This window comes from Schistocerca piceifrons, chromosome X (genome assembly GCF_021461385.2).
Source record: "Schistocerca piceifrons isolate TAMUIC-IGC-003096 chromosome X, iqSchPice1.1, whole genome shotgun sequence".
NCBI lineage: Eukaryota > Metazoa > Arthropoda > Insecta > Orthoptera > Acrididae > Schistocerca > Schistocerca piceifrons.
Genome location: NC_060149.1, coordinates 533,541,075 through 533,829,432, shown reverse-complemented (window position 1 = coordinate 533,829,432; position 288,358 = coordinate 533,541,075). Strand labels below are relative to the sequence as shown.

General features: G+C 42.4%; 1 protein-coding gene across 1 annotated transcript; it reads right to left on the bottom strand.

The window, feature by feature from the left end:
- Window positions 1–69,209: 69,209 nt before the first annotated feature.
- LOC124722502 (bombesin receptor subtype-3-like) lies at window positions 69,210–243,403 on the bottom strand. Its single transcript, XM_047247657.1, has 4 exons — window positions 243,152–243,403; window positions 240,491–240,561; window positions 113,149–113,299; window positions 69,210–69,446 (listed from the first exon to the last, which is right to left on the bottom strand). Exons 1-4 carry the CDS (start codon window positions 243,401–243,403, stop codon window positions 69,210–69,212), a joined length of 711 nt encoding a protein of 236 aa, XP_047103613.1.
- Between the last annotated feature and the right edge of the window lie 44,955 nt (window positions 243,404–288,358).

Sequence of the window (288,358 nt, the reverse complement as noted above, 5' to 3'; positions counted from 1 at the left end):
ATCCTGATTTAGGTTTTCCGTGATTTCCCTAAATCGCTTCAGGCAAATGCCGGGATGGTTCCTTTAACAGGGCACGGCCGACTCTCTTCCCCGTCCTTCCCCAATCCGATGAGAGCGATGACATCGGTGTCTGGTCTCCTCCCCCAAACAACCTAACCCCAAAACAGGCCTCACCATTGTTTCATATACATTTATTTTCCCCTGAGTTATTATAAATTTGTTTCTCTATATAATATTTTTCAGTCTTCCAGCTACCCTTACTGTCTTTGTCACTTGATTTTACACTTCAACGCTTAAGTCTTTGTAACTGATGATAACAGTCCCTAGATAATTACAGTTCACCACTTATTTAATTGATACGCCATCTGCTTCTCATTTACATAGTAAATTATCCTCGTTATTTATTATCAGTACAGCATCATGAGTATAACATAAAATACGTACCACCTAATTTCACATCCTGTAGTCCGGTTTCTTTCTTACGTCATCAGTGATGTACCCCACTATCGAGTTGAACAGAAGTGGGCTTAATCAGTCTCATTTTCTAATTTCTTTATCCAGTATAATTACATTTGTAAATCCATTGTGTGACTTAATTCTCGTTTTATTGCCTGTACATATATCTTCTATGATTTTCGATAAACTCATTGGCACTCGATTAAGGTTTGAATTATATCCTTTTTTCTAATCCTATCAAAGGTGTTTGACAATTCCCAGAATCACACGCAGACTGGCTTTCTCCAAAATCTATCTTAAAGTGATTCGATTCCCGGCGGGGTTAGGGACTTTCTCTGCCTCGTGATGACTGGGGGTTGTGTGATGTCCTTAGGTTAGTTAGGTTTAAGTAGTTCTAAGTTCTAGGGGACTGATGACCATAGATGTTATGTCCCATAGTGCTCAGAACCATTTGAACCATTTTTATCTTAAAGTGAAAAATCATCTTTTGTGCTCCTGTTTTTCTTGAATCCTTGCTGTTCTTCTGTTATTTCCTTATAATTGTGCATTCTGTGTCTATTTACTGATGTTGATAGTTTTAAGGTGATATCAAGCACAGTAATTCTCCGGTAATTATTTAATACTCGTATATCTCCTTTTTTTATATACCGGAATTGTAATCCTTTCTTTCCATTCTCTTGATATTCTACCTTCCTTAATAATACTGTTTAAAAAAATATAAAGCTGTTGATATAATACCTGCCTCCCTATTTTATTTAAGCCATAGAGCCATATTTCTTTAATTGCTGCATTTTAGGAAATGTCTTTTTTGTGTGTGTTAGACAATCCCTCGTCCGGCCATCCTGATTTAGGTTTTCCGTGATTTCCCTAAATCGCTCCAGGCAAAGGGCGACCTTCAATGTTTAAGTGTGTAACATCATGAAACTGTTGCCACAGAACGTGTGATACAAGTATGTTTTCAATAGTAATTGCCATATACCTTCATATTACTTTAAAATAAATCCATGATGTAAAAAAAAAGATATAAATTAATACATAAAAAGGAGGTAGCTTATTCATTTACTATATTATAATGTAAAATCTTTTCCCATATTCTTATTGATCCTTCTACTATAAAATAATATAGGAGTCGTCACACTTTTGGGTCTTCTGTCGCTAAGCAATGCCAGAGGACATAACACGTTGCAATAGTATCCTCGTTTCTTCAGATCTTCTGTCGCAGCCAAAGAAAATGTGTTTAACATCTTCCTCACTGCCACATTCACAAGCTGAAGATGGGATCACGTTAATACGGCAGAAACGCTGCCGGAATATCCTGTGATTTGATAGAAAGCGTGCCATTGTCACTATGATGCTTCTGTTGTATTTACAGTTTTGATACCAAGGACGTCATGGAAGATTAGTTATCACTGCGGCATAGTGTTACCCTTCAATTATCTAAGATTGGCGCAGTTTCCGTTTCAGCAAACCTTGATTATAGTCCTTATGGTATGAAGAAGATCGTCCGCTGGAGAAGTCGTTCTTATATGCTGAGAAAATTCCCAATTATTACAACAAGCATCTGCATTCGAACGGACATTTTGCAAGTACCCAGCTTTCCGCAGGCCTAACGCCTTGTGACAACTTCGGCAGGCAGGTGCCCCATCCCCGCTGACCGCTAACCAGCGCACACGTATGCCGTCAAGCAATTTAGGGTGAAACTTTATCAATGTAGCATGAGCAAGCGTTGCAATTACGTGCCGATTCCGTTGGATTTCAGAGCATGCGTGACATAAACTGAGAGTGTTAATAGCGGACAGAATTGCTAGCTGACTCGTGTTAAGAGACAGGAAATAGTGTTACCCGTGAAATTTTAGCGGTGATGAAAAAAGTTTCACTGTTATTAATATACTGAATACGTTGACGCACGATAGCAATAATATCAGGTTTCCCTGGTGTGCCAGCAACTGTTTTATATACATCTGGGTTTATAGAAAAAACGGTTATTCACGAAGCGGACGGACCCCAAATCCAGAGCCGCTACTACAAGAGCTTCAAAATCAAATGTGAAATAATATTAATATAAGAGTTTAATCAAAGGCGAGGCAGCAAAGAGCAGCACAATCCACTCTTCAGCGAACAACCCTGCATAAAGGCGCACTACTGTCCAGTTGCATCAGCAAATCCTTTCAAGAAGTGAATTACAGAGGAACCGAGCGGATGACGCCTCTGCACGATGTCAGGAATCGTCTAGAAGCGCTCGTGGCGCTAAAAAAACGTGATTATTCAGTTAATTGTTTATTGTGACAACTTTACTAGGGGTGGTGCACTATTGGCCGTAGTTGCCTCCTGTCCTGGTCATGGACAGACTATCGGTGTCGGACGCTGCGGCAATCCTTGCGCCTGCGTCCTAGCGAGACGTCGTTCCTCTTGTGTCGATACGAATGTGTAGACCAGCCAGGTACAGCATGGATAGCTGCTATCGGCTAAGTGAGTGTACTCGATCCCACTCCTTGTCTCTTCTTCCCTGGCCCACTCAATTCGCGGTGTGGTGTAAGAGGCAGGCGTTGATCCCAGTACTGCCGGCCTGGTCGTCGTCTTCCGTCCCACACTCAGAGAGTACAGCACCTGATACTGCACTGCTGCTGGTAGTTTATCAGCTCTCTCATCAGTAGTGGTTGGTGTTACACAGAATGAAGTTCGTCAATGGAGTTCAGCTCTGTGGCACTCCACGGCTGGCTGGTTCTGCGCTGGTTGGGCCGAGACAAGACTTACTGAAACAGTATGGTCACGGAACAGAATGTCGTAGACACGGACTCCATCGTCCCCATTGACCTGAACCGTTCTCCTACTTGGAGCTGGGTCCCCGGTATTTAAAGAGCTCTCCGTAGTTATGTGACGTGCGGTTTACTAGTGATGATCGCATGTGGCCTCGTTATTCTGCTACCCTTCCTTTAATTATCTCTTAGCAGCTAGTTAAATTGGTCTAGGAGTGTTTTCCCTAGCCGTGGCTATTGCTTCTTGCGGCATTCCGCCGCGCAAACAAGAGTGTGCGTTATTTCGCTTAGTCGCTGTCCTCTGTTTTCCCGCTGCGTATACTCTCTCTCACTCAGCTACTGCAGAGTTGCAGGCTGTGCTGCCCGTCTGTCTTGTATCACCGTACTTCCTGGTCCTCCGCTAATCGTGGCGTGACCAGCCTATCTTACGTCAAAGTGGTTGAACTCCGTTAAAAATTTTATAACTTTGAACCCGTATTACTCTGTGCCGTAACAGAATATTAAAGCTATTACATACCGCAGACAGATGTCAAAGTACCGCATAGTTTGTAGTTGTGGAACCAGTCTTATGAAACAAAATCAAGTGGATTAACAGAAATTTAAAGTCGACTAGCGTGTGACGAAAAAGTGAGAAAACCTGTGAGCCCATATGATCAACATGATGCCCATTTTGGAAGATGCCTTCCTGGATGTAGCTAGCATTTTTTAAATTGATAGGGAGTTATGAGACATATCAAATAGATAGAGAATTACACCACAAAAACAATCTTGCCTTTCATTTGAGCATAGTTTTATGCATTCTCTAATAGTAACTGATGTTTCATCCTTATAGGTTACGTGAAAGGTGATGGTGTTAACACAAGCTGGAAGCATTGAGATCGTCCTGTTATCAGGAGAGAGAACTTCGCTGTTTAATTAACGGAGCCCAGAAAGGTCACCCAATATCACAGCTCGGTTTAGAAACTTCTCGTGATATTCCGTGAAACTGTTTCTGTCGCACATAAACCGAATGCTGCGCTATCGGAAACGACTACGGACGAATCAACGTCAGCCGCTGTTGTGTCATCGTTCAGTAAGAGTCCACAACACAATACTCCCCGCCTCTCGCAGAAAATTGGTCATCCGTACATCAATACCTCAGAGCGGATTAATGATGCTTCCAGTACATGTGTTGGTTAAAGTCAATCAGGAATGGGTGAAGCGAATATCAACAAACATACAACGTTCTGGACACCATGTAGAGCACCCGCTATGGCCTTTATGTATCACCAGCATTTGCCTTGTTGTGTGAAAATTGCGATTTACCTCGAGAACGAATAAAGCTGTGCTCAAATGAAACAAACCATTGTTCTTCTCGTGTAATTCTCTATATGTGTCTTATGTTACGCAATCTCCATTCTGTTTGAATATTAGAAGGCACAACCAAGATGGCATTATCCAAAATGTCCAACACAAATTTTCCACCTCTTCAACTTCATAACACCTGGCCCTGACTTCCGTTTATGCATATGCTTCTTTTCTTCTAAGAGTTGTTGCACACGTGTGGAGCACCCTGTACTTTATAAACTGCTCCGATTCCCCTAATCGGTTTCACATATATATCCAGCAGATGTAACACCTCAGGTAATTAAGGACTCCCTTATTTAGGTGGACAGTGAAAGTAAGCAGTACCACGCACTTCGAGATTCGTGGAAGCGATGAAGTCGATATTGCAGCCAAGGAAGCTTGTGAGGGACACACCGTACAAATATGTTTGTCTCTCTGAAATCAGTTTCCTAACTGCTGAGCCGGATATTCTTCACCAGGGAAGACGAATGGAATATTCCAGAATTTGAAACACGAACAGCTGCTAGCATGAGTTTCTTAGAAGTAGATACCTTAGGGGTTGCGAAACAACTCAGATCGCTTGATACGGGCAAGTCTTCAGGTCAAGATTGTATACCGATTAGGTTCCTTTCAGATTACGCTGATAAAATAGCTCCCTACTTACCAATCATATACAGCCGCTCGCCCACCGATTGATCTGTACCTACAGATTGGAAAATTGCGCAGGTCGCACCAGTGTTTAAGAAGGGTAGTAGGAGTAATCCATCGAACTACAGACCTAAATCATTGACGTCGGTTTGCAGTAGGGTTTTGGAGCACACACTGTATTCAAACATTATGAATCACCTCGAAGGGAACGATCTATTGATACGCAATCAGCATGGATTCAGAAAACATCGTTCTTGTGCAACGCAGCTAGCTCTTTATTCGCACGAAGTAATGGCCGCTCTCGAGGGGGGATCTCAAGTTGATTCCGTATTTCTAGATTTCCGGAAAGCTTTTCACACCGTTCCTCACAAGCGACTTCTAATCAAGCTGAGAGCCTATGGTGTATCCTCTCAGTTGTGCGACTGTCAGGAAGGTCGCAGTTCGTAGTAATAGACGGCAAATCATCGAGTAAAACTGAAGTGATATCGGGTGTTCCCCAGGGAAGCGTCCTGGGACCTCTGCTGTTCCTGATCTATATAAATGACCTGGGTTACAATCTGAGCAGTTCTCTTAGGTTGTTCGCAGATGATGCTGTAATTTACCGTCTAGTAAGGTCATCCGAAGACCAGTATCAGTTGCAAAGCGATTTAGAAAAGATTGCTGTATGGTGTGACAGGTGGCAGTTGACGCTAAATAACGAAACGTGTGAGGTGATCCACATGAGTTCCAGAAGAAATCCGTTGGAATTCGATTACTCGATAAATAGTACAAATCTCAAGGCTGTCAATTCAACTAAAGATGCAACAAGTCCACTAAAGAGACAGCTTACAGTACACTCGTTCGTCCTCTGTTAGAATATTGCTGCACGGTGTGGGATCCTTACCAGGTGGGATTGACGGAGGACATCGAAAGGGTGTTAAAAAGGGCAGCTCGTTTTGTATTATCACGTAATAGGGGAGAGAGTGTGGCAGATATGATACGCGAGTTGGGATGGAAGTCATTAAAGCGATGACGTTTTTCGTCGCGGCGAGATCTATTTTCGAAGTTTCAGTCACCAATTTTCTCTTCCGAATGCGAAAATATTTTGTTGAGCCCAACCTACATAGGTAGGAATGACCATCAAAATATAATAAGAGAAATCAGAGCTCGAACAGAAAGGTTTAGGTGTTCGTTTTTCCCGCGCGCTGTTCGGGAGTGGAATGGTAGAGAGATAGTATGATTGTGGTTCGATGAACCCTCTGCCAAGCACTTAAATGTGAATTGCAGGGTAATCATGTAGATGTAGATGTAAATATAGATGTAGGTTATCGGTCCCTAAGCTTGCACACTATTTACTCGAACTTAAACTAACTTACGTTAAGGACGACACACACACACCCATGCCCGAGGACTCAAACTTCCGACGGGGGGAGCCACGCGGACCGTGAAAAAACGCCTCAGACCTCGCGGCTATCCCGCGTGGCTCTCTTCTTGTCATGCGTACACGGGAAACAAGTAGGCGTAAGGGCCCTGTTGAGTTACTTTTGAATCTCACCAGTTAAATATATAGGCTTTTTTGAATATACCGTTTTCATCAGAAAATTACAGTGTTTAACTGACGTATCCTTCTTTAACGATCAATAAAGCAACCCCTTTTCTGGCTTAATAGCAATAGCTTTCCCATTGGTTAGTTTCTTGTTAATGTATTTAATTTGCTTTCAGTCCATATTACATTCATGATATTTCCTACCATTTCACCTTTTACTTAATTCAACATCTATGGCCTCACGCAAACTGGGTTCTACATGACCAACATCGTTGCGGTCATGTTTCGCTAAATCAGTCGCCATTTTAGCAGCAATGACTCTCTCCTTCGTTACTTTCATACTCATTTATTTACTTATTTACACGTCTAGCTCCGTAGGACTAAATTCAGGAGCAAATCTCCAAGGCCATGGAACGTGTCAGTACATGAAATTACAACGTAAAAGTAGTAACAGATAAAATGAAATGTTTATGAACCAAAGAAAGTCAAGCAATAAGTTTAAGTAACCGCAATCAACAGTACAACGTAAAAATCAGCTTAATTTTTCAAGGAAATCTTGAGCAGAATATAAGGGGTGACCCACGAGGAAGCTCTTCAGTTTCGATTTGAAAGTGCGTGAATTACTACCAAGATTTTTGAATTCTTGTGCTAGCTTATTGAAAATGGATGCAGCAGCATACTGCACACATTTTTCACAAGAGTTAAGGAAGTCGGATCCAAACGCAGGATTGAGTTCTGCCGAGAATTAACTGAGTGAAAGCTGCTGATTCTTGGGAATAAAGTGATATTGTTGGCAAGAAACGACTGTAAAGAATACACATATATATTGAGAGGGCAATGCTAAAATACCCAGACTAGTGAACAGGGGTCGACAAGAGGTTCGCGAACTTACACCACACATTGCTCAGACAGCCCGTTTCTGAGCCAAAAATATCCATTTAGAATGGGAAGAATTACCCCAAAATATAATACCACACGACATAGGCGAATGAAAATAAGCAAAGTAGGCTAATTTTCGTGTCGAACGATCACTTACTGCAGGTACCCATCTAATAGTAACAATGGCAGCATTAAGCTTCTGAACAAGATTCTGAATGTGGGCTTTCCACGACAGTTTACTATTTGCCTGAACACCTAGAAATTTGAACTGTTCAGTTTCACTAGTGATGTGCACATTCCATGAAATTAAAACCTCAGGTGATGTTGAATTGTGTGTTAGAAACTGTAAAAGCTGAGTGTTACTATGATTTAGCGTCAGTTTATTTTCTACAAGCCATGAACTTATTTCATGAACTGCTCTATCTGAAACAGACCCAGTGTTGCACACAACATCCTTTACTACCAAGCTGTTGCAATCATCAAACAGAAATAGTTTAGAATTACCCGTAATACTAGAGGGCATATAATTTCTATAAATAAGGAACAGGAGTGGCCCCAACACCAATCCCTGAGGAACCCCTCATTTGACCATACCCCTCTCAAACCCTACATCACAGCCGTCCTCAACACTGTGAATAATGAACTTTTGCTGTCTGTTCTTGAAGTAAGAGGTGAACCAATTGTGAGCTACTCCCTGTATTGCGTAATGGTCCTATTTCTGGAGCAATATTTTGTGATCAACACAATCGAACATCTTAGTTAAATAAAAAAAATGTGCCTAGCGCTCGAAATCTTTTGTTTAATCCATACAGTACCTTACACAGAAAAGAGAATATAGCATTTTCAGTTGTTAAACGACTTCTAAAGCCAAACTGTACATTTGACAGCAAATTAAGTGATATAAAATGATCAATTATCCTTGTATACACACCCTTTTCCATAACTTTATCAAACAATGATGGCATAGAAATAGGTCTAAAATTGTATACATTATCTCTTTCTCCCTTTTTATGAAGTGGCTTTACTACTGAGTATTTTAATCGTCCAGGAAATCGGCCATTCTTAAAGAAAAATTACAAATATGGCTACATACAGTGCTAAGATGTGCAGCACCGTACTTTAATAATCTGCTAGCCACTCCATCATATCCATGAAAGTCCTCAGTCATCAGTGATTTAATTATTGACTCAATCTTCCCCGTGTCTGTATCACAGCGGAGTATTTTAGACATCAGTCTTGGAGAGGCATTTTCCAAGGGAGTTATATGATTCCCTGAAGACATAAAATCTTTATTTAATTCACCAACAATGTTCAGAAAATGATTGTTAAATACTGTACATATATCTGACTGAGAGAGGACAAGATACTCCCTCGCATATTTTTCGTATACGGAAAATTATTAAAAATTTTGTTACAACCTTACGCACCTTGAGCGAGACTCTATGAAGTTAACAGCCTGGGCAGACGTTGATGGAGACTGGTAGGGCGGTAAAGGCATGAGGTATTTTTATGGTTCTTAGCTCACGAAAACGGGATATTGAAAGTTCAAAGCAATTGGCGGCGAGCCCATCTCTCAGTAAATCTTGCGGAAGAGGCCCACAGCCATACAGGGCAGACAGAGCAGCCCCTACTCGAGACAGATCTCAAGCAGAACAGTGCCGACCTATACCTGCATTGAGCTGGGGGCGACGGATCGAAGGTACACGTCTACACAGTGGAGTTGTAAACCGAACATTGTGTGCAGAGCCAAGCGTAGTAAAAATTCACAAGTTTTCGTGTTCACTGATCCTGCAAATAGGCCTGTGACACACTTCCATTGGCCACCTTGGTTATATAAGAAAGTCTAAAGTCTGAGAAACGTTTAGAGATAGAACCTTTATTACACATCATAGCTATGACTAACATGCTCCAAGGCACAGGCGATTTAGATAAAGATCTTTAAGAATGTATATGTCCGCTTGTTGCCACGGGAAGCAACACGACTTCGGGGAAAACCATCTTCCCCCTCCACGAGAACTTAAAAAAGCCTGGAAATTATAATCACAACAACAACAACAACAACTACCGAAGAAACGGATACGGGAGAGAGCAACAGAACTAATCAGGAGCAACAGGATTCTAGCAACCATCAGCAAAGCAATAGCAGGACATACAACGGTCAAGGTCAATGGCATGACCAACATATCGAATATGTGAAATTGAGGTCACCTAACACATCGCAGGGGTCACGCAGAGAAAATTCAAACAGGAATTGACACACAGCTGCTACGGACTCAGCCAGAAACAATGCCAAAGAAACTATCAGAACGAGCGATATTAACTTGTTAGAGTACGATGATACAAGAGAACTGACAAGTGAATAGAAGGTGCACTATGTAAATAGTCCCCATGGAGGAAATGTTTAACGTAATTTAATGTAGATATTGCGATGCATAGCATAATTTTCCATTTGTTCTATTTCGGTGCTATTTTGTTTGCTTCTCATTTCCATTAGTTTTCAGCATGAGTCCTTGTTGAACGTGGACAAATGAGTTGCGTATTTGTGACATCTTCACGCCAACATTCACTGGCAGGTAGGAGATTGAATTAAAATTCCGTTGCCAGTTATATTTAATCACCAGTTGGCACTTTTTGTGGCATTCCAAACCATACAAGCTGCAACACTCAGTAATCTAAACAACTGAATACTGCTATTATTTCTTTGGACCTCACAACTATTATCCGATTTCCGCAATTGAGCGACGTACTCTGTCACAGCATTCTCGTAGAAGAGCCTTCGCGATTATCACCATGGTCGATGAAATTGTTTCTGTTTACTTTCCGTGGTTTCTTGTACGCTGTCCAAGGGACGGATGTACGTCACTTTATGTTTTTCTTGGTGTCGAGATGGTAAATCGTGCCACAGAGCATGTGCGTCTCGATTTTCACATGTGTTTCGTATGGTGTTAGTAGTCCACGCTTTGGGCGCGTGTCGACGCTAAGACTCGGTGTGCTATGAGCATGTGCGTCTCGATTTTCGGTTGTGTTTTGTATGGTGTTAGTGGTCCTCGCTTTGGGCGCGTGTCGACGCTAAGACTCGGTTTGATATAAGTCATTTCCTGTCGTGTGATGTAGCCTGTCTCATGGTGGACCTATGCCAGCGCCATGTAAGCGCCGTCGGCGAAATATTGTGCATGAGGAACTAGCACGGACAAGTGCAAGTCATGGTAGAGTGGCGAATTAGAAAAATATTTATATATACGTAGATGTAAATAATGCATAATCCTTGCGTTTCATTTCAGCAGCAGTGATCCTGACAGAGGAGACAAGAGCAATCCTTGTACTACGTACAATCATGAAATGCCATTTCAAAATTTTTCAGGCAAATCACCAGCACCTGAGTGAGTAAACGCACTTCCTGGCCACTTCAGCGTCAGCAGAGAAAACAGCCAGACATTGAAAAATAAAACAGGAGTATACAAGGAATAAAATGCATGAAAATTCATTTCGGTATGTAACGCAACTGGCGTTGCGTGCTACCTGTTCCCTAATAACCGAACTTCTAGTCCTGTCACAGGAAAGCCAAGTGCAAGCTACCGCGGAATGTTAAATGTGCCAAATGTGACCTTAACCTGCAGTAAGCTGTTTGACCGTGCTTTAACCTAACGAACAGAGGGTATCGAACCTGAATTTCGTACTATAGCAATTAGTGGAAAGTAGAAAGACTTTTATTATGTAAGAAATTAAAGCAATAAAGTTCCCTTAAATGAAATATTAAACGGTCTCCAGCCTAATTAGGCATAACGAGGTGAAAACCTTATACTCAATGGATTTATATATACTCTTGCAAAAGGGACTTTCATAAATTCTTTCTTAGGAAAGTGCAATGAACACCTGCAACAATCTGACGAACTACACAGAGGGTAGCAGTAATTATCAACAGCGTAGGTTAGCAACCACAGAAATGTAAAAGAGACTTTACCCCTGTTAACTACAATCATCACCTCAACCTTCCACTAACTCAGCACAAAAAATGTTCCCAAAGACAACACGAGACTAAGTGGCACCTGACAAGAGTTCAAGTTTGACTAACACACATATACCCATCACAAATGCAATAGTATGACACTGAAATAACACATAGGTTATTTCCTTCCTAGTGAATACCGTCAAACAGCTTACTGCGGGTTAAGATCATATTTGGCACGTTTAACATTCTGCGGTAGCGTTATACTTGGCTTTCCTGTGATAAGACTAGAAGTTCGGTTACTAGGAAACAGGTAGCGCGCAACGCGAGTTGCGTTATATATCGAAACGAATTTTCATGCATTTTATTCCTTGTATTCCACAGTGGTGATGTTTCAGATCCATGAGCACAAACCAGATTCAAATTAACTTTCTTCTGCTGGCAAAATTTAAAGTGGGGGCCCTTAAACTGTTCCTTCCTTTATCATCAACTATGCACATCTTACAGAAACACTTTTCATTACAATAATACTGATTCCCCATCCCACTTGATATTAATTATCTTGCAATGCTTTATAACCCTTTGCACTGACAATATGCTTAATTAACTTCAAAATGATTTCAAGCTAGAATTAAATTTCAAATAGGATCACAATTAAATGCCTTATAGCACCACTAGTGAAGCAAGTGATTTTAACTAATCACACTTATGTTCATTAGTACTAGAACTTTGATCTTTTCAAAGTAAAAGCAGTTGATAGCAAATTAAAGCTTTTCATAAGTATAATATTATGTGCCTCTTTTACTGCATGTGAAGCAAGTAGTTTTAACTAACAACATTTATGCTCTTTAGCACTCAAACTTAGGCACATTTAAATTAAAAATAAATTATTAGTTCTTCACAAACAGGATACTCTGTCTTACCACTTTTAGGATAGCACCCTACTTGGTATCATGAAGTGGACAATTTCATTGGTCAAACACAAATTTTGCAACACTTGAATTATTATTGCAAAAACACACACAAGCACACTGGTTCATACTGGTATAAATATATGTTTTCCAAAGTAGTTGAAGCAGTGACGCAACTGTGGTGACAAGCACGTGGCAGCTATCTGGTCTCTTCTCTGGCGGTTTAATGGTCTATTTCTTTTCTTCTTGGCGGCGAGTTAATCATTTTAAAGCAATTTTAAATATGAGAGCACCGTTTTCCATCCGGAACCACATCCGAGGCCATTCCATCATAGATTTGGTTTCAGAATGCCTCACTTGACACCTGAGGTGTTAACTATGCGACTGCTGGCCCCTGACTGCCTAATGTTCTCTCTCTCTTGGCGACCAGACAGACCGCCACTTCCATCTTCTTTTGCATGCCAAACCCCTTCCGTAGTGGAGGAGGTTCCCTACGCCTTTTAAGTTACATCATCTAATTTCTCTAAGTATGAACCAGTTATTTACATACAATTTTGTGTATACAAACAGGCACATTTAATAAAGTTTCATTATTTAAGCACACTGTTAAGTTAAACAAAAATACACATCATAAATTTCCATTTCCCTCTAACAATTCAAAGAACTTAATGTGTAAAGAATAAACATTTCATAATTACATAGACTGTACCAATTACTCACAGTCGATAATGGTGTTACAGGTAGTATTAGCAAAGGCGTTGGGTGGTACAATATGTTAGTATTTAGTATTGGCAGAAGTCTGCATGTTTGGTGGAGGTATAGAGGTAGCACCAGATTAAAATTAGAATGTATAACAGGAATAGAACTTACCAAAAACTGACAAAAACACATGCACACACAAACAAAGACATCTCATACCACATAATTTACATCCATATAACGTTAACAGGGCCCAGGAGTCATTAAATTTTTGTATTTGCGTCCTTAGTAATAACGTAAATAAATAATTAAATACATGAAGTAAGGAAAAAAATTTGTATTCAATATTATATTCTTTTTTATGTAAATCGATTATATTGATGTAATGACATTTGTGAGAGAATATGACGCTTCACCACACTTGAGGATTGTGCAGACTCTGGAACGACCAACACAGCAGACTGGATATCACAGCCCATTCCACCAGCCAGTGAGGGTGAAGGTCGCGGGCAGCCGTAATGACTCTCAGCCAGCTGTGGCAGCCCAGGTGTGGGGGAACCCCCTTGTGACAGAACTGGGCTGCAGCCAGGTGACGCGCCTATGTCATGCACCCTGTCATCTACCAGGTGGGGGCGATATGTATCAAGCCAGCGCAGACAGTGGGATGCCACCATGTGTTGGCAGCAACCCCTAGCGGCCGACGCCCCACCAGGCCACTAATGAAGGGACAAGAGAGTCGTGTGGCATCACAGTTGATGCGCCTGTCGGGCCTACCTAACTCAGTGGGGTGCCGAGAGGGACGTGTTCAATCGACAAAAGGCGAGCTAGTCCGATGTCCCACGCCGGCAGGTACATTCCGATGCCGAGGTGAATGGGAAGAGCAGGGCTGCCCCACCTCCCACTAACGCAGAATGAATTTCTACACCAGGGGGTGGGTTGCACATCAAATGCAATGCTGTCACGCCAGTCGCTGACAGCTAACTGCTGCCTGACCAGGATGATGCCAAGGGTCCAGCTGTGGTCCGTAAGCTGCCAAAGATGCCGGTTGCTGCCCAGTCGCCAAATGCTGCCTTCAGACGAGAGGGAACGCCAGAGACGTCTGCCGCCACTTCTGCCACGTCATGCACTGAGTGAGAGGCTGTTCCACTCTGGCGCAAATTTCTGTTCTTCAGTCCTACCAGTCACAGTTTGTGCGAGTGCATTAGTGCCATGCTTTCAATTCATGTGACATTTTCAATTGTAAATTTTGTCTCCCCACGGACTCTTGTGGAGGGTGCGATAGGATACCTTTCTGTAACATAATTACATAAAAACTTTTTGTGTTTTTGTATTTATCAATTGAACTGTCTTGATTGTGATGTATATGTTGTTCTGCACATTTATTATTGCTCTTGTTATTTGCCTGTATTTGTTTTCATGCCATAGAAAATAATACAAAAATTATGCAACTTAGGTAATAAGTCAAACAGATTACACATGTGATTTCCTTGTTCATTGAGAATTTGAGAATGTATGTGTTTCATGAGTGTGAGCAAATGAGTGATAGAGCAGGGGTAACTCAGTGAGCAGAGAACACTTCATACTCCAGGACACTGTAAATTATTAGGGGCATTAGACATCTCTGACCTCAGGATATGGTGTGAATGGGTATACTTCTTTGCTGCACGGCCTTCTAACTGCCTATCAAATGTTTATCGCAAGTCTGTGATGTTGCAGTGACCCCTGGGTATAACATAGTTCATACTACTCAAGCAAACTTTTCATGTACTCTTGCTGGCTTGCAGCTTCATGTAAGTGAATGACTCCTGTTATGAATGAGGTCAAGCTAGGATGTCCTTTACCCACGAGCAATCCTGATTGACAATGTTACCTTTTTTCACACATATATATCGGTTATAAGGATGAGATTCTCCTACTATTTTCAATTATTTCCTCTGGTTCGTGTCGCACTGATCAATATTGAAATGAGACACTACCCATGTAGGAATCAATGGCAAGTAGAGGGCAGTGAGAGAGGGGAAGTTACTCTCCACCTATTTTCCGTATAAAATTATTAAAGATTTTGTTACAACCTTACACACCTTGAGCAATAGATAGTTAACAGCCTGGGCAGACGTTGATGGAGCCTGGTAGGGTGGTAAAAGCATGAGGTATTTTTTTGGTTCTTAGCTCGCGGAAACGGTATGTTGGAAGTTGAAAGCAACTGGCGGTGAGCCCATCCCTTAGTAAATCTTGCCGGACAGGCCCACAGCCATGCAGGGCAGACAGAGCAGCCCCTAGTTGATACAGGTCTCAAGCCGAACAGTGCCGAGCTGTACCTGCATTGGCACCAGCCGAAGGCTGGGCTGGAGGCGACAGACTGAAGGGACGCATCTACACAGAGACACGCGTATTAAAAATTCACAAGTTTTCGTGTTCACCAATACTGCAAAAAAAAAAAAAGGTTAAAATGGCTCTGAGCACTATGGGACTCAACTGCTGTGGTCATAAGTCCCCTAGAACATAGAACTACTTAAACCTAACTAACCTAAGGATATCACACACATCCATGCCCGAGGCAGGATTCGAACCTGCGACCGTAGCGGTCGTGCGGTTCCAGACTGTAGCGCCTTTAACCGCTCGGCCACTCCGGCCGGCCCAATACTGCAAATAGGCCTGTGACCCACTCCCATTGGCCGCTACAGTTGTATAAGAAACTCCGGTGTCTGAGTAACATTTAGAGGTAGAATCTTTATTACACCTCATAGCTAGGACTAACATGCTCCAAGACACTGGCGATATAGATAAAGATATTTAAGAATGTATCTTTTCGCTTATTACCACAGGAAGCAATGCGAAATGGGGAAAACCATCTTCCCCCTCCACGAAAATTTAAAAAAGCCAGTAATTCGCGGTTTATTTTTTTTCAGAGACGCAGGTTTCTTAACTCTTGCGCTTGTTCAACATGAGTTTTTGCTGGCGTGTAGGAGGGGAGATTTAGCGCCTCTACAGCCCGGTGAATGGCTCAATACAGAGTGAAGGCGGTGTTGTTCTTGCACTTTGCGGAAAAACGGATTTTTTTTATCTGGCGAGGTGCGAGGTACTTGGGTTCTGGACTTTGGTCTGGAAGTGATCTTTTGGTCGATTATCTGGCGTGTGTGGTTGGTGCTTGGGACCTGTCCTGAGACTGACTTCACTTAAAAGTAGTTAGACTGGAGAGCCTGTGATGAAGTTGTTACTGTTCCAACAGTGTGACTTCAAACGTTTCGGACTACTCGTTTGCCGAGGATACACTTATTCGTTTTTGGTTTACCAGTCTTGACGTTGGGTATCCTTGTGCACTCTGTCGTATAAGTGAGCCAAATTGTCCTTGGTACGACTAGCGAACGGGTGTGTCACACACTGAAATCTACCGTGATTTCAGGGCTCTGGTAGAGAGTAAATTGCGATCTGTCTGCCTGATCACCAGACCGTCAGATTTAGCATTTCTTTCGTGGCCGCGATCGATTCACAGGTGCTACCGTACGCTTTGCCTCCACTGTACAGATCTCGCCAGCTGCAAGTTACATCGCTGCACAAAGCAGACAGCGTAACGTACTGCTGCTCCAGTCTTGTCAGGGCGTACAGATCTCAATCGCCACTTGCTCTCAGCTGCACCTATATAGACTTCCGTAAATTATCAATCAAAGTCTGCTCAGCGTCAGATCAATTCAGATTGCGTTATACACGTTTTTCGGGCCAGAGTACTTGATTCACTTCTGCCACACAGGATCCTTGTCCATTGCTCTCTTAACCCAAGTGTTAGTTGTTGACTGTATACAATCAATAACTATTATTTATGTCTATTTTTCAAGAAGTAAATGTCGTTAGTAAATATTATTACATTCTCAGTCATTTAATATAGTCAAAACCACGGGTTAACTTTCATGACTTATCAATAACAGAAACATTTTTACTGTGAACTGACTTTATATCGTTGACCTTGTGCTGCTGAGCAGATGCTTCCTTTATAACTGTCCATACGGTTTTAATTTTACCGTGTGAATGAGGTGTTCTATTTGTGTACCACATACTCTTTGCCTTCCTAGTAACATTTTTAAGCACCTTACAGTACTGTTTGTAATGAGCTACTGTAGCTTGATTGTGACTACTTCTGACATTTTGATATAATTCCCACCATGTTCTACATGATATCCTTGTACCACTAGTCATCCAGCCAGGCTGCCTTTTACTGCTAGTACCACGTTTAGAACGTTCTAATGGAAAGCAACTCTAAAAGAGCACGAAAAATGTGTTAAGGAAAGTATTATATTTGTCATCTATGTTATCGGCTCTATAAACGTCCTGCCACTCCTGTTTCTTGATGAGTTTTAAAAAACTCTCTCCAGCCATTGGATTAACTTTTCTACATAGTTTGTAATTATATCTGACATTTGTTTAAGTACATATGCCTTTCAGCATTAAAATTTGTGCATCATGGTCTGAAAGGCCATTCACACTTTTACTAACAGAATGGCCATCTTTTAATCAAGAAAGAATAAAAATATTGTCTGTGGCTGTGCTACTGTTCCCCTGCTCACTAATTGGAAAAAAACACGCTCTGCATCAGATCATATGAATTTAGCAGACCTACCAACATACTTTTTACTGCTCAATCATATACAAAATTAATATTGAAGTCACCACATTTAACTAATTTGTGGTAATTTCTACTGTAAGATGGCAAGAACTATGCCCCTTACATGAAGTCATTAAAGATCACCTAACTCACATTGAGCGAACAGTAGGGCTGAACAAAGAAATTACTGACAAGGCACAATGCATCTTGTAGAGGGTATAGTATGGACGTAGTGGAATAATTAATTTCGGGTGATGGTTTTAAAGTAATTCACACGACATGAAAACTTTGTGGAAATGAGTCACTTTACTGGACGCTAGCTTACCCCAGGGAAGTATCTAACCGTGGCCGGCCGGGGGAGTGGCTAAGGGAAGCGACAATAGGCAGCTTAGGGCGACTCAAGCTCTGAGAAAGAGGTAACGGTGCGCCGCCTCAAGCCGCCTTAAGATGAGTGACAGTGAGTGGGTGGTTGACTGCGACTCCATGCTCGTGTACTGGGAAACAGACAGAGAACTTGTATGCCTGTTGATAAACGTCCGTCTTACCATTTTCTGTGAAACATGCGACAAAGCCGCGCAAAGCTACGGTGGAGCGGTCAACAGAGGTCAAAATATGTGTGTTCGTGACTATAGCATCTTCACGCTGAATTCACGGTCCGCAGAGCCGGAAGTAAATCAGGTGTAGAGCGACAGCATGAAATACGCCGGCCTCCGATGGGAACGTAGGACCAAGGAATTTGAAGTACTCTCCTGGGAGTCAGAATTCTGGAAAACTTGGTGTTTGTGCAGACGCTAACCTTGATGGGTGGCCTGGGGGGAGCTAAATAGAAGAAGTTGAGAGGAAGGGAAATTTTGTGGGAATTTGTTCACTTCCCAGAGCAGGCATTGGTCGGCATTGGGAAGCGACGCATAATTAACACAACTTGCGCTGCAATTGGCGTAAGTGATTTTGCTGGAGGGGAAACTGAGGCGAAGAGCGGACCGGCAGAAGTCTCAGTAGAGGTCTTCCGTCCTAGCTTGCCTAGAGTGCGGACGTGGCGTTCTTCACTCAGCTTGCCTGAGAAAGAGTGAGCATCTCTGCAGTTTAGGACTTAGCCAAGGGAAAAATTGAGCTTGGAGATAGGAAGTTTTGGTTCAGCTATGTACTGAGCAAGATAGCTAGGAGTGAATAGATGAGCGCAGCCTTGCAGCACCACGAGGTCGGCCGACGTCCACACAACGATGCCGCTCCACCATGCTGAATTCGGTGATATTGCGCCCGCTCCAGACACTGATTAATTTGTTGGATCACGTCGGCAAAGTTTCCACGAGGGTTTCATGGGCCATGTACCATAGAATTCTTCTCGCACTTCGCATTACGCCTGGGTCAGTCGATAGGAATTACTTATGAGTTATCGAGCTTCACTCTATGCAAACGCAATTTATTACCACTGCCTGGTAGGAGAGTCATGTAATGTGATGATTGAAGGTCGTGAGTTAAAATAAATTTGTGGTAATCGACTGTATCTGTTTTCAATCAAGTAGTGGAATTCCCAAGTCAAGTTCTTAATTAATTTTATGTTCAACATTTGCATCTGGTGTTCAATAGCTGCAAATAACATCAATGAGCACCCCTTTTTAATTAAAAGTGATCAATTCTGAATCAATTAATGTCAACACTGCCACCGCAGTTCAATCAGGAGTCACAGGGCCTTATTACTTTCTTTGCATTATCCGATATTGCGGCAGTCTTGCACTCTCTGTTGATCTGTTAGTCAATTAGCTGGGGTGAACACACGCCAAAACCAGATAAGTGATGGGTGGGGTGTTACACTACAAAGTGAATCAAGAACCCTCTCTAGCTTGAGCAGAAATGCCCTGAAGTCAGAGTTAGGGGACTGTAAACAACAAAAATTAGAAGTTTAGTTTCACTAAATTCAATTGTCCTGCACAACATTCAAATTATTCAGTGCAGTGCCGTGTTATGTCTATGGACTCAAGTGTTTCTTACGCACATGGCCACTCCCCCACACCACAAGGAACTCCTTTAAAAACAACCAGCTAATCTGTATCTTGGTAATGGAAGCCTCTAAATTGCCAAATTATTTAAGTGATGCTTCGACATACCAATAATGTCAGAGTCAACATCTGTAAGCAGTTCCCTAACTTTATCTCTGATACCTGTTACATTTTGATGAAATATGCTAATTTCTCCTCTACTCAGAGCCCTGACCTACTCTGAAGGTGATTCCTTAGATAGAGGAACTTCTTTTAAGCAATTATACCTATCAGCTGAATTCCATCTAAAATGAGTGCAGCTGTAACACTAACTACTACAGGAATTTTTCCATGAGTAGTTCCACCAGCACCCACTACACTGTACCTATAAGCTTTGCCAGCCTCCCCTTCCCACACCTACAGAGGTGCAGGCCATGTCTAGTGAAACCCGATCTATTGATAGACTCATCTGGCACCACCGCTGTGTTACCCATGCCCTCTGCCATCAGTACTCTCTACAGCCCCATGTGAACACGCCTAACAGCTGCATCAAGATGAGGCCGGTCATGATACTGAAACAGTTGCTCGAAGTGCACATTAGTGCCACCAGTTTGAGTAGCTATCTTTATCAGATCACCAACTATATCATATTCCCCGTCCCTATCAAGATTATTTCCTGCTGCACCCACTATCATTACCTGATTCCATTTCGTAAAATTCCTACATATCTCCACTATGCTGTCAGTCATCAGAACCAACCCTGCACTGGGCTGCACAATGCTGGTGACCTGGTACTCACTCCTCAACACTTCGTGCAACTGCTACAGTTACAAGAGGCTCCACTCAACTCTGACAGTTGGTCAAATCTACTGCGTATACACAAAGTAAATCTGGTTGAATACCTCCTCGTAGCTACCTTCTTGCTAACTGCCAATTCCCATTTCCCAGCACCCTTCACGCTCCTCAACCTATCTAGTTCCTCCTTAGCGTATTGTAAATGCTCCTAAAGGGCACAGATCTTACGCTCCTGCTCCTCTATCAACTTATTTCTACCACAGATTATGCATTCCTAGGAGAGGATCTCGCTAGAATGCCGACTGGCTTCCTCACTGCATTCCCCCCAAAGAAAATACTTGGAACGTATCCCACTACTCACAAACCTACAACAAACATCTGTTCATTATTTAGATTCAAGCCTTTATTTAGAAGTATATTGTCACCTCCCACAAACACAATGTCCGTTTAATTCACCATTCTTGCGCACAAACTAAAGTTACGCAGTTGTTTTGCCCTCCTTGTTTTACATGTGACTCTGCTGAGATTAAGCAACTTGTTATCCTGTCTCAGTTTCTCATTTACGGATTCCCTCCGCAATATATCATCAATCTGACTTTTTAATCTTTTCCAAGTGTTTTCGTTCTGTGTATCTCTAATTTTATACAGTACTGCATCTATTTCTCTTCTTATCTTTTTAGCATGAATAATTTCAGTAAGTAGCCTCAGTTTTTTTCCTTTTAACACTGCTAATTACTCCGCTCTAGATTTGTGATCACCTATTTTCAACTATATGTAATTCGGGTTAAGATAATTATTAGGGTATCCTTTCTAGAACATAACACCGCCGACACTTTTAAATAATTTATATGTGAAGTTCCTATATTTATATAAAATGTTAGGAACATAATCCTCAGAAACATGTTTTGGGAATCTGTATCCCATCACCTGACTGACTAAGTTAAACTTTCATAAGCATGCACTTCAAAAGCACACAAGGTCAAAGTATAACAACAAAATTGTATGGATATGAAGTCCTCGTCTAAGTTTAAAATGACAACACCATGATGTGACTGATGTTTACTGCTTTATGGAGAAAACGCTTTGGTCGATCAGGAGTAGCAAGGATTAGCGAAGCAGAGAATCTGGTGTTTCCATTTTAAAGTAAGAGGAGGACTTCACATCCACATAATTTTATTTGCTTTTATGTTTTGACCTTGTCTGCTTTTAAAGGACATGTTTATGTAGGATTACTTAGATAGTCAGATGATATCTTGACTCCAGGAAAGCATTTCTGAGGATTATGTTCCTACTATTAGTGTTTACAAGCTGAAGTATTTATATTGAGTGTGGTTTGTATTCTAGCGAGAGGGCAGCAGTAATTTCAGGTGAGGACCTGACCTCTATGTTTGCTGATAACTAGACGAGAGTGTTACGATTTTTAAAATGTTGTAAATTCTTCAAATCTTATCTTAGTATGTTGAAAATTTCAGGGTGTCACAGAGTGACTGGTGCATCAATTTTTAGTTTATCTGTCGGCCATCCCATTTAGTTTAGCGATCAGCGAGACACGTGTACTGAGTATTTTCTCTTTGAGCTCTGTGTTTCCTCTAACATATTTACAATTCTATCATCATTGATGAAAATGTGGATGTTATCCGATAAGGACATATGAAAAACCAGGGACGCTATACCAAGATACCCACACATCGTAATGGCATCTGTGACTATAAGCTTGGAGTTACATTAGAACAGGTTTAACTTTTTATGTGATTAATTTTCTCACATAAATTTCCCACTATTCGCTTTTCAATATAATTTTTTATTAAGTTACTTCTGCTTTTAATTTTTGCTATAAATACTTGGTTAACTGGTATACATGTTACAAATTTACTGTGTTTGGTAGAGAATTACTATATATAAATATTGCATTCTCTGAGGCCTTTTCAACACACACACATAATTTGCAGTTTACAGAGACAGTTTTAGGCCAGCTAGATGTGAAGCCTGAACATGATTCACAACAAGAGAATCACAGCGGTTTGCTCTTGACTTATTGGTACACATCCACTTGTTCGAGTGTTTTTGAAACCAAGAATACATCAGTGTCTTATGTCAGAAATTGTCTTTGACAATCTACGTCGGAAGTTTTATCTGACGCTCTTCGCTAAGAGCTCCTAATCAGGAGAAAAAACAATCAGTTATAAAATTGCATCATTTTATTATCACTGCATGTACACAACAGAAACCTCAAACATTTAATACATACATCATAAAACTGCATGTACACAATAGACGCCTGCAAACATTTGCTACACACATTATAACAGTGCATGTACACAAGAGACACCTGTAAACATTTACTATACACTTTATGTGCCAGTATCACAGAGGGTGACGAACAACACCAATTTAAAAATTGATTTACCTCACATTCACAAAAGTCTCGTGGGTATTTATTAATGGTCAGTACTGAATTATTTGTGGTAAAACAAAATGGTAGGTGGCTCATCCGTCAGCAGTATTTTGGTAACTTGGCGATTGTTTTTTCAGGAAAGGTGAATGTACCGATTTTTCCTTATTTGGTCGGATTTTCTGGTATTAGCAATGAGAACTACCCTTCCAAGACTACACACAATGAAAAGTCTTCATACTGTATCCCCTGTATTCTGCTTCAGTTTGGCAGAAAGCCAGAAATATACATACCTTTAATCAAATTTTCAACAAACCATTTTGTTACAGCATAATGCCAAACCATATATGCTGAACTTCAAGCATGCGAGGGAACTACAAACAGTGAGGTAACATGTCGTCCCAAGCTAAGACCGTTGCACACCAAAAGTGGCGCATTGTCAGAAGAAAGTGCTCTGCATGTGGGAGGGTCTATGTGTGGGTAGAAGGATGTTGGTGTCACTCATTAGAAATTTTTGGAAATATTTTATTTTTTTATTCTAGTATATAAACTTTTTTAATTATTATTTTTAACAACATTTATCTCATCAGATTTTAATATGATGTCGTGCAACCATACAGTTCTATCATCACTGACGTAAATGTGGGTGTTATCTGCTCAAGATACATGAAACTCCAGGAAGGCTATACCAAGATAGCCACACCGGAATGACATCTGTGATTCTTTTTAAGGATGGAATTACGTTAGAGCAGAGATTAACTTTTTATGTGATTGTCACATAAATTTCCCACTATTCGGTTTTCAAATTAATTTTTTATTAAGTGACTTCTGTTTTTAATTTTTACTTTATGTACTTGGTAAACATGTTACAAATTTACTATCTTTTGTAGCGAATTACTGTACATAAATATAGCATTATGTGAGACATCTTCAGCACACAGATATAATTTGCAGGCTAGCAAATAACTAAAAGTGAAGACCAAGTATCATTCACAACAAGCAAATTACAGTGCTTAACTCACTGACTATTGGTATATACGCACTCGTTCCAATGTTTCTGAAACTAAGAATACACTAATATCTTATTTCAGAAATTGTCTTCGACAGTTTACGTTGATAGAAAGAAATTCCTTCCAACACTCATCATTACGAACGGCTAATCAGGGCACAAAACAATCAGTTACAAAATTGTATCATTTTATTAACACTGCATGTATACAATAGACACCCGTGTACATTTGCTACAGATATAACACTGCATGTGCACAATAGACACCTGTAAACATTTACTACATGCATTGTACACCAGTATGACAGAGGATGAAGAACAGCACCTATTTAAAAATTGGTTTACCTTCAATTCACAAAAAAGTTCATGGGTATTTGTTTGTGGTCTGTATCGTATTATTTATGATTAAACAAAATTGTTCACGGATCACCCTCATCGATCTTTTTCGTAACTGGACGACTGTTGTTCAGAAAAATTGAATTTATCGATTTTTCCTCATTTGGTCGCATTTTATTCTATTATCAATGGGAACTACCCTTCCAAGGCTACACACATTGGAAAGCGTTCATACTATATCCTTTGTATTTTGCTTCAGTTTGGCAGAAAAGTAGAAATACACATATCTTTAATCGAATTTTGACTAAATCATTTCTTACTGCACAATGTCAAACCACATGCGCTGAACTTTATACATACGAGGATATTACAAACGGTAACGTAACATGTTGCCCCATACTAAGACCATTGCGCAACCAGAGTGGCACATTGTTAGAAGAGCCCCTTGGGATCACCAGATGGTGCCCGTCCTCGGGTACGATGCTGAAAACGACTTTTCTCACACTTACCTCCCGCCCTCTCATAGTTTCAAAGAAACTAATGGTGAGTTCGGACCGAGAATTCTAGAATCTCTTTTTGAAGCCCCGAATGTCCTTGTGACAGCATTGAAATCGGGTAAACTAACATTGAACAACCGAGAAGATACATACCTTTAATCTAATTTTGACTAAACCGTTTTCTTACAGCATAATGTCAAACCACATACTCTGAATTCCATATATGCAAGGGACCTACAAATGGTAAGCTAACATGCCACCCCGCGCTAAGACCGTAGCCCAAGCAGAGTGGCACACTGTCGGAAGAGCACTTTGGGATCACCATGTGTTTCCTGTCCTCGGGTACAACACTAAAAACGGTTTTTCTCAAACTTACCTTCCGCCTTCTCATAGTTTTACAAGAAATTAATGGTGTGTTCGGACCGAGAATTAGAGCATCTCTTTTTGAAAACACGAATCTCCTCGTGAGACAGCATTTAAATCTAGTAAACAAACATCTGATAGAGTCAAAAGATATCTGAGAGATGTTTTCTTTCCCATTGAGGGAGAAATATCTGTATTATTGTTAGATTATTGTGGTGGCCAGAGTGAAAGAACCGTTTAGTGCACCATACCTGAGGACAAGGAATTAGTTCACCTGGTGATCCAAAGGGCTCGACGGGACAGGTACAGTTGTGGGACGTATACAGCTTTCAATGTTGGAAGAACTTTGTGAGAAGATTTTCATATCTAGTGCTGCTGAATGATTATGTGGTCAGTCTCCACTTGGGAAAAAATATAATCAAGTTGCAGTCACCATTAAACAATCAGTTCTCTTCGTCAACGTTTACCAATGAACGGAAATATGCCTGAAACAAATCAGCTTATTTAGAGGATCACCCCTGACTATTTAAAATCCTGGTGATTTTTGTTTCATATTGTCTTCTCTGTAGTGAATATCACATGAAGAAATTACGTTCATTTTATGTGTATGGTGTAAAAAAATATTATGTTTTAAACATTTCTTATAGAGTATTATTATTGGAATTATTTACTGTCATAATAATGAGTTATTTATCTTTCCAATTAAGCAATATGCGTATGTGAAACAGTAAACTAATAAACAAATAAAAAAGAAACATGAACGTCAAACGTAAATTAACAGTTTGAAACATTAAACAAGCATAAGTAAAATAAGTAATCAGAACAGTAACGAATGTTTCGCTATTTTAATTAGGTATGTTGAAAATGCTCCGACAGCACGTTGTGTAGTGTCTGTTTTCCAAAAATGGTATTTCAGCAACCAGATTTATTACACAGGGATGTATGTGACTTGAAAGCTTCTGTAGCTTATGCCGTGACAGAAATTTTAATTTTTCAAAGTTAATTAATGGTGAAGGGGTATTTTGAAAAATCTCAAATTATTACAAAAACTGATCATATAGTTTTCAAGAACATTCTTTACATATAATCTTTTACATGAAAACCATTTTATGTATAGTTATTGTTCTGACGACAATCCCTCTAAACACAAAATGCCAAACTGTCTTTTGGGCTGTATTTTACCCCACAAAAATAAAATTGGGCACAAGCTATAAACTACATATTGCATTATTTATCCCCCTCTGCACACCTGCCAAGTTTCATAAAAATCGTTTATTGGCAGTTATGAATGTTCCCCTGTTAGTTATTTTAATTTGTTCCACGTGCTACAAAATGTCTTCCTGCGTTACATATCATCTTAGGCATTTACCTTAAGCAACCATTTTTTTAAAGTATAATAAGGTAGTATAAGATGAAATTCAGAAATGTGAAAAATCAAACATTTTTGGCAAAGATCCTAATAAAAATAATAGTTTCTCACTGTGTTTGTGTAATTTTTCATGTACTCTGCTGATTTGTAAATGGGTATCAACATGTTGAAACTCATTGTTCAGCGAGGCAGAACAGCCATTATTACACCAGAAAATATTTGTCGCTGTCTAGCGACGCTCTCGCTACACTGCAGAATTCTCTTCCCTTATTACCTGTGGATACGACGTATGTCTGCCTCTTAACGTTCCACTGCGCAAGTACCGTTGTAGGAAACATTCCTAAACATCTGTCGTCCATTAAGAAATGAAAGGAGTTTCTACCTAGTCCGACAGCGCATGGAGCGCTGTACCTTTTTTCTAAGCTTTAGGTTTCACACTGGAAAACGCTGCCATAAACTGCTAGATATATACCTATACGTCACATTTCAGCTTATGCACCTACCTCTACCTTCGAGTAAATATTAATTTTGTAATTATTATTATTATTATTATTATTATATTATTGTTATTATCATCTGCCTTGCAGAGTGATGATTAAAAAGACATGAAAGTAGCAAGATCACAAAGCGATCCAGTGCTAAACAAAAATGTAAGTAAGGGTGTAAAAATTGAAAAATAGAAGATGTTACTATTCGTTGTTCAAGAAAATAAGGCATTATTTGACGACTGATGTATTGTGATTATAGTAGAAAACTGTAATATTTAATAAGAAAGATACCCAGATCTCCGAAATCACAACTATTTCTGAAGAATGTTTCTATTATTACCGTGCTCTTTCCGAAATCATCGTTTTCTAGACTTTTATATAAGACCAACAACCCAGAAATCTGTATGGAACGAAATAACAAAATGCCCATAAAAAGGTAAATACATTTTTTTAGAATTATGAATATTATTCCTGAAAGATATGATGTTTCTTTATATACTTACAAAGTATAATTTTAGCAGTTATCTCCTTTTTGGGCTATAATGATTATGTTTAGTGAAGCAAATTAGTATTTCTAGTATAAACAGATGGACAGTTATTTTGTCCTATTGAGGGGACAATACAAGCGTCTGTTTCAGTAGTCTGTAAAGCACACTTGTGCAGTGGCACGGGAATTCAAAGTAGCTGGTTCTAACCCCATTGGTGGCAGTCATTGTAGTCGTCAGTATGTTGCCGGAAAGTGGAGAAGAGGTAGTTGTGTAGGCTTTCCGATCCTCAGGCTTTGTGTCAAGGACGTGGTCTATATTCCGAACCTCTCAGAATTTTGTAATAAAGTGAGGAAACGTGACACTGTTGATGACGGTATTTTTGGAGCTGCGTGAGAGGAGAGAGGGGCAAGGTTGCTAACTCTCTCTGGCTCCGCTGGTGGTTTCTGAAAGAAGTAGACTACGTGCCGGCATAGCGACAAAAGACAACACACTACGCTGTACAGCCACTCGTCAGAGATATCCACACGATGATTAGGTTGCCATTGTCTAAGGCATGTTTCTGTGTCTAACGCTTTACCTTCTAATGCTGGATACATCCTCAGAGGTTATAAAGACTTATATAGTCGCGTTCTGCAATCAAACAAGCTCAGAAAGACGAACTAAACAGTTAGGCTCTCTAAGCTTGTGCAACCGTGAAACGGTCGGCAAGTGATGTCATCCGCGATGGATCTTGCAGTCTTTCCGTCATGTTTGCATGTAGTTCCTATGTACACCTGATTAAGGGTGAAAGGAATATTGTACATTCCTACCGTGACAAGCAGTGTGTGTTGGTCCATTGCAGTATTCAAACATTCACTCATAGAAATATGCCTTAGACGATGGCGTAATACCATTGCAATTAAAATCACCGAGAATGTAAATACTACCCATTAAAGACTACATTGTACGAACACACACGACACGCCATAACAGGTCGGAGAAGAACTAGTCACTGAACGCCTTCCACATGAAGTGGCGTATCACAACCACTACGACATTTTACAGATCGTCCTACGATGAGTAAGCGGACATCATCAGCTGTAACGCCACCAGTGAGTAGCTTGAAGAAAACTAAGATGTATGAGTAAATGATTGAGTAGATCAAATGACAATACCCAACAGAGAAGCTCTATTGAAACTACACGAGATGCAGAAGTTAGCAACGTAGTCTGCCTAAAGTGGACATTGTAACATGCTACTGGCAGTGAGCATTGGTTGATGACCTTGGTCATTTACTATAGTAGTGTGCAAATTATAAGACGAGCGGTGGTGCGAGGCTCAGTATCAAGGAGCAGAGTACCACGTGATTCTGCAGCCAATAGTATCATTCTGCCCGATTCGTCTGTAACGTTCACAATCCACGAGCGTAGAACGCTTAGCGTTCAATTTCATGTTAGAATACGTATGGTGAAGGTACTTAACCACTGTAGTGTTCACTATGTGCAATCCAAAGCAAATTCGACAAGCATTACGTTAGAAGCGACAGCGGAAGTTTTCCGAGAGTATAAATTTATCTAGGAAGAGTCGCAATGAGAAACAGAGGTGCCATGTGACGCTTATCCCAGTGTTGCCAGTTACCAGGGTAAGCAACGGCTGAAGCGTGCACACCACCCTGACTGCCAGGCTTTCCAGTAACAGATTTATCACATCCAACGGTTAAAGAAAATGTTTTCCCGGGAAGGAAATCTAAAACGAATTTCTTTTTTCAGCTAATGGCAGAGGAAATGAAGATAGTGAATAGAACTTCCTCTTTCTCCCCAGATTTAGTGATATTCCACATACACGAAGTTTGTCCAGAAAGTAAATTGCAATCGGTCGCGAAATGGAAACCACTGGGAAAATCCGGTAAAGCTTTGCACAGACGTGTTGGGCAGTATTTCTAGTATGCCTGTCGATTGTATCGCGTCGCTCTTATCAGTTTTGAGTGAACAGTGAATACGTAAAGATGCGTATCGAATAGCGTCTCGGGCCAAGTATGAGGGCCTGGTTAGAGATTTCGCCTGTGTCGTGCAGCCCACATAACACAACTGTCGAGCAGTTCCTTCTTCATGCCAATTCTCGACCGCACTCTGCAGGGGCAATGAAGAAGCTCCTGCAGCGTTTCCGATGAGAAGTCCGTAATTGGCTCCCTGTGAGTCTCATCTCTGCTCACAAGAACCGCTATGAAGACAAAATTTTTCCACAGACAACGAACTGCAGACCAGTGCAGATAACTGGCCGAAAGCACAGGCGGTTGCTTTCTATGACGAGGATATTGGAAAGTTGATACAACACTACGACAAAATAAGAAGCTGGAGCGGCAGCTATGCAGAGAAGTTGATGGAAAGTGTAGCTAACTGTTGCAAATAAAACGTTTCTGGTTTTCACTGTAGTTTCCATTTCGCGACCGATCGTAACTTACTTTCTGGACAACCCTCGTTGATCGTACGTCTGTTTCGCTTCATTACCTCCGCTCTAGCCCGCTACGGAATACGAAAAGTATGGAAACAGTGTTGTAGCGAGGACTGGGGAATCCAGCAGGCCGTGATCGCGTGACAGCTACACAGGCCGGCTGCTGCAGCGCGACACGGCCGCTGGACAGGCGACAACGCGTGCTGCCGTCACGATGCATCCGCGCTGTCCATATGCTGCTGCTGCTCCTGCTGCTGCGTCAGCTGCGATTCCTGTGTCAGCTGTCGCAATTGGGCAGCAGCGTTGCCTGTGATAGAATGCAATTATGAATCGTTCCCTCATGTTCGTATGTGGAAAATATAAGTCACTAGGCTAAGCGTGTGGCGCGACCCATACGAGGACATCATTGAGACATTCCTTAGATTTGTTAACATCGCTATGAACATCTATATGTTATAGAAAACCAACAAAAAGTTGACATTGAAGTCCATTCAAAAATGAGTAATTCTATTAAAACTTAAAACTTACTTATCTGTAATTCAAACATAATAACTTTCAAAACAAGCAGTCTTAAAATGAACATTTCAGATAATCTTACTAACTGTTTTGCAACTACATGTCACGCTACGGAAATTATCTATAATCTCGTTATTACTTATTGTTTTCAGGATAACAGTTCCAGTACTGACAGAATCAGTATTTCCTGCTCTCGGTACTCACATTACTCTACTGTAACTCCATTAGTCATTAAGCTATCATTCAGACGATATAGATCTTATGACATTTTGTACTTTCCCAGTAATACATTGATGGAAAAAAAATTAGTACACCAGGAAAGACGAGGTAGATTTTGATCCGGTGACGCCATATGCCACTTGGGCAGATAGTAGATATACTGATAATGGTTTCAAAGTTGCCGACCAACAGATATAGTGGCATTATTGCCAGAGCACCATGTGTGTCTACTCATTAATAGTGACTGCTCACAGCCAGAAGACTAAGTGTGGGGCAAACGTGTGAAGCAAGCAGACAATCATGGCACAGAGACGTACTCATTCTTCCTACAGCCAAATGAGCGAATTTGGGGGTTAATTTGTGGCCTTCCCAGAACTGGCACAAAAGCTGGACGTGCTACATCAGCTGTGCAGTGATGCTGGTGTCAGTGGTCACGTGAACATTCTCACACCTGTAGAAGAGGTTCTGGACGTCCACGCAGCACAGAGGCCTGCCAGGATTGTCGTATTGTAAGGGCAGCAGTGGCAGGTCGTACAGCTACCACAGAAGAAATAAGAGCGGAGCGCTTGTGAGCCTAGAAAAGTCCACACGAACTGTTGCGAACCGTTTATTAGCAGTGGCAATACGGGCAGGCACACCTCTAGCACGGCTTCCACTCACACTACAGCATCGACGTGCACGACTCGATTGGTGTCTTCACAGGACTGAATGGAGCACTGTGTCCTTCAGCGATGAAAGCAGATTCTGCCTGCACGCTTCTGATGGTCCTTTGTGCGTACGACGTTAATCTGGTGACTGCTGTCTCACGGAGTGCATTCTCCCAAGCCACACCGGCCCCACCCCAGGACTTATGGCCTATGGTGCGTTAAACTACAGCTCACGTTCACCTTTGCTGCTTTTGGAAGGGACGCTGACCAGCGTTGGTACGTGCAAAATTTTGTTAGACCCGGATTGTGATGTGTTATTCCAGCAGGAGAATGCTCGCCCAGAGACTGCCCGTGAAACTCAACGTGCTCAGCAAGACGTGCAGCAACTCCCCTGGCAAGCACGACATCCGAACTTGTCCCTAATCGGACACGTGCAGGATATGATGGGACGAGAGGTGACTCGTGCGCCTCGTCAGCCAACAGCTCTTACCGAACTACGTGAACAGGTCGAGCAGGCGTGGAATAACGTATCCCAGGACAATATTCGCCAGCTGCACGATCGACTGGATGTCAGAGTCTGCTCCTGCATTGCCGTCTGTGGTAGCTACACCACGTACTAAGAATGGATCGATACCTGGTACCTCAGAACAGTTTATCCTATTGAGCTGTAAATGTAATCATATCATGTAGTCCTCACACAATGTTGCAACAATAACTCTTGAGTGAATTGTAAACTTTTAAAGGGGTGTACTGATTTTTTTGTCTTTCAAGAATAAAGTTATCTGAAAATACTTTGCCCAGCTTCGAGAGTTCAAAAATTCGCACCTGGCGACAGGAAGCAAAACAATTTATGGGTCCTGGTTGAAGGAGATAAGTATGGAAGAAATCGGCTTTTCACGAATTCGAATTCACTTCAAATGGTCAAAATTCTGTTAATCATTCTTTCTAAGGTTTTGCTGATTTTGTAAACTGAAATTCACGCATTTCATCTGGTGCCACTGGAAATTTGTCGCGAAAGAGCGTGGGGTTTGATAGGTGAATTGTGACTTCATTCATGTGATCTGCTATATAGAAATATTCAGCCGAATAACCTTGTACAACATAATCACATAATCTTTTATGGCTATTAAAGGACCCAAATCATAATATTAAAAGCATGATCTTTCTTTATTTTAATTTTTTGTGGACTTGCGAAGTTGCCTCTATGCTATGCGAAGTCTATCATGAACGACTGGTAGAGTGTTTTTAGTGTCATCACACGTGTAACTGAAGGTTAAAGCTATAATTATCCCAGAAACATATCTTTCTCTTCATAAAAGTATCACAATGACCTGACATTATATAATACTTTTAAACACCCATCCACCGTTTCTTTAAATGTTCTGTAGTATATACTTCTTAATATTGGAGGAAATTACCAGTGCGGGAGAGGAAATTAGAGGAAAACTGTAAATGCACATACTAAATTTCACACAAACTATCAAGCAATACGAACTGTTTACAGTCTTTAAAAATAGTAAATATATAAGATTCAATCTGTAAAGCAACCATTCAAAGATTTTTATAACAAAAGATTTTTCAAAGAAGATTTCACAACACCACACCTTCCACTAGAATGAACATAGAAATTAGGGCTGCATCTTAAGCTACGCATTGGAAATAAAAGTTTATCTTCGCAGTAGTTGCAAGTTGCCAGTTCATGTGGTTCACGGTTCGATTCTTCTTGGTGCAGAAAACTCTTTCGCCCGCTTGTTCATTGTCCAGTGTGTGTCGACTCGAGATAGTGATAACACGGCAACAACAGTTTCTCTACGTCCTCCACTTCAAGAGGCGCAATTCTTTTTGAATTGTGTGGCGTAATGTTCGTCAAGAGTATGTATGGTCTCAATGTTAGATCGTCCGTAAGGGGTGTAGAAATCTCACACCATACTACTGGCTTCCAGCATCACCTGTTCCCACGGTGTGTGATTATTTGCTTGTGGATGTTTGTGAAAGACCCATATATGTTTCTACTCTTCCAACAAATTTGGTTGAACTGCGACACCGCGTAGCAATTAGCAGGGAATGTGGTACCTACAAACATCGTCCCTAAAATTTGGACGAAGGTAACTATCGTCAGAATATTTGTCGTGCATCGAGTGGAGGGAACACTGAAAATTTGGGAAAAGTAGATGAAAACATTCGTACTAAAACCAATTCTAAATAGTATCCCATGGTTGTATGTAGATGTAAGTGAACGATACACACTCGTAAAATAGGATGGTTATCTAGAACATAAAAAGTTTATGGTCCTACGAGTAAGTTCAAGTTGACTCCAAGTTTCTGTGCTAATTCATATCGAATGTACGTAGGGCTTTCAATACGCAATACAACACATTTCCTTTCTCTGTCAGTTTAGGTTGAAAAAATGCGGAATTTGTTATGGGATATAATGGAATATTCCTCCCCTGTAGATTCATGAAGTTGCGATAGGTGGCGGCGCTATACGTGGCCTTAAAAATTGGATCTGTAACGGAGGTGGCGCTCCAAGGACAGAGCTCTCATTGTGTTTCCCTTAGCAGAAAACCAGAGCATCGCAGATATTCATAGCTGCTTCAAGAATGTCTACAGAAACCTGGTAGTGAACAAAAGCGCGGTGAGTCGCTGGGCAAGGCGTCTGTCATTATTCCAACAAAGTTGTGCAAAGCTGTACGGTCCCCCCCCCCTCCCCCCCTTGCTGGCCAGCTGCTCACAGCTGTGACTCCTGCAGTGTTGGAACGTGCGGACACACTCAGTTATAGATGATCGACGGATCACAAACACGTCGCTGCTCAAATGGACGTCTCTGTTGATAGTGCTGACACATTCGTCCACCAGTTGGGGTAGTCAAAAGTGTGTGACCGCTAGGTTCCTAGAAGAATATCATCAAGAGCAACGAAAGACAATTTGTGCGGAATTGCTTGCACGTAAGAAGCTGGTCGTGACAATTTTTTGTCGGGCATCGCCACAGGCGTTAACACGGAGTTCATCACTTAGAACCGGTGAAAGTAGCAATCCACGGAGTGGCGCCACACCACGTCTCCTCTGAAAAAAAAAAAAGATACTGACACACTCATCCACCAGTTAGGTTACTCAAAGGTGTGTGACCGCTGGGTTCCTAGCAGAATATCATAAAGAGCAACGAACAACAATTTGTGCGGAATTGCTTGCGCGTAAGAGGCTGATCGATAAAAAATAAAAATAAAAAAAGCTCAATGCCGCACCCTCAGCAGGTGAAGTCATGGCGACAGTCTTCTGGGATTCTGGACGGGCTATTCTGTTTGATTTCCTCCCTCATAGTGCAACAATTAACTCTGAAATGTATTGTACTACACTCAGGAAATTGAAAAATCGACTTCGGCGTGTTCGCCGTCACAAAAATGAGAACGAACGTCTCCTTCTGCATGACAACTCAAGGCCTCACATAAGTCTGCGCACCCGAGAGGAGCTCACAAAACATCATTCGACTATTCTTCCTCATCCACCCTACAGCCCGCTTCTCTCACTATTCAGCTTCCATTTGTTTGGCCCAATGAAGGACGCACTCCACGAGAAATAGAAAATGGATGATGGGGAGGTTACTCATGCAGGAATACGTTGGCTCCGACGTCGACCTGTGGAGTGGTACCATACGGGCATACAGGCCCTCCCAGTAAGCTGGCGTAAGGCCGTCGCATTGAAAGGATGTTATATTGAAAAATAGGATTTTGTGCCAAAATAGTCGAGAATAATATGGTGTATTGGAGTCCTGTATAAAACCAACCTGATTTCAGAAAAAGGGTGCTGCATTACTTATGGATCGCCCACGTATAGTCTTATGAAATCAGACGACTCTTTTTGAAATACGTTGCATAATTTCAGGGCATTACTGATGCTCTTGCTAGTAAAATATGAAACGAGTCATGCGAAAACCCACCGATGTTTTCATTTGCACTAGTGACTGTACCAAAAACTCAACGATTTATTAAATACACAACTGTTGAACCAACGAGTAAAAAAAAAAAGAAGGAAACCTGGATATCTTCTCTACCTTAATTTCAATGACAGTAAGGTACCTTTCTGTGTTCTTTCAAGGTAAACAAGCTAAGTGTGCCACAAACAAAAAACCACTCTGTCATTTCCCGGTGGCTAGATGACCATCACGGGGTCTCATTTACCAGCGAATAGAAGACAGAAGAAATAAATAGAAATGTCTATATGAGCAAGGCTTTGAATTAACTCTTCAGGTTTTCATGATGTTCTCCTTTGTTGTAAGGGAAATAGTGGAACTTGATGTAGTCCTCAAACATTTCCAGTTACGATCCGCTCTACTCCACTACCAGATTGCCGAGTATTTCGATCAAATGATCTTGAGCAGCTCGATATACCGTTCACGGTGAAGAATGAAACGGACATTAAATAAATTAATGGTATAATGAGTTACGGCTCTATTTCTTCTGTTGTTCTTCTCCAGTTTTTACCACAATAAAATAATTTCACTATTGTTACTTGTCGCTTGAGTACCGACGCAGTTATAATCTACAGGAATTTCATATAATTCTAGTAAGCACGGGAATAAAATCCTGAACTAAACTCTACTAACTTATATCTTCTGCTGGTCCTATTGTAGGGACTGGAAATTTCCTGCTCTCCATTCGTCATACATTTATTTATGCAGCCCTTATTTCATTTTCAGAATGGCATGAGATCACCCTATGATTAAGACTACGAAATCGGCAGGATTGTGGTTCAAATCGTAGTTTAGTTGTCCTCCTTAAGGATTTCTGTGGTTTCTGTAAATCTTGTAAGGTGAATTTTAGGATGGTTTCACTGGCTAGATAACAGCCAGTTTCCTCACCCATTCATCTGTGACTGATTTAGATTTTCAGCCCTAACGATGCCCTCCCTTTTTTATCAGTACATACAACAAGGCTGCAAAAACTTTCAAGCATATGGCACCTTTAAAGTAAGTAACAGGTCAAGTAGCTGGTGACTACAAATTAATCAGAATGGTTGAGTAGCTCGGAGGAGAGTAATGCTTGTAAGCTAGGACCGAACACGTTATCACAAATCAAATTACTGAGATATGTAGTACAATGGTTAATTTCTTATAAATCTAAGTTTGTTTTGAGATGCAAAGATCATGTCTTCCAGTCAGCTGCTACAGAAACAGGGAGTAAGAATCACGATGATTACCAACAACAGTGATACAATCGATAAATTATGAATTAGTGAGCTAAATCCTGAGATGTAACAGGACACTGACCTGCCAGGCATAAACTGTTCTGTATTCCCCGAAGATGTGAGCTACATTACGGCCACCCCCCTCCCTCTCCCTCTGAACAAGACCCAGACCCTTGGGTCAACCTTATACTCACTTTCATACTACCCTACATGCTCGTACAAATTAAAGAGAAAATTTATAAGCAAAATTACATGGATTAGATACTGTATCCAACCATTCTCACTATATTGCTTATTGCTGCTTTGCTTATTAGTCTATTTATCACACTGGTTTTGCGTATTTGGCTATTTTGACCTTCGCGGCTTGGAGCGTTGCCTAGTTTCTCTTAAGATCAAATTTACATCTTATACTGTAAGGGTCCTATCTGCTAGAATCTGAACTATCGCTGGTTTATGCTAACGGTCGACTCTGCGTCTCAGTAGAATAAAAACTACGTACAGCACAGCCAGACCCACTATTGCACTTGGCACAGTGGCACTCAAACTCATTGTCATGCGTCATTGTCCTCTGTATTGCTCTACACCGATCACCAAGAAAATTATGACCACCGCCCATCAATCGACTTAAGCCCGTCAATGCGACAGCAGCGTTACCTCGCGAGGAATGACTGCTACGCAGACACACGTACGGTGCATGTAGTATCAGTGAGCCTGCCGTCCGTGTGTAGAACAGCGAAGGCTCGCCATCTATATGAATCTGATCGAGGACGTATTGTGATGACTTGGAGGCTCGGCACGACCATTTCGAGAACTGCACAACTTGACGGGCGGTGTAGGAGTGCTGGGGTGAGTGTCTTCACCACCTGACGAAACCGAGATGAAACCACGTCCAGACGTTGTGATGTTGAGCAGCCACCCCTCATTACAGATGTCGGACGTCGTAGGTTGCACAGACGGGTAAAACAGGACAGGCGGCTAACTGTGGAGGAACTAACATCAGATATTAATGCTGGGCAGAGTACAAGTGTATCTGAACACGCAGTGCACCGAACACCCCCAACCATGGGCCTCCGCAATCGACGACCCATGCATGTGCAAATGATAACACCACGACATCGGCAACCACGACTGAAATGGGCACATGACCGTCAGCACTGGACGTTGACACAGTGGCAGAGCGTTGCACGATACGACGGATCCCGATACCTTCTTTATCATACCAATGGAATGGTGCGAATCCGTCGTCTTCCAGGGCAACTGCTCCTTGATACCTGTAACGCAGGACGCAGACAAGCTAGCGGCGGCTCCATTATGCTCTGGAGAACATTCATGTGATCATCCATGGATCGAGCTGGACTCGTGCAAGGCACCATGACGGCCAAGGAGTATCGTACACTGGTTGCATGCCACGTACATCCCTTCATGATGATCATATTTCCCGGCGGCAGTGGCATTTTTTAACAACATAATGCACCATGTCACAAGGCCAGCAGTGTGATGGAGTGGTTAGAAGAACACAGTGGCAAGTTTCAATTGATGTTCTGGCCCCCCAACTCACCAGATCTGAATCCCATCGAACACAGCTTGGATGTGATTGAACATGGCGTCAGAGCTCATAGTCCCGCTCCCCGAAAGTTACTGGAATTAGATGACTAATGTGTGCAGATGTGGTGCCAACTCCCTCCAGCGACCTACCAAGGCCTCATTGCTTCCAAGCCACGACGCGTTGCCACTGTTACCCGTACCAACGGTGGACATACGGCTATTAGGTAGGTGGAATAATGTTCTGGCTGATCAGTTTACATTGTGAATTAACTGTTTGGCTGAAATGCGCCCTTCCATGTGACAATGAATTGATACATTGAATGGATCAGGTTCTAAAGTATGATTTAATACTGTTATATTCTACGTTGGCAATAATTCCAAAGGAATTCCAAAGGTATGTTTGGCCAATACAGTTGCAGCTGTGATACTTTCAGTTGCGTGATCGTGGTTGTCAGACGGAAGATTTGTCCTGTTATGTCGCATGTAGCCCCTTGATTAATAACCCACTTCCCTTCAGTCCGGCTGTCATCTGTGGGCTTCCCCTACACCTAACATCTCGCCACTACTACCTTGTCACCAGAAGTGTTGCAAATCCAATGAAAACCTGCTTACTGAAAATGCGGTCTGGGTTCCACGATTTACCTCAAACAGTCTAGTCCCTTCTGTCTGCCTAGGTACAACTGCACTGCACAAGTGCTCGCGCTGGTTTATGTGACCCTCGTCAGACACACCACGACTTTCCCACTTCGATTATTTTATAACTGCTCCTCTCTCATTAATACATGTCTGCTACCATTTTCCTAAATTAATAACATCTCGCAGGTCGTTATCCGGACGAACTTTCCAGGAACTGCTCAAATTCATTGCGTACGTTTGAATGGCACAACACTCAAAAATTTGCATGGCTTCCTGTTACTAGGAATCGAATTAGAATATACAACCTTGCTTGGTCATTTTTCATTTCTAATGTTTGAATGTGGTAGTAGAGAGGTTTCGTCTGTTGAGTCCTATAATCAGGCTTAACTAAGTAGGCAGTTTTCTCCATGCTTGCTGTAACCCTAACAAGTACTTTCAGGTGACAGGAGATTACCACTCAGTTGTCCACGCAATCCGTGATGTATGGATGCTTGAAAGTTTGACACTACCATTCATGTGACCCATACAATATTCGCTAATGCTTGTAACAGCTTCGTCACTACAATTCTCTTGTCCAGTACTTCTACCCGTGCTTGCAGCACTCCCAAATTCCGATTCATCGCGGCCTCTAATGCCTTAGCGAAGTCCATTACCCTATCCATCAATTCCCGTAACTACCGTGAATTGTTAAGCACTTCACTCTCCATATTCGCTAGCTGTGTAGCTTGCCACTCTTCTGCTGACTTTCTTATCTCTGCCGAGTATTTTATAGCTTCCACAGTTTCTTTAGATATGACTGATGTTACATGATGACAGATGATATATGACGAAATTCGGAATCAGTTCGTTTAATTGTCTGATATCAACTTGAGCTGCCCTCGGTAATAGTGTCTTTGAAATTTTATCCCCAGCACCAGACCATTCTTTTTTTCGTTGTGTATGTGGCACAACTACGACTACCTCTCTCATCTGTTCTCGTAGCTCCTCGTAGGATCTATGCAGTTTATCACACTGTCTTGAAAGTTTCTTGAGCATCCCCTTGCTCTTGACACCTTGCCAAAGTCTGTCGAATAATTCTTCGAATCTCCTCACCTCATTCCACATTTCCCACGCTTTAAAAACCAACTCCAGCACCCACAAATGGTTGGTAACTATCTCATACTCTTCACTCGAGAACGTACTCCTTCCAGGTTCTGGTTCTTCAACGCCCTCGCCGTGATCCACGCAACAAAATGCAATGCTGCTATCACTCACATTCCTTCCATTCTTGCTCGTCACGAATTACAGCCTGAGGACAAAGACTAATGTCAATCTTACTCCCTCCCCCCCCCCCCCCCCGAAGATTGTAGCCACTTGCAAACCGTTCACACACAACAAAAGTAACAGAAAAAGTCTTTGTACTAACGTAACTTATTCACTACAATCCTATACATAAGCAAATATATAAAAAAAGAATACCTGGACAAACGCCTCTCATCTTTTTGATCTTTATGCTTACGGTACTTCTTGCAAAGGCTACAGCTTGTCTCTTACTCTGAATCCTTCTCCTCGTGTTCTTCTCCAGCTTTGCCCTCGAAACTCCTGGAATCGACTTTGGACCACCTGGAAGTTGTTGTAGATGTCCAACATGCACTATTGTCATTCTTTTTGGCAGCTGAAGCTTCACGTTGATTGGCGAAGTAGTCTTCACCACCTGACAGGGTCCCTGATATCTTTGATGAATTTTTCGTCTTACTTTTCGGCGTGTAAGAATTGGATAACATCACCCATTCTCCTACTTTATAATGCTGTAGAGTAGTTGTACCATTTACTGATTCCTCCTGCTTCTGTAAGGCTTTCATATTCACGTTTTATACTTGCTTTCATATTTCTTGTACTGTTTTTGTAAACTGATGTACCAAATCCCAAACTTTACCTTTCTTTGCGTTTATCAGATCGAACGGTGACTATATTTTCTGACCATACACCACCTTGTCCAGTGACAACTCACAGGAGAAACTTCCCATCGCACCACTCCTTAGATTTAGTGCTAAGATGGCCCAGTGGATAGCCGCCAAAAACTGAACACAGATCAAGCGTGAAAATAGGAAGAATGTGTACTGAAATGTGAAAAGAAAAAAAGCAAAATAGAACAGTGAACGGTCCAAGCTTAACAAGTGAAACATCGAGCGGTGTGGGAGAGACACGGCGTCGCGGGAAAGTGGTCGTGGTGTTCAAAACTCACTCGTGCGACCTATTTTTATTTTTACTTTTTTCGCAACAATATGAACTGCCTCCATCCGGTCATTGAAGTTTTTTTCTCTTTCTGTAGTTTTGGCAGCTGTCATTCTATACACTGGTTATATAGTATGTGTCATGTGGTAAGAATACGTTACCGTCGCAAGTAAATGTGATGAATAGTGAGAGCAGGCGAGATACCACAGAGACGTCTCGCAGAAATGGAAACAACAAATGAACGGGTGTGAGCTATGTTCAGACAAAGGAATTAAAGAGTCAAAACTTCCAAAACCAAACGAAACATCAAAAACATTAAAAACATTTTGACAGAGCACAGAGTGATTGTGAAACTGTTGCGTTCATTTGTTGCAGCTTTTGTGACAAAACATCTGTTGCAGCTTTTGTGACAAACTATTACGTTTTCATCATTTCCTTGGAGTGATCACATACACATTCATACGAACACCTAAATCAGGCAAGGAGTCATATCTCACTCACTAACCAGGCGTACAAATTAGGTGGGTCGATAAGAGATTCCTATCATATGACACACGTACTGTCACAAATGTCGTGTGTGACACACCAGACGTGTTTTCCGGTGGAGGATTCGGTTCACTTGTCGCCTTGTCATCAAACGTTTGCGGTTCCCATTCTAAAGCCACTTCCTTTCGCCTGCTAATAGAGTAGTTGTGCAGAATCAACTTTCATTATATGTCTTTTCCTCACACCTCGCTGTGCCAAATGGACGATACACTACGACCACAGACATAAATTTGAATACAGTGAACAGGGAAATAAAACAAATATTGCCACTTTAGAGTGGAACACCATGACCACGTAACTACGACGCCGTACCTGTCCCACACTGCTCTATATTGCACTTCTTGTAATTGGACCGCTCACTGTTTCTATTTTTGCTTGCTTTTCGCAGTCCAGTACAGCTTCTCCAAGTTTTCGTGCTTGATCGGTGTTCATTTTTTGACGGACTGTCCACTGGGCTCTCTTACCACTAAATCTGAAGGAGGTGCTATGGGGAGTTTCCCTTGTCAGTATTTGTTCACATTTTTGATTTATTTGTTAAGACATACCTAAGATACGTATCTCAGTGACTGAGATATGGATTTACGCAGTAACAGCATTCTGCCATTGGCTTGCATGTGAAGAGGAGAACTTCTTCACATACAACAACTGACGTAGCTCCTTGAATAAGTCCGACATGAAATTCGTACTATTGTCTGTAATTATCGCACTTGGCACTCCAAACTTCAACATTTAGTTGTTAACCATTGCTTATGCAACTGTCACTGCCTGCTGGTTCAGCATACCAACCATGTCCGAGTACCAAGAAACGTGATCTATCATTGTTAATACTAATCAGTTTCATGCTGGCATACAATTTAACGGTCCCAATACATCGATTCCAAGTTCATCAAATGATTCTTATGCTTCCAATAGCCTCTGCAGTGATAACTGCTTATGATTCACATCTGATCACTGTGCACCCTGCATGCAGTTCCTCACATATTGATCCACATCCGCTTTCCTTCCTCTCCACCAATATCATTCAGCCGTTCTACATTTTGTTGTCCTGCACCCTTCATGAAAACCTAATACATATTCACGCGCTTCCACAGCCGTGGTCAGAAAGAACCGATGTTGTCCCAAGTTACTGATGGCTCAGTAGTGTTGAGGATAGGGTACGTTTCCGTTATAGTCTTGCTGATCAGGTGACGGTAATCACAGCACGACCATCCATAGATTTCTTTGGTAAAACCACAATCCCTGCGCCATATGGACTGTTACTCTTCCATTATCATGTTAGCTAACTGTTGGTTAATAAAGTCTCCCATAACCAGTTGCAAATATCTAGTAACTGATGTGGTTTCCGATACACTGGTTATGGCAAAGCATCCTGTGAAAAAAGTCCTCAAATACCAACAGCAGTTCTTCCATCTGCTCTCTCTCTCTCTCTCTCTCTCTCTCTCTCTCTCTCTCTCTCTCTCTCTCTCCTCTCTCCATTCCATTTAGATGCTCCACTTTCCCAAGAAATTCAGTCTTAACAGCAGCACTTGGTTGCTTGTGGTTGACACTCTCACGAAAAGCTCATCCTGACCCAGAATCTCCAAATTCGCTATCAAGATCCCCTTCCCTAACTTCACTTCTCTATTTAACTGTGGTTGGCGACACAGCCTCTATAAATGTACCATTCATCCACAGCTATAACTCCTAATGTGTACAGAAAATATTCCATGTCCATAGTTTCCCCCTATTGATATGTCAATTTCTTCGAATTCCATTGCTAACCTCATAGCAGAATGCTATCATTTGGTGCAGCCGTACACACTCTTCTTGACATACCCAACGGCAACGCCCTCAGAAAAGCATCAGGCACCCTCTACTTAGCTTCTTGCAAAAAAACGGCATTTTTGCATTACTCTGCTTCAACTGGTACAAGTATACATTAATTTTCCTCATCGTGTCCACAAAATCATCCACAGTTTCCCCATGCATCTTCTAGACAGTGCACAACAGCTCCTGAAACTTCCCTGCACTGTTATGTTTTTTTTTTAATATATTTACAAAATCCCCTTCTCCTACTGCTCAAATTTTGCCACAGTCTGCACACCTTACGCAAGTTTTCGCTTCTCCCACTAGTCGCAGGTTTGCTATCTGCAGTAACAGACTGTGGGTCCAGTCACCCATCTCTGCTAAGACCTTAAGTTCATCTAAGAAAGTTGGCAATTTCTCATATGATTTTCCAGAAAATGGAGCAATTAATTGTGTGGCAGCTGCATCCACCTCTTGCTGCGATACCTGAAGCAGTGCTAACTATTTGACCCTAGCTGTCAACTTCCCATGTAACTGTGCATTATCTGTTGTCAGTTATTAGACTTTTTCTAACTGTGGTTCAAATGGCTCTGAGCACTATGGAACTTAACTTCTAAGGTCATCAGTCCCCTAGAACTTAGAACTTCTTAAACCTAACTAACCTAAGGATATCACACACGTCCATGCCCCAGGCAGGATTCGAACCTGCGGCCGTAGTGGTCACGCGGTTCCAGACTGAAACGCCTAGAATCGCTCGGCCACCCTGGCCGGCTCTAACAATGCTTGCACTGCCTCCAGCTCCTGAAAACCTTGCATCCCTGACTCTGCCAGCCTTCACTCTTACTCTTCAACACACACAACAATACATACAGAAATCACAACTCCAGAAACTAACTCCAAATTAGTCTTTACATCATATCATGAGCCACTTAGACTTTCTACACTGCCTTCCAATATGAACATACACATATAATAGAACCACTGACTCCGTGCATAGCACAGTATGCCCAAGCAAGCACGCAAGTTACATTGGGTACATCTTACATAAACCAACTACCGCTCTCTACAATTACCCCGAAACCCATATGCCTCAGTCGGCTCTTCCAGCGTAAGAAAGCAACCTTCAAGTTAAGATCACAGTCACGCCTCCCTTCCACGTTTACTAACACCTGCCACAAACAACCGAATGATCCGTCACTCACCACCCCATGTTGACATTATAGGTCATGGTCTAGAAGCCATGATGGGTGAAGACGATGCTGCTAATTTTAACACTAAACTTCTCCATCCCCAGTGAAGGGAGGGGCAGCAATGAGCCTGGCTGGTGCAAGCAGGTGGTGGAGGCGAGGATAGAGCCCAGGAGGCTCCAGATAGAGGTGGCTGCGAACTTAAAAACTTGTTTATTGAAGCATCTGTGTTTTATAGTTCACCAGGTCAGATGCTGAGCAGCTGGCTGGTGGCCGAATGCTGCTGGGCTCGCTGCTTACATGATCCGCAATGCTGACATGCAGTTTACACGCTGCAGTCCCAGGCTGCACTTTGGCTGCGTCACAACTAGGGAAGCATACTCAATTGTGGTGCTCATCCTGCGTTGGCAGACGATCGTTGCTGTGCATGGGGAGTGACTGAGTCCAGCGGGGATGGAGTTGTATGGATTGCTGGGGTGGACCCGTGGAAGGCACCATGGTTGTAATTCCAGGAGGGGCTAAGCGCATACAACTGTTGCCCCATCGTGGACTCACACCAGTGAATTATACTTGCAGTTCTATGTGGAGAACTCGTCTGGCACAACCCCTTTGTCCTCGCAGAGCGGCAGGACTGAGAATAATATTGATATAAAATATCCAGTACTTATAATCGGCTGTGGCATGCTTCTTATGCATATGTTCCGCTACCATTCATGTATCCTAAAACATCACTGCCAATACCAGTGTGAAGATCTGCCTGCCCCTTGCTGCACGAATTTGTGTAGTACTCCTGAGTCCGCTGTTTCAGCAAGCTAACCTGCCTTGCAACACTTGTTTGGCCTTGTTGAATTATTGCCATAACAACATCACACATCACCTGCTGTCAGTGCTGCTGCAATACACCACTAAGACTCACACTAATATGCCCATATATAGTCGGTGTGCTAAAATAGTGTCAAAGCATTTATTTGATATGGTCATACATTTCTCAACAACATGTTTCTCATTCTCCATCATCGCTATATTATTCGTCCCGATTAGTTACCATATTCCCATATTCATTTGTAAATCCTTGATAATAGAAAAAAATGAGAAAAATAACTTATAGTACGTATTCACATTTTTAAACTTCTACTCTCTGTTTCATAGCAAAATAACTTTTGCAGCTTATGAGACGAAATAAAATATGTTTATTTTACTTTTTCTTGCAGTAAAAGCATACTAAACAGATTATTTTAAAATATTTTAGTTAATTTATTAGTAATTTACGTATATAATAATTAGGCCTAATAAAAGTTGGCAATTACAGTTCCTCAGTATAGTTTATCTTATCAGTATTATTTATTTATTTATTTACGTAGTTTACGCCCACATTGGAGCACTAAAACAAACATAATACAACAAAGTCTGCAATGATTAAGTTTAGGTCTTAGCAATCAGCAATTTCTTCGTTTCCCAAAACTTCATTCGCTGTGATCTGACTGCTCGTTCTTCTGCAGATATGACATACTTCTTCCGTTCTGATTGTTTGAATGTCAGCCGTGTGTATTTGTTCTTCAGAAGCAGTTTCTCTTCTCTGTGTTGAATTTGGTGTGTGGTGATGTTCAGTTCATCCAGATCACTTTGTACGTCTTTAAACCAGATGTTTTTGGTTTCACTGTCCCAGAAGTAGCCAAAAAGTTGCTTCAGTATTCTAGTATTTGGTAGGCGAGATATGTGGCCGAAAAATACAATCCTTCTTTTCCGCATTGTATCAATAAAGGCTTCGATTTCTTTATACACTATTGAATTGGGCAAAAGTCTCCACTGCCCATTAACTTGATGTTTCACACTGTTAATTGCTCTGAGTATTCTTCTATCAACTTTCTGCAGTTTGTCAGTTGTTGCTTGAATATTTAGACTGAATAGTGTTACACTTGCATATGTTGCCTCCGGTTTAACGATGGAGGAGTAATGTCGAAATTTATCATTTATTGAGAGAGATCATTTTTTGTAAGTTGGCAACGTGGTTCTCTGCGCTCGGTGAAGTTTTAATGTTCTACTATCTATTAATGCTCTGTCATTAACATTCCAAGTAATAATCTCACCAAGACATTTAAACATTTTTTACTATTTTAACTTTTAGATCATTATGGAGTATCATATGGGATGTGTCAACTGGGAAGCCGGGCATCATTTCTGTTTTCTCAAACGAAATTTGCAGTCCGACCTTTGCAGCTAATCGTTCTGTTTGTTCTATCTGAACCTTTGCTTCATAAATATTGTTTGCTAACAGCGCCAAATCGGCTGCAAATGCAAGGCAGTGAAGCCGAATCTTTCTTCCAATCTTAACAGACGGCGGGCATATCTTCTTCCATTCACGCATGATTTTCTGCAGCACACAACTGAACGATAATGGAGACAATCCATCGCCTTGTCCATTGCCCATATGAATCTCAGAAGGTTCAGAGAATTCATTTCTGAACCTTACTCTGGCTTTAGTATTTCTAAGGGTGACTGCAACGTGGTTGAGAAGTTTCTGATGTAAACCAAATTCTTTAAGAATAGACAGTAGAGTTTCGCGATGGATACTATCATAGGCTTTTTAAAAATCGACAAGCATGATCACTAGTTTCTTGTCCCTGACCCACTGATGTTTCATTCTCCATTTTAGACTAATAATTTGATTCGTCCTGGACGAAAGCTTCCTTGATATTCGCCTAGTTCACAATCAAGCTGTTCATGAATTCTGAAATACAGAACGCTGGAAAAGGTTTTATAAGTAATATCCATTAGTGATATCCCCCTATCATTATTTCGATCCAATCTATTTCCTTTTTTGTGTAGTGGATGGATTATTGCAACATTCTATTCCTCTGGTAACTTCTCAGTTCCACATGTCAGTAAGATGTTTGTGTAGGTTCAGAATAATTTGTACATTTGCATATTTCCAAAGTTCTGCCACTAGTTGGTTCTCACCTGCTGCTTTGTAATCTCGAAGTGAGTTAATCACTGCTTGTAATTCATCTGGATGTGATGGTATAACTCTTTCTAAATGCGTTTTGTTTCTTGGATAGGGGTCATATCCCAAATTATGTTCAGGTTCCGCGCTATTTAGTAACTGTTTGAAATATTTAGCCAATATCATTGAACTGTCATAACTGTTATGTGCTACCTTTCCGTTTGTATCCTTCAGCATAAGAGTAGGTGGTGTGTATTTGCCGGCCGGTGTGACCGAGCGGTTCTAGGCGCTTCAGTCTGGAACTGCGCGACCGCTACGGTCGCAGGTTCGAATCATGCCTCGGGCATGGATGTGTGTGATGTCCTTAGGTTAGTTACGTTTAGGTAGTTCTAAGTTCTAGGGAACTGATGACCTTAGATGTTTGAGTCCCATAGTGCTCCGAGCCATTTGAACCATTTGGAGTGTATTTCGACTGGTACTGTTTGAAGGTCTCATAGTAATCTCTTGTCTTGTGGTGACTAAAAGCATCCTCAGTAGATTTTAGCGAGTCATGAAATTGCCTTTTGACCCTTCTAATTTCTTTGGTGGTTGATCGTTTAGAATTTATTTATTCCTCCCTGGAGCTTTCAGTTCTCTTTTGTTGGTCATTTAACTAGGCCTTATATCTACGTTGAATCGCTACATCGCATTCCTCATTCCACCAAGCATGTTTCTTACGTTTCCATACAGGAGCTACTTCTGCAGCCAAGACTTTTAATCGATTGACAGTGGCTTCTAGTTTGTGACTTAAAGGTATTCTTGATCTCTCGTAATATATCTCATTATTAATAATATAACTAGGGACATATGTTATCTTTGTATCTAACTTTTGAAGTCTGCTTTTTCTTTTAGGTGTCAGTTTCATTTTAATTTTTTAAATGTAGTGGTCCGAATCAACATCGACGCCACACAGCACCTTAACATCATAGATTTCCTTATGGAATTTCTGACCCATGGCCTCATGATCTATCTGGAACTCTCCTAGCTTGACATTAGGACATTTCCATACCATTAACATATGTGGTCTTCTCTTAAACCATGTTGTCTTCAAAACCAATCTTATCAATAAATATACATCAATACCTACATTCAAATAAGTAAGAAATATTTAGTTATTACTCTAATTTTGTTGAATTTGCATTTGCATTCTGAATTAATGTTAAGTCAGCTTCACATGGATTTGTAAGTCACTAAATCTGTATTATATCACTCTCTAAATGTTTTAATATTATATATTATACAAATTCTATATACTACGCAGATAATTACTTATCTCTCTTTTGCACCATAAAAAGATCTGTATGTTAACTTTCTTGGGAGATCTAGCTACAATAAATCTATTAACAGGATCTTTTTATTAACCTTTCAACAGTATTCATCTCTCTGTTGTAAGTCTGTTTAAATGCTTTTTCCTGATACTCTAATATCCTGCTGAACATTTACCTCTCACAATTCTTGTAAAATTTTTATTCAGTTCTCCTAGATAGCTGCACCACCACTTGACTGACGTGTAAAAGTTGGCATTTTATTTTTATTGGGTAGCTTCAAATCGCAAAACATCATGGCAAGTTTCTTAATTTTTATGAAAAATAAGAATCATATTGCACTATTGCGAGCAAAGTTTTAACTCTCCAGCGTTAATTTCTACTCTGATATTTACATTTAAAATAGCCTTTATTGTGATTGAAACACAGCATCGATTACATTTTTATTTTAAGAGCAGTAAGATTAAAAAGTATATGATTTGGACTGTGGTAAATCCACACAAAGGATGCGGAACTGGTACCACTTCTCCCAATTTCCTCAGATGGGAACATTTATTACGTAACTCTTGAAATATGTGAGATAAAACAATGTACATCATGTTAAGGTGGAAAGCTTAAAACTGAATCTATAATTCTTTTCTTAATTAGACTTCAATTGCATGATGGCTATAAACCTTCAGATGTTATCTAGGCACAGAAAAACAAAATTTAACAACTATGTGTTACCTAAAGACTATAGAGAAGGAAAGCTAACATATAATTACTCCACTTATGAAAATTTATGTATGATTGATGGCTGTCTTGCACACATAAATTCAGTAATACTACGTATTGCTGAATGAGTTTGTAAAAACATAGCATTAACATAGAAATGGTGATTATGCAATGTTCAAGATGTTTTGTTATGAGGTTACTCAGTAGTTGAATATACATCATATTTTATGGTCAGTCTTAACATGAGCTTAAATTTTCTTTCATGAATATGTTACAGAAGACAGACTCGTGTATGTCCCATTTATCTGTCATGAATGGAAAGAGTGAAGAAATCATCAGTTAAAAGAAACTGACAGTAGGACAGTGCAGATATTTTATAAATGCACAGAATATTAGACAAACTGATAAAAATGGTTCTTGATAATATTTGCATTTCCTGGTAGGTAACATTTTAGTCAACTCACTACATTGTGTAGCCTACTTATACCCTTCAAAATGCAGATGTGATTAAAAATGTTTTATGTAATCTTCATGAGCTATGGAAAGAGCAGGCCAGACTAGGTCCCAATAGTTTGCATCACAATGAAAGGCGTTTCGTCTGTGTGTGACACGATGAAGACTTGCTTCATTTAACTTGGCCACTGGTGTTTGCTGCCTCACATGTGACTTGATCCGCAGCCAAAATCATAAAAAAGGCAAAAGCCCATTACCTAGCACCTGTTGTACACACGTCATGGATACCGGAAAATTTCAGGTGAAAACTTATTTGAAAATTATAGTAAAAATACAAGCAACAATTAACACCATGAGTTACATATTTATCTCAAAACACATAATCTCTCATATATAATTCTTTTAAGTATAATAAATTAAACAGCAGCTTAAGGTGTTACGTTATGTCATTTCTACAATTTAACAGAGCTGTGTTACACAGAAAACTAAAAATATTTTTAAATCATAGGTCATAAGATTTTGAAATCTCGAATGCCACTGCAGTGGGAAAATCTAATTGAATATATTACTGTTGTTAAAATCAAATCATAATGTTTGCTTGACAAAACTTATGTATTGCAGGGGGCTCCACCTTACGCGAATGTTGAATTACAAAACTCTTGTATACCTATAGAAGGGGGTTCAGCGATGTTAAAAAATACTGAATACTGTTCAGTTGTGACAAAACAGGCTAAAATGTTGAACAACGGGCATCCACAAGTGAAAAAGGAAGAAACAAAGAGGTAGTGAACTTGGACTACGCTATCATTATTGGAAACTGCAAAGGGTTTTCCATAGTTGAGTTTTAGGCCACTTGTGTCCAGATTATATAGCAGTAACAATATATACTTCCAATAAGTTTCCAAAAACACTGCACTATTTTAAATTTCTAGAAAACTACATTTGCTAATTCTTAACTCCTCTCGCAATTAGTTAAATTCCGTTTCTGTCCTGTCTCCTGATTCTACGTACACTTTCAAAAAAACTGCAACTATATATGTTTCGGCACCGCTCTCATTGGCGAGCAAGGCCTTATTCGTTTTCTGTTTTCAGTACCTCGTACTGAACGAAAAGTGAGCGCAGAGCTACACTTGCATATTTTGACAGTATGGCTTCATTAAAGAAAACATGACTAACGTTGACTGAACGTTACATTAAACAGAAATATTTTAATGAATAAATTTTAACTTCCGTATTCACTACAGTAGGAATTTACGTCCCTGATTCATCAGTACTCGAATTCAGCCTATGTTTAAACAGCGATAGCGAGCTCTCACTTTTCTAGCGTTTACGCCGTCGTATGGGCTCTGCTGTTGTCGTTATTTGGGAAACATTTTAATTTAACTTAGTGCTGGGCTGGCCTTGCTACCACCACAGTCGTCAATTAACCTAAGGGAGGGAAGTCGTGTACACGATCTGTCTGTTAATTGTGTGAACTTTATTCTGTTTGTTATCGTATTTTAACTGTCTGTGTATCGTCTTTTATGAGCTGAACGTTGGGGATCAGCCCAGGACTTGCGTAACCGACGTGAAAAACCTTTTAAAAACCATATTAACAGTTGACAGTTGTACCAGACAAACGGTCACTAATGCACTACATGGATTCGATCCACGTCTGGCTCACTTCTCTGTCTCGCAAACCAGCGCACTACGCTTTAAGCTCTACGACCAGATCATCCAGTGATTGTGAGCAATCCATATAAAATAACCACCCAAAGAAGCTCTCTGAGGACGTTATGCCATCCAAATGTTCGCAAAATGTATGTATTCGAGAAATAAATTCTTTCACTATTTAAAAAGTCTCAAGTCTCATGTACATTTCCGTGAAAATCTCGTACAGTGTTGTGGGCAATAATTTTCAAATGATAAATTTTTCATATTTCTGTTACTTCCTACTCTTAGACATTGCTCTTAGCAGCGAATATCACTTCAAATTAAGTTCTTTAGTTGTGTTGTAGCTGAAATGGCAACACAGACGTTCAAGTATTCTAGTTCATCAAAACGTTGTAGAAAAACGATAACGAGCATATGTCTTGGCAGTGAGATTGGGGGTCACAGATCATAAATGATGTTAATACAAATACAACAGCACAGAAAACTAATCTCTGCTGACGGAAAAAGATCGTAATATCAAGAAGAAGTTTTGCGACAACGAAAGTTGGTAGGCGTTTTTCTACATCTGAAAGATGACGCCTATAGCATAAGAGTGATGCTAGTAGCGTTACTATGTGGGCGCAAATCAGATCTGCTTTAAATACACGCTGCAACGGTCGTGACAGTTAGTTATCTTTGAGACTGGACGACGGGAGCTGATGTTACTCAAGTATGCCTTTAAAGCAATATAGAGTCTATTATCAACACTTCACTGAGTTTGAGGGTGAACAAGGTCGTGTAATTTGGCTAAGAGAAGCTGGATATTGCTCCTGCGATATTGCAGGAAGACTTGGCAGGAATGTAGCCACCGTACATGATTGTTGACCACAGTGGTAACGAGAATGTAAGGTCGCAAGATGACAAGGCTCGGACGACCACGTGGCACTACCGAGAGGGAAGACTGTCGTGTTCGGCATATGGCTCTGGTGCATCGTTCTGCATCAGCAGCAGCAATTTGAGCAGCAGTTGACATCACAGCGACGCAACGAATTGTTACAAACCGGTTACTTCAAGTACAACTCCAAGCCAGCTGTAGCGTGCATTCCACTGACCCCAAATCACCGCGATTAGCGACTTAAGTGGTGTCAAACAACAGCTTATTGGAGAGCAGGTTAGTCTGTTGTGTTTTCTGATGACATCTGGTTCTGCCTCGGTACCAGTGACGTCCGTAAGTTGGTTTGAAGGAGGCCAGTTGAGGGCCTGCAAACCACATGTCTGCGTGCTAGACGCACTGGACCTACACCTGGAGTTATGTTCAGAGGTGCTATTTTGTATGACAGCAGGAGGACTCTCGTGGTTATCCCACGTGCCCTGACTGCAAATTGGTTCGTCAGTCTAGTTGATCGACGTGTTGCGCTGCCATTCATGAACAGCAGTCCTGGGGAGTGTTTTCCAACAGGATAACATTCGACCACATACCGCTGTTGTAGCAAAACATTATCTACAAGGTGTCGACATGTTCCCTTGGCGTGCTCGTTCACCACATGTGTTTCAAATAGAACGAATATGGGGTACCATCGGACGACAGCCTCAGCGTCATTCACAAACAGCATTAACGGTCCCTGTATTGAGGGCCAAGTGCAACAGCATTGGACTCCAACCCACAAACTGACAGCCGGCACCTGTACAATACAGTGCATGCACGTTTGCATGCTTGCATTCAATATTTAGGCTGTTACACCGGTCATTAGTGTAGCACGACTCACATTTGCAAAGGCTTATCTCGCGCTTACATTAACCTGTGAGCTTTATATTTTAATCACTTAAATATCTAGACAAATGTATTCCCGAAGTATCATTACTCTACATTGATTATTTTTTGGTGGTGCGATTTTTTTCCGTCAGTTTAGTTTGTATAGACATTAGGTTAGTAGACAGCACGATATTACCAATCAATGACACTAAAGCATATCCAGAAGTCTTACACAATAATCGTGAAGCGAATGAGAGGGTAACTTACTTGCCCTGAGTCTGGCTCTCGCGCTCTCGGAGTTGCAGCGGGTTTGGTTCGTTTGGTTCCTGAAGTAGGTCAACCCAAGCATCGCATCACGGTGCTTGCGCATGGCCAGGCAGCAGAATATACGGCAGAGAACGCGCTGGAAATACATTCTGAACCTGCAGACGAAAGAGTATTTCAGTTTCGTCTTTTACATGGTTCATCTGGTAAGTTGCAGAGTGAATGTTATGGAATGTTGAGAAAAACTGTGTACTAGGCAACACCATCAGCCCCAGATGACAAGAAGGAACGCACTGTTCATGCCTGGAACTGCATTCAAGAAGAAACATTTCTGTTCTTCTCTTTCTACATACTCGTTTATAGATGTGTATTCATGTCTATAAAAATTATATTGAGTCTTTAATCTGACAGTATTTCATTTGGGCTGCTTTAAAACGTTGTTAATGTTTATGCAAAGGCTTGTTTATCTGTATTATTAATTACTTGTTATTGCTGTTTGTGTCTTGTACTTCGTGAGAACTGAAATAATTCCAAAAATAGGATGCTATTATGAAAAAAGAAAGAAACATATTTGGTAAGTGTGGAGGAATTGTAGTGCAAGTCACTGGTCCTCTTTGTATAAGCTGAAGGAATCAGTTCGTTTATTAAAATAACATGTAACGTTTTATTTCTTATAATAACCCACAACATCCTGTTGTTTTTGTGGTCTTCATTTCTTAAGACTGGTCTGTTGCAGCTACCCATGCCAGTCAGTCCTCTGCAAGTCTCTTCATCTCTGCATAGCTGCTGCAAACTACATAGATTTTAAACTGCTTTTTTAATTCAATTTTTGGTCTTCGTCTACAATTTTTACTGCCCACTGATTTAATTCCTCTGCCTTCCATTACTCAGCTTTTACTTTTCCTGATGTTCATCTTGTAACCTCTTTTCAAGTCACTATCTGTTCAGTTCAACTGCTTTTGTAAGTCTTTTGCCGTCTCTGACAGAATTACAGTGTCATCGGCATACCTCAAAGTTTTAATTATTTTTCCCTGAACTTGCCAAATTTATTCTTGATTTTCGATACTGCTTGCTCAGCGTGTCGTTTGAATAACATTGGTGATATACTAGAAACCTGTCTCACTCTTTTCTCAACTACTGCTTCTCGTTCATATTCTTACACTCTTACAACTCCTGTTTCAGTTCTGTACAAGTTGTAGGCTAGATACCCTTTCGCTCCGTGTGTTTTATCGCTGCTTCCTTAAGAATTACGAAGAGTGTATTCCGATCAAGATTGTCAAAAGCTTACTCTACGTCGACAAATGCTATAAACGAAAATTTTCGCTTCTTCAACCCATCTTCCACATTTCTCCGGGACCTAAACTGAACTTCCCCGAGATCAGTTTCTACAAGTTTTCCTCTTCTTCTGTAAATAATTCGTGTTACTCTTCTGAAACCATGTCGTAGTGAACTAATGGTTCAATGATACTTATAACTGTCGAGGCCTGACTTCTTTGCTATGGAAGTATTACATTCTCCCTGAAGTCGGAGGGTGTTTCACCTGTCTCATCGATTTAGCAGGTCAATTGGAATATTTTTGTCATGCACAGCTCGCACAAGAATCTCAATAATTTTGAGGTAGTACTGTCAACTCAGGGTGCCTTGTTTTTACTTGGGTCTTTCAATGTTTATTTGACTTAAAAATTTAAAAAAATGATACGTTATGTTGGAAAATCCTCTAAAAGCTTCATTTTCTCTATGTGAGAGAAAAGTGTCTCACATCATTAAGGCATTGCAACCTCCTTTGTTCGTCATGTAGCTGAAACACACCATTACATGTAACATCTGCAAGCGGAAAAGTTCATACATGTAGTAGCACAGCTGGAAGCGTTAAACAGCCCTGAAAAAGGCAAAGAAATGATATGGTTTCAGCGACCTATAGATTTATAGCAAAATTGTCCCATCACCTTGAAAGAAACACAAGAAGTGGTCTATCAGATGTCTATTCACACTACGACGTGGTTTTATACAGGGCGTCAATTTTAAGCTGACAAACCAGAATAACTCGAAAAATAAGCTTCACACGAAAAAATGTGTAGACTCCAAAGTTGATTATTTCTGAGGGGGACATCTGCTGGTGCTAAAATTAGCCCGCCATCCCAACCCCATGAGGCGAGGCGGGAGGCAACTTTAAAATTTCAATTGGGAACCCCCACTTTTTATTGCAAAGTCAGATTCTACATAAAAAAACTACGTACATTTTGTCTTAAACATTTGTTTTCATTCTTGGTAGTTGGCGGTGTAACTCAAGAAAATCCATGTTCTCATTTCTGAGTGGAAAATGGTTACAGATAAATTAAAAATACTTATTTACTTTGTAAATTTTGATTCGCTGAAACTAAAACTCTCCCTTCTCCCCGTAGGGTGGGGTTTGAGAGAGAGAAATTAGAGTTTTACAAATGTTAACCCAAATATTAATTTTATGTGCAGATTCGTATAAGTTTTGTTTGTTTCGTGGTCATGAGGCCACATAACTTTTAATTATCAAACAAATCATCTGGGTAGCTAACTAACTAGTTTTAGCGGATCAAAACTTACGAAGTAAATAAGTATTTTTCATTGATTCGTAACCATTTCACAGGCAAGAATGAGAACATGGATTTTCTTGACTTTCAGCGCCAACTACCAAGAATCAAAACAAATTTTTAAGACAAAATTACGTAGTTTTTTATGTAGAATCTGATTCTGCAATAAAAAATGGGGGTTCCCATTTGAAATTTTAAAGTTGCCTCCCACCCCACCCTCAGGGGGCTGGGGCGGCGGGCTAATTTTAGCACCAGCAGATGTCCGCCTTGAAAATAATCAACTTTGGATTATACACATTTTTTCGTGTGAAGCTTATTTTTCGAGTTATTCTGGTTTGTCAACTTAAAATTTACACCCTGTATATGCAAACTAATACCAGCGTGAAATGTCGATGCGATATGCCCTCTAGAAGATTTTTTTTTTTTTATACGAAGGCGTGGTGAAAAGTAATGACTCGGGATTTTTTTTATGTTCTCAATATCGGATGAGGTATTAAAGGTCATGCATATTATCGTCTTTCCCGCTTCTCCGACACAAGTTGCAACTCGCTGTTTCCAGAGAGCTCCGAATTGCAGCGTTTGACATAGGTAATTACACTACGCTGTCACATTAATTTGACCACCTGTCAAAAACTTGAATAACCACCTACTGATGCACTGAATGCTGCGAGACGTGCAGGAAGAGAGTCAATGAGCTCCTGGGAGGTAGCCGTGGACAGCTGCGCTAGGTTTCTCGATTGAGAATTCATATCACGAACATCACTCGCTCACCTTCTTGGTTTAAACTACCAAAAACCAAATCACAATCAGTTTTATTTTAGTAAGTCCTAATTTAATTGTTTTCTGTGGGAATTTTGTAATTATTAAACCTATTTTTCTCTGACTTGTAAATCATCCTCCCCTCTCTTCCCACCCTAATCTGTACAATATAGTAATCACATTTCATCATTTAATACAGAGTGTTAATTGTACTCATAGTCGTCACTATCTCAGAAACATTCACTCGCAGCGAAGACTCTACATCTCACTCCTCTGTAACCTCTAAAATCTTAACCTTGCGATTTCCGCAGCTTCAGCGCCGAGTGCAAGAACCACTGTGGTGTGCAAAAATTTTGTCAGCCAGTGGCCGAGGTATGCCACTTCCCGGAAATGCAGGTCACTGCTCAACGGCGCAGGGTGGCGCTTAATCAATGACGCACCTGTCAGACAGCCTCCTCCAAATAGCTCAGCGGAAAGCGGCAGAGCTGTTACTAGCCCATTTCAACATCCTGTAAGCTTTCATGTAATTCTCCTTCCCGAAATACGGCTAAAACCACACATATCCCCTGTATGTGTTCATCTCCCAGGATATATATTTTTTAGGACGGACAGGTCAAACATATGAAGTGGGGGTTTCGGGGAGTGTACACTGTGTACGGAAATCCCGTTACAAACTTCTATGACTTGTAGAGCGTAGTGAGTACATTGTATTTTGAATAGGAACCCATGTCCGGTCTGTAAACATGTTTCCTAGGTAAATATGCAACAGGGTAGTCACAGGATCGGCGGGTACCATTTGACGCGTATCCTACCTCTCTGACCCTGTTCGAGTCTCATTCGCGTGTCTGAGAGCAACATGGGTGAGTACACGTTTGCAGAATACACCGACTTCGTCCTTCTGAATGGTGAATCTGGCGGTAATGGAAGAGCTGCTCGTCACCTCTATCAAAATCGTTCTCCTCAACGACCGACTACATCGCATACAGTTTTCACCACAATTAAGCAACGACATCGAGAAAGGCTACCTTCACCTTCAGCAGGCGTGACTGTGGGGCTCCAAGGAGACGCCGCACACCTGAATTGGAAGACACCATACTGCATCACGTTCCCTTTTTGTTTATTTCGTTATTAATGAGTGTAATTGTGAAACAAATGATGTGCTGGGTCACGCCTAATCAATTACTTGTAAAAATGTTCGCGTTACCAACATATTTTCAAACACGTGTTCCAACCCCAAATATTATCAACTCACTCATCTCTACATGTCCTAGAAGTCTGTAACGGGAATTTCCTAATACCCTGTATACTATCTGATCTCATACACGAAGCCTCAAGCACAGTAAACACTACAGAAGAAAGACAGGCTAAATTCATGTTCATTGAAATAAATGTACAGAGACAGAGTGCTTAACTCGCATCGTCAACAAGCTGCCAAAAAACAGCTCAATGACTTCCTTTCAGCCGGAATTACATCCACTACAGTGTCCGTACAAGGATGTCATCATAATGGAAAACCTGAACATGGACTCGTTGTGAGACACTCCCTCCACAATTAACCTAAGAAGATTATTTAGTTGCTCGGATACTTCATCACATCACTTAAGCAGAAAGTCCTTAATTGATGGTGAAATCCATGAATTTGCTAGTAAACTCACTGTTCTGAAGACAAACATGCCTCAGTACCTCAGTCCGTGTAAGAAAACATCCTGCTCCGTGACTGAAAACGGAACTACTTCGAATGGTGAATGATATGTATAGTAAACGATGTGAGTCTCATATACTATCCAAGGAAAATTCTAAACCCGGACGTTACGAAGAATACAGAAAGATACGAAAAAGTGTAAACCAATGTGTTCGCAATGCCAAAATCAGGCATGATCATTCCTTTGAATGCAAAAATACGATCCCCGTGACCCCGAGGAAGGATCTCCATAGCTTATGTGTTGGAAAGGCAAAACCAGAAAGTGATTTTCGGGTCTCAGCAAATGAACTGAATGAATTTTTCTCTGCAACAATCAACATTACTGCGGCAGAGAACTATCATCCACGAGCAACCCCTAATTACATAACTCCCCACGCCGGCCGCGGTGGTCTCGCGGTTCTAGGCGCGCAGTCCGGAACCGTGCGACTGCTACGGTCGCAGGTTCGAATCCTGCCTCGGGCACGGATGTTTGTGATGTCCTTAGGTTAGTTAGGTTTAAGTAGTTCTAAGTTCTAGGAGACTAATGACCACAGCAGTTGAGTCCCATAGTGCTCAGAGCCATTTGAACCATTTTTAACTCCCCACGATGCTTTCCATTTAAAACACGTACCAGTAAATACAACAAGAAAAGCAATAATGATAATCTCTTCTGAAGCGACAGGCAACGATGGTACTAGCATAACCATTTTCAAGAATGTGGTCGATAGCTTAATACTTCTATTAAGAGACATATTTAATTTTTCACTCATGAATGGAATATATCACACTTCATGGAAAAGAGGCGTGGATCGACATATCCCTATGATCGAAAATTTGTGATCGCCTTGTGATTACCTGCCAATCAGTATACTACCAGCAGTTTCCAAGTCCCTGGAATATAGCGTTTATAACGAATACTTGTGTGAACTCAGCTTACTTGATAAATATCAGTACGGCTTCTGCAAAAACCATAGCACAAACACTGCACTAATTAAGGTAACTGATGACTTGAAATACGCCATGGACAACCGTGAGGCCACAACAGTATCACTACTAGACATAGCAAAGTCTTTGATATTATCAGCTTTGTCATACAGCTAAGGAAAACGCGACAGATAAATTTCTCAGTTAGCGTGCTGAAGTGCTGTCAAAGCTATGTGAATAACAGACAGCTAAGTGTTATGTGTGGAAATGAAAAATCAATCCGGAAACATGTGCTTTCAGGAGCTCACAAGGGTTAGTCTTAGGCTCACTTTTGTTTCCCTCGCATATCAACGCTGTTTCATCGGATTTGTTTTCCTGTAAATATCATTTGTGTTCCAACGATCTTCAGCTCTACCTAAGTGCCAGACCCGAAAATATAAATACAACGATTTCCCAAGTATATTATGATATGTTTTCAGTGGTAACATGGGCAAAAATCTGAGACTTAAGCTAAATGGAGAAAAGTTGCAAGTAAACTTAGTATTCCACCAGAAATTAATAAGTTAAAAATTTTGCCTTCAGTTGCTTCCCATTCAACTGGATGGCGTCCCAATACCATACCACGAAGCAGTAAAGAACTTGCGTGTAACTTTGGATGAGCATTTAAACTGAACGGAGAGTACTATCGCCATGTGCCAGAAGACTTCTGCTTGCCTCTATACCCTCAAAAGTTTCGGAACCTATTTTCACAGGATGTGAAACGCAAATTCGTGCAATCACTTGTTCTGCCTAACCTCTACTATTGTGCTATAATTCAACATGGTTCAAATAGTGAAAACAAAAGACAGAGTTAACCATGAATGCTTATGTTCACTGCATGTACAATGATCGTCGATATGACTATGTCAGTGCTTCATATGCACAGATAGGGTGGTTACGGCCAGACAAGCTACGGGACTACAACACTATGTCTACTTCACTAGCTCCTCAGTGCGCACGTACCCCAGTACCTCGCTTCAGAGTTTAAATACATTTCATGCATCATAATATAAACACAAGGTCATAACCACTAGTATCCTAGCTGAGCTCATTTATAAAACAAAACCATTAGCAAGCTCGTTTTCTGTCAGTGCCATCCACCTCTAGAACAAGCTACACTGCACTCTTCGAGCAGTTCAGTGCCCTGTAACCTTTAAGGAAACGTAAAGCACTTGTTTCTGTCGTCTTCACAGTACTTCCCCAAAAATCGCGTATATGACCAACTTCCCCTCCATCAAACAGAAAAACCATTGCTCCTAACTTCTCCCAGTTATTCTTGTTTCTCTTTTCCTTTCTCTATGAGTAACGCCACCTTCTCTTCCCCTATATTCTTCAACTATGTGTTATCGCCTTCATCTTTTTCCCTCTCATACATCCCTTTCTCCATGCCCATTGCGGCTAGCACTCGTAATTAGAAAGTTACCTTACTGTAATCTTTAATTATTGTTAAATTTACCAAAAAAATATACTGTGTGTATGTTTCTTTATCCGCAGTACTGTAAATTTTATTTTCCTAAATTTAATATAACGCGTTTACTACAATATACGCAATGAAAAATATGGAGAACACTTGGTTAAATGTCAGAGAGTGCCTGATAGCCCTAATCTTGCAATTATAAATAAAAATCAATAAATACAAATAAAATAAAACAAAAACTGGACGTCTGACTGTAGTATTGACATTCATCCAGCTGTATTAACGGATAAATGACGCGTTGGGTTTGCTCATATTGACTCAGACACTGAAATATGCAATTCGCATGTTACACCAGCAACAAAACTACAGAAACAGGATGCGGCACGATGGAACCTCAAATCAAATATTTCCAGACCTAAAACGTCTATATTATGTGTCAAAAATTTGTGAGCACGCACAATGGCTATTATCACTCATAAAAAGTAATATTTGACAATTCTTCCTGGGCTTAAATGAGACAATGTTACAGCTAATGCAAACGAAATGTGTTACTTATTAAAAATATGTAATCACACGCACACAATGGTTATGTCAATGTTATTAACACGTCTGAAATGTAGGTCAAAAATTTGTAAAAGGTGTGACTCACATTACTTGCATGCATAAAAGTCTGCAAGAACACCTAAGCGACATTAGAAACACAATGTTTATGTAAAGTATCACAATGTTACTTTCTCAAGTAAAATATGTCAAAATATGTAAAGGGGTATATTTATTACTTTTATACAAGTACATTATGTATATATAAGTACATTTTGGTTCACTTCAGGGACCTGTACTTATAGTTGCATATTACAGTCAACACCCTACATGGGTTCTGAAGTAAATTCATTTTGATGCAAGTATCATATTTCCAAGATATTGGACATTTCTCTCCATGTGGAACTTTATCCATTATTGTATTTGACCATGTTGTATTGTGTTAACAATTTGTGTATGGTGCAGTTAAACTTGTGTGTTTCGGAAATATACAGCTTAAGTGAGGCAACACATCAGCGACCTCCTCAAAATACATCATCTTTGTACAGTCTATTGCGCTATGGTGCTGGAAAATGTAACGTCATTGGCTACAAATGCTACCACAAGTATGTCCAGGATAAAAAGGAATAGAAATAAAGCTAAACTTCAGCTAGTCAATGACGTTACTTATATATTTTTAATGCATTACCTTTTCCGTCCACTAAAAAGGTGATTGGTCAGTTTTGAGTTTTTGTGCATAGCGTCATTTAGGTCTAGTATGGAATGTCAACTGCCTGCTTAGCATGCTGTTTTAGTCAAATGTGTTCTGTACTGTTATATAACAATTTAGAAGCAGATATACTGTAAGTTACACCCTTTATGCATTTTGACAGACTTTTTAGATATGAAAATAAATAAACATTATGTTGCTGACGAGGCTTACATACATTTTCAGACATTTTACATGTGGTAATACTGTAAGTTACCCTTTTAATGCAGTTTTGACATATATTTTATATGCTGGGTCAACAGTATGGTGTGTCACATAGAGGTTGTGTGTTTCACTGACGTATTTTTTGACACACATTTTAAGTGTGGAAATATTTTGAGATTCGCAGCTTTACGTAATTTAACAGACATTTTGGCCATGAAAATAACATTTTAACACTTGATATGAACATTGTATTGCTGAAGAAACTTACGTATTTTTGCAGATTTTTAGATGTGGTGGTAATGCATATATTATTTTTTCCATGTACAGATTTCATAACTATTCATTTAATTAATGAAATACTACTGAGTTGCTGTTGACAAATTTACTGAGTCCATTACTACTCCTACACTGCCCCTAATATGGTAGTGACTATGGAAATCTCCGAATGGATCAGAGGAATTCGATAACGCACCAGACCAATTACTTAACAAACTATCTGGAAAAGTATCAGCACATACTGAGGATCTGTATTTGGCTAGATAAGATCCAGTCACTGGAACATTCCAGGCACCACAGTTAGCACAAGTGAGACGGTCTCCGAACTAATCTACGATGGGATTAAGAACATCTATGGTAATTGGGAGCGACTGAGACACCGTCAAAGAGGAGAATTAAGAATGAAACATCTAAAATTGAAGACATTTCTTCTGTGCTACATTTCACGGCAGGAGAAATAAGTTACGTAATACAATAAAGAAATGAGTCAAACCTGCAATTTTAGTTAATCAAGGAATGGTATTTTCTGTATAATTTTCCAGTGTTAATCCATTTAACTATATGAATTGTAGGTAATAAGGAGCACATTCTAAGTCAAAATATCTTTCAAAATTGTATGTAAGTTCGAATTCTTTCTTTGTTCGTGTTAGAAGTAAGAAACCGAACTGATGCTGAATATAAAGAACATGAAATACACTTGGACAAATTAGTCAGCTGACTATTTCTGCATCTACATCCATATGCATACACCACAAACCACCATACTGTGCATGGCGGAAGGTAGCTTGTATCGCTACTAGTAATTTACTTCCTGTGCTACTCGCAAACAGAGCAAGGGAAAAATGATTGTCTATATACCTCCGTTTGGATCTTAATTTCTCTTACATTATTTTCGTGTCTTTATGCAAAATGTTCGTTAGTGGCAGTAGAATCGTTCTGCAGTCAGCTTCAAATTTTCTCAGTAGTGCGTCCTCAATGGAGTGTCGTCTTCTCTCCATGGATTCTCACTTTTGAGTTCACAAAATATTTCTGTTATAGACGTACGTTGACCGAATCTACCTGTAATAAATCTTATAGGTTGCCCCAGAATTTCGTCGATGTCCTCCTTGAATCTGACCTGCTCGAGTTCTCAAACACTCTAGCAATAATCAAGAAAGGGTCGAACCAGTGATGTATGAGTATATGCGGTCACCTTTATCGATGAACTTCAGTATCTTAAAGTTCTTCAAATACGCCAAAGTCGACCATTCGCTTTTCCTATTCGTTCTATTTCAAATATCAGTTTAGATTGTTACACCTGCATATTTAATCGACATGACTGTGTCAAGTAGCAAACTAATAATGCTGTATTCGAATATTATGGGACTGCTTTCCCCACTCACATTTTTCCACATTTAGAAAAAGATGCCATTATCGCACCAACTATAAACGTTATCAAAGTAATCATGTATCTTCCTATAGTCACCCAACGACGACACCTTCCTACAAACCACAGCATCATCAGCAAACAGCCGCAGATTGCTAGTCATCCTGTCCGTCAGATCCTTTATGTTTATAGAGAATAAGCGCAATCCGATCACACTTAAAGCATCATGTATCACACTTAAAGTATCATGTATCTTTCTACAGTCACTCAACGACGACACCTTCCGACAAACCACAGCATCATCTGCAAACAGCCGCAAATTGCTAGTTATCCTGTCCGTCAGATCATTTATGTTTATAGAGAACAAGCGCAATACAATCACACTTAAATGAGGCACTCCTGACGAAAATATTGTCTCTGATGACTACTCGTCAGCTATCACAACTTAGGGCATTTTATCACCTATGAAGTCTTCATGCCAATCCCATATCTGGGAACGTAATCATTATGTCTGGACCTTCGTTAACAGGCTTTAATTTGGCATCAAGTCAAAGGCTTTCCTGAAATCTACGAATATGGAATCTGCCTCATGCTCTTCTATGGTTCGCAGGAAAAGGTAAATCTGAGTTTTGCATGAGCGATGCTTTCTAAACCCGCACTGATTTTTTGACATAAGCTCTTCCGTCTAAATAAATTTATCATATTCGAACTCAGAACAAATTCAAGAATTCTGCAGCAAAGCGATCTTAGCGATGCAGCTCTATAATTTCGCAGCTCCGTTGTTTTACCCTTCTTATATACAAGGGTACATTATAAACAAAGAAGTTAAAACAGAAGGATATAAAGTAGAACGCAGAATATAAATTAACATATCAGATATTTACATTATCTTCGACAGATGTTCAATAAGTAATGCAATGACTTTTTATCTGAAAGAAGGTTGGTCTTATTCAGAATTCCAATATACCACATTATTCCTCACTCTTTTGGCTACAAAACCCTGTTTTTCAACATAACCTCCGTTATGCCAATAATCTTCGTTACGCCAACTCACTGGGAGGGCCTGTAAGCCCGCATAGTACCACTCTGCTGGTCGATGTCGAAGCCAAAGTCTTGCTGCATCAATAACCTCCCCATCATTCACGTACTGCTTCCCGTGAAGTGCATCCTATATAGGATGAAACAGTTGGAAGTGGGAAGGTGGGAGATCAAGTTGCAAAGTAGATGAGGATGAACAGTCCAATCAAGTTCTGTGATGTCCTCTCGGGTGTGCAGACTTGTGTGAGACCTTGCAGTATCATGGAGAAGGAGAAACTCGTTTGCATTCTTGTGGCGACGAAAACGATGATGTCGATTCTCCAGTTTCATGAAGGTGGCACAGTACACTTCAGAGTTGACCGTTGCACCATGATGGAGGACATCAAACAGAATAATCTGTTCAGAGTGTCGGAAGACAGCCTCCATTACCAGCTGAGGGTGCTGCTTTCAACATTTTCTTCGGAGGGACGGTAGTGTGGCGCCACTCCATGGATTACCGTTTGGTTTGACGTGATGAAGTCGTGTTTCACCTCCTGTGACGATCTTCGATAAAAAATTGTCACGATCAGCTTCGTAGCGCTCAAGCAGTTCCTCACATATGGTCCTTAGTTGCTCTGTACGGTTTTCTGTTAGGCAACAAGGAATTCAGTGGGCACTCACCTTTAAGTACCCCAACTGGTGGGCAGCTATGTCAGCACTATCAATAGAGATATCCAGTTGTGCAGCGAGCTGTTTTATTGTGATCCACCGATCACGTTGAATGAGAGTGTCCATATGTTCCAACACCACAGGAGGCACGCGGGAGATCGGACAGGTTTACGAGCCCTTGCTGCAACGTCCGCAGCTCGTGGTCGTGCAGTAGCGTTCTCGCTTCCCGCGCCCAGGTTCCCGGGTTCGATTCCTGGCGGGGTCAGGGATTTTCTCTGTCTCGTGATGACTGGGTATTGTGTGATGTCCTTAGGTTAGTTAGGTTTAAGTAGTTCTAAGTTCTAGGAGACTGATGGCCATAGATGTTAAGTCCCATAGTGCTCAGAGCCATTTGAACCTTGCTTCAACGGTGACAGATGCCTCACCAGAAGACTCACCGTGCTTTTGTTCACTACCAGGTCTCCGCAGACATTCTGCATGTGCCTATGAATATCTGCAGTGCTCTGGTTTTCCGCCAAAAGAAACGCAATGACATATTTCTTCTTGGAACGCACCACCGTTACAGACGCCATTTTGAAGGCTACACACAGTGCCGCCACCTGTTAGAACTTCATGGAACTATAGGGGCTGAAGTCGGAAAATTCCACAATTTTTAAACCGAAACTGGTAGAAAAAAATTGTTGCATTACTTATTGAGCACGCTCGTAGAATACAGCAAATTGTAAGTAATAAGTTGCAAAACAGCAGTTTGTAAAATAGAGAGTATAATATTCGAACCATGTATAAATGGGGAATCTATTGCACTCCATGTTGCCATTTCTAACATACACTACTGGCCATTAAAATCGCTACACCACGAAGATGATGTCCTACAGACGCAAAATTTAACAGACAGGAAGAAGATGCAGTGATATGCAAATGATTAGCTTTTCAGAGCATTCACATAAGGTTGGCGCCGGTGCCGACACCTACAACGTGCTGACGTGAGGAAAGTTTCCAACCGATTTCTCATATACAAACAGCAGTTGACAGGCGTTGCCTGGTGAAACGTTGTTGTGATGCCTCGTGTACGGAGGAGACGTGCGTACCATCACGTTTCCGACTTTGATAAAGGTCGGATTGTAGCCTATTGCGACTGCGGTTTATCGTATCGCGACATTGCCGCTCGCGTTGATCGAGATCCGATGACTGTTAGCAGAATAAGGAACCGGTGGGTTCAGGAGGGTAATACGAAACGCCGTGCTGGATCCCAACGGCCTCGTATCACTAGCAGTCCAGATGACAGGCATCTTATCCGCATGGCCGTAACGGATCGTGCAGCCACGTTTCGGTCCCTGAGTTAACAGATGGGGACGTTTGCAAGACCACAACCATCTGCACGAACAGTTCGACGACGTTTGCAGCAGCATGGACTATCAACTCGGAGACCATGGCTGCGGTTACCCTTGACGCTGCATCACAGACAGGAGCGCCTGCGATGGTGTACTCAACGACGAACATGGGTGCACTAATGGCAAAACGTCATTTTTTCGGATGAATCCAGGTTCTGTTTACAGCATCATGATGGTCGCATCAGTGTTTGGCGACATCGCGGTGAATGCACATTGGAAGCGTGTATTCGTCATCGCCATACTGGCGTATCGCCCGGCGTGATGGTATGGGGTGCCATTGGTTACACGTCTCGGTCACCTCTTGTTCGCATTGACGACACTTTGAACATTGGACGTTACATTTCAGATGTGTTACGACCCATGGCTCTACCCTTCGTTCGATCCATGCGAAACACTACATTTCAGCAGGATAATTCATGACTGCATGTTGCAGGTACCGTACAGGTCTTTCTGGATATAGAAAATGTTCGACTGCTGGCCTGGCCAGCACATTCTCCAAATCTCTCACCAACTGACAACGTCTGGTCAATGATGGCCGAGCAACTGGCTCGTCACAATTCGCCAGTCACTACTCTTGATGAACGGTGGTATCGTGTTGAAGCTGCATGGGCAGCCATACCTGTACATGCCACCCAAACACTGTTTGACTCAATGCCCAGGCGCACCAAGGCCATTATTACGGCCATTAGTGGTTGTTCTGGGTACTGTTTTCTCAGGATCTATTTACCCAAATTGCGTGAAAATGTAATCACATGTCAGTTCTAGTATAATATATTTGTTTAATGAATACCCGTTTATCATCTGCATTTCTTCTTGGTGTAGCAATATTAATGGCCAGTAGTGTATCTGCAATATAAGAGGGGAAGTAGCCAGTAAGAGACCCCCTCCCAGATGATGCCCTCTCTCCCTCCATTTATCCCTCCTATCAACTCTGATCCTCACTTCCCCCGCCTTTCCACTGTCCCTTCCCGGGGCTCCCTCTTCCCCCCCTTCCGTCCTGTTTTTTCCCCGCCTACCCACTCTCTGCCTCCCTTCTCTGCCCCCAATCCTTTTGCGTTTCCCTCCTCTGCCTTTCCCCATTCCCTCTTGCGTCTGCCCTGCATCCCCCCCCCCTCCTCTTATGAGTCCACTCCCTCCATATCGTTTCCCCCCCTTTCGATTTTCCTCTCCTTCCCCGTTTTTCCCTCCTCATTTGTCCACGCCCCCCCCCCCCCCCCCACATCTGCCTTGGCTGTGGTGTGTCATCTTTGTGCTGACTTTTCAGTGCAGTGTTTCCAGTGATTGTTAAGTGTTGTACGTCTTTTCTGAAGTGTTGCGAACGGACGTCATACTGTCGCTGGGTGTGATTTTTATATCTCTTGCGAACAGAGACCAGACTGTCGCCGTGTTTTTTAATTGACAGTCTACTATTTTACCTGTCTGCTTTTTTTGTATTTTATTAGCATCGCCCACCCTTTGTTTTATGTTTTAACTTTCCACAATTTTCCTCCGTTTTACAATTTACGTCACCTTTTGATCGCCTGCTTTTATTGTATCTTATCTTCTTATGTTTTAAAAATTCTGTAAGCCGAAGAGCAGCGTACTAAGCTTCTGTCAGCCCGCCGCCTTCGAGGGGGATCGAAATTCAATACAGAAAAAGAAAACTGCAAGAGATACAGGATACAGAGGGACCTGTGAAAGCACCTCTAGGTGGACGAAACTCTGAACTGATGACGAGAGGTGATAGTCTATGTATTATGTAACACAGCTACTGTGATATATTTTTTACTACTGTAACTAAAGAGAAGAATGTCATTATTATACTGCAAGATGATATGTGTTTTACAATGACAGGTAGCATGTGTCACAGAGAACCAGAGCGTGAGACTATGCTTTCGTAAAAAGAACATACTACGAGTTGGTACCCGAATTCGGATTACAGGTTTCATTTAAAATTACATTCAGTTTCATTGCTAGAATTTACTTAATAATTATGTAGTTGTATAAATGTTATTTAACTTTTATCTTTTATATGATCATACAACCAGTTGTACAGTTCACTTTTGTTTCTTTGTAACAAATCATAGATACGGTCACAAATAAGTAAAGACAGTGATTGTGTACGTACCGAAATAAATATTTCTTACTTATTGGTGTTTTGTCTCCTTTACCGTACTGGGGACTCCCGTTTGTATTTGACACTCCTGTACTCGACCACACACAAGACCAATTTCCGTCAGTTATATCTTACTCATTTTGGAATTACTTGGGCGAAAATAAGGAATACACACCTGTTGTTCATCCAGTAGTAGATTGCAGGGTTTACGCCGGCATTTGCCATGGCGAGCCAGTAGAAGCAGAGGTAGAGGTGCTGCGCGTACGAACTGGATGCCATTGCTGGGTCATGGTACGCGTACACGAAGTAGGCGTGGTATGGCAGCCAGCAGCTCGCGAAGATCGATACCACCAGCACCAGCATACGCACCACCTGCATGATACACAGTCAGCCTTCTGTATGGTTTCTTGAGATATCTCGCCGTATCCTCCCTCCCTCTTTGACTAACTGAAAATGGATTAAGTGACGACACAGTCAGTTAGCAAAGTCGAAGGTGATCCATGCAGCGCAAGAAAAGAAACATCTAATTTATACTCTGCGCAAAAATGTATCACTTTTTAGAAACTCCGTAATTGTCTCCTATTGCGACGTATAAGTCTGAAATTTGGCCTAAATGTGACTACAAACTTCCTCTGTAATAGTGTAAAAGCATCGCGCCCTGCAACGTCGCTCCCGGGTTCGGCGACACTTCTAACAGCAAGGTGTCGACCATGAGCGAAAACTGCCATAGCGCAGAGGTTCATGTGGGTTGTAAGATGGGTTAAGGATGCGACAGTGCCACCACATTTAACCACAATTCTGCGCAACACAATAGTGAACGTATCACATGATGAAAAGGCCTTCACACGACCTCTTACCCACATATCACCCATCTTTTGACGCCTCTGCGATGGAGGTCAGAAGCGCGACATCCAGCGTTGAACTCGCGTAATTTTTTAGAGGTGACAGAGGAAAACAATTCAGACACATCGTCGCTCAAAGTCGACACGGAAAGCCCTCGGGAGATGGCATCAAAGGTATCAATGAAAACAACACTTCTTTTGGGGCACTGATTCGGTCTAAAACGACAGTTAGCCGTGCGATGAGCAACAGGCCGACGTTCTTGGTAACGTTCCACACCGATGACACCCTCCGAGCGATTTAACGCTACTCTAAGGACATCGTGGGGCTGCAACCCCACTGAACATCATAGGATCCCTTTAGAGTATAGTGCGACCGCAATGTTTGCTCTGGTTCATGCAGTGGAGCCAACAGGGACCGTTCAAAACCAATCGACGATATCTAAACGTCATCCGAAGTAGCAAAAAGTATTTATGTTTTTTCATCCCTCCTTTTTCACTCCTCCCTGTCTCATGCTCATGGGGAAGAGGGGGGGGGGGGGGGGGCGGGGGGGTCTGCAAGATAGACATGTCCCCGAATAAAACGATAAGGGCCCCTGGTCGGCCACACCGTCGGTGTCATCCACAACCCTTTGCTGAACACGTTAAAAATGTACCCGTCAGGGACTTGAACACGCATACAGCTCAGTAGTGCCTGGTGGCTGCTCTATCACATGAGGTAATGAAACCCCCTCAAAACGGGTGTCGCATTCCAAGGGATTGCCCGCCCTCAGGCGCTAGGTCAGGCACGAAGCACCACTTAGTTGAATGGGCGTTGAAGTCTCTGACAGATACATTTTGAACATACTCAAGAAAGGTGCATGGATGACACAGAGGATGTTGCGAATGTGGGGAGCCTTCGCCGTTTTATTGACGCACATGTCACTCTTCTTGGACCCTCCTCCTTACCCTCCGCCCCCCACCCCTTCTCCTCCATAGTCACGCCACATGAAGCTCGAAACAGGAGGGGTGAAAACGCATGAACATCTGTTGCTGCTTCGAATGACGTTCATTTTTCGTCGTGTGGTTTTTAACGGTCCTTAGTGGTTCCACCCTGTATACCAGAGCAAAAATTGTGCTCTCATTACACTCCAAAATAGTCGGATCACGTTTATTGGGTTGCAGCCCCACTATGTCCTTAGATTAGGTCTGAATCGTCCTTGAGGTGTCAGCTGTGTCGGACGTTGACAATAACGTCGCCCTGTTGCTGATCGCACAGCCAACTGTCCTATTCGACCGCGAAATGTTTAGGAATCAATGTCCCAAAGGAAGTGGTGTTTTCATTGACGCCCTTTATGCCACCTCCTGAGGGCTTTTCGAGTCGATTCTGAGTGGCGGTGTGTCTGAAATGTTTTCCGCTGCCACCCATAAGAAAACGCGTGATTTCAGCACTGGGTAACGCGCTTCTGACCTCATCTACATCTACATTTATTCTCCGCAAGCCACCCAACGGTGTGTGGCTCCATCGCAGAGGCACCAAAAGACGAGGTGAAATGTTGGTAAGAGGGCGTGTGAAGACCTTCCCATCAAGTGACACGTCCACGATGGCGTGGCGCAGAACTGTGGTGCCAATTTGATATCATTAACCTACCTTATACCTCACAATCATTAACCCATCTTATACCTCACATTGCTGTTACGGAAATTTGTGTATGATATATATCGATTTTATGCCTCAAACAGCTCGTTTTTTACACACTGTCAGTGTATTTACTTGTTGTCTTCGATAGTGGACTCAAATGCAAAATATTCCAACAAATTTTATGAGAGAAATGTGAAATATGACATGGACGATACAAATACACGTGACCTAAAAAACTTCCTCCAGTTGCACATGTCATCAGAGGTAAAATCTTAGCTATGAGGGAACTTGCAACAGGAACCATTCTCCGTTTCCGTGTTTAGTAGAAAAACTGTAGGATACAACATATAGGACAATAACTGAAGAACAACAGAACGAGAAAATATTGCTATGATACTTCTGTTAAGATATTTTAGTCACGCTTTTTTGTGATGTTGCGTTTTGTTACTCTTTCTGGCTCCTGAAGATAAGTTATGTCAATTACATTTGTTATTTACAAAGAGTGAACTTAAGGGGCTCCGGAAAGGCTCAAAATCATGAAAAGTTCAATTTTTACTTTTTTGCGTTTTCTGAATCTGCAGACTATTACCTTTTAATAGATATATAATTTATTCAATTCCGAAGACTACAACTATTTTTAAATTTTTTTTGAAATGTGTTCTACATGGGCGTGACCCTCTGTGGCGCTGTTAAACTGCTGTCAAATGGTGTTATTATTAACGTCCGTGTTCATCAGTTACATTTTAGTGATGTGAGATAAAGTATGTGTTGTGGCTAACCTGTGATGGTTCAATATATATCGCTGGTGTGATTGTCGATTGTTTCATGTTTATTTACTCTGTCGTTATCTCGAAAATATTCGTAATTAATTCTGTTTCTTGAGTCTCTGTTTTGTTGAAGTATAATAATGAGTAAAAGTAAAGTTATTAGAAATCCTCTGAAGGCTTTTAAGAAAAGGAGAAATGTTGGAAAGCCAAAGGTATGTGTTATTACTGTAAACAATAAAGACGATAACCAAGTGAGTGAACCTAACCTCTCAAGTACACCTGCCCATAGCAGTCAAAGTGGGAAAGAAAATACTTCACAGAAGAAGCTTGGTTCAATGAGTGAAAACTATGGATGTTTTATGGGCGAATCGGATGTGAATGAAATATTTGATATGTCGGTTCTCAAAGGAATTTTTTCAAACTGTGTAAGATGTATTCATTGTAGTGAACTCGGTCTGGAACTCTCCATAATAAAGCGCGTAGGACTTGCTAGTGAAATACAACTGAAATGTGATAAGTGTTCACACATGACCACCTTTTGGAACAGTGTTGCAGTAACTGCAACTGAAGAAAATGGTAGCAAAATCTACGAACACAACAACGAGCGATGCTTGCTTTAGACAAGGAACGCCTTCGGGCTGCAGACAGGGCTGTAAAGAGTCTAGAAATACAAGCAAGAGTAAACAGGAGGAGGAACAAGAGGAAGCTGGAGGAGGAGTCTGCAGAGGATGAAGTTAATCCGTCCTATGGACCTGGAATGCACTAAAAAGTTAATCCAATCTTTGTCGCTCGATTCCCAAAACTTTTATTTTCTCATGCTAATTACATGTTTTCTAAGGATCATCCAAACATATTTGTTTCAAACTTTCAGTAAATGTTACACAGTACCTTCTGCATAATTTAACACAGCCTTTATCCAAAAAAAACTGTATATTTTTGAATATATAAATAAAAAATTGCAAAAAAATGTTGTGAATTTTCATTACAATTGAAAAAACATCATCTTTAATAACTGAACTAAAATTTTGTAAAATCCCTGTGTTAAGTTGTAGCCCATATTCCAATAAATAATCTGTAAAAAGTTCAACTTCCTACCTCAAATACTTTGTGAGGAAAGATGTAATTTATAAGCGTTATTTTAACATTGCAAGTATAGGGCGTTCCGGAGCCCCTTAAGTGTGGTCATTTACAATCATGTTAAGTTAAGTAGCGTACTTGTGTATAACAACTTTCAATCATTAAAGTAAACGTTACACCAGCTACAGAAATGTAGTTAAAGTACACATGAAAAATCCACTTATCATTGCGACTAAATTGCTGCTAGTTACCCTCTGCAGAATTACTTTGATCCTTACAGTGAACTACGTAAACTAAAATAAGAACCTCCTTTCTTCAACGCACTTAGATTTAAAAACAATAATACACCCAGTCTGTTTAGTTACCATAGGAGAACAGTCTGTCTTTAATAATTAATAGTGTTTCAGTTTCAGTTCTATAGAAGTCGCCAGACATAATAGTGTTAGTGTTATATAATGCGAATATAAATTATTCTTTTGCTCTGTATGTACATACTTCACACACTACTAAGCTCAGAGAAGAACTGCATTTCTTAATGATTTTTTTACCTGAAGATGACTCTCAGACTCAAAATCAGGTTTCAACAACAGCTGTATAATGACACAGAGAGACTATTATGGTGTAAAAGATCTATATTTACATCTGCATGCACTTACATACTCCGCTCAGAGTGACGTGGCGCAGTAGTTGTCACACTGGAGTCGCGTTCGGGAGGACGCCGGTACAAACCCATGTCCGTCCATTGTGATTTTGACTTTTCGTGAATTCACTTTGAAAGGAAACGTCCGATTTCCTCCCCTATCATTGAAACACGCTGAGCTTGTGCTCCGTCTCTAATGGCCTCGATGTCGACAGGACGTTAAAACCTAATCTTCTTTTTATACACTCCTGCACCACTATTCCACCCGCAAATGGACTGATGGAAAAACGACTATCTGTAAGCGTTCGTACGAGCACTGGTTACTTTTATCTTGTCTTTGTGTTCCTTACGCGAGCTGTATGTAGTTGGCACTCTGATCGTTCTGCAGTGTGTCGCAAATATTGGTTCCAATAAACTTTCGCAACAGTTTTTCGCGAAAAGCACGTCTTTTTCCCTACAAGGATTCCCATTTGAGTTCAGGGAACATTTCCGTAAAACTGGCGTGTTGGACAAACCAACCGGTAACAGATCTTGGAGCACGTCTCTGAATTGCTTCGATGTCGTCATTTAATCTGATCTGGAGGGGATCCCAAAACCTCGAACAGTACTCAAGAATGCTCACAGAAGTATTCAGTGCTCGTTCGCTTGTACGTACGAACTAAACTTCCAGAGAATTATCCCAACCATTTGCCTTTCCTACAAGCGACCTTATGTGCTTGTGCTATTTCATGTCGTTTTGCATCGTTACGCCTAGATATTTAATAGATATGGCATGCGAAGCAATACATCATTAATACTACGTTATTACTTTGTCCTACTTCTCTTCATTACTGAAATTTTCACACATTTAGAGCAAACTGCCATTGTCGTACTTAATGGATATTCTATCTAGGTCATGTTCTATCCTCATGCTGTCACTTCAAGATCACATTTTTTCCGTGCGCTACAGCGTCATTGCCGGCCGAGTTGGCCGAGCTGTGCTAGGCGCTACAGTCTGGAACCGCGACCTCGGCATTCTGCAAACTTAGCTCTGCGTATGGCCTTGTTTCTAACTGGTCAGTTTGGGTTTTGAGTTCCACCACACCAATTATTTGTTACCAACTTTCACTACCCTCTATGGTAATTAGTAGACATCTTTAACAGAAACACCAGGTTTGAAGAAACAGAAGAGAGACAAGTGAAATAAAAGGTTTATTTGATGACTATAATTACTGTGGTAATATTTTATAAGAGGCATTACGCAAGTCTTGCAAACGATGGATAGCAACCTATTGTTTTTTTTTTATTCCTATGCATAAACGGTTTCCATAAATGTACAACTTTATGACTTATAAGACTTTGGTTTGTTCAAAACATTCATATGTCACTGCGGAGACTATGTCTGCATTCTGAGACCATTCGGAAAATATCGCTGTTTTATTCAGTCACCCCTAGTCTCCAAATCTGCCCAAGTGCAAAAGTCGTCTCAGTTCCATGCCATAATTCCCATCAAACAGTTTTCATCTAAACCACATAGCACAACTGGTGCTCATTTTCTGGTAGAAAACGCAAGAATTTTCAGGCTTTAAAGTTCAAATTTTACTATCCAAGACTAATATCATGTTTGAGGAAAAGTGGAGGTGGTGGATTGTGGAGCCACTTTCAAGTACTACCCAAGTACTTGGCAATATCGTATTAACTGTTGCGTTGATCTGCTTGTTTTGAACAGCCACCAGTTTATGGGAAGACACCAACCGATAAGTAAATTTCCACGGCTCTTATTTTGTCCTCAAAGAATGTAACAAGTAAACAAATATAGTTGGCAATATTGTCCAAGCTGGGCGTGATAAAAGAACCTTCTACACTAATCTTATTCAGTAACGTCAAATTCCAATATTAAAACGCGTTTATGAATTCCAGTATAAGCATGAACCCTTTTGAAATAAACACCCTTAGACAAGTTTCTCAGAAATATTTGTAGCGTTCGTAAAAAGACAAAACGTGTGTATTCCATGACTGACACGCTAAGAACAGCGTAGCTATGGTCGGTGTAGATGTATAGAACAAGCGATATTCATGCAAAAAGATAAACTGATGGTTTTTAGACAAATTTATTACAGAAGTTTATGATGACGAACGGTAACCATCCCACGCATAACTACAGCAAATATTGGTGGAAAAAGTGCTGTAGTGTTGGACTATAGCTCTGAAGGAACAAGAATTCCAAGTGTCATCCGTTTATTTTGTTTACTTAATCCATGATTTTTGTAAACCACCTCATGATTGCCACAGCAAATACAGTACATCACTAGTAGTAGCAGTAGTAGTTCGTACAAGATTGTGCAAAAGTTGTATCCGTGCACGCATTAGAATTTAACGAATCGTGCAATTTGTTGAATGAGCATTTCTCCCGCCAAACGGGTACTGAGGCAAAGAGAGAACAGATCATCCAACGCAGGGAGCTTAGTGATCAGTCTCATGCGTCCGGGATAGCGAATTTGCAAAAGCTCGCCCGGAAACGCAAATTCGAACCTACTAATTGCGGTGTCTCGTGCGATGTGTCTTCAATGAAGGACGTAATTGTAAGATTAGCACCGGGTACGAAGGTCCAGATTACAGCTTTAGACTTATCCGACCCCGAGTTAAGCACAATCGCACATATTGCCAAAACGTTTGAGATACTTGCAGCAGCTCAAAATGCGTTTTCAGGTATTCGGCAAATAACTAAGCTCTCCGCCACGCGTCAACAACTTACTCTCCAAGATGAAAATCAGGATGTGACTCATGAGCAAGGAGCGTTTGTTGGTCCCAAGTAGATTTCTGCAGACTTTTAAAACAGACACAACATAGCCAGGAATCTAGAAGTAGCTTAAGTTTCTTAGAGAATAAGAAAAAGTTCCCCCACAGAGTGGGAGATTTCACCTAGAAACAGGCGTAGAGATACCGCTTCCCTTCTGTATCTGCGGCAGATCACAGTGGCTGCCCTCCTCAGCAAAGGATTCGCTCCCATTGATATTTAAGTCTTGTTCAGGCCGTTGAAGGCACCACGAATATCGTCAGCGTGACATTTTTTTCTACGTATGTCTTAAGCGAGGACACTTGGCGGTAGTGTGCCTGGGCGGAGAACAATACGGCGGGCCACTGCGGCCGTGTTCGTCAATACACTATGGGCGAGACCCGTCCAAGAGCATAATAAGCTCCTGATTGAACTGAATATCAATAATATTACCATTAAATTCAATTTTGATGACAGCAGTTTATTTTACTAACTAGGAAACCTAGCAGCGTTTGGGCTCCCCCTGCCTGCAATCACCGCGGCGGTAGGTTATCTCATAAAGCCGGCAAAAGATTCCTTTGAGAGGGAAATTATTGCACGGGAAAAATGGCGGAGCGTGTACGGGCAAATCATTTTGATGGTCTATGTTCACCATCAGATGTCAACAGTTTTGGTTTAGATATGTTCATCGTCTTTGGTTTCAAATCATTGAATGAAATGACCTTCGCATCAAGCTTAGTACTATACGAGGATTTAGAAACATTATTAGAGAATTATCAGTAGTTATTCCTGTTATGATGCTCTATCTTTCGAGGAGCCAAATATTATATCCTTGTTGCCAATGATTAACTGTTGGAAAAGACAAATGCGTGGAAGGTTGCCAAAGGATCTGTCACCGTAGGAATCTGGACAGGGAAGCAAAAGATTAGTTGATACAAGTGAACTTTAAATAAACATATTCTACTCAACTTGTGGGGGAAGAAATGCTACACCGTTGACAATTTGTGGCAGACGCGGCTACCTACGAGCAGAAGCCCGACACGGGCGTGCGTCTAAATACACTGAATGTTTCCTGGTAGAGCTATCGAACTCGCAGTAACGTTCGGCACCAGTTAGTGACTGGAAGTAATCTTAAACTAGATGACTGGTGCCCAGGGCCCGCCGCTTATAACACAATCCTGTCTTCAATGGTCGGCGGCCTGTGGGTTCATCGTTGGTGGCGATGTTCACAGCGCCGCTCACTGCGCCCGCAGGCATCTTCGAGGTACTGGCTCCGACAGTATCGAAAAGCTACGGTACTACAATTTCAATCAACGCTGAATGAGGCCAAAAACTTTGAAGGTCAAATTCCACTTAAACAGTTCGTTGTGTCCAACCTTTGTCATCTAAGGTAGTCCGTTCACAATGCTGAAGCATTAAAGGCCATATTAGACAGGTTACAAAAACTGGGAGTAATTGCGCCAGGATCGTCGTAAACAAAGCTACTGGGTCCATTAGAAATTGCTGGGATTTTAAGGCTACGATTGACGCACGAAGTGAGATCCACATTTACCCAGTTTCTAGGCCACAGGGGCTTTTAGCAAAGTTAGCAGACGGCAATATTTATCAAAGAGGGACTAGAAGGACGCATATTTGCAGCTACCTCTTGATACAGACACCTAGAAAATCTTGGTAATAAACGGACATTTTGGAATGCATCAGTACAAGAGAGACTATTTAGTGTACTCTCAACAGTAGTAATTTTCAAAAGATATGCAGAGGAACTACCTCAAGGTATTCCAAAGCGCGTAAACTATTTGGATGACATTTGGTTGGCAGGTGTTACCAGGGAAGTGCACATACAAAAACTTGCAAACACTACTTTTGATAGAGAGCAGGCTGAATTTTGACCTGGAGAAATGCAATTATTTGCACCATCCGCGCAGTATTTGCGGAATATGTCAAGGTGCAACGGAATCACGACGAGGGCAGGGCACGTTGACACTATACAGAAACTGGTGGCTCCAATAAACTTAAAGGAACTGTAGTTTTTCGTGATGAAACCGAAATACTATCCAAAGTGCATTCCTCAGCTCACACATCCATTGAACGATTTGTGGAAGTAAGTCATTCCATTTGGCCTCAAGAGTGTCACAAAGCATTTTTGCAGTGAAAAAACACCTGAGGTCGGCCCCATGTTTACAAACGTTCACACCAGGCAAGCTTACGACTCTTGCAACTGACGTATCACAGTAGGCATAGAAGCCGTCTTCTCGCAAAGAATGCTGATAATACAAAACATACAAAAGCTTTTACGCTCAAGACACTCTTGCAAGCACAGCAAAATTATTCACAAATAGGTAAGAAAGCACTAGCAGTTGTGTACGGCATTAAAACAAATTCCACATTTTACTATATGTGAATAAGTTCCAGTTATTAGCAGACCACAAGCATCTCAGTTCTCATTTTGGTCTAGGTTATCACCTTCCAGACAAAACCGGGCAGCGTTTGTGACGTTGAGCACTGCTCTTAAGTAGTTTTCACTATGACATTCATTTACGTCCCACTACACGACATGCAAACACCGATGCATTATAATGGTTCCTCACTTGTCCCGGTGTTGAGTTAGACAGTCAGGAACCAGTGTGTTTTGCCCTAGATGAGACTACAAAAATGGCTCTGAGCACTATGGGACTTAACATCTGAGGTCATCAGTCCCCTAGAACTTAGAACTACTTAAACCTAACTAACCTAAGGACATCACACACATCCATGCCCGAGGCAGGATTCGAACCTGCGACCGTAGCGGTCGCGCGGTTCCAGACTGTAGCGCCTAGAAACGCTCGGCCACTTCGGCCGGCAGATGAGACTACGCGTCACATCTTTCAAGATTTCGCGATCACCACTAGAGAAACAGCAATAGTCATGACGACTTTCTGTGAAAAGTAGCGTCGGCAGTGCAATGTGGTTGGCCAGAGTGTCTCCCAAAAGGATCACACCTGGCGTAGGAGGTTATTTTTCTATGAAAGCTGTATCGAGAGTCGTTTTGTTCCACCTTCACTCCATGCCACATCACATTTGGGGTATCGAGGATGAAAGGTTTAGCTTGACGCCACGTTTATCGTTCAGGTATGAAAAGTGTAATAGTACACGCAGTGCGCTCGCAGCCTGTACTCTTCGGACAGGGTGCACATAGAATTCACTGGTCTTTTACAGGGTGCAATGTGTTTGCTGGTGGTGGATGCGTTCTCTAATTTTCGTTATGTGACGTGTTCTCTTCTACAACCACTCACACTTCAATCAGAGCCCCAGATACGATTTTCGCCGCAAAAGGAGCTCCCCAGATCTTAGTATCTGGCAACGGATGCCAGATTGTTTTGGTAGAATTTGAGGCATTCTGTCAACGTACTGCGCGGGAGGGCGTGCTGAAAAGTAATGTCTCAGATTTTTTTACGTAAAAACTCTTAAGGTTTTTTAAATAAAACAAATTTTATTAACATACCCTTCAGGTCTACATATTTATTACTCAACATGACCACACTGGCGTCGAACAAATTTCTCCCAACGAGAGACCAGGTTGTCGATACTGTCACTGTAGAATGTTTGACTTGTTCACGGAGCCACAACACCGCGCCTGATTGCACCATTTCACCACTATCAAAGCGAAGTCCTCGGGGGTATTATTTATGTTTTGGAAGCAGATGAAAATCAGATGGGACCACTTTGGGACAGTATGGAGGATGGTGGATGACAGTAAACCCAAGGCGCTGGATTGTTACGGATGGGCCGGCCGGTGTGGTGTGGCCGAGCGGTTCTAGGCGCTTCAGTCTCGAACCGCGCGACCGCTACGGTCGCAGGTTCGAATCCTGCCTCGGGCATGGCTGTGTGTGATGTTCTTAGGTTAGTTGGGTTTAAGTAGTTCTGAATTGTAGGGGACTGATGACCTCAGATGTTAAGTCGCATAGTGCTCAGAGCCATTTGAACCATTTTTTTGTTACGGATGTCGGAGCGCTCATGTGTGTTCTGGCATTCTCAGGCTGAAGGAGACTGTGCTCCATGTGTGGACGAAGTTTCCCGCTGTTAGAAACTTTTTACAGCACGCTGTTTCTCACTCACAGACATAGTTATGTTACAAGCCGCCGTGTTACACGCAACAACAAGGAGCTCTCCAGCGGAAGAGGACGGCAACTTGTGTCAGCGAAGCGAGAAAGTCAGCCACGTAATATGCACGACATTTAATACCTCAATTGATATTGTGAACAGAGTAATAAATTCGGAGGCACTACTTTCCAGCACTTCCTCATAATATGGCACCTGACCACTACCCCTTTCCACCTGGCGTCGATCTCGAAAGCTGAGTGAATGGTCAGAAATTTCAGGGCACAAATGAGGAAATCAGTGGCGTCGATGCCGGCAGAACACGCACGACAATGTTTCTTGCAACATACCGAACAACCTTAACCAACGAGTGAAGCATGGCCAAGGTACTACACGGGCGCAAGCTGTGCACACTCCTGGACCTGCTGTAACCTGCATCGCAAGCCCCGAGCCTAAGTAACACACCCCGTAACCAGCAAGGTGTTCCGTGTGGGCTCACAGTCCTACATCTATATCTACATCTACATCATACTCGGCAATTCACATAATGGTGTACGGCGGAAGGTGCTTCTGGTACCACTAAACCATTTCCCTCTTCCCTCTTCCACTCGCGAATAACGCGTGGGAAGCATAATTGTAGGAAATTCTGTGTATTAGTTCTAGGGTCTCGAGTTTTCTCGTGGTAGTCATTTCGCGAGATTTATGTTGGAGAGAATAGTAAACTGTCCGATTCTTCCCGGAACGTTCTCTCTCGAAATTTCGGTAGTAAAAATCTCATGATGCATTCTTGCCACTGTAGCTTGTTCAGAATTTCTGCAACGCTCTCTCGAGAAATAAAGATCCTGAGCCGACACGCGGCGCATTTCGTTGGATCTTCTCTGTCTCTTCTATCAGTACTATCTGGTAAGGATACCGGACTGATGAACAACACTCAAGAATCGGTCGAATAAGCGCCCTCTGAGTCACTTCCTTCACGGACGAGCTACATTTCTAAGAAACAAAGGAATTAAAGACATTAGCTGCCAGTGGGAATTGGTTTACATCAATGTGCCAAGCTGAAAATTTATGCTGTACCAGGATTCGAACCTGGGTCTCCTACTGACTAGGCAGCTGCACCGACCATTACGCCATCCAGACACAGTGGTCAGCACAACCGCATGGACTACCTTAGCACGCCTCCCGTCAGACCCAAATTCTCAACTTATACGACACGTTACGGATGTAGTGCTTCTGCCCATTAACCTCATTATTCGCGGCATCTCACCGATCCCTTAAGATTCTTCCCATGAATCTCGCTCTGACATCTAATATTCGTGCTGTTTGTTTTATGTGGTCATACAACATAAAGTGGCTCTGGATAGTTATCCAATAATTTTATGGTCCATACTGCTTCCAACAATTTGTCATCGATAGTGTAGTTGTACAGCAGTGGATTTCTTTTCCTATGTATGCGCAGCATATTACATTTATTTCAGTTCAGAGTCAACTGCTAGAGCCTGCAACATTCATCAATCCCTTATAGTTCATTCTACAAAAAGACACTGTCTTCTGGCGTTGGTGCTTTCTTATAAACAACCATATCATCTACGAACACTCTGAAAGAGGTTCCGACACTTTGTACTGCATCATTTACATACATTGTAAACACTAATGATCCTGACACACTTCCTTAGAGAACTACCGAAACTACCTTTACAGCCATCGATTTTGTTCCGTTAAGGGTGACTTGTTTAGTTCTGAGCGTAAGGAAGTCTTCAGTCCAGTAGCAAGTTGGGTCTGATAATTGGTAAGCTGACCTTTTTTTCTTTCACTAAACGATTGTGCGTTACTGTGTCAAATGCGTTCCTGAGGTCAAGAAACACGGCATCAACCTTGGCGTCGTTGTCTAAAGCGGTATGTTCTTATGGAGAAACAGAGTGATCTGAGTTTCGCAAGATCTCTTTCTGCAGAACCCATGTTCATTTTTATAGAGGAGATTTTCGTTCTCCGAAAACGTTATCATTCTTTAGCATAAAACATGCCCCATAATTCTACAACAGATTGACGTCAACGATATACGGCTGTAATTATTTGCATATGTACTACGAGCCTTTTTGAAAACAGGAATAATCTGCGGTTTTTCCCAGTCGCTACGTACTTTTCGTTCCTGCAGCGATCTACGACGAACTGCTGCTGGAAGGGAGACAAGTTTTCCCGCATTATCTTTGTAGACTCTCACACGTAGCTCATCAGATCCTGACGTCTTTCCACTACCGACCGATTGTAGGTTTATTTCTATTTCGCGATCGGTCATCTCAGTATCTACCATTACAACGTTCGTATGAAGGAACGGTATTACAATCTTCCGCGGTGAAAATTTTCGGAAGACCGAATTCTGTATTTCAGCCTTCTCTTCGTTATGTTTAGTTTCAGCATCAATAAGGTCAATGAGTGACAGAGAAGAATTTCGAACCGCTTACTGATTTTACGCAAAAGCAAAACTACTTAGGGATTTTTGTCAGATCGGTTGAAAACCAAATCGCAAAGAGCGTCGACATCAGCATCAGCTTTCCTGGAACTGATAACATCAAATCAGATTTCGCGGAATCGCTGACGCCAGCATCCGACCCCTGAGGCAGTGACATAATTCCCTGAATTACCTTCCCCTCTGCCTTCCCCTGTGGGCAATGGTGTTAACGCCAACAGGCTCCGGGGCACCAATGGCGTGCATGCTTAGTGCCCCCCACGCTTTGAGCAGTTTTAATTTTTATAGTTTAACTTCAGGAGCGACGTCATTTCTTTGCTGTCTGTACGTACGTCCAGGTCTCATGTGTTCAATTAATGAGACATTTGCGTTGAGAAAAGAAGAACTGAACAGCTCTATTTGTTGTAAACGTGTATCAGAGAAATGTGCTCACCTCTCTCCCTCAATAACGGAAAGGCATGATAACGGAGGAGTGTATGACTGCAGACAGGAGGTATATTGTTCAGCAAATAATGTGAATGCAACGGAATGGTAGTAACATGCATTTACCTGATTAAGTCCATCAACACAACGTGCTGCATTTGCTGAAATTGCACACCTTTTTTAAAATGTATTTGCAGTCTCCTACCACACAAGAAGCGTCTGTGAGCTGCGCTGGAAGTGCCTATCAGTAAGTATTTCAACCATCTATTTATTTTCTTCCCTATCAACACACACACACACACACAAACGTGCGCGCGCACACACACACACACACACACACACACACACACATATACACACACACACACGCATTTCTACCAAGTGGGTGATTGCTAAAAGGTATTGAATATTATAAGACATGCCAAGATGGTGAAATACGAAGTTCCATACATAGGAAAGACAGCACCGCTAGAATAACATTGTTTGTGGTTCAAGTGGCCCTGAGGAGTAGGGGAATTAACTTCTGAGGCCATCAGTCCCCTAAAACTTAGAACTACTTACACCTAACTAACCTAAGGACATCACACACACCCATGCCCGAGGCAGGATTCGAACCTGCGACCGTAGCGGTCACGCGGTTCCAAACTGTACCACCTAGAACCGCTCGGCTACCTCGGCCGGCCATTGTTTGTGGGTTTGCAGTAAAAAAAAAAAAAAGTTTCTCCAGGTTTAATACTGCACGTCTGTGTCGTATTTGTTGGAGTCAGTGTAGTTTATTAAAGCCGCATGTAGACAGAATATAATTAATAATAGTAATGACATTAACATGACCATACACTGACATGACGAAAGTCATGGGATAGTGACATGCCCATATACAGATGGGGGTGGTATCATTGTCACAAGATATAAAAGGGCAGTTTATTTGTGGAGCTGTCAAGACTTCCAACTACTTTTTGAGTCCATGCCAAGTGGAGTTGCTGCGGTACGCCGGGCAAAAGCAGGGCCGACACGACATTAGGAGGTGTCTCACTATTTTTGTCACCTCAATTTATGTCATTCTTGTCAAGTATAAACAGCAGTTAAAAAGTGGTGGAGTAGACTAAAATTGACGTGTAAGATAATTGGTAGCATTAGCTGCCTGACACTAAGATAACACGATTAGGATCACTGCCTCACTATAAGGAAAGACGAATTCCACTGCCCGCCATAGAGTCGATGTGTTTTTTGTACGAACTACCACAAGTCGTCTTTTACAACGTTATTCGCAGTCATGTGCAACCCACACCAGATGCATATGACTCACCCGCCAAAGCTGCCAGCTGAGCTACCCAGATGGGTAAGGAAAAAAACGTCGGAATACTGGAATAACGTGTGTCCTACATCCATGCGTTTGTCAGCGCCACATCTTAATGCACATATATAAATTAATATAGCCAGCAACTGTAAACCACAAGGAAGCCACCTAGCGAGCCAGCAGTATACATAGCGCATTCCGCAGGGCGCTTCAGCGCCCCAGCACACACAGTTGCAGCGCAAGATGTCAATTCAGTTTGCACTCGACTTTTGGAAGTCCATTCGCAGCAGTGTTTCGTGTTTCTGAGCACCAGCTACCACCAAACATCCATGCACCTGAGTACAGAGACAGAGACACTTCCCTCGGCTCCGTTTGTGTTTGGAACGTGTGCTTCCTACCACCTTCTGCGAACCCACCAAAGGCGGGAAACTCAATGACAATTTATGTACTTTCCTATCTGTATGCGACCCGTGCAGATAATTCTTACCATATGACGATCTCATGTTAAAACGCCTGTTTTTTACGACAATTATCTGTAACTGTTAGGTTTTGGCACCCATCTGAAATACATTCACGTAGAACACTGCAAATAGGAAACTTCATAGGAGATATTTGGTGGGTTAGGATGTCTACCAGTTTACCCCATAATAGAATCTTGTAGCTGCGAACAGACCGAATTGTTTGTTTGACCCTATGCAAGACAGTTTAAGTGTATTGGACACCAATAAACAGTAATTACTATGTGCTCCACTGCACTCTATGCCAATGACTTTTGTGTAGTATTAACTAATGAATAACTTACTGAAGTCTCGTTATGTGATGGGAACTCGCCAAATGTCCCCATGTTGATTCTTTAGAGTATAAAACCGATCAGTCTTCTGTTGTAGGGGAAAGTTTCAAAATAGATTACTCCAAAGTACTTAACATTTCTCAGCTCTTATGGAGGAAGACGAGACCAAGCGACGAACGTTTCTGTTTGTGGTTATTACTGGAGAACCTGGACAATGTTGTTACTGATATTGGCAACATCAATTATCCCGAAAATGATATTCTCCTTAGCAAGATGACATTACGCTAGTTAAAATGTATGATCAAGTGGACTGTCAGTGGCGATTAGATAAGGAACGGTCAGTAACGTTAAAGAAGGAGATGGTTGGTTCATTTAGTTGTTATCTACATAGTAAATTCTCCAAGTTCGTCCCTTACATGTTAACGACAGTGTGACAGCAAGAAGAATATCGGAAAAAATCGATAAGGAAGCACTGGAAATCAATTCCAAGAAATAGAGAAATACTGTTACTATACCATACAAAGTGGAATTAACGGATGTTAAAATGGACGTTCTAATGGAAGAGGTTCCTGGAATATTGTAGCAGATTCGTGTAGATGGGTATTAGCTTTTGTATTTCGTCATAACGCAAGATTTTGTCACTTTTAATAAAACAGGTATGAGTGAATACGAAATATCAAACCATCGCTTCTGCATGGAAGGATATTGCCAGGGAAACAGCAACTTGCTTATGGACAACGATATGGCAGTTGGGATTGTCTGTTTAACGTGGTTGAGCTCCAACTGTACAGTAAATATATACAAAAAATTTATATGTGCAATCACATACCTAGGAGTCAACAAGGTTATCGGTAACCATCTTATCGGTTATATAATACGTCCATACATGCGGCTGCAAGAAACTTTTACGTATTCCTTGACTAAAGAACGTGGTATTACCAGGCTGGAGGCTACAAGATATAGCTCCAGAATGAGTCGTGTGTTTGACAATGTGCAAGACTGTTTAAGTGTGTTAAACTCCGACGAACGGTATTTACAATGTCCTCAACTCTACTCTGTGCCCACTGCATTCATGTGGCATCAGTTAACGAACAACTTCAGAACAGTTGCTGTGTGGTTTTAAACAACATTCTGCAGTTTTTCTGCTGGGGTAATTAGGAGACACAAAAATTGACAGGCGAACAAGTAAGTCTTCAAGACACTCAAGACCGAAAAAAGCTTAGAAGCTAAACTGAGCCTGCATAAAGTTTTAATTACCTACCTTTAAACTACACGGAGATTCTTAACACTGACTCCAACAGAGACAAAAAGTGTTATACAGAAGTGCTATATCAAAGCAGGACAAACATATTCCAATCTTGGACACTGTTCTCCACAATCCCATCAAATATAGATATTGTCAAATTAGCACTGATTGCTGTCAACAGTGGTATTCCACAAGACTTAAGAGATAGAGTAAATGTATCCTACGGACTTAAGCCACTACAGTATTAAAGAAATTACACCTTCAAGTGCAGTTAATGCGTTATGTGCACAAAAAATAAATCTGGAAATGGAGTATATCAACATCAAACTTTAAAACTGGATTATGTGGCTAAAACAACTGACATACACAAGAATATAAAGTGCAATTGGAAAAAGAAGAAGCTACTGCCAACGTGCAAACAAGTTTTGCGTATAGCCTTAAACACAATGTACGGAGAATTCTGGCTATGGCCGGCCGGTGTGGCCGTGCGGTTCTAGGCGCTTCAATTTGGAACCGCGTGACGCTACGGTCGCAGGTTCGAATCCAGCCTCAGGCATGGATGTGTGTGATGTCCTTAGGTTAGTTAGGTTTAAGTAGTTCTAGAGGACTGATGACCTCAGAAGTTAAGTCCCATAGTGCTCAGAGCCATTTGAGTCAATTCTGGCTATGACTGGGGAATACAAGATATTAGCATTTACTGTAAACAGCAATTGTAAGTGGCTATATGTTGGAGTCCTGGACGAAAATCATGGATTTGAGCACGCATACTACATTAAAGGACGTACGAAATTTCTGCTTACAAAATCCATTCCCAAAACTCAAATGGCTCCAAGCACCATGGGACTTAACATCTGAAGCCATCAGTCCCCTAGACTTAGAACTACTTAAACCTAAATAACCTACGAACATCACACACATCCATGCCCGAGGCAGCATTCGAAGGATTCGAACCTGTGACCGTAGCAGCAGCGCAGTTCCGGACTGAAGCTCCTAGAACCGCTCGGCCACAGCGGCCGGCAATCCATTCCCACATGGATCTGCTAAAAAGCAATCATTACATTACATCTAAATCCGGTGAACTAGATGCTATGCACCTAACAACAAAATAACCCTTTTCAGAGCTAAAAACCAATGAAATAACAACATTAGATGACCACTCGTCGAAAAATTTGTAAATTTAAGTTTCTACACGGAAATTCCACAAAAATGAGCAGCAGAATAGCTGGCAGCAAATACCTAGACAGATGTGGAGTTTTATAACAATAGTGTTATGCAGGAAATAAGAAAGAAAATTAAAATCCGTGAATACTCGCAGCTAGAAGATTTCAAGAAGGGACTGTTAAAGCAATAAAAAAGATACTTTACAGGGGTAAATACTGATGAACATACTGCCACATTATTGGCTGCAGGAAAAAGTATATGATCCAGATGCACATTTCAATTATAAATTAAAAATTACGCTGGATCTTACTAAGATTATAAGAAACAATCATGACGAAAGGGTCGTTTTCTGTGTGTAAATGTATATGCAGAAATTAATAAAGGTTTTGTACTAGATTATTTACTTGTCTTATTCGCTAAACCATCAAAAATCCTAAGAAGTTTTATACATAAAAAATCTAAAACATGTGTGCAGAATTAGCCAGCATTCATTGACTCCCTTAGGCATATATCTCTCAGCCAGCCAGACAGTCAGGTCTCTGGAGATGTACAGCTTTACTTTGCATTCCTGTAGTTACTGTCATGGATGCCAGTGGGAAAGCTGATCTTGATATTATTAAATCCAGGAATGCTGATACTGATGCCAGCCATATTTGGGCTCGTCCTCTTCTTGATCCTCTACTCAGGGGACCTGAAGTTTCGCCATTCCCAACGACCATGTTTTCAGGCTTTTCCCGCAGACTGTCAGGGCTTCTAGTACAATCTGAGCCCATGTCACCGCTACCAGCGGCGGCAGCTGACGATCTAACCGGTGCAGGACGGTCGACACACCGAGGCTGAGCCACTTTCTACAACACTGCAATCACCGATAGTCTCAACGTCGCATCAGGATCAGCAGCAAGAAGTGGACCAGTCAGGATATGAACAGGACGCTATGCTGATGGCAAACCATGGGAATTTGAGATTCTCCTGGAGCCACTAGCAGGCTACCAGAATATCACTCCCCCTTGCCCCGGCGGGAAAACATAGGTTTAACCATTTTCGTCCCTACACCTCTATTAAATGGTGGAGGGATTTACTATCCTCGCCGGAATCAGACATCGAGATCAAGATACGTACCACCGTTGCCACACATATTTATTTGGTTTCACTTCGTTTCGGATTTGTGTAGTGTTTTCGCCGTCAACCACTCGGTCCCTATGGCTACTCGGTATCTCTCAGAAACCGACTCTGTGATCTCTCACACCTGCTAGTGCATTACTAAACATACACATTAGATACATAATGTGATATATAATCTTCACTTTCTTTTGAAGTGTCCTTTTATAAGGCAACTGTTTGAAATGAGCCGAAATATATGCAAAAAATTTAAAATTTATCTGTGACCGCAGAAGTCGATACAGAAATATCGCCCAAAAAGGCAACTTCCAGTTGTCTGATATCATTGTGCTCCGTATTACTCACAATTTCACAGTTTGTATCCGTCTTGTCTCTAAGTAAAAATCAATATGATAAAAGACGATCAACTTCATTTCAGTAATAGTAACGTTATTCCTGAAACGTTAAGGTTAAATTGCTTCCTTCAGAGCCAGCAACAGAAATCTTCATAGAAAATTTTTTTTTTACAGATATGTTGCCATGCGCTAAGGGAACACCAGTTTTCTAATATTCTTCAAACAAATACTGCTGTGATGAGGATAAAACTAAGCTGTAAGAAATACCACTCAGTTAGGCAGCGAAGTGAAGTGTCATTTATATGTGTGTCAAAATCATAAACTGAACACCATTTCTTCACCGCGCTTCGGAAAGGAATTAGTTATAGTTTTTGATTGCCTTAACAACAAAGTAAATTCCAGTTATCTTGAATAACCGCTTGGCTGCGCTTGTGAATAACTTTTTATCGTTTGGTTTCGTATCGCAGAAGCCGTATCATCAGAGTAAATATGGTGACTCATTACTTTAAAGTTGCAAAGTGGACAGGACTGAACATTCCTCGTCTATTTTCCTCTTACCTGGCGATGCGCTAGTCACGTCATTCATTAAAAAACAAGAATCGTACCGAGTGAGGTGGCTCAGTGGTTAGCACACTGTCCTCACATTCGGGAGGAAGACGGTTTAAACCCACGTTAGGCCATCCTGATTTAGGTTTTCCGTGATTTCTCCAAATCGCTTCAGGCAAATGCCGGGATGGTTTCTTTGAAAAGGCACAGCCGACTTCCTTCCTCATCCTTCCTTAATCCGATGGGACCGATGACCTCGCTGTTTGGTCCCCTCCCCCAAACCAAGCAACCAACGAACAAAAAATCTTCGGTCCCGTCCACGTTGCAACTTTAATGCCATGATTCACCATTTCTAACCTGACGATGTGGCTTCTAGGCTATGAAACCGGTCACAAGTATACTATTTACAAGAGCAGCCAAGCGTTTATCACTCAAGATGTCTGCTTAGGCTGCGGTTGTCCTACATACAAGACAGTGTGCAATAAATCCTAGTTAGGTTCCACATGGTCAGAAGAAATTAAAAGTGTCTGAAATCCATTAATTGAAGAGGTTGCGAAGTGCAGAATGAAACCAATATTCAAGTGAGTGAGCAAAAGTGTATATGTTCCTGGAAAAAGGGAAACTGTGTGTGTGTGTGTGTGTGTGTGTGTGTGTGTGTGTGTGTGTGTGCGCGCGCGCGCATCATGAAAGGTAGGTTTTGTAGCCACACAAGCGCAGTCACGCCACAGGCCGCCTGAGCACAAAAACGGATACGGATGGTCCAGCGGCCAGTTAGTACGCAACAGCGAGCAACCTCGACAGTAGTTTCTTTTAATGTTAACAGTTTCATTCTATTTAGTATTTAAACACTGTTGCAAGTAAAATTATTTAATATAAATCAGCTTACACTTTTTATTTTTGTAATTAAAAAGTATACTGGCAATTACTTAAAATGTATACGTTGAATTCCACACGATCTGTTCCGTAAGAATTTAGGGGTCGGTCATACGGAAAATCGGCGGGTTCTGTTATACCTTCTTCACATCATACAGTTAAACCGTTCCATTGATCTCAAGATGGTCTGGGATTCTTGCAATCGCTGATGGTGTTCGTCATTCAATTATTATCAAACGTCGTCGAAATGTACTCCTTAGTCTCCGTTTTAGAATAGCATTTCACTATCCACTTCATTTGCTAAGAGCGTAACTATGGCTTCGCCATGTTTGTTTACGATCCTGTAACAAAAACTCTATACATTACTATGTTTCAGAGAGTTCACATATTTTCCTGAGACAGAAACTGTTTATCAATGTGTTAATTTAAAGGTATGTAGTATGTTAGGCACCCTGTATAACAAATGTCCCTACTAAAATACAAATACTAGTGTATCTGTGAATAATTTCTTAGACAGAACCCAATAAGACGAAGATTGAGATGCACATTCTTGACTCCAAAGCTGATCTTATGCTCCTTCGGAAATCTGTGACGAGCGGGTCATATACACTGTGCAACACAATTAAAGGATCACTATTTCGAAACACTGTCATTCTCAGCCACTGCGACGCACAAGTTTGAAATTTAGCTCAAAGGTGCCTACGATCTTCCCCCGTAATAGTGTCATGCGACGTCACCCGTGGACTCGGCGACGGTTCTCACAGTAAGTGTCACCACGTGCAAATAAAGGACAGAGGTCAAAAGTTCATGTGAGGTTTAACGTGGGTTAATGATGTCACATTGGCACCAAATTTCACAATAATTCTGGGAAACGCCATCGTAGAAGTGTCGCATGATGGGAAGGTCGTCATGTGCCCTCTTACCCACATTTCACACCTTCTTTTCAACCGTCTGCGATGGAGATCAGAAGCGCGAGACCCAGCGTTGAAATCACGAGATTTTCATATGGGTGGTAGTCGAAAACATTTCAGACAAACCGCTGCTCAGAATCGACACAAAAAGACCTCAGGAGGTGGCATAAAGGGCATCAATGAAACCACCCCATCCCTTTGTGCGTTGATTGGCACACCTTTAGCGCCGCGCGTAATAGCCCTGCGGTCTAGGGCGTCTTGCAACGGTTCGCGCACCCCCCCCCCCTTCTCGGAGTTTCCAATCGTCCCTCGGGGATGGGTGTGTGTGTTGTCCTTACTATATGTTAGATTAAGTAGTGGGTAAGCCTAGGGACCGATGACCTCAGCAGTTTGGTCCCATAGTCCTTACCACAAATTTCCACACATTTCGCGGTCATAAACGACAATTTGCGGTTCAATGAGCAACAGGATTACTTTCCTGACAACGTCCGACACACAACCCGGACGATTCAGCCCTACTCTAAGGACATAGTAGGTCTGCAACCTTACTGAACGTAATCCAACCCCTTTGGAGTGTACTGCGACAGCAATTTTTGCTCTGGTATATAGGGTGTAACCTCTAGGTACCGTTAAAAGCGATTCGACGGAATTTGAACGAGATCCGAAGCAGCAAAGTGTGCTTATGCTTTACTCAGCCCTCTTGTTTCGGGTTCTCCTGTGGCGTGATCACTGATGGATGCGACATTGAAATATGTGTAAACAAAAGGGTCCGTCTACGGAATGTGTAGGAATCAACACCCTAAGGAATGGAGTGGTTTCATTGACGCCTTTTAAGCCACACCAGGCCGTTTCGTGTCGATTCTGAGCGGCGGTATGGCTTAAATGTTTCCCTCTGTAACCCAAAATGAAACTAACCACGTGATTTCAACGGAGAGCGGCGAACGTCTGACTTCCATCGCAGAGGCGCTAATGTAATGGGTATATGTGGTCATGTGGGTAAGAGGGGGCGTGAGACACATCCATGGTGGCGCTGGACAGAATTGTGGTGGACTTTTGTGCCATTGTGACATCAGTAACTCACTCACTGATCACGTTAATTTCTGAGCTCTGGCCTTTTTTTCACATGTGTCGACACTTTGCTGTGTAATAGACGCCGAGCCCGAGGGTGATGCGGTAGGTCTCCATGCATTTGAATTATTACAGAGGAAGTTTGTAAGCACCTTTGAATCAGATTTCAAACTTCTACGTCGCAGTGGGAGACAATTACGAGGTCTCGGAAAAGTGGTACTTTAATTTTGTTGCGCAATGTAGTTTTAATTATCAGTTCGAATTATTTCCTCGACTTATTAATTAAAATTATATGACTACTCCTTGTACTTTCCACATAGCTGAGTGTTTTCTATTTCACATGCCTTTTGTTGTGGGCTGGCAAGACACCCAATCCACAAGGACGGGAGGCCGAAGGGCACGCATTTAAGCTCACGCAGGCTGGCGTGAGGTCTGGAACAGGTAAAGTAATTACACTAGCAAAAAAGGTACGTAGCTTCTGGAATACTTAACTTTAATCCATAATTGGTGAACTTCGGTCTGACGGTACATGCACCACAAGATAAATAGCAGTTGATAATGGCGCCTTGCTAGGTCGTAGCAAATGACGTAGCTGAAGGCTATGCTAACTATCGTCTCGGCAAATGAGAGCTTAATTTGTCAGTGAACCATCGCTAGCAAAGTCGGCTGTACAACTGGGGCAAGTGCTAGGAAGTCTCTCTAGACCTGCCGTGTGGCGGCGCTCGGTCTGCAATCACTGACAGTGGCGACACGCGGGTCCGACGTATACTAACGGACCGCGGCCGATTTAAAGGCTACCACCTAGCAAGTGTGGTGTCTGGCGGTGACACCACACCTTTCAATTACACTGAACCTCTCTGACACCATGCTGGTTATCTGGTTTCGCTCACATGACACCAGATATTCTCAGTCCAAGTTCGTCTTCCACTCGACGAAGAATTTCTTTAATTTACAACAAAATCATGATTTCCCGTTCGGAGACACCCTTATAGTTTTCGTGCCATGTAGATTTAGTTGTTTGGTCCTGTCGAGCTCCTTCTCGACTAGTATTAGCAATGTCTCATGAAATGTTTTTTTTTGCCAGACAAAGCAACAGAGCCGTTCAATGCGGTCATTCGTATGCTAGTTCAAAGTTCGTAGCACAGCGCACTTACCGTTCGGTAGTTCTAAAATTTTACATGACACACTCACTTTGAAACAATAAGAGTTGTATATCACTTATATGTTTTCTCGGCGGTGTAGCATCTTTTCACAAACTTTTATCTAGTTTTCTTCATGTCGCAAAGCACACAGGAAGAAGCATGATACTTTTGACGAATTTATTTCCTACACGCATCTCCTAAAGTACACCGCACAATATTGGATACACTTAGCGATGAGTTGTCCTTTCCTTAAGAACATCCGAATTAAAAGGTGAATCACGTACTGGTGGCAACAAGTGGAGCTGGAGATACTTTTTATCGGCATAATCCGCACATATTTACAAGAAGACTGTTCCGATATCACGTAACTCTATGGTTTCCGGAAATTCCTTCTGGCTAATGACAAGACAATTCCTTGAAGAATGAATCACCCGATTCCTTTCTCCGTCCGCTTCCAATCGAGTTTGTCTCCTGTGATATTATTGGATTTCAGACATTTTGCATGTGAGAAAAGGACAGCCATCGAGCTGTAGTTTGTAATGATACTAAGCATGACAAGGCGAGAGTAAAGAAACGAAATCTGTTTATAACGTGCGCCTATACCAAGACGCGCGGCCAGCGTTTAAAAGGTACTTTTAAACACTATGACTCGCCGGGCGCAGATATTTAACATCATTGCCGCAGCGTTTGATAGCAAGAAGCTGCGAAACAGAAGAAAGAACAATTTATCTTTTCTTAGGAAAATTCTAGAGTCTATATAGTTAGTTGTACTTCTGGTCGCCGATATGTTAACATGTACTTCTTACCTTTGATGTTTAGTCGCCGACTTGTTAAGACGTGTTGCGTAGCACCGCTACAAGTTATATTTCATTTAGTGTGAAAAACCACTTTATCATCAAGAAAGAAAACGCTTTTGTAAACCTTGTGACGATAAAAAATACTTACGCGCACGCCAGGACATTTAATTTTTACAAAATACCACACATACAAAAGCAGCGATTGTTGGACTGCACCATGTATGAGAAAAACATAAAAAAGTAAGTTTTGTATTCATTGTAAATTTGTTAATGTTTATAGTTTAACGCCTTTGTTCTTTGAGAATATATTGATGCTTCACTGTACAGAAAATCTATGCTTATTCTTTTCTTTAAATTAACCACAAATAATGTTTATGTTTAAATGAACTTTTTTACAGGTTCGCTCTTTATCGCGGTGTCTCGATTGTATTTGGGAGACCATTAATGTGTTCAGTTTCCGATCTGACAACTTTTTTTACAGAATTTCACTGTTTTGCATTTTTTTTATTATGCAAATAGGTCCCTTAGGTAATTTCATTGAAGAGTCTGACTGCGTGAAAGCAATCCGGGTTAAGAGGTCATTTGAGAAACTATTTTCACGCAATCAATCTGTACGTCTCCTGAACACAATCGAGAACCGACGCATCGTCGATCATTCATTAATTTTTCTCTCTTTCCAAGTCGTACCAAAAAAAAAAAAAAAAAAAAACGACCAAGGAGAACTGCCGTGAGTACGAAATCTAGTGTTAAAAGGTTGCATTCTTTATCTTGTCGGCAAACATTGCCATAAATTATCGTCATCAATGTTATATTTGGTTAAATACGAAAAGCAAAAAACCTTTTAACTCTAGACTCCGCCTCTGACGACTTTCATGTTTGAAGAGATTTTAAACTCAAACCTCCCTTCCTTCCTTTCTACTGGCTCCGTAACACGGCGGAAGTAGGAATCCGGTATAATGAAGTAACACGTGCAGCCTCATGACCTGTAATCCTTTCGGGGGAACCGAAAAAAGAACTTGGATAACGAGGGGTCTCCGCTCACCAGCCGCGAGTTTTCGCACGTGCCACTGATCGAACAACGACTGGCATCTGCCGACAGTGATAAGTAGCTATAACTATTGCTCGTTAAATACTTCGGCTCGGTTCCTACCATGAATACACGATTCGGTATGGAAAACCCTAACAAACGGCTTGTTATTGGAAATGCAGGTTGCAGTACTGTTTCTGTCATCGTGTCACTGGCTGCCACCTGGAAAGCGTTCACTTCCATGCATGGAGCAAGGCGGTGGAATCGTTCCAGTGCTGGACTCGTATTCTAGAGGAGTGGGGTTCAGATCCCCTTACTTTTTAAAATATTTAGCATTTCTTGCTTTGCTTTCGTAGCAGCTTTCTAGCACGGCTGTCGAACCCAGGCCGTTCTTTCACGTCCCTCATAACTTTGCTCGGCTCATACCTGTCTAAAGTGAGAGATTTCCATTTTCTAAATATCAATTAATTAGCAATTCAGTTAGTTAGTTAGTAACTAATGAAAAAATAATAATTTGTGTTTTCATTTCTACTAATATTCCTTTATTTTGCACAGGTTGTCGTCCTACTTTGATATATGCAGCAGAAACTAGAACAAAACCGAAAAACATAAAAAAAATTAACAGCAGTGGAACTGAAGGTACTAAGACATATCCAAAGACTAACCATGTGGTACAAAAGAATAAATGTATCGATAATGGAACACTGTGGAATACAAAATATAAACAAATGGATGAAGCCAAGAAAAAGGACTTGGAAAGATGATGTGGAAAGGATGGACTCCACAAGACTAGCTAAAACTTGTAAAGATGGACGTCCGCAAGAGAAACGACTACCCAGACGCCCACCTAAGAGATGGGACAGCAGTTGGTCCAGTTCATCCACGGAATGAGGCAGACCAACAGGGGCAACCCCAGTCAGCAGCAGTATCAGCAGCAGCAGAAGAAGAAGAAGAAGAAGAAGAAGAACAAAAAGTTTTCGGATTATTGTATCATCGTCGGGAAAAAACTGAATAGCGTCCATAAGCGACACTATTGCGTAGTATATTAAACATCAGATGCCAAGATACTATCGACGCACATATAATCTTTCCTCATGACGTAAGGAGAGAAATGTCAAATCGAGCACTCATCATTCGTATTATACACTAAACATGTTACATTTAAGTTTACAAAATGTACATTACAAGCAAAATACATAAAGAAAATACGGAATATTAAACTGTAATGGAAAATATTAAAATATACAAGTTGCATGTATGTAATACTAATGACTGTACTGGAAAACAAAGTAAAGTATATCAAGTGATAAAAGTTTGTTGAGATGAATGAGATCGTTGGTACTGAGGTCTGTGATTATGTGGCTCGTTGATTGCGTCATGTTAAGCTTAAGCATGGATATGTGTTCAGAGTAACTCATCATTCAGAACCAGGTGGGAGCTTTGAGCAAACGCTTACTTGCCTCAAGTGCTTGTAGTAGGTAAAGGTATTTTTTCCTTTTGTTGGCGGTATGTAGAGATTGCGTTCTGATTCAGTAGCTATGACCTCCCTTCAGCGTATTTTCAGCAAAAGAGGAGTCTTGATCAATAAACAATCCGCCGGCTGCTGTGGTCGAGCGGTTTTAGGCGCTTCAGTCCAGAACCGCGCGACTGCTACGGTCGCAGATTGAATTTCTGCCTCGGGCATAGATGTGTGTAATATCCTTAGGTTCGTTATGTTTACGTAGTTCTACGTTCATGGGGACTGATGACCTCAGATGTTAAGTCCCATTGTGCTCAGAGCCATTTGAACCATTTGAATAAACAACCAGTTGCAGTCAACGAAATTTATTTTATGAACACCATTATTACTTAATGAATCAGTTTTATCCTTATTGTTGAATGATATATGAGCTGTGATGCCTTTTATATCGAATGAAGTTTTATGGTTGCAGGATTTGAGAATTTTCGATAATTTCGTGGATGACTTTTCTAAATATGAGACAATACACCAGATGGTTTTAGTTACAGCTGTTACCACAGAGGAGGCATAAGTGTAGGGCACGGTCTTCCTTCTTTGGTTCTTGTGTAGAAAGTTGTCAACTAGTTCAGGGCTGTAGCTGATCCTAGATACAATAAATTTAATTGTGTCTAGTTCTGTTTGCAAATCTTGTTTTGACATTAACATGGAAGTGAGCTGATGCACCATGGAATAGAACGTAGCAGGTTTGTGTGTTATTAGATGTCATGAACAAAAAGGTATTAGAGCGTCTGTTGTTACAGGTTTTCTGTAAATTTTGAAACACTGTGTTTCTGACTGGTGTCTATGCTAATCCCCAAGAAGTTAATGGACTTCTGTACGTTTTTGTACCGCAAATTTGGATGTTCCAGGAATGCGTAGAGCTGTCTGTGGTTACCATTTCGTAGAAACAACATAAGGCCATAGACGGGCAAATCGGGCCCGACCGACCACCGTATCATCCGCAGCTAATGGCGTCATTAAATGCGGTATGGTGGGGCACGTGGTCGCACTTCGCTCTCACGCTCATTGTCTGTTTTGTTGACCCTGGAACCACAATAACCACTCAGCTACGGAGACGGACATTGTCTACAAGCCTAAACCAATTTTTAATTTTGTTACTTCTAAGTTCCTTGCGTAAGAACACCTTTTCAAAATGATCCGTGAAAGTATCACCTAAGAGAGGACTTTGGTAATTTTTTTTTGTTTATCTGTTAACTTTGTGTATTAAAGTGCTTTACAGTACATACCATTGAAATACTGCAACTGTTTACGTTGCTCGATGTCGCCTTTCCAATATTATCAAACTCCTGACCTACAAGTCTTATAGATGACTTATTGTGAGTGGAAGGACTTTTTCCCTGGGGTTGTGAAGCAGCTGAATGGGTTGAAAATAAATAAATCGCCAGGTCCTGATGGGATTCCAATTCGGTTTTACAGAGAGCACTCTACTGCATTGGCTCCTTACTTAGCTTGCATTTATCGCGAATCTCTTGCCCAACGTAAAGTCCCGAGCGGCTGGAAAAAAGCACAGGTGACGCCTGTATATAAGAAGGGTAGAAGAACGGATCCTCAAAATTACAGACCAATATCCTTAACATCGGTTTGTTACCGGGTTCTCGAACATATTCTCAGTTCGAATATAAAGAATTTCCTTGAGACAGAGAAGTTGCCGTCCATGCATCAGCACGGCTTTAGAAAGCATCGCTCCTGCGAAACGCAACTCGCCCTTTTTTCACATGATATCTTGCGAACCATGGATGAATGGTATCGGACGGATTCCATATTCCTTGACTTCCGGAAAGCGTTTGACTTGGTGCCCCACTGCAGACTCCTAACTAAGGTACGAGAATATGGGATTGGTTCCCAAATATGTGAGTGGCTCGAAGACTTCTTAAGTAATAGAACCCAGTACGTTGTCCTCTACGGTGAGTGTTCATCGGAGGTGAGGGTATCATCTGGAGTGCCCCAGGGAAGTGTGGTAGCTCCGCTGTTGTTTCCTATCTACATAAACGACCTTTTGGATAGGGTGGATAGCAATGTGCGGCTGTTTGCTGATGATGCTGTGGTGTACGGGAAGGTGTCGTCGTTGAGTGACTGTAAGAGGATACAAGATGACTTGGACAGAATTTGTGATTGGTGTGAAGAATGGCAGCTAACTCTAAATATAGATAAATGTAAATTAATGCAGATGAATAGGAAAAAGAATCCCGTAATGTTTGAATACTCCATTAGTAGTGTAGCACTTGACACAGTCACGTCGATTAAGTATTTGGGCGTAACACTGCAGAGCGATATGAAGTCGGACAAGCATGTAATGGCAGTTGTGGGGAAGGCGGATAGTCGTCTTCGGTTCATTGGTAGAATTTTGGGAAGATGTGGTTCATCTGTAAAGGAGACCGCTTATAAAACACTAATACAACCTATTCTTGAGTACTGCTCGAGAATTTGGGATCCCTATCAGGTCGGATTGAGGGAGGACATAGAAGCAATTCAGAGGCGGGCTGCTAGATTTGTTACTGGTAGGTTTGATCATCACGCGAGTGTTACGGAAATGCTTCAGGAAATCGGGTGGGAGCCTCTGGAGGAAAGGAGGCGTTCTTTTCATGAATTTAGAGAACCAGCATTTGAGGCTGACTGCAGTAAAATTTTACAGCCACCAAGTTATATTTCGCGGAAAGACCACAAAGATAAGATAAGAGAGATTAGGGCTCGTACAGAGGCACATAGCCAGTCACTATTCCCTCGTTCTGTTTGGGAGTGGAACAGGGAGAGAAGATGGTACTTTGGTACGAGGTACCCTCCGCCACGCACCGTATGGTGGATTGCGGAGTATGTATGTAGATGTAGATGTAGATGTAGAGTCTTCGACAGTACAGACAACAGGCGAAGACAAACCTCTAACCCATGCTTAGTTTTATCCATCTCTGAAGTCCATTTAGTGTGTATCTTAAGCTGATAAAAAGATATTACTCCCTTTTCGTTCCAAGAAATTTCCCAGCTACACGACGTGTACAAAGTGAAGTAACTAATAAATTCAGTAAAAACCACAATGAAATTTTTATTGTTTCACTCGTGCACTACAAACTAAATTTCAGCATCGATTTGTTATAATTTTAGAGCTTTTTGTCTCTGTTACTTTCCACATTGTCAGGAGAAGCGGAATTCTAAAGCCGTAAAAAGAAAATTTGTTTTGCAAGTAGACTAAACATGAGCCGGAAGAAGATATCGTGCCGCATCTGAAGAAGCTATCTCTTCCTAATCTATGCCAGGTGCCATATGATGTAACAATATGTTTGCCATATCTACAACATAATAAATATCAAAACAGTGAGGTTCCCAATAAACTTTCAATACAGCTTCTCCGAAAGTTTCTCCTTTGTGGAAACTTCAACTCGGAGGGGATGTACTGCAGCACTGCCATGAGGCCATTATCCGCAATTCATCTCTCAATATGTTCTCTAACCATATTTATAATGTTAAGCGTGTAGTGATAGATGAATTTCATTCCATTGGCCACTTCCCGATCGGACTATATTACCAGCATACTCCCAGACAGATGCCCACAAAGACGCAGTGCTCACTTTTCGACTACGGTTTCCCAAGACACTTATAAATCCATTCCAGACTTTCAAGCCATCTACGAAGAGAGACTATCCTCAGTCTAAAAGGGTTGTGCCACCCTATAATTAGCTTACAGAGCCAACGATCTGTGGATAATTTTACTGCCTTTCGGGTAGTAAGGGAAAAATACCACCAATCTATTGAGAAGCACAAGAAAAAGCATGACGTAACTGACATTCCACATAAATCGTTCCATAAACGCCACAGTATTAACACACATCATTAGAATGATTGCTGAGCAAGGTGAGAGATGCCCAGCAACTGTTGTGAAGAAGAACAGATAATCACAACAACGACAGAGACCTAGCCCAGTCGTGTATCTTCACTCTGAAATGACCTCCAGCTCGAACGCATTATTTTGTCACCACAACAAAGGTTTCAAAAATAAGAAATACTAAAATTGACCTTTGTTAGTGTGGGAATTGGATCTCGTGAACCATCGCCTTGTCTGTGTGTTCTTCATTCCAGGAAGCTATACAGACGTTTCCATGGTGGAATTTAGCATATACAATTCCATCACTGATAGCCTGACGTTGCTGGAGATGAATATATAACACCTTTACAATGCAAATAACACGCGTATGAGTGATTTTCGATACTTAGAGGGTCTATAATACAGCCTATATGCATAACATCTTCTCATCTTTCCACCAAGATAGGTTCCAGGACGTCTTGCCATCTTTACTCTTCGTGCAATGGAGACATTTCATGTATCGAGTCGGGAAACCTCTTTTAGTTCAGTCTGAGCAGGGAGCAAGGAAGCGTACTTAGCGTTGTCACATTTGCTGTCGAAGTCACTAGTGTAAATCCGAGATAAGGCGACCAGTACACTGCTGCCTTTTCGTGGATTTTGCAGCTCTTCCAATCCTTCAACAGCAACATGTCAGTTGCCTCTGATGTGAAATATTTTGGAGAAAGCGATGCTAAGCACTTACTTTAGATTTTGTAGTTGCTACGTTCACATCTCGCAATTACCTGCATTGAACATGAAGGGCATCATTCTCGATATGAAAATTTCTGTGAGCACTCTTGAGCTTCATTTTCAACAACAAATTTACTAGATTATCACTCCTCTGAAATTTTGAATCAGTGATCCTCAAAATGCTTAACGTATTAAATTGCGTTATCGAGAGGTCTTTGAGAGCTGCCAGAGTGGGTCGGACACAGTTTTGTAAGTACTTAGTACGAAATAGTTTTTAGAGTGCGTTCCAGATGTACTGAGCAGCAAGACTTTCACATTTAAGGATCATTGATGAAATCGACCGTGAGAGGCTTCCTCTGGCCACGGGTGACACTAAGGCTAGCTGCGCATTCAATCTCCATGCTGAGACTGGTGAGCCACCGTTGAACATTATGGAGGCAGCTTACGGTGCTGTAGATTTACTGATCATTGTCTGATTCCCATTTATCGATGTTCCACCTAACTGCAGATCATCCCAGTAACTAACATTTGTATACTGCTCACTAGTGACAATGCCTTTCGAATTTCCGTGAAAGCTGACAGTCTATGATTTGGTATGAACCAAATATCAGTCCTTAACCATGTCTGGATCCAGTTTTCACCCTGAATTTTAAAATGCCGCCAATTATATTGTGTAAGGGACAGGCAAATGAAAACGTGACATATGGAAAAAAGTAAGTAAACTGTTTGTTGTTTCAAATCAATCGCCATAACATTTAATACATTTAGCCCACTGTGAGACAAGACGGACAGTGACTTCATGGGAAAATGTTTTTGACTGCCCACGGGACCATGATTGTGCCTAGGCGTGCACTTCTCCGTCCGAAGCCAATCGACGGCCACGAACGTCTTTCTTCAGGGAACCAAAAATATTGCAAACGCATGGGGAGAAATAGGGACTGTATGGTGGATGTTTAAGGGATTCTGCAGTGTACTCTAGACAACCTTGGCAATATGTGAATATTCGTGGCTGTCGATTTGCTTCGGGAGAAAAGGTGCACGCCTGTGTACTATCATGGTTCGTAGGAAACCGCAAACATTATTCCATGAAGATATTGACCGTCTTATCTCGCAGTTACACATATGTGTTAATAGTTATGGCGATTGCTTTTGAAATATTAAGAAGTTTGCTTGCTTTTTCCATTTATCTTGTTTTCATTGGACTGCCCCTTGCGTGTAATCAAGTACACGAGGGTCTGTATTCCAAATTAGATTTGTAAAACATTATTTTACCACATCTTTTATTATCATCGCACACGTATGTGTTAGCCTGCACTTATGGATTGTTCAGATGTCGAAGTGATCCTGACCCAGCATGTTCTAAAGTAGAAGAGGAAAAATTTTATGTTTCACGAGGAGATTAGTTTTATTCCCTCTTCGGGATACAACTGGGCGCGCCCAGCACGGTTTGCAAAGGACGTCAGTCAGTCTTGGCGGGGACGAGAGGTTGTCTCCCTATATAAAATGATTTCATTACATTTCTAAGTCCGCAAAAGAGTGAAGAAAGACATGTCCTTAATAGCTGGGAGCCAGTCCCAAACACGTAACTCCTTTGCGAAGTTTTCCTTTGATTACTACAGAAGATGCGTTGGGAAGCAATCATCGTCAGTAGTTTTGAAGAGCAAACAACGTCTACTGAAGTGGCAGTTCAACTAGACGCTTAGGACAGACTGAAACAGCTTTCAACAGTACAAGAACAAAAAAAATATTTTCAACGAAAAACTATAGGAGGCAACATGTGCATGGTATAATTATGGGCAGTCTTAGCTGCTCTGTGATAGTCTTACGAAGATCATCGAACCAAATGAATTTACGACTGTGATGCGAAGATACATGTGAACTTGAAGCCATTGTAGCACATGAAATATATTCCATTTGTTATTGTTGTTGTGGTCTTCAGTCCAAAGACTGCTTTGATGCAGCTCTTCAGCCCGCATCTCGTGGTCGTGCGGTAGCGTTCTCGCTTCCCACGCCCGGGTTCCCGGGTTCGATTCCCGGCGGGGTCAGGGATTTTCTCTGCCTCGTGATGGCTGGGTGTTGTGTGCTGTCCTTAGGTTGGTTAGGTTTAAGTAGTTCTAAGTTCTAGGGGACTGATGACCATAGATGTTAAGTCCCATAGTGCTCAGAGCCAGAGCCAGAGCAGCTCTTCATACTACTCTAGCCTGCGCAAGCCTCTTCATCTCCGAGTACCTACTGCAATCTACATCCTTCTGAATATGCTTACTGTATTCATCTCTTGGTCTCTCTCTACGAGTTTTATCCCTCACGATTGTCTCCAGTACTAAACTGGTGATCTCTTGATGCCTCAGAGTGTGTCCTACTAACCGATCCCTTCTTCTAGTCAGGTTGTGCCACAAATTTCTCTTCTCCCCATTCCTATTCACTACTTCCTCATTATTTGCGTTATCTACCCATCTAATCTTAAGCATTCATCTGTAGCACCACATTTCAAGAGCCTCTATTCTTTTCTTGTCCAAACTATTTGTCGTCCAAGTTTCACTTTCATGCATGGCTACACATCATACAAATACTTTCAGAAAAGACTTCCTGACATTTAAATCTATACTAGATCCTAACAAATCTTTCTTCTCCAGAAACGCCTTACATGACAGTGCCAGTCTACATTTTATATCCTCTCTACTTCGAACATCATCAATTATTTTGCTTCCCAAATAGTAATACTCATTAACTACTTTGAGTGTCTGATTTCCTAATCTAATACTCTGAGCATCATCTGATTTAATTCGACTGCATTCCATTATCCTAGTTTTGTTTTTGTTGATGTTCATCTTATATTCTCCTTTCAAGACACTGTCCATTACTTTCAACTGCTCTTCCAAGTCCTTTGCTGTCTCTGACAGAACTACAATGTCATCGGAAAACCTCAAAGTTTTTATTTCTTCTCTCTGGACATTAATTCCTACTCCAAATTTTTCTTTTGTTTCCTTTACAGCTTGCTCAATATACATATTGAATAACATAGGGGACAGGCTACAACCTTATCTCACTCCCTTCTCAACTATTGCTTCCCTTTCGTGCCCCTCGACTCTTACAACTGCTATCTGGCTTCTGTACAAATTGTAAATAGACTTTCGCTCGCTGTCATATTTAGAATTTGAAAGACAGTATCCCAGTCAAAATTGTCAAAAGCGTTTTCTAAGTCCACAAATGCTATAAACGTAGGTTTGCCTTTCCTTAACCTATCTTCTATGAGAAGTCGTAGGGTCTGTACTACCACGCGTGTTCCTACATTTCTCCAGAATCCAAACTGATCTTCACCGAGGACGGCTTCTACCAGTTTTTCCATTCTTCTGCAAAGATTCGTGTTAGTATTTTGCAACCGTGACTTATTAAACTAATAGTTCGGTAATTTTCGCACCTATCAGCACCTGTTCTCTTTGGAATTTGAATTATTATCTTCTTCTTGGAATCTGAGGGTATTTCGCCTGCCTCATACCTCATACTCACCAGATGAAAAAGTTTCGTCATGGCTGGCTCTCCCAAGGCTATTAGTAGCTCTGAAGGAATATTGTCTACTCATGGGGCCTTGTTTCGGCTTTGGTGTTTCAGTGCTCTGTCAAATTCTTCACGCAGTAACATATTCCTGCCTCATCTTAATCTAAATCCTCTTCCATTTCCATAACATTGACCTCAAGTACTTCTCCCTTGTATAGACCCTTAACATAAACTTTTCACCTTACTTCTTTCCCTTCTTTGCTTAGGACTGGTTTTCTCTCTGAGCTCTTGATATTCATACGGGTGGTTCTCTTTTCTCCAAAGGTCTCTTTAATTTTTCTGTACGCGGCCTCTATCTTACCGCTAGTGATATATGCATCTACGTCGTTCCTTTGCTCTTCAGCCATTCCTGCTTAGCCGTTTTGCACTTCTTGTCGATCTCGGTCTTTAGGAGTTTGTATTCCTTTTCGCCTGCTTCATTTACTGCATTTTTATATTTTCTTCTTTGATCAGTTCAGTTCAATATCTCTTGCGTTACTCAATGATTCCTTCTAGCCCTCGTCTTTTTACCTACATGATGCTGTGTTGTCTCCACTAGTTCATATCTCCTGTTCTTGTCAATCCTTCCTTAATGCTCCCTCCGAAATTCTCTACAAACTCTGGTCCTTTCAGTTTATCCACGTCTCATCTCCTTAAATTCTTAGCTTTTTGCAGGTTCTTCAGTTTAATCTACGGTTGATTACCAATAAATTATGGTCCGAGTCCACATCGGCCTCTGGAAGTGTCTTACAGTTTAAAACCTGGTTCCGAAATCTCTGTGTTACCATTATATAATCAATCTGAAACCTCCCGGTGTCACTAGGTCTCTTACACTTATACAACCCTCTTTCATGATCTTAAACCAAGTGTTAGCTATGATTACATTCTGTTCTTTGCAAAATTCTAGCAGGCGGCTTACTCTTTCATTCCTTTCCCCAAGTCTATATTCACCTACTACTTTTCCTTTTCTTCCTTTTCCTACTATCCAATTCCAGTGACCCATGATTATTAAATTTTCGTCTCCCTTAATTATCTAAATAATTTCTTTTATCTCATCATACATTTCCTCAGTCTCTTCCTCATCTGCGGAGCTAGTTGGCATATAAACGTGTACTACTGTGGTGGGTGTGGGCTTAGTGTGTATCTTGGTTACAATAATGCGTTCACTATGCTGTTCATAATAGATAATAGAGTTCATATTTTTTATTCATTATTAAACCTACTCCTGCATTACCCCTACCTGATTTTTTTTGTTTATAACCGTGTATTCACCTGATCAGTGGTCCTGTCCGTCGTGTCACCAAACTTCATTAAGTTCCACTGTATTTAACTTTAACCCATCCGTTTCCCTTTTTAAATTTCTAACCTACAGGCTCAATTAAGGGACTTGACATTCCAGCCTCCAACCTGTAGGACGCCAGTTTCGTTTCTCCTGATAACGACGTCCTTCTGAGTAGTCCCCTCCCGGTAAACCGAATGGGGGACTATTTTACCTACGGAACTTTTTACTCAAAAGGATGCCATTATCATTTAACCATAGAATAGAGCTACATGTCCTTGGAAAAAATTACGGCTGCAGTTTCCTCTTGCTATCAGCCGTGTTGGTTGATATTACAGTCAATCATCCAGACTGTTTCCCCTGAAGCTACCGAAAAGTCTGCCGCCCTCTTCAGGAACCACACGATTGTCTGGTCTGTCAACAGATACCCCTCCGTTGTGGTTGCACCTACGGTACGGCTACCTGTATCGCTGCGGAACGCACCAGCGGCAAGGTCCATGGTTCATGGAGGGTGGTATAATATTCCAATTATGAATAACACATATACTCCGACTCCAGAGTATCACGGAGTCTACTCATCATAAAAACCAGTCGACACCATACAGGAAATATATGTAGAGTGCAACATCTAGGGAAGAAGGTGATAATCAACTAGGCACAAGGACACGCGGAAATTCGGAGCAATGGCCTGATGCATGTAATGGTCACGGATTCCCGCAGAAAACCTATTTCACCACAGTATAAAATATTCCATTATGCGCCACGTCGCTCTTGATGTAAAATAAAAATTCATGTGCCACTGTGAGAGGAAGTAGGGCTGAAAATGGAGAGGGAGCTGAAAATGTGGCGTCTGTTCTAAAATTCCATATGAAACTAACTACTAGACTTACAGAACGAAGACTAAAATAAGGACTTTGGAAAGAGAGAATGTCACATCGCTTGGGATGAGCCAACCACACCAACAGTGCGTTCAGAATCTTCTTCCTGAAAATATAGGACATTGTTCATACTGGTCATAAAGCTTGTTAAGCTGTGCCATATTCGTCTCGTTGTCTTTTGAAATAAAGATCGTATCAGCCCCCTAAATATGAAATGAGGTCTACTGATATCTGTATACAACACTCGCAGCACTGGAATGAATTCTCTACCTGCGGAAAGAAACAATGCTTCAGGAGATGGTGTCCTATCCGGAGGTGTGCTCATAGGACTGTAGCTCAGAGGCTGCAAAGAGCTCAGCTTCAATAGGAAAAGCTGATGTTCCTCACTGGAAGGTGAATCAGAGTGGAAATGGCTGAGGATCGATGGGACTTTAACATTACTTGTAAGCTCCCCGGAGAAAATGTTAGTCACTCCCATAAAACATGGGACTGGTCGCTTTGGAGTACTTTAGATGATGTACAATTGGTAGCAGGAGGTCATGTGACCCTCCATCGCTGAAGTAAGTCTTGATGTGGTGTACTGTACGTGAACTATTCAGCTGTACGGAGTTAATGCAGCAGGTTGGATCGACGTGGAGACGTATCTGAAAGGACATATCGTGTTTGGACGGGCTCATGACCACAACGCGAATAAAGTTACCAGATTTGTTAGTGTGTGAACTCGGACTTTACAACGTGTTTACATAGGTCAGTATACGACACGCACCCATGTAACGCAGCGTAAAAATGGTGCTTGTAAAAGTTCCCGAAAGGCAGGGGCCAGTGATGGATGTCACGCGTAGAGAATGACAACCGGCTTCAAACTCGTCAGGAACTGCAAGTGTCAGTGAACGCAGGTCCATCTCAACCAGTTTCAAAACGAATACGTGAAGGAACGGCATGCAGTGGACAACTGAAATCGGGTACCACATGAAACCTCATTTCTTACAGTGGCACAGAAGCAGCATTTCTTCAGTGGCCCATAAACCATAGAAACTGGACAGCGGCTGACCGGATGAGTGTAGCGTGCTATGAAATGTCACAATTTCCCCTCTTTTCAAATGATACAAGGCGACGAGTGCACCACGACCCACTGAGCTGGTCACGCAGCGATGTATGGATGGCGTAACTATGGCCAAAACTGGTTCTCTTACGTTTTGGTGGTATTTTGCATACCATGACTTGCGCCTATTCATTCAGGGTACCATCAATAAGGATGGATATATCAATCTTCCGAGTGACCAAGTTTTTCCCTTTCTCCTAGATCTTTATTATGAATAGACTGAGGTGACAAATGTCATGGGAAAGCGGTATCCTGATGTACAAGTGGCGGCAGCATCGCGTATACAACGTAAATGGGTAGTGCAATGGCGGAGCTTTTGTACTTAGGTGATTGCTTTGGATAGGTTCCCGACGTGATTATGGCCGCACGACGGGAATTAACAAACTATGAATGCGGAACAGCAGTTGGAGCTATATGCGTGGAACATTCTGTTTCGGAAATCGTTAGGTAATTCAACATTCCGCCACCCACAGCATCAAGAGTCTGCCCAGAATACTACATTATATGATCAAAAGTAACCGGACACCCTAAAAAACATACGTTTTTCATATTAGGTGCATTGTGCTGCCACCTACTGCCAGGTACTCCATATCAGCGACCTCAGTAGTCATTAGACATCGTGAGAGAGCAGAATGGGGGGCTCCGCGGAACTCGCGGGCTTCGAACGTGGTCAGGTGATTGGGTGTTATTTGTGTCATATGTCTGTTCGTGAGATTTCCACACTCCTAAACATCCCTAGGTTCACTGTTTCCGATATGATAGTGAAGTGGAAACGTGAAGGGACACGTACAGCACCAAAGTGTACAGGCTGACCTCGTCTGTTGACTGATACAGACCGAAGAGAGCTGAACAGGGTAGTAATGTATAACAGGCAGACATCTGTCCAGACCATCACACAGGAATTCCAAACTGCATCAGGATCCACGTCAAGTACTATGACATATTAGGCGGGAGGTGAGAAAACTTGGATTTCATGGTCGAACGGCTTCTCCTAAGCCACACATCACGCTGGTAAATGCCAAACGACGCCTCGCTTGGTGTAGGGAGCGTAAATATTGGACGATTGAACAGTATAAAGACATTGTGCGTAGTGACGAATCACGGTATATGACCTGGCAATCCGATGGCAGGGTGTGGGTAGGGCGATGGGCCGGTGTACGTCATCTGCCACTGTGTGTAGTGCCAACAGTAAAATTCGGAGGTTATGGTGTGGTCACGCTTTTTATGGAGGGGGTTTGCACCCCTTGTTGTTTTGCGTGGCACTATCGCAGCACAGGCCTACATTGATGTTTTAAGCACCTTCTTGCTTCCCTCTGTTGAATAGCAATTCGGTGATGGTGACTGCATCTTTCAACACGATGGAGCACCTGTTCATAATGCACGGCCTGTGGCGGAGTGGTTACACGACAGTAACATACCTGTAATGGACTGGCCTGCTCAGAGTCCTGACCTGGATCCTATAGAACACCTTTGGGATGTTTTGAAACGCCGACTTGGTGCCAGACATCACCGACCGACACCCATACCTCTCCTCAGTGCTGCACTCCTTGAAGAATGGCCTGCCATTCCCCAAGAAACCTTCCAGCATCTGATTGAACGTATGCCTGCGAGAGCGGAAGCTGTCATCAAGGCTAGGGGTGGGTCAACACCATATTGAACTCCAGCATTACCGATCGAGGGCGCCACGAACTTGTAAGTCATTTTCAGCCAGATGTCCAGATACTTTTCATCACATAGTGTACATTGAGGTGCGACCTCTCAGCTCAGACAACGTAGTGGCTCACAACCTTCATTTAACGAGTGAGAGTAGCGGCGTTTGCACAGAGCTGTCAGTGCTACCAGACAAGACAGACTGCGTCAAACAACCAACAATAATTAGTGTGGGTGGTACGACGAACGTATCCTCTAGGACAGTGCGGCGAAATCTAGCGTTAATGGGTTACGGCAGGTTCGAATCCTGCCTCGGTCATGGATGTTTGTGATGTCCTTAGGTTAGTTAGGTTTAAGTAGTTCTAAGTTCTAGAGGACTGATGACCTCAGAAGTTAAGTCCCATAGTGCTCAGAGACATTTGAACCATTTTTGGTTATGGCAGCAGGCGACTGACTCGAGTGCCTTTGCTAACAGCACAACATCGCCTGCAACACCTCTCCTGGGCTCATGACCATAGCGGTTGTGCCCAAGATGACTGAAAAACAGTGGTCTGGTCTGATGAGTACCGATTTCCGTTGGTAAGAGCTGATCGTAGTGTTAGAGTATGGTGCAGAATTCAAGAAGCTATGGACCCAAGTTGTTAAGAAAGCACCGTGCAAGCTGGTGGTGGTTGCATAGTAGTGTGGGCTGTGTTTACATGGAATAGACAGTGTCCTCTGGATGTTCAGCTACTCGGAGACCATTTGCAGCCATTCATGGATTTCATGTTCCCAAATGTTATGGATGACAATGCGCCACGTCACCTGGACACAGTTGTTCGCGATTGGTTTGAAGAACATTCTGGATAATTCGAGCGAATGAATTGGCCAACCAGATTGCACGGCATGAATCCCATTGAACATTTATGGGACATAATGGAGCAATCAGTTCGCGCACAAAATCTTTCATCGGCAACACTTTCGCATGTATGGACGGTTGTTGCCTCAGCATTTCTCCAGGAGCATCCAACGACTTTTTAATTCCTTACCACGTGGAGTTGCTGCACTACGCCGAACAAAAGGAGGTCCGACACTACATTACAAGGTGTCCCATAAATTTTGACACCTCAGTGTAGACTGTAGACGCTCCTGCCCGTATATACTATCGGTTTGCTACACACTTAGGCACGAAATCGCGCTTGGAGTGGCTCGCTAAATCACCCTATTCGAATCCTGTAGAAATTACTGCGACTAATTTGAACAAAGGGTATACGTTGCTCGATCAATAGCTACGAGATTTAAACAGCAGTGAGTGCTTCAGCTAGATACGAGGGGTGTTTGAAAAGTCCGAGAGATGGCACCTCCAACACGTATCAAAGGTCATGTTTAGTTAGTAGCATCTTTGTAAAGAACGCACACCAAGTTTCAGCCAAATTGGTCTTTTTTGTGATTGGCATAAATTTTCGGTGTGGCCATAAGGGTATAAGTGATGCTGAAGGTTCTGGACGCCCTGTTGAGATTACGACTCCTGAAATCATTGATAAAATCCATGATATGGTGATGGATGACAGAAGAGAAGAGTTAATGTGCTTCAAATTGCTAGTGCTGTGGGCATCTCGAATGAACGGGTACATAATATTTTGCACAAACATTTGGGCATGAGAAAGCTGTCCGCAGGATGGGTTCCGCGATTACTCACGCTTGACCAAAAACGAAATCGTGTGAAGTGTTGCAAGGATGGTTTTCAGCTGTTCAGGAAGAATTCGCAGGACTTTAAGCGTCGATCCGTCACTGTGTATGAAACATGGATACATTACTATACTCCTGAGACGAACGAACAATCCAATCAAGGGGTTACCAAGGGAGGATCTGCACCAAAAAAATGCGAAGACCATTCCTTCCGCCGGAAAGGTTATGGCGACTGTCTTTTGGGATTCGCAAGGGATAATCCTCATCGACTATCTGGAAAAGGGTAAAACTATTATAGGTGCGTATTATTCATCGTTATTGGACCGTTTGAAAACAGAGCTGCAAGAAAAACGCCGGCGATTGGAACGCAAAAAAGTCCTTTTCCATCACGACAGTGCACCAGCACACACCTCAGCAGTTTTGGTCGCAAAATTAATGGAAATGGAAATGGAAATAGGATTCCAACTCGTTTCACATCTCCCCTATTCTCCAGTCTTGGCTCCCTCGGACTACTGTTTGTCCCCCAATTTGAAGAAATAGTTGGCGGGACAAAGATTTTATTTAAACGAGGAGGTGATTGCAGCAACTAATAGCTATTTTGCAGACTTTGACAATTCCTATTATTCGGAAGGGATCAACAAATTAGAACAGCGTTGGATGAAGTGTATAAGTCTAAAAGGAGATTATGTCGAAAAATAAAAAAGGGTTAAACCAAACACGTAAGTAGTTTTATTTTTTCACTGACCTTCAAACGCTCCTCGTACGTTAAACCTGGAGAAATTTGTAGCCATTATGAAGGTTGGAGACAGTTACACAATATTAGCGAGATGTCTACTGGAGATGAGAAATTTTTTGTCTGATATGCTTATCTAGTTCAAATTTTAACCGTATTCACCTTAGGAAATGCTAACAAGGGCATTTTTAAGCACAGCGGTAGAGGTGAGTACCTTCCTCTTGGAGCGGACGGCTTCCTGCTGGCGGTCGGTGCTCTCGCCGATGGCGCGGTCTCCCCACAGTTGCCTGCCCATCAGCCCGTAGCACACCGCCATCGCCGTCACCGGCACCAGGTACGTCACGCACAGGAACACCACGTTGTACCTGCGCCAACACGAAGTAGGTGCAGTCAATCTGCGTCAAATAAGTTTTATGTTGATCTGGATGAAAATAATGTGCTGCCTAATACTATACTACTGCATGTCTCCAGAATAATTAACTTGCTAAGAGGTTTGTCTCACAATGACGTTCAGGCTTGTGTTTAGTATCTGTGGACCTCTAGGCTGATCCTGCACTGAGGCCCTACCAGGGTCAATTTTACAATAACTAATCCTAAAAAAATATCATTATAGAGCAATTTTCGAATTAAAAGTCAATAATGCAGCATTTAAGGTTTATTATATAACTATAGAAATATTGCTTTACAATTTCTCACTTAATGAATTGAAGAGATACAAACATGTAAAAGAATTGGAATTTTAAAGTATTCGCTATATTCGTTAACATCGCTGGGAACAAGTACATTCACGGAAAAAGAATCGCAGTACCAAAAAATAATTAATGTAGGGTAATGAAATTTCGTGAATGAACATGTTAATGTAAATGCAAGATAATCTACTGCAAATGTGAAATGCTGTTACACTAATAGCCGATCTAAGCTCCAGAATGTTGAATGCAAGCACGGAAACTTTGTACAGGTGCCAGATGCCTGCCGCACTTGGCCGCTCAATACATGGACAGTTACTAATGTCTGTTGATGACGCTGGAGTATTCGTCCAGTTATGTCCTATATGTGCTCGATCGGAGGCAGATTTGGTGATCAAGCAGGCCAAGGCAACATGTCGGACTTTCCAGATTTCCAGGAGACTTTTTACACTGTGCCTCACAAGCGGCTTATAATCAAATTGTGTGCTTATGGAACATTGTCTCAGGTATTCATCTCGATTCGTTATTTCCTGTCAGGAAGGTCAAGTTCGTAGTAGTTGACTGAAAGTCATCGAGTAAAAAAAAAGTGATTTCTGGCGTTACCCAAGGTAGTGTTATAGGCCCTCTGCTGTTCCTTATTTATTTAAGCGATTTAGGCGACGATCTGAACAGCCGTCTTAGACTGTCTGCAGATGATGCTGTCGTTTATCGTCTATTAATGCCATCAGAAGATAAAAAACAATTGCAAAAGATTTAGATAAGATATCTGTGTGATGCGGAAACAGGCAATTCAATATAAATAATGAAAAACGTAAAGTCATCCACATTAATGCTACAAGGAATCCATTAAACTTAGATTACACGATAAATTAATCAAATATAAAGGCCGTAGATTCAACTAAATACCTAGGAATTACAATAACGAACAACTTAAATTGCAAAGAACACATAGAAAATTTTCTGGTGAAGAAGAACAGTTGGAAAATGCAACCTATCTACTAAAGTGACTTCTTACACTGTGCTTATCCGTCCTTTTTTGGAGTACTGCTGCGCGGTATTGGAATCCTTACCAAATAGGATTAACTGAATACGCCGAGAAAGTACAAAGAAGGGTAGCACGTTTTGTGTTATAGCGGAATAGGGGAGTGTGTATCACTGTTATGATGCAGGATGTACGGAGGACATCATTTAAACAAAGGCTTTTTTCGTTCTGGCGGAATCTTCTCATGAAACTTCAATCACCAACTTTCTCCTCCGAAGATAAAAATATTTTCTTGACGCGGTACTACATAGTTAGAAATGATCATCATAATAAAATGAAGGAAATCAGAACTCGCACGGAAAGATATAAGTGTTCGTTTTTTCCGCACGCTCTTCTAGATTGGAATAATGAAGAATTAATGAGAAGGTGGTTCGATGAACTCTGTGACAGGCACTAATGTTTGATTCGCAGATCAACCAAGTGGATATAGATGCAGACGTAGATGTAGATATAAATCATTTTGTGTTACAATAGTGGCATGTGGGCCATCGTTATCGTGTTGAAAAATACCCCCTGGAATGCTGTTCATAAATGACAGCACAACAGATCTAACCACCAGATTGACGCAGTCGGGGTGCGTGGGATAACCATGAAAGTACACCTACTGTCAAATGAAATCGCGTCCCAGCATCCCAGACCATAGCTTTAGGTGTGGGTCGGGTGTGTGTGGCATGTAGGTAAGTTGGTTGCAGCCCCTCAACTCGTCTCTTTATGATCAACACACGGCCATCACTGGCACCGAGGCAGAACCAGCTAACATGAGAAAAAACAACAGATCACCCTGCCCTCCAACGAGCTCCCTCTGACACCACTGCAGTTGCAAGTGGCGGTGGTTTGGGGTAATGGAATGAACGTTGCAGGGCGTCTGGCTCGAAGCTGTCCAAGAAGTAACCGATTTGTAATAGTTCGTTGTGTCACTGTGGTGCCAACTGCGGCTCAAATTGCTGCTGCATATGCAGTACAATGTGTCAGAGCCACACGCCGAAGTCGATGGTTTTCCCTCTCGGTAGCGCCACGTGACCGTCCAGAGCACTGTCTTCTTAAAGCCGTTCATTCCCGTGACCACCACTGCCAGGGATAAGGTACAGTGGCTACATTCCTGCTAAGTCTTTCTGCGATACCATAAAAAGGACATCCAGTTTCTCGTAGCTCTATTATACGAGCTCATTCAAACTCAGTGAGGTATAATAATGTCGTCTTTGTCCCCTTAAAGGCATTCTTGATTAACATGAACTCACCACGTCCAATCTCAAAGGTAACTAACGCTCACGACCGTTACAGATGTATTTAAAGCAAATTTGATTTGCAGCCACACCGCCCCTCTCATGCAAGTGGCGCGAAATCTGAACAGACATCATTTTTCAGTTGTAGAAACATGAGCACAAACTTTAGTTTATGTCCCACAACTCCTTGGTGTTGGGATTTTTCCCATTAGTGAACAAGTTATGGAAAATGAACGAAAATCTGAAATTCATGTTCACCTAAAAATGATAATTAAATAAAAACACATATTGCCAATACAATTAAACACGTATGTTGGTCAAGGTACCAAAAGGAATGTAAATATCGAGCAACTTATATTTAATACAATAATTTTTAAACTGTCGGCCTCAAATGAAAATTTCAGAAAATCTTATTGGCTAACTGGAAAGCACCTACACTTCATACTACTGAAGTTCTTTATAAAATCTTCATAACCTAATTGCTACATTAGTTTCAATACAGTGTTTCTCTCTATAGTGCGCGCTTGATCTTGATATGAGGCCACGAGTTAGTAATCAGTCTGTCAGATGCTGTGAATCTTAAGATATTTTGTATTTAATAGATCTCAAGGATCCGCATCTGATGACAGGAAGTAAAGAATTTTGTGCATCCTGGTTTTTACGACATTAGGTATGGAAGAAAACGGCTTTCTGCGAAATCGATGTCACTTGAGACTTCCAAAATTCCATTACATATTTTTCTAAAAATATTAGTAATTTTGTAAACTGAAGGTCACCTGGCGCCACTGGGAATTTCATGCGAGGGTTGTGGGGTCTGAGAGGTGAATATTCACTTAATTCATATGATTCTTGTCTTCTGGGTGGGCCCCACAGTCTCAATAAATTTGAAAACTGACATCATTGATTCTGGTGTATTCACAGGTAATTTATATGAGCTGTACGCGGGAAAATTCACCAGAATAAGCTCGTACAAAATAATCACGTTGTCTTTTTCGATCGTAATGAGGCGCGCACCACAGCACTAAACCAATGTTTCTATTACTATTTTAAATTTTGGAAATGTGGGCGGCTTTGTGGCGTGGACACCTAGACTACAGCTAGTATAACATGCTTCTAAACGCGGCCTTGATGGCATTGGTACACGCGGACAGCCACTTTAATGTGTGAAATAATTCAGGTGTGTACATGAGTGGGACAGCACCACAATAATAAATATCTTCAGCCACCATTAACCACAAATGTTTGCCCTGAGGCTTGGAAACAAGAACTAGTTAAGCCACTACCTAGAAAGGACCTGGCCACAGTACCCTCTGATTACCGACCTGTTTACATTCTTCCTCCACTTTCCAAGGGCTTGGAATATATATCCACGACCAGCTAACAAACTACCTAACCACAAACAATCTACTAGATGGAGACCAATAAGGCTTCTGTGAACATAGTAGCACAACTTCTACCTTAACAAAGGTAACAGGTGATCTGAAGGTTTGCCATGGATGCACTAAATGCGACTATCTTGTGCGTAGACTCCAGCAAAACCTTTGAATCGTCTACTTTGACATGTTACTCGCAAAACTTATCATCCAACGTTTCTCGCCAAGCGCAGTGCAATGGTTTCGCTCATAGCTGACGTCTCGCTAGCAATGCGTCATTTCCGTAGTATCAGGCGTTCTCCAGGGTTCAGTATTAGGTCCTATTCTCTTTTCATTGCATTTCAATGATGAGTCATCAGTTTTGTCCAACTGCAATATCAGATTTATGCCGATGACGTCCATTTGTATCTAAGTCCAACACCAGCTATCGACAATCTCAGTACTAATCCGTATGAACTACGAAAATGTTTGCAGGATATAGGGATAAATTTCAATCCATACAAAACCAAAGTGCTAGTGGTTGGTCATTCTAGGATCATTAACACGAACCATCTTTGACCCTAAATGGGACAAATATCAACTTCTCTCCTTCAGCGAAGAGTCTAGGAGTAACAATAGATGAAAATCTAAATTGTACTGAGCATGTAATTGCAAAGTACAAGAAGTCATCAGAATCTCTCCATGCCTACAAAAATATAAAAAGTTCTACCCTCATGACCTAAAATAATTGTACAAACACTTATACTTCCAATTATTGATTACAGGTCTTTCTCAGGAAAGCTCATGGCGCCTGGAACTGGTTATGAATACCTGTGTTCATTGCAGCTGTGATCACGCTTTGATCACGTTTCAACATCATATACACTGCTATCCTGTCTGCGTTCAGACACATGCAAAGATTTCCATACGCTCTGTATTCTTTACTGTCTTGTCAACGTACACTGTCCCCCATATCCCTTCTCGACCTTAACGCTCTTGTCTCAACAACATGGCAAAAACAACCATTCCCATCTGATCACAATCATTTCTGTCCATTCCGTCGTTCAGGCACTTTCTCTAAGTCGTTCTCAGTAGCAGAAACCCGACTCTGCAGTATATTAGAGAACTGAATGACATCTCCAGCTTCAGAAGACAGTTAATGTCATATATAGTAAGCAATAATAATGATTGATATTGTCCCTGTACGCATTCCTAACTCTTATACAGCCTTCTTTCCATTCTAATCTTCCTTATTTCCCCGTATTCTTAGCTGGTGCAGTCTCCTTAAATTTCCTTCCCCCAAAACTAGTTGTGTTGTTTTTGTTGTTGTTGTTGTTGTGGTTTTCAGTCCAGAGACTGGTTTGATGCAGCACTCCATGCTATTCTATCCTGTGCAAGCTTCTTCATCTCCCAGTACCTACTGCAACCTACATCCTTCTGAATCTGTTTAGTGTATTCATCTCTTGGTCTCCCTCTACGACTTTTAGCCTCCACGCTGCCCTCCAATACTAAACTGGTGATCCCTTGATGTCTCAGAATATGCACTACCAACCGATCCCTTCTTCTAGTCAAGTTGTACCACAAATTTCTCTTCTCTCCAATTCTATTCAATACCTCCTCATTAGTTATGTGATCTACCCATGTAATCTTCAGCATTCTTCTGTACAAAACTAGTTATATCATAAAATATTTACTTTGTACACCTATAAACTCTTTTTATATCTGCCGCTATTATTATTGTTTTATTTTCATTGTTATTATTATCATCACTATTAATGACAGTAGCAGCAGTTAGTACAAGCATTGCCAGTGTTAACTTTATTACTTACGTTGTCACTATAGGAACACAAATCATTTTAATATAATTTGTAATATTAAAGTTATTTCTTAGACAACTATGATGTAAAAAGGTATTGGCTGTGTGAAAACCTGGTCCCTAATCAGATCAGGTTAGATAAATAAATGAAAATAAATTAATTAAAAACGTAAATAGTCGCCCAATTGCAAGGAAACGGAATGTACACACAAGGTGACCCAGATGGAAGAACCGAGTAGGCTGGTGCAGTGGGTAGCATACTGAACCCGTTTTACTGAGGACGACGGTTCAAACGCCCGTGCGGCCAACAATATCTATGTTTTCAATTATTTCCCTAGATAGTTTGTGCTGGGACGGAAAAGGAACATGTAAAAATTTCTAACTTTCTGTATGTAATGTATGTCTTGTGTATTTGTGCAGATAGTGGAGTACATTGTACAGCACGTTCAGGATGTGGCAGCAAAGATCATCCGTCAGCCCAGAGGTAACCACAGAGTACTACAGCCAGGACCAACGTGCACCAGCTAGCCTCTAGAAGAACTACCGACGGCTACGTATTGCTCACTAATAACTGTTAAGATATAATGGTGGCGCCGTACATTTGTCAACTAAATGGTTCAGCTATGGTTTTATACCCAAGGAAAGGCTGTTACTATCGAGGAGCAGTGATAAACACTTAAGAGGAGCTAAGTGTGTGTGTAGAGGGCTTCCACAATTTTAAACGTATGACTGAGAGTGTCTGTATTTTGGAGATAGATTACAGTAACGGGTATGGGCTGGAAATAATTTTATTTTATTTTGCTCCTCGATTTATTTTGAAGAATTATTGCAGTGTCTCATTCTTCATTTAGCAGAGTGTGGGTTTAAGTTTTGTACTTGTAACGTGGCTACGAGCTTTTTGAGGACCGTGAACCGTGAATCGAAAGAGTATTGTTTGTTTTCAACGATGGGACTGAAGCTATTCGAGTCGGGTTTCCGGCTATGGAATATCTGTAGCACGCCTATAAAGTGGGTGCTGTGATTAATTGTAAAATTTGACGAAGATTTCCATTTAAATTTGATAAAGTTCACCGCACTCAGAGCTGCGATAGTAACGTTTCGTGTTGATCAATACCCTAGTGGCACCGTATTTAAGCGGAATTCCTCTGAAACCATTATTCCTGTAGTTAATAATGACGAGCAACACATTTTCATTGTCGTTTTGTGAGTGGTATCAGTAATAGCTATCACCTGAAACGTCTGAGAATTTTGCAATTTGTGTTTTCAATTGAGTTAAAATTTGTGGTATTGTTTTTTTATTACTTGATTCAGTTTAGAGTGGGGATTTAGTTTTATTTGTCACTCGATCACTCGTTGGCGTTTGTCTCTGTACGTAGTTAGTAAAGAGAAGGATATAAACTAATATTTTGTTGAAAAGTCAAAATCTACGCCCCCATTCTTTATTTATCCCCAAGTTACTAAATAATTGCTATTTGCGAGAAATCATTCCTTATGACAGAAACAAATGAGATCTTAAAATGTGGAATATTAACCAGTAGAAGAGAGCTGTCAAATTCAGAGATTCGTTGGGGACAAATGAACGCAAGACAGGTAATCCGAAGTCTTTATCAGCTAAAGAATTTTCACTTTAAGATCATTTAACTGAGAAAATCATAATAAAACAATTAGGAGTATAGTTTGTGATTAAAAGGATGTTATATTGAGTTATCTATTTGAAAGTACAGTAAATACGAAGGACTGATTCCCGAACGTAGATTCCTAATGTAAAGACAGAGACAGTGTTTACATTATTGACGTGCGATGCCGTAGCAACAAAACAGATCGCTGGCTGTATCTGTCCAAATACGCACATTTAAAGCATTTTGGATTTTTGGTGACGGTATTACGCGTAAGTAAGAGGGTAGCAAAATATATCAACCTTTACTGTGATTTTACCAAAAGCTCAAAAGGTAAGTGAATATGACTTACATTAAAGAGCGGTCTGACGTGTGTATTGCTGGCAGAGATTTTTGGCTACTCTAAAAGGTTACGTTTAAAAAAATTAAGTTTTTTTCTGTTATGGAAACAGCTATAGAGCGCTACCTCTTACATACGTGTTTAGACAAAAAGTTTCAGATTAATTTCGATCAGTTTATGGTATTTAATCTTTGGTATTACAGTGTACGGCGCGCAATTGCATTTTTTCATTAGTGTGTTGACGTCAATGTGGGAGGAACAGCCTATTAAAAGTCACTGGTATTGACCGTAAGATAATAACACATAACAAAAAGGTAGTTAAAAACCATATCGATAACAATCCACGCAAATAGCTGCAATTTGTATGCTCAACTGCAATTCCATAGAACTTTAAATTGTGTGTAGCGAGAGTGTTACCACTGCGTTCCTTCACATTATAGATCATAATTCGTAAGACTATTTTAAAAAAAAAATTCTTCTCTTGTTGGGAATGGATTGTGTCTGCTAACAACAGGGTTAGTTACGTGAAGTTATAGAGGGCAATTCCGGTACAGTGCACGCTCCAGGCAAATGCCGGGGTGGTTCCTTTGAAAAAGGGCACCGCCTATTTTCCTGCCCCATCGTTTCGTAATCCGAGCTTCCGCTCCGTCTCTAATGACCTCGCTGTCGACGGGACGTTAAGCTCTGTTCTTCTCTCCTTCTTCCTTTCTTTCCTTCCAGACAGAAGAGCCCATAATGAGCACCAAAGATGGACACCAAATAGGAATCCAGATACTCCTATGGCAGGAACATTAGAAAGACACCGGAAATGAAGACAAACCTAACTTATTCACAAACTTCAAATGAACGCCTGAATTACAACACCTGAAGCTGTCAAGAGGGTTGACCTGCTTTCTGAGGGCCATGATTTGTATGTCACGTAGTTACTCCGAATTAGAAGCAGAGACACAAACGAATATGCCCGAGGATGAGTAGAATTTTCATAACACATTTTCAGGGAATGACATTTGTATGTGAACGTGGGTAGTGCTGGGCGGCAATACGTTACTCTAGAGAGATTCTGCACTATGAGACAACCTGGCAGATACTCGACAATATTGATGATGCATTATTCAAAGCCGGATGAGAGGTACATTATTTCAATCAACCTACTGCCTCTTTACCAATGGAATAGCATCGCCATTGAAGTACAGGTCAGTGAACCCATGGCAACCAAGAGACTGGGATGACGTGGGTCGTCATGAGGCGACGATCGACATTGGATATAGCAATGTGCCCTAGGACCAGAGAACTATCCCCAGCAGCCAGGGGATATAGAAAAAAAGTGTGGAGACAACGAGGCTATCGAAATTGATACCGGTGAAGAATTCAGAGTCCTTTACAACGTCGTATGCAATACAGACAGAGCAGGCAGTGAATCGACAGACTGGGCACAGAGTATAGCACTGAGTAACTATGAGGAATCTTTGATGCAAAAATAAACTGTTAAACAGATATACAGTTTTCTGTGGTTATGCATCATAATAATAGTAGAAATAATTATAGAAGAGGTGGACATAGCCTATGTTGAATGTGACATTACTGTCACATATCGGGAAGTGATACCGTATCATTTTCTACCACTACTTGGTGGTTATTTGGTTGAAAGCATTGGATAAGCTGGCTTGGGAGGAAGACCTTACGTTTTTCCTGCTGGGAAGGTGACTCTCGGTGTGGCCTCAGGATCCCGTTCTAGACAGAAAACAGTCAGTGAATCTCATTAGCAGAGGCAAACCTCCCCAAGGGGAGGGACGGCTTTCACAGAAGTGAAGCTGGGGCCTGATTCAGGCTTTTGTGAGCAGAGCCGGCGCTTGACCTAGCTGAGGACAGGGAGTGCCATCCAGCCGCTGCCGCTCCGAGACAATAATTGAGTTTGACATTTCTTCCTTTTCTGCACGAACATCAAATGTCGAGTTGCCACAGGGCCAGAGTGAGAAAAACGGTTGCTTTCACCCAACCACAGTGCTTGCCACGAAGAAGTTAAGCAATCGAGAAGAAACTATTACAGCCCAGAACCAACCTTTTGCTTGTTAATGTGCATCTTTTCTGTGAACAATGGGAACTTTCTACTGTATTCCCCTGTTTTTTCATGAAATAAGCTATATGCTCTGCATCACAATGACAACAGCAATGAGTCGTTTCCTCCATACGGAATTTTTCAAAAGGTGAACCAGCTGAAATGACTTCTGGGATATTCAGCTCCGTGCCGCCATGCTAGGTATTTTCTCTACGGGCTCCCATATGGTGCTGGCCGGCGCACTCGAGCTGTTCTGTGGGAAATGTAAGTTTCGCAGTCGCGGTAGCATCATCAATATTCTAAGCAGTTCATTACTTGCTTGCTTTCAATGCAACGTCTGTTGCTTGGTTTGCTTGTAATTTGTGATTTCTTGTTGTATCGTTAACTTTGATTTCGCGAACTTCCCAAATAAGCAGATTTTGTCTCGCTTTCTCCACACAAGTCTCATACTTTTTAGCACTTCCCCATAGTGTTAGCGTCATTTTGTTATTTGATTTAAGTTTAGGGAACCTCGTTCTCTGGTAATTTTTTTGTGATTTATATCATTTATTAGCGCAAATAAATATTTGTTAATGCCAGTCGTGACTTAGATTCATAGATGCATTAAATTGTTCTGCAACGTTTCTACGGTTAGACGACCCACTAATAATAAATGTAATGTAACCTGGTGCACATCTAAACTTGTTGTTCTCACTGTGACGGGGTTACCGTTGCGCAGTCACCAAACTCACCGATCATTCACATATTATTCAGTGAAGGTAACGAGCATTGCACTTGTTCGTCTGGTTTGATTATAAATCTGTTTATTGACTAGAGAGAGCTGTGACTTTTTCCTCTAGGATAAGTTTCCTGAGTGTTCTTTTATGACTATTTGACTAACAACCGTTCAGTATTCAGACGTAATGCATACTACATACCAACGTCAGTCATTAAGAAACGTTTAGGGTGTAATCGTAGTAATACCCATGGTGATGATGTTAGTATTAGCAGTAGTAACAGTAATAGTAATAGCAACGTCTTCTCTATTTTTAAAGGCAGCATCGTTGTTACTTAACTTAAAATGAATTTATAACTATGTATAATTATACAACCAGAAGTCGCTGATTGTTGAAAACTTAGTCTTCTCAGTGCTGATAAATTACGGTAGTCGACCCGTAAAAAGGAAACAAAAGTTGGGACCCATTTGTTGAGGTAGTGTCGGTTTGAAAAACTGTGACCTTTAATGTCTTGTATACCGATAGTGCTCTGCTAGTCTGTTGTTGTATTGGCATCGTCTCAGTATTGATTATTTGCAGGAATCAGTCAGTCGAACTTGAGTCCGCGGCCAGTGAGACCAGGATACCCTAGATGAAGCCGCTGCCGCCGCCACACGCTATCGCAACCTATAACCAGAATCTGTAGACGTGCCGACCTTATTCTAAGTTTGTCATCTGACACATTGAATACCGTAAAAGCGCTACCAACGTCGAAGCAGCAACAATTTTTTCTGGCGAACCATGAACGGTTCACAAACATGAGTATCATACAAATTGCTCATTCAAGGCCTCATAATCATTTACAACGCAGAACTGATTAACTGAGGCCACAAATGAGAACGACATTACTGATTCTGTAAGAAATTAGATTGGTAAAGCGGTCGAAAGTGAAGGACGAAGAAGACGAGGAAGAAGAAGAACGCCAGAAAATATTCCCAGTGCACTTGTAATATTAAATACTGTGGTGTCACCGCCAGACACCACACTTGCTAGGTGGTAGCCTTTAAATCGGCCGCGGTCCGGTAGTATACGTCGGACCCGCGTGTCGCCACTATCAGTGATTGCAGACCGAGCGCCGCCACACGGCAGGTCTAGAGAGACTTTCTAGCACTCGCCCCGGTTGTACAGCCGACTTTGCTAGCAATGGTTCACTGCCTACTTACGTTCTCATTTACCGAGACGATAGTTTAGCCTACCTTTCAGCTACGTCATTTGCTACGACCTAGCAAGGCGCCATTATCAGTTACTATTGATATTATGAATCATATACCGTCAAGACCGACGTTCATCATTAATGGATTAAAGTTAAGTATTCCACCAGCTACATCCGTTTTTCTAAATTCTAATTTCCTTGTCCTGTTCCAAACCTCACGCCAGCCTGCGTGAGCTAATACGCGTGCATTTCGGCCTCCTCTAGTAACACGGTGTTGGCTCTCCTGCCAACCACAACAAATACATTGTGAGAAAAATAAAAAAACAGACACACCACGGAGGAATTATCCGAAAGGGATGGAAATCGGTAGCTATGATGTACGTGCACAAACAAACAAATGATTACAGTTTCAGAAAAATTGGATGATTTATTCAAGAGAAAGAGCTTCACAAATTGAGCAAGCCAGTAATGCGTTGGTCTACTTCTGGCCATTATGCAAGCAGTTATTCGGCTTGACACTGATTAGTAGAGTTGTTTGATGTCATCCTCAGGGATATCGTGCCACATACTGTTCAATTGGCGCGTTAGATTTTCTAAACCCCTAGCTGGTTGGAGACCCCGAGCCATAACACTCTAAACTTTCTCAGTTAGGGAGAGACCTGGTGACCTTGCTGGCCAAGGTAGGGTTTGCCAAGTACGAAAACAAAAAGTAGAAACTCTTGCCGTGTGCGGACGGACATTACCTTGCTGAAATGTAAGCACAGGATGGCTTGTCACGAAGGACAGCAAAACAGGGCGTAGTATATCGTCGATAATCGCTGTGCTGAAGGACGCTGCTCTGCTATAAGCGTCCTGCCATGAAATTAAATGGCACCCCAGACCGTCACTCTTCGTTGTCTGTCGTATGGCGAACGACGGTCAGGTTGGTATCTTACTGCTGTCCGGGATCTCTCCAGACCTCTTCAGACAGACTGGGGCTCTTTACGAAGCGGGACTCATCGCTGGAAACAATTTTACTACAATCAATGAAATTCCAGGCAGAATGTGCCCGATAACACTGCATACTTACTTGTTGGTATACTGAGGTCAACGGTACTCGGTGCAAAGGACGCCGTCAGCTTAGTCCCTTTTCTGTGAGCCGCCTATTAATGGTCTTCTTCGCCACTGAAGTACCAGTTGCACGTCAGATCGATGAGGATCGATGATAACGATGAATCCAGATCTCTGAGAGCCTTCTGACTATTGCTCGGTCCTCAAGTTCTTTCATCTCTCTAGGTCGACAGCTTCCTTCTTGACGCTGTGTTCGGCCATGGTTCATAAAATGCTGCCAACATCATCGAATGCTAGCATCGCTCCCATTCAGATGCCGAGCGATTCTCCGATTACTCAAAGGGGCTTTTTTGAACCCAACTACACGTCTTCTTTCAAATGCTGACTCTGCGTACATTGCTCACGCGTCTGCCTGCGAGGCATAGTTGCTGTCCAACTGGGTACACAAAATGAAATTCACAAACACATTATGTCCTGACCTCAGCCAAAGGATTCGTCGACTGTGACGGTCTTGGCTGCAGCTTTCTGGATCTGTGTTGTCGGGTCGGGCATTGTATGACTCCCCTTGATAGGTAAGGGATGCACTACACAAAGGAAGCAGCTGCTCAAATAACAGTACTTATGAATACATATGGCTTTTTTTTAGGCTAGGCAATAGGTTGATGAAGACTTGTCAGACGACTCGTAGCTGTAACAAAGTTCTTGAATTTACAGTTCTCCAACAAACGTCTCGAGCTCAAATTATGTTTGGGACCGAGAGCTGGATGCAACCCTAAACAGAAAGTTCTAAGATATTTAGCGATTTATGGAAAGTATATCGAAAAGACAGATTAGACACGTGTTCATTGCAGTTAAAAAAGTACTCTGGTCGAATTTGAGTGACGGAAGTCATCTGGTCACATATTCCAGGTCTAGGTGAAATCAAGTTAATTGCTGGATGTTTTTTTCCGGCCGTCCGATTCTATGATGGTTTTACAGTCATTGTAAGGAAGTCTACGGGTATTAGTGTTCAGATACTCACATCACGCAATATTAGTTGCAAGTGACTTTTATCTACCGCCTATAGATTGGGACGTCTATGAATTATTGCAGGGGGAACAGGCTGACAATCTTGCGAAGTTCTTTGGATCACGTTTTCCGAAAAGTGTCTGCAGCAGCTAGTTCGACAGCCGACACACAATGGAAATATGACTTAGTAGCTACAAACGGACTTGACCTAATCGACGGCGTCAGTATAGAGAAAGGGATTAATGACCATCATGTCATCAAAGTGACTTTGGTTACCAAAGTTGATAAATCAATCAAGAAGACTATGGGGGTATTTCTTCTAGAAAGAGCAGATAGGCAGTTGTTAGTATCGCATCTAGACTATGAATAGACATCATTTAGTTCCAGTACGATGGAAGTAGAGAAATTATGGCCAACGTTTAAACGGATCGTAAATCATACGCTAGAGAAGTATGTGGCGAGTAAGTGGATTAAGGATGCAAATGACCCATTGAAGACCCATTGTGATTTAACAACGAAATTCGGAAAATGCTGAGGAAGCTAATGCTGATGTGACTGCGGTACAAAAGAGAACTAAAAACAAAAAGATGCGTGTAGCTTACAACTGCTACTGTCATACCGTCATACCTTAGCAATAGATTTTGCCGAGAACCCGAGAAAATTTTGGCCCAACGTAAAATCGTAGCGTGCCTGAGATCTCGTTACGCACATTCCCAATGCATCTAAAGAAATAATATTAATTTTCATTCCATCTTTTTCATATGCCATATACAGATCTGTATTAACAATACAACTTTAATGTAAAAATCACAGTTCAATATCTTCAGTACTTTTCTGGATATAAAATAGCTTCTAAAACGCATAATAACTTTTCTGCTGTCATAAAACTGCTCTAGGGATTATAAAGTCTTCCTTTATAATATCAGTTGAAACTCTAACTAAAAAGATTCAATTCATAGAAGTGTTTTTTCTAGACTATTCTTTGTTTTCATTACAGTAGCTTGCTGACTTAATAGTAACTACTTCCAAATTTATTATTTAATTATACTTTGTTGTGTGAGTGTTGTGGAGGAGGTGAGAGAGTGTATGTAGGGCATACGTAAAGTGTGACTGTTTTAGTTTATCAAGAATTATGTAAAATTTATGCGTGGGAAAATTGTTTGGAAGTCACTTGCGTGTGAACTTTCTTGTTGTACTACAAACGCCACGCGGAGTGTTTCGTGAACATCACCAGATATTATGGCGAGAACTTAGTTCTAAGAAGCCCACTGAACGACTTGATGTGGTAACTCGCGCATAGTTGTGGGTCAGTGATTGTATGGAACGTTAAAATCGTTCAGGTCGAACGGGTGAACTTCCGGCTGTTTATGTGTGAATCTTTGTAGTTAAAACAGTAACCAACTTGCACCAATATAGTTTTTACAGTAAATACGGACGTGATAGCCATTTACGTCTTGTTTTTGGAGCAATAAAGCCTAATTAGTCGAACTATGAACATTTTCTAGCAAGTTATTTAGTATCCCGAACGCCCGAAATTTTTACTAGCCTACAAATTCTGCCTCCAAGCTCGAATTTTGTGCCCTTTGTTTGGCAGGTATTTAGTCAGCGTTTCTTCAGCGCTACATTTTATCGGCTGAGTATCTACCAGCACAGAGTGAAAGGGACGGAGTGAAGTTATAACCCGCTCCACCGCAATTTCATCTCCAACCCACTGTATTTTGGCGCCTAACATGGGGCATCACGCTGTAGCGCTACGTTTTGGTATCAACACTGGACCGCTTTGGAGACGAAGATGACAGTAGAATATAAGTAGAGATTGAACTAGGACAGTCACAGACGGGAAAAGCATCGGAGACTTTATTTTCGCTAGTGAGATTTTTGTGTTCTGGTACCTTCGCATCACATGTCTCTTGTATGCTTGCAGTCTTCTTGTTTACATTGTCGATTTCTAACCTAGGTGTAGTGTAGTGTAGTGTAGAGGCCACTTTGCACTAAACCTTATGATGTAACTTGTTGGATATACTGACGGAAAGGGCATTATGCGAGCCAGTGTTGAGAGTGCGCATGGATTTGACGAGGGAAACTGTAAGTGCAGAGAGAACTTAGGAACAGACCAAAATACCAGTAAATATGAAGTTTGTAAATCAGAGTGAGTATTGTAAATATTGAGGTTCAGGTAACAGATTAGAGTAGCTTTTAGATTAGACTTGTGTTGTATAAAATATGCGATTTAACGTGTTCAGTCTAGTAGGACACATTGGTAATTCGAATAATTAGTAAAGTGTGTGTTAGGAACTAGGATAGTCTGGTAGTGAATGTGATTTAATTTCAAGTTGTAAAGTAAATAATAAGGTAGTTGTATACAGTGATAGCTCAGCACTTACCAAGTAGAGCATGGTCTAGGAGCTGGAACAGACGGGTGATTCAGATTTCCTGTCCTTACATTATATGTGACTGACCCAAAGCAACAATATTCTGAGGCACCACACGGATGCAGGATGATCGTTAGACGAGACGACATCAGTTAAAGTGCTCCGTGTGGACCAGCATACAGTGCACATGATAGCAGTTAATCTGCTAATGATGTCTGCAGATATCTGACATTATGAGAGAACGTATCAGGTTCTAAAGATAGTTTTGTGACGTTTTCCAAATGTGTATTACGCGCACAGGAGGGAAGCTGAAATGTGACTTTGACCCAAGAAGTAATTCCTTGCTATCAGAGAACTCTGTAAAATAGTACCAGTAGAATAACTGAATTCTCTTCGAATGAGATGCAGCTGTGAGTTCAAATATCAAATATGGTTCATTATGAAGTGTAGTGGCTCTGAGCACTATGGGACTTAATATCTGCAGTCATCAGTCCCCTAGAACTCAGAACTACTTAAACCTAACTAACCTAAGGACATCACACACATCCATGCCAGAGGCAGGATTCGAACCTGCGACCGTAGCAGTCGCGCGGTTCCGGACTGAGCGCCTAGAACCGCTAGACCACCGCGGCCGGCGAAGTGTAGTGTGGAATACAATGATTAAGCATTAAGTGCGTCTATTGATATATTGTGAGGATGAAGTGTGTGTTAGGAAGACGTAGTGAATTGTGTTCATGGAGTCATAGAGTTCTTGCCAGTCAGTAAGACTGAGAATTCGACATTAGTAATTCTCCCAAGGACTTCTTTCCTTCTGCAGATAGTTTCCATTACTAGCTAGGTCATAGTGATAAAGTAACAGGACAGTATACACAAAGATTAACAAAAAGAGAAGTGTACAGGCCACGGAGACCTGGTTTTCTAATGTTAGCACCAGAGAGTATGCAATATTGTTTCTGTAAATGTAGAGCACGAATTAACGTTATATACGAGATCTGTCTAAAAAGTATCTGACCTTTGATTCTCCCACGCAAAATAGAGACGATAGCGAGGCGCCACTGTACACCGTAAAGGAAGAGACCTTTATGTGCATGGGTGAATTTTGTCCCCGCCTTCCAGCGCGTCAGTCGCTGCCTGTCAGTCGCTGAGTGAGATGCTACACAACGTGTTCGTCGGATTACAGATTCTCTCAAGATGACTGAACGTGTTGAGCAAAGATACAGCATCAAATTTTGTCAAAAGCTTGGTGATTCTCAAAGCGAAACAATTCGTAAGATTCAGCAGGTGTTTGGAGAAGATTAGATGCGTGTAACACCAATTAAGGAGTGGTTCAACCGATTCAAAAATGGCCGTACATTAGCGGAGAGTGACCAGCGTTCTGGCAGGCCACAAAGTGCTCGGAGTGCAGCTGTTGTTGAGAGGGTGCAAAATTTGGTGATGGCAGACCGTCCCTTGACCGTGCGCGAGATTGCCCAAGAGGTTGGAGTGAGTAAAGAGTCTTATGCAGTTTTGCCTGATGATTTTAACATGCACCGAGTGGCTGCGAAATTCGTGCCGAAGTTGTTGTAGCCGGGACAAAAAGACATCCGTTTTGAAGTTGCACAGGACCTTCTGGACTCCACCAACACTGAATCTGGGTTTCAGAACACTGTGATAACTGGAGATGAGTTATGGGTGTACGGGTAAGACCCAGAAACAAAAAGAGAGTCGTCGCAATGGAAGCATCCCGAGTCTCCAAGGTCGAAGAAAGTGCTGCAGGTGCGAAGCAAAACCAAGGTGATGCTGACTGTCTTTTTCGATGTCCGTGGAATTGTGCATCATGAATACGCGCCAGAAGGACAAACAGTGACAAAGGAGTACTATCAAGATGTTCTTCGTCGACTCCGTGACGCAGTTCGGCGCAAATGACCAGGCATGTGGACGGTGAAAAACTGGTAACTGCATCACGACAACACCCCCGCACATTCATCCCACTTGATCCAAAATTTCTTGGCCAAACATGGACTACCGCCGTTCACCAACATCCCTACTCTCCAGACATGGCTCCTTGCAACTTCTGGTTATTTCCAAAATTGAAGACGCCACTGAAAGGATCTCGTTTTGAGTGTAGAGGAGAGCTAATGCGGAACACGACGACGGAGCTGAACAGCATTCCAAAAGAAGACTTCCAGAGGTGTTTCCAGTAGCGGAAGGATCGGTTGGCTAAGTGTGTGCAAGCACAAGGGGCCTACTTTGAAGCGGATTAGGGTCCCAATCCCGTCAGGTATTCGAAATATTTTTTCCGGCCAAAGGTCGAATTCTTTTTAGACAGGCCTCGTATGATACTTTTATTCGAGATATTAGAGCAATGGGATGTAAGTAATACGAGAATGTTGGAGATGCGAATTTTAGCATGCACATAGTGAGTGATTTAGAGTGCTCTCCTGATTCCCATTTCCTTCCCACAACGTGAAATGACAGGGCTAAAGTTGCAGGCAGTTTTCAAGAAATTCGGGAGCAGAATTTTTCATAGGTAGAAGTTATTGTAATGGAATAAACACTGCCAGACCTATGGTCAGAGTACTGTGACCCAGGCACTGATCTGGGCCAGATAACGTCCCTGCCAATACAGAACCTAAGCAGAAGCCACCGCTTCCGCGCCGCCGCTTCAGTGTGCCAATGACCCGAGACATTTGCCAGCCTCCAGCAACTTTCTGCATTTCTGCAGCTCGGTCCACTGCCGCCTGATAACAGACGGATATCAATACCGATCCTCTTCCAGACCTTTCCATGGCGATAAAGTGCAGTCATTTCCGGAAAGTCAGTTGGAAGCAGCGGTATTTAAACCCCTCCCAGGCCAACTATCATTGTGTACCAGCTGGGCAGCGCAGCAGCACAAAGCAGGTGTCAGCTATAGCCTTGAACTTTTCACCGTAGTTATATTACCGCCGACGCTGGAACGTGATTAAAAGACCACATTCTTAGCTCGCCATCATCGGAGTGTGTCAGCCGCATGACACTTCTCCCCAGGCTTCGGTACACAGATTAGGGGCAGCACAGTGAACTGTCGAAAGTGAGAAGACGCTACTGCCCTGTCTCGTGTCCATTACGGAGCGGCATATTTCCTGGCCCCGCTGTGGACTCAGCTCAGCATGCCTATAATGCCGCCTCAGCACTTTGCCTTCTCGGCTTTGCGTGCTGACTCTGCTCTGCGAGCTACATAGCCTGCTGTTACAAGTGGCAATGTCACAGGCTGACACGACACAACACCAGAAATACTATCCAAGTTGAATGAATTAATAAAGAACTGTTTATGTTTACCGTCTGTACCCATGCCATGACCCCCCTCTCAAAAATCATCCATGAACCCACAATGACCAGGTGGGAGAGCCATCGCGGTCGTGATCACCAGAGGAACCGCCCTTCCACACCTCCACAGCCGTCACTGTGCTCCTGACTAACTAAAAATAGTTGACCGTGCTGTAGATAGATACGTACCCTGTAGTACAGCGTATGATTGAAGGGTTCCTCCATGGCATAACAGCCAATATAAAGAGAGACAACTGCATAATTCATGTAAAATAAAGCAGAGAGCTGTACAGTAAATGGATGTTGAATGAAACACGTTTAGCTGTCAATAGAGCATTACGTGAAATTTCCAATGACTACCATAGCATTTGTTTCAACAAAATCCAAAGAAATTCTGGTCGTATGTAAAGGCTTTTACTAGCACCAAAGTTAAGTGTCCAGTTAAAGATTTTAAATTGCGGTTAGCAAAGCAAAAGCAGAAATGCCTAATTTCGTTTTTAAATGTACCTTTACACAGGAAAACTCAGGAGTATTTCTGAAGTTTAATTGTCATACCACTGGAAAGGTGAGTGAAATAAACATTAGTCCTACCAGCGCTAAGAAACAACTGAAATCGTTAAAACTGGATAAACTCCAGGTCCTGAAGGAATCCCTATCAGATTCTATACCGAATTAGCGACTTCGTTAGCCGTTCTTTTAACTATAGTCTACCGTAGATCCTTCACACAAAAAGCTATGTAAAGCTGTTGGAAGAAACCACAAGTTACTCCCATCATCAACAAGGGTAGTAGATGTGATACACATTATCATCTAGCGTCCTTTACATCTATTTATTGTAGAATCTCAGAACGTATTCTGAGCTCAAACCTAATGAGGTATGTTGAACAGGACGATTTCTCCGTGCGTACAATTATAGATTTCGAAAACATAGATCGTGTGAAACACAACTCACATTCATTAGTTAAAACTTCCGGGGGAAGAGGCCGTGGTCGATCTGTGAAACTACTTCTTCCTGACGTTTCGTTACCAACTGCGGGCAACATCTTCCGAGGTGAGTCGACGACTGGCTGCCAGGCCGTGGCGGTCCCGTTTATATACAGCGCAAAGAGGGCACCACCATACGTCAGAAAGAAGAAGTTTCACAGAACGACCAAGCCCTCTCAGCCAGGAAGTTTTAACTACTGAAGACGCTGGCAGTGAAAGCCTACACGTTATGATTAGACAACTCACATTTTTCTCACATGAGATACTGAAACCCATTGATCAAGGCAGTCAAGTAGATGCAGTATTCCTCGATTCCCAAGGAGGACTTGTTTCAGTGCTACATCAACGCTTATTAAAAGAAGTACGATCGTATAGAGTATCAACAGAAATTTATGACTAGATCGAGGATTATTTGGTAGAGAGGACGCAGCAAGTTACGTGGATGCAGAATCATCGACAGACGTAGAAGTAAGTTCAACTGTGGCAAGGGAAGTGTTTTATCACCCTTTCTGTCCATGTTGTGTGCTAATGATCTTGCGGATAATCAGTATGCATGCGACAGACGGGAATTTCCAGTGCTCATATCTCAGTTTCTGTTGGTGATAAAAAGGAAAAGTCAAGTGTTTTGGATACTCCTTGGGCAAGGGACCATTTGTATCTCCAACAAAGGATCGCCTTTATGTCACTATCCTACAGTACATGGTCAAAGTGCAGAGTGACAATTTATTGAACTATATTGAAAAAACGTAAATTAGTTACAAACTACAGTGTGCACACACTTTATTCAACATGTAAACGTCACTACTAATTTCAGAATCAGGTTATGACATGTTCTATATGCCTGCCATCACTGGCGATGATGTGGCACAAGCGAATAGCGAAATTCTGCGCGAACCGCTGAAGTGTCGGAACATCGATGCTTTCGATGACCTCCTGAATGACTTTTTTCAGCTCAGCAATGGTTTTGCGGTTATCGCTGTGCTCCTTGTCTTTAATATAGCCCCACAAAAAAAGAGTCGCATGTATTCAGATCCTGAGAATGTGGCGGCCAATCCAGGCCCATGCCATTGGCCTTTGGGTACCCAAAAGTGCTCCTCCAGGATATCAAACACTCTCCTGCTTCGATGGGGTCGAGCTCCGTCTTGTATGAACAATATTTTGTCGAAATCATGGTCACTTAGGATAATGGGGATGACATCATCTTTCAAAACTTTCACGTACAGCTCGGTAGTAACCGTGCCAGCAAGGAATATCGCACCGATTATTCCGTGACGGGACATTGCACACCACACTATCACTCGTTGAGAGTGAAGACACTTCTCGATCGCGAAATGCGGATTCTCAGTCTCCCAAATGCACCAATTTTGCTTATTGACGAACCCATCCAAACCATGCGTGAGCATACTAATTCCCATCATGCCCTGCTGCCAACCTTGCAGTTTTAATGTCCTAACGCAAACCATTCAATAGTTATGACGATTTTATTTCATATAGTTCAAGAATCGTCACCCTGTATGAATATCACACACTTCCCCGCGTAGGCAAATAGAGCGAATCGGTTGGTACTTTTTGTATTTGACGTGGTCTACGGTGGGCTTAATGGGATTTACGAAGGAACAGTTAGTTCATGGGCGGTTCCTCGGAAACCCTTCAAAAAGGGGTTTTTCCTGTATGTTTGCCGTCACCAGCAGACCGAAACCCAGTCGAGATTTCCAAGATGGCTACGCATTGCAAATGGCTGAAATTTTTACCATATGTTCCTAAGATCCCGGTCTCAAACAACCTTGAACATTTTCTTCATATCTTTATCCATTTCTGAGGTACAGTGTTTCAAAATTACTGTACTTGTACACGAAAATTCCGGTATGAGGTGAAATATAAACAATAAATAACCGCACCAAACTGCTCAAAATTTTAACAGTATATTCTTTAGGCATTTATGTAGAAGAGCCACCTCCTAGTATTTGAAAACCTTTTTCTGTTATCGAGAAACACCCAAAAAACTTGTTTCTTGATCACCAAAACCCAGCCGCGGATGAGACGGCTATGCAAAAGAAATGGCTATAATTTTTACGATTTATTTCTAAGGTCCCAATCTGAAACCACCTTCAACATTTTATTCATATCTTTATCTGTTTCTGAGATACAGAGTTTCAAAATTACCGTTCTTGTACACGAAAAATCCGGTATGAGGTGAAATCTAAATAATAAATAACCGCACCAAACTGCTCAAAGTTTTAACAGCATATTCTTTAGGCACTTACGTAGAAGAGACATCTCCTAGTATTCGAAAATCTTTTCCGTTATCGAGAAACTTGTTTCTTGAGTACCAAAACAGAGCCACGGATGAGACGGCTATGCAAAACAAATGGCTATAATTTTTACGATTTATTTCTAAGGTCCCAGTCTCGAAAAACCTTGAAAATTTTCTTCATATCTTTACCCGTTTCCGAGATAGGTTCAATATTACCCTACTTGCGCATGTAAAATACGAACGTAAAATCCGGTGTGAGGCGAAAACGTAGTTTGTATAGTGACGTAGAATGGAGCAATATTATGTAAGACGTCTCCGGTATCAAAAATGGCTCTGAGCACTATGGGACGTAACATCTGGGGTCATCAGTCCCCTAGAACTTAGAACCACTTAAACCGAACTAACCTATGGACATCACACACATCCATGCCCGAGGCAGGATTCGAACCACCAGCGGCCGGCTCTCCGGTATCATCTGGGAAGCTCATATTGTAGTAATGAAGTACATGCAAAATTTTTTTTGCACGTGAAATCCAGTCTGAGGTGTAAAATTAGTTTTCCGTTATTTCAGTTTCACACAAGTGAATAACCTCAATTTGAATGAGCAATACAGTTCTTGTCATTTGAGTTACATGTCCTGCTGCAGCTGGAAAAAGGAGGCAACCAGCGGAAAAAGGCTCCTAACGGAGAACAAAAAATGTGAATATGTTCCTGTTTATTTAAAAGACTCATTCGACCTGCCTCAGCACCTTAGAAAATTTCCCCAACATTTTTGTGATACAAACATTTTCACGCTTTCTTATGCTGTGAGTCAAGAAAACAGTGGCAGTGGCAAAGAGGCGCAAAAATAATAAATACTGGAAGATAATAGACAACGATTGTGTTATAGAAAGAGCGGAGGAGATAATGGCATTGTGAGTGCAAAGTTCGGGAGTTTGATTTAAATTTTCTGAAATGTAAAACTATGTACTTCACGAAACGAAGAAAACCTAGTATCGTACGACTATGATATCAATGATTTTCAATTGGAATCGGTTAACTCATATAAATACCTGGGTGTAACAGTTTGTAGGGATATGAAAAGGAACGATCACATAGTTTAAGTTCTAGGCATTGCAGGTGGCATACTGCCATTCATTGGTAGAATACAAGGGAAACGCAATCAGTTTACAAGGAAGCCAAAACGCTCTTGCGACCCATCATAGAATATTGCTCAAGTGTGTGGGACTCGTACGAAATAGGACTGACAGTGGCTACAGATTGCATACGCAGAAGGGCACTGTGAATGGTCACACAATTTTTCGACACATGTAACAATGTCACATAATGGTGTAAGAACTGAACTAGCAGATACTGGAAGATGGACGCATTCTGTCACATGAAAGCCGTCTTAGAAAGTTTCTAGAACCAGCTTTTGGCGCAGGTTGCCTACATGCAAGGGAAATAATGTGTCAGTCAAATAAGACAGAAATCCCAGCCTTCTTCTCAATAGTCATCATCATGCGGCAAGATATGTCTCCACCCCTTCACCTCCCTCCCCCTTCCCCCACCCCTTCCTCAGTGAGTCTCAGTGTAGTATTAAAATAAGACATTCACGCGCAGACACACACACACACACACACACACACACACACACACACACACACACACATCTCCCCCTGCTGGTTCAAATGGCACTGAGCACTATGGGACTTAACTTCTGAGGTCATCAGTCCCCTAGAACTTAGAACTACTTAAACCTAACTAACCTAAGGACATCACACACTTCCATGCCCGAGGCAGCATTCGAACCTGCGACCGTAGCGGTCGCTCGGTTCCAGACTGTAGCGCCTAGAACCGCTCAGCCACACCGGCCGGCTCCACCTGCTGGTTTGGGGTTAGAATAGGCCCGATGTATTTCTGCCTTTCGTAAGAGGGGACTAAAAGGAGTCTCACACTTCTCGGCCCTATCAGTTCAGGTCCCATTCTATGGTTTGACATGCCACTTGCAAAATTCTACAGAACTGCGGACCATATGGGGAAGGATGCCTTGCGTGGTGCACGAGTGCCCTTAGATTCGATCTCCTGAATCTCTTGTCATGGCTTTGCATCTCCACCAGAATTCAACTATTTGGGCGAGGACACATTTCGGGGTATGTCATCTTCTTCCGTTGTCTCTTGTCCTCCTTCGCCCCCATGACAATAATGGATTTCTCTGCACCCAATATCCAGCAGTCTCTAAGAAGGGCAAGATATAATACAATGCCGACAGGTATGACCCTCAATCGTTTCCCTCTCTCGCTACACCATGGGACGAACGTAGAGCTACAAAACGGAGAGAGCCATATACGCCTCGGTTTTTAGTCTGTAGCAGAACCGATGGCGACTCTTTTCTACCTACGAAGCCTCAATTTTTCGTGGAACACCTTGAGCATAAGTTTGGAGAAGTGACAGCGCTGTCCAAGATGCGAAACGGCGCAGTCTTGATCCAGACAGCATTCCCAGCCCAATCCCGAGCGTTACTCGCCTGTGACAAGCTGGGTGATATTCCTGTTTCCGTCACTCCCCATAGTAGCCTCTACATGGTTCAGAGGATTATTTTACATCGTGACCTCCTCTTGAAGTCTGACGACGAGCTCTGCGCCAACTAAGAACGGCGGGTGGCTCATTTCATCCGCCGCGTTCACAGGGGGACCCAAAGACAACATGGTTGCTACCGGTGCCTTCATCTTGGCCTTTGAGGGTGATTCATTGCCTGAAAAGGTCAAGGTGATGGTTTAACGCTGTGACGTTAAACTATACGTCCCTCCCCCTGTGGATGCTTTAAGTGCTGGAAGTTCGGGCACATGTCTCCCCGCTACAATTCCAGTGCCACATGTCGAGACTGTACCCAGATACTCCATGTGCGCCACCTCCCACTTGCATCAACCGTGGAGAGCACTACTCCCCCTGCTCGCCAGACTGCCCAGTACTCCAAAAGGAGCGGAAAGTCATGGAGTACAAGACCCTGGACCGGTTGACTTACACAGAGGCTGAACGTACATTCGAAGGATTACACCCCATTCGGTTGACGTCGACATACGCTGCAGCTACATCACCATCGCCATCCCAAGTGCCAGTGGTTCCTCACTCTGTGCCTCGAACAGTGGGCCCTCTGGGCCACCAGAGTACGTCTGCCCCCTTGGTGGTAGGGGGAAATCTTCGTCCGTTGCTCCCAAAGCACCTACTTTGGGAGCAACCCCCCCCCCCCCCCGCCCCAAACTCAGGGGACATAGGACTCCTCCCCCCTGCTGGGAAAGCAACAGCCTCCTCCAGCTCCTCTCATGCAGAAGGGGTTTCTTGGGGCCCTCTCTCCTGAGGTCTTCACTAATGCCACGGCAGACACTCGCCAGTGGCTCAAGAAGCCTACAGCTGCTGAACGGAGAGCTTTACAGTCTTCCTCCATGCCTGAAGCTGCTTCAGAGATATCTTCCCAGCAAGCCCCTAAAGAGAAGTGAGAGAGCAAGCAAACTAAGAAGAAGTCTGGTAAGAAACAGGACCCTCTGGTGGCCCCAACACCACCACTCCCTATCAATTCTACACCTGAGGATGCAGTGGAGATCTTAGCTTCCCCTGCGGACTTGGATCTCACTGATGCCTCATGCACCACATAAGTTGCTACAAACACTCTGTTGGAGGCAGCAAGTGACCTTGAGGCATAACCTGCGTCCTTGTGCACTTCATGCCTTCCCAGCCTCACGATAACGTCACCCTCCTGAGGAATTGCGGCGGTTTTTTTCCGCCACCTGGCTGAGCTATGGCAGCTGTTAAGCTTTAGACCTGCTTTCTGCATTGCCCTCCAGGAAACCTGGTTCCCGGCAATGTGAACCCCTGCCCTCCATGGCTATAAGTGATATTACAGGAACCGTAGCAACTATAATAGAGTGTCAGGTGGAGTTTGCGTCTATGTCCTGAACTCAGTATGCAGTGAACCTGTGCCCCTTCAAACTCTTCTTGAAACTGTGGCTGTCAGGATAAGGACGACGCAAGAAATAACTGTCTGCAACGTATATTTTCCTCCAGATGGTGCAGTACCGCTGAACGCATTGGCTGCACTGATTGATCAACTCCCTGAACCTTTACTACTTTTGGGAGATTTTAACGCTCATAACCCCTTGTGGAGTGGCACAGTTCGTACTGTAAGAGGCAGAGATGTCAAAAATATTCTGTCACAACTCGAACTTTGCCTCTTAAATACTGGGGCCGCCATACATTTCAGTGTGGAACATGGCACATATTCGGCCATTGATCTCTGGGTTTGCAGTCCTGGCCTTCTCCCATCTATCCACTGGAGAGCACATGGCGACCTGTGTGGTAGTGACCACTTCCCCATCTTCCTGTCACTGCCCCGGCGTCAGGCCCATGGACGCCTGCCCATATGGACTTTAAACTAGGCAGACTGGGAAGCCTTCACCTCTGCTGTCACCGTTGAATCTCCCCCATGTGGAAACATCGATGTGGCGGTTGAGCAGGTAACTACAACGATCTTTTCTGCGACGGAAAACGCGATCCTTCGTTCTTTAGCGTGCCCCAGCGAAAGACAGTCCCTTAGTGGTCGCCGGATGTCGCCGAGGCAATTAAGGAGCGTTGGCGAGCACTACAGCGGCATAAGCGGCACCCTTCCCTGGAGCACCTCATAGCCTTTAAACAGCTCCGTGCCCGCGTTCGCCAGCTTATCAAAAGGTGGAAACAGGAGTGTTGGAAGAGGTACGTGTCGACCACTGGGTGTCATACGTCACCTTTTCAACTTTGGGCACAGATCAAACGAGTTTTTGGGTACCAGACCCCAACAGGTGTTCTTGGTGTTAACATAAATGGCGTGTTCTACCGACTGTATCGTAGCAAGTTATTACGAAATAACATTCGATGCAGTAAGGCACGCAGTCGTGCAGGACGGTGTCTTCAAGATGGCTATGGGTTTTCTTCGCTCTGACTCACAGAGCAGCTGACGTTACCAGCCGTGAGAACGGTCTCAAGTTACAAGCAGTCGGTGCGCAAATTCATACCCCTACGAATCTAAAGAAACCATAGTAATTATTATCCGATTTTGTTCAAACTTGTTACACAATCTTTCGTTATTAAGGAAAGGAGGTCGTCAAAATTTCAGATGTTTATCTGTTATAGTTCAGAAGATTATGAAAATTACCAAAATGTCCTAAAAGCGATACTTATGTTTTAAAACTCAATTAGGAACAATAACCAAATGACTTTCCTTATCAACAGAAGCCATTACAAAATTAACAGTTCATAAAAGCAATTTATTAGAATTTTTCTTTTCAAAACTTTAGTTACGTTGCATTTCATAGTGTAAAAAATTGCTCAAAATTATTATTTGCTTATAATTTTGTTGTGTGAATACAATGGAATAAATGAGAGAGTGTATGTGGGACATACATTAAAGCTTAATGTCATTTTATGTAAAACCTTATAAAATTGAACCTTGGGAAAATTATGTTGCAACCACTATACTGATGACGCATGTCGATGTGTGCTTGCTTTTGTAAGAGAGCAGTCTGAATAAAAGTCTGAAGCGGAAAAAGTTTCTAAATTAATTTAAAGAATATTTTGCATTTAGTTCTATTTTATTAAACAATGTATTAGAAATTGTAATTTTAATGACGTAAATGACTATCTGATTAGTGGTTGGCTAAGGCAAGTTTTGCCACGAGAATGTTCTGGAAGGATCAGTCTGATTGGTCATTCAGATCAATAACCAATCAGAATTAAGCGGTTCCCGCGTGCTGATAGTTAGATAAGCAGATAAGAGGGGAGCATCGAGAGAGTCTCTCGCTAACCTGCTCCCGAGTTACACCATGTTAGATGTCCTCGTGAAAATAACCTGTAAAATGAAGAACTAGTGAGTTCATTACGTTTAAAACGTGTCGTGACTAAGGCGGCTTAAGTTAAGAACATTTTGAGGAAATTTTGATGTTTCTGAATAAATTAGTTGAAGTTTTATAAGCGTGTGATCTTTTCGTCGTAGAGACATTTCCGCGCGGCATATTCCGTGTTCTTTATGGAATACTTTGGTGAGCACTCCTAACATAGAACACCACTGAAACGACCGAATGTTCAACTCGCCAATAGAGGTGGGTCAGTGACTGTTAGATCGCAAAATTAATCGGGTCGGAGTTGCTCAAATTCTGGCTGCTTTTACGTGTGAAATATGTTGGATAAACAGTGAACTTGGAATGAAAGATCCTTTCCATTATTAGATACGGACTTGATAGCCATTTCATATGCTTCCTTAGGAATAAAAAGACATTCATAGAATTTTCAATTGCGTACTGCCATTAAACTACATTCTCCTACCGCCCGAAATTTGTGAAAATGAACTTACAGGAACTGATTTGCAACTTGTGTTACGCGGCCTCTGTGTGGTAGGTACAATATAGTTGTTTCATCAATACTGCTTTACACTGCCTAGCGTGTATCTACGACTGCACAGTGAAGGGACGTCGGAAAGAAGAAATATAGAGGTAGCTGAACTGTTCGATGAAAGTGACTGAGAGAGAGTAAGGAGAACGAAAGAACGACCGACCGACCCCGCCCCGCCGCACGACGCAAACGCAATTGCCGAGCGCTTTGCTGAGCATTATGCTGGCGCCTCTGCGTCGGAGAATTACCCCCAGCCTTTCGTACTCTCAAACGGCGGATGGAAGAGAAAGTCCTCTCGTTCACTACACGCCACAGTGAACCCTATAATGCCCCATTTACAGAGTGGGAGCTCCTCAGTGCCCATGAACATTGCCCTGACACAGCTCCTGCGCCAGATCGGATCCACAGTCAGATGATTAAACATCTCTCGTCTTACTACAAGTGACATCTCGTGATCTTCAACCGGATCTGGCGCGATGGCGTCTTTCCGTCGCACTGGCGGGAGAGCACCTTCATACCAGTGCTCAAACCCGGCAAAAACCCGCTTGATGTGGATAGCTATCGGCCCATCGGCCTCACAAACGTTCTTTGTAAGCTGCTGGAGGGTATGGTGCGTCGACGGTCGGATTGGGTCCTGGAGTCACGTGGCCTACTGGCTCCGTGCCAGGGCGGCTTCCGCCTCTGTCGCTCTACCACTGATAATCTTGTGTCGCTCGAGTCTGCCATCCGAACAGGCTTTTCCAGACGCCAATAACTTGTTGCCGTTTTCTTTATTTACGAAAAGCGTATGACACCACCCGGCGACATCATATCCTTGACACATTATACGAGTGTGGTATCCGTGGCCTGGTCCCGATTTTTATCCAGAATTTCCTGTCGCTTCGTACTTTCCGTGTCCAAGTTGGTGTCTCCCATAGTATCCCCCATATCCAGGAGAATGGGGTCCCGCAGGGCTCTGTATTGAGTTTATCTCTATTTTTAGTGGCCATTAACGGTCTTCTGCATATTGTACTGCTCCACCAGTTCTGGTATTTCTGAGCGGCGCCTGCCGGGAGTCATCCACAAGGCGCAGTCACGAGCTCTAGTCCACGGCTTTCAGTTTTCGGTCCCAAAGTCGTGTGTTTTGCACTTCTGTTGGCGTCGTATCGTTCATCCGGAACCTGAACTTTACCTCACTGACGATCCCCTCACTGTAGTGGAGATGTATCGATTTTTAGGATTGGTTTTCGACGCCCGATTGACTTGGCTTCGTCACCCTCGTCAGCTTAAGCCGAAGTGCTGGCAGTACCTCAGTGCCCTCCGCTGCGTGAGCAACACCAACTGGGGTGCAGATCGCTCTACGCTGCTGCAGCTACACAGAGCCCTTGTTCAATACCGCCTTGACTATGGGAGTCTGGTTTATGGTTCGGCGCCGCCCTCATCGTTGCGTTTACTCGACCCAGTGCACCACTGTGGCGTTCGACTACCGCCGGGAACTTTTAGGACGAGTCCGGTGACCAGCGTCCTTGCGGAGGCTGGAGTCCCTCCATTGCAGGTCAGGCGTGCACAACTGATCGCCAGTTACGTTGCACACGTTCGTAGTTCTCCTGCGCATCCGTCTCCTTTTGTCACCCACGGTGGTTCATCTCCCGCATCGGCGGCCCAGGTCAGGGTTTACAACTGCAGTTCGCGTCCGATCCATTCTATCTGAACTGGAGTCCTTGCCTTTACCACCTATACTCGAGGTCCAATCACGTACACCTCCATGGTGTACACCTAGGCCGCGGCTTCGCCTGGACCTTTCACATGGCCCAAAGGACTCAGTTCACCCCGTGGCTCTCCGCTGTCACTTCATCTCGAGTCTTGACATGTACCGAGGCCATGAAGTGGTTTTACATCAACGGGTCGATTACTGCTGATCACGTCGGCTTCGCGTATGTCCATGGACGACATATTGAACAACATTCCTTGCCCAATGGCTGCAGTGTTTTCACTGTAGAGCTGGTGGCTATATCTAATGCTCTTGAACACATCCGTTCATGTCCTGGGGAGTCGTTTCTTCTGTGTACTGACTCACTAAGCAGCCTGCAAGCTATCGACCAGTGCTACCCTTGTCATCCTTTAGTAGCGACCTTCCACGAGTCCATCTATGCCCTGGGACGGTCCGGTCGTTCAGTGGTGTTTGTGTGGACACCAGGACACGTCGGAATCCCAGGCAACGAATTTGCTGACAGGCTGGCCAAACAGGCTACACGGAAACCCCATTCCAATAACTGACATGCGTTCGTTTTTACGTCGTCAGGTTTTTCGGCTTTGGGAGACGGAATGGCATAACCTCAGTAAGCACAACAAACTGCGTGCCATTAAGGAGACTACGAATGTGTGGCAGTCCTACATGCGGGCCTCTCGCAGGGACTCTGTGGTTCACTGCCGGCTCCGCATTGGCCACGCTTGGGCGACCCACGGCTACCTCCTGCGCTGTGAGGACTCGCCTCAGTGTCGGTGCGGCGCCCGGCTGACAGTGGCCCATATTCTGGTGCATTTCCCACTTTGACTGCCCTGCGACGAAATCTTCGGTTACGGGAGTCGTTGCCTCTAATTTCATCTGATAACGCCTCATCGGCTGATTTAGTCTTACGTTTTATTCGTGATGGTGGGTTTTGTCATTTGATCTAAATTTTAGCGCATGTCCTGTGTCCCCGTGTCCTCCACCATAGTGTTTTTAGGATGGAGGTTTTAATGTGGTGCAGAGTGGCTGGGCTCTCCTTTTTATTCTCATGGTCAGCCAGCCATGGTAATCTGTTTTGTCGTTTTAATCTCTCCTACCTGTTTTTTCAGTTTCTGTGGTTTTTTTCTCCCCTTTTTTCCATTTAAGTGTTTGTTGCCCTTCCGTCGTTCGTGTGATTTTTCCTTCTTTCCATTTTGCGTTGTCAGTCTTGCTTGTTTTTTTATCACCCTTGTGGCATTGTTTTATTCGGAACAAGGGACCGATGACCTAGCAGTTTGGTCCCTTCCCCCCTCTTTTAAGCAAACCAACCAGCACACACACACACACACACACACACACACACACACACACACACACACACCCTGAAAAAATTTCCACCTCTGCCTATAGCGTACTGCCACATCATTAAATTTCATCTCATATACGTGTGCATACTGAAACGTCACTGGACGCCCCAGGTTAAGGAAACAACTAAACGGGCATGGGTAAGGTGCAGGCCATTTATCACAAGTCATTTGTTACTTCACAAAACTCCAAAAATCTTTTATTGCACAGATACCAAATCACTAATAAAATAAAAATATCAGTGTTCTTGAAGTGGCCATGGCTCAGAATTCCATCTAGTTTATGACCAGAAAATCTTGAATTTTGCGACCTTCAATTTTAAGAGACTACTGAGCACCACAAATACCACCAAACACACCAGATCTCATTATCTCACTTCCTTTAACACACTATTTGCTCTATTAATTTCATCTCCCCGGACATAACACAGTTCCAAATCCGCACACGCTAGTAATATCTCTTCGTCTCCCGCCTTTTCGACGCCTGCGTGCCACTCAGCGCTCCAAGATGATCCAAACAATCCAATGTCAAACCCATAGTGGATCTCCGCCTTGCGTACATCTCGTTCCAAAATGTTAATACTAATCATTGACCCTAAGAATGTGTTCAGGCAGTTGCTCCAAAATATCTTCAATTAACCAATAATTAATTATTTAATTTAAATGAATGAAATACACCAATTAAGGAAGGACTAACAAACAAGTAGTACAATCAAATATAACTTAACCAAACGCCTAGCGCTGGGCAAACAATGATAGCAGATATGTTAAAGATTACCATTCCAACATCTGGCTGGCTAAACGGGGTGCTTGACATTAACAAACATAAATATAACTTACAAGAAGTGTAGTAACATAAAATTACACAAGTCTGGTATTTGATAAACTGAGGATGGTTAAATACTAGTATTTTATGCAACGAGCACAGAAACAATTCTCAACACAAATATCCAATATTTGATCAAACCCCTTGGGCATAATCAAGATACTGCTGTGGAAAAATAATAAAATATCATTTAACAAATTGAGCATAACCCAATAGTAAAACTTTTACGTTAAAACCGAACTTCTAATAAGGAAAACCTGGAAGGGGTAGGTACGGTAGGCCTGGTCTGAATAAGTTGGTTTAGAATAACGCGTAATTCCGGTTAAATTAACGCCAGATTGCTACGGAATAGAAACTCAGCTTATGAGGGATGCCATAGCAAGAGCCGGCAGGAGTAACCGAGCGGTTCTAGGCGCTACAGTCTGGAACCGCGCGACCGCTACGGTCGCAGGTTCGAATCCTGCCTCGGGCGTGGATGTGTGTGATGTCCTTAGGTTAGTTAGGTTTAAGTAGTTCTAAGTTGTAGGGGACTGATGACCTCAGTAGTTAAGTCCCATAGTGCTCAGAGCCATTTGAACCATTTTGAACCATAGCAAGAGAGCGCGCCGCTCAGAGGCTACTGTGAGACGGGAAGCGGCGCGCCGTCCACGCACAAATACACAGCCGACGCAGACAGGCTACGCCTCATGAACCGGTAGGTAAGGTACTCGTTACTTGACTGACAAATGCACTCCCATGCTGAAGTTGCTCTCGCTACGCTGGATTGCCTATGGTTCTCCATCACTCTGTCTCAAGTGTTAAATTTATCTTTTGGCGCCTCTCTTTCAAATTACGAACAACTCGGAAAGCCGAAAGCAAACAAGCTAATAGTTAATTCATGCATAATAATCATAGAACATATGAAAGTGCTCATACCAAGACAAGAAATTCAATGTGAGCGTGACCCCAAGCCCCAACGAAACCTTACGTATTACAACAAGAATATTAGGATAAGAATTACTACCAGCTAATCTTACAATAAAATATAACAACAAGTCAGTGTAGTGAGCACGAAATCACAGGCAACTCAAACGAATTAACTTAAGTGAGTTAAAAGGTAACAGGCAAATATAGAGGGCTGACACTCAAACAACTACAACAGTCACTATATTTAAAACAAACACTAATTTTCTTGAAAGGGGCAAAATCTCATAAGAGTTACGGAACTTAAGTATCCAAATGAGCCAAGATTCATTGGGCCACTAGCGTTTGCTTAAAACGGGCAATGACTTCCAGTACAAATAAGACTCAATTTCGATCTCAGTGGTCACTAATACGCGTGGAGGCCTAGAACATGTGTCACAATCAATTTCATGTTCGAATGACAAGGTAAACAGACACTGAACAAGTTGCAATTATAAGAAATTTTAAAACACATAGAATATGGCATTCAGATAATTTCAAATAGAGGCACCAAAAGGTAAATTTAACACTTGAGACAGACTGATGGAGAACCACAGGCAATACAGCGTAGCGCGAGCACCTTCAACACGGAAGCACATGTGTCAATCAAGTAACGAGTTCCTTAACCCCAAAGGGCAGAACACACGCCACCAGAAAATGGGCAGCACTCCAACACCCACATCAGCAACGATACCTCCTTAATCCAGGGTACCGGCACGGTCGACATTAGGACAAAGTATTGCTGACCAACACAACTGTACCGACCGCCGGCCGCTTAGAGAATCGTGTGCCCTTAAGCTCCGTGAACACCTCACCGCACTTCATATGTGCATCTTGTCTGCGACCGACTGCCTGCCCATGCGGTCAACAACCAGCTGCAAGTAACTGCAACCAAAGAGTCAACTAACAGCCAACCGCAGTGCCACCCGGCGACTAGACAGAGACGGATCGGGCCAGTAGGCAAAGATGCAAAAACACAGAACGAGCAGACACGGCTCACGTACAACGTCAAAAATTATGTACAATATTTCCATGTCTACCTCATTATCACCACCATCTCTGTGATTCATGTACCACAGTAAATTTTCTCTGTCACTCTCTCTCTCTGTCCACTCTGCCACGTTATTAAATTTCATCTCATATGTGTGGCCGTACATCAGAATATCATGTGCAATATTCCCACATCTGCCTCATCATCATGAAACATAAGTGTTTATATTGAGCTTAAAATTTGTAAAAAAGTTTAATTTCTTTCTGTGAATGCAATATTCGATGTATAAATATCGTCTTTAAAAGCAACTTTCAATTCTCTAATACCACCTGAATGAAAGCGCATAAATAATAATTTGTTAATCATCGCTATATGATTGTCTGAATTTTCAGTGAAGTAAATATGAGTGTAATATTCTTAGGGTCAATGATTAGTATTAACATTTTGGAACGAGATGTACACAAGGCGGAGATCCACTATGGGTTTGACACTGGATTGTTTGGATCATCTTGGAGCGCTGAGTCGCACGCAGGCGTCGAAAAGGCGGGAGATGAAGAGATATTACTAGCGTGTGCGGATTTGGAACTGTGTTATGTCCGGGGAGATGAAATTAATAGAGCAAATAGTGTGTTAAAGGAAGTGAGATAATGAGATCTGGTGTGTTTGGTGGTATTTGTGGTGCTCAGTAGTCTCTTAAAATTGTGGGTCGCAAAATTCAAGATTTTCTGGTCATAAACTAGATGGAATTCTGAGCCATGGCCACTTCAAGAACACTGATATTTGCTGGAAACGTGGTTCGAAATATATTTTTCCGTCAGCTGTAATACGTGACGAGCTTAAGAAATTGCCAGCAACCAAAACTTTGAGATTGCACTACTACACCTTCAACATTTAAGGCAAGAACGTTTTCCTAACTTTAATTGTGCTTAGAGCTATGCAAGAATATTACAGTCAGTTATTATTGTATCATTTTTGAATAATATTAGATGTTGAAAAAACTTCGTAAATTCTTTCTCCGATGGTCACTTACTGAACACTGCTGCTAGTCACGAATTTCATAGAAAAAGTTTCTGTGTAAATTCATACGATTTATAACATCTTATCTGAGTTAAAATTTTGCGACAGTGATTGTTGATCGAATGCTCTAGATAATTATATTCCAACTATTATCGGTTCATTTAAATATAGTGATCGCTTTGCTAACTTGCTGATATCTGATTTTACTTCAAAGTAATGTTACATTTTTTAAGTAATTAACTTCAATATTTATGTAATTTAAAATGGTAGCCGTTGTGCTACATAGTACTTTCACAGTTTGCATCCATCTTATCTCCAAATAGAAGTCAATTAGGAAAGATAATTAACTTTATTTCAGTAAAACCAAAATCATTTCTGAAACATTAAAGTAGATTTTCTCCTTCAGAGTTGGCGACCGAAATCTTGGTAGAATAATATTCTTTACAGGGTGATTGGCATACGGTAAGGTAATACCAGTTCTCTTAAAGTCTTCAAACTAAATGCTGCTGTGTTCAGGATAAACTAAGTTATGAAGAACGCAACGCTGGTAGGAAGTGCAGGTGAAGTTTCATTTGAATGTGTTCCAAAGTTATAAATCGAATCCCTTATCCTCATCATGCTATGGTAAAAAAAGTCAGTGATAGTTTTGTTTTCTTTGCCCTGACAGTGAAGTAAATTCCAGTCAAGTTCCACATGGTCAATATTAGTTGAAAGTATTTAGGATAGAGCCAGTAAACTGTTTTTTACAGTGCAGAACAAACGCTAAAACTCTACTGACTAAAAAAAAGCGTTAGCAGTGTTCGGAAAAGCGTTTTTCACAAACGGCGTTTTTTGTGACTGCACATGCACAGACGAGCTACGGTCCGCCCCGGCACAGAAACAGGTGGACGTGCACCCGATTTGCAAGCAACAGCCAGCAAGTAGGACTATGGTCTCCAGACGTTAAAAGTTTGATACTGTACACCATTGCTGCAAGTAAAAGTTAGTGACACTGTCAACTCATCCTTGTCATTTTTGTAATTAATACAATCTCGTAAGAATTTAGCGGACAGATTAGATGGGTTCGACTTTACCGCGACAGAACTTTTCCAGATGTTCTGTTACATAGGTGAGCGTATGGCACATGATATCTGGAATATTAGTGTGAAAAAGAAAGGAACATTAGTGAGCCAAGAAAGCGAATAATACATCTAATCCAAATCTGCCCGACGCAAAGAACCAATAAAAATAATGATGGAGGCGAAAGATGTGAGCGATGACAACGCATTCACGAAAGGCGAGGACGCGAGGAGAGACAGTTCAAGCGATGGTCATCAGGTGCCACTAAAAGTAGGTTTCGAGGGTGTGAACAGTTTTTCATGTCCCATAAGCGGATATGTGGTATCAAACATCGATACCACCCTCACCAGCGTCTCACAATTGGCAACGAAAAAGCATGTTTCCGACAGACGCCGATAACAGCCACAGCGGTACCAAGCGGAACTAATCGTCGTGTCTTGTGACTAGGGCCTCCCGTCGGGTAGGCCGTTCGCCGGGTGCATGTCTTTTGGTTTGACGCTACTTCAGCGACTTGAGCGTCGATGGGGATGAAATAATGATGAGTAGGACAACACAACACCCAGTCCCTGAGCGGAGAAAATCTCCGACCGAGCCGGGAATCGAACCCGGGGCCTTAGGATTGATACTCTGTCGCACTGACCACTCAGCTACGGACAGCGGATCTAATGACGCGGGTCCACTGAATCACGCCTTTGGCGGGTCCTACTGCGAACACCCTCCGCCGCCGCTGTGTAGGATGGCCAGCGGCAGCTACACAGCCAAGTTCTGTCTACACGGCACAGTCTCAGTCGCATTCTTCGACAGTCTTCAGTCTTAGTCATCCTTCGACTGTTCGCTCGTGTATTAGTAGCGGGAGCCTCACACTGCACGATCCTCGTTAATTTACCTCTTGTAACAGCTGCACTTTACTGCTGTTTGTTCTTTTGTAAAGTTCCTTCGCAACACTTAAAGAAAGCTACAAGATAATTAAAACTTCTGTTTGCTGTATTTACGTGTTCGCTTATCATTCCTGCTCCTGTCCAGCCTCCCTACGACGACACCTGCTGTATCACTCTGTAGCCCACCACTTCTTACCGTTGCGGCCGGCCGCTGTGGACGAGTGGTTCTAGGCGCTTCAGTCAAGAACCGCGCTGCTGCTACGGTCGAAGGTTCGAATGCTGCCTCGGGCATGGATGTGAGTGATGTCCTTAGATTAGTTAGGTTTAAGTAGTTCTAAGTCTAGGGGACTGATGACCTCAGATGTTAAGCCCCATAGTGCTTAGAGCCCTTTGAAACTTTTTTCGTGCCGTTGCGTGCGGAGAAGTACACAACAAATCCCAATATTTTCAAGTCAAAACAATGAATGAAACACTAACGCATTAACAGGGAAATATAGATCAGTATCGAACGTGGGGCTTAGAGCGGTAATTATTATTACTGAAGTTTATAAAAACGTTCACAGTTAATTATAATTACTGTTGATGTTTACGGTATGAAGACTGGTTTGATATAGCTCTCCAGAGCATTATGTCTTGTTTAAATGACTAGCCTTACAATAAAATTGTAGAAATTATTTATATGGAAGGTGAGATTCTTCTTCTTAGCTTCTCGACGTACTAACTGGTGTAAATGTATGTTACAAGCTTTTACTCAAGATTTGTGGCAACTGTAGTACGTTATCCAACAGATTAGTGTATTACTACAATTGAGACCAGAACCTTGTGCGATATCGATGACACCATCGTTGACTGCGCTCACAGCTAAGCGAGATACGGCATTTTTAAGTCTCCCGCCAGCGCACCTCCGGACGATCTCGCTCTTCCATGGCTCGCGGTCTCCGATGGTGGCGCCATGCATACTCCACCAGAGGGCGCAGACTTGACATTACCTCACTGCGTCGACCCTGAATAGCCACCACATTTCCTTAAGCGGTCACAATTCAGAATTTCGTCCCATATTCATTGCATCTATAGACTTATCATCATTAGCACGGAAGACTGCATTCAGAGTCGGTTCGAAAACTTTTTTCCACAGAAGTAATTTATTATTTGGCGTCCTCTTCCCTCCCGTTTTTCCCTCGTTCACTTTCACCCGTGTAAGTTTTCGCTGCTAACTGTGATATGAACTATATATAAAAGTTGTACTTGGGTGGCTCCTCTCACTTTGCGCCCTAAGCGGCCGCTACTAATTGCGATGCGCCCCGTATGGAAATCTCACAGTGATGGCGTTTCTGGTGCCGCTCTCAACTTGGCGGCCCAAGAGGCGGCTTGTGCCGCTTGGGCCTTCAGCCGCCCCTGACTGCACTGAGGACAATTCATCGACATAGTATCATACTACCAAGCATTACTAATATTCAGAGATTTATCTAAGCGTATCCGCATCCAAGACTGTTTGCTTCGCTCATGAACGTAATGTTCCATTGTATATAACTGAGCACCACAGATGAACCTACAGCTATAGAAAGTTATGTATGTCTCAGTTATTAAATGTACTAGTGTAAATAAACTTATTAATGTATTATCTTTTTGTAGATGTCTGATTGTCTTTATTAGCTACCTCTTTTACCAGCATAAGACCACTATCAGCAAACCGATAGAGTGATGTTGATAACTGTTTAAATATTTCTTCTTGGCTGCCATTATTAACACCATAGCCGTTGCTTTCCATGCTAGTTTATTCAGTACAGGTCTAGTCTCTCTGTATAGTTACCAGAAACTTCGTCCATTTATGCCTGCTTGGTATTTTGAAGCCTTGGTCTCATTCCATTAGCAAATTTACAGTTTCTTGATTTCTCAGAGCTTATTCAGGCTGTGCGACGTTATGAAGAATTTTAGTTACTGATCTCGCAATAAAATTGTAGAAGCTATTTTTATGGAAAGTGTTGATTACAAACTCTGAGCTTGCAGCAAGCACAGTAAGAAATTCAATGGATCAGTGTATTACGGCAATTTATAATAAAATCCTACCGGCGAATTTAGCCTTTCAATATTCATTGTTGTGACTGAAAAGAGTGTGCAACTGTGCAGATGCAGCAATCTGAACAAGAACTTTTCCCATAAGGTGTTGGATGGCAGGTAGAAAAGATAATCACTATGAGTAAATCGCTACAGTGATGTTCATAACTGTTTAACTATTCTTCTTAGATTCCGTTACTAACAACTAAAGACGCTGCTTTCCATGCTAGTCCATCCGGCGCACGTGTCATCATCCTAGTACGATTACGGGAACCTTAGTCCCTATATGTCCGCTTACTGTATTCAAGCCTCGATCTCCATCTATAATTTTTTACAATCCACACTTATTTCCATTATCAAATTTATATTCCTGCTCTTTCAGCAACAAGCCACCGCTTAACACTTTCATTAGTTACTTGACGAACCTAACTAATCGCTATTCGTTTGGAATGCCACATTTCAAGAGCATCTGCCTTCTCTTTCCTGCAGGAAAATACATTACCTCTTTTTTTTCTTTTTTACAGGTATCAAAAGAGAGAGAGAGAGGAGGAGGAGGGGGAGGAGGAGGAGATGGAATATAGACGGTTGAAAACTTAGTGAAAGCTAATTGCAAAAGATAAAGGAGTTCTGACAGTCACTGCTGCTCCTACCATCAGATTAAACTGACCTCGCCTGATAATCCTCTGCTCCCTGGACCGTGGAGGCATTGGCTCTTTTCTCTTACTGTAGGGAATCCAACTGCCGAGGTGCATAAATAAATTAACGTAGAAAACAGCTAAAAACTACAGACCAGTAACAGACGGACAATTGCAATTAAACCTGTTAACGAATTACGGAAATGTGAGGTAGTCTCAGTACATAAATTGGGGATTTTCAGACCACAGATTTGGACTATAGTCAATCCGCAGGATTGCTGTGGTTCAAATTAAATGTAAATGAAAAGACACAGAAATAAATTAGAAATAATTATCACTATCCCAGTCCCTAGAGAGGCTGCTTATCCGAAAATCATAGAAGAACCTTGAGAATTTAGAATCAAGAACGAAATAATGAGCCATTAGTAAACATTAACTGTGATCACGTAGACGGGGGCAGCTCGACAAAGATTATCGCTCTAGCATTGTAGATACCGTGAACCTAACTCCTCGCAGTGCAAATTGCAAAATTGCATCTTAATCACGGATGGGTGTGCTACGAACATTCTATCGCGAACGACGTGGGTTAAAATGAACGACGATGTGCATGGTTGTTTCCAAGGTGGTGAACACCAATACATGTATCGCGAAAAAGGCAGCAACTGTCGCACTGATGCTAGTCACGCAGTGATGCCTGCCTTGAACAACGACGTACTGAGACCAAGAGGGCGCCTCTTAATAGTTTTGTTACCTCAGACGGCGCACAGCTGTATGATTCCTCAGAGAGCAAAGGATTTCTGTAGGCAATGTAACTGGAGACGATCATGCTGATGGTTGTTTAGACTATGTACTGAGGGGCAGTTCCGTCCACCTACACACAGGCTGGTGGTTCTGGGGTGGCACCAACTCTCTTACTGCGGGATGTGCTAGTTTCCCGTTGCCTTGGCTTCAACGGCCACTGGAACTTTTGCTGATTTACGCCACCTTGAGTATTTTACGAATTAAATGATTTGTAATCACGACAATTCGTTAATCCTTTACTTAGGCTAGCCTACAGTGTCTTCAGCTGCATAGTGAAAACCACTTTAAATGTATAAATAAGCGCCGGCCGCGGTGGTCTCGCGGTTCTAGGCGCGCAGTCCGGAACCGCGCGACTGCTACGGTCGCAGGTTCGACTCCTGCCTCAGGCATGGATGTGTGTGATGTCCTTTGGTTAGTTAGGTTTAAGTAGTTCTAAGTTCTAGGGGACTGATGACCACAGCTGTTAAGTCCCATAGTGCTCAGAGCCATTTGAGCCATTTTATAAATAAGCAGATCAAATTCGTCAACTTTTGAAGTAATTTGTGTACAGCTTCGTACCTCCTACCATTTAACTCGCACAGTTGCATAAGCAGTACAAATCTTTGATTGGAAACACAGTTATAATTTTATTTTACTCTCTCTCTCTTTGAATGGGACCTTAAAGGACAGCTGCTGAGGCTTAGAAACGTGCTCTAAACGTTTTGGCAAAGTTTCTGGGTTACAAGAGAGGGGTTATATGTATTTTTATGACAGCGGAAGTATCACAGGTTTTTTTTTAATTAAGCCGGTGACTGGAAAACGGACTCCACAGTTTTCGATCTTAATGCAAGATGACGATGTTGATTATGATCTGGACAAAGATAAAATTGCTGTAGGAATTGACGAAATTATTACACAGGCACTCTGTTATCAGGAAGAACGTTTCTTCTATACTAATGTAATTTTTTTATAATGAGCGATAATGAAATTGACGAATTTACTAATAAAACTATTAGACTAATTTCTTCTCTTTTTATAATAAAAGTTTTATTTAAAGCATTTTTTTGCTTCGGGGCTTTTTTACCTCTGCACAAAACAGAATTTTAGGATTCTTCACTTTATGCAATTCAGAATGACAGTTTATTAGAACAAAACTCAAAAAGTACACACAGATACTACGCCAATGAGTATAATGTAAATACAATCTTCTTAACAGATTTGGTATTCATATCTTAATTGCGTATAGGGTGTCCCAGGAGTAATGGTCAGTATTCAGGGATATGACAGCAACGACCATTCTAAACAAAAAAGTCCGGTAAACATGGCCTCTAAAGCGCATACTTTAAGAGCTATGAGCACTTGTTCATCTTGGATAGTATGAAACAAATCGCTTCTACTGCAAGCTCTTCGGTTTCTGCATTTTGAGACGTGGTAATATGTATCAAAACATGAAAAAAGTGCTGTAAACATGCTCTCTAAAGTGCTTACCGTAAGAGCTGTGAGCACTTATTCATATTCGTTATTGAGGAACATATCTGTTCTACAAACAAGTGCTCATATCTCTTAAGGTATTTATTTAGAGCCCATGCTTACCAGATATTGTATTATTGTTTTGGTCTATTCTACCTCCGCCCAAAATATGGAAGCAAAGAGCTTGCAGTGGAAGATATTTGTTTCGCAGTATCGAAAAATGAGGAAGTGCTTATAGGCCTCAAGGTACGTGTTTTAGAGCCCGTATTTACTAGAATTTTTGTTTCGAATGATCGTTCCTGTATATGCTGAATATTGACCATCCCTCTGGGACGGCCTGTATCGACTTTCAATTCTATATTGAAAGCTCGATCATTTGCAAATCGCTCCTGGACTAATGCACGCAAGTAAGCATGTGTGCTTGTGAGAGTGAGTGAATGAGAGAGAGAGAGAGAGATGACATTTGACATAACATTAGCGATGTTTGTATGTGTCATCTCTCTTAGCAGACATGGGACATTTTAGGCGTATTATCAGACACCTGCACTGCTGAGACATGGTGAGCTATCTCTTTCTCTCAGTCTAGCTCCCCCTTCCCCCCCCCCCCCAACTCCAACATGATCTCTCTCTCTCTCTCTCTCTCTCTCTCTCTCTCTCTCTCTCTCTCTGTCTCTAGTCTATCCTGCAAGTGGTTGAACATGTGTAAGGGGTACAGTGATTAGCAGAGGTGGAAAGAGAGAGAGATAGGAAATTTACAATGGTTATAACCAGAGAGGTGATGATGAAATTGATGTTGAAATATTCTGTACACACGTGTCAAATGAAATTAATGGCAAGGCAGAACAGTATGTACAAAGGTGGAACGTTATGCAGTTTGTATGTGTGTGTAAGAGGAAATAAAGCTTTCATAAGATCACCCGAATTCTGGATAACTTTGTAACAGTAATCCCATGTGCATGCAGCACAGTATTTGACATTTAAAGGCAGAGAGAGATGAAGTACAAAGATAAGCACATGTATGTGTGCGTGCATGGTGCCTGTGTGTGTGTGTGTGTGTGTGTGTGTGTGTGTGTGTGTTTTCGAGCAATTTCAACACGTCAGGGGTTACTATCTTTGATGATAGTCATTTTGCGCAAGTATTTTTGAACATGAGACCAATTTAAGTGAGGCTAACGTAAGTTTTTCGGAAATACTGCATATCTTTGAACTTTGTGCCATTTTTGCGCAGTTCAAGTGACTGTCTGTCTTATTATAAAACTGCTTTGAGATTGACTGGATTGGGGGAAGGGGGAGGGAAGGGGAGAGATTGTGGCATGCCTTGCCACATGATAATGATGACGTCATTGATATCGGGGTGGGGCTTCCTGCTATCTTGGACTGTGACATGTAGGCAACCCGCACTAGCTCTTGTACTTGAATCCAGTGGTATCGCCACGTTCAGTACCGTATTTAATGCAAAGTGGGCCAGCGTCCACATATTATCTCCCATAAACGAACGGAAGACATTGTACTTCCTACGGCTGCACTGTTCCCTCAAAAGTGAAAGACTGCTGGGTTGGTCCAGGTTACTGTGCCCACTTTCTTCCTCTCTTGAAGTTCTGAAATGAGAAGCCATACATTTGAGATAAATGAAGTAAAGAATCTATCTATCTTAGGTAATCAATTACTTTATCATGTACATGTAATGCTTTGCGAAGCTCATGTTTAACTTTTTTCTGAATTTAGCCGTTACGAAGACCCAGGGTACCTTTCCCCCGTTGTCCTCCTGAATCCAAATATCACACAGGACATTTTTATATGGAATAGAAGAAAACTGAGAGTGTACCTCAAGAAAAATTTTTAAGAAGTGCGACATAAAGCCAAACTGGTAATATTGCAACTAAAATTCAGTAAGCAAAAGCTCATGAAGCGGCACGAAACGAAGGTCGATTGTATTAGCGTGTGAATGTAGTCACATTGTTACTGGTAGCTTTGCAGTAGTATGTCGACACTGTAGCGGTGAGCAGAATACAGCGGGAGAGGCTGCTAACAGGTGAGGCAGGAGGGAGCAGGTGGCGCTGCGCCCAAAGTTGCTAATCCCAGCCCTGGGCTGCCGACCAAGCGGCGGCTGCGGCAGCACGCACACCCGCATCTCTCTTTTGTTTACGAGGGACTGGCCTCAGGTTCGTGGCCCACCCCGCTTCCATTTGCATAATCAGGGCTGGGACGCCGTTAGGTTTCTCCCTTAGAGACAACTGTGCCTCGTACTGAATATGACAACACGTTGCAGGCAAAAGCAACAGTGTTAGTCTGAGGTACAGTACTTTACACTTCTTGATATGATGCCAGATCTCTGCCAAGCACGTGTTGCATATCAACTTCTAATTGGTTTGATCTGCGTCTACATCTGCACTATTCGATCAAAAATATCCTATATAATGTAGACTTGATCACTAAATGTTACGAGGCGCGAACCCGCCAGTATAAAAGGAGACGGACAGTATTTTTATTGTCAGGAGAGAAGTAGTAACAACAGCGTGGATCTGTCAGGAGGGGTCAGTGACTTCGAACGTGGACTAGTCATTGGATGTCAACTGAGTAGCAAATCCATCAGGGAGATTTCTGCCCTTCTAAAGGTAACGAAGTGAACTTCTATGATGTGACTCTGAATTGGAAGCGCGAAGGAATAATCGCAGCCAAACCAAGATTAGCCATACTTCATGTACTGATGGACAGAGACTGTCGGGATCTGCTGAGGGTGGTTGTAGAAAATCTCATCAGCGGATACAGTCAATCCTCAGTACTAAAGTATTACCAGCAGTCCAACTAGCACAATTATCGTGCGTAGGATTTTAAAAAGAATGTAGTACAATTATCGAGCAGCTCCTCATAAGCCAGCCAGTGCCAAGTGACATTTGAGGTGGTTAACGAGCGACGCCACTGGACAGTGGATGACTGAAAACGAGTGATTTGAAGTGATTAATCCCGCTATACGCTGTGGAAACCGATGTAAGGGTTTGGGTTTGGCGGGTGCCTGGAAAACGTTACCTGTCATCGTGTGAATTGTCAGCTGAGAAGTACGACAGGGGCGGTGCTACGGAATGGAGGCTGTTATTAGGGTGTTGTTCTCCTGTTAAATGCAGATGGATAAGAACACATTTTAGAACAGTAGAGGACAACAGTTTACAACAGTAGCGGAGCAGTTCGGATACGATGATGGTTTGTATCAGCATGACAATGCACCCTGTTGTAAATCATGATATGTGAGGAAATGGCTAGTGGACAATAAAATTCTAGAAATGTCCTGGCTTGCCCTGAGTGCCGACCAGAACGCAACGAAACACGTTTGAGTTGAATTAGAACGTCGGCTTCACTCCAGCCCTCATCCTACATTACTCTCTTCTCTGGTTTCGGTCCTTGAGGAAGAATAAGCTGCCATTCCTCCACAGGCGTTCAGATACCTCATTTAAAGTGTCCCCATCAGATTTCAAGCCATCATAAAGGCGAAAGGTGGACACACACCACATTACTGTTCACTAATAGGCATTCGAATACTTTGGATTAGATAGTGTACAGGATTACTCTGCAACTCACACCTAAGTTTTTTACAGCGGGCACTAAGATCCATTTTCAGACAACTTCTCTGCCGTTCCGCTCTCGAATAGCATATGGGCAAAATGAACACCTAAATCTTTCCGTCCGAACTTCTCTTTTTTTTGTGGCGATGGTCATTTCTCCCTATATGATAAATGAAAAGCACCAGTTTGCTTTTGTTCCACAGTATACAGATGGCAGTCGATAAACTATTTTAGCGTTCGTAGGAGAAAGTTGGCGACTGAAACATAGAAGCAGATCAAGTGCAGCAAATATATTTTCATTTCTAGATTCTACTTTTCTTTTGAACGCTTATCTCTATGGTAACTTACTATAAATGATAGTCTGAAGATCTAATTTTTAAGCCATTTTATGACACTGCCTACACCTCTATTAGTTTTAAGCCACTGTTGGTTCAATGTGCGTAGCTGGGAAGATTCTCAACATCGAACGTCTTTGTCTCAGCCATTTTGCTCTTTGGTAGTTGCTGTAAAAACCGCCAACTGACTGGCATTCAGCGATACACAGTGGTTACTCACAATATTCATCTTTCCTACAATTATTATTGACTGCCATAGCCATGGTGATTAAATAACATGTCACACAACTTTATTTACGCAATACGAACAAGCAATGTACATAGCTCCTTTCCTTATTAATTTTCGTTATAATAAAATTTTAATCTCTCTCAGCGGTTTCTTTTAATTTTTGGTTGTACTGGATAAGGTTGCTTTGATATATTTGTACATCAAATGAGGCAAGGTGGGCGGAGCTTAACCATACATAATTCTCAGCTTTGTTGCTTATCTGTTAAAAGCTCCTTACTTTAGACAGCTGTCTGATATCTAAATTATGGTATTATTTCATCACTGCTACTTCAAGTGTGATAGTTTGGATGATTTTAAAAGTAATTTTTCATAATCATTAAGAGTAGAACCGTAAACGCTATGTCTAAAACTATGTATCACACCAATTCTGCAAGTGGTTGTCCCACTGAGATACTTAGCGAAATGAAGAGAGTTTGAACTCGCTTTTAAACCTACATATGGTCTACCATATATACCATATCCTACATTAACGAAGAACTTTATTCTTAATTACCTGAAGTCATTCCATTTTCAATTGTTTCTTAGCTACCCCTCATCCTGTCGCCAACGAGTCAGCACATAAAATGAAATTTTCTCACTCTAGGCGTGACACATTTTTGTTCTGACCGACTGTTAGTTCCTCTTTTTTCAATCTGGTGATGCGACAAAGCATGCAACAACTACGACTGGCTTCAGGGAGCTCCAAGGGAAGTTTTGATTAAGAAGACACGAGAAACGTGAACATTCTGTAAAAGGGAGGAAACGGCGCACTGCAGACTCACAGAACTCATTAAATACTGGAAACATTAATTTTCTGTAGCAGCTCTTAATGGCCAGGAATTCACCTTCATTTACTTTCGGCCGTAGGTCTTGTCCTCGAGGATGTTGTAAAACAGCTACAACCGAGATACACCGAGCGTAAAAGCTGGTCATTCGGGTGTTTATTTTCGTGAAGATGTGTTCCTCACGCATTACGTGATGAGCAGTGATGAAACATTAAGCGAAGGCCATTTAAAAAAAAAAAAAAAAAAAAAAAAAAAAAAAAAAAAAAAAAAAAAAAAAAAAACCTTACATCTCATCCCTATTCATCAAAGTTGGACAAACTCTACAAAATTAATTTAATGATTTCTTTGTAGCTCTACGTTTTAATAGGAGTAATTTCATTCCATCATTATCGTATTTTAGTGTTGTTCTTCGTCGATTTTCTTCATTTATGCTACTTTGGTCTTGTATATGGTGTCATTATCCTAAACGGGGTACGTTTCATAACTCTTTTACTCTTCGGCTCTAGCTGGGCCTGCATGTCAGGGGAATTCAATGAGTTGAACTCTGAACTTAATGAAACATTAATTTATCGATAGTTGATCATATAACTTCTATTGGGCAAGTAATTAAAGTTCACTGTTTTTTGTTGCTTATTTGGGGCTCATTCTTAAACTGATGTGTGTACCCTCTCAGAACAGGGTCTGGTCAACAAGATTCACCGGAAGTAAATACTGAGGACATCCAGCTAAATAGGAGAAAATCTTTTTCGTTATTTCGCACAGTCGGTCAACATTCAGAATTTCAAAAAGTCAGTGCAGTATTGAGAACTAAGTGCATGTCATGAATGACAAGTTATGTATACACGAAAAATAAATGCCTCCCATTTCCAAATTTTTCAACATGTCGTGTAGAGGATCCTGGGCTCAATTGTAACGAAATCAGTTTTTTTTTATTACAATCCACTTATTGCAGTAAAATTATGGAATTTATTGAATTAAATCCTTTCTTCTTTGTAGTTACGAATATCTATTCATTATTAACAGTTCTATAATATTTTATACAGCGTGAAACATATTTCGCTTGGTGTAACACACATGGGTGCCAATTGAAGTATTGTAACATATTCATTTGGTGTCGATAATAGTTTTGTTATGGTATATCTTCTTCAAAACAAATTATAACATGATTGTTCATGACATAATATACTGTCTGCTATAATTTTTAAGACATCATACAGAAAGGTGCAATTCCGAATTGCAATGTAACACCTGTTTGTAAAGCTAAAAGTAGTCGCATAAATATTATAATATTGATATGTAGAAACGTAATATCCTAATATTTGTAAGACGAACAAGCAGTAAACACAAATTATAATCTGAAAAATAGTTAAAATATTCTACATTTGTGTATCTTACGTGAGCCCACTTCGATCATGTTATACACTGCACCAAATCCTCTCATGATCTGTTGTTTTTCTAATTGTCCATGCACACACCACAGAAGCATTCACATCATCTTCGTCGTTCTCAGTTTCGCCGACCCAAAAGTGATGTAGTTTGAAGGAGTTCTTTCTTTGTCTTTGGATTTTTCGAACTTATTTGTCAGCAGTTATCTTCGTTTTATTTGTTGTTTCTACAAGTGCAAGTTTCGGGAGTGTTAAGAACTGAACTTCTTCCATTCATTCTAGACGGGCGTCTTGTGGGGGTTTCTTCAAGCTGTCTCCAGGAGACTTGGCGCACCGCCTCAGATGAAAACTGAAGCCTCAGATACCATCGGCGACGGTGCACTACTAGCCGATCTTCGTAGGATCTTTGGGGCCGTTTTTTGGATTTGTTCTGTCGGTAACTTGGCATAGTGCAAAGTCCGAATCTAGAAGATGTTCTCGTAAAATGTCCAGTTACCAGTTGCATCCTTGAATGAATTTTATCCATAGTGGATGCTGTTGAACTCCTTGACTGTTCCTTTAAAGGGAGTTTAAAAATTTCCGCTAGCAGTCACAATAAAAGGTTATTTATTTGTCACACGACCGGTTTCTGGCTTGTGCCCATCCTCAGGTGTTTATACATTCTTGTATATGTTATATTGCTGGAAATCACTGTATAAGTACAAAAAAATTATTTGCTGGTGACTAAACAGATATAAGTGGGAGAATTGTAAGTGGCAAGGCAGCATTTATCGAAAATATACCTGTACTTACATATAGATGAAGCATCGTTATTATAGTTACAGTAACTATATATATTTACATAAAGATGAAGCATCGTTTTTATAGTTACAGTAACTACAATAAAGATGCTTCATCTTTATGTAAGTACAGATATATTTTCGATAAATGCTGCTTTGCCACTTACAATTCTCCCACTTGTATCTGCTTAGTCTCCAGCAAATAATTTTTTTGTGTTTATACAGTGATTTCCAGCAATATAAACATGTACATGAATGTATAAACACCTGAGGATGGGCACAAGCCCGAAACCGGTCGTGTGACAAATAAATATCCTTTTATTGTGACTGCTAGCGGAAATTTTTCTACACCCTGCAAGGCATCCTGACAGACTATTCCTTGGTTTTCAGCTTGAGGCAGGCATTCGCAACGATTTCTGGGATATTATAAATTGTCATTCAGCTTCCAGGCTGACATTTCATCCACGAAACCCTTTCGGAGTTCGCGCAACGTCTGAAGAATCCACAAGCTCTCTCATCAGCTGATTGAAGGCGTTTTGATCATTGAGGAGGGAACGGCAAAATAGTTATTCCATTACATCTCCCCCAACTTGTTTCTTCTCTGCTAACATTTTTTTTTATTGTAGCCTGCACAGTATGGACACTAGACACATATTTTCTATACTGCACTTCATTGCTCGGACGAGACTAGTTTTTTCTGTACGACGAAATGATGATGCACTGTTCAGTTTCAGGAAGGCATTCAGCTAATCCATTTTAGCGATTTCTTTTTCACATCATATCTCGAGTAACGTGAGTCCGTTCTGTATATTACGCTGATGGGCTAACTTCCTAATGTTCCTGTCGGAGAACCCATAGTACGGGTCGGCAGAATTTTTAGTGCAGTCTGCAAATTTCTTTTCCTGCTCGGCACCGAATACACGGCTGTGTGGGTATTTGCCTGGTTTTGGAATTTCGTTGTTTCTGATTTTCAGGAAAAATATCTGGATTGACACTTGATATGTGCCAGATTCTCTCTCCAAACTTCTCACTAATTTTCCGCAGCAACAGCTTCCATAATTTCTAGCGGCACGAGCACCCTCTATGTACCCATACGATTTCTCGGCTTACTATAAAATATGTTAATATAGACCACTTGGTAAAAAATCATAGGACCAAAATTTCAAGACAATAAGATTATATACATCAAAAATGAAACTCTCTACAAGAAAATAGAAAAACTTTCCGATACTATGCGAAAAAGGAGGATAAATTTTTTTGTGGTCATCTCCTCAGAATGAATTCCAACAGATTAACCAAACAAATCTTTGAAATTTTTCCGTAACCGCAAAACGAAACCCAACTGGTTTAAAGAAACTGAGAAAGACCTAGTAGAATTAAAGATTTTAGAAAATACACTTATCGATCGAACAGCTATAGTAATTGCTAAAGATGAAAACATAAGGTTCCAAGACAAATCTACACAAAAGTCCAAACCCTTTATCTCGTAAGAAGAGAGGAAAAGAAGATCAGAAAGAATGAAGAAATACTGGACCCTAAGAAAAGGACAACGCACAAAGAAATGATTGATCTAGCGTAATCCAAAGAGGGTGAAACGAAAGAAGAAGAAGAAGATCACTTGGTAACTAGATCTTACCGATGACATTCGAACGAGCTAAATTGTGCAGAAACGGACCCAAAAACGATTCGTTTTCACTAAAGGTACTATCACAACTGACACCATCACTCCGCATTAAGATTAAAACTTAATAGTTCTGGCCAGAAGAAAAAAGGCATTGTATTTATAGCAAAAGTTAGTTGGAATAGTTATGCACAGTGTATATGCAATAGTATGAGATCAATTATAGTGACAAATGCAGTCAAATGGTATCGCATTTGATGTCAGTGGTACAGTATATAACAAGACATCAACGATTCAGATGCCAGAGGGAGGTACTCAGTATAAAGGCAGTCGGCTCTTTGCGGTGTTAGCGTTCGCGTATGTGCCTGTACTGCAGATAGGAAATAGTCACTATTGGTGACAGTCTGTGTTGTGTATATAAACCACGACTGTGACAGTTCCATGTGGAAAACAGTTATCATGTAATGAAAAAGCAAAACTCGGGGCCGACAAGGAATTGGGACACACTAATCGTCAAATCCCCAAGAAGTTGAACTGTTCAAGTAGCGGTACAATAAGTGATAATTTGGTTAGATTGCGCGCACGATTTGGACAGCATGGCAAATGTGGGCAAAGCAGAAAATTATCTGTGGCATCGAAGCGGTTACTTTTGCGCAAAGCAAGGACCACAAACTGTTATTCTTTTCAATTTGTTGCTGATTTACAGTTGCCAGTAACTGCCAGACATGTACGACAAATTTTGTCCCATAACAAACATCATGCATTCAATAAATGCTGCAGAAAGACTGCAGACACCTGTTCAAACAACCAAACGTAAATAGGCTAGATTACAGTTTGCTGGAAAAACATGTCATGGACTTCAGAATGATATAAGTGATCTTCTGTGGTGAGGAGAAATTTAATTTAGATAGGCCTGATGGATTTCAGTACTACTGGTGGTGTGGTAGGTGCTGTAGGAAGTGGTAAGGTGCCAGGCTAATATTAATTCAGACATGTTTTTAAAAGAGAAATACTAACAAGAAATTGCCTCTCAACATTTGCAAAAAACACATGTTACCCAACATTTTTGAAAGGCAATCATTACAATACCCTTTATCAAATATTAACTTTGATTCAGGATTGATGGAAAATAGCGGCTATACAATGGCGTCAAATTTATGCTCAAGTCAGTTACAACAGTATCAATTAAAAGTTTGGGGGTCAAGGAAGGAGGATCCACGAAGAATACTAAACACCATTTACACATTATGGCGTCCCCTTGGCAACAGTGATTCACTGGCTAATCCTACCAACCGGTGCTGCAACACTCTGACAATGGGAGCAACCTTGAAGATCTGTGACCTTAATATCGAAGGAATCTCTAAAAGCAAATGTGAATATATCTCACGCCTGTGATGTGAGAACAATTTGGGCTTAATTACTCTACAAGAAATACATACAAAAGACGACAGTGATCTCCAAGGCAGAGGAAAAATCACTGGACAGAGACTGGTAGATGCTCTTCACGACGAACACCATGTGCACAGAATAGTTGCTGCTATTTGGATGGACATAACTGATCACTGAGCGGTTTCCAAGGACTGTACAGACAACATTTTTATCCTGGCAGTGACTACATGCGGGGCTACTATTATTAACATCTACAAACCTCCAAGAATGATCTGACCCACAACCCCATTCAGACTTTTTACTGACCCTGTTATCTATGATGGAGACTTTAATAGCCATCACCACGCATGAGGATATACAGATAATGATGTAAATGGCAACATCTTACATGATTGACTGTCCTTGAATAACCCGTGTTTTTTTAGTGCAAAGGACAAAGGAACGTTCCGATCGGCAAGATGACAGGAAGACACATCACCAGACCTATGCTTTATCACTACCGGTCAAGTTAATGGAAATGAATAAGCAAACAGGAAAAGTATAGACTATTTTCCACACAGTTAACATAGGCCCATTCTCATTAATTATAGCATCCAGATACCTTTAGTAAATTCAACCGCTAAAACTCGCTGGAATTTTGAAAAAGCGAACTGGCAACAATAGGCTGACAAACTCGACGAGATCGTTGATTGCATTCCTGTGAAAATTAAGAAATATGACAAATTTACTAAAGCTGTCAAAGAGGTAGCAAAAAGAACGATATCCAGAGGACACAGGAAACGATACATCTCAGGATGGTCCTGTGAGTGTGATGAGCTATACCAGGAATATCAACTTACACGTTCAAATTATGCCCCATCCAGAGCTCCCTCGCGAGTTCATAACCCATAAGCTTGAGGAAGCTTTGGCAAGTGTGCATACAAACAGAGCGGATGGTTTCGACGAAATGTATCCAGAGTTCCTAAAAAACGCGGATCCGAAAACTAAGCAGCGGCTGTTGCAGCTTCATAATATGATGCCGATCACTGGAAAAGTGCCAACTAAATTTAGGACTGCAAAGGTAACAGCTGTCAAAAAACATTGTAAAGGTGCATCGAGGCATCACATCACAGACCATAACACTAATTAGCATAGTTTATGAAGTACTGGAAAGAATGTTGCTAAACCGAAATCAGCCTTTAACTGACAAAGTAACTTCACTGTATCAAGCCGGTTTTCGATAGAACCGCAGTTGCTGTGATCAGGTATTGGCACTAACATCTTTCATCGAAGCAGGGTACCAATCCAAATCAATGATTGCAGCAGTATTTGTTGATCTTACGGCCGCATTTAACACCGTATGGCGTCATGGCCTGCTACTTCAATTTCCAGAAGCCATACCATGTAAAATGTTGGTTAATTTTATAGATAGCATGTTCAGATACAGATGATTTCAAGTATCCCTTGCAAAGAAAGAGAGCAGATGACAATAGCTGACTGTTGGGCTACCACAGGGATCTGTCTTCACACCAATCCTTTTTAATCTTTATACCAGCAATATTCCCAACTCTAGGGCTAAAAAGATACAGTTTGCTGACGACCTAGCACTAGGTTATCAAGCAAGAAAGCTGGAAGAGTGTGAAGGATTTTTTACCACAGATTTATATATAATGGCCCACTATTTCAAGAACTGGGGATTGAAGTCGAATCCATCCAAACGCTTACCATTTTAATAACAGTGAGGCAAATCGCTAATTAAATGTGGTGTTCGAAAACGTCCCGTTGGAACATAACCCATAACCAAAGCACTTGGGCGTCATTTTAAACCGGGCTCTTACTTTTAAGAACCATTTTGAAAAGTTAGCAAAAAGGTGAACATCAGAATTGATATTGTCAGTAATCTGGCTTGGTCAGGATGCGGTGCAAATGCAGGTTCTCTTCGTACTGCTTTAGTGGCATTAGTCTACCCCACCACAGAATATTGTGCTCCAGTATGGAAAAATAGTGCACATTTATGTATACTTGACATCAATTTCACCAAGAAATGAGAATAATCAGAGCCACTACTGAATCTACACCACTTCCTCGGCTCCCTGTATTATGTATTTTGCACCTCCAAAATAAAATGGTTCAAATGGCTCTGAGCACTATGCGACTTAACTTCTGAGGTCATCAGTCGCCTAGAACTTAGAAATAATTAAACCTAACTAACCTAAGGACATCACACACATCCATGCCTGAGGCAGGATTCGAACCTGCAACCGTAGCGGTCGCTCGGCTCCAGATTGTAGCGCCTAGAACCGCACGGCCACTCCGGCCGGCTTGCACCTCCGTGAGTAAGACGAGAAGCAGCAGCAATAAGAGAGAACCAAATGTGTTTCATTCAGCAGAACTCACTTCTATATAATCAACTACAGAATGCACCTTTCCGCAGACTCAAATGTAGAAAACCACCATGGCTAATGCAAGATTGCCTCTTGCATATGAAGTTTGTCAAGAACGGGAAGAGGTCTGGTAGAAGTATCCTCCGATTAATTCTCATCTTGTATGACTGACTCTAACAAACGTGTGAATGAACTTCGTCTTCCCAGAAAACTATGGCCGCCCCTGAATCGATTCCGAACAAGGCATGGAAGATGTTGCGCCTGTTTGTACGAATGGTGATTGAAAGATGCCCCATGGCGTATGACTGTGGCGATCCTGTGCAAACTATGCACCAATTGATTGAAGAGTGTGTGTTACGAGAATTTCCTAGTGGACTCAGCGAGCTGCATTTGGTAACACAAAGACTTGTAGAGTGGTTAAGAGGCCTAAATATTCAGTTGTAATATTTTCTCTGGATTGTTTATTTGCTTGTTTATATTACGTATATTCCTCTACATATTTAACGATTTATATATAAAATCCTTCAATAATACTGTAAAATGAGCACGTAAACCACAAAAATAAATAAAAATTAAAAATTTCAGCTGAAACTAGATAACTACTTTGCATTAAAATTTAAATCCCCAAACCTGTCTCAAAAAAGCATATAGTGAAAACTTATTCAAAATTTATAATGATAAATTGACATCAATTCAAACTTCAAAACTATCTTCAGATAAAATCATTTAGCAACAGAACTTAAAATACACAATAAAATTACACTGGGACCCCCAGTCACAAGTTTTATGCACACCAGTTTCGATCGTGGCACAATTTAAGAATTACTCAAGTACTGAACGGAAGTACCAGACAATATCAAAATAAGCTTAGGCGCGGAGGGCCTTCACATGAACGCCAAATAAGGAGACGCGAATTGTTCAACAACAAAAGGTGATTACTTAATTCAGAGATTGATCTGAAGCATTAGAATTCATCCACGGCTACAACAGTGGGTTTACAGTGCCCTAAGCTTGCAAATCGTATTTATTCCACACTTCAGTCTTGCGTACACTTCTTGGCGATACATTACACACATCATTAAATTGGCATAATAAAACCTGAAACATAAATCAGTTAAAACCGGTTCCACACATACACACAATACAAATAGTGTCCACAAGGGCAGACTCAATGATAACCTCTACAACACGAACAAATAAAATCACCAGATATTGAGTAGAAACTACTCAGCTTCCCATGGAGTGAACAAGTACTCGCCATAAATGCAACCAGGGTGCAGCGAAAGCATAGTGAAGACTGTACAGACCTTACAGCTATGCTCTGACCGACAATCTATTCCGGACAACGGATACCGGATCCGACAGTGTAGATAGACACCGTTCACTCTCAACATGTCTACGAACACCAGTACAGTGCAATCAGTGAACACTTAATTCCAGAAGAGGTGGTTCTTTTCAAACAAACGGTCCTCAACCCCAACGGGGCCGAACTATCACTCTAGGTCCAGCCAAGATGTTTTTCGTCACAAAACACCGGCCCAGCTCACTACCTTCCTGCTAACCCAAAACCTATTCGCTCACGCGCACCCGCCGCCTAGCGGACCACGTTCACTCAAGTTGCTCTCCGGCAAAGAGAATCTATACCACCATCGACTCTACCAGAGGCTCAGATAGTCGGGAAAATAGAAAATAATTTTCGGAAGGCTTCTGCGCACGGCACAATTGGAATAATCTGAGAACAGAGCAGCAGGAGAGAATGAGCAGAAATTTTGGTGGTGGAGGTGTTACGATTTTGGCAGCCTTCTGCGCTAAAGGTAAATCACGCATTGCTTGGCTGAACACTAGGATGAACTCACGCGTGGACTGAGATGTTAGGGACAGAAGTGATTAAAATGTGTGAAGATCTAGCGAACGAAAGTCTAATGTTTCAACAAACAAAGTAATACATATGAGTATGTTTCTGCTACAACCTAAAAGTTGGTTCAAAATAAAGATATCGATGTCTTGCGATGACCTGCATGTAGCCCAGATCTGAGCCCCGGGGAAAACCTTTGGGAAATACTTACAGGGTGTCTTTATCGCAACGGAAGGCAGTTTGAGGCCGTACGTGAGCTGAAAAGAGCGATACGAGAAGAGTGGCCGACAATTTCTCTGCAAGAACTACAAACCCTAACAATGCCGATGAGAACTTTTGTGTTAAATAGGAGGAACGGAGGTTGATCAGAGTGCTGATACTGCAATAACACAACAGGACAGTAAGTGCCTTTCAATTTCCATCCAGGAAATACAAACGCCTTATTTTGGTACACATGTTATGGAAGAAACTACGCAATTCCGTCATGATTGTTTGTCTGATATGTATCTACTACTTTCATAATAAATTTTATACATGTATGCTTCAGATATTGTACTGTTACTTTCATAGGAAGCCTTCCTTTATACCGCTTTCGACTACTGTATTAGTTAAAATAAAGTCCCTTACCCGGAAATCAGTAAGAAAACATATTAGAAAATTTAGTTTTACGTCAACCACATTAAAAAGTAGTTATTCTCTCTCACAGAGCCAACTCACTCCTTTGTTCTCATCCTTACGGAATACAACTGAAACATACTACACCCTCTGGGATATTCTACGAAAGACATTTTTCGATAAATGTGTGATGTTACAATTCAGCACTTTTCCTTTTGACCCCTGGCCCCTCTACCGACTTTTCTTTCCTTCGGAGTAACAATTCTATAAATGGAAACTACTGATTTAAATAACAAAACGTTCAGAAACTATATTGTTTGATGCTTAGCACGACCGGTTTCAGGAGACTGAAGTACTATTGCTGACATTAGTATTGAATGTGATGTCTGAGTGTGAATTGTTTTGCTTCTCTTGCCCTGTGACGTTTCAGGATCAGTGCCTTCCTGCTGCTGTGACTTTCTTCCCTGTAAACTATTTGCATATGTGGAAGACTTAAGTTGCACAGTGATTCAGATTCCACATTAAACTGCTTATTTCCCTCTACCATGCTGGATCACTTGCTATTAATTTCAGAGGAAATCGAAGACCATCATTCCCCGTAAGTCAGCCTTAGACCTTATGAGTTCTTTTACCTTCTAAACAATGCATGGCGAGTTATAGATTCTCGTTAGGAAGAAAATTTGTGGCCATGCAAACATGTTTAAGAAAATCATTTTTGGAACTCAGGAATCAGGCTACAGCCAACTGCGCAGTGATGACGAAAGTCATGCTATTCGAAAATATCAGTTTTTATTTGGGTATCATTATAAGGAATCTCAACTAATCTGGAGGTGGTGTATTTATCGCAGCAGACAAGAAACCCAAATCAACTGAGACTGAAATTGAAGCTGCATGTGAGATTGTTTGGGTCAGACTCAGTATCAAGGGTGGGCACAAACTTATAATTGGGTCTCACCCCCAGATATAGTTGGGAATTGAGAAAAACCTCAATATACTAGTACGTATATTCCCTAACCATACTGTAATTAACGGATAGTTTAATCATTCAATATGCAATGGGACAGTTACAGAACTCGTTAGGGGATTCAGGACTCCGAGATCCACAGTGTCAAGAGTCTACAAGAATACCAAATATCAGACATTACCTCTCACCATGGACATCATAGTGGCCGACGGCCTTCACTTAACGACCGACAGCGGGCCTTTGCATAGATTTATACGAGCCAACAGACAAGCAACACTGCGTGAAATAATCGCAGAAATGAATGTAGGATGTATGACGAATGTATCCGTTAGGACAGTGCGGCGAAATTGGACGTTAATGGGCTATGGCAGCAGACGACTGATGTGAGTGCCTTTGCTAACAACACATCAACTGCTGCGTCTCTCCTGGGCTCGTGACCACAACGGTTGGACCCTAGATGACTGTGGCCTGGTCGGATGAGTCCCGATTTCGGTAGTTGAGAGCTGATGATAGGGGCTGAGTGCGACGCAGACGCCACTAAACCATGGATCCAACTTCTCAATAAGTCACTGTGCAAGCTGGTGGTGGCTCCAGGATGGTGTCAGCTGTATTTACATGGAACTGACTGGGTCATCTGATCCAACTGAAAAAAAATGGCTCTGAGCACTATGCGACCTAACTTCTGAGGTCATCAGTCGCCTAAAACTTAGAACTAATTAAACCTAACTGACCTAAGGACATCGCACACATCCATGCCCGAGGCAGGATTCGAACCTGCGATCGGAGCGGTCGCTCGGCTCCAGACTAGCGCCTAGAACCGCACAGCCACTCCGACCGGCCGGTCCTATTGAACCGAGTGTTGACTGGAAGTCGTTATTTTGGCTACTTGGGGATCAATTGCAGTCATTTATGGACTTCATGTTCCTAAACAACGATGGAATTTTTATGGATGACAATGCGCCATGTCATCGGATCATAAGTGTTCATGATTGGTGAAAGAACATTCTAGACAATTAGAGCGAATCATCTGGCCACCCAGAACGCCCAACATGAAACCCATCGAACATTTGTGGGACATAATCGAGAGGTCAGTTACTGCACAAAATCCTGCACTGGCAACACTTTCGCATTTATGGACGGTTATAGAGGCAGCATATTTCACTATTTCTGCGGAGCTTTGTAAGGTACCTCTTATTTGAAGATAAGAGCGCATTTTACTTTATTTCCAGTTTTGCTATTTCAGATACGTGAAGTGACTATATCAGCGCTGTAGTACGTGCGGTGTACGGAGCGAGCAGTAGTTTCCCATCCTGGCTAGTAGAGGCGTTTGGCCATCTGGCGCTTTCAGAGCCAGTGGGATGAGATGCCGATGCAGAAATCGCTTTTGATGTCAGCTAAGAGATACGAAGGGAAAGTACATTTATTCTGGCGTGAATCAAATAATTGTTATTAATAAATATATGCTAACAGAAGTTACCTTTTGCCACTCAGACATTAGGAGGAGTCTATGGGTCATAAAAACTATCTTTTAGTAATTTTACGATGTAAGGAAACATTGAGATTTATAAATAACTGAATAACTTTGTCATAACCTAAGATGTACGATGTTTTACGAATTATCCCGATTGTACTGGTGTGCGCCATAGTCACCAGTTGTCAGTAGGATGCATTTTGATCTAGTCGCCTGGTGGATCATGCTCTCGAACCGTTCATAGTTAGCTTATAATCGGTGTGAACAAATTCATTTTACGGTGCTTTTCAAATAAACATACCTTAATGGCATCTCATGTAAAAATTATCTGCACAAAACATTTCTTCCCGCTTCATTACGTGAAATATAGACAATAGTATTGCACCTTCAGAATGCGACGTTATGGCTCACAAAGGGACATAAAATTAAAAGAACTTCTCCACATTACAGGTAGGAAGAATTCCTATGCGGTCAGTTCAAGGACGGACTGGCTTAATTATCGCAAATCTCGGGTGGGAAAGAATGGCCAGTTATAATGTAAGCTCCTTATACCACCATCTACGGACTTATCGGATAAACTGAAACATTTCCAGAGGTTTAGTACGAGTGGGGGGTTCTTGTAACTTCCAACGACTTACTGACTCCATGCCACGTTGAGATGCTGCACTACGCCTGGCAATATGACGTCCGATACGATATTAGGAAGTACCCCATGACTTTTGTCGCCGCAGTGTTAAACAAGTAGAAAGATTTACGTGTTCATTAACATACGGGGTGGTTATAATTACACTTTCCTTGCTTGACCCAATGTAGACGGAAAACTACACTCCTGGAAATGGAAAAATGAACACATTGACACTGGTGTGTCAGACCCACCATACTTGCTCCGGACACTGCGAGAGGGCTGTACAAGCAATGATCACACGCACGGCACAGCGGACACACCAGGAACCGCGGTGTTGGCCGTCGAATGGCGCTAGCTGCGCAGCATTTGTGCACCGCCGCCGTCAGTGTCAGCCAGTTTGCCGTGGCATACGGAGCTCCATCGCAGTCTTTAACACTGGTAGCATGCCGCGACAGCGTGGACGTGAACCGTATGTGCAGTTGACGGACTTTGAGCGAGGGCGTATAGTGGGCATGCGGGAGGCCGGGTGGACGTACCGCCGAATTGCTCAACACGTGGGGCGTGAGGTCTCCACAGTACATCGATGTTGTCGCCAGTGGTCGGCGGAAGGTGCACGTGCCCGTCGACCTGGGACCGGACCGCAGCGACGCACGGATGCACGCCAAGACCGTAGGATCCTACGCAGTGCCGTAGGGGACCGCACCGCCACTTCCCAGCAAATTAGGGACACTGTTGCTCCTGGGGTATCGGCGAGGACCATTCGCAGCCGTCTCCATGAAGCTGGGCTACGGTCCCGCACACCGTTAGGCCGTCTTCCGCTCACGCCCCAACATCGTGCAGCCCGCCTCCAGTGGTGTCGCGACAGGCGTGAATGGAGGGACGAATGGAGACGTGTCGTCTTCAGCGATGAGAGTCGCTTCTGCCTTGGTGCCAATGATGGTCGTATGCGTGTTTGGCGCCGTGCAGGTGAGCGCCACAATCAGGACTGCATACGACCGAGGCACACAGGGCCTACACCCGGCATCATGGTGTGGGGAGCGATCTCCTACACTGGCCGTACACCACTGGTGATCGTCGAGGGGACACTGAATAGTGCACGGTACATCCAAACCGTCATCGAACCCATCGTTCTACCATTCCTAGACCGGCAAGGGAACTTGCTGTTCCAACAGGACAATGCACGTCCGCATGTATCCCGTGCCACCCAACGTGCTCTAGAAGGTGTAAGTCAACTACCCTGGCCAGCAAGATCTCCGGATCTGTCCCCCATTGAGCATGTTTGGGACTGGATGAAGCGTCGTCTCACGCGGTCTGCACGTCCAGCACGAACGCTGGTCCAACTGAGGCGCCAGGTGGAAATGGCATGGCAAGCCGTTCCACAGGACTACATCCAGCATCTCTACGATCGTCTCCATGGGAGAATAGCAGCCTGCATTGCTGCGAAAGGTGGATATACACTGTACTAGTGCCGACATTGTGCATGCTCTGTTGCCTGTGTCTATGTGCCTGTGGTTCTGTCAGTGTGATCATGTGATGTATCTGACCCCAGGAATGTGTCAATAAAGTTTCCCCTTCCTGGGACAATGAATTCACGGTGTTCTTATTTCAATTTCCAGGAGTGTATTTACCATATGGGTGGCCAACTTCATTGGAATGATGTTCAGATTGTTAGCTGCATGATTTGTGTTGTTAGTAGTGTCTGTGTGATGATTTCGCCGGTACTGCTACGGCGACGTAAGGGTGAAACACAAGAGTCGGTGTGCATTACAGTTGCAGACAGTCAACATGGGTCTGGAAAAGGCGAGCAGGCCTTTAATCGCAAAGCTGTTTTATCAAAACAACAATAGCGCTACTGTTCTCTGCGAGTATCGACGCATTGAAGGAATACGGAGTGGTCCTCTTTCCCCACGGGGGTTGAAGAATACGATTCTGAAGTTCGCATTAACTGGCGATTTGCAGATTGCTCCTGGAAGCGTAGACTTTGTTCTGATGTTTCTTGCAGGGATTGCATTTGATGACATGTGGCCATTGAACATTTTGTGGAGTGCTGAAACACACTTTACCCGCACTGGGGCAGTGAGCACTCACAGTTGTCGAATTTGGGGATCGTTACTGCCAACGAACGTTTGTGAAGTTCCCCTGCTAGTGAACGCACACTATGTAGTGTGGTTTCACGTCCCAGTTCATGATTGGTACATTTTTCTTTGATGAACTCGGACCCCAAGGTCCCAGGACGGACACAGCTTACTGTGATTTTCTCCAGCGTGCGACCTGTGCTCTACGGAAGCTTTCACTGTGGACTCAAATGTTTGGATGCACGATGGAGCTCCACTTCACATTGCTGGTGAGGTCATTCGAATATCCTGTAACACTCTTGGAGAAAACCGAATCACTGGTCAGTCGTTCCAAACTACGTGGCCACCAAGATCACCATGTTTGGATCCTTATGATGTCTGGCTATTTGGTTACCTGAAGCGCATGGTTTATCTACGGGACACTAACACCCGTTGGAGGTTGAACATGAGCATAGCGAGGGAGGTAGCCAGCGTCTCATCTGAGGTGGTTTGGACAGCAGTAGCCCAATCTCTTGTGCGATTCTAGGCTCTCATAGATGTAGATGGTCATCGCAATGAACAACGTTTGTAGCCTGAAACGTAAACATGGTACGCAACTAGTACCTCTAACTCTCTCATATGGAAACTAAAACGTGTGTCCTTTAATGTTTTAATCATTATTTCTCTTCCACATGTCCTTAAAAATGTTTCCGCAAAGTTTCTTAGTAATACGACCACTTGTTCTTCGTGCCCTATCAAGTAGCGAAAGCTTAATTATAAGCAGAAGTGTCATATCTCAGTGAGGAAACTGAAACATTTAATTCTGAACAGGTGTGTGTGGAATAACTGTGGCTCAAGTATAAAAGAACAGTTGACCATGCACTTGATATAGATTTGTACCTAGTAGAACAATTCACGATGGGATGGATACTCCACGTTATAGAGTCACTGTAAAGAAACTTCCAAAGAAACAGAGCACACGGCATAATTAGTATAAAATAAAGCATAGTAGTCCTGGAGAGATGCTGAGTGAAAAGAGATTGGCTATCAAGAGGGCAATGCATAAAGCCTTCAAAGGAAATGTAGCAGAATGTTACCGAAAAATCTTTCGCAAAACACATTGAAATTCAAGTAATACGCAAAGGCTGTTAGTGGCACCGAAATTATTCCCAGATGCTCGCGGACGAGGCTGGAACTGAAGCTAAGGATAACAAAGCTAAAGCAGAAATGCTGAACTCTGTTTTCGATTGTCCCCCACAAAGGAAAATCCATGACAGTTGTCCCAATTTAATTCTCGAATCGCAGAAAAGATGAGTGATATAGATATTACTGTCAGTGGTGTTGCAAAACAGCTATAAACGCTAAAATTTAAGAGACACCAAGGCTGGTGGAAACCCTGTCAGATTCTATACCGAATATACCGTAGATCTCTCTATCAAAAAACCATGCCTAGTAATTGGAAGAGAGCATAGGTCAAGGTCACACTTGTCCACAAGAATAACAGAAGCAATCCACAAAACTACCACACAATATCCTCGACATCCATTTGTTGCAGAATCTTAAAAAATATTCTGAGCTCATACGTTATGAGGTATTTCTAACTGAATGACCTTCTCCATTACAAGAACCATGGATTCCTAGATCACGTAAAACTGAAAGCCATGGATCAAAGTAGTCAGGTAAATGCAGTATTTATTGACTTCCAAACAGCATTCGGATCAATACCACTCCTACGTTTATTATCGACAGCACGATTATGTGGGGTATCGGGCAAATTTGTGACGGGATTGAAAATACGTTGTTTGGAAGGATGCAGCGTGTTATCTTGGATAGAAAGTCATCGATAAATGAAGTAGTAACTTCAGATGTGCCTCAGGGAAGTGTGTTGGGATCCTTGCTCTTCATACTGTGTATAATGGTCTGGCAAGCAATATTAATACACTGACGGAAAAAGTCGCAACGTCAAAAATTAATTAATGTAGAGTAACTAAATTTCCGTAATAAATCTAAGTAATATATTTAAATGAGTAATATTGCAAGATTACAGGTTAAAGTAAACTCGAAATACGCCATTGTAAATATGAAATGCTGTTATATTAATAGTCGGTGTAACCTTCAGAACGTTGAATGCAAGCATACATTGTGTTATGGAGGTACCGGATGTCAGTTTGTGGTATGGCCTGTTGCACTTGGCCGACCAATACAGGGACGGTTAATGCTGATTGTAGCTGACACTGAAGATATTCAATTACGCCCTGTATGTGCTCGATTGGAGGCACATCTGGTGGCTGAGAAGACCAAAGCAACATGTCGACACTCTGTAAGCATGTTGGATTACAGCAGCGGTATCTGGGCGAGCGTTGCCTGTTGGAAAACACCTCCTGGGATGATGATCATGAATGGCAGTACAACAGGTCGAACCACAAGACTGACACACCAATTTGCAGACAGAGTGCATGGGATAACCACGAGAGTGCTCTTGCGGCCATACGAAATCCCAACCCAGACCATAACTTCAGATGTAGGTCCAGTGCGTCTATAACGTAGACAGGTTGGTTTCAGGCCTCAACTGGCCTCCTTCTAACCAGCGTCACTGCCATCGAGGCAGAACCAGCTTCCGTCGGAGAACACGACAGACCTCCATCCTGATCTCCAATGAGCACTCGCTTGACAATACTTAAGTCACAAATGGCGGTGGTTTGGGGTCAGTTGAACGCACGCTACATGGCATCTGGTTCGGAACTGTCCCTTAAATAACAGAGTTATAACAGTTAGTCGTGTCACCGTGGTGCCAACCGCCGCTCAAATTGCTACTGCAGATGCAGTACAATGTGCCAGAGCCTTACGCTGAACACGATGGTCTTCCCTCTCGGTAGTGCCACGTCGCGGTCCGGAGCCCAGTCTTCTTGCGACAGTGCATTCTCGTGGCCACCGCTGCCCGTAATCATGTACCGCGGCTACATTCCTGCCAAGTCTTTCTGCAGTGTCGCAGAAGGAACAGCCAACTTCTCGTAGCCCTTTCACACGACCTCGTTCAAACTCACTGACGAGCTGATTGTGGCGTCTCTGTAGCCTTAAAGACACTCTTGCCTAACATCAGCTAACCACGTCCAGTCTCGAAGGTAACTAACGCTCACGACCGTTACGTGTACTTAAAGCAAGCTTGATTTGCATCCTCATAGTGGCGCTATTAGGACCACTCCTAATGCAAATAGCGCGAAATTTGAATATACAATATCTTTCACGTGTAGAAATGTGCTTACCAACTTTCGTTTACGTCGCACACCTCCTTCTTGGTGTCGCGACTTTTTCCGTCAGCATAATAATGTCTGATTTCTTGCAGAAGATACGGTTATCTATAACGACATATTGTCTGAAAAGATTTACACAAATATTCAGTTGGATCACGATAAGGTTTCGAAGGGGTGATACTTCCTTTATATGTAATATACTTTAGTTCACAAAACGAGAAATCTTAGTATACTACGATTACATTATCAATGAGACACAGCTCGAATCAGTCAATTCGCAGAAACAGCTGGGTTTGACAGGTTTTAGAGATATGAAGTAGACCTATTACACGGGCTCATTCGTAGATAATGCAGGTAGCAGACTCTGGGTCATTGGCAGAGACTGCTTGCAAAACACTCCTGCGATCCATCGTAAAATATGGCTCAAGCGTATGGCGCCTGTACAAAGCACGACCAACATACACTCCTGGAAATTGAAATAAGAACACCGTGAATTCATTGTCCCTGGAAGGGGAAACTTTATTGACACATTCCTGGGGTCAGATACATCACATGATCTCACTGACAGAACCACAGGCACATAGACACAGGCAACAGAGCATGCACAATGTCGGCACTAGTACAGTGTATATCCACCTTTCGCAGCAATGCAGGCTGCTATTCTCCCATGGAGACGATCGTAGAGATGCTGGATGTAGTCCTGTGGAACGGCTTGCCATGCCATTTCCACCTGGCGCCTCAGTTGGACCAGCGTTCGTGCTGGACGTGCAGACCGCGTGAGACGACGCTTCATCCAGTCCCAAACATGCTCAATGGGGGACAGATCCGGAGATCTTGCTGGCCAGGGTAGTTGGCTTACACCTTCTAGAGCACGTTGGGTGGCACGGGATACATGCGGACGTGCATTGTCCTGTTGGAACAGCAAGTTCCTTTGCCGGTCTAGGAATGGTAGAACGATGGGTTCGATGACGGTTTGGATGTACCGTGCACTATTCAGTGTCCCCTCGACGATCACCAGTGGTGTACGGCCAGTGTAGGAGATCGCTCCCCACACCATGACGCCGGGTGTTGGCCCTGTGTGCCTCGGTCGTATGCAGTCCTGATTGTGGCGCTCACCTGCACGGCGCCAAACACGCATACGACCATCATTGGCACCAAGGCAGAAGCGACTATCATCGCTGAAGACGACACGTCTCCATTCGTCCCTCCATTCACGCCTGTCGCGACACCACTGGAGGCGGGCTGCACGATGATGGGGCGTGAGTGGAAGACGGCCTAACGGTGTGCGGGACCGTAGCCTAATTTGCTGGGAAGTGGCGGTGCGGTCCCCTACGGCACTGCGTAGGATCCTATGGTCTTGGCGTGCATCCGTGCGTCGCTGCGGTCCGGTCCCAGGTCGACGGGCACGTGCACCTTCCGCCGACCACTGGCGACAACATCGATGTACTGTGGAGACCTCACGCCCCACGTGTTGAGCAATTCGGCGGTACGTCCACCCGGCCTCCCGCATGCCCACCATACGCCCTTGCTCAAAGTCCGTCAACTGCACATACGGTTCACGTCCACGCTGTCGCGGCATGCTACCAGTGTTAAAGACTGCGATGGAGCTCCGTATGCCACGGCAAACTGGCTGACACTGACGGCGGCGGTGCACAAATGCTGCGCAGCTAGCGCCATTCGACGGCCAACACCGCGGTTCCTGGTGTGTCCGCTGTGCCGTGCGTGTGATCATTGCTTGTACAGCCCTCTCGCAGTGTCCGGAGCAAGTATGGTGGGTCTCACACACCGGTGTCAATGTGTTCTTTTTTCCATTTCCAGGAGTGTATAAAAAAGGGCAGCACGAGTGGTCACAGGCTTCTTTGACCCACTGGATAGTGCCAAGGAGAGGCTGAATTAACTGAGCTGGCAGATGCTTGTGTATAGACACATTCTACTCTGACAAAGCCTATTTAGAAAGTTTCGAGAACGAGCTATAAGTGAACAATTAATGAATATACTACAACCCGCTACGTATCTCTCCCATAGGCATCGCGAGGACAAGATCAGACTAATAACAGAGCACACAGAGGCGTTTAAGCAACCATTCTTCCCCACGCGCCACACGTGAATGCAACGGGAAGAAGTTCTAATAACTGGTACGATAACAAGCACCATCTTCAGTAGAGAGCATGGATGTAGATTTTGATGTAGATAGACGAACGGAAGTAACAGAAGAGTTTTCTTACATCTTTATTGTTATGAATGAACTCTCATGTAGTTCAGATATCATTCATAGTACTTGAGGTATTCTGCTCTTTGGTGATAGAAAATAGTCCCATTTATAATGACTTATACGGTTATTTTAACCTCCTCCTAATTTTTCGGTGAAGGTTGCAACCTCATTTATGCTAGTTATACACTAACGTATCAAGGACGTATGGTGCAATTTTCGGGCTGAACACAGGATGGAAACACACTGATGGTGGGAAATATAAAACATATGCTTTGTAGTGCAGCGTATGTACGGCTCATGTATTCAGGCAAACTCGCTAAATTTCGAACGTTAACATTCAGACATGATAATGTTTCCTGATAACTAGGGTACCCACAGTATGCCTTTTCGCCCAGCTTTCGTAACTCTTTCTAAGCACTGTCTATGATTATGTCACCTTTCAGTGGTTGCAAAAAGCAGCACTGGTTGGATGTGCCAGCACTCTCATTATTACAGTAGCTAATATCACTCAATGTGGTGAAGAACAAGCTGAAAAGCTTATGAAGGTGTTGCAGAGTATATTGGGCTGAGAAATAATTGTTAAGAAAGAAACTCGATACGTTAGGTCGTTTCTGAGTTAATTAGCTTTGTAGTGAACCAATCATGCCTTTGCACGAACAAATTGAAGTAGACCGCCAGATACAATTCGTGTGAGTTGTTCCCATGGTGTAGATGACAGCGCACGAGACTGCTCAGACTTTGGATTAGGTTAAATTCTTATTACAGTCCCATGTACAATTTTTGTATCGCTCTCTTGTTCGCTTTTAGGAGACCAAAAGAAGAACACAATTGGCAACATCGCCTCTGGGGGCCGCTTGAATTTGCGCGCAACAGCCTAATTGGTCAACTTCTATGCTAATTAACTCTGAATCGGCCTAACGTATCGAATTTTTTCTCAAACCGTTATTTTACAGCACAACCTATCCTGCAACATCCTTATAAGCTTTTCAGACTGTTTCTGACCAACCCGTATATCTGTATCATTCATCGGAGCTCTGTCATATCATGTGACACTCAACTCCCACTTTCCTCACATGGCATCCTGAAACCCATGGATCAAGCCTAATTGTCATTTGACCAAATTGGATATCAGTCCTACAGCGCCAGTAGCCATCCCAGGGCCTAATCAATGCTTTTCTATGCTAGCAAGCAGTTTGCACCAGTACTAGTTTACATGTGGTCTTTTTTTTCAGAAGCACTCTGGTAACGACAACTTCACTTTCGACTTAATATCTTCATATTTTACTGTGTTATTTCTGTTTCCGTGATTTTTGACTTGGTTATGACGATCAGTCCATAAAAAGAGCTACAATATCGTGATAACTGGCAACACCACAGCCACAAATCACGTTTTATATGTGTTATATGACGTCGAACCAGTTTACAGCTTAATGCTGACTTCGCAGCTCCTCTGAAACATGCAGGAATTATTATCTACATCGAAATACAGTGATGATCCAAAACATTACGACTGCCTGATTAATAGCGTGTTGAGCTACCTCTGGAAAGCTGAACAGCATCGATTCTACGTGGCATGGATTTGGTAAGTCCTTGTTAGGCTTCTGCATGAGTGTGACGCAAGGTGTCTACGCAAAGCTCACGAAATTCCCTCAAATTACGGGCCAGTGGTTTGTGGACGAAGAGCGTATCTACTACAATTGTTAGATCCACGTGGAACACGTAGGGGTCGTCTGTTGCGGAGCCCCGTGTTCAACAATGCACGCTGAGCGGTTTACTCCGAAACACCTGTGCGTACACCAGCATTGTACTCTGTCGCCAGATCTTCCCGACTGCCGTCTATCCCGCTTCGCCAGATCTGCCAGACTGCCGTCTATCCCGCTTTACGGAAAAGGCAAGCCTCCTACCTCCAAGTTCCAGAACCTTGTCGCCAGTTTGTGGTCTCACCGTCCATCAACCACTTTCCATAGATGCTCCTGATAGTAGCATGCGAACAGCCGACCATCTTCGCCGTTTCCTATACGCTCGTTCCCTAAGCGCCGTGATATAAAGATAAGCCCTTTGTGTCTCGTGTCAGTGAATTTACAAATCTATGGCCCGTATTGTCCGCATTCCGTATTCGTCTTTGCCCCGCTTATATATTCTGTCTCCAGGCGACATTCAATCTCGCGGTAGCCTGTGGTCATATAGTTTTGCATCATCATCAGTGTATATGCGTCGAAGTATAATCTGGAGTGAAATACAGAATTATGACTGTAATACAAATGGAATATACATAGGAAAAAGTAACAGCGAAGTGAATGCATGATAAATCGAGCAAAGAAGTACTTTGCTAGATTCCAAGAGCTACACTATATGATCAAAAGTATCCGGACACCCACAAAAACATGTTTTTCATATTAGGTGCATTGTGCTGCCACCTACTGCCAGGTACTCCATATCGGCGACCTCAGTAGTCATTAGACATATTGAGACAGCACAATGGGGCGCTCCGCGGAACTCACGGACTTCGAACGCGGTCGGGTAATTGGGTGTCACTTGTACCGTACGTGTGTACGCGAGATTTCCACACTCCTAAACATCCCTAGGTCCACTGTTACCGATGTAATAGTGAAGTGGAAACGTGAAGGGACACGTACAGCACAAAAGCATACAGGCTGACCCCATCTGTTGACTGACACAGACCGCCGACAGTTGTAGAGGTTCGTAATGTGTAATAGGCAGACCTCTATCCAGAGCATCACACAGGAATTCCAAACTGCATCAGGATCCACTGCAAGTAGTATGAAAATTAGGCGGGAGGCGAGAAAACTTGAATTTTATGGTCATAAGCCACACATCACGCCGGTAAATGCCAAACGACGCCTTGCTTTATGTAAGGAGCATAAAAATTGGACGATTGAACAGTGAAAAAACGATATATGGAATAACGAATCGCGGTACACAATGTGGCGATCCGATGCCATGGTGTGGGTATGGCGAATGCCCGCTGAACGTCGTCTGCCAGCGTGTGTTGTGCCGACACTGAAATTCGGGGGCTGTCGTGTTATGGTGTGGTCGTGTTTTACATGGAGGGGTCTTGCACCCCTTGTTGTTTACCGTGGCACTATCACAGTGAAACGTCCCCTTTTGAACAATTATACATGACTGTGTTTAAACTGACACACAATATTTTTAGCACAACGCAATCTGACTTTCAAAAATCCCTACAAAAGAATGGCCCTGACTAACATTAACCTATACCTTTCACAGATCACTTACCTCACAAAAATCTTCGTTACTCAAGCTACAGCAATACAGCGAGCGCCACTACTGCCAGCTAAATAAAAGATTCAAACTACCGAAGGCACTAACTACTGATATGCATAGTTAGCAAATGAAAGATTTTGATAGAGAGCAAACAATGTATTTACCTTAATAGTTATCAAAAGTCATAATATATATATAGCAGTTCATGACATCCAGTCTTACAAATTTCAAAATTCCACCATTTCTCTCCCGACATCCACCACTGCTGGCGGCTCACCTCCAACTGCGCAACGCTACGCGCTTTTCACATCCAGCTGCCGCTGCCCAACACTACAATGGCAGACAACAATGCAAACTAGCCACAGACTGCACACAGCAAAGCCAGTGATTTTCATACAGAGCGCTACGTAACGTTGCCAATAAGAAAACATAAACAGCCTACTTACATAGCCCCCATGCTCCCCACAAAAAATTTTACAAATTGTTTTGGGCAGTGGCCAATAATGATTTGAGAAAATTTTTCATAATTACAATAACAAAGATATCAAATGCACACACTTATTGATACAATGTTGGTCAAAAGCAAAATTTTTCTCACAGTCCATAAAGACAGTCCTGATCATTCATCACAGTAAAATTGCAGTGTTTTTCTCAAAGTCTGAGCAATAAAAGAAAATGCACATTGAAGTAGTGGATTTGCAGTCTTAAAGACATGCAGACAGGTAATGGGCCACAACAGAGCAAACCCACAGCAGAGTCATTCGAAGTTTTGAAGAATACTAGTAGGTAGGTCATCACAGAGCAGACCACTGTAGTCCTGGTAGAGAGTATGGTATTGGTGGGCCACCTGAGGTGCAGACCCACTGCAGTCCTTGTAGAAATAATGGTATTGGTGAGTCATCAAAGGTGTAGACCCACTGTAGTCCTTGTAGAGGCGGCCAGCAGCCATCTGTTGCGACTGTGCAGGTACACAATCACCATAGAAGAGTCTTGCGGACAATATAGCAAGTCCATAAACCACCACTTGGGCACTCACAAAGTTTCTGAAATGTCCTTAGAACCAGCAATACTGTTAACGAGTCCCTTGCTGAAGTATCAACACACATCCAAATCTTAACAGTCCCTACTTCTCACATATTGTCCATATACTATGACCAACAGAAACGTGTGCAGTGAAATGTAACTTACAAGTTACTTAATTTGATGTACTGGTGTCAATTACAATTTGATAACATAAGAATACAATAACAAAGGTACAAAATACATCATTAAAAACATAATAATACAGATAACATTTGTAGTAAAACAGGCTTTACAAAAGAATAGAAATAAACAGACACATCAGTGTTACAGGAATTATGACATAAGTAAATATATAGAATAATGAGAATAGTTTTCGAAACATTAATTTCACACTTGAGCACAGAAACAGAACAGAATTAATAATGTCTAAACATCTTGACAAAGTGAATAATATATTATTAATGCAAATTATATTTGAGGATAACAGTATTCCTCATCATAGTGAATGTACCTTAGTACTAGAAAAATTCTACAACATAAATCGTATTAGCTAAAAACATAAAGACAGGAAAAACACAAATATACAAGAGTACACAAACACATAGCAAAATACGACAGGGGGAAAGGACAGGGTTTGTTTTCAGTGTAACATTTGGTACTGCAGTATTTTGCAAACAAAACCTTTTTTTTTTCTTGGAGATCTCCCTTCGTTCATCATTATTCCCAAAAAGCCCTATCTATACCTGCTTTCTGTACTTTTTTCGTATAACTTCTCAATGCATTTCTTCCAATTCATCGCAACTCATTCTCTTATATAGTCTACCCCCTCTTAAGCTAACTTAAATCTACTGAGCTCAGATATATATACTAAGGGACGAGGCAATGCAGCAGCACAAAACAATTAATACAAACAGCAATGAAAAAAAAATTCAAATTGGCAAAGCAAGCAGCACTAAAATAAATTAGCAGAGCAATTGCAATATTACAGCTAATATAAGGCAATGTGCAGCAAACAATAAAAATAAATCAGTAGTAAAACTAGCTTAACAGACTAATACAAAGTCAAATTCAGTAACACTATGCCTGGCAAGCATCAGCAGCAAATGCAATAACTTATACCTAAACATGACAAAGCTCAAGCAGAAAAAATAGTACACTAAAGACAACAATGCAGATAAGGGAAATGTCTGTTCATATCTTAATATCTATGACATTAAAGTGATGCACCACAAAAACTAATTCTACAAAAATTACCAAGTACTTGAAAAGAAAATTATATATGCAGTTACTGTTATTAGTCCCTTCTTATTGTTCTTTCCATTCCAAGAGCTCCTTTTTCGAAGAATGTGGATCATAAAGTAATTATTTAATAGATCTGTTGACAGAAAGTGTTCACATTAGCAAATGCATTTTATTTTATTTTATAAAACCAATACTGCAACACAGCTGGAAACCAGATATTAAACAAAATGAGCAATCTCTCAACTAGAAAGACAATAGACGTAAAATTTTCTCATCATTTCATTAGGCATTTTAGTAAACATCATAAATTAAGAGCTCCACAGTGTAATCATATGTTTTCAAGTTTGAGCGTGTCGTATTTGTGATGCTTTCTACAAAGAAATGTCAATAGCGAGGATAATGGCCTCTCTTTTTTTTTTCTCCACCTGCGCCTCTGAAAGGCAAACACTAATGACTTCTTTCCAGGCGATTGTCGCGCAGCTGGGTGCCCACGACGCATTACGTGAAAGTGGTCACTTAACTTTCTTACCAAAATATTTACGACAGCAGTAACAGTCTCATATAAAAATTTCACAGGTCGAGAATTTGCGTTACAAATGTTTAGAAACAAAATCCTATCAATATAACAGAGTCCAAAAAATTTTTGACGGCATTGTGATACATTCACGAAAGTGCACACATTTCATAACTCTTTTAAAGTACGATTCTCAGCTTATTGATCATAAACGTACCTCAACAGCATAATGCACATCGTCATCGCAATAATAACATCATAACAGATCAATCACAGCTCAGAATCGTCACAGCTTCTTTCAATAATTTCAAGACCTTCAATAAAGTCATCTACCTCAAACGTACTTCAAAAATCATGACCCCTTACCAAATACATCATTCTAAGCTCTCATAGTATCCCAACGGTTCTGAAAAAATATGAAGAGTTAACAAAGTACAGACAAAATATCAGCGCACACTCCGCTGCAGAGTGAAAATCTCATTCTGAAAATACAATTTCATAAGTGTGAAGTTATCCAACGGTGTAATTGCGTAAACATGTGTCACTGACATAGTAAAAATATGTTTGTTTCTCTGTTAGATAATAAGATAGCTGTGTGATTTTGTGTTAGAGAAATATGGTACCGATGTGAAAAGTTGTATAAGCAAATACCATATTAGCTAGGCCTCCTTGTGCTTGCCACACACATGGTACACAAAGTAAGCGTGTACCCCCCTGAGGATTAATGTAATTATACCCTCAGGTGTTACAGATTACAGCAATGGAATGAAATGTATCACGGAAAACTTTGTTTGTAATTCAAAAATCTTGAAAAATAAATGGTTTAAGTACAAAATTAATCACTCAAATGCGTGTCCTATAGCGCTAAATGTGCGTCTTGCTGTAAGATAATTCTGTGGAACTGTCGTAGTTATCGTCCTCTGTAAGAAAAGTTCTGCTGAAGTCAATGTACTTACCTCATCATAAACGAAAGTGAAATGCTTTGCGTATAGATACCGTAGTTATTACGTACCTTATCGTGATCAAGAAAGTACTATAATGTAGTGTATTGTTGTGCTACGAAAAAGGCTGTCTCATTGTAGCCATACCACAAAAGTTACTACTAAAACATGTTTTACTTTCCAGAATAATACAGAAAAACTGTGCAGATATAAAACAGATACAGCGCAAAAGCAACATTGTAAATTGTCACTCATTAGTAGCGTCGTGATAAAACCTTGTAGTTGCCACATAAACTAACCACTGTGTCATCTGGTATCTCACAGAAAGTACTTTAAATCCAGAATGTATTTTCAAGTAAACCAAAATGTTGCATTAAAATCTCATTAGCAGTACTGGTAAATGTTATAAGTATGTGAGCCTTATAGTCGTTATGTAATTGTGCAACTAACAAGCAAGAAAGTACACACACAATAACACTGTGTCGTCTGTTCACAATAACAATGCATTCGTAATTTCTGTTTAAATACGTTCTCTTGGTTCTTGACTGGATATTTAACTTCAAACATTGTTGCATGTTAACAGATTCTAAGTCTGACAAAGCATAATGTAACGCGAAAAGTTATATGGCAAAAACAAAGTTAAAAAGCAGATTATCTTTCAATAAACGGTTTTACATGTGAAATGTGGTGTAAACCTTTACTCTTCCTAGTACGCAGAGTTTCAACTTCAACGCAATTATCATGTGGTATACGTCGGATTCTGCAAGGTCCATTGTAAACTATAAGGAATTTGTGACTCAAGTGTTTCTTCTTATGTGACAATGAATGAGCTTTAATGAGAACTTTCTGACCAATATATAATTTCTTTGCATTTGCTTTACCATTTAGTTTTCTCCTTCTGTCTGCTGCAGATTTTATATTTTTAATGGCCAAATCAATTATGTCTTTGTGTCGAAGTTTACGTGTATTCGGGAAAGGTACAAGCTCTCTGATTCTGTTCTGTGGTTCTTCATTTTTCAGTACAAGAGTAGGTGGTAAAGCAGTGGAGTTATGAGGCATTTCATTCAGCACGTTTTGAAATAAGTGTAAATATCTGTCCCAATGCTGATGCTTTCTGTGGCAATAAAGTCTGCAAAGCTTATTGATTTCTTTCCTAATCCGTTCGGAGGGTTACAATGTGGTGATTACAATGAAATAAAAACAGGTTTGATTTTATGATTCTGAAGCATGCGTGAGCAAACAACAGATCTGAATTGCGGTCCGTTATCTGAAATGACTTTACTAACGTGTCCAACTTCACGTAAGAAATTTTTAACAAAGGCGTTGGATACAGACCGTCCAGTGGCTTTACGTAACGGAGTGAAAGAAACAAATTTTGAAGTAAGTTCAACAGCGACTAGAACGTACGAAAATCCATTAGATGTTCTGACAAGCGGTCCCAAGAGATCAACAGCAGCAAATTCTTTTAATTTAGAAGGAATGATAGGAAACAGCGGAGCACGATGGGAGATAGCAGATGGTTTTGCCTTTTGACAAAGTTTACAAATAGACAAGACTCTTCGAATTCTCTTTTCCATATTGTTAAAATAACAAGTCGTTCGAAGAATACGATAACATTTTCGTGGGCCAAAATGTGCATAGCTGAAATGAATGTACCAAATGAGCTTATTAACAAAATCGTCAGGAATGCAAAGTACCCATAGCTTGTAATCAACAGTGCAGCGTTTGAACAGTATGTTGTTTCTAACCAGATAATAATGCCGAATCTGTGTGTGTGTCTTTTCATGCCACTTGCTTTTGATGTCTTTCCTAATCGGATCTTTATCTTATTCATGAGCAATGTCCTTTAAAGATGTGGTGATGAAGTTTTCAAAGGCGACTTTTTGAATGTAAAGAATACTGAAATTTTTCTCGAGGTTGCCTTCTGTGTTACTTTTCTCAAGCCCAGCCGGTGCGCGTGACAGTGCGTCCGCAAACACAGTCATGTATAATTGTTCAAAAGGGGACGTTTCAACAGTACAGGTCTACAATGATGTTTTAAGCACCTTGTTGCTTCCCTCTGTTGAAAAGAGATTCGGGATGGCTATTGCATCCTTCAACACGATCGAGCACCTGTTCATAATGCACGGCCTGTAGCGGAGTGGTTACACGACAGTAACATCCCTGTAATGGACTGTCCTGCACAGAGTCCTGACCTGAATCCTATAGAACACCTTTGGGATATTTTGGAAGGCCGACTTCGTGCCAGGCCTCACCGACCGACATCAATACCTCTCCTCAGTGCAGCACTCCTTGAAAAATGGGCTGCCATTCCCCAAGAAACCTTCCAGCACATGATTGAGCGTATGCCTGCGAGAGTGCAATCTGTCATCAAGGCTAAGGGTGGGCCAGCACCTTACTGAATTCCAGCATTACCGATGGAGGGCGCCACGAACTTGTAAGTCATTTTCAGCCACGTGTCCGGATACTTTTCATCACATAGTGTAATAATAAGACCGAGATGACGTCCTATTGGAAGCTGCGGAAACAACATTCTGCAGGAGCTATTTGGATGCAGGGGCCATGTAAGCCAAGGCTTGCAGAAGTCTGAAGGGTGTCTTTAGTCAGTAACGGAAGGCAAATGGTTGATGAGTACGATCATGCGATGGTCATAATCATGATGTTGACATGTGGCAGGCCCGCGGCAATGCAAAGCATATCACTCATAGGAAATGACATGCTTGAAATAACAAAATAAAACAGTCCCATTGACGATATAATAAATTTCGTTGGAAGTACTTAACAATCCATTGTCACATCAAAACATACAGATAAAATGAAAAAAAGCTTTACCTGCCGAATTACATTTATGACAGCATAGATAAATCCAAATAAAGGAACAACGGTGCAACGCACGCGAGAATATTCCATATAGTGCTTTTAACAGCAGGCTAAATCCGCATTTAGCTGTCTCCCCGCCGACAGAAAAACAAATTACTTTGTGGCTGAATTAAACACCCTGCGAATTTGTTGATCACTGGCCGTGCTCTCGTAATATGCAATTATTAAAGGGAATCATTGGTGGTTAACTTCATAACACTAACATATTGTGCCACATGTACACTACATTTAGAATTATAGAGGACGTTTTCAGTGTTTCTTTACGCAACTGAAATTTGTATGTGACTACGTAATTGAGATTTAAGACATGATCGTTAAGTGTTATGTGAATATATTATAAAACTTTTGTAATACGAAATTAAAGTAACTTATCCGTGTCAATCTATAGCAGAAGGAACGTAACGATAGGTAGGAAGAAGCAATGTGGAAGTCCTTTGCAGTGGACATGCGCAAAGGTACCAAAAGGAAAATGTGGAAGGCAAGGAGTGTGAGCATGCCTCACTCAGTCAGGCAGGAATCGCTGACAAGGAACCTCTTGTGTGCTAGGTTGAAAGTTCAGTCTTAAGTATTGTTCATTTGAAAGGGCTGTGTTGTTAATCATGAGAGGAAAAGTATTAGCTGGTAATGACTCACCATGTGCATCAGGAGGGGAACAGTCTGGGAGATGCGGAGATCTACCTTCTATGTGATGTACGTATTACACTTCACAAAATGGATATCCTCATACCACCCGCGGTGGTCTAGCGGTTCTAGGCGCTCAGTCCTGAACCGCGCGACTGCTACGGTCGCAGGTTCGAATCCTGCCTTGGGCATGGATGTGTGTGATGTCCTTAGGTTAGTTAGGTTTAAGTAGTTCTAAGTTCTAGGGGACTGATGACCACAGATGTTAAGTCCCATAGTGCTCAGAGCCATTTGAACCATTTTTTTGATATCCTCAACATTCAAGAAATGTTCAAAACAAATCATTAACTTGGTCCATCAACACTGAATGAAAAATGACGCTCCACAGTGATCACAGTGGTTCGCACCATCAAGATATAACACGAGCTCCTTGCAAATTACAAACTGTGTAGGATGTTCAGCTAGGTATCCACTCTTAAAGAATGCATATAGAATCATATAACAGGATGATGAGAACTGATGGAATGCGATGGCATGCAACCGAATGCGAAACAGTCTGTCGTGGAGCTTATTGTGAAACTGGCGTAGCGTAGCTGCAGACAGTGCTCTAATATGTTTTACAGGTACGGAAAAAACAAACGTCCAGAGGCTCCATTTATCCACTGGTTCCAGACGGTACGAACTGCGATGTCACACACTTTTCAGGAGGGTAGTTTGCTCTAATGGAACATGATTTTATACGTAAACCAGGAATCAAGCAAAAGTAACTTATTTTAAGAAGCTATTGGTCAAAATCAGTGCTCATACCATAGTTGTAGTTCTCTTACGCCCGTTTTCCCACTCTTACTTGCAGTGACGTAAATATTCCCCACTACCCTTGCAAGATCACGCACACAAGAAAGAATCTTAGCGGACAGAGCACCTCCAACTTCTTGCAGCACAATAAATACCTTTCCAGCCAATCTACCACACAAATAAACAGTCCGTATAGTTGTATACGAATGCGTTGAGGCACTCATGTAAGTTGAGCCACTCTCTTGGTACCTCTAATTTCCAAGGTTCTTTTCAGATTAATTTCCTCTCCAAATCCCAAATGGTCAGAGTTGAAAACAAATTCTTTACCAAACGTTGGGATAAGTTTGTTTATCTCATCTGCGAAATTTCGGGCCGATTCCGCAATCTGCTGTGCATTGTAAAGTTGGACGTTGAGGCGTAGCGCCGGACACCGATCCTGCCTTGGAGGCGGTTAAGTGGGAGAGGTGTCTCAGAGCTGGATAGTGACTGATGGTGACGCGAGACTGGACACGCACGTAGTTTATGCATCAGCCGATAGAGGACAGTATTGGATAGGGGACTGTGATTTTGTTTCGATTGTGCCCACTAGAGTGCACTAAAGATGTTTTTCATAAACTGTTCTAGTATGTTCATAAAGTGTTGTTATGTCTTTTTGTGCATGTAAAATATTATAAATGTGTTTTAGCAGTATGAATGATGCGTGAGTGTGGTTTAAGGTTAATATGAAGATAATTGTTTAACGAGTTATGTAGTGGGATTTAGTGTGGAAACATTTCGAAGAAGTATGGATGTGGACAAAGGCGATTTTTGTAGAATAGATTTTTAAAGTAAGTTTATGGTAAAGAGAAAGTTAATTCAGGAATAAATAACAATAGTAAATAACTTTATGCATAAACAAAACTTGAGCATATTAAATAATTACGTCGGTAAAAAGTGCAGTCGTTAGGATTACTATTTTGCGATTGGTTATTGATGAAAAGCGTGGACTGACGCGGGAGAATGTTGGCTGTTGAGTAAACTGACCAATGGTAAAGCAGTATTCTTCGCACGCCTTCTCTGCTGGTAGAGAAGACTTAGAGTATTCTAGAGAGGAGTCGGAGCCTAGCCATGAAACAGTTCGGACGTGTGTAGTAGTAGTTCCGATGGAAATGATAAGTTGCCGGATCTAGCAGTGTTTCATACATGAAAAGTGTTGTAAAGTGACGGCATAATTATTCCGATGGGTGTGTAGAAATTTCGGAATTTTTTAGTGAATTCTGTGACGAGGAAAGACATAAATTCCGCATGGCGTATTAAGCAGGTCGGTGTCTAAAAACTGTGACTGCATTAGGAACCGACAGATTTAATATTTGGTGATCATTCTTAATAAAAAACAATCCATATTTTTGTAGCTATTGAATTTTCGGGAAATGCAACACCATAAACTTGCTAACTTGAGTGAAAGGGATTGTGCGCGTGTTGAGACTAGCACGGGCTTGGCAGTGATACTTGTACACCTAAGTTTCAGAATACATTAAGGACAACATTTCTAACCTTTCATTTCGTGTGAAAACTTTCTCCAGAAACGTAGATAGTGACTTTAATTGCAGCCTGCTTCACGTCGAAGTACAGTAGGTTTCGCTCGGCTTCCCTACTGATAATCTGCTGAGACAATATTCACAGGTAGGTGCAGGTTCGTCGTAAAGGGACGGAAGGAACCGCGCCGCCGCAACGCTTTGTTTGAAATTTCGTTATCTTGCGTCTTCCAGCTCTGTAGCACTATTGACGTTATGCAACCATCCACTGCTGCCTTTGAAACCACTATAATCTACGTCTCGCGCAATCTGATGTGCATAACGTAGTAGGTCACTAACATGCGCATCCTCTAATTTTATCGAGCATCCTTGAAACGCACAAATACCAGCTTTTGTAAACAGTGCTCCTTTTCCAACACTTGAATATTCGTAGTTTTTCTTAAGCACTACACGGTAATATTGCAGCGGACTTCTTCTAAATTCGTTCATAATTGTTTTTTTACTATGCTGCGGATGATCTTCCACGTACATAATTATGTTTAGTATCCGCTCCTCGGACAACGATTGTTCAAAAAAATGATGGTTCAAATGGCTCTGAGCACTATGGGACTTAACATCTGTGGGCATCAGTCCCCTAGAACTTCGAACTACTTAAACCTAATTAACCTAAGGACATCACACACTTCCATGCCCGAGGCAGGATTCGAACCTGCGACCGTAGCAGTCGCGCGGTTCCGGACTGCGCGCCTAGAACCGCTAGACCACCGCGGCCGGCGACAACGATTGTCCTTTACTATGTTTTACTGGAGACGGGATCTGTGGCTCCCTGTCCGACAAGGTTGATGAACTACATGACGTGACACCTGCTTCAGGATCACTTTCACTTGTTAATCACGTACACCTCATGCACGTTGTCCGCACTGTCGAGCGTATACGACCCCCCCCCCCCCCCCCCCCCCATTCTACTGACTCATCTTGCTGAAACGCTAATATTTCATCCGCTACTTCTTTCTCACTCTACGAAATTCCTCGGAATCCTTTCCGACGACATGTCAACTTCGGCAACTGTTGTTGTAGATATAATGCAATGTTTACTTTGTTTATCGTTGCCATTGCTCTGTTTTGTATCAGTTCTACTTGGGCTGTACCACTGTTGTAAGTTACTCGTCGTCTAAGCAGTTCAACTACGTCCCGTAGCCTCATGCTGTGCTCACCATTGGACCCGCCCCACGCTGCCATCAGCAACCAGTATTGTGGTTACATGGTAGACAATATGTGGGGCGTCGAATGCCGTAAACGTCAATATCCTGTTACGACCTCGAACTCAAGGAGTTCCTCATGAGACGTTAACACTCAGACAGAGGAGGGAGAGGATAGCGTGGTGCTAGCAAACTGATGGAAAATTCTTGGGTGGACGATATTATTGTGTCAGTGGCATGAGAAGGAAACAGAATTGCCTCCATTGCGCATATTTGTATGTGGCTCAGGAGTGAAAATCTGAAACCCGGTCACAAACGATGCTATATGTCATCCAAATACGGCAAGACTCTCCTTGGACTATATGAACGACAACATCAGGCTGAGCGCATCGTCTAACTACTGTAAGATAGTCCCATTCAGCACTGCAATTATTGAGTACCCGCTCCTCGGACAACCATTGTCCTTTACTACATTTTACTGGAGACGGGATTTGTTGCTCCCTGTTCGACAAGCGCGATGAACTGCATCATCTAAGGCATGCTGCCTTGTCCTCATCCTCAGGTATCATCCTTAGTGTCAAAGTTCCGACAATATTAGTAAAGAAATTGACAGAAAATGATTGTCAAAGCTGTAAAGTAATTTTTTATTCGTTAAATGTGAGTAATCCCAAAGCAAGTTTCAATAAAATACAGAACTATAATCACAGTGCTAGTCAATGAAATTCCGACACTGAGAATGCAGCATGAGGATAACGTGGTACTAGCAAATTATGTACATTCTGTATACAAGGAAAGATTGTGTAGTGTGTTTCTCGTAGAGATATTATATTTGAATGTTAGCTATTTGTGACAGATGGTGTTATGCTATGTGTAAGAAGGAGAAGCCTATGCCAGCAATTGCCGCAGTTCGACAGCAGCAGGATCGTGGCCTACCGAGACTGGGGTTTATTTTTCTCGATATTACTGCTGGTCGGGATCCCTCGACTGTTACGCGAATATGGAGTCTATGGATTTGGAGGGCCATACTCAACGCCAGGCAGGATCTCCATCCGCCCACGTGACTAGAGCCCATGAAGACAGATATAACGTTTTCACTCAGCCGCGTCACGTACCTTGAATCATAAAAAGGGCTTATTTGCATTAAGGCAAGTATCCACACAGCAAGTGCCACGATGTCTGGCACATCATGGGCTGTCAGCAAGACAGTTTCCCATGTCTCGATAACAGACAGAGGTGCACCGATAGTGGTGAGTCCAATGACAATACTGGATACAGAATCACATCGCCTTTTATTGAGTACTTGTTCTGTGCCCTGCATCACGACAGATATATTCGCACGTGAAAACTCTGAGGAGAATGAACGTCAGGTTGCATTTGTCTTCCTAATACGGATCCCTGTCTTTCAAACAGATAACGCAATACTGTATTTTCCCCATGCTGTCCTGACCTACCTCGATACAGATGGCGTTCAGTTGTTGCACTGTCCAGTAGGTTCTCCAGGCCGCTCAATTGTTCAGAATATCTGATCATAGGTTGATGAGAGACTGGCACCCCACCACTCGCCAGCTACTACGATTGATGAATTCTGTCACAGACAATAAGCAGTGTGGAACGACGTATCCACCTCCACCAACCATCCGCAATTTTATTCGATGTCCAGCCAGGTTAGCTGTTGTTGATATCAGAAGTGGCAACTCTGTGTATAGAATTTTACACCCTGCACACCCCTCAACACTTAAAAATTCAATCATGTACAAGCCCAATAAGGCGGCTGTGGTAATCTGTCGGGTAGAGCACTAGAACCCGGTCCTGATGATCCTATGTTCTATCCCAGGTGGAGGCGGGATTCCTCGAGGATGACCCCAAGTCCACGCCTCTTGCTGCCAGAATGAGTAACAGGGATCTTTCCCGAGGTTAGAAGGCCATCAGAGAGAGGTACCCACACCCCCCACCCCATCGTTCCCCTCCTGGTGCAGCAGTTCCACTGTACCTGTAATCAGGACGATAGTCTCTTCATGAGTTTGCTCCAAAGATTTTCATATTCTGCAAGCACATTAAATGATATTTCTTTATTTTCTACCCTACCTGGTGTTGAACTTTTGATGATTAACAATTTTGTTTTAGCAGCTTTAATGTTTCTAAGAGGAAATAACATTTTCTGTCTACACCAAAATCTTGAAACTTGCGACCATTTATTGAACTTTTGAGATTATGATCATGAAACTACACTGAAGAGCCAAAGAAACTTGTACACCTGCCTAATATAGTGTAGAGCCCGCGCCAGCACGCAGAAGTGCCCAACACGACGTGCCATGGACTCGACTAATCTCTGAAATAGTGCTGGAGGGAACTGACACTATGAATCCTGCAGGGCTGTCCATAAATCCGTAAGAATACGAGAGACCGAAGATATTTTCAGAACAGCACGTTGCATCCCAGATATGCTCAATAATGTTCATGTCTGGGGAGTAGTTTGGTGGCCAGTGGAAGTGTTTAAACTCAGAAGAGTGTTCCTGGAGCCACTCTGTAGCAACTCTGGACGTGTGGGGTGCCGCTTTGTCCTGCTTGAATTGCGCAAATCCGTCGGAATGCACAATGGACATGAATGGATGCAGGTGATCAGACAGGATGCATATGTATGTGTCACCTGTCAGAGTCGTATCTAGGCTATCAGGGGTTCCATATCACTCCATCTGCACACTCCCCATACCATTACAGAGCCTCCACCAGCGTGAACAGTCCGCTGCTGACATGCAGGGTCCATGGATTCATGAGGTTGTCTCCACATCCGTACACGTCCATCTGATCGATATAATTTGAAACGAGACTCATCCGACCAGGCAACATGTTTCCAGTCGTCAACAGTCCAGTGTCGGTTGTTGACGGGTCCAGGCGAGGAGTAAAGTTTTGTGTCGTGCAATCATCAAGGCTACACGAGTATGCCTTCAGCTCCGAAAGCCCATATCGATGATGTTTCGTTGAATGGTTCTTAAGCTGACACTTTTAGTTGGTCCAGCACTGAAATCTGCAGCAATCTGCGGAAGGGTGCCGGCCTGAGTGGCCGAGCGGTTCTAGGCGCTACAGTCTGGAACCGCGCGACCGCTACGGTCGCAGGTTCGAATCCTGCCTCGGGCATGGATGTGTGTGATGTCCTTAGGTTAGTTAGGTTTAAGTCGTTCTAAGTTCTAGGGGACTGATGAACTTAGAAGTTAAGTCTCATAGTGCTCAGAGCCATTTGAACCATTTTTTGCGGAAGGGTTGCACTGCTGTCACGTCGAACGATTCTCTTCAGTTGTTATTGTTCACATTCTTTCAGGATCTTCCTCCGGCCGCAGGGATATCGGAGATCTGATGTTTTATGGGATTCGTGATATTCACGGTACACTTCGTGAAATGGTACGGGAAAATCCCTACTTCATCGCTACCTCGGAGATGCTGTGTCCCATCGCTCGTGCGCCAACTATAACACAAGCTCACTTAAATCTTGATAACCTGCCATTGTAGCAGCAATCACGGATCTGAAAACTGCGTCACATACTTGTTGTCTTATATAAGCGTTGACGACCGCAGCGCCTAATTCTGCCTGTTTACATATCACAATCTGAGTAGCCGCCTTAGATTGTTTGCAGATGATGCAGTCATTTACCGTCTTGTAAAGTCATCAGATGATCAAAACGACTTGCAATATGATTTAGATAAGATAACTGTATGGTGCGAAAAGTGGCAGTTGACCCTGAATAAGGGAAAGTGTGAAGTTATTCACGTGAGTACTAAAAGAAATCAGCTAAATTTCGATTACGCGATAAGTCACACAAATCTGAATGCTGTAAATTCAACTAAATACTTAGGGATTACAGTTACAAATAACCTGAATTGGAACGATCACATAGATAATATTATGGGTAGAGCAAACCAAAGACAGCGATTCATTGGCATAATACTTAGAAGGTGCCACAGGTCTACTAAAGAGACTGCTTGCACCACGCTTGTCCGCCCTGTTCTGGAGTATTGCTGTGCGGTGTGGCATTCGCATCAGGTGGGATTGACGGATGGCATCGAAAAAGTACAATGAAGGGCAGCTCGTTTTGTATTATAACGAAATAGGGGAGATAGTGTCACAGACATGATACGTGAATTGGAGTGGCAATCATTAAAACAAAGGCGTTTTTCGTATCGACGGGATCTTCTCATGAAATTTCAATCACCAGTTTTCTCCTCCGATTGCGAAAACATTCTGTTGGCACCCACCTACATAGGGAGAAATGATGATCATGATAAAATAAAAGAAATCAGGGCTCGCACAGAAAAAATTAAGTGCTCGTTTTTCCCGCGTGCCGTTCGAGAGTGGAACGGTAGAGAGACAGCTTGAAGGTGGTTCATTGAACCCTCTACCAGGCACCTTATTGTGAATAGCAGAGTAATCACGTAGATGTAGACGTATTTGAATACGCATGCCTATACCAGTTTCTATGGTGCTTCAGTGTATATATCCTTGTTTGTTGTGCGTGTGATTATGTATAACGTGATATTCCTGCGCGGCTTTATGAGCGATGCATCAGTGTTCTTATAGTGCTATTACTATTTCTCATCTAGAATAAAGTTAGATGGTATATCACTAAAATATGAACGAATGACAGTAGTACATCTTATTATGAAGGCATGGTTTCCTTAAAGAATTTCATTACTGTATGGCGTTGTTTACCTTGGTTTCCTCAGTGAAATTAGGCATTGTTCTTTTCGAACTATTACCGTTTATTTTCATCTGAAAGAGAGTTGTTAAAGAACCTAATGAAAGCTAGCACCAATTTAGTAACCACATGGATAACACAAGTGCATGTCCAATTTGGACTGGGCCGATTGTTAAAGCTACTACAATTTACGTTAATGAGAGAGTATTATCTGCCTTATCCACTCTGTACTCACAGACTTCTCTATACATAATAATATTAGTACATTTCACATCAAATCTACTTTATAATAACATTACAGTGGAGGGAATGGTGTAAGTATCTACTTATTTCAGTCTTTACCAACTGAAGTCGAGTAACTTAAAAAAAATTAGGTATAACCTCTGCAGTTAAAACTGTTGCAACAGCAGTGAAATGAGTACGTTGAGTTTTAAATAAACACAACACTGTTGTTACAGCTTTCGCATGCCAGGTGACCAAAAATTCTAATAGCAATATTCCAATCAGGAATATTACAGCCTACTAAATATCGTTACTCTACAAGTTCCACGCCGCACGACGCACACGCGCTACAAGCGCACGTCTGAATTCAGTGTAATATCGTGTTTGAAGACCTAATTGTTGTATTTAGCTTTCTCTGCCGGACCGAAGCTACAAGCGCACGTCTGAATTCAGTGCAATATCGTGTTTGAAGACCTAATCGTTGCATTTAGCTTTTTCTGCCGGACCGAATGACCAGTACTGAATTCAGAGTTCCGCTTTTTGTTCCACTTTTGTCGCTAATGAGCTTAACTCGAGGCTCGCGTAAACTCATCCGAGCAATTCAGTAACAACGTTGCTTATTTTGTAACGAGCAGAGCGAACTGAAACGCACAGAAGTGTGAAAAGCGATCGCAAAGAGATACTGACTGAAAGTTAACTTCTCGCTACGCGTAACTCGTACATTAGAGTGTACGTGATCTACAATAGTAATCAGATCCTGTGCAGGTGAGTGTAGCAGGTAATAATCAGTGTATTATGAGGCGTACTTTACAGCTGTTTCCGAAATTTTATAGTAAAAATTTACACCTAATAAATTAAAATCAAAAAGAAATTTTGGGAACATTTTCTTTATTTTGGTTCATTTACGGCAGCAAGCTGGTAGAGCGATAGGACAGTTGCCGAAGGAAGAAAATTTCACATACTGTCGGACCTTCCTCCCCAATCTCCCTCCAGCTGAATTCATAATTTCTTTCTTTATTTGAATCAAAAGCGACTTATGTACAGCTAATACAAAAATGTACCAAGCTATGCAGAGTATAAATCAATACAATTACAGAAACTGAAGATACATAATAACGGAATCTTAAAAATCGTATTATAGCTACAATGAAGTGGTAAATACGTGTTAAGCGCCATAATGGGTTTCATCAATGGAGTTATTGTGAGACTGCATTAGATGTTATTCAGTTCAAAGAGGTAATACTCCCACTTACGTAAGTATTCCAAAGTCTGAATTTCCGCACAGTCACAGAACTCATCTTTACAAAATCTTCATTACGGTGACCACCACCTCTTTGTGAAAAAATCTTTTTGGTGTTGGATCATTCCTTGTTCTACAAATAGTTTCGACATGATTCTATCATCTGACAGACTGTAATAGCTGAGGCTCCGTACTGCCTCCTTATTTTTCAGATGAAAATTAGAAATGCATGTCTTCGAGGTGTGGCTATATAGGCTGTATGCCGCACCAGGGAGTGTGCAATTGACCTTTACAGTGTGACTCCAAGTCGCCTGGTAACACTGACAGGGAAAGCGGAAAGACTGGGAGGACAGTTAAGTTCTAGTAGACCCCCCCCCCCCCCAAACACCATTGAATGTCCATATCGGAGAACGTGTTTTTGTGTTGGCCTGCAGAGTTATAGATACAGGCGTTGGACGAAAATATAGAAACCATGCGAGAAATGTATGCTTGAACATACATGGAGACGGTATCCACGCCTACACGTTGTGCTGTTATGTTTGACCAAGAACGGCAGCTGTGCAGTGTCCTCAATGCGGTGCAAGTGTCAATCGTGTTCAGAACAGTGTTTGCGTAGTTTTGAGTGCATCGTGTCGAAACTAAGTAAATGCGATCGTGGATCATTTGTTGGCGCTCATATGTAGGTGCTTCCGTAACCGAGGCATCCGAAGTGTTTGGTGTTTCAACAAGCACCATATCAAAAACTTAGATCTCATAAAGGGTAAGCGGAAAAACATTATCCCGTAAGTCACAACGCGGACCAAAGCGTGTGTTGAGTGATCGTGACGCACGGGCATTGAAGAGGATTATGACGAAAAATACGAGGATGACACCAGCAAAAGTCACTGCAGCACTGTACGAGTATATCGCACACGTGAACCCTGTCGGCATCAACAAAATGGGTAGTTCTTAGCCAAGGAATTTGGAGGGTGAGCTGGAATTCCAAAATCGATCATCAAGGATGCAAATTCCCGTAACAGGAAAACGTGGTACTGAAGCCGTAAAAACCGGACACAGAGCAATGAAAGAATCGTATGAATCTTGTTTCACACCGTTTCCAAATTCTGGCTGAGTTTAGGAGTGTAATATGGAGGGGCTTTGATTTTGGCAGCCTATCGTTGCATTCCATCCGCCCCATCATTACTATGCAAGGTCAGTTTACTGCCAAGATATACGTGACCATTTTGGCTGATCAGGTACATCGCATGATACAATGTTTGTCGCCAAATGGTGATGCTGTGCTTCAAGAAGGCTGGGCCTCTGTTCACCCAGCTCACATCGTTCAGGACTGGTTTTGTGAGCACGAGCGTGAATTGTCACATCTCCCCTGGCCATTACATTCACCAGACTCTGTATTTTTGTATCTTTGTGGTGTACTTTGGAGAGAGGGGTGCATGATTGCTATCCACTTCCATCAGCGTTACTTCAACTTGCCACTATTTTGTAGGAGAAAGATATGAGATTCGTTGAAAACGGTACAGGACCTGTATTTATACATTTCGAGACGACTGGCAGTTGTTTTGAATGCCAACTGTTTCCTACACAGTGTTAGGCCTGGTAACATGTTGTGTTTTTGGTGTTTCCATATTTTTGTCCACCCTCTGTATTTGCACAATAGAGGCATCAGTCAGTTGGAACTGACAATATTTATCAGTCGGTAGAACAGAAGACGTTTGCAGATACCGCCGAACTACACACTGCTTATGAATGCTTTTAGAAACGAGTGTGTGTTTCTTTTAGCATGCGAAAACAAGACGTTACGCAACAGCAACATAAGTTGCTAACAAATATTTCAGTTTGTGAGATGAAGAATCTAAACTGCCCAAACGGAAGTAACTACAAGGCCAGGAAAAATTCTGTAGAACGCTTGGGAATTAGTATGTGAGATGTTTTGCTGGCGCCAGAGGCCCAGGTCCAATAGTCTTTCTCACACATCTTCCGCTGTCTGTCCATGTTGCCTGATCACCTACTCGAGAAACAAGAATGTCTGCTACAGACCATATTGTCAGACATATATACATCTATTTACATTAGGTGAAGAATGCTGGTCGTTAGTAAAAATGTTGGATAGTATAGATGTCAGGACGCTGCTTCTACATACCATTCGATCGTTATGTCAGTGACCCTGCATGCCTTGAAATTCAACAAAAAAACCTTCCAGGAGGACTATCTATAGTACCTATAGTATATACATCTATTTCCTGTGGATTACTATAGACGTTATGACAAAGGTTTCTTTTTATTGCACCAAACAATAAGATTCTTCCCGTTACTCTCCTGGCGGACTTGTATTAAGAATGGCTATTTATGTGTCTCTGACGAAGCTGTTATTAGTTTTATTAGTTTACTTTTATCATCGCGGTTGCTACTTGAGTGATATGTTAGAATCTGAAAAATATTTATATTTCCCATTCTGAAAGCTGATACGTGTCATTTTCTAAGCAGGCCTTCGAGAGATATGCGGCGTTTTTCTTCTGCTGTCTCCCGGAATTTCAATTACATTCTCTCGCCAGACCATAGACCTGTGAAGACTCTTGCCACTCTTTATTTTAAGCTTTTCATATCCTATGTTAGTCTAACCTGTTGTGGATTCCACATATTTGACAGCAGCAATCCCGCACTATCCATACCAGTGTGTAATAAACAATATCCAATAAATATACACTGTAGTCCCCTAGTGGCCCAACAATGAGACAAAAGTCATCTGTCTTGCATAAAACTGAGCTTATGTGTTTCATTCTCTCAGTTATTTCTATGACATGGTTGACCGTTGTTGCGACTCTTTAATTGTGTTGTGTATTTTAGTGGAGGACGCAGAAACAATTTTTTCTGTATTAAGTGTTTTCCTCGGGCTGATATTTTTTCGAGACGTAACTAATTACTATTGAAATTTAATCGCTTAAAACATCCACATATACAACAGCACCATTAACAAAGAGTCTAGAATTGCAAATAATACTATCCGCCAAGTTATTAATAAAAAACTGAAATATAGGCTAAGTTGTCCTTATCCAGTTCTCTAGGCACAGTCGATATTGCTTTAGCGTCTGTACTTGTCTCTCCGTCCTGTGTCGTGTTGCATCTTTCAGTAAAGAAATTTTCAGTTCAGTCACCTGATTACACATTCAACATATTTGCGTTAATTGTAGTACAGAATTGAAAGTTTTAGAACGTCGAGAAAACTGTTTCTTTGTAATTTGCAATCAGGAATATAATGAGTAAAAAGCGCGAGTAAAGCTTCGATTGACCGAAATTACTGCTATTTGCACTGGTTTACATGAATCTGTGTGATTTAATTGTAAATAGGTCATCATGGTTTTGCTCAGAATATATTGTAAAAATTTGCTTCAAGTAGGACTGAGGAATATATGACCTGCGCCAGTCAGCTCTGCTGCCTTATTTGTACTCAAACTCAGTCCAAACGGGCTTTAAAGAGCCAGCGGTACTGACCGACTGCCATATCATCCTCGTCCCAAAGGCGTCACAGGATGCGGATATGGAGGGGTAAGTGGTCAGCACACCACTCTCACGGCCGTTGTCAGTTTTCGCGGCCGGAGATGCAACTTCTCAATCAAGTAGCTTCGCAGTCAGTGTCACAAGGGCTCAATGCACTCACCAGCCAACGCCTCTCGACAGACCAAGGCAGTCACCCACCCAAGTGCTTACCAAGTCCGACAGCGCTTAAATTCGGTGATGTGACGAAAACCTGTGTTACCGGTGGAGCACGGCCGTTGGCTTATTTGTACAGGGTGCAATAAACCTCCATAGTCAAAGTTATACAGGTGGTGGAATATTTTAAACTGAGTACCTTGGGAAGAGGAACTAATGGCCAGAAACGAATGAGTTTTGTTGATATAAACAACTTACACTTCACAGTAACAGCTCAAGCACACATAAACTACTAAAAAAGATGATCATTTTCCTCAGTGCAGCATTAAACGCCAAATAAAATTTTGCTCCACTGTCCCAAACATGCCTGTTGTCTGAGAACGATGCCTTTCGCGACGGGACTGTTGTATAAAACATTCTCGGACTTCTTGTCGCGTCAGTTCAGGGTAAAACATCGAAATTTCAACGATTACCTCCATCGTTTTCGTCAGGAACAAATGACTGTCAAACCTACTCCTGTGGTGGCCTTACATACCCCAAAAACGGATTCTGATTGGTCAGCAATTACGTCATGGTGTCGCAGAAGGTGTCAACGTCTGCGCTGGTGGTGCCACCGCTCCCGCAGTATCGTAAATATGGCGGTGAATACCTCTGGCTCTTGTCTGCATCTAGAGCTCGATTCCATGCACCGCTAACATTATATACACTGTCACGGTTGAAGATTTTCTCACACATTATTACTTTTACAGCCTCTTTAATTACAGAATCCCAATATGTAGGACCTTCGGACGAAACTTTTGTTTCGACACACAGTGTTTTATGTTTGTTTGTGAGGCTGCCCTCAGCAACTGCAGATTTCTCCAGTTCTCGATTTTTAATATGCCGTTGATGTTCTGCCCAACGGTCGGAAACAATGAGGATGGGTTGACTGACGTAATTACCTCTGCACTCACAAGGGATGTTGTAAATCCCAGAGATCCTGAAGCCGAGACTGTCCTTAAAAGGACGTAGCGTCTCCTTTAACTTCTTAGGAGGGCGGAAAATAGATCTGATACCTTGTCTTTCAAGGACTCTACCTATTTTGCTGTATGTAGTGCCGCAGAAGGGAAGGAATGCAACCGGTGGTTCACCATGTGAATGTTCAACATTTTCACGTTTCTTTTTCTTGGAGAACGCTGACTTCATAGCCAAATTTAATGCATGTCCCATCGGCTATGGGTCAAGTGATATGAAGTCCATCTTCAATTTACCGTTTGCTAACGACAGTTTTATGGTCTCGCCACACAGCATAGAAGCTCTTGAGCACTTCTATGCACATATGAACAGTATACGCCCAAACATGCAATTCGTAATCGAGACATAGAAAGAAGGAAGGCTCCCATTTTTAGATGTTTTTCTACAAAGAAAATCGGATGGACGTTTCGGGCACTCAGTCTACCGCAAACCGATGCACACGGATTTATATCTTAGCGCCCGGAGTTTTCACAGTCCAGTCCAGAAGAGAGCACCTTTACATACACTGGTAGACAGAGCAAAACCTGTTTCTGCAGAGGACCACTTGGATTCCGAAAGCAATCATTTGAATTGTGTGTTCCGAAAGAATGGCTATGGGTCATGTGATATGAAAACACTGTTTTCCAAAAAAAGGAAATTTTTGAACATTTACATAATAAGCCGCCGATTGCATTCCTTTCCTTCTACGGCACTACATACGGCAAAATAGGCAGAGTCCTGGGAAAACGAGGTATCAATTCTATTTTCCGCCCTCCTAAGAAGATAAAGGAGATGCCACGCCCTATTAAGGACAGTCTCGGCTTCAGGATCTCTGGGATTTACAACATCCCTTGTGAGTGCAGAGGTAATTACGTCAGTCAACCCATCCTCATTGTTTCCGACCGTTGGGCAGAACGTCAACGACATATTAAAAATCGAGAACTGGAGAAATCTGCAGTAGCTCAGGACAGCCGCACAAACAAGCATAAAGTACTGTTTGACGAAACAAAAGTTTCGTCCAAGGTTCCTACATATTGGGATTCTATAATTAAAGAGTCTGTAGAAATAAGAATGTGTGAGAAAGTCTTCAACACTGACAGTGTATATAATGTTAGCGGTGCATGGGATCGAGCTCTCGATAGAGACAAGAGCCAGAGATATTCACCGCAACGTTTACGCTACGGTGGGAACGGTGGCACCACCAGCGCAGACGTTGACACCATCTGCGACAGTATAACGTAATTGCCAACCAATCAGAATCCGTCTTTGGGCTATATAAGGCCACCACAGGAACAGTTTTGACAGTCATTTACTCCTGACAAATACGATGGAGGTAATCGTTGAAAGCTTGATGTTTTACCCTGAACTGATGCAGCAAGAAGTCCAAGAATGTTTTATGCGTTTTATCTGTTGTATAATGAGACAGTCTCCTAGAACCCAACCAGTCAGTTCCTATTCAGTTAGTGCTGGAGCTTCACACACCAGTGGCGTCAAGGGCCCCCACAGGAAAACCTCCATGTGACTGGTGATCTTCCATGAAATCTCGATCTAATCATTTTTTTATTTTATTTTATTTTTCCAGTTTACTGACTTTCGGTACATGCCCATACACTCATCTCAATACTGGAATGTCAATAACGACGATACGAAAGAAGACGCAACACAACACCCAGCCCTCGAGCGGGGTCTTTGATGTTACTACTGAAAAACTGTTCGTGACAACCTAGTTTCCGGTATCCTAATAAAATTCTAGTGTCATTTACCTTGGTACGTTTGCACGTCATGTACTATTTCCTCTACATACCATTGTCTCCTTATATGCTGACTTCTCACTTGTTCCCTCGAAATTACGCCACTCAGGGAACGTAAGAGTCTCATCTGTGCGTTGTTGTTCGGCCTTTATCTTTTTGATGGCAGGCCCATCGTTCAGTCTCGTATAGAATTTATGGTTTTCAATCGTATTCTCTCTTCTGAATTGTACTTTTTTCCTCATTTGCTTAACAAATTTTCCCACTAATATCCTACTTAATTTATTATAGTATTCTCTACGTCAGTGTGGCTTGTAGAATGAGAAATATGGCTAAAACACAAATAATATTTGTTACCTATAGTATTATGTTTATATTAATTGAAATTTTATTCATAAAGATCTTTCCAGTTATACCCGCTACTTCGTTTTTGTTCCCGAAATTTTCAAATTTTACCTTGTGATTACAGTTGCAAGTGCCTACACAGAGTTTAGTAAATCTTCTCCACTTTCAGTCGTTAGTATATGGTCGTCTGCAAAGAATAATGTCGGTAGGTACGTGGTTTCGACAATACTTACACCAAGTACCTATGCGTCTTTCCATTTCTGGATTATTTATCCCATATAAGAAATAAAGACTGGCCATTGCAGCTGCTGTTAAGAAATCCCTCACGCATGAAGAATCAAAGCTGTAGAAAGTTCGACATTATAGTGCTCCTCTGGATAAGCCGTTGACAGAAATGAGTCATGAGTTCAGAATTGTTTGGCCTCACTATTTACACACATTATTTGTGTGTGTGGTGTACTTACTTCCTTAGTACTCCCCACATCGTATTCTTCAAGCGCGTATTTCACGGGAAAGTTGGCGGGCACTTATTGACGAATCTTTTCCAATATAATCCACCACCATCTCCTCGAATTAAGTGAAAAATGCTTTGAAGATAACCTTAGCCACCTCTTCTTGCATTGAACGTCCCCGTTCTCGTAAGTTCACGGCAATAAATTTCTTCCAGACAGGATGACAACTATGCGAAACCTGTCTCTGTACATTTTTTTTGGCTTTTCGTGAATTACACCTTGCAGCACAATACATTAAATAAATATTGTAAATTGTCATAATGATTAATATTCATTTCATGAATTTTAAACAGTGACAGACTCCACGGTGGACACATGACAGACGACTGTGTATTGGTTTTCGCGATAGCGCTACCAACACCAACCAGTTACACAACCGTCTGTTACAAGACATACGCAGTTTGCAAGGATTTCCCCAAACCTCTTGCTCATTCAAGTCTTCGTTCTATCTGAAACAGTCATTTATTCATTCAACCATTTGTTCCAATACCAGATAGGATTGATAGAGAAAATCGAGAAGATTCAAACAAGAGCAGCGTGATTCGTTACAGGTTCATTTAGTGAGGACGAAAGTGTCACGGATATGATCAGCTAGCTCCAGTGGCATATGCTGCACGAGAGGCGTTCTGCATCGCTGGGTGGTTCACTGTTGAAGTTCCGAGAGCGTACCTTGCAGTTCCGAGAGCGTACCTCCCTAGGGTAGTCAACAAATGTGCTGCTTCCCTCAACGTATATATCGCAGAAAGACTGTGAAGATAAAATTAGATTCAAACTTGCACGGAACCTTAGTAATGGGAGAAAGTTCGTACCACCCCACTCTCCGCTGTTGCCAGATGCATCCATGATGGCGGCGATGATATCATCCCAGATGGCGGTCTGTAGACTTGGCAACAGCCCATGACGTTATAAAAGATGGCGGCCGTGACATCAGCTGATAAAAGATAGTGGCTTATGGCGTGAAAGTGCCACGCCTCCCTGGCAGGAAGTTTGAATTTTGGCAGGAAACTGAATGATGTGCTTGTACAGGTCACCCAATAACTCTCCTACCCCGTTTCCGAATTTTCGCATGACAGCGCCTCATCCTCTTGGAAAATGGGTGTGAATTTCGAATTTTGGTGGGAATTTTGCACTAAGAGCTTACTCCTACCGCTGAGGGGAGTTAGTATGGTGTTGTCCCCACTAGAAACTGCTCATGATGTCATTCAGTACGAATATAATTTATTTAAATTTGTTTAGATTTGTTGAAATTGGTGAAGTTTTTTAAATTCATTATCTACCTACAGAATTAGTGGCTTAGTGTGGTGTTACCGCCACAAGAGGTTGAGATATCAGTGCTTCTAGAGATGTCGGTGTGGAAGGAGCATGTGTTCAATTAGCAAGATGTTGGTGCCAGATGGGGGAGTTTTAATAGCTGTATTACATGCATGGAGAGCTGCATCAGACCCGTCTCAGGACTGAAGACCACAACAACAACAACAACATGCACTCATTCAACCGAGGAATTCATCCACAGCTCACTGTATGAAGAGTGGAAGTGAGCATTAATGCTTGAACATGTGAAGGGGAAGAGTACGGTCCTGCAAATAAATGCTTTGCGTTGAGATGCATTAAAGGTGCATTACACAATGCATCGAAACATATGTCTCTACTGGAGCTGTCTGTCATTTCTAAAACCTACGTACAACCTCCCAACACAAAAGGGACAACAGCCGCTGATCCAGCAGACCAAAGAACAGAGCCAGTTGGCCAGTTCATCGCAAGAGGACACCGCGATAGGTCACGTGATCGTGCAGTTCAGTCAATATGAGCACAGCATCATGATGACGACAAGTGTATTTCTCAGCTGCATGTGTGCCCCAGCCTCCTCATCCTTCCTCCAGTCTGGAGGGGGAAAATTGTCGGCAAAAAGAATCAGCCTGTTCTGGGCTGCTGGAGAGAGGAAAGAGTGTATTTTATTTATTTTTGGAACAATTCTTTTAGGGACAGATGTAACCCAGTTTATTTATTACACTGATACAAAACGCACACCCTGACGTGCTTGAGGTCACAATATACAGTTTACAGACCTGGAAACTACCCATAAATAATGCAGTACATTGACGAGCAGAGACGCTAACAACTTGTAAATTACCGAAATAATCCAGTACACGGCATACAAATGTGCAAGCAACTCGCAGATCACTGAAATATCGCATGTGTAACGCTACGCAAACACGCTCACAACGCTTAAACAAACGAAAATAATGCAATGCACAAACACTCAATGCACGTAAAAAACGCAACATATCAGCGACTCGAACCCTGATTGTACTGGGTGGAAAGCCGAAGTGCACCCCCTAACACATGGAAGATCGGGCCTAATTACGCAACTATGTGTATAGCGCTAGACAAGGACGGAAAAAATTGCAATACGCTGCATAAACTGACGATACCATACAACTGGTGTTATCCTGCTGGGAAAAAACTTCGCAATACCACTCGAAACCAGCGACAGAAACGGTCAAACTCCAACCTACACCTACAAGCTAGGGTGAAAAAGGCTGGGGCGTAAGGTACTATCTTTATTCTATATGATGGGAAATACGTTCAGCTGACTAGATGCTGGTGTTGGACAGAGAGGAGTTTTAAAAAGTGTATTACCTGCTAGCATACATCATCTATCATTATTTGACGTCGGAATTCGCTAGAGACACCTACTACAAATCACCCTACAACCCAGGTAACCGAATCCAAGATACGCTATCACAGCTCATTGAAAAAATGCGGCATGGTTCTAATTACACATAGAAATTGTCATGAAGGACCAGCACTCGTGTTGAACGGGTCATAATGCAGCACATGTACTGGGGGAAATCGTCATCCTAAAAGACTACAGAGGAGGCAGTAGTTGAACTTGCGTTCTCCTCGATGTACAATCACAAACTTCCGAATATCGAGGCCCTCTCTCCACCAACAGGGTGGATGGACCGAGGGAGCGAGCTACGCCACCAGCAGACTAGCGACATGTGGTGGTCGCTGGCTGCCTTGATAGGATGGTCCTCCGCCAACACAAAAGGAGGTATAGTTAACTAAACAATAGGAGGTAAAAGGACGGCCTTCCCAAGTGCATCTTGGTTGTCTAAAGCATAGTGACACAGCCACCCCTAATGGTTAGGGGGCGTAGATGTGGTGACGAGCTGTCACAGACTAGACGGGTCCTCGATGCCTCCAACAGGCCTCGCGTTCTGGGGTGGAAAATACTTTTGTTTAACGTCATGGAGGACACACTAGCTGGGAGCGAGGGGGAGCCGCGGTCTCGTGAAGAAGTCGCCCGCCGTTCTGCGGTGGACTATTTAACATCAACTCCACTCTTATAATAAACAAACAATTAAAAAAACGAAAAAAAACACTCGCGACTATAATAAATGTCCTCTGTCCATCAAAATAGATAAAATCAATTTTCATTCAGTTTTATGAGCAAAATCGGTATAGGATTTTACGTTCGACTGCACTCGCATCTCATTATTTTGTGACGTCCAGCGAAGTGTACCGCCACCGATCACAAATGATCAGCAGAGACATACCCACCCTGTGTACACTCTGGAAAAAAATTACTTCGACTATTTTGATACTAAAACTACCGATCACCGCAGAATGTGCTCGTTATTTCGAAACTAAATTGATCATGAGAGTTACTTTGCATGGCGAGTAATTTTAGTTTTTGATTTTTCCTGTAGTCGGATTACACTAAAAAAAATGGCTCTGAGCACTATGAGACTTAACTTCTGAGGTCATCAGTCCTGTAGAACTTAGAACTACTTAAACCTAACTAACCTAAGGACATCACACACATCCATGCCCGAGACAGGATTCGAACCTGCGACCGTAGCGGTCTCGCGGTTCCAGACTGAAGCGCCTAGAACCGCTCGGCCACTCCGGCTGGCGATTACACTCACCAGGAAGGTCAAATAGAAATCCGTGGAGGGACACGATGTTCCTTTCAACGGAACACTACTGAGAAATGACATCTGAAGCTGACTGTACAGGCATTCTGCAGCCCACAACATATATTTCACATCAGGACCGTTATATTAAAAGCATGATATTCGCAACTACGTTACAAGTGGTCTTCAGTCTACAGGTACACACACATGAGCCGCTGACAGTGTTACGCTTTCTGGTAGAAATGCTGTCCGTGATTTGGAATTAAGTCTATCCATTCAACCACTTACTTGCGTTGGAGCCTGTAGAGTCATCTTTTAATGATTACAGCCGCTGGTGAATCAGATTCATGGCACTCTCATATCTCGAAATGAGTCACATTTTTTGAACCTGTCTGCTAATGATCCTATACGACAGAAATTCCAGCTCTGTTTTTTAGACAGATCCTCGTCATCTTGTAACTGCTCCTAAGTCTCTGCCTCACCCTCCCTGCAGCTTAGTCCATGTGATTGTCCCAATTTAAGCCTGACCGGTACGGAATTCAGAGAGCCCTATATCTAAGACCTTATGCATCCTGTAGGGAAACAGGACGAGCTGAGTTAATGCGACAGGTGCGCGTTTAGAACATTCGGTGGAAATGTGAACATTCTGTCATATGGCAGCCAGCCGTATACAGTGTGTAAGACCAGCGCCAAACGAAGCTTTCCCCTGCAACATGAGGTAGTAGGAGAGATAGTACGAACAGTTACAGTGGTGTTTCTTGTTGTGAAAATTAGGAAGACTACACATCATACTTGGCATGGAGGAAGGACGAAAATTTTGCGACACATCTCCGAACTACATACAGCTAGTCCGAAGGAGATCTGAGTCTCTCAGTGAGCATTCGTGTCTATTACCAAAACATATGCGGCGATCTTATTAAATATACAATTCATTGGAGCAGGTGGTTTGTGATCGAAGTCGCTTCCACAGACCGATGTAAAGTTTCATCACCTGTGCTGTAGGAGGACCATATCCAACAGACTATCAGTCACACTAGAGGGTTCCTGTATTGCTCCTTCATAAGCAGTTCAATACATTGTTTTTTCGGTTGTAACACGCCAAATCAGTGTACAGTTTCATACACTTTGTTTCTTTCTTTTTTTATACCATGACTTAGAGACCCAAGTCAGCTGCTGCTAAACCGCCATTGGCACGTTTCAGTCATCTGGATCTCATAGAAAACTGAATGTTGCATGCCATAAACTATATAGCTATCACACCACAGGCTGGTAGAAATAAAACACAGACGCAATGTTTCTCATTGACAAAAAAATCGAAGGCATGGCAGTGATGCCAACAGCTATGACCTATTCAGTTAATCTCATCTTCCCATGGAAAGGGTTGATAGGTGGCGTGCCTTTCCGATGCACACTGTGGCCTACCCTCTCTCATGTTTACAGCAATCATCTTATTCTTAGTAAATCGATCTGGGTAGGTATAGCCGGGAATGGTCATTACAATTCTAGTATTGAGAACTCGGAAGATATGAATGTTTTCCTCTCTAATTGCATTTGGTGAAGAGTTGCTATTCCTTCCCCTGTGGCGTCTCTCGTCGCTTGGGTGGTCCGGAAAGACGGGAGGGTTCTGCTGGTCAAGAAAGGGTTATGCCACCTGGTGTGAAGGACTGGCTAAATGGGGTGGATGCTGCCCCGACGCCGACATTTAAAAAGAACGGAACGACACGCCCACTATGGAATCTGAGGGAGCGCCTGGGGTGAGATATTTCGTTTCTTCGCGGAAATTCGGTAAATACACATTCTGGCGAGCTACGAGCGAGGCATGGGAACGACATGAGTTCCCAGGCAGTTTTTGCGGGCAAATTCCCGCGTTTTCTGTAAACTATTACCTATGATTGGCTTGCTCAGGGAAAGCTCCGTGACGTAGAAAAATCGGTGCAGAAATTGGTGCCAAGTACCTCCATTGGTGTAGTAAAAGTGCTTTGGCAATAGAGTGGAATTTTCCACCGGTTATCAAGTTGCTGATTGGTACATTTAACCACAGCCACTGTGGTGGGGGTGGTAATGTACTGGGTTCGGCTTGTACGGGTGCTCTGTGAGGCAGTCTAGTCTCTCCTTTCGGTCTGAGTAGGTTACAAGACTGAGCACTCGCTGCTCTTAACAGTCTGCCTTCCGTTGGCTGTCTAATATACTCTTTTTTAATACCTGTTTAACGAAGTTGCTGAAATTTCGACTTCAACGTAACTATCTGAGAACAGTTGGCAATAGAGCGCTCTGCGTACAAATGGCCTTTGTTGTCCGTCTTTGTAGGTTTGGCTAAAGTTGACTTTATCTGAGTTACTTTGTAACTGCGCTTGTTAAAATCAATCACTATACCATCAGTGACTGTGTGGCAAGCTTTCTTCGTCTCCCTCAGAGGCGCATTTGAACTACTACAAGTCTATAGTCTGGAACAACCAGGCCAGGATAATTGCCAACCAGTGTGGCCGAGCGGTTCTAGGCGCTTCAGTCTGGAACTGCGCGACCGGTACGGTCGCAGGTTCGAATCCTGCCTCGGGCATGGATGTGTGTGATGTCCTTAGGTTAGTTAGGTTTAAGTAGTTCTAAGTTCTAGGGGACTGATGACCTCAGATATTAAGTCCCATAGTGCTCAGAGCCATTTTTGAACCAGGATAATTAGTATCGGTCTATACTCAGAACATTATCATCACCACGACAGGACGTCAAAGCAACCAGCTATTGCATCCGGTACGCCAGATCGTGTTCTTGCAGTAAAGAACACAGCCTGCTAATGTATGTCCACAGCACAGGTAGAGTAGGAAATTTGGCTACGTGATAATCAGAGCTCATCAGAGCTCGCCTGTTTCCATTCTTTCTATCTTGGTCCTGTCTTGGGTTTTCATTGTCTGAGTTCTCACTACTGTTGCAGAGCAATCAATGCCGGGTTTGCTGAGTGTTTTTCTTAAAATTTGAGTTACAAGTAATTGGCTCCACATACCACTTGGTCATGAATACCACAAGCTACTTAACGGACAACTTCACCTACACAGCAATTATCTGTGTATCAAATTGACGTATTGTAAATGTTTCATGTGTTCTTTATTTTGAATTTAGTCAGAATAAATCCAATTGTTATAATGAACATAACTTTCATTCTGTAGTTAGGTAGAGCAATCCTTTCATCTATCACGACATTAATTAAGCTTTCCACTGTCAAATTAATTTTTATCAAGTTAAATTATTGCAGGTGTCTAACTCTTCTCTACTCCAATTGCAGGGTCGCTTACAATCAATTCGAGTTTCTTTTTTAATCCATATGAAACAGCAAAAGTCGGAGCTAGGAAAGAGGGGTGGGGGGTGGGGGGGTTAGAGCATCATTTCCATATGCAAATTCTACCTGAATTTAGTGCTAAACACAGTGTTAGCCCCGCCACCTCGCAGGGTAGCGGATGTCTCGGTGCTCTGTTTCGAAAAGCATTGTTCCTTCATTTTGCAGTCATGTAAATAATTACTGTTCCCGTGTTGACCATCACCAGAAGGTGCTGTTCACAATAGTGTGAGGTAGCACAAATAAAAAAAGGTATTGTCGTCTTACTGGTGAAAAAAAGTAAAAGACAGACATGTGCGGGGTATCGCAGCATACGGAAATAGGACGAGTCTGTAACAATGAGGAATGCTTCCAAACAACTGTATTAAGATGATGAGCTCTACACTTAATCTCATGTTCCACAACGACAAGTAGCAGACATCCAGTGTTCCGTCAAGGTTCCCTCCATTTCAACGGGGTGGTATCAGTCAACCATCATGCGGTAATCAATAGTGTACTGAGTGGACTGTCGGTTCCCGGTGCTTCCATCTCGCCATTTTCCCGCATTGCCTTTGCTGCCGTATACTCTTTCCCACGTACAAGAATTGTTCTACACCAATCAGAAGACATGCTAGAACTCCCTCAATTTCACATACTTTCCGTCATTTTATCGAATTTATGCACTTCTTTCCATGCGATCACGACATCTCTTATCGTTCCGTGTTCCAAAATTGCTTGTAAATGTAGTACAGCTGCCAACACCTAGCGCAAATGCATTATTTTTCTGGTCGGGTGGCGCAGTACAGCGCTGTACTCGAATACAACCAGTCACTTCCAGCCGCATATTCTACAGGTGCAGAACGTTTGGTCTGTTTTATCTATGTCTGTACATGTGTCGCAAAAGGTTCCCATGACGTGCTCTTCCCGCTGGTGGATTCAACTTCGAACACAGAGCACATCTCCGTATGTAACGAGTGATCGGTCGACCTTGGATCCCTATCCCAGATGTAATGTATTGTGTATCCGAATCCCAACATTATGCTCAGCGGATCCACACTCGAACTATCGTCTCGGGTCTACTGTGAGACCTGGGAACCATCCGCGACACATGCACAATAGGTGTTACAAATCGAAAAAAAAAATTCAGAGGACGAGAAATCTGAGAATATTGCTCTGAGAACATAATATACGTTTCGTAGGTCATGGATTCTCTTGTTTAACTTCCAATCGCTTCATGGCTTTGTATATCGCGATCGCGAAGTCATTAAGACGCTCCGCGGTGCGCTTCGTGGATCGCCTCGGTCGCTTCCGCGCGGCCGCCTCCAGCCCCTCCCAGCAGATAGCAGCTTGCCAGCCCAGCGGCATTCACAACGGCTGCCTCCTGACAAGCTGCGGGGCTTCCGACATGAAAGGAGCCTCTCCTCGCGAGCTCTTAACTCTCTTTTTTTGTCTCCCACAGAAACTGCCTGCACAACAAGGAAAAGAACACAAATTTAGCGTCTTCTGCCACAGCTCTGTACTAAGGAAAACATTTCGAGGATTGCAGCTGACATTGGGCGTGTCAGACTATCCATCTGCCTCAGAATGAAAAACGCTACCGTCCGACCAGAAAAATAATGCATTTGCGCTAGGTGTTGGCAGCTGTACTACACTCCTGGAAATGGAAAAAAGAACACATTGACACCGGTGTGTCAGACCCACCATACTTGCTCCGGACACTGCGAGAGGGCTGTACAAGCAATGATCACACGCACGGCACAGCGGACACACCAGGAACCGCGGTGTTGGCCGTCGAATGGCGCTAGCTGCGCAGCATTTGTGCACCGCCGCCGTCAGTGTCAGCCAGTTTTCCGTGGCATACGGAGCTCCATCGCAGTCTTTAACACTGGTAGCATGCCGCGACAGCGTGGACGTGAACCGTATGTGCAGTTGACGGACTTTGAGCGAGGGCGTACAGTGGGCATGCGGGAGGCCGGGTGGACGTACCGCCGAATTGCTCAACACGTGGGGCGTGAGGTCTCCACAGTACATCGATGTTGTCGCCAGTGGTCGGCGGAAGGTGCACGTGCCCGTCGATCTGGGACCGGACCGCAGCGACGCACGGATGCACGCCAAGACCGTAGGATCCTACGCAGTGCCGTAGGGGACCGCACCGCCACTTCCCAGCAAATTAGGGACACTGTTGCTCCTGGGGTATCGGCGAGGACCATTCGCAACCGTCTCCATGAAGCTGGGCTACGGTCCCGCACACCGTTAGGCCGTCTTCCGCTCACGCCCCAACATCGTGCAGCCCGCCTCCAGTGGTGTCGCGACAGGCGTGAATGGAGGGACGAATGGAGACGTGTCGTCTTCAGCGATGAGAGTCGCTTCTGCCTTGGTGCCAATGATGGTCGTATGCGTGTTTGGCGCCGTGCAGGTGAGCGCCACAATCAGGACTGCATACGACCGAGGCACACAGGGCCAACACCCGGCATCATGGTGTGGGGAGCGATCTCCTACACTGGCCGTACACCACTGGTGATCGTCGAGGGGACACTGAATAGTGCACGGTACATCCAAACCGTCATCGAACCCATCGTTCTACCATTCCTAGACCGGCAAGGGAACTTGCTGTTCCAACAGGACAATGCACGTCCGCATGTATCCCGTGCCACCCAACGTGCTCTAGAAGGTGTAAGTCAACTACCCTGGCCAGTAAGATCTCCGGATCTGTCCCCCATTGAGCATGTTTGGGACTGGATGAAGCGTCGTCTCACGCGGTCTGCACGTCCAGCACGAACGCTGGTCCAACTGAGGCGCCAGGTGGAAATGGCATGGCAAGCCGTTCCACAGGACTACATCCAGCATCTCTACGATCGTCTCCATGGGAGAATAGCAGCCTGCATTGCTGCGAAAGGTGGATATACACTGTACTAATGCCGACAGTGTGCATGCTCTGTTGCCTGTGTCTATGTGCCTGTGGTTGTGTCAGTGTGATCATGTGATGTATCTGACCCCAGGAATGTGTCAATAAAGTTTCCCCTTCCTGGGACAATGAATTCACGGTGTTCTTATTTCAATTTCCAGGAGTGTATATTTACAAGCAATTTTGGATCACGGAACGATAAGTCAACATTTTACTGTATGTCTATTGAGGTAATAGTGAGACGCGCGAGTTAACTGCTGTCTTCGGTGCTATCCTGGAACAAAGAGAACCATCGGCCTCTAAACTTACTTGCATATGTGTTAAAGGGTGATGGAAGGTGGATGGAGTGATAGGGTGAGATGGAGTAGTAACGAGGTAGGATTTAATGGTAGGCTGATGATGCATTCTAGAGAGAGAGGTACAAGTCGCTGTAGGTCATTTGACCATTTTTTCCGTTGTTTTGTCGAGATGCATCAGTTGTGTGACAACCTGCATTCGACTCGCATATAACTGCGAGTTCTGTATATGACTTAGAGGACTGTCTACTTGCGACCGTTAACAGCAAACCTCTCGGCCATCAGAGGACTTTCATCCTATTTCGACACATTCCTCTAGACGAACGAAGATTTATGCGAGGCACTCCATCCCCCTGCCGCATCTTGGGTATAAAATCGAGTCTTCAGTTTCATAACTACGGTGATTCTAAGTTAGCGACAGGTGTTTGTGAGGTACCACAATCACCACGTATACATCTGCTTGACAGATGTCCTGTTTACGGAGTTAGTAGCGGCATGACGTGTAATTTCACATGTCAAACACCGCTGCTATGCGTTTGTCTCTTTTAATGTAAGAAGCATTCTCCGTTACTAAAGATCATTTTATATAGGACTGATACGAGCATAGTATAATTTCTGAACCGTCATCGGATGTGAATAGTAGGGACTATACACCTCTGGCAAGCTACCAGTATATTGTACGTGTATCACAAGAAATCTATGTTTTAAGGAAGTAGTTTTTCATTTTACAGTTTATCATCATAGTTTACCGTAGAGAAACCTGCAAGGAGAATGTACGTCATGCGCTAGAAATATATTTCTTACTTTGGGATAGTAACAGTGTTGCATCCATATGACTAATAGGTCGAAAACCGCAACGATCTAACATTATAGCGTGTTTTAAGTGCAGAACGTTGTAGCCTTAGGAGTGCCTGTGTTTATGTTCTCTCTTACCAATACCTTTTTCGTAATGACCCCAGACACTAGAACAATACTTTAGAACTGCTAGCGCAGTTGATTTACGTAAAACGCTACAAACTCCGACGGTCTGGAGCTCCATGGTGCATAAAAACCGCCCTTTCTTGTTCTTAACCGTCTGTTATATCATCACAACGGTTTCATATCTACATTACACCGATAAGGGGTGCTAACCTCTTCGACATTCGCGCATCTGGAGAAATCTACTGCTCTTGGATGGGTGCGGGACAGTAGTTACAGCCTCGGTTCGCAGTGTTCCTACACGAAATGTGGAATGTAGCGTTCTACTTCTGGTCAGCTGCAGGGATCCTTGGTCAAACGCAATGTGGGGAAATCGTTCGGTCTCTAACTATATCCCAAGCATGCGAGAATGCCCTATAACTCACATCCACATAGAGAAAGATAATAATTTCCGCACTATGATGGAAGTGCCAGATATATGTAGGTCGCTGTCTGGTATTCTGTGGTGTATATAGAATGAGATTTTCACTCTTCAGCGGAGTGTGCGCTGATATGAAACTTCCTGGCAGATTAAAACTGTGTGCCCGACCGAGACTCGAACCCGGGACCTTTGCCTTTCGCGGGCAAGTGCTCTACCAACTGAGCTACCGAAGCACGACTCACGCCCGGTACTCACAGCTTTACTTCTGCCAGTACTGCTTTACTTCTGCTTCGGTAGCTCAGTTGGTAGAGCACTTGCCCGCGAAAGGCAAAGGTCCCGAGTTCGAGTCTCGGTCGGGCACACAGTTTTAATCTGCCAGGAAGTTTCATGTGGTGTATATGTTCGAGAATTAACAATGAATAAACATACTGCACAGTCACCTACTTACATTCGCGATGCTACTCGAAACGTAGTGGAGGGGCTGTTTAGCGATGACACAGAATTTGGTAAGAATGCTGCTGAGTCATTGGTCAGTGTTGAAATTATGATAAAATTGCAAAAATAGTTCGCACTATCAACTATGATGCTTATTATTTCAATACATCGACGGTGTCTTTTCCATCCCAACAGTCCAGGTACGCTGTTGATTACCACGTAATGTGATTTACACCGTGCGATGTCTAATTTCCTGGGGGAGTCAATCGACTAAACATGTTAATGTCAGTTTAGAATCTGACACAGACGTCAGAGTCGTGGCGGGAAAAATAATGTATGGTAGTGTACAAAGTGTGTTACAGCAGAAAAAGCGGTGAAGCGGTGTATCAAACAACGAAACAGGGTCCCTCTCCTGTAACTGATAACGTGTGGGAGAAGGTTCTCGTTCAGTACAGGTGATGAAACTTTCCACCTGTCTGTGCACGCCACGTCGATGACTGACCACTTGTTCCAGTGGATAAATACCTGTATATTTAATAAGATCGCCGCATATGCTCGATGCCGGAACGTCCACAGTATTCGCTTTAGATATATCGGAAGAGAGAGATGATGTAAAAATCTATCGGATGAAATTAACGAAGATTTTATAGTTGGTAATTTTTCTCTGCTGGATCGTACAGAATAACGATGATAGAATGTTTGGGTGATAGTTGTGAATGGATCCTGAGGGACGACAACATGTTCCCACTTCCACTGAATGCTCAAAACACGCTCCTATAGCATTAACTCAGCTCACTCTGTTTCTACACAGGTTGCAGAATGTGGTGGTTATTGCTATCTCTGACTTCTGGGTAAAATTGCTAAAATTGATCTCGCTATGAACTGTGGTGTGTATTACAGCACATCGCTCCATATCAATGGCGCCTTTCCAATCCAGACCGTCCACTCGGTACGCTGTTGATTACCGCATAATGATTGACTGACACCACTCTGTTGAGATGGAGGGAACCTTGGATATCTGCTACTTCTCGTTGTGGAACATGGGGTAAGTGTAGAGGTCATCACCTTAAAACAGTTGTTTGGAAGCATTTCTCATTGCTACAGACCTGTCATATTTCAATATACTGCGATACCCCACACATGTCTCTCTTTTTTTATTTTTTCACCAAAAAGGTAACAGTACCTTTTTTATTTGTGCTACCTCACACATGTTGTGAACAGCACCTTCAGGTGATGCTCAACACCAGAACATTAATCACGTACATGACTGCAAATTGAAGGACCAATGCTCTTCGAAACGGACACCGAATCATCCGCTACCCTTTAGATTCGAAGATGAGATTAACTGTATAGCTCATAACAGTTGGAACCGTTGCGATGTCTTTCCATTGTTTTCAATGAGAAACATTGCGCCTGTGTTTTATTTCTACCAGCCTGTGGTGTGGTAGCTGTATACTTTATGCCATGCGACGTTCAGTTCTCTATCAGATCCGGAGGAACGTAACGTGTTAATGTAGGTTTAGCAGCAGCTGGCACTGGTCCCTAATTCATAGTAGAAAAATAAGACAAAGTGTATGGAGGTGTGCACTGATTGGGCGTGAATTAAACTGCTTCTGAAGGAGCAAGACAAGAACCCACTCGTATGATTGATAGTCTGTTGGATATGGTTATCTTACAGTACAGGTGATCAAACTTTACATCGGTCTGTGGAAGCGACTTCGATCACGAACCACCTTCTCCAATGAATCAATACCTGTATATTTAATAAGATCGCTACATATGTTTTGGTGATAGACATGAATGCTCACTGAGAGACACAGATCTACTTCAGACTAGCTGTATGTAGGTTGAAGACGTGTCGCAAAATCTACGTCCTTCCTCTATGCTATGTATGATGTGTAGTCTTCCTAATTTTCACAACAAGAAACACCACCTTAACTACTCGTACTATCTCTCCTACTACCTCGTGTTGTAGGGGAAAGCTCCGTTTCGCGCTAAACTGTACACGGCTGGCTGAGATATGACACCCTGTTCCCATTACCACCGAGTGGTCAAAACGGGCTCCAGTCGCATTAACTCAGCTCCTGTTCCCTACAGGATGCAGAAGGTCTTAGATATAGCGCTCTCTGAATTCCGTACCGGTCAGACTTAAATTGGGACGATCACATGGACTAAGCTGCAGGGAGGGTGGGGCAGAGACTTAGGAGCAGCTGCAAGATGCAGAGGGACTGTCTAAATAACAGTGCTGGAGTTTCTGTCGTATGGGATCCTTAGCAGATAGTTTCGAAAAATGTGACTCATTTCGAGATATGATAGTGCCACGAATATGATTCACCAGTGGCTGTAGTCATTAAAAGATGACTCTACAGGATCCAACGCAAGTAGGTGGTTGAATGGATGACTTGATTCCTAATCACGGACAGCATTTCTACCAGAAAGCGTAACACTATCAGCTCCTCATGTGTGTACCTGTAGACTGAAGAGCGCTTGTTATGTATGGTGACAGTAACGTAGTTGAGACGATCAAGTTTTTAATAGCACGGTCCTTACTCCAAATGTATGTTGCGGGCTGCAGAATCCCTCTGCGGTCAGCTTCAGATGTCATTTCTCAATAATGTTCTGTCGAAAATAACATCGCCGGCCGGTGTGGCCGTGCGTTCTAGGCGCTTCACTCTGGAACCGCGACCTACGGTCGCAGGTTCGAATCCTGCCTCGGTCATGGATGTGTGTGATGTCCTTAGGTTAGTTAGGTTTAAGTAGTTCCAAGTTCTAGGGGACTGATGACCTCAGATGTTAAGTCCCATAGTGCTCAGAGCCATTTGAGCCATTTTTGAAAATAACATCGTGTTCCCTCCACGGATTCCTTTTGAGTATAATCCGACTACAGAAAAAACAAAAACAAAAATTACTCGCCATGAAAATTGACTCCACGATCAATTTAATTTCGACATAAAGAGGACATTCTGCGGCGATTGGTAGTTGTTGCAAAGTAGTCGAAGTTTTTCTTCCTGAGTGTACACAGGGTGGTTATATCTGTGCTGATTGTTTGTGATAGGTGGCGGTACCCTTCGCTGGACGTCACAAAATAATGAGATGCGAGTGCAGTCGAACGTAAAAACCTATACCGATTTTGCTCATATAATTAAATGAAAATGGACTTTATCTATTTTCATGGAAAAAGGACATTTATTATCGTTGTGTATGCTTTTTTCGTTTTTTTAATAGTTGCTTTATTATAGGAGCCGAGTTGATGTTAAGTAGTCCAGCGGAGAACGGCGGACGACTTCTGTACGAGACCGCGACTCCCCCTCGCTCCCAGCTAGAGTGTTCTACATGACATTAAACAGAAGTGTTTTCCATCTCAGAACGAGAGGCCTGTTGGGGGTGTTGGGGACCTGTGTAGTCTGTGACAGCTCGTCTCCACAGCTCCGCCCCCTAACCATTAAGGGCGGTTGTGTCACTATGCTTTAGGCGACCAAGATGCTCTTGGGAAAGCCGTCCTTTTATCTCCAATTGTTTAGTTAAATATACCTGCTTTTGTTTTGGCGAGCGGTTCTAGGCGCTACAGTCTGGAACCGCGCGACCGCTACGGTCGCAGGTTCGAATCCTGCCTCGGGCATGGATGTGTGTGATGTCCTTAGGTTAGTTAGGTTTAAGTAGTTCTAAGTTCTAGGGGACTGATGACCTCAGAAGTTGAGTCCCATAGTGCTCAGAGCCATTTTAACCATTTGAACCTTCGTATTAAGGCGGACAGCGGCCATCACGAATCGCGAGCCTGGTGGTGGAGTACCTCCCCTCTCGGTCCATCCAACCCGTAGGTGAAGAGATTTTCGGCAGTTTGTGATTGTACTTCGAGGAGAACGCATGTTCAACTACCTCCTCTTCTGTAGTCTTCTAGGACGACGATTTTCCCCAGTACATGTGCTGCATTATGATGTGTTCAAAACGAGTGCTGATTTTTCAGGACAATTTCGACTTGTAATTAGAGCTGTGACTTCTTGTGATATCGTGTGTGGGCTTCGGTTATCTGAGCTGTAGGGTAAATTTTAGTAGGTGTCTGCATCGAAATCTGTCTGTCCAACACCAACAACCACTCAGTTGAACATATTTCCCACTAAAATGAATAAAGATAGTACCTTACACCCCAGCCTTTTCCCCCTATCTTGTAGGTGTAGGATAGAGATTGTGTGTTTCTGTCACTGGTTTCGACTTGTATTGCAAAATTTTTTCCCAGCAGGATAACACCAGTTGTATGCTATCATCAGTTTTTGTGTCGTATTGCGCTTTTTTGCTGTCCTTGTGTAGCACTATGCATATATTTGTGTGATTGGGCCTGATCTTTGTGATTCACTAAATAATTAGGATCGATAGTTGGGTCAGTTTCGAGTGGTATTGCGAAATTTTTTTCCCAGCAGGATAAGATGAATTGTATGGTACAATTAGTTTTTGAGCTGTATTGCAATTTTAGCCGTCGTTGTGCAGTGGTATGCATATAGCTGTGTAATTAGGATCGATCTTTGTGATTAACTATGTAATTAGGATCGATATATGCATCATTTCCCAGACAAAAATAAATAAAGTACACTAACCTAACCTTCCTCTCCTGCATCTGGACAGCTTCCATGTGTTAGGGGGGTTTGACTTAGGCTTCCCATTCAGTAGAATCAGGGTTCGAGTTGCTGATATGTTGCGTTTTGTAGGTGCACTGAGTGTTTGTTCACTGCATTATTTTCGGGCGTTTAAGCGTTGTGAGTGTGTTTGAATAGCGTTACACATGCATTATTTCGGTGATCTACGAGTAGTTTGCACATTTGCATGCCGTGTACTGGATTATTTCGGTAATTTACTAGTTGTTTGCGTCTCTACACATCAGTGTTCTGCATTATTTTCGAGTAGTTTCCAGGTCTATAAACTGTATATTGTGATCTCAACCACGTCAGAGTGAGTGTTTTGTATCAGCGTAATAAATAATCTGGGTGAAATCCGTCCCTAAATAAATTGTTCCAAAAACAAATAAAGTACACTCCTTCCTCTCTCCAGCAGCCCAGAACAGGCTGATTCTTTTCCCCACCAATTTTCCCCCTCCAGACCACCGTGAGGATGAGGAGGCAGGGGCACACGTGTAGCTGAGAAAAACACATGACATCATCATGATGCTGTGTTCCTGTTGACTGAACTGCATGATCATTGTTTTCAGGATGGTATCCTTCCTCTTCACATATTCAGGCATTAATACATACTACCATTCTTCCTGCAGTGAGCTGTGGATGCACTCCGAGGCTGAATGAGTCCATCTAATACAGCTATTAAAACTCCCCTTGTCTGGCACCGACATCCTGCTAATTCAACACATGCTCCTTCCACACCGACAGCTCAACAAGCACTCACATCTCAGCCTCTTGTGGTGGTAACACTGCACTAAGCTGCTAATGCTGCAAGTAGATAATAAATTTAAACAAATTTCAACAAATGTCAACAAATTTAAAAAATTATATTAGAATTGAATGACATCATGAGCAATTTCTAGTGGGGGCAACACCATACTAACTCACCTCAGCAACAGGAGTAAGCTCGTAGAGCAAAATCCCGCCAAAATTCGAAATTCGCGCCCATTTTCCAAGATGATGACGTGCCATCATGCAAAAATTCGGAAAAGGGGGGGGGGGGGGGGCTGTCGAGTGACACATAGAAGCACATAATTCAATTTCCTGCCAAAATTCAAACTTCCTGCCAGGGGGCCGTGGTACTTTCACGCCAAAAGCCAACATCTTTGATAACAGTACTCGCATCATCAGCTCACATCCCGGCCGCCATCTTGAATGACGTCATGAGCTGTTGCCAAGTCTACAGGCCACCATCTTGGATGACGTCATCATACCCATCTTGAATACATCTGGCAACAGTGGAGACTGGGGTGGTATGAGCTTTGTCCCACTACTTACCTTACTGGCAATCGTTCTTCCGGCGGACCATTGGCGACTGGTACAGGAAAGGGGAAAATTACATTGGTTAACAAAGTACCCTCCACCACGCACCGCAAGGTTGCTGCGGAGTATAGATGTAGATGTAGATGTAGAGCGGAATGCACTCAGTTAAGGATGGTCTACCGTCCTTATAATTTTGAACCCAAAGGTTTGGCATACCATCATATGAGTGCAGCATGTGCTTTCAAATGGTTCAAATGGCTCAAAACACTATGGGACTTAACATCTGAGGTCATCAGTTCCCTCTACTTAACTACTTAAACCTAACTAACATAAGGACATAACGCACTCCCATGCCTGAGGCAGGATTCTAACCTGCGACCGTAGCAGCAGCGCGGTTCTAGCGGTTCCGGACTTAAGCGCCTAGAAGCGCTCGGCCATAGCGCCGGCCCTGTGCTTTCTAACAGACTCAGTGAACAGTTGCCAAAATATTCGCACCAGGCGCAGCTCGTAGTTAACGGTTCTGACACGGACTTGCCCAAAAAGACAGATTAAAATATATTTCTTAATTACGTATTTCAAAAATTAAGTTGTCGTGACGCATGACGAATATTATCCACGCGGATTTAAATCGTAAGTCAGCGTCTTCAGAAGTTTTATCATCGGGTGATAATTTTCATACACGTATAGCTTGTCTTAGTTCTGCGCTGTAAAATTCCGGCTAGCTTCATGCAGCAAGGGTTCGGGCACGTAGCTTCTACGGAGTACAACTCTTGGGGGTTTCTAGAGGGTTCAATGAGTTGAGCCTAAGGTAGAACCAACTTCGAAATGTTTTTGACGCTCCGCTGCATATATCGAAGGGGAATCAACAGAGAGGTTGAACCTTCACTGTCTAATCCCTGTACCTGTATGCCTTTATTACGCTTTGATGCGTCATTAAACGACGTTTAATTTTAATCTTTTGGTAGCGTTAAGGCTACGCCTTTGTTTCTGGCATTTACAAATCTGTTCACTGCAGTAAATGCATGTTAAGTTTACCAATGTGACGCTAAAGTACGGTAACAAAAGTACCACTTAACAGGAACTTCACGAATGATTAGATGAAATAAGGGGCGAAACCTACATCTTTATTTTAAGTTACTAATAGCTTCCTTGTTTGCTAATGTTTTCATGTATAAGTTACTTTTCGTTTCTTGAGGTGCGTTTTGAAGGTTTCCACGTATGAGTATTTTGAGGCATAACTGAAAGGAACAAAAGAAGCAATATTACTGCCTGGCGCTCAAAAAGAATAGGAGGCATAGAGCTGAAAGTCAGTCGAAAAACTAGGTCCTTAGAGACGGAGGACAAGCTCGCATTTGGTCGCAGGTTTGAATCCTGCCATGGGCATGGATGTGTGTAATGTCCTTAGGTTAGTTAGGTTTAAGTAGTTCTAAGTTCTAGGCGACTGATGACCTCAGAAGTTAAGTCCCATAGTGCTCAGAGCCATTTGAACCATTTTGAACAAGCTCGCATTACGAAAGGATGGAGAAGGAAATTGGCGGTTGCCTTTTCAAAGTAATCTTCCTGGCATATACCTTAAACGATTTAGGTAAATCATGCAAATCCGATATGTGGATGACCGGATGGTGATCTGAACCATCATCCTTCTGAAAACGAGTCCAATGTGCTAAATTCTGCGCCATCCTATTTTTCCATACCTCCACCTTTCACATTCAACAGCCAGCTTCTGCCATATATTTCCCAAAAATAACATTTTCCGGTATGCAATATCATTACATTTTCTTGCTAACAGCTATCCGTTTTCCTTTAGAAACGCAATTAATAGAGAAAACGAGAACTTCATAGTGGCATAGACTAAATGTAACGTGTCGTAATTAATTGAAAATACTCCTACGTTGCCCTAATTACAAATTTGTCTTAAATGGAAATAAAATTTCATCTCGTCATAAGGAATAAATTTAAATACTTTTGTCTTCCATTAACATAAAATAAGAGTTTCCAATGGGGAAAGAATTAAAAAGGAATTAAATGAAAAATTAACGTTCTCTTGACGACCTTGCTCAGTCTGAACTGTAACTGATTCACAACAAACTGCGGTTAAGAGTACAGCCAATTCTGTACAAGGCTCGATTACCTAATTAGTAACATTACCAGTACTACACACATCAAAAAATTTTGCGTCACCTCGGTTCCGAGAGTTAAGGAACCTGTACGGAAAATAGGAATAGAGATCAACATAAACATCATTTCTGCCCTTTTTATTGCTCATGAAAACCACACATTGCATATTGTACCACCACAAAGCGAGACCCTCAGAGGTAGTGGTCCAGACTGCTGTACACACCGGTACTTCTAAAACTCAGTAGTACGTCCTCTTGCATTGATGCATGCCTCTATCCGTCGTGGCATACTATCCACAAGTTCATCAAGGCACTGTTGGTCCAGATTGTCTCACTCCTCAACGGTTATTCGGCGTAGATCTCTCACAGTGGTTGGTGAGTCACGTCGTCCATAAACAGCCCTTTTCAATCTATCCTAGGCATGTTCGATAGGGTTCATGTCTGGAGAACATGCTGGTCACTCTAGTAGAGCGATGTCGTTATCCTGAAGGAAGTTATTCACAAGATGTCCACGATGGCAACGCGAATTGTCGTCCATGAAGACGAATGCCTCGCCAATATGCTGTCGATATGGTTGCACTATCGGTTGGAGGATGGCATTCATGTATCGTACAGCTGTTACGGCGCCTTCCATGACCAACAGCGTCGTACATCGGCCCCACATAATGCCACCCAAAAACAGCAGGGAACCTCCACCTTGCTGCACTCGCTGGACAGAGTGCTTAAGGCGTTCAGCCTGACTGAGTTGCCTCCAAACACGTCTCTGACGATTGTCTGGTTGAAGGCATATGCGACACTCAACGGTGAAGAGAACGTGATGCCAATCCTGTGTGGTGCATTCGGCATGTTGCTGGGCCCATCTTTACCGCACTGCATGGTATCGTGGTTGGAAAGATGGACCTCGCCATGGACGTCGGGAGTGAAGCTTATTGTGCAGTTCGAGTCGTAACACGACGTCCTGTGGCTTGACGAAAGGCATTGTTCAACATGGTGGCGTTGCTGTCAGGGTTCCTCCGAGCCATAATCCGTAGGTAGCGGTCATCCACTGCAGTAGTAGCCCTTCGGAGGGTCTGAGCGAGGCATGTCATCGACAGTTCCTGTCTCTCTGTATCTGCCCCAGGTCCGAGCTTTGGTTCACTTCGAGACGCCTGGACACTTCCCTTGTTGAGAGCCCTTCCTGGCACAAAGTAACAATGCGGACGCGATCGAACCGTGGTACTGACCGTCTAGGCATGGTTGAACTACAGACAACACGAGCCGTGTACAACCCTCCTGGTGGAATGACTGGAACTGGCCGGCTGTCGGACCCCCTCCGTCTCTGCATGGTTGTTTATATCTTTGGGTGGGTTTAGTGACATGTCTGAACAGTCAATGGGACTGTGTCTGTTATACAATTTCCACAGTCAACGTCTAGGTTCAGTATTTTGACGTGTGTATATTCTGTATCATTCGCCTTTTCAGCAGTAGGTAGCTGAATTGTTGTAACATTAGACTACTTCTTTGCGCAACAAATATTCGGAACAAAATACAGCATTGCAACTGTCACTAAACCGTTCTCCATTTAGTTATGTGCCTCTCCATTAATTTTTTTCTCCTCTCTCTCTCAACCATAACGACTACTATAGAACATTCTGCGTCTTGTAATAAAGGATTGAAACACTGAACAAAAGTGTTGATGAATACGGAAGTCTTTTGCCGTCTCTGTCTCAAACAGATGTGCTACAAGGAATATCATAGCAACACCAGTGTTAGGTTGTAAATGATGGGCTGCTTCCTCCACTTCCAAGACTAGATAAGGCTGTGGCTAGTCGTTAGCTTTGTACGGCGCACTGAAGCTCCTATAGATCAAAGAAGTCGCGACGCCCCGTCTGGCAGCGGATTTCTCTCAGATTCCTTGGAGGCCCGTCGCAACGGAAAGTGGAATTACAGGAGAGTGAAAGGAAGAAAATATGTGAGAAACATATTTTTCACCCACTAGTTCTTCCGACGTACTGAATCGTCAAGCTGAAGCACAATTAGTCATCCATACATAATAGCGGTATTCTGTGTACTTCATACTGTAGCCCTCGGTAAAGTAGGGGATAAATCGACTAGTGAAGTAGAAAACAAGATAACAGCAACAATTTTCATTGTTGGGACTTCACATTTCAGTGAAATATAAACAAGCTGCGAACGACGTATTATGGTTTAAATCGTATTTAATGTAATTCAGCACTGTACAGTTTTCAGATATACCCAATACCTTGGGCTAGGTACTCTGTTGGGCAGAAACGGTCAGTATTGTATTTTCCATAAGAGGCACCAGGCACACCGATACTCATGCAAGCCATCTTCTTTCCACCCTTTACAATCTTCATGGGTCCACTTCTCACAGTTTAAATACGTTACCCAGTCATCTGATTTTCTTGTTGACGAGTAGGTCTCTCTGCAAACAAGACAAGGCGTTTCACTTCTCATCTTCAGAAGAGCTATTTGCCTCACATCTCCAGGCTCTTCTGACTTTTGTGTTCTAGATCCAGAGTCCTTCAAGAATTTTTTGAACCTACCGGGAAGATGCCTTAACTGCACTAAGTTCATTTTTGAAGGGAGACTCCGTGAACACGGCGCATTTTTCTTTTCACCTGTTGATAATGGTCTCTCGTAATGACACACTCTCCGGTGATACGGTGAATGAAGACTGTATTTGAACATCAATCGAAGCAGTAACTGACTCTTTTTGGTTCTGGAAATCTGGCGTTATTCTTTTTCTGCATATGATGGTGCAAAATACACAACTGAGCTCTTTGGTACTTTGTTGCCACTCTTCCTGGGCTGCTTTTAAGCCACGTCTCAAGTCCCTGACCGTATAAAGCGCTTAATCGTCCATCTCAAATGAAAATATACATCTTCAATTAGGAATAATTAATCAAATTATTAGTCACAAAATAACCTAAAAATTGGTGCAAAATAATTATAAATTCTAAAATGTAATTAATAAATTGTTGTTATTAAAACGTGTACACACAAGAAGCGTACCGTTAAAGCATATACTCCTTACATCGCACATACTATAAGTTCTATCTAACGAAGTCATGGGGTAATATCAGTTAGTTCCGGTTTTACATAATTGTTTCTACCCGGTTTTACCCCAACTGTACCTTATTCGTAAAATTCCTTCTGCAAAAGTAACAAGATGAAGAATCATTTAGCATGGCTAATGTTCATAGAACCCATTAAAAGTATTACTCATTGTATTACTAGTTTCAGCTAGTAACTTCCTTACTGAATACAAAATATCACAAAGTAAGATACACAACTACAAAAATCTAACAAATTGTTTTGCTAAACAAAACGAATCTGACAGTTCCAAGCCCAATGGCTGTTTTGAAGTTGCAGGTTGTCTTCGTGGTGTAACGGCAAAAAACAATTTTACCAACTATTAAATACTAATATGAGGGTTCACGGTTTCACTTTCATACCCAATTATACCTGTTTCCCTTACTATGCACAGTACTGCGACTGACACATCATAAAGAAAAGTGCTACTAGAATTATATCTCTTGTGACTTAGAATAATTAGTATAGTTAACTTTTGTTTAAGAAAATGTTGTCGCTGCGGCCTGGTGCAGCTCTCCACGCTAGTCTATTCTTGAGAAGGCTCTTCGTCTCTGTGTAACTACTGCAACCTACACCCATTTGAAACTGCTTACTATGGTGAAGACTTTGACTCCCTCTACAATTTGCACCCCCCATATTTCCCTCAGTTAACAAACTGACTATTCCTTGATGCCTATGTTTCCTACCTCCCTTTCTATTACAAGGAAACATCGTCAACTCGACCTCATATTTTAAGGACAAGAAGCACACTTGCTAAAATATCAGCCCCAGCTGTTGATCCCGAGCGAAAACTTGGGCGATAATTCTGATATTACGCAGTTATGACCTTCTGAATTGCCATACAAATGATGATGATGATGATGATGACCTTCTGAAAGAACAGCCTTTAAACTTTCGCGCGTACCGTTTCTTTTCCATTTCCTCCGTCTCGCTGCAGCCGTCTGCTTCCCGAACGCGACGTATTGTACAGCGGAGTAAGTTACAGGTCTGTGAATTATTGTTTCGACATTATTACCAGCTTTGTTCATTGTGTGAAAGTCTACCGCTTCTAAACTGTAGCTGGTGCCAGAGATCTCTTTGCTCTGAATATTTTTATGGTGCGCTTCATAAATTCATTGAAATGAATGAAACTAATACGTGTGTCATTAAAGGAGTAGTGTAATGGTATTTAATTATTAACATCGCTGTTGTGCAGTTATTTTCATTTTAAAGCTGGTGTTGTTAATGTGAAGAACATTTGCAGGAGATGTGTTATTCTTCAACGCGATTGGCATGATTAAATTCTCAGTTACTTAGCTTTATTACGTTTTGTTTTGAGATGTATATACAGCTGCAGAATATCAATATGAGTATATTGAATGCATATGTGCGTGAAGTTGACATATTACATCCCCGTATCACTTACTAAGTTTCGCATAGAATGACATCACTGTTCTTGAACAAGACTGCGAACCAGGTTAGGTAGATATGCCCATCTATCCCCTACTATTCAAGACCCCGTGAACAGAAGGCCGCTGTTAGTCATTCAGCTGTACGCTTCGCGCTCGGGCATGCAGTGAGGCGGACGGATGACAAACAACTGGTGTGTGCGAAGCTTAAAAGCTGTACTTTCACAATATCACAACAACGTGCTATCAGTATTATGGCCCAGATTTTCATCCAGGAGTGATTGCAGCGGTTCATACCTTACAAGCCTGCCTTTTTCTCCTTAAAATATGAGGTCGACTTGGTAACGTTTTCTTGTTAGTCAAATTGTGCCATAATTTTCTTTCTGCTCAGTTCTATTCAGTGTCTACTCATTACTTATTCCATGTAGCCTTCAGCACTCTTCTGTAGCTATAGAGTACTAAATCATCTATTCTCTTCTCGTTTAAACTGTTTATCGTGCACGTTTCACTTCACCGAGCGAGGTGACGCAGTGGCTAGCGCACGGAACTCGCATTCGGGAAGACGATGGTTCAAACCCTCATCCGGCCATCCAGATTTAGGTTTTCCGTGATTTCCTTAAATCGTTCCAGGCAAATATCGCGATGGTTCCTTGACACAATCTCGGCTTGTGCTGCGTCACTCCGGGATGATGATGGCACTGAAACAGAGGATGACACGCGTAAAGCTGAAATACTAAACACCTTTTTCCAAAGCTGTTTCGCAGAGGAAGACCGCACTGCAGTTCCCTCTCTAAATCCCCGCACAAACGAAAAAATGGCTGACATCGAAATAACTGTCCAAGGAATAGAAAAGCAACTGGAATCACTCAATAGAGGAAAGTCCAGTGGACCTGACGGGATACCAATTCGATTCTACACAGAGTACGCGAAAGAACTTGCCCCCTTTCTAACAGCCGTGTACCGCAAGTCTCTAGAGGAACGGAAGGTTCCAAATGATTGGAAAAGAGCACAGGTAGTCCCAGCCTTCAAGAAGGGTCGTCGAGCATATGCGCAAAACTATAGACCTATATCTCTGACGTCGATCTGTTGTAGAATTTTAGAACATGTTTTTTGCTCGAGTGTCATGTCGTTTTTGGAAACCCAGAATCTACTCTGTAGGAATCAGTATGGATTCCGAAAGCAGCGATCGTGTGATACCCAACTCCCTTTATTTGTTCATGAGACCCAGAAAATATTAGATACAGGCCCCCAGGTAGACGCTATTTTCCTTGACTTCCGGAAGGCGTTCGATACAGTTCCCCACTGTCGCCTGATAAACAAAGTAAGATCCTACGGAATATCAGACCAGCTGTGTGGATGGATTGAAGAGTTTTTAGCAAACGGAACACAGCATGTTGTTATCAATGGAGAGACGTCTACAGACGTTAAAGTAACCTCTGGCGTGCCGCAGGGGAGTGTTATGGGACCATTGCTTTTCACAATATATGTAAATGACCTAGTAGATAGTGTCGGAAGTTCCATGCGGCTTTTCGCGGATGATGCTGTAGTATACAGAGAAGTTGCAGCATTAGAAAATTGTAGCGAAATGCAGGAAGATCTGCAGCGGATAGGCACTTTGTGCAGGGAGTGGCAACTGACCCTTAACATAGACAAATGTAATGTATTGCGAATACATAGAAAGAAGTATCCTTTATTGTATGATTATATGATGGCGGAACAAACACTGGTAGCAGTTACTTCTGTAAAATATCTGGGAGTATGCGTACGGAACGATTTGAAATGGAATGATCACATAAAATTAATTGTTGGTAAGGCGGGTACCAGGTTGAGATTCTTTGGGAGAGTCCTTAGAAAATGTAGTCCATCAACAAAGGAGTTGGCTTACAAAACACTCGTTCGACCTATACTTGAGTATTGCTCATCAGTGTGGGATCCGTACCAGATCGGGAGATAGAGAAGATCCAAAGAAGAGCGGCGCGTTTCGTCACAGGGTTATTTGGTAACCGTGATAGCGTTACGGAGATGTTTAGGAAACTCAAGTGGCAGACTCTGCAAGAGAGGCGCTCTGCATCGCGGTGTAGCTTGCTCGCCGGGTTTCGAGAGGGTGCGTTTCTGGATGAGGTATCGAATATATTGCTTCCCCCTACTTATACCTCCCGAGGAGATCATGAATGTAAAATTAGAGAGATTCGAGCGAGCACGGAGGCTTTCAGACAGTCGTTCTTCCCGCGAACCATACGCGACTGGAAAAGAAAAGGGAGGTAATGACAGTGGCACGTAAAGTGCCCTCCGCCACACACCGTTGGGTGGCTTGCGGAGTATAAATGCAAATGTAGATGTAGATGTAGATGTCGACGGGAAGTTAAACCCAATATTGCTTCCTTCCACGTTTCACTTCAGACAAATACCTCAGAAAATGCTTATTAACATTTACATTTGTATTCACTGGTAACAAGTTCCTCTTTCCAGCAATTCTTTTCTTGTTATTGCTAATTTTTATTTTATACCATCTCTGCTTCGCCCACCATCACTTAGTTTGCTACCCAGATAGCAGAACTCATCTACTATTTGTAGTGTCTAATTTACTAATCTCATTCCCTCAGTATTGTCTGATTTCATTCGACTACATTTCATTACCCTTGATTTACCTTTAGTGTTCTTTATTTTATAACCTTTTTTCCAACACACTGCTCATTCCGTTCGAAGGCTCTTCCAAGTACTTTTCTGTCTCTGAAAGAATCGGGAAAACATTACGAGAGTATGGCCTCAATACTCACGATTCATTGTCATTGACTCAGTGCTTCATAGTTTTATACACTGATTACAAAAGAGGGTGTTCAGAAGCAAAATAGTAACACTGTATGAACGATTAAACTCAGTTAGAATTAAATATATGTCGACAGATAATTATGAAACTATTCTCATGGACAGAGTTATTGGCGTATCACGAAAGTATTACTCACGCATAGTCGCTGAGTGACTCGGGGTAGTGTCCGTCTGGCCACTCCAAGTAACACGACCGCGACTCTTCCCCGTCAGCGTACCTGGAACACACACGGCCACATCCAGCGGTATATAACGCTTACAGAATGTAAGAATTATGCTTTCACTAGCTGCAGAACGAAATCCTTAAAACTTTTGTGTGAAATACATAAAATATTCATGGTTTAGGCACCACTTTTCAGCCATCTTAACCTTGCTGCAGCTACCAAAATAATATTATTATATAATTTAAGGACCTATTCTTTCCAAATCAACTTCTGAAATATTTACAGATGAAAACCACCACCGAGCGTGCTAATATTTGAAATGAAGGTTCTACTTACAGTAACAGTTCAAATGGCTATGAGCACTATGGGACTTAACATTTGAGGTCATGAGTCCCCTAGAACTTAGAACTACTTAATCCTAACTAACCTAAGGACATCACACACATCCACGCTCGAGGCAGGATTCGAACCTGTGACCGTACCGGTCGCGCGAGTCCAGACTGAAGCGCCTAGAACCACTCGGTCACAGCGGCCGGCTACAGTAACGGAAATTGTTTTAGGTTTATGGAATATTCTGTTGATACCTAGTCGAACATAGACATATTAAACTTTGAAATACACGGTATTAATGTTCCTTAATATATGCAGGGTGGGGCAAATAAAACTAACCCGGACGAGTGGCGTGTTAGATTGCCACCATTTCGGAACCCTTTGTGGCAGCATTGACAGAGGCTCAAAAGATCCACTTCCAATAGGATGGAGTAACTGGCCATACAGCTGGCCGAACATTGGAACACACATTCACAATCTTCACGCCTGACAGAGTTGTTAGCAGAGGTCAGTCTGGTCGCGGCTCTAGCTGGCTACCAAGGTCAGATGATCTGCCAGTGTGCGATTACCTTGTGTGGGGAGCCCTCAAGTCTATGGTGCGTCGCAACAACCCCAATAGTCATCATAAACTGCAGCAGAACATTTCGGATCAGACTGCAGCAATTTTAGCAATCCGGCTTCGATCTGCCTTCAGCAACTTGTGTGAGCAGGGACCAAAGGTGCCGGCCGGAGTGGGAGTGCGGTTCTAGGCGCTACAGTCCGGAGCCGAGCGACCGCTACGGTTGCAGGTTCGAATCCTGCCTCGGGCATGGATGTGTGTGATGTCCTTAGGTAAGTTAGGTTTAATTAGTTCTAAGTTATAGGCGACTGACGACCTCAGAAGTTAAGTCGCATAGTGCTCAGAGCCGTTTTGACCAAAGGTGCCAAGAGATGAATGGTGGTCACTTTCAACATTTCCTGTAGTCAGGTCAGTACTATATTTCCTTTCCTCTGCTATGTTTCTTTGCAACCTGGAACTCTGTTGTCCGGGCCACTTTTATTCGCCTCACCCTGTACTTATGCTTATTATTTACGATCTGCCCGTGAGTAACAGTTACATAGCGAGAAGGGGTGTGAGCCAAGTTAAAATTCAGACTGGGACTGCTGTGACCTTTTGAGACAACAGACACTGTATTTGCCTTTTGCTAGTAGTGGTGAGCAACTGGCTAAATGTCTCTGATCACAATGAGATGGTTAATCTGAAGTCAGCTACTACGGCGCACAGCGGAAGTGTTCACAACGATTTCGAAAATACCTGCGGAGTGGGGACAAATCTGGTGTGCCTAGAAGCACGCCGTAAGGACTGAGCCAATTACAGTCCAACACTTATAATGCTTCGAATTTCTTTTTTAAATTTGACCAAATTCATATCGCAGAACATAATGTATGACAATGCGGAGGCTATCAAACTCATACATTTTTCGAATGAATCTGAGTTGACCATTCAAGCTCCGTTTCAATCTTCTATGTGGACAGCGGAAATTATAACCGCCATTGGGAGAAAGTAACTCACTGAGTTCGTCTGTCGTCAGTCGGACCCGGGACGACGTTATTTTCGATTAAAGGCACTGCCGTAGGAAATACTGGTTTGGTAAGAAGTATTTAACTGTAGACAAACTGTATTCGCAAATATGATTAGACATCAGCTGTGATGTTATTAGTGACACATGCAAATCTTTGCCGGACCAAGACTCGAACCCGGATTTCCCGCATAGCGCGAGTGGTCGCTTTATCCACTTCGGCCATCCGTTTACGCTTCCTGCACCGACCCAAACCTCCATATGTCACAGTGTCTATGACACAGTGAAATGAAAACATTGCAAACTTGTACACTGAGGTGACAGCAATCATAGGATATCTCCTAATATCGTGTCGGACCTCATTTTGCCCGGTGCAGTGCAACAACACGTCGTGTCATAGACTCAACAAGTCGTTGGAAGTCCCAAGTGGAAACATTGAGCCATGTTGCCTTTATAGCCACCCGTAATTGTGAAAGTGTTGCCGGTGCAGGACTTTGTGCACGAACTGACCTCTCGATTATGTCCCATAAATGTCCTATGGAATTAATATAGGGCGATCTGAGTGGAAAAATTATTCCCTTGAATTTTCAAGAATGCTCGTCAAAACAATCGCGAAAAATTGTGGCAGAGTGACGTGGCGCATAGTCATCCATAAAAATTAAATCACTGTTTGGGAACATGAAGTTCATGAATGGCTGTAAAGGGTCTCCGGGTAGACGAACATAACCATTTCCAGTCAATGATCGGCTCAGTTGGACCAGACGACCCAGTCCATTCCATGTAAACACAGACCACACCATCATGAAGCACCCACCAGTTTGCACAGTGCTTGTTGACAACTTGGGTCCATGGCTTCGTGAGGTCTGCGCCACATTCGAACATTATCATCAGCTCTTACCAACTGAAATCGGGACTAATCGGTTCAGGTCGCTGTTTTCCATTCGTCTAGGGTCAAACCGATATAGTGACGAGCCCAGAGGGCGCGCTATAGGCGAGGTCGTGTTGTTAGCAAAGGCACTCACGTCGGTCGTCTGCTGCCGTAGGCCATTAACGCCAAATTTCGCCGCACTGTCCTAACGAATACGTTAGTGGTACGTCCAGCACTGATTTCTGCGGTTATTACATGCGGTGTTTAGTGTCTGTTTGCAGTGAAAACTCTACGCAAACCCCGATGTTCTCGGTCGTTAAGTGAAGGCCATCGGCCACTGCATTGTCCGTGGTAATGGGTAATGTCAGAAATTTAGTATTCTTGGCACACTTCTGCCATTGTGGATCACCGAATATTACCTAAGGATTTCCAAAATGCTATGTCCCATGTGTCTAGATCCAACTATCACTCCGCATTCAAAGTCTGTTAATTCCCGCCGTTAGGCCATAACCACGTCTGAAACCTTTTCACATGAATCACCTGAGTACAAATAACAGCTTAGCCAATGCACTGCTCTCTTATACCTCACATAAGTGACAATACTATCCCACAACTTATGTCACCTCAGTGTATTCCATACCGCCGGCCGTTGTGGCCAAGCGGTTCTAGGCTGGAACCGCGTGACCGCTCCGGTAGAAGGTTCGAATCCTGCCTCGGGCATGGATGCGTGTGATGTTCAAAAATGGCTCTGAGCACTATGGGACTCAACTTCTGAGGTCATTAGTCCCCTAGAACTTAGAACTAGTTAAACCTAACTAACCTAAGGACATCACACACATCCATGCCCGAGGCAGGATTCGAACCTGCGACCGTAGCGGTCTCGCGGTTCCAGACTGCAGCGCCTAGAACCGCACGGCCACTTCGGCCGGCGCGTGTGATGTCCTTAGGTTAGTTAGGTTTAAGTAGTTCTAAGTTCTAGGCGTCTGATGACCTCAGAAGTTAAGTCGCATAGTGCTCAGAGCCATTTTTTTTATTCATGGCGAGTTCCCACAGCGCGGAGCGGCGCGGGAGCTCCAGGCTTGTTTACATCGCCGGGTGATGCTTGCGGAGCGGAGGTGAACTGCGTGCAGCAAGGTCTATGTGGCGCATTGCAATATACTGTGAGTAAAAATGTCGACATTCACTAGAACCAACACGGCTCAGTGCGTTTTTGTCCACAATGCTTATCTAGTTGGACTCTATACAGTACTCGCTATTTTTCATATTCTGAAGAAATGATATATATCAGCAGTTTCTAAAAATAATACGGTGGCACGCGTTAATTGAGCATTGTTCAGATTGTGTCAACTGAGTGTGGTGGTCGACAAGAATACCCGAATGAATTGATTGATCCTGTCCTTACTCAGTATGGTCTAGTCCTATCAGTGACAGCAGAGAAATAGTCCGTTGCCTACCGATATAAATTTAATAGTGGCGTGAGAAATGTCCACGTTGACATCAAAAAGAAACATTGTCCCTTACACCCACATTGGCGGATGTTGGGCTCAGGTCACGTCTTTTAGTCAACCACCAATTCGTTCCATCTGTCATTCTATGGAACACTAAAGGATGGACTGTACCCGTAGAATCCGGCTGGCGACAGACGGCGCAATCATATGAAAATAAAGCGCCTGGCCGCAGTGGCCGAGCGGTTCTAGGCGCTTCAGTCTGGAACCGTGCGACCGATATGGTCGCAGGTTCGATCCCTGCCTCGGGCATGGATGTGTGTGATGTCCTTAGGTTAGTTAGGTTTAAGTACACTACTGGCCATTAAAATTGCTACACCACGAAGATGTCGTGCCACAGACATGAAGAAGTTGCTGTGATATGCAAATGATTAGTTTTTCAGAGCATTCATACATGGTTGGCACCTGTGGCGACACCTACAACGTGCTGATGTGAGTAAAGTTTAAAACCGATTTCTCACACACAAACAGCAATTGACCAGAGTTTCCTGGTTCAAAAATGGCTCTGAGCCCTATGGGACTTAACTTCTGAGGTCATCAGTCCCCTAGAACTTAGAACTACTTAAACCTAACTAACCTAAGTACATCACACACATCCATGGCAGGATTCGAACCTGCGACCGTAGCGGTCGCACGGTTTCAGACAGTAGCGCCTAGAACCGCTCGGGCACCCCGGCCGGCTGTTGCCTGGTGAAACGTTGTTGTGATGCCTCGTGTAAGGAGGAGAAATGCGTACCATCACGTTTCCGACTTTGATAAAGGTCGGATTGTAGCCTACCCCGATTGCGGTTTGTCGTATCGTGACATTGCTGTTCGCGTTAGTCGAGTTCCAATGACTGTTAGCAGAATATGGAATCGGTGGGTTCAGGAGGGTAATACGGAACGCCGTGCTGGATCCCAACGGCCTCGTATCACTAGCAGTCGAGATGACAGGCCTCTTATCTGCATGGCTGTAATGGATCGTGCAGCCACGTCTCGATCCCTGAGTCAACAGATGAGGAAGTTTGCAAGACAACAACTATCTGCACGGACAGTGCGACGACGTTTGCAGCAGCATGGACTATCAGGTCGGAGACCATGGCTGCGGTTACCCTTGACGCTGCGTCACACACAGGAGCGCCTGCGATGGTGTACTCTACGACGAACCTGGGTGCACCAATGGCAAAACGTCATTTTTTCGGATGAATCCAGGTTCTATTTACAGCATCATGACGGTCGCATCCGTGTTTGGTGACATCGCGGTGAACGTACATTGGAAGCGTGTATTCGTCATCGCCATACTGGCGTATCACCCGGCGTGATGGTATGGGGTGCCATTGGTTACACGTCTCGGTCACCTCTTGTTCGCATTGACGGCACTTTGAACAGTGGACGTTGCATTTCAGATGTGTTACGACCCGTGGCTCTACCCTTCGTTCGATCCCTGCTAATCCCTGCATTTCAGCAGGATAATGCACGACCGCATGTTGCAGGTCCTGTACGGGCCTTTCTAGATACAGAAAATGTTCGACTGCTGCCCTGGCCAGCACATTCTCCAGATCTGTCACCAATTGAAAACGTCTGGTCAATGGTGGCCGAGCAACTGGCTGGTCACAATACGCCAGTCACTACTCTTGATGAACTGTGGTATCGTGTTGAAGCTGCATGGGTAGCTGTACCTGTACACGCCATCTAAGCTCTGTTTGACTCAATGCCCAGGCGTATCAAGGCCGTTATTACGGACAGAGGTGGTTGTTCCGGGTACTGATTTCTCAGGATCTATGCACCCAAATTGCGTGAAAATGTAATCACATGTCAGTTCTAGTATAATATATTATAATATATTTGTCCAATGAATACCAGTTTATCATCTGCATTTCTTCTTGGTGTAGCAATTTTAATGGCCAGTAGTGTAGTTCTAAGTTCTAGGGGACTGATGACCTCAGATGTTAAGTCCCGTAGTGCTCAGAGCCATTTTTGGAAGCGCCTGTTCCTTACTAGTGAGGCATAGGAAAAGACAGAGGTAACTCCAGCTCCGTCACACCACAGGAACTGTTACATGCGGCACACCAGGAAGCACCGGTTGAACTCAAAAGTAATCCGAGTGAGGTTCCTGAACAAATGGAGACATGTTTACCTCATCCGGCTCCACAGGCATAGGTTTCTGTGGACAATAGAAAATGACGCAGGAGGAGGATCAGAGGTAATAGTGGCAAAGAGCAGACACCCCCGTATTGGAAAGCGGAAGTGAAACGGAAAGTTACTCTTTGTGCTTTCCGCATGACTAGAGAGTTGTTGGTCTGGCCAGCATCCAGGAACAAGCCGAACACCTTGAAGAAACTTGTAAACACGGTGAAAGAGTAGACTGCGGCGCCCACTGAGCGCAGAAACGAACAGAGCACCTGCCACAGCACACACGTAGACACCAGGCTACGATACTCTGGAGCTCCGCCGCCAGCGGCGGTCAGGCGGAAGTGACCACCTCGACCGATGCAACCGGGGACGGTGGTGGCCATGGTAGTGCGCGCTCAGCGCGTCACGCCGACGGCTCCGGGCTGTCGTGGCAGTATAGTAATAAAGTTGTGACATGATTACAGAATTTTTACCCTGTAATGTCTGATAGTTTTGCCAACCACAGTGTCATAGGTGTTTTCTCAGAAGCAGTAATTGTAAGTCGGTTTTTACTTCAGCGCCTGTTTTGCTTCTTCGCTGGATTTACTTCTAGAAGCAAATAGCTGCACAATACTATTTAATAATTTCTTTATCGCCTTATATTGAGTGCACAATTTTAAATGCCTACTAGCAACAGCTATTTCAAAGTGTTTCCCATTTCAACATTCAGTGAAAAAATGGCTCTGAGCACTATGGGACTTAACATCTATGGTCATCAGTCCCCTAGAACTGAGAACTACTTAAACCTAACTAACCTAAGGACATCACACAACACCCAGCCATCACGAGGCAGAGAAAATCCCTGACCCCGCCGGGAATCGAACCCGGGAACCCGGGCGTGGGAAGCGAGAACGCTACCGCACGACCACGAGATGCGGGCCATTCAGTATTAAAGCTCTTTACACTCTACATAAAATAGCATGGCAAATTTTATTGATATTTTAGTGTATGGCGATTTTAGAGTAATTTTACTTCAAAAAGTGACTGCCAGGAATTTTGATAATATAACTGGCGAATATGTCACCTATAATACTAAAATGGACACAAAATGTGCCACCGCAATTCTTTGTAAAGACGCTCTAGCACCAACAGAGGTCCAACATTTGCGAAGCGTCCGCGTTATAGCGTGTAATATCAGAGGAGTGCAATTCCTCAGTATTTACGTTCAGTATGGCACCGATAACAAAGTGCCAGATCCGCTTTTTTAAACAAGAGGTCTGTCCCTTCTTGACACGGCCTACGCAATCGTCATCGGATGGTTCAAATGGCTCTGAGCACTGTGGGACTTAACATCTGAGGTCATCAGTCCCCTGGAACTTAGAACTACTTAAATCTAACTGACCTAAGGACATCACACACATCCATGCCCGAGGCAGGATTCCAGACTTAAGCGCCTAGAACCGCTCGGCCACACCGGCCGGCAATCGTCATCGGCGGCGATTTTAATTGTATTACGGCCTCGGCTGACTAGTATCATAGACCTACTAAAGCTTCCGCACTCGTGGATATCACCACTAAAGGACTAATGGATACATGGCGCCATTTTCATACAACTTAGACGCATTTCACGCAAATCTACGAGGAGCGTTCAATAAGTAACTCAACACCTATTTTTCCTGAAAGCCGGCTGGTTTTATTCAGGATTCCAATACACCATATTATTCCCCACTCTTTTGGCTACAAAACGCTGTTTTGCAACATAATCTCCGTTCCATGCGACGGCCTTGCGACACCTTACTGGGAGGCCTGTACGCCCGCATGGTATCACTCTACTCATCGACAAGGGACCCAACGTCTTGATGGATCCCCAGCATCCACGTACTGCTTCCCGCAGAGTTCACCTTTCGTTGGGCCAAATAGATGGAAGTCGGAAGGTGCGAGATCCGAGCTGTAAAATGGATGACGAAGAACAGTCCAATGAAGTTTTATGACCTCTCAAGCGAGCAGACGTCTGTGAAGCCTTGCCTTGTGATGGAGAAGGAGAAATTCGTTTGCAATTTTGTGGCGACGAACATGTTGAAGTCGTTTCTCAGTTACCTGAGTGTTGCACAATACACTTCAGAGTTGATCGTTGCACAATGAGGAAGGACATGAGTTTACTGGCTGAAGGTGAGGCTTTGAACTTTTTCTTCGGTGGAGAAGTAGCGTGGCGCCACTCCAGGCATTGCTGATTTGTTTCCGGTTTGGTCTTATGAATCATTGTTTCAACGCCTGTGACAATGATCGACAAAAATTGTCACGATCAGAATCGTAACGCGCAATCAATGGTCCTTCATTGCTGTTTATGGTCTACGTTAGTTGGCGAGAAAAGTAGCGGGCACACATCTTTGAGAACCGGAACTGGTGGATGAGTGTCTCAGCACTACCAACAGACACGTCCAGTTGTTCAGCGAGATGTTTTATTGTGATCCGTCAACCAACTAGAATGAGAGTGTCCGCACCTTCTTACATTGCACGAGCCACAGCTGTGTGCCGCGGGAGATCGGACAGGTTTGCGCGACCTTCTTGCGAGGATGACAGACGCCTCGCCCAACGACTCGCCTTGCTTTCATTCACTACCAGGTTTCCGTAGACATTCTGTAAGTGCCTATGAATATCTGCGATGCTCCAGTCTTCCCCCTAAAGAGATTGAATGACAGTGCATGATTTTTACAGACTCTGAAGACTACGTGTAGCGCAGCCACTTAGGCGAAACTATAGGGGGTGAAGCAGCAATATTCCACGTTGTCACACAACAAATTTCGCGTTCTCCAGCCGTAGCTTTTCTTTAATGGTGGTGCCAGTAGGTTCTACGTCTCAAAGTGACTCAAAGACGCCGGCCGCGGTGGTCTAGCGGTTCTAGGCGCTCAGTCCGGAACCGCGCGACTGCTACGGTTGCAGGTTGCATGGGGGCTTAATTAAATAATGATTGAAAATATTTTTTTTTTTTTAGTAGCTGTATGTCCGATTACGCTGTGTCTCGTAATCGGTTGGCCCTGACTATTATTGTTACGCAATCTGACTGCTTAGAACAACAACAAAGAATGAAATGAAAATTTTCGTTAACACAATTAATTAATTAAGTCCCCAGCAACTATAAAATCTACGAAGCCAACAAGCACAAGTGTAGCTGTTCTGTATGTGGTAGTATGACTCAACACACATCTGGCACGGTTCTTCTTCAACAAGACAATAATTTTAAATACCAATTATACTGACGTGATAAAAGAAAATTAGAAAAACTATAATTACGCAAGAAAACCAGAATTACACTCTAATACAAGAACACAAGCCAGATACTTTGTTGACTGAACCTGTAATGATGCATTATTTGAGACACACAAATAATAAAAGAACATAGTGGTTTTTACCTTCATATATATTGACGAAATGCACTCTGATCATTACAATATCTTCATTAGAATAACATCTGCTATCTCTCCCATCAAATAACTGGATAAAACATGGAACAAGCACTCCTTACTACAACATCTCGACAAGCCTTGCCCAGTCGCACATCTCAACACGAACTGTCTTCTACGAGCTCTGCCCACGCACTGACTTCTACGAGTTCTTAACAGGCACTGACTTCTACGAGCTCTCGACAAGCACTGACTTCTACGAGTTCTTAACAGGCACTGACAACTACGAGCTCTGCCCACGCACTGACTTCTACGAGCTCTCAACAAGCACTGTGGAGGCGGCTTAATAATACCCTCTGGCGCAATCTCTGGCGCAGTGGCTCAGTGTAGCCACCTTTCATATGCCCCTCCTCCACAGGCCAAAATTTGATGGTATTTTTGCCAGCATTGGTGGTGAAAATACCACCAAATTCGTCCAGAAAAATACAGACAAAAATAAAAGATAATATTAATACCTAAATATCACATAATTAGTTAAAATTTTGGCTTTGCACTGACCTTTCACTAACCTAATATATAAAATACAGTAGGCAATACAAATTCTTTTCATACATGTAGCTTTACATAATAGTTTACACAATACACAAAAAATCAGTTTATTCAAATGTTCACATAAAATGCTTTCAATGATTAGTTTATACAAAAAAAAGACACCAACAGGTGACATCTTTTCAGTAGAAGCAGTCCATCAGTGGCACCCAGTAAAGTTTAGCAGGTACACCCAGCAACAAGTCACATTAGTTCAGAAGAAGCAATCCATCAGAGGCACCCAGCAATGTTGAGTAGGTGCAGACAGCAACAAGTGACTTCATTTCAATAGAAACAGTCCGTCAGTGGCACCCAGCAATGTTGAGAGCAGGTGCAGACACCAACAAGTGACATCATTTCAGTAGAAGCAGTCCATCAGTTGCACCCAGCAATGTTGAGCAGGTGCAGACACCGACAAGTGACATCATTTCAGTAGAAGCAGTTCCATGTGTGGCACCCAGTAAAGTGGAAGAGGTACACACAGCAACAAGTCACATTAGTTCAGTAGAAGCAGTCCATCAGTTGCACCCAGCAATGTTGAGTAGGTGCAGACACCAACAAGTGACATCATTTCAGTAGAAGCATTTCCATCTGTGGCACCCAGTAAAGTTGAGCAGGTGCAGACACCGACAAGTGACATCATGTCAGTAGAAGCAGTCCATCAGTTGCACCCTGCAATGTTGAGCAGGTGCAGACACCAACAAGTGACTTCATTTCAGTAGAAACAGTTCTAACAGTGGCACCCAGCAATGTTGAGTAGGTGCAGACACCGGCAAGTGACATCATTTCCGCAGAAACAGTCCATCAGTTGCACCCAGCAATGTTGAGAGCAGGTGCAGACACCAACAAGTGACATCATTTCAGTAGAAGCAGTCCATCAGTTGCACCCAGCAATGTTGAGCAGGTGCAGACACCAACAAGTGACATCATTTCAGTAGAAGCAGTCCATCAGTTGCACCCAGCAATGTTGAGCAGGTGCAGACACCAACAAGTGACATCATTTCAGTAGAAGCAGTCCATCAGTTGCACCCAGCAATGTTGAGCAGGTGCAGACACCGACAAGTGACATCATTTCAGTAGAGGCAGTCCATCAGTGGCACCCAGTAAAGTTGAAGAGGTACACACAGCAACAAGTCACATTAGTTCAGTAGAAGCAGTCCATCAGTGGCACCCAGCAATGTTGAGTAGGTGCAGACAGCAACAAGTGACTTCATTTCCATACAAGAAGTCCATCAGTTGCACCTAGCAATGATGAGCAGGTCCACAGAGCAGTCCATAATATTCACTATCACTGATCACACTGCTCATCAGCAGAAATTAATCATTCCTAAGTGTCACACATCATGTTGAAAAGTGCAGGTAACAGTTCACAATATTTACCTTCACTAATCAGACAGTTCAGGCATGAACAATAGTTTGAATGCATATACAAATGCTTTTACACTAAACATACAAATCATAACAAACACACAAATGATGTCAGATAATTTTCATATTAACTATTACAAATACTCAAATATCAGTAAACCTATAATACACTCCTGGAAATGGAAAAAAGAACACATTGACACCGGTGTGTCAGACCCACCATACTTGCTCCGGACACTGCGAGAGGGCTGTACAAGCAATGATCACACGCACGGCACAGCGGACACACCAGGAACCGCGGTGTTGGCCGTCGAATGGCGCTAGCTGCGCAGCATTTGTGCACCCCCGCCGTCAGTGTCAGCCAGTTTGCCGTGGCATACGGAGCTCCATCGCAGTCTTTAACACTGGTAGCATGCCGCGACAGCGTGGACGTGAACCGTATGTGCAGTTGACGGACTTTGAGCGAGGGCGTATAGTGGGCATGCGGGAGGCCGGGTGGACGTACCGCCGAATTGCTCAACACGTGGGGCGTGAGGTCTCCACAGTACATCGATGTTGTCGCCAGTGGTCGGCGGAAGGTGCACGTGCCCGTCGACCTGGGACCGGACCGCAGCGACGCACGGATGCACGCCAAGAGCGTAGGATCCTACGCAGTGCCGTAGGGGACCGCACCGCCACTTCCCAGCAAATTAGGGACACTGTTGCTCCTGGGGTATCGGCGAGGACCATTCGCAACCGTCTCCATGAAGCTGGGCTACAGTCCCGCACACCGTTAGGCCGTCTTCCGCTCACGCCCCAACATCGTGCAGCCCGCCTCCAGTGGTGTCGCGACAGGCGTGAATGGAGGGACGAATGGAGACGTGTCGTCTTCAGCGATGAGAGTCGCTTCTGCCTTGCTGCCAATGATGGTCGTATGCGTGTTTGGCGCCGTGCAGGTGAGCGCCACAATCAGGACTGCATACGACCGAGGCACACAGGGCCAAGACCTGGCATCATGGTGTGGGAAGCGATCTCCTACACTGGCCGTACACCACTGGTGATCGTCGAGGGGACACTGAATAGTGCACGGTACATCCAAACCGTCATCGAACCCATCGTTCTACCATTCCTAGACCGGCAAGGGAACTTGCTGTTCCAACAGGACAATGCACGTCCGCATGTATCCCGTGCCACCCAACGTGCTCTAGAAGGTGTAAGTCAACTACCCTGGCCAGCAAGATCTCCGGATCTGTCCCCCATTGAGCATGTTTGGGACTGGATGAAGCGTCGTCTCACGCGGTCTGCACGTCCAGCACGAACGCTGGTCCAACTGAGGCGCCAGGTGGAAATGGCATGGCAAGCCGTTCCACAGGACTACATCCAGCATCTCTACGATCGTCTCCATGGGAGAATAGCAGCCTGCATTGCTGCGAAAGGTGGATATACACTGTACTAGTGCCGACATTGTGCATGCTCTGTTGCCTGTGTCTATGTGCCTGTGGTTCTGTCAGTGTGATCATGTGATGTATCTGACACCAGGAATGTGTCAATAAAGTTTCCCCTTCCTGGGACAATGAATTCACGGTGTTCTTATTTCAATTTCCAGGAGTGTATTTATGGGTGTCAGTGCAAGCCACTACAAACAAATAAAATAATATTTACGAGATAGGTGGGTAGGATTAGGAAAGGAAAACACACAAAACACACTCATTCATCTTTCATCCACATTAAGTACTACTGTGTAATTGAATGGTGTTAACTGTGTAAATGTAATTCTGTCAAAATCTGATGTTCATCATGTGTATCAAGTAGTAGTGGCAGCAATGTATAACAGTCAATAATAGTTAAGTCAACGTCATAGTCATCATGTCAAGACCAATGTTTGCCAAGCCAGATCAAAATGTACTGTTGCTGAACAACTGTCAGTGTGCCAAGATATGCAAATACTTCCTCTCTCCAAAAAAAAAAGTATATACTGCTTAGTGATTTAACAAAGTGTGTGTATAGACTATCTTCCTTCTACTTTAGTGTTCTAGTCTGCTATCTTCATCCTCCTTGTTCCATAAGACCAACAAAAAAAAAAATGCATCTCACTTACTTTACCTCTTATCCACCAAAACTCCAATAATCATCAACTTCACACAATCTCAATAATACCTCAATAATACCTCTTCAATGCGTCGATACATATAAACCTTATTACCAATATCATTTCACTTCCATAACAACTCTTTCCTCTAGTCAGTCTCCTCGAACAAGTACAGATAAAATCCTAGTGCAAACTTCAGTTCATCATCCCATACAATCCGAAGACACATTGTCAACACACAACCTCTGTGTAATCCATCTGACCCATATCTTCTACTCATTATGAATTATAAACAAGAAATGCATACATGACCTCTAACAGACTTAGTTCGAATAATTCTCAGTAATTAAGTACAATTACGGAGTGTGAATGATCATCATATTTCACAGTGTGTACATCACTTCAAGAATTATGGCAGAAGCAAACATGTGGAGTATTTTTGTGTCAAGTGTCACTTACTATTTCAATTGCTCACGAAAAATGCAGTGTAATGACTGTCAATGGTCTAAACCTAGTAATGGTATGTCATGTCGTTAGCTTCCTTCCTATTAGCATAAAGTTATACAGCTTCCATAAAACCTCCAGCTCATGTGACTTCAACGAAGTTCTTTGTACCAATGTCGTTCGTCGAATTATAGCAGTTCATTTTCTTATCTTAAAAATATAAGGCGCTGAGCGTAAGCAAAACAAGCAATAGCGAGTAAATATACCAGTAGAGAACAGAATGTCAGCAAGTGGATGCAGCACAATTCTTACAACGAGGCTCTGCCAAGCGAACAATCTATAATTAATACAATAGTGTGACCTAAACTCTATGTTTATACACTGTACATCAGCATTGCTATATACCAAATTAAAGAGTAGTTGTGACGACAAACAGAAATGTATAAATATGCAATCCATACTCATAGCAGTAAACATATATCTTACGTAATAAACAGGTCATTAGCATCATATCAGCATAAGCAAATAAATGTTCATATGTAATCTTAATAAGTAAACATGAAGGCGCAAGCAGATAAATCACAAAGTATAACTTACATACATAATCACAGTCAGCACAATTAATCAGGTTACAATTATAATTTAAATAAATAAGCACAGCAGGCACATAATAGAAAAAAATATGACATCAGTGAAAAAGCAGTGCAGCCAAGCGATGCATAATATATACAAATAAGAATCCTGTTCATTAATAAAACATTGACAAAAATCAGCAAATGTACGCAAGCACGTCGCTTCACACGTAAATTCATAGAACATGAAATTAGCACAAAGTATGAATCACGTAATCGCGAGCAGCAAATTACGTCTAAAGTACGTACCTAAGAGGAAATATGTTACCTGAAAAATAAACTCAATTAATAGTTACCCTTTTAGTTTATTAGTTTCTTCTTCGAAATTACATTCTTCCTGAAAATTTCTCGATAACAAGTCGTCTTAACGTCGGACACGCACAGAATTTACCTGAAGGTCTTAAATATTTTATAGAACCGTATCCTGAAAAATACTGAATGTTAATAACAGAATTCATCAAGTCACTATAGCTTTATACTGAATTTAATCGGAGAAATTAAACTGTGTATTTGTTTACGGCTGTCATTGCATTCGCACTGAGCGCTCTATCAGCTGTAGGCGCGTGACGTAGGAAGCAATTGTTTGCGGTCAACGACTGCCTTATACGGCGCGCAGACTTGACTGTTGCTTTGAGTATGTGCCGCCGCCAAAACACAGCGCGGTATCCTTGTACTCTCCGCATGTTTACATCTGGCTGTTAGTTTCTGAAAAGTATGTCATTCCACAAAAAAATTTTTCAAAAGTATATCATTCCACAAAAATTTTGGAAACTACGAACCTCTCGTTTTGTGGTAGGAACAGCATAATTACGAATAGCGTCTAATTTTTTTTGATCAGGAAGAATACCTTCTGTAGAAATAATGTGACCGAGAAATTTCACCTGAGAACGACCAAATTCAGATTTTTCCAAGTTCACTGTAATGCCAACTCGTGCAAAAATACGTAATAATGAATCCAAAATTTTGTTGTGCTCACTCCAAGAATGTTTAGCAATAAGAATATCGTCGACATATGAAGTAATATGTCACGAAGGTAAACAGGTAAAATTTCATTTAAGCTACGAATGAATGCTGCTGAAGATACAGTAAGTCCAAACGGTAATTTCCGAAATCACTTTTGGGTAAATTAGTCAAATCCGGTTATTGTTTACTTACTCACTAGATAGATTGATAGTCGAAGAGTTGGTTTGACAGATGCAAAGAATAGTAAAAGAGTAGGCAGCGGTGCAGAAAACTAAAAGGGAAATAGCACCACTACAGCTCGGGGCCCTATGCTCGCTACGGCACATATTCACTTAGAGTAGTGAATCCCCTGAGGACTTTAATAGCCGCACATAATTTCAAGTTTGTGACTTAGTGGCAACTTTGGCGGGAGTGCGTACATAAATTGATCTAACCACGAACATGGATGAATGTCATTCTTAGAATTGCGGAATATCTTAAATTTCCGAACAGTCAAAAAGTGTTTATAGTCAAAGTTTTCGCCTCGTGGCGACAAAGACCTACCGCGTCTGTCCCAGCCCCAATGACGATTATTGTCAAGTTCGCTGCGCCTGGCGCTCTCTTGTCGCATCCCGTAAATGAAACAAATTATTTTCTTCAAACCCCTCTGATATCTGCGATTCCAAATTTCTTTTGCTGTCTTTTCCTACAATTTCGCCTTCGATCTGTTTGACTTGCTTTCGTAATGCCTCAACTTCCCTTTTAACGCGTTCATTAAATTTTCCCTGATTTTCAACATGTTTATTTATGTTCTGGTACTCTTCGGTTTCTGCAAATGGTAATGGAGCTGTATCATCCGAATCTCTGTCCCCATGTAAACTAAGATTTGTCAATTTATCTGAAATCTCCTCAACTCTTTCCGATAATTCACCTATTTGTTCTTTCTGTTTATTTACGTCTTCCGTAAGTGTCGCGACTCGGGTATCAGTGTTGACACATTTGGTAGTTAGCTGTTCATATTGTTGTGTTAGGTTGTTTAATCTGTCATTTGGTACGGATTCCTCGATTCTCTCAAATATTTCTTCCTTATCCTTTGCACATTGTAAATTTAACTCTGAAAATTTCTGTACTATCACTCGATCTTCTTCTTCCTGTTCCCTGCCCTGTTCCTCTTGTCTGATTTCTGTTGAAATTAAGCTATTATTGTGAGCCTTCAAAATCGGTTGTACTTCTTCTCTAATTTTTTTATTTGATTCGTCATTCATGTATTTGAAACATGTCCCTGTTCGTGAGCCTAACTGTGTTTCCATTGTTCCCATATCAGTTTCTAATTCAGGTGGTAACTGTGATCCCACTGCTTTCATCTCGGTTTTAGTTGTTCCTATTTCTGTTTCAATTGTTCCTATTTTTGAGCATAACCGTGTTGTCATTGCTTTCATCTCAGTTCTAATTGTTTTAATTTCAGATCCCACTGTTTTTAATTCAGATCGTAGTGAGTCTAACCGTGTTTCCATTCGTGATCCCAAATTTAATATAGCACCCATCAACTGCTCCGTTTCTTCTGTCGTTAACCACGTAATCTGTGAATTTTCTGATTGAGAAAAATTTTGAACTGTTTCCGGACTATTTTCCCTACTTATTAAATTGTTTTCAACACCATTATTCATGACACTGTTTTCCTCTGTTGGCGAGTTCGCCATGTTAACAATTTCGTTATTCTGACTATTCATCATTTTTGCCTGTTTCATTGACCGCGTAATCATTTACAAAACATAAAAAATTCGTCACTGTACGAAAATTACACACAATGGCTCTTTATCTCCAACAATACCATTTACATGAAATGTCTCCCTCAAACACGATCAATCGAACAATTGAAATAATTGCACTAATTTGTCAAACGCGTATACAAGGCAATAGAAATTAAATTTTGAAAAATACCATTAGAAGAATGCCAATTACCAAATCTACACATGCAAAATAGACTACAATTACTAAACTACAAATTACTACAACAATACTACCGTCTACTATTTTTACAATCAGAAGATTCCAAGGGACGATCCGAAGCAGCGGTCGCCACGTGCATGGGGGCTTAATTAAATATGATTGAAAATATTTTTTATTTTTTTAGTAGCTGTGTGTCCGATTACGCTGTTTCGTAAACGGTTGGCCCTGACTAGAATTATTACGCAATCTGACTGCTTAGAACAACAACAAAGAATGAAATGAAAATTTTCGTTAACACAACTAATTAATTAAGTCCCCAGCAACTATAAAATCTACGAAACCAATAAGCACAAGAGTAACTGTTCTGTGTGTGGGAGTGTGACTCAACGTACACATCTGGCACGGTTCTTCTTCAACAAGACAAGAATTTTTAAATACCAATTATACTGACGTGATAAAAGAAAATTAGAAAAACTATAATTACGCAAGAAAACCAGAATTACACTCTAATACAAGAACACACGCCAGGTGCTTTGTTGACTGAACCTGTAATGACGCATTATTTAAAACATGGAATTAATGAAAAAACACGCAATATTTTACCTTCATATATATTGACGAAAAGCACTCTGATCGTTACAGTATTTCCATTAGAATAACATCTGCTACCTCTCCCATCAAATAATTGCATAAAACATGGAACAACACTCTCCACTATCACATCTCACTCAGACTTCACGACAAGCAGTGTCCACCACAACTTCTCGGCAAGAACTGCCTGCCGCTACCTCTCAATAATCACTCTCTGCTACAACATCTCAACACAGACTACCCCGAGTCCTCGACAGGCACTGACTACTACGAGTTCTTAACAGGCACAGACTGCTACGAGCTCTCAACAAGCACTGACTACTACGAGTTCTTAACAGGCACTGACTGCTACGAGCTCTCAACAAGCACTGACTGCTACGAGTTCTTAACAGGCACTGCCTTCTACGAGCTCTGCCCACGCACTGACTACTACGAGTTCTCTCCAAGCACTGTGGAGGCGGCTTAATAATACTCTTTGGCGCAATCTCTGGCGCAGTGGCTCAGTGTAGCCACCTTTCAAGGTTCGAATCCTGCCTCGGGCGTGGATGTGTGTGATGTCCTTAGGTTAGTTAGGTTTAAGTAGTTCTAAGTTCTAGGGGACTGATGACCACAGATGTTAAGTCCCATAGTGCTCAGAGCCATTTGAACCATTTGACTCAAAGACGATTTACAAAGTGTTGCAGTGACCACTATGACTTTGAATGTAAAATGACACTGCAGGATGTTAGTTCTGTGACCGCTTCGCTTTTCTGGAAGTTGAATACAAGTCATCTTGCTGCGGCCGGTCCCCGCGCGGAAGTACATCTTGTGCGGCAGTACGGTATACACAGAAATTGGCAGTTACGGCCCCACCCTAGAGTGGTAGACCGATCTTGTAAAGCCACAGTGTAGATTTGCTGCGCAGGGTTACTGCTGTGAAGTATCCTTCTAGAAATAGCCCATGTTTGCATTTAATCAATAATGTCTCCCACATGCACTCGATGCCCGTGTAGGTCTCGATGCAAACCTTTGCCTGTGTCTCATTAAAATTAGAAACAAGGTTACTTGCATACTTTGTGAACAGGCGAAAGGGATCCCGGTCCGCAGCCACTACCGGTGTGACTTCGACGACAAGTTGCCTTCAACCAACCACCCTGGGCGTGAAACACGACAGGCGCGCAGGAAACAAGTTACAAACATAGTAACGGATGCTGATGTCCGTCTCGCTGAGAAGATGGTTATTGTAACTCACGTGACGGACTACTTTCCAAATCTTTTTCGCACTTTTGAATATGACAGTGCCACAATATCCTTCTTATTTGAAGGTATACCTGCATTATTTATAACTCTGATCGCATTGCATTACGCGAGGAAGTGACGCAGGATGACGTCGATATGGTGTTGAACGGATGCCATAAAGGATAGCTCCATACCCGGATGGTCTTCCAACAGAATTTTATCATGTATTGTCGGATATAATTGGAGACACATTCACGGATGTGGTGAAGGACATCATTCGTCGTACAGCGGCACCGAGCAAATTTCTAGCACGCCGTATAATGCTGATACCAAAGTCACAGGCGACGTGTGCTGTTGCATGCCTAAGACCTATAACACTCCTGATGACCGATTAGACAGAAGTCACAGGATGTCTCCAAATGCCGTTTCGGACGTGCTTTGCCTTGCGTAGTGCAGCAACTCGATGTGGCATAGACTCACAAGTCGTTCGAAGATCCCTGCAGAAATAGTGAGCCATGCTGTCTCTATAGTTGTCCATAATTCCGAATGTGTTTCCAGTGCAGGATTCTGTGCACGAACTGACCTCCCGATTGTGTCCCATAAACATGCGATGGGATTCATGTTGGCGATCTGAGTGGCCAAATCATTCGACTGAACTGTACAGAAAGTTACATATAAACGTAGGCTTCCGTGGCCATTGTCACAGTCAATAAAATTTTTCTGGGGTTTGTTTCAGTAAACAAAAACACCTTGAAGAAACGTCGGTAGTTCTACATATTGACAGTGCGGTCACAGTAAACAAAAACACCCTGAACAAGGTCACTTGCAGCAGTGACCGAAATGTCGACAGTTTTACATATTGACAATGCAGTCACAAACCCAAAAAAATTTTATTGACTGTGCAGAATATTCTTCAAACCAATCGCAATTTTCGCCCAGTGACATGCCACATTGTCATCCATAAAAACTCCAACGTTGTTTGGGAACAAGAAGTTTCTAAATGACTGCAAATGTTCTCCAAGTAGCCGAACATAACCATTTCCAGCCAATGATCAGTTCATTTTGACCAGAGGACCCATTCAATTCCTCGTAATCGCAGCCCACACTATTACGAAGCCTTCTTGACAACTTAGGTCCATGGCTTCGTGCGGTCTGAGCCACACTCGAACTCTACTATCAGCTCTTACCAACTGATACCAGGACCCATCTGACCAGGCCACGGTATTCCAATCAACAAGGGCCCAACCAATATGGCTACGAGTCCCGGAGAGGCGCTGCAGGCCATGTCGTACTGTTAGCAAAGGTACTCGCTGCGGTCGTCTACTGCCATAGCCCATTAGCGCCCAGTTTCGTCGCACTGTCCTAACGGAAACCTTCCCCGTACGTTCCACATTGAATTCGACGGTTATTTTATGAAGTGTTGCTTGTCTGTTAGCACTGACAACTATCCGCAAACGCCGCTGTTCTCGGTCGTTAAGTGAAGGACGTCAGCCACTGCATTGTCTGTGGTGAGAGTTAATGCCTGAAATATGGTATTCTCGGCACATTCTTAACACTGTGGATCTCGGAATATAGAATTCCTTAACGATTTCGAAAATGAAAAGTCCATGCGTGTAGCTGCAACTACCATTCCGCGTTCTACGTCTGTTAATTCCCGTTGTACGGCCATAATCACCTGACAGTTCCACAAATGCACTGTCCTTTTATATCTTGTGTTCACAATACTTCCACCATCTGTATGTATGTATATCGTTATCCAGTGACTTTGTCATCTCAGTGTAAACTTGCAAAAAGGTACGGCGTGGCGAATATAAGCTCGTCATGGACGTAGTTATCTGCCCGTACCAGCCGTCATACAATTATCTACGCTGCATCTGCATACAGGGATACAGCCTCAAACACTGCACGCTATCGGCTCTCTGTGGGAATTATGTCAACTGACTTTACCAATGCCTTCGACCGCATCAGTCCCAATTATTTATAGTGTTTATAACTAAAGTAGGCTGTGGTCACTAGGTCGTGCGTATCACCAAGAACGCAGTGTAATATCTCTGGCTTTATAGCTATAGCTATAGTTGTTCAACTTCATATGAGAAATACTTTGCCGAATTTAATGGTCGGCATTGTGCCGGTAGTAGTTTACTGCCGTGTAAAATTTTGTGATTGAAACTTGGTTAGGAGATAGTGAACTGCTGTAGAGTATTCTAGCAGAAATGGTACACTGTAGGTTGACAAAAGACTACCAAAATCACAAAGGTGCAGAATAATGATAGTTTGAAAATCTTTACTGTTAAAGCAATAATGTAATTAGTATTGAAAGTGTAACTAAAGATTAATGATTTTAGGATATAAGGTTATGTACGAAATTATTGAAGGTAATGATCAGATTTTTCTAATCACAAAATATTTGAGTCTATGATTGTACAAATAAATTAACAATCTAAGAATAAAAAATTCTAAAGTAGTTGAGACTTTTGAAAAACATTAGAGATTACAAGTATAGTGGAATGGTAAGGCTCTTTAGAGAAGACAGCTGAAATATTTATAATAATGCGAATACAAACTGTGTATTTCTAAACATGATTGTTGTTTGCAAGGTCATCCAAATTTTTGGAAATCTCAGATGAAAGGGGATGTGTAATATTTCTGGCTTTAGAGCCATGATATTCAGCTACCAGAAGCTCTTTTTAGAGCAGTTGAGAAGGCAGCAGCAGCAAGATGACATGATGTGTTGTGAGGTACCGATGACAAATGGTTAGTTCTGTACGGGTATCGTGAGAAAGACTTCCTAAATTGTGGTCCTTCTCCGCGATTGACTGCTGTATTCCGAAGGTGTGCGCCAAAATGATAATCTTCTGTTATTAATATTAAACAAACTAAAGAGCGTGTTTACTTGCATTTCATATTAAGGCGTCTCTCAATAGTGTGCTCTCATACCATTATGTCAAAAGTATTAATAACTAGCAGAATAATAAACAACTACTAAACGAAAAGGCTATCTTGTCCACCCAAAATATCTCTGGAACAATAACAGCTATTGGAAAACGACTTTCACCGGTATCAATGTAGGGCTGGGGCCCATGAATGTACATATTTGGAAACATTCTAAAACGAAGCCATATGTGTTTTTTAACACAAACTTATGTTTTTTTAAATGGACCTCCTATATTTTTTCTTCAGCAATCGATAGCATGACAAAGCACATACACAATGGCGTTGATTGCATCGCAATATTCCCATTACATCCCGAGATATTGAGACGCGAAGTTGACGCTTGAAACACCCGACATGCGCTGCTAGCGCACGTCCTGAGGCTCAGGCGTGAACCCCATGCTGCCCGTAATCGCGATGTGATTGACATGTGTAATCACACCTCCATACTTATCAAGAGGTCCGAAACAAATAATACGGTCTGCTGCCATCAACTCTCATAAGCACATAATGGTTTCCCTCTTGCACGTTTTACGTATCTACGTACACAATATGAACCAGTACCGATCGGTGCACACCCGTCAGGTTGTCTTATTTATCCTGCATACCCAAAATAAGGTTTATCTAATGCGTTATATGACCCATTGTGCCTGTCGCGCAGGGTCTGGCCCTACCTAGTCAAGTGTCCAACGTAGTTCCCACTACTGCCACAGTTACCACTTCGCCTTGTTTATGATTTGCGACCCATGCAAACTCCTGTACTCCACCATCCTCCGAGCATCCCATTTGTTGTTGCTTTGGCGTGCAGTACACCGCTTGCCAGTGTAGTCGTGCATCAGAGTAATCTAGTGACGGCACGGAGGTAGTACACATTGTGAATAAACGTTGTGTTGTGGAACTTATACTGTACAGTATAATGTACACACATGAAGATATGGTAGAAAAGCTGCTGATCTATGGAGAATGTACGTTGACGGGAAATACGTTATGAGACTGCTTGTTTGTTGATAGTACTGTTAGCGAACATAATGATTATTAAGTTAATATGTCTGTTTTCTACCCTACTCTACATACCTGTACTGTACCCTGCTGTAGGTGGACGAAATGCTGTTCAGGCAGAACGACTGTACAGAAGACGAGTCCCTGACAAGCCATCGCCTTCGCGCCGGATGTTTGGTCGTCTACGTGAAACGGGAAGCTTAAATCCAAGACCTCGACATTGTCCTAGAACACGCACAGATGAACGTGCTGAAGTTGCTGTGCTCGCTACCATAGCTGTGAATCCTCAAATCAGCACACGTCAAATTGAACGTGAAGTTGGTGTGTCGAAATCAAGTGCACAGCGTATTCTTAAATGTCATAAATTTCATCCTTACCATGTTCATTTACACCAGGATCTTCAAGGAAATGACTTCCGCAATAGGGTAACATTTTGTCGGTGGGCTCAGCAAAAACTTCTGACTAATCCAAATTTTTTTGCAGATGTTCTCTTTACCGACGAGGCATCATTCTCCAACAAAGGAATTGTCAATATGAGGAATATGCATTATTGGTCCGCAGACAATCCAAAATGGCTCCGTCAGGTAGAGCATCAACGTCCGTGGAAAGTTAATGTTTGGTGTGGGATTGTTGGAGATACTATTATCGGACCTTTCTTTATAAATGGCATCCAAAATGGCAGACAATACTCCAGATTTATACGACACAATCTTCCTGTTCTCTTGGACACCGTACCTCTGAACCGGAGAATGGTCATGTGGTATCAGCATGACGGATGCCCTGCGCATAACGCCTTACGAGTACGACGACTTCTGAACCGTAACTTCCCTGGTAGGTGGATTGAACGAGGTGTCCCAGTTAGGTGGCCTGCCCGATCTCCGGACCTTACACCGCTGGATTATTTTCTTTGGGGAGCAGTGAAGGATGCTGTTTACCAACATGAACCAACAACACCAGAGGACATGAAGCAAAGCATTATTGATGCTTGTACAGCCATCAAAGAGGAAACAGTAGCACGAAGTAGGGCATCCTTCATCCGCAGAGTGACCCTATGTATGCAAGCCAATGGGCATCACTTTGAGCATGAGATGTGAACGCTACGTTTAGTATGTAGTGCTGGTATCACAGTGGAAGCTTCTACAAAGGGCCATTTTACCCAGTGATGTTAAGAAACATTTGTTTGCAACAATTTGTGATTTAACGCATTAGATAAACATAACATTGATAATTATGTGATAATAAAACTAATTGGTTAAACATGTTTACATTCATCTTCTATGTCCTACCTGAACTTCCTAAATCAAAGCATTTTTACCTAAACAACGGTAAAACTTTTAGTCCACTTGCTCGTTTCACTAAAACCATCAACATGAATTTTACTATTACGAGTGAGTGATTAACTGTCACTTGCGCTAGATCTACAGTAAAGTAAAGTTTTAACGTTGAACGGCATTACTTTTTTAGTAACGGATTAACGATAAGCGAAGTTAACTTTGTGACTAACGTTGCGGTACACAGATATGTTACAGAACCGCATCACCCCTAGCCTATGGGATAAATACCTGCTGGAATGTACGACGTTAATGCAGGATGGCAGCAGACCGTATTATTCGTTTCGGACCTCTTGATAAGTATGGAAGTGTGATTATGCATGTCAATCACATCGCGATTACGGGCAGCATGGGGTTCACGCCTGAGCCTCAGAACGTGCGCTAGCAGCGCATGTCGGGTGTTTCAAGCGTCAACTTCGCGTCTTAATATCTCGGGATGTAATGGGAATATTGCGATGCAATCAACGCCATTGTGTATGTGCGTTGTCATGCTATGGATTGCTGAAGAAAAAATATAGGAGGTCCATTTAAAAAAACATAAGTTTGTGTTAAAAAACACATATGCTTTCGTTTTAGATTGCCCGCAACATATGCAGGCACGAACCTGGCATGGAATCCTTGTCACTATAAAGCGTGTTTACAGATTCCATGCAAGTAGGCGGCTTAACCTGCATAAAAAATTGACACCTTCATCCTGTCCAAGGCCAAGTACATTGCTGAAGCCACAAGTGCACCAATGCTTCTCGGCGGGTCAGTCTTGCAAGTTGTGTATTGGCAGGTATAAAGACACGAGATTTTTAAAGCCAGTACAGTGAATTGAGTGCTGGACATGTCGCCTGGAAGCCTTTGTCTGGTCGACTTCGAATGCAAGTGCGCCGAGCTGCTGGTCCACCGTAGAAACACCTTGCAGGCAAGCAGCCCGGATGAATCGACGGCGGTACTTCTGGAAATCTATCGGCCGCAGTCCAAGTAGGCCCCGATGGCGGTGTTGGGCATTCCGTATCAGATTCCTTTTCTATGAGAGTACTTTCTCGGCAGGAGTTGCGTTTTCAATACGGCCACGGATATGCACAGAACGGTTTGGCGACTTTATTCTGCCATACTCGAACGACCACAGGTCCACAAGCTGCTAGTTCGGATAGTCACAGCGAACTGGCAACAGGTGTGGAATAATAACAATCACCCAGTGCTGCCAGCAGATTTTCGCGCGAGTGAATAATAAAATACCAATGAACCAGCGACTTGTGAAAAACAATCTACTTGCATCAGCTACTTGTGGAAGGTGTGATGAACACCACATATTACAACATCGATTACGATGTCGCTCTAAGTAGTGTGGGCACTCTGCCAAATGATGGTGGCATTCGTTAACAAGACCACTCCTGTAAAAATGACAGGTCGCAGTGTTATCCTGTTAATTTAAATCCTTTCCAAAGGCGGATCATAACACGATAGTGTAGCTCCTCGGCCTTATGGTCTATGCCGTCATATACGTTCAATTTTGTGATGTGATTTCTTAATTGGCTTGTATATGGCAACACTACTTGAAAGTTAAAATAATCTGACAAACATCGAGAATTCTTTGCCAACACTTTGTTGGCTGCTCTAGAGCTTGATTATGAGCAGGCTCTTCGTACTTCATCATAGAATCAGTTTTCAGGGATGGAATCTAATAGATTTATCTTTGAAAAGTATTCGTTAATGCAGATGAGTCCCAATAAATTTATCTTTGAAAAGTATTCGTTAATGTAGATGAGTACGAAAAACAAACTTATATTGTCCGAGTACAGCATTAGCTGTGTGTTACTTGACACAGACACGTCGATTAAATATCTAGGCGTAACGTTGCAAAGCAAAATGAAATGATAAGCATGTAAGGATTGTGGTAGAGAAGACAAATGGACGACTTCGGTTTATTGGAAAAATTTTAGAAAAGTGTTGCTCATCTGTAAAGAAGACGATATATAGGACACAAGTGCGACCCATTTATGAGTACTGTTCGAGTGTTTGGGGTCCGCACCAGGTCGGATTAAAGGAAGACATCAACGAATTTCAGAGGTGGGCTGCTAGATTTGTTACGGGTAGGTTCGAACAATACGCAAGTATTACGGGGATACTTCGGGAAGCCAAATGGGAATTACTGGAGGGAAAGCGACGTTCTTTTTGAGGAGCACTGTTTAGAAAATTTAGAGAACCGGCATTTGGGGATGACTGCACAACGACTCTACTGCCGCCAACCAAGAAGATGAGATCAGCGAGATGAGGGCTCGTATGGAGGCATATAGATAGTCGTTTTTCCTTCGCTGTATTTACGAGTGGAACAGGAAAGGAAATAACTAGTAGTGGTACACGCTACCCTCGACCACGCACCATAAGCTGGTTTGCGGAGTAGGTATGTAGATGTAGATGTAGATGAATGCGGATGTTCTTTTGCGGGAGTCATTCACTTACGTCGTGTTGTGGGCTGGTTGGTTCTGGCTGCAGACTTGTGTGTGTGCAGGAAGCTGTTCATCGAGCACAGAGTCCATGACGCCTTCCATACAGTACCTCGACTGTAATGGACCAGGTGTCAATCAGTGGACAGTGGGTAGCTACATCGTCCTCGATGGTATGCTGAGGCAGTGCCACATGGCCTTGTCAGCTTGGTGACGTAAGCGCTATCAAGACGGCACTCCGCGACACTGGGGTGAAGTGTGCTGGCTCCATGGCGAACGCAGTAGCCTCGGAGGCTGACATTTTGTGTTGGATGATGACTCCCACTGGGCAACCTTGCCTCCGCGGATCAAGTTCGAGGCCTGGAATCATCATAACTCAAGAATTATTGGCTTCACCTAGTTGCTGATACTGTTCGAGGAAGTTGGTATAGCTTAAACGTACATTCAGCCAATGGCTGACGTGGAGACTGTGCCAGCCAATGCACGATGCCAATGGAATGCTGCAACCTGTTAAGCTGGGATCATTTATACTTCCTCTGGCTGGGAGTACTATAAGAGGTGATAGGGTCCCGTCACACACTCGGCTGTGGAAACCCCGCATTGTGCTACTGCATGTAGCATCACAGTCAGCCACTATATGGCAGAAAGCTATATTATGGGGTGCTACCCCAGCACTGTTGCAACACCCAGCTGCATTATTAAGTTGGAGGTCGTGCATTGGTCACTACTCCTTCCTGTACAATGTCAGCGACTAGCAGGTAGTCTGTTCCAAGGCCTCCAGAGTTCCTTCTTCTGAGACTGCTTGCGGGCCTTGCTAGTACATCGTATGTTATAGACACTGTACTGATTACAAACCATCTATTGACAGGTTAAATGTTAGCAGGCGCCATCAGGAGAACCATCATCGCTCATAGGCGATGCCCGTAGCAGCAATAGCGGTACTGCAATCGAGGGAACTATCTTACATTTGCGGGTTACACGGATATTCCTTCATATGCTGTGTACTTAAGTGGCGGCTCAACCTCCAGAAGGCAGTTCTTCGCTCAACTTCGGGGACTTCCATACAACCTTTCCACCGAGTCCCCACTGCTCTGCGCCGTGAGACTGCTCCAGCTGCCGGGATGACACTCCAGCTTAAGTGGCCATAAATCTTTCTTATAGCCTCCCACTTCCTCCGATTCTGGCCTCCCCAGGACTCTGTGCCACACTGTATAGGCGGAACGTTGACCGTCTACCAGTGCTCTTGATATGACTGGACCAACGTCACTGTAGACTCTTATTCTGTTACTCATATCTGATCATGGACGATCATTAAGCTGTTACTCAAACTCTGTCTTATATGGAACTTCACTTCAGTTGTGATGCTGTAACAAAAGTATACTTATTTGCAATCTGGTCTCATCAGTCATAAATCATGTGCATGAAGTTTTCAATAAAGGATACATGAGGTGGCTACCTTCATATTCCTTGGCTGGTTGCGAAGTACTGCCTGATTCTCTGGCTGCAAAAGCTGTGTCCCACCTGTCACTGAAACCTCAGTCTGTCAATTCTTTTTGTAGTTTGACAAAGTCTTCTTTTATCATTTGTTTAAATGACACCAACCCATGCTGAAATTTAGAATTTTGTACAGTTCAGCTACAATGGGATATTTCCAAGTTTCTCGAATTTCAGTAGTTTTGTTACTTCTCCAGACGTGGAAGTTTCAGTTAACAAAGTAAATCTACATCTACATGATTACTCTGCAATTTACATTTAAGTGCTTGGCAGAAGGTTCATCGAACCACAATCATACTATCTCCCTACCATTCCACTCCCGAACAGCGCGAGGGAAAAACGAACACCTAAACCTTTCTCTTCGAGCTCTGATTCCTCTTATTTTATTTTTATGATCATTCCTACCTATGTAGGTTGGGATGAACAAAACATTTTCGCATTCGGAAGAGAAAGTTGGTGACTGAAATTTCGTAAATAGATCTCGCCGCGACGAAAAACGTCTTTTCTTTAATGACTTCCATCCCAACTCGCGTATCATATCTGCCACACTCTCTCCCCTATTACGTGATAATACAAAACGAGCTGCCCTTTTTTGCACTCTTTCGATGTCCTCCGTCAATTCCACCTGGTAAGGATCCCACACCGCGCAGAGGACGAACGAGTGTAGTGTAAGCTGTCTCGTTAGTAGACTTGTTGCATCTTCTAAGTGTCCTGCCAATGAAACGCAACCTTTGGCTCGCCTTCCCCACAATATTATCTATGTGGTCTTTCCAACTGAAGTTGTTCGTAATTTTAACACCCAGGTACTTAGTTGAATTGACAGCCTTGAGAATTGTACTATTTATCGAGTAATCGAATTCCAACGGATTTCTTTTGGAACTCATGTGGATCACCTCACATTTTTCGTTATTTAGCGTCAACTGCCACCTGCCACACCATACAGCAATCTTTTCTAAATCACTTTGCAACTGATACTGGTCTTCGGATGACTTTACTAGACGGTAAATTACAGCATCATCTGCGAACAACCTAAGAGAACTGCTAAGATTGTCACCCAGGTTATTTACATAGCTCAGGAACAGCAGAGGTCCCAGGACGCTTCCCTGGGGAACACCTGATATCACTTCAGTTTTACTCGATGATTTGCCGTCTATTACTACGAACTGCGACCTTCCTGACAGGAAATCACGAATCCAGTCGCACAACTGAGACGATACCCCATAGGCCCGCAGCTTGATTAGAAGTCGCTTGTGAGGAACGGTGTCAAAAGCTTTCCGGAAATCTAGAAATACGGAATCAACTTGATATCCCCTGTCGATAGCGGCCATTACTTCGTGCGAATAAAGAGCTAGCTGCGTTGCACAAGAACGATGTTTTCTGAAACCATGCTGATTACGTATCAATAGATCGTTCCCCTCGAGGTGATTCATGATGTTTGAATACAGTATATGCTCCAAAACCCTACTGCAAACCGACGTTAATGATATAGGTCTGTAGTTCGATGGATTACTCCTACTACCCTTCTTAAACACTGGTGCGACCTGCGCAATTTTCCAATCTGCAGGTACAGATCTATCGGTGAGCGAGCGGTTGTATATGATTGCTAAGTAGGGAGCTATTGTATCAGCGTAATCTGAAAGGAACCTAATCGGTATACAATCTGGACCTGAAGACTTGCCCGTATCAAGCGATTTGAGTTGCTTCGCAACCCCTAAGGCATCTACTTCTAAGAAACTCATGCTAGCAGCTGTTCGCATTTCAAATTCTGGAATATTCCATTCGTCTTCCCTGGTGAAGGAATTTCGGAAAACTGCGTTCAATAACTCCGCTTTAGCGACACAGTCGTCAGTAACAGTACCACCGGCACTGCGCAGCGAAGGTATTGACTGCGTCTTGCCGCTTGTGTACTTTACATACGACCAGAATTTCTTCGGATTTTCTACCAAATTTCGAGGCAGTGTTTCGTTGTGGAACCTATTAAAGGCATCTCGCATTGAAGTCCGTGCCAAATTTCGCGCGTCTGTAAATTTTAGCCAATCTTCGGGATTTCGCGTTCTTCTGAACTTATCATGCTTTTTCCGTTGCCTCTGCAACATCGTTCGGACCTGTTTTGTGTACCATGAGGGATCAGTTCCATCTCTTACCAATTTATGGGGTATGAATCTCTCAATTGCTGTTGCTACTAAATTTTTGAATTTGAGCCACATCTCGTCTACATTTGCATAGTCAGTTCGGAAGGAATGGAGATTGTCTCTTAGGAAGGTTTCTAGTGACACTTTATCCGCATTTTTTAAATAAAATTATATTGCGTTTGTTTCTGGTGGATTTGGAAGAAACGGTATTGAGCCTAGCTACAACGACCTTGTGATCACTAATCCCTGTATCAGTCATTATGCTCTCTATTAGCTCTGGATTGCTTGTGGCTAAGAAGTCAAGGGTGTTTTCGCAACCATTTACAATTCGCGTGGGTTGGTGGACTAACTGTTCGAAATAATTTTCAGAGAAAGCATTTAGGACAATCTCGGCAGATGTTTTCTGCCTACCACCGGTTTTGAACAAGTATTTTTGCCAACATATCGAGGGAAGGTTGAAGTCCCCACCAACTATAACCGTATGAGTGGGGTATTTATTTGTTACGAGACTCAAATTTTCTCTGAACTGTTCAGCAACTATATCATCGGAGTCTGGGGGTCGGTAGAAGGAGCCAATTATCAACTTAGTTCGGCTGTTAAGTATAACCTCCACCCATACCAATTCGCACGGAGTATCTACTTCGACTTCACTACAAGATAAACCACTACTGACAGGCACAAACACTCCACCACCAATTCTGCCTAATCTATCTTTCCTGAACACCGTCTGAGACTTCGTAAAAATTTCTGCAGAACTTATTTCAGGCTTTAGCCAGCTTTCTGTACCTATAACGATTTCAGCTTCTGTGCTTTCTATTAGCGCTTGAAGCTCAGGGACTTTCCCAACACAACTACAACAATTTACAACTACAATTCCGACTGTTCCGTGATCCAAGCACGTCCTGTGTTTGCCATGCATCCTTTGAGATTGCAGCCCACCCCGTACTTTCCCGAGGCCTTCTAACCTAAAAAACCGCCCAGTATACGCCACACAGCCTCCGCTACCCGTGTAGCCGCCAGCTGAGTGTAGTGAACTCCTGACCTATTCAGCGGAACCCGAAACCCCACCATCCTATGACGCAAGTCAAGGAATCTGCAGCCAACACGGTCGCAAAACTGTTTGAGCCTCTGATTCAGACCCTCCACCCGGCTCTGCACCAATGGTCCGCAGTCGGTTCTGTCAACGATGCTGCAGATGGTGAGCTCTGCCTTCATCTCGTAAGCAAGACCGGCAGCCTCACCAAATCCGCTAGCCGCTGGAATCCAGAGAGAATTTCCTCAGATCCAAAGGGATACACGACATTAGTGCCGACATGTGCCACCACCTGCAACTGGCTGCACCATGTGCTCTTCATGGCATCCGGAAGGACCCTTTCCACACCAGGAATGACTCCACCCGGAATGCACACGGAGTTCACACTGGATTTCTTCCCCTCTTTAGCCGCCATATCCCTAAGGGGCCCCATTACGCGCCTAACATTGGAGCTCCCAACTACCTATAAGCCCACCCTCTGCGATTGCCTGGACCTTGAAGGCTGAGAATTATCCCCTAAAACAGGGCAGGCAGCTGCATCTGGCTCATCCAGAGACAGTACCTGAAACCTGTTTGTCAGACGCACCGGGGAGGCTTTCTGATCGGCCTCCGGGGACATCTTTTGCTGCCTGCCACGCCTTGGAACGACCTCCTCAACCACAGGCGAGGGCTCAGCCCCACTGCAGGCAGCAACTGGGGCAACCACAGCTGCAGACCGATCTGGGGTCAGACGGAACGAGGTTGACATCCCCGTGATACCCAAGTCAGGCTCCCCACAGTGGTGCCCATTGGCAACAGCCTCAAGCTGCGCGACCGAAGTCAGTGCCGCCTGCAGCTGTGAGTGAAGGGATGCCAACTCAGCCCTCATCCGAACACAGCAATCACAGTCTTTGTCCATTCTAATCGATGTTGAACAACAGTTACTGAAACACGAGTCCGTGCCTAGATAAAGCAAGGGAAACACGCAAAGAATGTATGAACTAACCTGAACAAATGCCTAACGACTGCGCTACAATCTGCCTGAATTTACGATTACAGTAACTAAAACTCGAAATTACACCTCCTATACGAAACTATGTAACAAATAAGTGAGCTAGGAGTATACGACTTGCTGCTGGCAGCAGCTTTTCCAACGGCGGCAGAGCGCACACTGGCTGTGACCAACCGACACTGGCAGTTCAAAACAAAAACAGAAGACAAACGACTACGCGAATTTGCACTATTCAGGTACTAAAACGCGATGCTGCAACTATCAGATACTATAATACGCCCGAAATTTATGAGTTAAACAATGCAAGTACCCAAAAACACGCAAAGAAATTGAGAATTAAACTATGTAACAAATAAGTGAGCTAGGAGTATACGACTTGCTGCTGGCAGCTGCTTATCCAACGGCGACAGGGAGCACACTGGCTGTGACCAACCGACACTGGCCGTTCAAAACAAAAACAGAAGACAAACGACTACGCGAATTTACACTATTCAGGTACTAAAACGCGATGCTACAACTCTCAAATACTACAATACGCCCGAAATTTATGAGTTAAACAATGCAAGTACCCAAAAACACGCAAAGAAATTAAGAATTAAACTATGTAACAAATAAGTGAGCTAGGGGCTGTCTTAAATTATTTTGGGCCACTTGTAATACTAGAACTTTTTTCATACAGAATGAGATACCATTCCAGCCCAAAAACATTTTGACATGTACTTGTCCTGTTAAAATAACTGATTATTACTTTGTAGCAAGGTGCTCAGGTGGCCTACACTCGCGAGGCCTTTCATTGTTCTGAATGTTAGTGTCTGGTCCTGCCGGCCGCGGTGGCCAAGCGGTTCTAGGCGCTTCAGTCCGGAACTGCGCGACTGCTACGGTCGCAGGTTCGAATCCTGCCTCGGGCATGGATGTGTGTGATGTCCTTAGGTTAGTTAGGTTTAAGTAGTTCTAAGTTCTAGGAGACTGATGACCTCAGATGTTAAGTCCCATAGTGCTCAGAACCATTTGAACCATTTTTTTTGTCTGTTCCACCCAATGCACTGGGGGTGATCTCATTAAAACATATATGCTCAGTAGAAATTCTACAAGTAACTATGGAACTAAGAGCCCAATCAGGATGGACTAGACGTATACAACTGAAGTGCAGCAGGAGACCCAGAGATTACAACCTAACGACTGTTTCGTAACAGCCATTTGCCCCACTGCCACGCAGCGCACGTTCAGAGTGATTTTTTTAGGTGTAGAGAATTATGCTATCATCACGATCCATCTGTTAAGCAACGTACCACCGTCCTGCCGAACGGTGGTCGCTTAACCATGTCCAGAGCTTACGATTACAGAGGACTGGTGGTGCTCACCTTTGGTTCGTCAAACCTGCACCCAGCGAATGAAGACTGAGCTGCCTGAGGTGCTTGCCATTTGGAACTACACATTAACCACGTCTGGCTTATCGAGTATTACGGACGCGGCCAAAATTAAACTCTCTTCCGCCCTACTTCTCAGTCACTACTGCGACCTCTCGCCTCGTAACTCAGTCGCGTAAAAGCACCCTTCAGACTGAAATGTGGTTTGCATAATAACTCATCTAACAACTCACCTCAAGAGCTTGGAAAATACGGATTACAACATCAATAGAGATGGCAAGTAGCGTATTATATTACGCTCCAGCGGTCTGATCTCTCAGGTTTGATGAGTAACAGTCGAACTGCTGCAGGGGCCATATTATGGTAATTGTACAGTAAGTGTGTTTTATAACCATGTTTCACTGGCCATAGCAAGGCTCGCAATACTTTCAAAAATAATTTCACGGGTGTAGGAATGTAAGAAGATAATCTGGATTTGATGAATAACGTTGCCTTCACCGACGGTGGCGTAATTATGTCGCATACTTCATTGGTGCGCGGCGCAGCTCGCCTGGAACACTTGGACGGCGCAAGGAGACGCTTCTTCTTAGCACATGCAGAGGAATTGAACATTTGGGCTCTCTCTTTATTATTTCGCCTAAGATTGTTACTACATGCCTCAAATAACTTTAACTTTCGCCATCTACCACTACTGCATTTGGCATTTGGAAAATTTCCACCTTTCCTGGAGGGCCACATTTAACCCATATACTGCAATAATAGCAGACTCTGATTCTAGACATGACTCTCAATCACCTCTGACACTACCACCTACTCCGTTTTGTTCACATTTCATTTGGTATTCAGTACAACCCGCTTGCAAGCTAACGTTCATAAGATGTGCTCGTACTCCTCACGGCCTACTACAGCTGCTGTTGTGGACCTTTGAAATTTCAAATGTCAATAAAACTGATAGACAACTAGAATCTAAATCCACTCCCTCATTTCGTTCAACCTAGTGTGTCAGTTAACTTACACTGGTCATAAGATTCAGAAGATTTAAATAAAATAATAACTGTATGCAAAACCCACAATTATCAGAAACAATTATCCCTCACTGATTCCCATGGAATCAGTAAATGAGAAGATTCAGTAACAAATTCCTTGCACGCATGTCCGAAGGAATAATAAACTGTTCAGCCAATACAATATCGTATTTTTCTGCTAACACCGGGCAGCGACTTTCAATTAAAATGTCCTTCCCTGTATGAGAACATGTTCTGACGCAGGAATGACGAAATACGGAAGTTTCCGCGTGGCCGTAAGTTATGTATGGATACCCAAGCACTTATGGCAACCGCTCGCGTAAAGATGGAAAACCAGGTTCGAGTCCCGGTCCGCCACAAATTTTCACTGTCGTCATCCCCCTTTACAAATGATGGTTGTTCGTATTCGCAGTTCCAAATTTAGCAGTTGTGAACTACTCAAAATGTACAAACGTTATTTCATTACTTATTTCAGGACCATTCAGGTAATGGTTCGACTGTGAATGTACACGTTCGAAACTATCACCACTAATCCAAATTCTTAGTGTAACTGAAACGGAAAAGGAAAGGAATAACAAAATCACGTTTGTGGTCTCTTGCTCCTAGTCGCGTTTGCACACACACTCACTCTCAAGCGTTCAAGCACGAAGACTGGTAACACAGTCTCTGTCATAAGATGTACTATCAAAATAACAATGCAAGAGCAGAGAAGGCACAAAACAGTGAGTCCGGATGTGTTGGTTGACTGGTCACATACATAACAACTATATAAACCTGTAACACCTTTATTCAATCAGTAAAATAATTTACAACATTTTTTTGCCTTTACCGCTTGTCATAATATAACTACGATATGCAAAGACGATATGGAAAGTGTGATATATGCGATGTTGGAGTGCTTTACTAATGTGTGTTTGTAACTTATGTAAAGAAATGTGTAAAATATATATAATTTACTAAATAATGTTTTGTCATGGATTAATCAAAATAAAATGTTCGTGTGTGTAATTTTATATATTTGTGCAAGTTGCCATTTGTATAAAATGGTTCACGCTTAGGGACAATGTGTAGGATATATGTTATGCAAAAGATGGAATGTCTTTGTACTGTACGGAAGTTACTGTGGGAAGCGTAAAAAGTGGCTTCGGTTTTTTGCTCGCTACCTGTAGAGTGAGCGGAAAAGAGAGGACACAGTCTATAGGCAGCAGTGAAAGAGGCAATACTCGCACGGAATAGCGATGCCTTGCCTGGAAACTGTTGCACAATACCCTCGGATGAGGAACGTTGAGTTATTACGGCTTTGGTGCAAGTTGTTTGGCTATGTTAAGGACGTTAAAACGACGCCAAGAAGATTTAATTAGTCCATACTTCAAGAACCTTGTTTGCCATACCATGGATAGTGTAGCCGCCATCACTATCCGCCACACCCAACGACTACAACCAACAGACTTCGAACTGTATAATTAGAATTACAGAAGTGTAAACCGTTAATTTAAATAAACTTTTTTGGAATAATTATTGTCTTAAACATAAAATTTGATTCACCCTGTTATTTTATTCCTAATCATACACCTACCTGGTATACTTTCCTGGTGTTTGGTTATTACGAGTAAACCTGTTATAAAAACATTTGAAGTGCTTTATTCAGTATCTACAAGCACCAGTTTTCATCTTTGAATAAATGTCTGAAAATAATTTGTTGTGGACTTATTTTTAAAGTGCAGGTAAAAGTACTGTATAATTTACGTAGTAGAATCGCTGAAGCGAAATTTTGCTTAAGGACTGAAGTATATGTTTTCACACAAATTTAACGATTTTAATATTGTTACTCTCTTTGTGGTAATAAGTAAAGTGAAAGTGAGTAAATACGTTTTGCTAAAAAGACGAACTTGTCACACATAAATACTGAGGTTTCGCAATTTTAAGTTTTCAATAAAAGGAAGATGAAATTTTTTCAGTTATAAATGAAATTCATTAAAGTACAAAGAGCCATAAAAAGAAAATTGCTTATGTGGCTCAGTAGCACTGAAGAAGGTTTGTATAAAAGTACTGAATGACAATATAGAGTCACCAAACTCTACCTTTGGCTTTTAAAGATCATTTGTTAAGCGAAAGTTATAAACAACGTGTCTTAATAAATTCAAATGTGTGTATTACACTATTAGAATAATTAAGTATGTAATTTGTTGGTTATACAAAATGCAAACATAGTGGTCTCCGATGGCCAAATTTTTTTAGCACATAGTGATCATTAAAAATTCGTGGCCTTTAAAGGTCAAAACTATATATTCCTGTATCTTTCTCAGAACCACTTCATGAAAAGTTATATTTATTTGTGAAGTTACGTTTCGGAAAGCAGGAAAGTACACTAAATTTACTTCTTCTGCTATTTTGAAACTTAACCATTTCTTTACCTAGATAGGCTGGCGACAGTAAATCCATTAACCAAACCACTTATTAAACTTGCTATAGAAAGGTTCTAGATTCAGTATTATTCCAGTTTTACTGCGTTTCTTTCTAACAGCTAGAAAACCCATAGGAAAAGAAATTAATAGTCTGATTTCCGTATCCATTTCTTATACATCACGGTCAAATCCTGGAAAAAGGGTAACATTATACGACAGTTGTGGAAAGTAGGCTCATGTATGAGATGTATACTATATGCACAATTCCGTGAATATTAGTGCTATACGTGGCTTTTTCCGTGACATGACATTTATTTTGTTGGGGTGTAATGTTATAAACCATGCACCCTCCCCGCAAACATTAAAATTTCCCTTCCACCAGTTTAGGGGGAAGGTCAGACACAACACAAAATTTTAAAACACGAACCACATTCACCTCATCGACACGTAAAACTGGGAGCAGGACTGCCAATAAACTGGCGTAAACCTTCTCGACGTGTTATAAATACAAGGTGTCCCATGAGGAAAGCTCACCATTCAGACATATGACAGGAACGATCATTTGAAGCAAAACACTTCATGCGGTCGTATACTGAGGTGACAGAAGTCATGGAATACACCCTGATATCGTATCGGACCTCCTTTTGCCCGCTATAGTGTAGCAGCTCGACGTGGTATGGTCTCAACATGTCGTTGGAGTCCCCTGCTAAAATATTGAGCCATGCTTCCTCTACAGTCGTCCGTAATTGCGAAGATGATGCTGGTGCAGGATCCCTTGCATGAACTGACCTCTCGATTATGTTCCTTAAATGTTTGAAGGGATTCATGTAGGACGATCTGTGTGGCCAAATCTTATGCTCGAGTAGTCCAGAACGCTCTTCAAACCAATGGCGAACAAATGTAGCCCAGGGAAATGACGCGTTGTCATCCATAAAAATTCCAGCGTTATTGGGGTACATGAAGTCTATGAATGGCCGCAGATGGTCTCCAGGTAGCCGAACATGACTAGGACCCAGTCCACTCCATCTAAACATAGCTCACAGTATTATGGAGCCACTACCAGTTTGCACAGTACCTTCTTGTCAAGTAAGACCCATGGCTTCGTGGGTCCTGCACCACTCTCAAACTCCCTATCAACTCTTACCAACAGAAACCGGGACTCATCTGACCATGTCACGGTCTTCCACGCGTCTAGTGTCCAACCAATACGATCGCGAGCCCAGGAGACCCGCCGCAAGCGATGTCGTGCTGTTAGCAAAGTCACTCGCGTCAGACGTTTGCTGCCATAACCCATTAACGCCAAATTTCACCGCACTGTCGTAACGGATACGTTCGTTGTACGTCCCACAGTGATTTCTGATGTTATTTCAAGTATTGTTGCTAGTCCGTTAGCACTGACAACTCTACGCAAACGCAGCTGCTCTCGGGCGTTAAGTGTAGGCCGTTGGCCACTACATTGTTCGCGGTGAAAGGTAACGCCTGAAACCCGGTATTCTCGGCACACTCTTGACACTGTGGATCACGGAATATCGTATTCCCTAACGATTTCTGAAATGGAATGGAATAGGCTATGCGTCTAACACCAACTACCATTCCGCGTTCAGAGGCTGTTAATTCAGTTCGTGCGGCCATAATCACGTCGGAAACCTTACCGTCACATGAATCACCAGAGTACAAATGGCAGCTCTGTCAATGCAATGCTCATTTATACTTTATGAACGCGATAGTACCGCTATCTGTGTGTGTGCATATCGCTATCCCATGCCTTTTGTCGGGTTTGCAAATGGCTCTGAGCACTATGCGACTTAATCGGGTTTGTACATGTATACATGTAAAACAATTAGTAAACATTATAAGATGCATTTTACAAACTATCAATTGAAAAATCCGAATTTTTACACATTCACCTCTATGCATTATCGTACAAGCACATTACAGCTGTTGTACAGTTCACAATAAACGTTCAAATATCCCATTATCAACGTAAATGTATTTTATCACTCTTGGGAGAACGTCTTTCTTGTCTCTGTGCCTCTGCACGCTCCGTAATGAGGATAGCAGCGTCCATGATGCCGCCAAGCATTCCATATTGCGTATTCACCTTTCGTTTGTATACCTCAGATTACATCCACTCTCAGAAAAAAAAATCTAATGGCGTAAGGTGTGGCGATCTTTGTGTCCAGTTAATTCTATTGTACTACCACGGCCAATCCAGGGATTAGGATAAGTGCACCAGTAGCCCAAAACCAATGTTCATTACATGTATTCTATTTTGGAAACTATTCGGAATAGGGCATATGTCCAAATGAAGTTTTTTTGCTTCAAATGAGCGTTCTTGTCATATTCCTGGATACTGGCTATTCCTCCTCGGACACTCTGTATACTGAGTTAAAATGTGGTGAACTGTTATCTGAATGCCACAAGAGTCGGAAACTTGTGAGTCTTCACCTCTGAGACGTAAGATTTGCGTCTTAATCAGACCTCATCGCGTCTAAATGGGTGGAAGGTTGTGAACCAGGGTCCTATATTCCATTTTATTGATCGTAACTTGTTATCCTCCGTGCCTATTCATTCATCCTTCCATAGACACATTCTCAACAACGAAACTATGGCACGCAGAAAGCTAGCGTACCGCATCACTTTACGGTTTCATAACTCCGTGGGCCAAGGTTAAGATAAATATTTGTCTAGGTTCCTATGATCCTTGTTCGACCACGTCATCTTGTCATCCTCCAGTATTACATCTGCTAAATGGCCGCTCATCGCCATGTTCGCTGTGTTGATCACTTGTCTTTGGCGTGTATCACCGTCTTATTGGTGTGTATAGACTCTGTCAATCGGCACTGCCGTCATGGCTACAAGTTGTAGCTGCCAGGTCTCTTCCAATGCAGCTACCCATATTGTGGCGAAGAATCGCTTGCCGATGTGGCGAAGCGTCGCTTGCAATGAAAGGCCGTGATCGAGAGTTCGGCTGCCGCTGCTTTTTGCTTGCGGTGCGCAATCCATACCGCGTCAGAGTTCTGTTATCTGAAGTTTGTGTAGCCACTGGGCGATGTTATGTCCCCACTTGTTTATTGTATTGCTCATGCATCTAGAGTTAATGTGGTCTTAACTTCTGCATTTGTGGCTGTTGTGTTTGTTCCCCGTAAAACGTTATCTCGTTCTTTGCGGTGCTAGCGGTAGTTTTTACTGCGATATTTCCTGCTGTAGATGATGCTTCTACACAGAGAAAGTTCCCCTTTCTCTCTGTCGGGCGACGCACTGAAATTCTCAGTGGGTGTCGGAACTCGACAGGGAAACTGAGTCGCTATTTGTCGACCTTGGCTGTTTTTAAGAATGAAAATGAAACTGATCACACAAGATCTGTATTTCTTTCTACATCTACATCTACATCTACATTGATACTCCGCAAGCCACCCAACGGGGTGTGGCGGAGGGCACTTTACGTGCCACTGTCATTACCTCCCTTTCCTGTTCCAGTCGCGTATGGTTCGCGGGAAGAACGACTGTCTGAAAGCCTCCGTGCGCGCTCTAATCTCTCTAATTTTACATTCGTGATCTCCTCGGGAGGTATAAGTAGGGGGAAGCAATATATTCGATACCTCATCCAGAAACGCACCCTCTCGAAACCTGGCGAGCAAGCTACACCGCGATGCAGAGCGCCTCTCTTGCAGAGTCTGCCACTTGAGTTTATTAAACATCTCCGTAACGCTATCACGGTTACCAAATAACCCTGTGACGAAACGCGCCGCTCTTCTTTGGATCTTCTCTATCTCCTCCGTCAGACTGATCTGGTACGGATCCCACACTGATGAGCAATACTCAAGTATAGGTCGAACGAGTGTTTTGTAAGCCACCTCCTTTGTTGATGGACTACATTTTCTAAGCACTCTCCCAATGAATCTCAACGTGGTACCCGCCTTACCAACAATTAATTTTATATGATCATTCCACTTCAAATCGTTCCACACGCATACTCCCAGATATTTTACAGAAGTAACTGCTACCAGTGTTTGTTTCGCTGTCATATAATCATACAATAAAGGATCCTTCTTTCTATGTATTCGCAATACATTACATTTGTCTATGTTAAGGGTCAGTTGCCACTCCCTGCACCAAGTGCCTATCCGCTGCAGATCTTCCTGCATTTCGCTACAATTTTCTAATGCTGCAACTTCTCTGTATACTACAGCATCATCCGCGAAAAGCCGCATGGAACTTCCGACACTATCTACTAAGTCATTTATATACATTGTGAAAAGCAATGGTCCCATAACACTCCCCTGTGGCACGCCAGAGGTTACTTTAACGTCTGTAGACGTCTCTCCATTGATAACAACATGCTGTGTTCTGTTTGCTAAAAACTCTTCAATCCAGCCACACAGCTGGTCTGATATTCCGTAGGCTCTTACTTTGTTTATCAGGCGACAGTGCGGAACTGTATCGAACGCCTTCCGGAAGTCAAGAAAAATAGCATCTACCTGGGAGCCTGTATCTAATATTTCCTGGGTCTCATGAACAAATAAGGCGAGTTGGGTCTCACACGAGCGCTGTTTCCGGAATCCATGTTGATTCCTACATAGTAGATTCTGGGTTTCCAGAAATGACATGATACGCGAGCAAAAAACATGTTCTAAAATTCTACAAGAGACTGGGACTATCTGTGCTCTTTTCCAATCATTTGGAACCCTCCGTTCCTCTAGAGACTTGCGGTACACGGCTGTTAGAAGGGGGGCAAGTTCTTTCGCGTACTCTCTGTAGAATCGAATTGGTATCCCGTCAGGTCCAGTGGACTTTCCTCTATTGAGTGATTCCAGTTGCTTTTCTATTCCTTGGACACTTATTTCGATGTCAGCCATTTTTTCGTTTGTGCCAGGATTTAGAGAAGGAACTGCAGTGCGGTCTTCCTCTGTGAAACAGCTTTGGAAAAAGGTGTTTAGTATTTCAGCTTTACGCGTGTCATCCTCTGTTTCAATGCCATCATCATCCCGTAGTGTCTGGATATGCTGTTTCGAGCCACTGATTTAACGTAAGACCAGAACTTCCTAGGATTTTCTGTCAAGTCGGTACATAGAATTTTACTTTCGAATTCAATGAACGCTTCACGCATAGCCCTCCTTATGCTAACTTTGACATCGTTTAGGTTCTGTTTGTCTGAGAGGTTTTGGCTGCGTTTAAACTTGGAGTGGAGCTCTCTTTGCTTTCGCAGTAGTTTCCTAACTTTGTTGTTGTACCACGGTGGGTTTTTCCCGTCCCTCACAGTTTTACTCGGCACGTACCTGTCTAAAACGCATTTTACGATTGCCTTGAACTTTTTCCATAAACACTCAACATTGTCAGTGTCGGAACAGAAATTTTCGTTTTGATCTGTTAGGTAGTCTGAAATCTGCCTTCTATTACTCTTGCTAAACAGATAAACCTTCCTCCCTTTTTTTATATTCCTATTAACTTCCATATTCAGGGATGCTGCAACGGCCTTATGATCACTGATTCCCTGTTCTGTACATACAGAGACGAAAAGTTCGGGTCTGTTTGTTATCAGTAGGTCCAAGATGTTATCTCCACGAGTCGGTTCTCTGTTTAATTGCTCGAGGTAATTTTCGGATAGTGCACTCAGTATAATGTCACTCGATGCTCTGTCCCTACCACCCGTCCTAAACATCTGAGTGTCCCAGTCTATATCTGGTAAATTGAAATCTCCACCTAAGACTATAACATGCTGAGAAAATTTATGTGAAATGTATTCCAAATTTTCTCTCAGTTGTTCTGCCACTAATGCTGCTGAGTCGGGAGGTCGGTAAAAGGAGCCAATTATTAACCTAGTTCGGTTGTTTAGTGTAACCTCCACCCATAATAATTCACAGGAACTATCCACTTCTACTTCACTGCAGGATAAATTACTACTAACAGCGACGAACACTCCACCACCGGTTGCATGCAATCTATCCTTTCTAAACACCGTCTGTACCTTTGTAAAAATTTCGGCAGAATTTATCTCTGGTTTAAGCCAGCTTTCTGTACCTATAACAATTTCAGCTTCGGTGCTTTCTATCAGCGCTTGAAGTTCCGGTACTTTACCAACGCAGCTTCGACAGTTGACAATTACAATACCGATTGCTGCTTGGTCCCCGCATGTCCTGACTTTGCCCCGCACCCGTTGAGGCTGTTGCCCTTTCTGTACTTGCCCAAGGCCATCTAACCTAAAAAACCGCCCAGCCCACGCCACACAACCCCTGCTACCCGTGTAGCCGCTTGTTGCGTGTAGTGGACTCCTGACCTATCCAGCGGAACCCGAAACCCCACCACCCTATGGCGCAAGTCGAGGAATCTGCAGCCCACACGGTCGCAGAACCGTCTCCGCCTCTGATTCAGACCCTCCACTCGGCTCTGTACCAAAGGTCCGCAGTCAGTCCTGTCGACGATGCTGCAGATGGTGAGCTCTGCTTTCATCCCGCTAGCGAGACTGGCAGTCTTCACCAAATCAGATAGCCGCCGGAAGCCAGAGAGGATTTCCTCCGATCCATAGCGACACACATCATTGGTGCCGACATGAGCGACCACCTGCAGATGGGTGCACCCTGTACCCTTCATGGCATCCGGAAGGACCCTTTCCACATCTGGAATGACTCCCCCCGGTATGCACACGGAGTGCACATTGGTTTTCTTCCCCTCTCTTGCTGCCATTTCCCTAAGGGGCCCCAATACGCGCCTGACGTTGGAGCTCCCAACTACCAGTAAGCCCACCCTCTGCAACTGCCCGGATCAGACTGAGGGGCAACCTCTGGAACAGGACAAGCAGCCATGTCAGGCCGAAGATCAGTATCAGCCTGAGACAGAGCCTGAAACCGGTTCGTCAGACAAACTGGAGAGGCTTTCCGTTCTGCCCTCCGGAATGTCTTTCGCCCCCTGCCACACCTTGAAACGACCTCCCACTCTACCACAGGTGAGGGATCAGCCTCAATGCGGGCAGTATCCCGGGCAACCACAGTCGTAGTCCGATCAAGGGATGCGTGGGACGAGCTGGCCGTCCCCGACAAACCCCCATCCGGACCCCCACAGTGATGCCCATTGGCAACAGCCTCAAGTTGTGTGACCGAAGCTAACACTGCCTGAAGCTGGGAGCGAAGGGATACCAACTCAGCCTGCATCCGAACACAGCAGTTGCAGTCCCTATCCATGCTAAAAACTGTTATGCAAAAAACGTCTGAACTAATCTACAGAGAGCGCAAACAAATCGACAAAATTTAAACGGTTATTAAAATACAAGACTGCCTAGTAAATGCAGTAATGCTGCTACTTGCGCACTGCTGACACTGCTCGGCGGCGGAAGGAGACTAAGCGAAATTACACTATTCAGGTACTAAAACGCGATGCTACACTCTCAAATACTATAATACGCCCGAAATTTATGAATTAAACAATGCAAGTACCAAAAACACGCAAAGAAATTAAGAATTAAACTATGTAACAAATGAGTGAGCTAGGAGTATACGACTTGCTGCTCAGCTGCTTATCCAACGGCGGCAGGGAGCACACTGACTGTGACCAACCGACACTGGCCGTTCAAAACAAAAACAGTAGACAAACGACTACGTGAATTTACACTATTCAGGTACTAAAACGCGATGCTACAACTCTCAAATACTATAATACGCCCGAAATTTATGAATTAAACAATGCAAGTACCAAAAACACGCAAAGAAATTAAGAATTAAACTATGTAACAAACGAGTGAGCTAGGAGTATACGACTTGCTGCTCAGCTGCTTATCCAACGGCGGCAGGGAGCACACTGACTGACCAACCGACACTGGCCGTTCAAAACAAAAACAGTAGACAAACGACTACGCGAATTTACACTATTCAGGTGCTAAAACGCGATGCTACAACTCTCAAATACTATAATACGCCCGAAGTTTATGAATTAAACAATGCAAGTACCAAAAACACGCAAAGAAATTAAGAATTAAACTATGTAACAAATGAGTGAGCTAGGAGTATACGACTTGCTGCTCAGCTGCTTATCCAACGGCGGCAGGGAGCACACTTTTGCGTTGAACTTTCGCAGTTGCAAATACGGATTTTCCGTATAGTGATTAGTGTCTCATTATATCAGATAGTTAAATTAAATTAATGTGATCCTCAGTGCATCTTCGTGTTACTTCCTGGACTTAATTCAGTTTTCACCCGTAGCGAAACTTTGTACTAGCAAACACTACCACGTTTCACGGTAGGTTTGTTTGCACACTGAAGTGTAGGTCCTACCGTAACGGAATCAGATCGCCAGAAGAAAGTGACATATGACAGTCAATAGATCTACGCTTGGAGCGGCAGTGAGTTTTTCTAATAAAACTACGTCCACATAACTACAGTCACACCTTCCCCCTCTCTACATCTACATCTACATCCACATCCATACTCCGCAAGCCACCTGACAGTGTGTGGCGGAGGGTACTTTGAGTACCTCTATTGGTTCTCCCTTCTATTCTAGTCTCGTATAGTTCATGGAAAGAAAGATTGTCGGTATGCCTCCGTGTGGGCTCTAATCTCTCTCATTTTATCCTCATGGTCTCTTCGCAAAATATACGTAGGAGGGAGCAATATACTGCTTGACTCCTCGGTGAAGGTATGTTCTCGAAACTTCAACAAAAGCCCATACCGAGCTACTGAGCGTCTCTCTTGCAGAGACTTCCACTGGAGTTTATCTATCATCTCCGTAACGCTTTCGCGATTACTAAATGATCCTGTAACGAAGCGCGCTGCTCTCCGTTGGATCTTCCCTATCTCTTCTATCAACCCTATCTGGTACGGATCTCACTCTGGTGAGCAATATTCAAGCAGTGGGCGAACAAGTGTACTGTAACCTACTTCCTTTGTTTTCGGATAGCATTTCCTTAAGATTCTTCCAATGAATCTCTGTCTGGCATCTGCTTTACCGACGATCAACTTTCTATGACCATTCCATTTTAAATCACTCCTAATGCCTAATCACAGATAATTTATGGAATTACTGCTTCCAGTTGTTGACCTGCTATATTGTAGCTGAATGATAAAGGATCTTTCTTTCTATGTATTCGCAGCACATTACACTTGTCTACATTGAGATTCAATTGCCAGCCCCTGCACCATACGTCAATTCGTTAGAGATCCTCCTGCATTTCACTACAATTTTCCATTGTTACAACCTCTGGATATAAAACTGCATCTTCCACAAAAAGCCTCAGTGAACTTCCGATGTTATCCACAAGGTCATTTATGTATATTGTGAGTAGCAACGGTCCTACGACACTCCCCTGCGGCACACCTGAAATCAGTCTTACTTCGGAAGACTTCTATCCATTGAGAATGACATGCTGCATTCTGTTATCTAAGAACTCTTCAATCCAATCACACAATTGGTCTGATAGCCCATATGCTCTTACTTTGTTCATTAAATGACTGTGGGGAACTGTATCGAACGCCTTGCTGAAGTCAAAAAACACAGCATCTACCTGGGAACCCGTTTCTATGGCCCTCTGAGACTCGTGGACGAATAGCGCCAGCTGGATTTCACACGATCGTCTTTTTCGAAACACATGCTGATTCCTACAGAGTAGATTTCTAGTCTACAGAAAAGTCATTATACTCGAACATAATACGTGTTCCAAAATTCTACAGCTGATCGACGTTAGAGATATAGGTCTATAGTTCTGCACATCTGTTCGACGTCCCTTCTTGAAAACGGGGATGACCTGTGCCCTTTTTCAATCCTCTGGAATGCTACGCTCTCCTAGAGACCTACGGTACACCGCTTCGAGAAGGGGGGCAAGTTCCTTCGCGTACTCTGTGTAAAATTGAACTGGTATGCCATCAGGTCCAGCAGCCTTTCCTCTCAGTCTTGCAGCTAGTATATAGGCTCTTCTATCAACCAGACAGAGTGACAGGGGAAGAAAAGAGTCAGACGATAGTATTACGGATTTAGATTCGAATCTTCCACAACCTAATTTCAGAGATTACGATGGAGAATGGCATTATGGATCGGTCAGCTGTAACTACACGGTGAATTCTCATTACTGGTACAGTAATTAATATTCTTTCCTAACTTATTGTATTCTTTATTCGAACTGCCTTACAATATGCACCTTTGTTCAATCAAATTAGCAATCACATGCCGCACGTAAATGGCGTGTAAAACTAAACAACTCTGTATGTAATCCGCGCAAGAAAAGTTTTGACAAAAAAGTCCTGAAACGTATTGTCGAGTGACTTGTCTAAAAGCAATAAATAAAATAGATTATAAATACATTTGGCGCGCTTCTGAATTGTGATAGAAATTATGTACAGCGAATGACGAGCGCCAAATGTTTCTCTAATTCGTTTTATTTCTTACTTTTATATGAATCATTTCACCAACCATTTTACCGCTTTTTCCGAATTTTCTTTTATAATCAGGTTTTGTTCAGTAAACATGAAACATACTATGCGAGTATTTAAATATCGTTTAGTGTTCTGTTATCATTATTATTAAGAGTACATCGTTCAAGGGACAGCAAAGAAATTTTAATTTATGCTGTAATTTGATGTTTATTTGACTTTTTCAACATTAAAATTATTCCAAATTTTCCACACTAGTGTAACTTTTTATGTGCAAAATACCTAGGCCTTGAAGAGATAAACTTTCTGGCATGTCATTTACAAGTTGCAGCTGTTCGTAAAATACTTCAGTTTTCCCATAAATCTCTAATTACGTTTTATAAATCAATCACATTACTTTCAAGTAATTAAATCTTTTGCATAGCTAGACGTCATCCTGGTCAATTTGAGACCTCATTTTTCCATTTCTCAATCTTTGTTCGGCTACGAAAAAATCGGACATAAATCGAATAATTTAAGGTGTGTGCTCAAAGATATGACATATAAAATATTCTGTTTGTTTAGTAACTTTTGGTGATAAAATGGGAACCGTTTTATTTAGTGTTTGCATGTAACGTAAATAGTAGGGTGTCTAGAGTGAACAGAAAACTAGCTGGTTAGTTACGTGTTCCACGGATCATTTTGTATGACAGATTGTAATGATGTAGAACGAGTCATTTTACATTCACATCGCAAATTAATTTGTACATATGGTTTCATTCTGAACATTTCGAAGTCTTTTTTTTTTTTTTTTTTTACAAAAAGAAAAAAAGATATACAGATGTGAGTAAGTAATTCCTACCCACTAATTTATACACATTACATTAATAGAAATTCTTCCACGGAATAGAAGGGGTTGTCAAGGAGAATTTTTCTCTGTTTGTTTTCAAATTTAGCTTTTCTGTCTGTCAGACATTTTATATCACTGGGTACGTGATCAAAAATTTTTGTTGCAGCATTGTGGACACCTTGATGTGCTACAGACAATCTTAATGTGTAGTAATGAAAGTCACTTTTCCTTCTGATATTGTAATGATGTACGTCGTTGTTCCTTTTCAACTGTAGTGGATTACTTACAATAAACTTCATGAAGGAATAAATATACTGCAAAGCAGTAATCAGAACACCCAACTCCTTCAACAGAAGTCTACAAGATGATCGTGGGTGAGTAGCGCTTATTATTCTTACAGCACGATTTTGCGCAATGAAGACTTTTTTCCTTAAAGATAAGTTACCGGGCAACACTATTCCATATGACATTATTGTGTGAAAATATGAAAAATATGCCAAGTTACTGATTTGTCTCTCACCAATACGTGCAATGATTTCAAGTGCAAATTTGGCTGAACTAAGTTGTTTTAGGAGTTCCAAAATATGCTTTTCCCAATTTAAAATCTCATCAATATGGACACCTAAGAATTTTGAAGTTTGTATCCTGTTTATTATTTCCTCACCATGTGTTACACTTATCATTAATGTAGCACCCCAGATGCGCAAACTGAAGATACTGTGTCTTTTTAAAATTAAGATTGAGACCATTCGCACAAAACAGTCTACGATATTCTCAAGAACTTTGTTTACCATTTCGTCTGTTTCTGTATGTATGCTTGGATTGATTACAATACTAACGTCATCTGCAAAAAGAACTAATTCTGTTTGTTGCATTTTAGACGGAATATCGTTTACATAAATGAGGAACAAGAGTGGGCCTTTGGAATCTGATTGAGTTGCGATAAATTGGTATTTATGTCTAAGATAGATTTTGCTCTTTGCTGGCGAGGACAAAGGATACTGAGTCTGTCACTCAGAATATGGGAGTCGCAGCAGTCGGTGACAAATACGTGGTACGCTGTACTCGGGGTGGCGATATAGAGTGGCTCCAAGGGCTAACAGTGTCTCAGTTTTGTAGACGGAGCTATTACAGTACATGGATTGTCAGTACCTTCGGAGTAATTGATAATGCTACGATAGAGTAATCCGTCAGTGCGCCAGTATAAACTTCGACGACAACACCTGCACTGCGCTACCAGTAACATTCCATTAACCCAGCTCGCTCTCTGTGAATATTATTTGGTCTAGAAATGAATAAATTACCAAAGTCTCCTGGCATTTCAGACTTTGTTGTCGACCCCTATAATGTTACGTAAAAAAAAGAGTTTAATACATATTAGCGCACAGTGTATTCTAATGAACGAACACGTTACGGTCAAACAAGCAACAGGACTATTTTATTAAAGTAAATACCCTTCCATTAGAAGTGATAGCAGTTTTCAGTGAAGCCATTTCAAGTCGAACTATGTGGTTCAGTTGTGAGACTTTACCTGTTGAAAGTTGTGAAAGTATTTCATATAAATTTCCAAAAGAATAAGTAAGAATTTCAAGTATAAATGCCGCCTGTGTTCGTTACTGAGCTACAACTACTGGCACAAAAATTCATTTAAAGATTCAGTGCTTCCATTTCACGTAATAGATATGATATCGATTCCAATCTGAAGACCACCACAGTCTCATCACTACGACTACAAAATATCTTCATTGTTATTTTGCTTAGGAATTTTGCATTTTTTACTTTTGCGCATATTTAATAATAACGTAATGTACATGTGTCTGAATGCAGTTCCGTAGTGCTGCAATATTATTTTTTACGCAAGTATTATGCAAATCCGAAGTGTTTTTATGTCTTATCGTAAATCACTGATAAAATCACTGCCACCTTGAGTGAATTATATTTATTATTTTGAACGATTTCTTTTCAAAACAACACACGTTAATGTACAGTACTGGTGCAACTTGTGCCTCCATTTTGTTGATTGCTGGATGTCTGGATCGTCATCGGTCAATATTCTTTTCTAGGAAAGTGTTCTACGTTTTAAACCTGACGGCCGCGCTACACGTTGCTGTGGACCAAACCCATTTCTCAAAGACTGAACGGTTGCTACCACATCTTGGTGTTCAATGTATGCAGACAGACACATTCCTAAATTTGCTATCCAACGTTTCTCATACGTCTATTGCATTTAGCAGCAACCACTGGTTTGATAGCTATTGATTATCTGTATTAGAGCCTGCATCTGGGCTGCCATCGTGTGGCCAACAAAAGCTTTCTTCAACACTATGAACCTAATCTGCAAAGAATGCAGGCTTGGCGGTGATTGTGTATGGCCCCTCACGAAACTTCCACTCAGACACTTCCTATAAATATTCATTTGAATGCAAATTCGGCTTCTGAGCATGACTACCCATAATGAGAACGTTTTCTTGCCGTGAATTGGCTCCGCTGTGAACAAAGCGGACTAGTCTATTGTTCATTCATGCTGAAACCTTCAGTGCATACCCTACAATAGTTCTTCGATGATTTTCGGCGAGTGTGTGATCTTAAAATACTTAGAACCATATAATCCTCCTTTTGTGATGTTTCTACGCTCTGCAACGAGAGCACTCACTCAGCTGATCTTGTTTGATGTCCGTGAGCTGCATAAAATATGCTATTCTAATTCCTCATGCTGGGGCGACGCGCATGGAATATGCGGTGAATTTCCCACAGTGCGTTTCTCACTGCGTAGCGGAGTGTGCGCTATTTTGAAACTTTCTGGCTAATAGATATGTCGGGCCGGGGCTCGAAT

Coding starts and splice junctions, on each gene's coding strand:
- LOC124722502 (XM_047247657.1), bottom strand. CDS start 243,403: ATGGCCACCACCGTCCCCGGTTGCATCGGTCGAGGTGGTCACTTCCGC. Junction 240,562..243,151: donor TCATGCGGAAAGCACAAAGA/GTAACTTTCCGT, acceptor TTTTACTCACAG/TATATTGCAATGCGCCACAT. Junction 113,300..240,490: donor CGCAAGCATCACCCGGCGAT/GTAAACAAGCCT, acceptor GTGTTGGCGCAG/GTACAACGTGGTGTTCCTGT.